The sequence below is a fragment of the Taudactylus pleione genome, unplaced genomic scaffold (assembly GCF_031769625.1).
Source record: "Taudactylus pleione unplaced genomic scaffold, aTauple2 ptg000687l, whole genome shotgun sequence".
Lineage (NCBI taxonomy): Eukaryota > Metazoa > Chordata > Amphibia > Anura > Myobatrachidae > Taudactylus > Taudactylus pleione.
In genome coordinates, this window is record NW_028285089.1 from 1043816 (window position 1) to 1332173 (window position 288358).

General features: G+C 44.1%; 4 protein-coding genes, 1 non-coding gene and 1 pseudogene across 5 annotated transcripts; 3 read left to right on the forward strand and 3 right to left on the reverse strand.

The window, feature by feature from the left end:
- Positions 1-17600: 17600 nt before the first annotated feature.
- Positions 17601-152151, forward strand: RABEP1 (rabaptin, RAB GTPase binding effector protein 1). Its single transcript, XM_088456104.1, has 18 exons — positions 17601-17780; positions 54866-54994; positions 60970-61173; positions 70872-71032; positions 81707-81826; positions 84602-84737; positions 93346-93524; positions 104206-104325; positions 104956-105420; positions 105553-105657; positions 105902-106018; positions 113808-113906; positions 114076-114216; positions 117672-117861; positions 127188-127243; positions 131485-131583; positions 143491-143607; positions 151782-152151. Exons 1-18 carry the CDS (start codon positions 17747-17749, stop codon positions 151881-151883), a joined length of 2574 nt encoding a protein of 857 aa, XP_088312230.1. The 5' UTR covers positions 17601-17746; the 3' UTR covers positions 151884-152151.
- A 15658-nt stretch (positions 152152-167809) lies between these two features.
- Positions 167810-167928, forward strand: LOC148477822 (5S ribosomal RNA; annotated as a pseudogene).
- Positions 167929-175390: 7462 nt separating this feature from the next.
- Positions 175391-212426, reverse strand: NUP88 (nucleoporin 88). The gene is made up of 17 exons (XM_088456105.1): positions 212031-212426; positions 209119-209288; positions 207336-207461; positions 206741-206824; positions 206337-206507; positions 205994-206180; positions 204367-204514; positions 203737-203835; positions 203543-203633; positions 193898-194002; positions 186829-186987; positions 183673-183798; positions 183085-183150; positions 182485-182565; positions 182060-182186; positions 178487-178605; positions 175391-176821 (listed from the first exon to the last, which is right to left on the reverse strand). The coding sequence occupies exons 1-17, from the start codon at positions 212247-212249 to the stop codon at positions 176758-176760; spliced, it is 2142 nt and encodes a 713-aa protein (XP_088312231.1). The 5' UTR covers positions 212250-212426; the 3' UTR covers positions 175391-176757.
- Positions 190980-191144, reverse strand: LOC148477824 (U1 spliceosomal RNA). Its single transcript, XR_015872470.1, has one exon. It is a non-coding gene; the product is annotated as a U1 spliceosomal RNA (small nuclear RNA).
- Positions 212427-226469: 14043 nt separating the features above from the next.
- RPAIN (RPA interacting protein) lies at positions 226470-237111 on the forward strand. Its single transcript, XM_088456112.1, has 7 exons — positions 226470-226661; positions 227277-227465; positions 228173-228245; positions 228542-228653; positions 234555-234618; positions 235876-236016; positions 236970-237111. The coding sequence occupies exons 1-7, from the start codon at positions 226590-226592 to the stop codon at positions 236997-236999; spliced, it is 681 nt and encodes a 226-aa protein (XP_088312238.1). The 5' UTR covers positions 226470-226589; the 3' UTR covers positions 237000-237111.
- Positions 237112-259600: 22489 nt separating this feature from the next.
- C1QBP (complement C1q binding protein) lies at positions 259601-268436 on the reverse strand. The gene is made up of 6 exons (XM_088456116.1): positions 268115-268436; positions 267142-267292; positions 264530-264614; positions 263427-263522; positions 262919-263047; positions 259601-260095 (listed from the first exon to the last, which is right to left on the reverse strand). The coding sequence occupies exons 1-6, from the start codon at positions 268329-268331 to the stop codon at positions 259949-259951; spliced, it is 825 nt and encodes a 274-aa protein (XP_088312242.1). The 5' UTR covers positions 268332-268436; the 3' UTR covers positions 259601-259948.
- Between the last annotated feature and the right edge of the window lie 19922 nt (positions 268437-288358).

The window sequence follows — 288358 nt, forward strand, 5'->3', positions numbered from 1 at the left end:
TTTTCTTTTTTAATATGGCTTTTGTATTCCCTTTTCGATTTGACCACCGCATCTGGTTTTATATATATATATATATATATATATATAACAGTCACGAGTAGATGGCACTCCCATGAAGAAATATAAGTCTGGGTGCCCTCCGTGGAGAGTACAAATGCTTCCCCAATACAGCATATGAATCAGCGGCACTCCAAGAAAAACACACTTCACAAACGCAGGTGAGTTCAACGTTTCGATGCCTTTAATGCATCGTTTTCAAGATAACAAAATACAGTCAAAGCAGCTACTTACATAGACCCCACACCACGTGTACGGCCGCGGCATCCGGGTTCTGCCTCAGGGCGCCACTGATTGACGTCACAAGCGCGACCCGTTGCCGAGGCAACAAACAATGTCTAAAAACAAAAGCACAAAGTGTGGAGGAGTGTTAACAACAACAACATTAAAGTAAAAGCACATATCAACAATTGCATAACGTATTTTAGCAGCATAATACAACGCTATTAATGCACAAGAACTATGCCCAATTACATTAGTATATTTTATATGAATATGATCTAGCGGATATGAAAGGTGCCAAGAACTCTCCAATATAGAAAAATATAAGGTACAATCAGTGCCACCAAAACTGGAACATCTGTCCAGCGGAAGATCCGGACAGACATCCGTGATCACCCGGTGGTACAATACGTGTCCACTCACGGCACTTATATAAAACAGTGTAGCCCTAAACTGTCGTTCAATCCCTTTGGGTATAATGTCCCCAACCTATGGATCCATTGTGACTCGCATTGCAGCAACTTCTTTGATCTATTGCCCCCACGGGCCAGGATCAGGACATGATCAATGATAATGTACCTCAGGGTAGACAGGTTATGACCAGCTTGCAAAAAAATGTCGGGCCACTGGTTGGTCACTGGAACCAGAGCTAATGGCCGCTCGAATCGCCGACCTATGTAGTGCCATACGATCATGTAGTGTCCTATCCGTCTTGCCAATATAGCTAAGACCGCATGGACACGTGATCATATAGACCACAAACTTGGTTGTGCACGTCACTCTGTGTCGTATAGAATAGCGTAAACCACTATGAGGGTGGTAAAATGAATCACCGGTTGTCATGTACCTACAAGTGAGACAATTTAGGCACTTAAAGCAACCCTTTTTCAAACTTAAGAATCTATCCTTTCCACTGTTATCAATTTTACTGATATCGGTCTTAACCAGCCAGTCCCGTATATTCTTACCCCGGGAGTTGCACGGCATTACAGTGGTGTCAGACAGATTAAGGTCACTATCGTTTTGCACAATCGGCCAATACTGTTTGGAAATCGAATTAATCTTTTGGCTCAGCGTATTATAATGATTGACCCATGGAAAGCGATTCTGTGTGACTACTGGATCACTCCTCTTAAGTAAGATTTCACGAGGCAGGCGCATAGCCTTAGTCTTAGCTTTCAACAAAGATGTTTTATCATACCCTCTTGACAGAAATCCAGAGATCATCAAGTCAATTTTATCAGAGGCCGTGTTGATGTCACTACAAATGCGTCTAGCCCTTAGAAATTGGGAATAGGGTAATCCATATTTAGATGACTTAGGGTGGAAACTATTGGCATGTAAAAAGGAATTACGATCAGTGGGCTTACGATAAAGGGTGGTATTGATCCTACCACCACATTTCTGAATTTCAACATCCAGGAATGTCACCTTATGACTATCGATGTTATAGGTGAATTTGATTGGACTGTCAGTTTTATTATGATAATCAATCATGTCAATGAATTTATCTCTAGTGCCGGACCAGATGATAAAAATGTCATCTATGTAACGGCAGTAGAAGTAAATGCAGTTAGATAAATCACGTGTTTGAAAGAAAATCTCCCTCTCTGCTTTAAACATGTACGCATTGGCGTACGATGGGGCCACATTGGACCCCATCGCGCAGCCACTGCGTTGCAAATAGATTCTCCCGTCAAAGAAAAAGAAATTGTGCGTAAGAATCATTAGAAGCAATTTGGACACCAACGAGACATCAGGACCAGTATAAAGGGGATTGTCCTTAATAAGGTCACAAACTGCTTCAATACCTGCATTATTCGGAATAATGGTGTACAGATTTGAAACGTCAACACTGCAGAGGAAGCAGTCTGCAGGAACATCACCCAAAGCAGCAAGTTTCACCAAAAATGCTGTTGTGTCCATCAGATAGTCTGGATGGCCCATAACACAGGGTTGTATTATTGTGTCCAAATACACAGATGTAGGCTGAAATAACGACCCCCGAGCAGAAATAATCGGCCGCCCGGGAGGATTATCCTGACAGAATTACAGGAATGTTTGGATGGTGCGGTGTTGGAGGGCCTTATTCCACAAGATTTAAGAGAAGCCTTGATTCCCTGCGATCCAATCATTCCTATCATGTACACACTGCCCAAAATACACAAGGGACTCGATAATCCTCCCGGGCGGCCGATTATTATTATTAACCAACCAGTGGCCCGACATTTTTTGCAAGCTGGTCATAACCTGTCTACCCTGAGGTACATTATCATTGATCCTGGCCCGTGGGGGCAATAGATCAAAGAAGTTGCTGCAATGCGAGTCACAATGGATCCATAGGTTGGGGACATTATACCCAAAGGGATTGAACGACAGTTTAGGGCTACACTGTTTTATATAAGTGCCGTGAGTGGACACATATTGTACCACCGGGTGATCACGGATGTCTGTCCGGATCTTCCGCTGGACAGATGTTCCAGTTTTGGTGGCACTGATTGTACCTTATATTTTCCTATATTGGAGAGTTCTTGGCACCTTTCATATCCGCTAGATCATATTCGTATAAAATATACTAATGTAATTGGGCATAGTTCTTGTGCATTAATAGCGTTGTATTATGCTGCTAAAATACGTTATGCAATTGTTGATATGTGCTTTTACTTTAATGTTGTTATTGTTAACACTCCTCCGCACTTTGTGCTTTTGTTTTTAGACATTGTTTGTTGCCTCGGCAACGGGTCGCGCTTGTGACGTCAATCAGTGGCGCCCTGAGGCAGAACCCGGATGCCGCGGCCGTACACGTGGTGTTGTGTGGGGTCTATGTAAGTAGCCGCTTTGACTGTATTTTGTTATCTTGAAAACGATGCATTAAAGGCATCGAAACGATGAACTCACCTGCGTTTGTGAAGTGTGTTTTTCTTGGAGTGCCGCTGATTCATATGCTATATATATATATATATATATATATATATATATATTATATATATATATATGTATTAGCCAAACAGTTATCCAATGTGATGCACACAATTTGGGGGCTACATCAATACTAATCATGAACAGAAAACTAGGCATTAAGGTTTTATTTCACAATAGTTGGAGTGTATAATTATTATGACTCCAGGTTAACATCTGAATGTTGCAAAATTCCAGACACACAACAATTAATGTTTGTAATGATAATAAGTAAGAAGAGGTTTTCACATCATCATTACATTAGCTCTGTGATTAATAGCTGCCAGAAACATCTCTTTAGCTACAATATGTGTCATGTTAAAGATCTATACCTCATTATATCAATGAATTTGTGAGAACAGTGTAATAAACTAAAGCAGACAAATACTAAGCCTAAAGACTAAACTGCATATGTATTTTTATAAAAACAGGACAAGAACAACAACCAAACTTAACACCAAATTAAATGTTTTAGGTTGAACTGCACTGTTTTTGTAAGTTATTACTGTTATGAATCCCTGGGTACATTTACTGTATAAGAATGGTTTGTTTAAACAGAAAAGAGGAACACAAATGAACTGATGAAGACTGGGTAGGGAGGTAGCCTTAGATGCGGACCTATGGCCGAGTTGCAGCCTCGAGTGCTGATATGTACAAGGTTTGAGATGTGGGAAAATGGTAATTGTAGCCTTGAGGGCTGATATGTATTTAGCTGAGATGTGGCCATCTGGCCAAGTTGCAGCCTTGAGGGCTAATATATACTTGGCTGGAATGCAGCCTTGTGGCCAGGTTGCAGCCTTGAGGGTTGATGTGTACTTGGCTGGGATGTGGCCTTGTAACCAAGTTTCAGGCTTGAGGGCTGATGTGCACTTGGCTGGGATGCGTCCTTGTGGCCAAGTTGTAGCCTTGAGAGCTGATGTGTACTTGGCTGGGATGCGGCCTTGTGGCCAAGTTGCGACCTAGGCAGTCGTGACAGTCTTTTGCTGATGTGGCTGAGACAGCCGGAATGTAGTAACAACAGTCCAATCAGATGCAGCAGTGTGGATGAGACTGCTGTGAGGTTGGTAACAAAAAGTCCACTCAGACGCAGCAGTGCGGCTGAGACTGCTGTGAGGTTGGTAACAATAGTCCACTCAGACACAGCAGCGTGGCTGAGACTGCTGTGAGGTTGATAACGGAAAGTCCACTCAGCCATCACAGAGCGACTGAGACTGAAGAGATACACGCTGAACAGGAGGTACTGGAACACACCATGAGAATGATTTCCACACACGGAAAGACACGTGCTGAATGCTATAGCCAGCATCTGAGCAGAGAATCAGCAGATGTGAAAAAGGAGAGGAATCCAATCAGGACAGGGCGGAGATGATGGAGCAGCCATATAGAAGGACCTCACAGAGAAGCAGCCCGGCATCCTGGTTCCTTAGCAACGGGCCAGAGAGGGATGCCCGGAACACTGTTGTCAAACAAGATGCAGCGGCAGCTTGTGACAGTACCCCCCCCCCTTGACGAAGGGTTAAGGAACCCTTAGAACCGGGCTTATCAGGGAAATTCTCAAAAAAACTTCTTTTCAAGGCGGGAGCATGCAAAGATTTTTTGCAGACCCAGGAACGCTCCTCTGGCCCGTACGCCTTCCAATGAACCAAAAATTGTAAACCTCCTTGTTAAAATCTGGAATCTAAAATTTTCTCCACAATGAATTCTTGATGAACCTGGATGAGAACAGGAGAAGGTCTAACTCGATGTCTGAAACTGAACCTGGCAGAAAAAAAAACCTGTTTGAGTAGAGAGCAATGTATTGTTAATCTTGAGTGTGTTGGTTAACTTCAGCCAAAAGGCAACAGGATTAATCTGAGAGATGATTCTGAAGGGACCAATGAATCTTGGATCCAGCTTCTGTGAACATTGGCGAATGTTGATGTTTTTTGAGGACAACCAGACCAGATCTCCAACCTTGAACTTGCAAGGCTTGCAGTGTCTATCAACCAATGTCTTGGAGCGGAAAGATGCTTTGAGAAGACACTGACGAATCTTCTTCCAAATCGAACGGAGCCTGGAGACTGGCATAGAGAAAAAAGTTCTTCCAGAAATAGTTTTAAAAAAATTGGCTCTAGGATGCAGTCCGGAATTGCAAAAAAATGGAGAGTTGGTAGAAGATGAATGATAAGCGCTATTGAAAGCAAATTCTGCCAATGGTAAACCCAATCATTTTGATATTTGGAGACAAAGCACCAGAGATATTGGTCAAAGGACTGATTCACCTGTTCAGTCTGTCTACTGGAATGAGGATTGTATCCAGAAGACAAACTGAGGCTGATGCCAAGAGAAGAACACAGAAAAAAGGGATTTTCCCTCCAGCACACTGTAGTAAAATCAACAAAAAATACTTAAATCCTACATAATAAAAGAGATTCAGAGGTATTAGTTACATACTGTACATTTGCAAATATATGAATAAGCGCCAGGACAATCATCAAGGCTCCGCTATACAGGCGTCCCTAACATTAAGGGGTTCTCGTCCGAGAAGCAGGGTACCCCAAAAAATTCCAGCCAAGGACCATCCCCAGGGCACCACACAAAAAGGGGAAAAAAGGTGATAGTGAAGTGTAAAGTATAGATGTGTAAGGATAAATCAATAAGTGTTAATGAAATATGAAAGAATTAAAATGACATAAATAATAAACAGACAAATAGAAAAGTGATAAAAATATTCTATGTGAATTAAGTGGTGATGCCCTATAAAAGGTCCAGCCAGAACAACTCTGGGGGCCCCACTCCCAAACGCTCACCCCAAAATAATTATTGCTACATAATAGTAGCACCCGCTCTTGGTCATATAATTACAAATTGGTGTACTGCATGATAACAGCACATGTATGAGCTGAGAGACCTATGGCCGAGTTGCAGCCTCGAGTGCTGATGTGTACAAGGTTTGAGATGTGGGAAAATGGTAATTGTAGCCTCGAGGGCTGATGTGTATTTAGCTCAGGTGTGGCCGTGTGGCCAAGTTGCAGCCTTGAGGACTGATATATTCTTGGCTGGAATGCAGCCTTGCGGCCGTGATACAGCCTTGAGGGCTGATGTGTACTTGGATGGAATGCGGCCTAGCGGCCAAGTTGCAGCCTTGAGGGCTGATGTGTACTTGGCTGGGATGCGACCTTGTGGCCAAGTTGCAGCCTTGAGGGCTGATGTGTACTTGACTGGGATGTGGCCGAGTTGCAGCCTTGTGGCCAAGTTACGACCGAAGCAGTTGTGAGAGTCTTTTGCTGAGCTGTGGCTTCACAGCCATGATGTGGCTGAGACAGCCGGGATGTAGTAACAAAAGTCCACTAAGACGCAGCAGTGCACCTGAGACTGCTGTGAACTTAGTAACAAAAAGTCCACTCAGATGCAGCAATGCGGCTGAGACTGTTGTGAGGTTGGTAACGAAAAGTCAACTCAGATGCAGCAGTGCGGCTGAGACTGCCGTGATGTAGTAACAATAGTCCACTCAGACATAGCAGCGCGGCTGAGACTGCTGTGAGGTTGATAACGGAAAGTCCACTCAGCCGCCACAGTGCAGCTGAGACTGAAGAGATAAACGCTGAGCAGGAGGTACTGGAAAACACCACCAGAATGATCTCCACACACAGAACAGGAAAACACGTACTGAACGCTATAGCCGGCATCTGAGCAGAGAATCAGCAGAGATGAAAAAGTAGAGGAATCCAATCAGGACAGGGCGGAGATGACGGAGCAGCCAGGTAGGAGGACCTCACTGAGTAGCAGCTTGGCGTCCTGGTCTCTTACCAATGGGCTAGAGTGGGCCGCCTGGAGCACTGTTGTCAAACAAGATGCAGCGTTGTCAAACAGACTTAGAACAATTACCTTCAAATGAGTAGTACAGTGGAATATCAGGAATATCACTCTTCACTTGCTAGTTTATAGAGTTTCTCTATAGGGACTTTTACAAACTGTAAGCTGTGCAAGTGCATTTACTTGTTGACCGACTTAGATTTCGGCACATTAAAAGGTACACACAAACTTTGCAGTCTTTGGAAACAGCCCTGTAAAAATGTAATATCAAAGCCCACTATCATCTGCTCAGTATCGGTATGAAATGCCGGCGGATGTTTAGTTCAAATCCCAACAGGAGGAGATCCCAAAGCTGGCTGGTAAGTACCCTAACCCTCCCCTCTCCCCCCTAACCCTCTCTTAGGGGTGCCTAACTCTAAAACTCCCAGGGTGGTGCCTAACACTAAGTCCCCCCCGGAGGCGCCCAAACCTAACCCCCCCCCTTTCTGCACCCTAAACCGAACTCTCCCGGAGAGGTGCCTGACCCTAACCTACCCCCGGGGGTGCCTGACCCTAAGGCTCCCCCCAAGGGGTGCCTAACCCTAACCTCCCCCCCCAAAACCTAACCCTAAGCCCGCTACACTCACTAAACCTAACCTTCCCCCCATGGCTAACGCTAAGGACGCCCCAGGCTTACCTCGTTCGGGCTGTCGTCCTACGGCGTTCCAGCGTCGGGATTAAGATAGGCGGCAGTATTTCGATATCTATGTTTAGTCCCCCGTCGGGCTTCTCCTGTCGGGATATAGACCAGCGGCATTTAGTCCGCCGATCTAAAAACAGCATCCCATCCTCTCTGCTTTCTATAGAAGCCATGGCATTTCTACTTCGAGCTCATCTAATTCTTACCAGCACCAGCTGGTTGTGGATACTACTGCATTACTAGTGGATACCAGCTGGTAGTGGATACTATTGCATTGTATGGGGATGACATGCTCTTGCATTTGTCTGACGCTGAACATTCTTTTCAACATTTATTTTCATGTACTATTAATAATTTTGGGTAATTCTTGAGCTCAGAATAAGTAGAAATAAATCCTATTTCTCCTACCTTCCTGCTGCATGCCCGTATCCAGGGGCATGCAGCAGGAGTAAATAGGTCAGGTGGAGATTGTGCTCCGGGCACAAGAGCCAGCTAGAAGCACCAATCTGAGTACATATTTTGGCCTTCCCTAGTTGTTCATAGACCGCTGGGGAAGGGAACTAGTGAAGTAGTTCCCATATCATGCTGATATGGTCATGTGACTGCTGCAGTCACACTGCACAGAGGGCTTCTGGCTGCTGGTATTCTCCTTTCCAACGGCCGGGCACAAAGAAATTCTACCTTCCAGCTGCTCCACCTCCTCCCTCCCCACAGCCCTTCTCTGCCCACCTCCTCCAAATAGCTCCGACCCCTACAGTGGCTAGTAGCTGTGGACTGGCCCTTCCTATGGACCAGCATTGTGCCCTTCTCCCCTCCCAAGTTTGTATATTCCTCCCCTATTATCGCTCAGCTCCTCCTTTGTACTGTCTCTATTCCCCCTTGAACCCAAATGCCTCCCCATATGCGGCACCCCTGTCCCCTCCCCCTGTGGCACCCCCGACATTTCCCCTCCTCGCAGCATCCCTGATCCCCCTTTTGGGGCACCCCCAACCACTTCCCTCATCACGGCATCCCCGACTTCCCCTTCACGGCACATATAAATATATATCTAAGGGCGCCAAAACTAAATTACGTCATGGCCCGTCCAACATAAAAACGTTGTGGTGTCCCTGATTACATGCAATACTATATGCTATGGACATATATAGTAATCTACTGTTTTATTTCTAGAAAAACTACAGTGTACATCGTACATAGAACCTGATTCAGAACCATTCGCTAGCAAGCGGCCTCTCGTTGAAGATGATGTTCACGAATGTGCACATGCATGTAGTTCGCAGTTTACATGCGCAAACTAGTACGAGCGATCGAATTTTGCTCGCTCGTCCTGCAAAGACAGCCCAGTGGAATGAGTGACAGTAGAGGCCGTTTGTGGGTGGTAACAGGGGCAGGGCAGTAGTAACGGGGGAGTGGAGTTGCGGATGTAGGCGTGCCAGAGTGTTTTCATGCCGTTTCTAGGGCGTGCATAATTAACAGACATCGTCATAGTACACGTCACCTGGTTGAATTATACACTGAAGTGCTCGCAGTGCTTGCGGAAGGGTACAGTCAACCACAAGCGCTGCGGTCAGATCCGATGGAATCCGATGTACCGATGGTTGTATATACTTCCTGGAGATGATGTGCACTAGTGGGCGTCTAAAGACATAGACATAGTAGGTGTGCTTATGCCTTGCCGTGTGAGCGGCTGCCTTGACGTCACTTAGCTGAATTTCCATACGCTGGGAGTAAGTGGCCGCATCTTGCGAGTGGGTCTGAATGAGCTCCATGGTGGAGTTATTTAACTTCTAAAAATTTGTCTGGTAAAATTAGTGTAATTCACACCAGCCTTCTTCCATTCTCTGGTGATAAAAGTTGTGCCCCTTAAAATGTCATCATCTTATCCTGCAGATCCATATACTTACTGTGAAAACTAGTCATTGTGGTGCAAAATCTGGCACATGACATCACAAAACAAATTTATTGATTTAGGCATTCCCTCCTTCAACCCAACTTTTAATTATTTACTGTATGCTCGCAATGTCAGGGCATATCACTGTGGTATCTGTTGAAGTCAGCCGCAGGACAATCCATAGACAGAATCCTAATGCTGAGCCTGATTCAGAGTTGTATGGTAAGGTATTCAACAGCTGCAGGGAAGCGACTGTGCAATACCGTACAACTAATATGCTAATGCAGAAGGAGGCGTCAGAGGTAAAGAGATGCCCATTGCCTGCATCAGAGATCCGAGTTCTGCATCCTAAGACACAGCGCTGAATCATCTGCAAAACAATTTACCAACTGAGTAACTCTAAAGTTACTCATAGTGGCCCTCGCAGCTCCGTAGCTAAGGCCAGGAAGTCTGTGTCGGAAGCAGCAGACCCTGGCCTCGATACTCGAAGAAAAGGGGCGCATCACTCCCCCGTTTTCTGGAACATAGGCTGACACTGCGCACAAACGGCTGCAGCCTATCAATCAGGCTGCGGCTCAGGGGGCACTGCGTGCGAGTGTGCAGACACCCAACCATCGGAGACATATGCAAACCATCACCCTAATTTTAGACACCTCACTACACAAACTAACTTTTCGCAGATTAGCAAAACCAAGAATTCAAGTTTACATTTTCAAAAACTGAAAATAACATGAGATTTCAAACTAATTATTTTTAACAGTTTAAATAATTCTAGGGAAGTCCTGATGCAGCTTAGAAAGGGTGGAGACTGAACATAGCAAAAAAAAAAGCAGAACTTGAGTAAGGAAAAAAAATCTAACAAGGAAAACAGCCTCTAAAACTTAAGCCAAAAATAGCATACTAACACAGACACTCAGACATTATAACCATGTAGAGAGGTGACCACATGGCAACTTGACTATGTATGTTATATTAAATAGTGTCCAAGATGCTAAAACTACATGCATTAGGATCTACAAAGATGCTGTATGCCAGATTAATAGTAAGCCACTGCGGGATGGTAAGCTTTAAGGTATCTTGCCCACTGTATCAGATAATCCAAGCCTCAGGAAGAAGATTGTGAAACATAGAAGAGAAAGGCCCATACAGCAAGGGGTTCAGCAAGCTATATCAATCATTGTGCAGGTTCAAATGGAAGATTTCCTTGTTAATGTGAAAGGACTCTACCACATTGGGTAAACTGGTATGGATGGTATTCAGCACTGCTTTATCTACATGAATAATCAAATAAAACTGCAATCTGCAATCCTGAGGAAGCCTTACAGGCGAAATGCGTAGATCGCAGAACACATTGATCCCGTCACGAACCGCATAGCGCTAAACGCGGCCGTGACGGGCAGTCTGCAGGCAGACCCCCAGCCCTTGGGACTCCAGAGGGAGGAAAACGGACCCCACAGTGGTATTCAACCCGAGGACATTGAAGAACACAAAGGTAACCTGTATACACAGGAGTCTACTACTTTTCCATACATCGGATAACGGGCTTTTGCCACTTATATTGGACACTTACTCCTGGGTGAAAGCAGCAATTACAGCAACCCTTGACCACTTAGATTCCATTTGTACAATTAAACTAGGTCCCTACACCATCATAGTGAGTAAAACGCTGAGGCGTATCGCTCTGCAGCGACTTTTTCTTTTTAAGAAAACCGCACCACTGTGATAGGAGTAATACTCTCATCCATTGCACACACAGTCTTTGTCTTTTGTTAATTGTTCCTATATATGTTTTTACCATTTATATGTTGTATTTGTATACCGGCATTAGGTTTGTTTTAATATCTTATCTGCACATATATGATTTGAAAGTTTTTTTATTATTAAATAAATACTATACATTTTAAGATTTGAGATTACCTCCTTCATTTTTATACATAGGGCTAAAGGATGCGCTTAAAGTCCCCTTTGTTTTAGATCTATTCACACACCCAGTGAGGTTAGTAGTGACCCCACCACATCTGAAACAGCAACGTATTTAGCCCTACACCAAGGGTTCAGCGCAGTCCCACCCTCAGTCATCTCTAAACTAAGATACCTGATGCAAAAACACAGAATGGATGGTAAATTTCCATGTAAATAATTTAAGGTCACAGGATGCTGAAGGGTCAAAGAAATGTTGCTGAAGGACAATGTTAAAGGTTTTGTGATGTACAGTAGGTTGCTTAAATGGTAGATGGATGTGACAGATATTCTGTAAACTGTATATTTCTTCAGACATCATTCAATGCTGTTGAATGCTGCAGCCTTTGGAGTTGATATAGGTAACAAAAGTCACATTGTCTGACTATATGTATACCTGGCAGTTCTTGTCTGTTCAATGCACTACAGCAGGAAACAACACATGTAACTCCAGAATGTTTATGAGAAGATTCTTGTTGAGACCAATATTGTTGTCTACAAGAACATTTTTGTTGGAAACAGTGACACTAAAATGTTAAGTGGTGAATCACTGGTCCCCAGCCTGAGAGGTTGGCATCCATCATGAGGATATCCAATGATTGTAGACCATTTATTTGCAGGTGTAATATTTGAGTAATACTTAACAGTTAGGAACAAGTGTTCTAATGATATAAAAATTATACTAACCCAATCCTCTCCCATTTTATATCACGGATCTCATCTCACTTCACACTCCTGCCTACCCACTTTGTTCAACAAATGAATGTCGACTCTCTTGCCAACTAGTTACTTCCTCCAACTCCTGCCACCTAGTTTTTGCCCGTGCTGCTCCCTACCTCTGGAACTCTCTACCTCTCCCTATCAGACTTTCTGACTCTCTACAAATCTTCAAACGGGCTCTCAAGACCCACTACTTCATCAAAGCCTTCCAGATCTCATCCTAACCCACTGCTTCATGCTTCTTTCTCGCTGTCTACCCCATCTGTGTCAACCCTGTCTGCCCCTACCCTTTAGAATGCAAGCTCTCACAAGTAGAGCCCTCTACTCTCATGTTCTTCTCCTTCCCTCACTCATACGATCGTCTACTTCTAGCTACCCACAAGGGCACCTAACACTTGGTTGCTGACACCCTGTTGCTATTTGAGTGTTATGATCACTATTGCAGCAATTTTTATAAACTATGTCCTTGTCCTGCATTTTTTTGTACTGTAAGTCGCTGTTTTCTGTTTGTTTGTTCATTTGTTTATGTACTTTGTAAGGTGCTGCGGAACCCTTGTGGAGCCATATAAATAAAGGAGAATAATATTAATAATACTGCAAAGATTCCATGTAGAACTATGAAAAGACAATCTACTATATAAAAGTAAAAATTTGTCCTCCTGTCTTTCTGTACAAAACCACAGTTTACAAGCCAAGATCGTGAAATTTTACATACGAGTGTATTAAAACACGGCGGAAACAACTAAAAAAATTTGAACTCAAAATTAATTACTGTTAATTTTTAATTCATTAAAAAACACAATTTTTGCATAGCACTCGCCCTCTACAAGTCAGGTCCGGAATTAGAATAGGATTTAGGTTATATACTATTTTTTTTTTCTATCTTCTTCTCTACTATATAAAAGCGAACATTTGTCCTTCTGTCTTTCTATACAAATCCACAGTTTACAAGCGAAGATCGTGAAATTTTACATACGAGCGTATTAAAACATGGCGGAGGCAACAAAAAACATTTGAAATCGAAATTAATTACTGTGAATTTTTTATTAATTAAAAAACACTATTTTTGCTGTACGCTCATTGTGGGGCCTCACGGCATGGCGTTTTGTGTTGTCATGTTTTGTCATGATCTTAATGTTTATTATCGTAGAGAGCTTTAGCAGCTCTCTGACTATACCAAATTACACAACAACATTGACTTCTTTCTTCGAACTGACTGTGTCAAAATTATGACTTTGCAAGGACCCTACTGAACTGTGAACTGCCAATGCTTCTCATAATGTTTTTATGCGCAGAAAACAGGGAGTCACTGTAGATGGTCATCCTGGTATCAGAGCAACAGAAGCTCTTGGCCATGTTTACACTGTACATCTGACAAATTTTAAATGCTTCTATCTCCGAAGTTTGCTTTACACCGTTACAGGTACTACTTCCTTCGAAGACCTTAGGACTGTTGATGGGGAAGTTTGTCACACTTTTTGTGAGGCCTGCCTAAGGAGAGGTTGGTTGGAGGATGATGTGTAAACAAACATTCTTAAAATCCCGGGCAACGCCGGGTACTCCAGCTAGTAGTCTCTAAATCTGATACCATTACAACCAGAAGCTGGAGGCAATTGTTGGCTGAGATCTGTGTTGAGCCAAGAAATGGAGAGTGGGAAATACAGGAATCTGATTGCCTGGGATGGCTGGAGAAACCCACTAACCACTTGAACTCCTGAAGCAGTTGCAGAAAATGTGTGCCTGCAATAGACTGCAGTCATATACCAGAAAATATTTAGAGAAAAAAGACACTATACAATGGATATATAAAAAAAGTTTTATATAGCTTTCTTGATAAGAAATGACATACAGAAGTGGCAGTAACCAAGAACAGATCACACATTTGGATGACGTATACTAGGTTAACATCCATCTTTGCGTTCAGCTGATGTATCTGCGTTGTGATCTTAACTGGGTAGGCATTTAAATTTACTCGCCCAGTTGAGATGTCAGTCACTGGCGGATCCCTGCAGCAAGTGTACGGGCGGTCGGCATGTCGCCATTACACATAGCCAGACAGGCTGATATATCTGCAAGATACATTGGCATCTGCTGTGCTGCAGGACAGATGCAATATGTGTGTAAACTACATTGTTCACAGACATATCGTTTGTATACACCCACTGATTGCACTACAGATATATTGCCCGTTTAATGGAATGGGTGATATATCTGTCAGCGTGTACCCAGGTTTTGAGAAGTACAAAGATTATTTTGTACTTGACTTATTCTGGTGCAAAACTAAAGTTTTGCTTATTAGATATATAGTGTTTTTTAATTGAGATAACATTATTCTGGTTTTTAAATTAGAAATAACTTTGAATATCCAATCTTTCATCTCAGAATATTTAATGAACTACAGAATATATATATATATATAAATATATCCTCTGGATCCGGCACTCCACCTGATGATGAGCATATGCTCCGGTGCCCTCCCAAAAAGGTAATGTGACAGATAAGCAAAGTATTGCTGAGTTTTTATTCTTTGATGGAAAGTCTCTTTGAGTGCCGCCTGCTTTACGACCTATATATATATATATATATATATATATACATATATATATATATATATATATATATAACCACACAAGTGCGGCACTCAGGACTGAAGAGACGTTCAAGAATGTACAACACTCGGAGGAGTATTACAACGTTTCAATCACTTTATATGATTTTCGTCAGGTATTAACAAACATTTACAAGACACCTTACCTTATAGCTATCCACCACGCAAGTGACACTCGGCGCACCACGCTCCAGCCCTGGGCGGGTGTGGGTGCGAACAAATGATGTCAGCTGCAACATAATGCAGTCTCCGTCAGTGACAATACATCACCATCACCATGCAAGCATAACACACTGATACTATTTTACTGCTGATCCAAATAGTTATAAAGAAACTTCCTGACAGCAGCATACGATAACAAGAATACATACATAAACTCTCAATATGTGCATATAATAATGAAGCAATACTCAGTAAACAAAGATCCGGATGAAATAATCAAGTCAAACAAGCTAGAGGTAATATTTCATTAAGACCTCTTGGGGCAATAACATCTAGATAATGAATCCAAAAGGATTCCCGTTTCAACAATAACAAATTTCTATCAAAATTATGGCATCTTGTCCAGACGGATGAGGAGCTTGGCCTTGAACAACAGCGATTACGTATTGGTTATTCCAGAGCGAATAACCTTCGTAATATGTTGGTGAAAACTGACATCACAGGGATGGGAGCTGCCTCAAAGAAAAGTGTCATACCTAAGAAATTAGGCTGCTTTAGATGTCTGTGTGTCACCTGCAGATATATGCTCTCTGGCGATGTGTTTTATCACCCCCACTCTGGTAAAAAGTTACACATTAGATTTCATCTAACTTGCGAGAGTACTCATGTCATTTACCAAATTCTGTGTCCCTGTGGACTCACATACATTGGGAAGACTACTCGCAAATTTAAGGAGAGGATGGGGGTCCACAGGTCGACCATTAGGATGGCATTGAATAAAGGGACTAGTGATCAACCTGTGGCCCGTCATTTTATTGATGCGGGTCATAATCTCTCATGTCTTAAATATAGGATGATTGATCATGTTACACCTTCCATGAGAGGAGGTGATAGAAATTTGTTATTGTTGAAACGGGAATCCTTTTGGATTCATTATCTAGATGTTATTGCCCCAAGAGGTCTTAATGAAATATTACCTCTAGCTTGTTTGACTTGATTATTTCATCCGGATCTTTGTTTACTGAGTATTGCTTCATTATTATATGCACATATTGAGAGTTTATGTATGTATTCTTGTTATCGTATGCTGCTGTCAGGAAGTTTCTTTATAACTATTTGGATCAGCAGTAAAATAGTATCAGTGTGTTATGCTTGCATGGTGATGGTGATGTATTGTCACTGACGGAGACTGCATTATGTTGCAGCTGACGTCATTTGTTCGTGCCCACACCCGCCCAGGGCTGGAGCGTGGTGCGCCGAGTGTCACTTGCGTGGTGGATAGCTATAAGGTAAGGTGTCTTGTAAATGTTTGTTAATACCTGACGAAAATCATATAAAGTGATTGAAACGTTGTAATACTCCTCCGAGTGTTGTACATTCTTGAACGTCTCTTCAGTCCTGAGTGCCGCACTTGTGTGGTTATGTTTACGATTTTGTGTGGAGGCACCGGGCACAGTTGCTTTTCTATGTGAGTGCCGGACCATTGGGGCTAGCTATATATATATATATATATATATATAATAGCCAAGCGCCACATACCCAGTCTATTACAGACACGGAGGAGCAACAGTCAACAGCTTGGCACATAGGGTCCCCCTTACCTTACTCCGCAGCGGTCCAACGGAGGGTGGGGTCTGCTGTTCCGTTCTGGTCGGCCTGGCAGTGGACACTTGGAGATTTCATCTCTAAGTGCCCCTGAAGCCGGCCAATCGGGCAGCATGCGGCGCAACCCGGGTCATCATGACCTGGGTTGCGCCGTTTACACTGCAGGGTGACTCAGAAACGTGCTTTACCCTGCAAGCCAGCAAATTCGGATCCCCGGGTCATTGGAACTGGGTTGATCCGTTTACACCGACAAAAATCCCGGGTTGATGCGCGTTCACGTGCATCAACCCGTGATTTTGAAGTTGGTGTAAAAGGGGTATTACACTGCACCATTACCCGGGTCCATCGTGGGTCTGCTGACCCTGGTAGTTACCTGAGTTGGATTCCTGGGTCACTTGACCCAGGTTATTTTATCAGGGACCCTTTTCCACTGAGCAGCGGTTATTGCAGCAGTGGAAAAGGGGTATAAGTTAAAAAAAATCTAACTTTTATATAACACCCCACATTCTGGCTACAACACAGCTCAGCCGTATCCAGTATATTATATATCACAGGATAACCATCTTTTACACCTAACCAAGAGTAAATAAAGTGAAATAAGTAAAGCAAAGTTTTAATTGTGGTAGAATGTTGCAAAACAAATGCCATCCAACCAATTAGACATGACTTAAAGCCAATGCTAAACATGATAATTAGGACTTCAAAGGTAGTATTAGGCTTTAGTACATTCCAGAGATTACAGCCAGAAGTGTTAGCATGAAAGCACAGTTTTCCCTTAAGAAGATTTAGAAAAGTAACACGAGAACAAATACACTTCACATGACAAAAACTATACAACTTCTCAATGTAGCCAAGTCACCGTGTGACACTGACTGGTGCTGGAATGTGAAATAGTGTGTGTGCGGCGGGTATGCTGCCAGACAGAAAGATGGTCACTCAGAATCACCGCCATTCGCAGCGTCATGTCCAGTGACGTCATCGCGCCGGCTGTCACGCTGTCAGGATGACGTGGTGCTGGAGGGTGCCCAGGCCGAGCTGCTCACAACTAAACGTTTCCCGAATTTGAGAGTGTCCGGTTTGGGGGGTCGGGATGGCGGACTCGGGGAGCGCAGCCGCCACGGACGGTGAGTGCGGCCCTGGCTCTTCCTGCTCACAAAGGGTTATGTGGAGATGTGACTGGGGTCAGAAGGCGCTGCTGGCTGCGCAGTGCTGGGGGCGGTGGTAGCTGGGAGCCCTGTGGACCGGCTGAGAGCACACATGTCAGCCAGTGCGTGACGCTGCTGGAAGGGTGGCAGGGTGACTGCTGGCTGGGTGGGGAGCAGCGTTGGGACCACTCTGTGCGCTTATTGTATACACGCCTCGTCACCGCCTCACACACAGGGCAGGCACTTGCTCATGTTACAGTGGGCAGCAATGAGCACACACATGGTGACAGGCTGCTACTCCCTGTGTACATGGTAGCATGATACTAGCTGCCTATAATAGTACCCAGATGCATACAGTGGTTGCTGGGTCTTGTAGTTCCACAGCAGCTGAGTAATCACAGGTTGCCCAAGTCTGTTTTATTGTGAACACTATTCACGTTTCGTTTTAGCCATTAACATTTCCACTCAGTCAGAATAAATATAAATAATGTCTCTAGGTTGTGAACTGTAGTAATTCAGTAAGGCAGGACAGGCTAGACCTGTCTAATTGGCACATTTCATGATGTTGACATGCTTAGCGTGTAAGAAAACATGATAATTATCCCGACTAGTAACTATTGTATACTGTTATTAAGCAGTGATGTAGATATTATGTCCATCTTGGGTGTCAGGAGATTTCAGGTGTAATATTTCCACACTGTGTTGAGTTTCAGCAGATTCTGGTAAAATTCTAAATTTGGATAAACAATGGGCAAACCACAATGTGGCAATCTATAAAATGAGATATAGATAATGCATTGATGGTACCTGCAAAGTTAATACTTTTCGTGAACAGCAAATATATATGCAAGTACTGTAAATGTCTTTACTAAACTTTTATTTTCTGAGATTTTGTGGTGCATTGTTATAGTAATTCATAGCAGTGTGTTGTAACTTTTTTATGTGGTGGAAGCTTTAAGCACTACTGTAGAATTTCAAAATGACCTATTATATATGCTGCCACGTATGCTGACAGGTACTGCCACTAGTACTTAACATGGCAAATACTTAGTACCCATTAATACCCACTAACCACAGGGGTCTGGTATGTTTGGTTGTCAGTTATCATTTTGACATCTCGGCATTCATAATGTTTACATGAAGGACATGTCGTTGTGATAGACTGTCGACAAACCGACCCTGGTGGTTTAGTGGTGTCTTACCTGGTCGCAGCTGCATCTCCAGCGTCATATTTTGGGTCACGGGAGAATTAAAACGGTCGTTCAGTCAAATTGGTTAAATGAAATCATAGGCAAACGCAGGGGGGGTTTCCGTCTGCCTGGAAACCTCCCTCCCCAGCCCACACCATCACTACAATAGAAATAGTAATATAATAGAATTTTACAAGTGCTGCATGTTCTTCTCACTATCACAAATGAAATAATTAGCACCATCTGTGGATCTTTTAACATGTATCAGCTAGTAATAAATAACCTGTACATCAACTTGGAGATCTGGAAAACATTCACTGTTAGGGATGCACTGCTATAGAGCCCAATATGTACATATATGTCCAGGGCAGTGCTAGGTTATTCTGCTGCTCCCCCAGACTCCCGGACTTGCTCCCATGCTCTGGAATTGTGCCCACATCTAAAATAAAATCATTCAGCTCTGGCAGGATGGCCCTACTGCCACATATAATGGCTTATTGTGATCGCTGGTCCTGTATATCCTGGAATTATGACACACAATATACTTTGTATGACGCATATTAAAGCTGGATAAGTGCTAATTCTACCCTCTTCATGGACTGGCCACACTCACTATAAAATCAAGCATTTGGAAACCCCTCTCTAGAAATCCTGTGTTTGCCACTGGAAATGGATTTAACCAATTTGTCTGAATGACTGTTTTCAACTGCTTTCCAGTGTTTGGGGGAGGAAATGGTTGTTTGTCATTTGCTCTCCTACATCACCAGATTTTCATTCCAACGAGCCAACTAGTCAGAAAGATAATCTTTAGGTGTATGGACAGCTTTAGTTAGATGTTGGATCAGACCTTTAACATATTATTGCAGATGAAAGTATAGTATTCTTTATAATGCAGAAGGCATGCCTAGTAAACACTTGAATGTTCCTTTGACTGTTTGGGGTTTGTTGCTTAAATAATATATTTACGGCAGATTAACACTACTTGTAGAAGCTGTGCAACATAATTCTTCTATGAAGATAAGAAAAATAGAAACTATCAGGGGTTTATTCACGAAACACTTGGCGCTTACAACCGTGTGTATGCCCAAAATGTAAAAGACCGATGCTTTTACTAGCCGTGTTTTGCTAAAGCATTGCCCTTTTAAATTTCGGGCATAAACACGATTGGAAGTGCCAGGTTTTGGAACCCGACTGTTATGCTGGGCATCCACTATACAATTTTCTGTCAGATATCTGTCCAATCTGGCTGGTTGGAATGAAAACCTGGTAATGTATGGGAGCCAATGCAATCGTCCATTTGCTCACAAACACTGGAAAATAGCCAAAAAATGGTTGTTCAGACAAATTGGTTAAAAGTAAACGCACAAATTTGAACAATTTTTGTTGTCCTTTTTTCAGTGTTTAAAACCATATGATCGACTGTCATTTGCTCCCATACATTACCAGGTTTTCATTCCAACCAGCCAGATTGGACAGATATCTGACAGAAAATTGTATAGTGGATGCCCAGCTTCAGTATAGTAAACCCCTAACTCTGTAGAGAGATATTTTTTGTGGTTAAGCATAAATTCTTATAGGCTAGTTCATTTAGAAAACAACAGTGAAAACTGTATAACCTCATGGTTTCCATTTTTGTCACCCTCAGTAATTACATAGCATGTCCCAGTTTTCTCAATATTGAATTATTGCCTTCTCACAGCTTGTTAGACATTTAACACAATGATAAATTCATATGATGTGAACTAAATGGGAAGAGCCTTCCTTCAGGGTGAATTAGATAACTTCAAAATGATTTCATAATTTTCAGCATGCTTTCTTTTCAGACAGATGGATCTTGACTGTGTCACAAAGCTAATCTTTAGGAATGAATATACTGTTGAATAAATTCAATTAAATGCGAGAAGGGCGAGTTGCCGTTGCAACGGCTTAGAAAAGCAGGCAACGGCAGCCAAACTCGCCCCTCTCGCGGTCCCATCTCACCCTGGCTCCCTGATTTTTGTACACAGCCCTGTTAGTTGTAAGCAGACTCTATCAGTGCTGACACACAATGGGGCCAATTCAAATCTGTGGGAGTTTGGAAGGGCGATTTGCACCTTAAAAATCACGCACCTCGCAACTAGTTTTCATGAAGCACGCTCCCGCAACTGTCATAATTCTATTGTAAACCTCAAATTTGCGGCAATGTAGCGCATTAAATCTACAGTACGCGACCTGGGAGGAGTACATGAATGAGTGGGAAAATCACCCTGAACCCCCTAAAATGGCAAATCAGATAGCAAACATTGTATTAGAAAGCTGTTAGTGACTATTAGCAAAGTATTTGATGTACTTAGGGGTCAAATGGTTGATTTTTCAGCAAATTAAAGTCTTTCCAGTATTTGGAGGTACAGAAAAAGGCGATTTTTCTATGAGAATTGTTGTGGAGTTTAAAATTGAATTAAAAAAAATTGTGGAGATGCCTTTTACCCGCAATTTAATTTTGTGCTGCCAAATTCCCGCTACATCGTTGAATTGATTTGCCCCCGTTAATAATCAGATTTGGGCTGCTCGATGCTTGGGGAAATCCCTTCTAATCTCATTGTAGCCTTACAGCATTTTCTGTGCATTATGGAGAAGCTCCAATATGAGAGCTTTGTCTTTGGGGTCTAAATATAGAGATTCTCTATCTCTCTCAGTATTAGCTATACAGGGGATGCAGTCAGGAAGGCGGCGGTCGAAAATGCTGACCGCCGGCTTCCCGACTGTCTAATCCCGGCAGGGGGTCTAATGACAGGCGTTGAGATCCCGATGCCTGTCATTTTACCTACGCCGGGAGCCCAACGCCTGGCATACCGATCGAAGGTAAGCCAGGCGCGGACAGCCGCGTGGGGGGAGGGTTAGGTTAGGGGCTCCCGGGGGGGGAGGTTAGGGCTAGGCACCCTCCCGGGAGACTTAAGCTGGCCACACACTAGACCAACTTACATCCAACCAGCCAACTTGTTGATTGGTTGGAAAGAAAATCTGGTAACTGATGATCAGCAATTTGCTCCTAAATGCAAGAAAACAGATGAAAATGGTCATTCAGACAAGTTTGTTAAATGTTTGATCCAAACTATTTGTTCAAACAACATGTTTCCTCCATTTTATGGCGTTTGGGAGCAAATTGCTGATTGTCATTTGCTTTCATACCTTACCAGGTTTTCATTCCAACCAATCAACTAGTTGGCTGGTTGGACAAATAATCTTTAGATCTGTGGCCAGCTTTAGGCTGCGGGGAAGTCGGGTGGGGGGGGGGGGTTAGGTTTAGGCACTTACAGGGGGGGGGGTTAGGCATCCCTAAGGGAGGGTTGGGGGGGTTAGGTTAGTAAATTTGTTAAAATACTTACCTGTTGGGATCTTCACTGCCGGAGTTCCAGCGTCTGGATTTGAACCGCCGGACATGCGTCCTTCGGTATTTACCAATCCCCTATAAAGTGTGAAGTGGACCCCTCCAGTAAAATAAAGGCTTAGTATTGGCACAGCTTATATGTAATAGCTCACACCAAGACTATTGAACAATTATAGGACTGAAAAATCCCAAACAAGGGAAATATTTAATATACTATATGTCAGGAAATCATTAATACCCCTTTTCCACTGCCTCAATAACTGGGCTAGAAATTGTTTACATTGTATTTGTTGTATTATAGAGCTTGATTGACCTTACGGTGTCAATCAAATCCTCATCTACTCATGGTACTGACCTAAGTTTAGGTGGATCTATGAATATAACTAAACCAGTGATTAATCCAGCCATGCTCTCTGCTCAAGGTCTAATAGATAGATATTGTGTGATTGTAGGAATGCGTGCCGTGTGCCTTAAGTTTGACATGCACATGTGAAAGCCGTAATTAGGTCATCATGCAAACATGCGTGATTACCTCATTTATGTGTGTGTGTATGGGATGTACTTGGGAAGCCGGCGGTCGAAATGCCGACCGCCGGCTTCCCGGCATGGGACTAATGATAGGCGTCTAAATACCGACGCCTATCATTAGCCCCACACTAAAATCCTGACGCCCGACATTCAGAACGTAGATAAGCCAGGCCTCGGGAGGTGATCGCCCCAGGGGGGTGGGTTAGGTTTAGGTACTCCCGGGGGGTCCTAGGGTTAGGCAGGTTAGGGCACCCCCCTGGGAGGGTTAAGTTTAGGGGGCGGGGAGGGGGGGTTAGGTTTAGGCCCCCCTGGGGGGGAGGTTAGGGTTAGGCACTAGGGGAGAAGGTTAGGGGGGGAGAGGGAAGGGTTAGGGGGTCTTGCTTACCTCTGTCGGGATCTTCTTGTGCCAGCCTTCCAGCATCGGTAATTCATCCACCGGGCTTAGGTCTGGCGGTAATTCATACCGATTGTGTGTGTGTATGTATATATATATATATATATATATATATATATATATATATGAGAGAGAGATATATATATATATATATATCTGTGTGTGTCTATATATATAGAGAGAGAGATATATATATATATCTGGGTGTGTGTGTGTGTGTATGTATATATATATATATATATTATATATCTATCTCCTTATTCTGGTCTAGTCTGATGTTTGATATCAGTGCAGCACCTTCCTTATAGCCCCAACCTCAGGCAGATAATGTTGGACATGTAAAGAAAACAATTGGAGGGTGCAAAAAGTGAGACTTATATCAAAGTAAATGTATCAATGCTCACATACATCAGAAAATAATAGCATCCAGCATACGAACAGCTTAGCCTTAGAGTGTATCCACACTGATGTCACCGGTATACATCAGAAATCGGTTCTCCTGGCTTCAGCTCCAGATAAGCCACAGCCAACGAGTTTAGTCACCACTAAGCTCTCTCTCTCTCTCTCTCTCTCTATCTATCTATCTATATATATATATATATATATATATATATATATATATATATAATACTGCACTCACATCCAGATATAGACAAGTCCATGGGGTGTACCACTAAGGAGGTCACTGTGCATACTCCAAGACAGTGTTGGTCCAAGAGCTTGGTCAGCATGCTGGATGGATGACACACGGTGACATATCTTGATAAAGACCCAGTGGGGTTGAAACGCACTGTCTTAGTGAGATGGATTATTTATATTAAAAGCATTTTTCATCTAAACGTGGTGAGTGCCCTCTCTGACTTAAAAGTCTAAATATGGATATATATATAATTACACTCCCAATAACCCAGCATTCTTCTCAATCAGAGAAAGTAACGCTCTGGTGCCCTCAGGAACAGATAGGTAAACTAGACACAAAGTTTGCTGCAGCATTTTATATATAAAATCCAAACTTTTATTTTAATATTTGATTAAATGACTATTGTTTAATCCTTGAATAACAGAACGTAGATTTTTATGTGTTTATATCTCTTTATTTATAAAAGTAGCATACACTGAAGTGTCAAAAGTCATGGGATAGCAGTAAATAGTCATGGGATAGCAGTGGGATAGTAAAGGTAATGCTAGGTGGCATCACCGTACGGTGAAATCTAGGAAATGCCCATACCTGCATCAGTTGTAATGTGACATCTCATGAGTCAGTTTGAACTCCGGCTAGGCTGCTCATGGCAATGACGGTGGGTGCCCGACGGATGGGGCATTCCGCTATCTATGGTGTCACGTGTACCAGGATTACCTCATAGAAGGCATTACCACCCACCGTGAACAGGGCAGTGGCCGACCTTGGGTTCTTCATGATTGTGACCAGCTACGCCTGGTCAGAATTTTCCGTGGTAACAGACAAGCGACACTGGCTCAATCACATCCACTTTCAGTGCAGGAGGTACCAGTTATATCCAGCAGGTCAGTGCAGCATTCTTTAGCTTCCATGAAATATGGGAGCAGAAGACGCACCAGAGTGCCCCTGTTAACGCTGACACCGGATGCAGCGCCTCCCCTGGGTTTGTGATATCGCTGGAGGACTGGCAACCTGTGGCGTGGTACGATGAGTCATGGTTCCAGCTGTTTCGGGCTGATGGTAGGGTTCGGGTGTGACGCAGACCCCATACTCCCATGGACCCCTGTTGTCAACAAGGCAACGGGCAGGCTGGTGGTGTTTCAATAATGGTGTAATGTTCATTCTAGCATCCTGCACCTGTCGCAACCTGTGCAGTTTCTCTTTCCTGCCTGAGCTGTCACTCTCTGTTGCAATAGCTGAGTGTGCTAGAAGTACCAGAGCAGAGAGCGACAGCCCAGGCAGGAAAGAGGAACTGCACGGGTTGTGACAGCTGCCGGGTGCGAGAATGAACACTAATGGTGTGGGGCGTGTTCACGTGGCATGGGTTGAGTTAACTGGTCCATCTGAATATGTCATTGACTGGTAACTGCTAAATTGCATTGCTTGATGACCATTTGCAGCCCTTCATAGACTTCATGTACACCCCCCACAATGACTGAATATTCCAGCAGGATAATGCACCATGTCATCGATCCCAAGTAGTCCAGAATTGTTTAGAGGAGCATTCTGTAGAGTTCTGACGATGGTGTGGCCACCATGTTCGCCCTCCATTTTTGGGACGTGGTGGAGAGGTTAATTTGCACCCAAGATCCTGCATCTACAATTATCAGGGAGCTATGGGAAGCTATCCAGATATCATGGGTCAAAATCTCTCCAGAGGTCTTCCGTCCCCTTGTGGAATCGATGCCACATCTAGTTGCTGCACTTTGCCAGGCTAGAAGGGGTCCTACACGATACTAGGCATCTATCCCATGAATTTTGGCACTTCAGTGTACAAGCGTAAGACAGTTGTAAACAGTAGACAAAACATTGCAATAAAAAAACAGAAGTACAAAATACAAAAACCTGTTGAAAGCAACACAAAAATCATATAAAAGAATTAACACTGTTTAACACAGTCAGTAGCAAATCAGACACCCTTATTATCATAATAAAGAATGTCAAACTACCATTTTTGTCTAAAACTCTACATTTAACAACATCATCCAATAATGAGAGTAGTCGGTTGGGTGCAAATGGGATTCCAGGCAACAGTGTATCACAAATGTTGTATGTGTATAGAAGAGAGCACAGACCAGGATGCCCTCCGCAGATATTGGACATCGTACATATCCTATGAAGTGTCTCAACCCAGACCTGGTAATGCTCTATTATACTGAGAAAACCAGGGAGCCCATATCTCATGAAACTTATCTAGTTTGTCGTGGATGAGGGTGGTAATGTAGTCCATGGAAGCAGTGTACCAAACCCTATTAATTAAGATAGAAATGCAGGGTGCAGCAGACTGCTTCCAATTTGTGGCAATTAGGAACTTGGCAGTTTTTTTATGTTTTAATTAATAAAAGTATCAGTGTATGTACTAAAACATTTCACAGGAAAGCCACAGAGAAGATTGTTGGTGTTCTAAAATGGAGTCGCATTCTGCACTTATGTGACAAACCTAAAACATTTCGTTAGCGAATATATACATTTTAGGCAGATTGAATATCAAAGTGTTGGTCAATAATCCAGCTTTATTTAATACTATGAGAGGCTGTAGAAGAGAGCTCAGTTTGATGTTTTGCATAGTATAGGGTTGATTCCGAGTAGGGAGGAAAGCAAAAATTTGCCTATCAACACTCTTTGTTAATATGTCTTCATTTGTATAACCTTCATGCTGACAAAGTGGCTTAGTTAGGACTCTGTTGCCATAGGGCTTGATTCAGCATGGATTGCAACCTCTTACGCAGATCGGTCGATTGTTACGTACTGCGTATGCACTGCTCGTGCGCACTGATCACACTGTAGTTACGGTTGCACTATGGAATCCATCGCAGAATGAGTGACAGGCCGTGAGCGTTTGGGGGTGGAGACGGGGGAGTGGTTGGAGAAACGCAGACGTGCCTGTCCGTTTGAACGCCATTGCATGTGTGTGCATAAATTAGCCACTGTGATTGCCTACCCAGCTTGAGTACACGCTGCGTGCGATGAAACTTGCAATTTCTGAGGCAGGTCAGACCTGCTGTAATTGTGCGTAACAGGCCGATGTTACCGATGTGTTCACAGGACTGCAAAATATTACGGATGTGAAAAAGCAGTAGTAGGAGTCTCTGTGCTGACTGATATTAGCATATTTTCGCAGCTTCATTGTGTGCTATTACGCAGCTGCGATCCGTGATGAGTCAGACTCCTAGTTCCTTATTTGGCCGAGGCGTCCTAGCTTAGAAGTCACATTATTTACTTTTATTATTATTTCTGGCTTTCAAATTTTGTATGGGAAAACGGCATGAAATGTACTCAAGTCATAAAATAAAAATTGCCATTTCTTTGCTATTATTCACTTTTTACAGTAACTTGTCCCAATATTTTATGATAACATGCAAAGATTAGCAGTTTAAGATGACTCCATCTTCTCATGTGACAAGCCAAATGCCCACATTAAGTAACTTCTCAAATGTCATTATGATTTAGCAGTTTTTGGTACTCATGCTTTGTTATTTTCAGTATTGTTAAGGTGGGTGTCCACTACAAGATCTGAAAACGACTGCACGATTACGACATTGTAATCATTCAGTCGTGTGTCAGTCGTGTGATGAGCCCGTACTGAACAAGCAGTCGTTCAGTGCAGGGTCATCAATCATCTGGAAACATGCTGAACCTGACGATAGATGTCTAAATGACCAGCGGGCATGCGCATCGCTGGTCGTTTTAAACACATTTGCAAACAATTGAACGATTAAACGATCGTTATCGTTCAGTTGTTCAACTTAATCGTCTAGTGGATACCCCCCTTTAGACATAATTGCTTTTGTAATTGTACAGATAGCTCCAATATCAAATTCCAGTATAGCATGACCATGTATTTGCTAGGTCTTATGCTTAACATTCAACTGCAAGGTGCAAAGTATGCAACTAATGCTGGGCATACACTATACAATTATCTGTCAGATATCTGTCCAATCTGGCTGGTTGGAATGAAAACCTGGTAATGTATGGGAGCAAATGACAATCGTCCATTTGCTCACAAACACTGGAAAACAGACAAAAATGGTTGTTCAGACACATTGGTTAAAACACACGAATTTAACCAATTTGAACAATTGTTTTTTGTCCATTTTCCAGTGTTCAAGACCATCTGATCAACTGTCATTTGCTCCCATACATTACCAGGTTTTCATTCCAACCAGCCAGATTGGACAGATATCTGACAGATCATTGAATAGTGGATGCCCAGCATTAGAAGTAGCATTTTACTATACTGACATTTAGAGTCTGAATTTTTGAATTGTTAGCTAGTGTTGAGAATCAGCTGTATTACAGTATTTGTGAGACTCACCCACAGCAGAACTAGAAAAATAATCTTTACTTTGTTGTTAACATAATCTTGGTTTATAAATATAGTTGGTAATAAATGAACTGCCAATCACTTATGTAAACAATCTGACATACCATTTGTACTGCCCTGCATCCTCACAAGGACCACCACGCATCCCTTATATGAAAAATTAAGAAGTAGACAAAAATATGCCTCAGCACCCCTATCACTCATCCAAAAATGCCCTCACATGCTTCTTACTTGCTCCATATTTCCAGCGCATGACACAGAATACCCTTCACATGCCCTCAGATTTCCTATGTGCTCCAAAACTCCTTCATACCACCCACATTTCCCTCATACCAACCACATGCCACTCGGACCTCCCCACGTGCCATCCAGACTTTTGCACATGCAACCCATGTCTTCCAAATGCCACTCAAACTTCACCACTCACAGGTCAAAATACTAACCTTTAGTTCAGGGCCAGCAGCCCACATATGAACGAAGGAGAGCACATGCTGCAAAATACACTGTGCTCCTTCATCCACTGATTGAATTTGCTGTGTGATTCCCCCTTGTAATCTGCTGCTCTGACTAAAACTGACCATACATCAGGCGTCCATCGGGACAATTCTTCGTTCTGCCTATGTCTGGGTCAGGTGATCGGCAAAATCCAACATGTTGGACAATTTCGATTCGCCAATTTTAACCCAAAAATTATCCGAGTCTAGGATTTTTAACATGATGTATTTTGCCTGCCTATTGTGTCAAGGGTCCTATTATTATTAGAGATGAGTGGGGTTGAGTTCTCAGAGATCCGGACCCGCCCGAACTTCCCAATCCAAGCCGGGATCCGAGTCCGACTTGGGTTTTCCCGCCTGACTTGGACCCCAAAACGAGGCAACACGTCATTCTTGCAGGTTTTGCAATCTGTAAAGGTCCCCGGTCATTGATGCCATTTCAGTTCGGCTGTGGAGAGTGTAATGAACAGATGTACTGTCACTGTGCTCTGTCTGTCCATCAAGGAGCTGCTGTGTCTTGCAAGGGTGCTCTGCTATGTCGGTCTAGGGGTGCTCTGTCCGTCCATAAAGGGGCTGCTGTGTCCTTCAGGGGTGCTCTTTCCGTCCATAAAGGGGCTGCTGTGTCCTTCAGGGGTGCTCTGTCCATCAAAGGTTGCCCAGTGTAAAAAAAATTAAAAGCTAATATTAATATAACTAAAAACATTTTTTTTTTTTTTTTGCTGTACTCCAGTGTGCTATATTATTAGTTTTTTTTTTTTTTACTGTGATGCTGCCGGTCAGACCGCAGTGTAATCTTCATACACATACTGTGACACTGCAAGTGGTAGCGCAGTGTAATATTCATATCTTTTTGTGACACTAAGTGGAACTGCGTTGTAATATTCGTAAAAATATTGTGACACTAACTGGAACCACAGTGTACTATTCATAAAAATGGCTTTAATTTATGACTGGTGGTTCTGCCTCTTTTAATGATGTAAACCCCTTCTCCTTGTAGAAATTTAAAAAAATAAAAATCATTAAAACACAGGAACCAACTGTGTGCTCAGAAATGTCACAAACCCCTGAGGAGAGTCTAAGTGTGTCGGCGGCTGCCATGTGTGAGCCAGAACTTTCCAATACTGTATTCGAAGAGGAGCCTCCTTCCACCGCCTGTGCGTCCTCTGCAAATGTGTGTATGAGCAGCACAAGTCAACATGCTAACATAGAAATCGAGGATGCTTCTGTGGAAGTGCACCAGGATGAGCAGGATATTTGTGTAGCTAATGAGGATGTTGATGATGAGGAGGATGTTTGATTAAATTGGGAACCAGTGGAAACAGTTGTTGCTCATGATAAGGAAAAGCCCATTGTCATGTTTGGGCATAATAGTGTTCACTCTAGCTCCGGCGGCAGGCAGCGCGTGCTCCTGAAAAGGGGGCGTGGCCACTGAAAAGGGGCTATAAGATGCGTCCCCTTTTCGTCACTCTTGGGGGCGTGCCCGGCATTTACGGATACGCCGGGCAGCCCCCAATCGCTGCTGAAAGGAAGAATAGATGCCGGGCGCATGCGCCCGGTGTCTATTCACCGGCGGTGACCGGGTCACCGCACATTTCCCCACCCGCGGGACACTGCGACCCGTGGGTGGAGACGGCTGTTTTAGCGGGGCGCTGCACGGTAAAGGCAGGTCACCGTGCACCGCTAAAACAGCCTAGCAGGAACGCTACATAAGACAAACAAAGCCTCCTCTTATGTGTGGAATTATTTCTACCAAAATCCGGACAATTGTCAAGCCATCTGTACCCTTTCTTTTTTTTTTTTTTAATTTACAATTTCTTTATTGAAACACCATAAAAACACGTTATACAAAATTGTCAGTTATCATATAATAGCTGATCATTAAATGAAATAAACAGTTACATCAATGTTCATATTGCATCTGTGTGTAATTGTATAACTGACAAATATAAATGTAAATACAAATATTACAGTAAAACATATTAGTCTCTTATTTCCAGAGTCATCTGAATATAAAACAATAATACTTATTGGGGGGGGGGGGAAGGAGGAGGTGGAGGTCCTAGGGAATGGAGCCATGTGCTCTACTAATTCAACCTAATTGGAGGATCCCCTGAGGTCATTCGGAGGCAATACCATGGGGTAAATTTCAATGAATCGTAGATTTTATGTCCCTGCACTAAGGTCAAAGTATCAATATAGCTCTCACAGGTTTGGAAAAATATTTCAGCTCGCTTCTCTTTCTCCAAAATAGTCTCAATCCAGTCCATATTGAATACATTGAAAAGCTTTTCTTTAAAAAGTCGCAATGTTGGTGGAGAAGTGTCAATCCAAGTCGGAAGTACAGCCTTAAGGGCCACCGCACTAATAATTAGGAGAGGCCGTCCACAACCCCTCGCCACTCGCTGACCCTTCGGAAGTATACCAAATGTAGCCCACACATCAGTAAATCTGTACCCTTTCTAAAGCCAGAGTAAGTAGAGGTAGGGACCTTAACCATCTAGGAACCTGCTCCCTGTCATCTGCAGCGCATCCATCTAAACTGTTTGCAGAAGTCAGAAACTTTGGCTAAAAAGTAACAACAAGCAGTCCAGCGTCAGCTAGCTCCCTTCTCTCTGCTAGACCAAAGCACCTGCCATCTTCACCACCAACACCTTCATCAACCATATCCTCAATCATGAAGGGATTGGTTTGTTTGGGCCCTCACAAAACAAGCTACCAATGGGCAGCTGACATTGCTGGCAATGATCTCTATGTGCATAAACTGGCTTTACAGAGGCAAGATGTTGTTGCCATCATCATCCAATTCCTCAACCTCATAAGTGTGTACATAATCTTCACACAATATTAATTAGTCCCTGCTGGAATCCACCATTACAGGTGCCTCTGTAATTTTTGGATGTAATAGGCGGTAAAGTCTTCCTTGTAGAATTTGTAGTTCTTTTTGATGGACATAATCTTTTTCAACATTTTGAGACAGTAACCTCCTACGCCTGTGCTGAAAACTGGTGTGGAGTACATACTGGAGGGTGGGGCAGTTCAAGTAAAGCAAAGCCAGTTTGTGCAAGAAAGTGTACTGAACAGACATGCTGTCACTGTGCTCTGTCCGTCCATCAAGGGGCTGCTGTCTTGCAGGGTGTTCCGCTCTGTCGTTCTAGGGGTTCTCTATCCGTCCATCAAGGGGCTGCTGTGTCTGTCAGGGCTGCTCTGTCCTTCATTCCCCCTCCTCTTCCTATGTCATAGTTCGCTGTGTAGCTTTGGATGGCTTTTTGCTGTTCCTCCATCCGCTGAAGCATATAAAAGGTGGAGTTTCACCTTGTAGCTACCTCTTGCTTCAGCTGGTGGCAGGGAAAATTCAACATTTCTTGCAGGTGCTGCAATCTTCTACAAGCACCTGCTGAATGGCAAAAATGTCCAGACATTTTTCGGGGCCACAGAGAGCATCTCCTGCACGGCCCTGTCATTTTTTCAAAATGTTGCACCACCAAGATGATTGCATGAGCAAAACATGGGACGTGCTGGAATTCACCCAGCTGTAATGCTCTCACAATATTGACTGATGACTTTGTCAGAAATCACAAATCCTGGGGAGTGTCCAAGTGGGGTAAGCCATTTTGCAATGACTTTCCTGAGTTTTTCTAAAAGGTTGTCAGCAGTATGCCTCTTAGTGAAACCAGTGATGAACAGAGTAGCCTGCTTCTGAATGAGCTGCTGTTTTTTTTAGATGCTGCGGCTGCTGTTGGTGCCACTGAAGGCAATATAGCCACTCATTGGGCTATTGCAGTCATGTAATGTTGCGTTTGTTCTGTTCCGCTTGTCCACATATCTGTGGTTAAGTGGACAGTAGGCACAACGGCATTTTGGAGGACACGTTAAGTTTTTTTTTTAATTTTATGTCCCTGTACAGGCTGGGAATTGCTTTTTTAGTGAAGTGGAATCTAGATAGGATTTGGTAGCGGGGTCAGAGGACCTCAATTAACTGTCTAAAACCCACTGCATTATTTAGCGGATATTGGATGCACATCTAATACCAGCATAGATATTACAGCGTGATCCGCTGTGCAGCTGGGTGACTACTGTCATACTTGCTCCCCCTTGCAAAGGATAGTTTAACAGTCAATTGTTTTCTTTAAACTACTACTAGTAGTCTTCTTGGTCCCCTTCTGGGAAGAAGGACTGATGTGAAAGATTTAAATATTTTTTGTAAATGCCTCCCTTCCCTCCTCCCTCATAAATTTGCTTCGCAATCAAAAAATGTTATTAAATTTACTACAAATCAACCCTTCCTTTTCCGGACTTCAACTACATACATACTCCATCTCTCTTAGGTCTCTTGATTAATGAAAACATGTTTCCTCATGTGCCATGTGGAAGTTGAACTGCCACGTGTTTGTGCCGCCCACTGCTGCAACTTATCTTAGTCAGCCAGCTATCTTGGTGCAAATTATAGGCCTAAACTGGATGAAAACAATAGTGTGAGGTGGTCAATATTGACTGGAAACGAGTGGAAATTAATGTTATTGAGGTTAATACTGTAGGAACAAAATTTTTTATATATATATATATATTATAAAAAAAATGCAGATCCAAAACACGCAAGGTTGGTTTTGACAAAACCAAATCCAGATCCAAAACAGAATAGAGATACAGATCCAAAACACGGGGGTCGTCGCACATCCCTAGTTGTTATACCTCAGAAGTGTTTTGCTTCTTTAGGAACAATAGTGTCCCGACGTCATTTCAAATCCTGAGATAATAGAGCAGAGAGGAGAGATTTTAATATATCAAGTCACTGATATCACAGTTATTTTGAACACAATAAATTCATCCTAAAATGTACTTAACTCATATTTGTTAGAAAATACACATTCATCATAATAGCCGCATAACATTGAATACATAAGTAGTCATTCATCTGATGTCTGAGAATATCATGCAATGGTAATAAATTATCCTATTTATGTGAATTTCTAGTATAGAGAATAAACGTAGAGAAGACTTCATAATACCTTTTATATACCAACAATTTATATATCCTTATTTAAATGTATTAAACATGTTCAATGTACACATACATTTGTACATGATCAAAATCAAATAATGCTTGTTTACCATGTACTGTTTGTCATGTTAAGCGTACTGTATATAGCAATAGATAAACACATTGTAAAGGTTAATGATAGTCTATGAGGTTGAAGAGAGTTGGAAGTCAATCGGACATATCTTGAGTGTGTTGCTCAAAAGAAATGCAACAATGTGTAGATTCATCCTTATGCAGCACTAGAGACCCACCCTGGCTTCGCACGGGAGCAATTTTGAATTTATGGCGATAAGTCTTTTTTTTTAACTGAGGTCTTATAAGATTGCCTTATAGCTATATGCATTAGTCTTTTTTTCCACCTAGCGTCAACACAAAAAGTTTGTTTTGACGTGACACGCAAAAGGGCCATGTAAAGTTGCCCATGAACAAAACAGTCTCCGTTCAGGTCAACTCCAGCCACGTTAAGTGTCTGTCCCTGTGCTTTATTTATTGTTATGCCAAAGCAGCCTCTTGACGAAAATTGGACTCGATTGAAATTCAAGAATCGTTTTTCACGTGATGCTGGTCCATTATTAAAACAGTAAAAAAAGGGAAGTTTTGATCTAGTAAATAGGGCTTACATCAATTTTTGTGGAGAAACCAGATAATACTCTACATGGTATAAAATAAAGTCCATCATTGTGATATGGCTTTAATGGTTTTTGGCAGCGTAAGCCAAGAAAGTGCTCGTACTTGCTTCACTAAAATAGTCACCACTTGGCTCCCTTATGTCATACATTAATGTTTCATACAACTAGTTTTCTTGTAAACTGCATGAAAATCCGTCCAGTGGTTCTCGAGATTAGCACAAACAGACAGACGCCTACCAGGGACTTTACAGTATTTTATACTATGTATTATACAGTGCATCCGGAAAGTATGCACAGTGCTTCACTTTTTCCACATTTTGTTATGTTACAGCATTATTCCAAAATGGAATAAATTCATTTTTGTCCTCAAAATTCTACACACAATACCCCATAATGACAACGTGTAAAGTTTTTTTTTGAGATTTTTGCAAATTTAATAAAAAAAAACCTTAGAAATTACATGTACATAAGTATTCACAGCCTTTGCTCAATACTTTTGTTGATGCACCTTTGGCAGCAATTACAGCCTCAAGTATTTTTGAATATGATGCCACAAGCTTGGCACACCTATCTTTGGGCAGTTTCGCCCATTCCTCTTTGCAGCACCTCTCAAGCTCCAACAGGTTGGATGGGAAGCGTCGGTGCACAGCCATTTTCAGATCTCTCCAGAGATGTTCAGTCGGATTCAAGTCTGGGCTCTGGGTGGGCCACTCAAGGACATTCACAGAGTTCTTCTGAAGCCACTCCTTTGATATCTTGGCTATGTGCTTAGGGTCGTTGTCCTGCTGAAAGATGAACCATCGTCCCAGTTTGAGGTCAAGAGCGCTCTAGAGCAGGTTTTCATCCAGGATGTCTCTGTACATTGCTGCATTCATCTTTCCCTCTATCCTGACTAGTCTACCAGTCTCTGCCCGCTAAAAAACATCCACTCAGCATGATGCTGCCACCACCATGCTTCACTGTAGGGATGGTATTGGCCTGGTGATGAGGGGTGTCTTGTTTCCTCCAAACATAACGCCTGGCATTCACGCCAAAGAGTTCAATCTTTGTCTCGTCAGACCAGAGAATTTTGTTTCTCATGGTCTGAGAGTCCTTCAGGTGTATTTTGGCAAACTCCAGGCGGGCTGTCATGTGCTTTTTACTAAGGAGTGACTTCCGTCTGGCCACTCTACCATACAGGCCTGATTGGTGGATTGCTGCAGAGATGGTTGTCCTTCTAGAAGGTTCTCTCTCCACAGAGGAATGCTGTAGCTCTGACAGAGTGACCATTGGGTTCTCGGTCACCTCCCTGACTAGGGCCCTTTTCCCCCGATCGCTCAGTTTAGACGGCCGGCCAACTCTAGAAAGAGTCCTGGTGGTTCCGAACTTCTTCCATTTACGAATGACGGAGGCCACTGTGCTCATTGGGACCTTCAAAGCAGCATATATTTTTCTGTACACTTCCCCAGATTTGTACCTCGAGACAATCCTGTCTCGGAGGTCTACAGACAATTCCTTAAGGTGTATACACACACAACGATTTTTTGAACGATTATCGTTAAACGATAATCGTTTGTAAAAATTGTTCACTTTCTGAGTCAAACGATGAACGATTTTCGTTCATGCGCGTTCACATTTGTAGTTTGTAGTTCAGTCAGACTTGTCAACTCAACGATTTTCAGTAAGGGAATATGCAAAAATCGTTTGTAGTTCTAAAAAATCGTTCATTACATTTAAATGAACATAGTGAATGAACAACTTTAGTAAACGATTTTAGTTCATTTTTTCAAGGTAGAAAATCGTTTTCTAAAATCGTTCATTAACTAAATCGTTGTGTGTGTATGCACCTTTAGACTTCATGCTTGGTTTGTGCTCTGACATGCTCTGTCAAGTGTGGGACCTTATATAGACAGGTGTATACCTTTCAAAATCATGTCCAATCAACTGAATTTACTACAGGTGGACTCCAATTAAGCTGTAGGAAGAGGATCCACCTGAGCTCAATTTTTAGCTTCAAGGCAAAGGTTCTGAATACTTATGTACATGTGATTTCTTATGTTCATTTTTTTTAAATGAAATTTGCAAAAATCTCAAAAAAACTTTTTACACGTTGTCATTATGGGGTATTGTGTGTAGAATTTTGAGGACAAAAATTTATTTATTCCATTTTGGAATAAGGCTGTAACATAACAAAATGGAAAAAGTGAAGCGTTGTGAATACTTTCCGGATGCACTGTACCTATTGACTTTTGAAAACTTCTCTCCGGGAGCAGCCCGGAGAGGAGATGCTACTGGCAGGCTTGGGAGGGGGGGGCTGGATACATCATGAGGTGCCACCCCTTTACAGGAAAAGTCAACGCGATTCACATTATTTTAGTCCTGCCCCCTCCCTACGGACCTGCAAATTCCCCATAAAATCTCTCCATCCTGCCCACTTCATTACGAAAAAGGCGTTATGCGGGGGATCTGCCTACTCTTCCAGCGGTGAGGATGGCTACCCGAAAAATAGAGAGCCTCCTGCGACTTACGGAAGTGTCGGCAAGTATGCTATGTATAGATTATGTACATCTCGAGATGCGACCATCTGTATGTGCATGCCTGGTTCACTACTAGTCATCAGGGCACACTGCATCTACCCTACACTAGATGCAAAATATAAAGTACTGTATGCCTTCATTTATGTGCATTTTCTCTTACATTCTAATTCTGCATGGCCAGCAGTTCCATCAACAAATGTTCACTGAAATTTGCCTAAGGGAGCATGCACTGTTACAATATAGTTTTACCTCTTAATCAAGTGTAAAATTGATCAAAATACATACGACTATGCATCGCCTACAATTTCCTTGTTGTGCCCAAGCGCTATGAGTAATGGGTGCCTGCGGCGTAACGATTGAGTACCAGCCGTTGGCACCCAGTACTTATGGACACCCAAAAATAATTGAATCGCCCCCATTGAACAATTGTAATGCTATGCAATTGAGTTGTATTGTAACATCGTTGCCTGGTATCAACATTTGTAACTAATATTTTTTCAATAAATTGCAAGTGTAGAGATTCCTAAACACGGTCCTCAAGACTCCCCAACAGTTCAGGTATTAAAGATATCCATAGTTAAGCACAGGTGGTTATATCAAATTGACTTTGGTACTAATTAAATCACCTGTGCTGAACCATGGATATCTCTAAAACCTGAACTATTGGGGAGCCTTGAGGACCATGATTGGGGACCTCTGGGCTAGTGCATCCTCTAAAGTACCTGTTGTTCTAATTTTTTCCATCTCAAGTCTTAAAATTTCCTCCAGAGTGCTATAAGTAGCACTCTGGTATCATATTCAGCATAGCATACACTAGAATGGTCTAAATGGTAGTGGTTATGACCGTTGATTATCACAGAGGGCTTGCTTGGCCAAAATTAGCCATATACTTTTTTATTTCTCTGGGGGCGATTCAATTCATTGCGATGTGAATAACGCGGTAATTTTGGTCCCGGAGCTATTCAATTTACAGCGATGTCAAGGCCAACTAGAATCAGTTAAGTCGGAGAATGCGGTTCTCGCAACTTAACCTGGGTGTTTAGTCACGAAAACTGTCATTCTCTGACTAAACTGCGAGCCGCGAGGCGCTTACCGCCATACTAAGCCAGCAAACATCCCCACGGCCCTTTTTAGTCAGCTTTCTCCTGGCACTCACATCATCCAGTGTGTATGCGCTATTTTGTGCTCCCGCGTGTCGTTCGTCAGATAGGCCGGCAGTGCAGGCCAATCTGGAGATCTGAAAGCTGACACCATGGTTCTGGGTGCAGCGTGGGAACGCCATATTGGCCGGTCGTACACCAAATCGTGCACTGTGTATGGACCGCCCGATATATCGTACAGTCCCATCTGCCGACGCTGGGTACACACATCGTCTAGTGTGTACACGGCTTTCTCAAATTTCCTAAGTACACTGGTATTATATCCTTTAGTTTAGCAGGTCACCCTATTACCTGCACCTTCCCTGAGCAATGTATATATTTTATTATCTACAGAAGTCACACTGCACCTATATGCTTGTATACCTCTAGGCACCTTCTGCATAACAATATAGAAACAATCAGCAATGCTGCTCAGCACAATATATTTGGCTGCCCCTTATACATACTGTGCTCCCTGTGATATACTTTGTTCCCTGGGATTTGTTCTGATACTACAGGAAAGAGGTTTTGTGCTGATGCTCTCCGATCACTATGGGGGGAATCAGGTTGCAGTGCCCCGAATATTTGCTGATCTTTCTGCACAATTCATGCAAATCCTACACCATACTATTGTGTGTTGCACATTGATTCACAAGACTACACATTTTACACTTAAACATAATACACTTTAATATTTATATTTATGTGTGTGTATTTATAAAACGCCTCCTCTGCTTCCTTAAACACTGTACTTTGGAATGCGGTTCTTTGTGCAGTCAGACCTTGCAAGTGTCCGCTTTCCAATGCGCCTTATTTCTCAGTGCTTGAAGTGAAACTTACTGAGTGGCTGTTCACACAGCGTCGTCAAGTCTTTTTTGTGATTTACATGATGCTGGTCCATTATTACAACAGTGTTTCATTTTCCTCATCTCCTTTAGCTTGAAAGCTCTAGGAAGCGGTGACTGGTTTTCACTGTATTGCTAATAGTTGTTTGAATTGTTCATGCTTTGTTGAGAAATATGATGATGCTATATAAATAATGGAAGACAATATTTTGGTATGTGATTCCCTATCACTTCTCATTATTAGATGCTGTTCTGCAATTTTGTTGCTTTTGGATTCCAGTTTTATCCCTGTTGGACCTATTGAGTCTCTAAAATATCTGTAGGCAGCTGAGGTAAAACATTCTAATGCTGGGCATACGCGGCCAGATAAAATGTCTGTCAGACCGACAGACATTTTATCTGGCAGCCTGTCAGCCCGCAGATGTCCGCGGCATACACTGTGAGATTTCTCTCAGTGTATCAGCCCGACATCTGCGCTCCGCCCCCGGGGGAGGAGACATTTCCCTGTTCCTTCCATAGGAAGGAACACAGGAAATGTTTGTCTGTCGGCCGCGGCTGGGCATTTACTGCCCGATGCGGCCGACATTTTAACTCGCAAATATCTCATCGGACAGCATGCTGGACTATCCGGCATGCCCGATCGAGCGATATTTAATCCTCGGTCACCCGCACACACGCTACAATTATCGGGGCAATCCGCGGATATCTGGCGGATCGCACAGATAATTGTAGCGTGTATGCTCACCTTAACACAATGTTGAAAGTTCCTTTAAGAAGTGGTCCATGTACTGTAAACACTTAAAGCCGTATAAAGTGAGCTGTAATGTCACCTGTAGTAAGTGATAAGATGCATGCTGTTATTGTTTGTACTTGACATCAAAGCTAGTCCATGTCAACATGGACTTTGTCGCCATGTAAAATGTCAACATCCACTAATGTTGACATGGTCAAAATGTCAACTTGTATATTTTTGTGTTATTTTTATGGTTAGGAGTTGGGGTTAGGGTTATGCTAAAATATGCAAAAAACACTGACATTCTGATGTCAACATTTTAACCATGTCGACATTTGTGAATGACGACATGTTTCCTCTCAACTAAACATCAGTTTTGACATTCAGAGCATGTTGACATTTTGGTGTCAATATTCTGAATCTCTGTATTCTGAATGTCAACTTTTCATACCACACCCATAACTTATTGCTTGGTAGGTCTTCACATACACACATTAGAAAATATATTGCTGAAATGCACTGTCAATTTTATTTCTTAATGCACCTTTCCTCTGTTGATTGAATTAGAGACGGAGAATCATCTTTAGTAGTGCCGCGAATACCACAAAAGTAATTCATTATTCATAAATAGAATTTTCAAGGTTGATATTTGACCCTGGCAAGCATATGCGCAGTTGACTTAATAATCGCTATTGTTCTCCATGTACATTATGTAATCTATTTTGTGTTTTATTGCTCTACTTGCAATACTTTTATGAATGCATAATGTCAAACTATTGTTCACCATATTTGCTTCTTTCTTAATGGGCCTATTAATTACACAAGATTTTGGACGATCCGACCAAAACCAGGAGGTTTTGGTCGCATCGTACAGAAAGTCGTGTAATGGATAGCCGGCAAGGACCAGCGATGCGCGTGTACACTGGGTCCTTGCCGACCCTGACTATCTACTGAACATGCCTGTCAACCTGTCGACGATCGTCCGTATCGGCATGTTCAGAGATCAGAGGTCGGGCTCCTCCACTGAACGTTGTTCAGTGCGGTCACCGTACCTCGGCGACCAGAAGGTCTGAACGCTAGTCTTTCAGTCTTTCTGGTCTCCTAGTGGATAGGCCCCTTTATAGACTTCGATCATATATTTTTGGAGTGTGCACAGTACTTGTTATAAGCTATTGTAGCAAAATGTGTAAAGTTTTTAAAGATTCCACTTATTTCTATTTCTCAATAACTTGACCCCCTCCCAAAATATAACTTATTTTGCCGCAGGACACCAGGCCAAACCTTGTAGCCTCGGGCCACCACTGCCGTTGATCTGATTTTGGAATCCTGAGTGTAATTTATTATACTTAGAAGAAAACAGGATAAAACATGGTCTCCCAGGGGTCCCTCTAATTTTATACAATTACATTAGGGTAAACTGGGCTAATATATTATACATTTTTTTTTTTTTAAACTATATAAAGCTAGGTTTTCCAAAAGTTTTTTTCCTTTAAATTATCAAATTATGTTAAGCACTATATAACCCTAATTCGGTATGATTTAGTTAACAAATCTGCATATTTGTTAATAAAAATAGACTGAATTGGGTTTCAATATCATTTACTTAATTTGATAACAAAATAAAATCTATAATTTTGGGGATAGGTAAGGGGTGTGGGGCTAGGCATTTGTCAGGGATCTGCTTTATATCTAATATAAATCAGGTGACCAGCATATTATAAAAGCCTGCACCCAACACATTAGCCAGCCAGTTCTTAACAACGAATTTATTACGCCTGCCTGTTTCTTCACAATATGATTACACAAGTCTGTGATCTGATTATACTGACCTTTGTCCCCACAACTTAATACACCAGAGTTTTCATCCTGAAAAACCATTACTAAAACCAAGCCTCTATGCAAAATGGTTACACACAATCTTGATTCCAATGCATTGGAACGACAAATCGTTCAAATCGTCAAGTGTGTACGCACTATGCGTACTCTCGCGGCGGTTTCTCTCGCATCTTCAGGTCGCACCTGCATGCAGCTCAATCCGGCAATCTCGTTAAAAATTTCCAGCAATTCGTGCAGTGTGTACGCACTACCAGACGACCAGGCCATATGTTAACATTATATAGTTAACTATCTAACCACCAAACAATGCAAGATATATCATTCCGTCGTTTGAAAGATTGCACAGTGTGTATGCACTATATCGTTTGTCCAGGAGCTCAAGGGAAATCTAGACGACCATTGCATCATTTGCATGCCGTCTAGTGTGTACGCACCTACACATTAGCCTGTTTTGCACACCCATTGTTACATCCCATTCAGTTCTACCCCAACAATATTACATTCAAGCGAATGCTACTCAAAATATTAAGCACAAACCAGATCTTACAAAAGAATGTTTGAACACAAACATGCAAAAAGTTGATTGCACCACAGGTTCTGTTTGTGTGTGTGCGCGCGCGCGCGTGTGTGTGTATGTATATATATATATATATATATAATTTGGGTACTTCACGTGGAACCCAATGAATGTTTTAAATGGTACTTGTGTACTTTACGTACACAAGTACCGAAAGTTGTCCCCACCTAAAGAGGAAAGTTGTCCCCTCGCGGGCTCGCTGCACTTGCTGCGCTTCAGGCTCGGTGGCACGCTACACTTGCCACAAGGTTATGTTCCCCCTCTATGCCCACTTGGATGGTAGGGAGTGACGCTGGACACTGGGATTGATGCTAGATACTGGCTGATGACGTCAGGGTCCTCTCCGTGAAGGGGTTTTATACATTACCATGACTGATAATAATAATGAGTGTAGGACACTTGGGTTCTCTCTGCAATGAGTCTGAAAGTACACAAGTACCTATATATGTATTACACTTCAGTCCATGCCATTAAATTAGCACATAAGTGACTGTGAACCCCCAAAATGATAACTACTTTGTGCCCCTACCAAATAATTACCCATGTGCTTGGGCCACCAAAAAAAGTAGTACACATCATACATACATTTTCCCAACAAACTTACTGCACAGAAGCTTGTGCCATAAAAAAAGCCTATGCCACCACCAAAACAGAAAAAAATTAATTGCACAACAGCCTGACTAAAGGTGCGTATCCACTAGCAGACTGTGAAATGTTTGAACGATTAGAACATTGTAATCGTGCAGTCGTTTCACAGTCTGTGCTTACACTGAACGATCAGTCGTTCAGTGTAGACACCCTCCCTCATCCCCGAACATGGCCAATCGGTTGTTATCGGCAGATTGACCAGCATGTTCGGGAGATGATAGATGTCAAAAACGACAGCACGCATCGCTGGTCGTTTTCGACATTAAACTGCCCGATTTGTGCCCGAATATTAAACGATTGAACAATAACTCTCATATCGTTCTATTGCTCTGTTTAATCGGGTAGTGGATACCTGCCTTTACTCAACCATTAGATATTGGTCCTTGCATCTAGCTCTTCCACACACATTGTACTGTTAGTGCAGCCAGAGCTATTCCTTATGATATTTCCAGAAAGTTTGCTAAACACTGTTACCTCAGTCAGATATGTGTGTGTTAGAGATAATTTTCACCCCTTTACTGCTAAGGACCAGTGCAATTTCAATATACAGTAAAAGCACTTGTTTGGACACTTTGGGTACATTCTTTGAATTTCTTGAAAATAACATTAATATGCTTATTCATCCTCATTAAACAAAGTCTTCTGAAACAAACAAGGTATAATTTGTGTTGATCCTGCATAAATCATTTCTGATATTGATTGGAATGTGAGCAGCCCAAAAAGTGTCAAAGTAGGCACAGCAGCAAAAAGGCTAATAGTTTCCAGCAGACATAAAGATGGGGCTACCATCCAGGGCACCTCCTCCAATTCAGAAGGTAGGGGTCATGCACGCAGTAGTGGATTTTTATTTTTTTTTGCCATGGAATATGGGGATTTGTCTAGTGCTGGTAGATCACATAACCATGAATTAGCCAGATGAAGCATGTGGGGAACTGGAACACAGGTATTCTATCAAAGAGAGGGAATTCAATTGTTTTGGGGCGACTATTAGTAACAGGCGCCCGACAGCTGATATTCAATAGTTTTGGCGATGGTCATGAGTGCTGAGTGTGCCCATTGCTTATTGTGCATGTCACGCATAAATGCACCCGGCATTAGCTGCGTGTAGCGTCAAAACCTGTGCAAACTACTGGGCGCCCAAAAACCCAGGTGGATTTCTGCTTACGACCTCATGAGGCAGCGAGCAGAAATAATGGACACTTGCGCCCCGCTGCACAAACAGTTGAATAGTTTTTGTCACTTTAGACGGGAGCTGCGCACGCTAGTAAACAATTGAATTCTCCCCAAAGACGAAGTGGAAAATCTTCCAGCCAGAAACAGTGATCAGTGGCAGTGACCAGAGATGGACCGCCATTACAGGATAATAATGGTTACTGACAATATATATAATTAGAATTTACTATTGTGTATAAAAAGTCTTTATTTAGATCAAAACATGTAAATACAATGCTCAGATGCTTATTGAAAACAAATAAAAAATTGCCCCAATCCCTGTTTGTGAGTGTATTTGTCGTCATCCAAAGACATAATATAAAAGATTTATGAAGCTTTAAGTTTTTATATATTTGTCATATCACCTCAGTCATCATGCATTAGTGGTGAATGTTCTTCTAGATGAGGTGAAATAGGATTATCAGTCAAATCTTATTTAATTTTATTTTATTTTAACCAGTGCCATCATGTTTTGGGGAATCTTTGTTGTAACGTTGGAGGATTAAAGGGATTGTTGTCTGTAAGAAAAAATTAGTTCATGTGAACGTTCCTTATTTGAGTTAGTGCACCATTTCATGGGAAACAGCAGTGTCATGTCAGCTAGTAGAATTTTTATTTTTTTCTAGAAAGAAAACAAGAACGTGCAAAGTGTGTGTGTGTGTATATATATATCTCTCTCACAGGGGCTCTGAACTCACCATGATAACTGACAATAATATTAAACAGTGGTGCTTGGGTTCATGAATTGATCAATGCATTTAAGCTTGCAGCCCTCGTCAAGGGTCCCCATTTTACTGCAAGACCTCTACACTGTTGCTCAGAATTATAACATGGAAATAGATATCACATTAGTGTTATACTGAAGGTATTCTATCTGGTTTAAAGCTCACAGCAACTTTGCTTTAAAAAGTGAGAGTCACCAAGCACACCTGTTGCAAAGCACCTAGGAAAACAGCTGGCACGCAATAGATTAAATTGGTTAAAAGGCGTGCATGAGAATAATGTGATCACAAAAAGATTCATTAAAAAAATGAATCAAATAATCAAAATGCACAAATCCACGGCACTGAAACGTTGATATTTCTATCCATCTCTAAGAGTGCTTACTTATGCTATGAGTGCTGCAAGCAACAGTGAAGCATGGTGGAGGTTCCTTGCAAGTTTGGGGCTGCATTTCAGCAAATGGAGTTGGGGATTTGGTCAGGATTAATGATATCCTCAATGCTGAGAAATACAGGCAGGTACTTACCATCATGCGCTATAATCAGGGAGGTGTCTGATTGGCTCCAAATTTATTCTGCAGCAGGACAACGACCCCAAACATACAGCCAATGTCATTAAGAACTATCTTCAACGTAAAGAAGAACAAGGAGTCCTGGAAGTGATGATATTTCCCCACAGAGCCCTGATCAACATCATGGAGTCTGTCTCGGGTTACATGAAGACAGAAGGATTGGAGCAAGCCTACATCCACAGAAGATCTGTGGTTAGGTCTTCATAGATGTTTGGAACAACCTCCCTGCCTAGTTACTTCAAAAATTGTGTACTATTGTACCTAGAAGAATTGATGCTGTTTTGAAGGCAAAGGGTGGTCACAGCAAATATTCATTTGATTTTAGTTTTCTCTTGTGTTCATTCACTTTGCATTTTGTTAATTGATAAAAATAAATGATTAACACTTCTATTTTTCAACACATCCTTACTGTGCTGCATATTTCAAATGGCAAATGCCTAAATATTGAATTTTTATATATTGAAAAAACAAATTATATATATATATATATATATATATATATATATATATATATATATATATATATATATAATGTGTGTGTTAGTTATGAATGTTCCCAATTAAACTCGAGAACTACTGAACTGATTTTGTTTGGGTCTTCATCTCACTGTCATCTTAATTGGCTACATACATACTGTACATACGCACCACACATACACGCATATATACACACAGGGCTATTTTTCTGGAAATATAGGTTCAGGAACTGTAGGTGGAGCTACTGGAGGTAGAGCTGTAGATAGACATATGTATATTATATGCATACATACACATATATATATATATATATATATATATATATATATATAGATATATAGAAAAGAAGGCACTGAAAAGGGCCTTTAAAATAAGTTATCTTATGGAAAAATACATTTTGGCCCAGGACATTACATCATAGTTAATGAGAGGTTCAGGGACTGAGGACCTGATTCAGACCTGCTCGCTAGGCTGCGTTTGCATGCAGCCAGCTGTTTTTTGCAATCTGCGAATGCATCGCAGTGCGCCTACCAGTGTGAGCGTTCAGCAAGCGTACGCTTGCTGTGCATAGACTGCCCGGCTGACTGACAGGAGAAGCAGTTTGTGGGTGGTGACATTGGCTGGCTACTAGAAACGGGGGAGTGCCTGAGCGTCTTAACGCCATTTCAGAGGTGTGCATAATTAAGAGGCAGTGTCATAGTACACGTCACTTGGTTGTATTTCACACTGAAGTGCTCACAGTGCTTGTGGTAGGGTATGGTCAGCCACAAGCGCTGCTTTCGCTTCCAATGGTACCCGATGTACCGATGGTTGCATACACTTCCTGGAGATGACGTGTGCAAGTGGGTGTCTTAAGACAGGCTGGTGGGAGTCTGCATACACAATGCGATAGCACGCTAAGACATAGTGGGCGTGCTAATGCCTTGCCGTGTGATCGCTTGCCTTGCTAAAATTTGCATACGCATCTAGCTAGTTCCTGCTTGCACCTGCTGAAAAATAGCACTGCATACACACACATATATGAGTACACACACAACACACAGGTATACACACGCATATACTAACAACACCAAGAAGCCATTAGAGAGAACTTACTGGTAGGGATGGCCATCGACCATTGATGTTTTCAATACCTTGATGGTTGCCGGCCAATATTAACTAGTTTTGCCGTCGATGGCAGTGAACCCAGTGGTTCTCTGCCATTGATGGATGAGTGGGAGTATGGGTTTTTTTTTGTAGCAGGATGGAGCTTAGCCCTGGAGGCCGCTAAGCCCCGACCCATTTTTTATTGGTGTGAGGCGCACCGTGCCTACAGCATAGGTGACCATTGAGGGGGTGCAAACCATTGATGGTTCACATAGATGGTCTTTTTGTGGCATCGATGGTAACCATCGATAAACACCCCACCGATGGTCATCCATACTTACTGGGCTTCTTCCAGCTGTAGTTCCTCTTGTAACCTTGGGGTGCAGAGCTTGAAACTGACAGGCTCTTGAGGACCCTAATGCAGGAGAGGACTGAAGTAGAGGGAAGGGGTGGCTGGCACACTGGCTGACCTCACTGACAACCAAGTCCCCATCCACATAATACTTTAATCGTCGATTCAGTAAAATGCCTGCAGCAAAATCGAACAATCACTTAGCATCATTAAATGAAATTAATAATCACTCTGAAATGACAGGTAGGCACTGCTAGTGTGTGTATATGTGTGTGTGCTTTTAAATGTTAGCATAACATTTAAAAAATAAATTATCAATTATTGATAATATCGAATGTTCTGTTTTTTTCTGTTTGTGTTATTTATTATAGCTTTCAAAAACAAGAAAAGTACAAAACAAGTAACCTATATCAATTATATTTCTACAAGGTATAACTGAAGCTGGGAACACACTATGGGCGCGATTCAATCAACATGATGCTGAATAGCCCTGGGAGGGAGCTCCCGGAGCTATTCAATTCAGCGCGTTGTTCGGTCTGACCCTTAAGATATATCGTTCTGATGGGGATAGGAACGATATATCATGTAGTGTGAATGCCTGATTATTGTGCATGAAGGTCGTTCATCGCATCGTCCCATTTGCTGTGCTGCACATCAGATGGGACGATGCAACGAACGACGTCTTGCTGCTACATGCATCATGGAAAAATATATTGCACGGTCGTACACCAGATCATGTAGTGTGTACTGCCGGCGCAATATAGCATTCCATCGCATCATTTTGTCAGCTGGGTACACATCTTATAATGTAGTCCAGCTTGAGATGAGAAAAAATAGTACTTATAAAGACCCTACATACTTATGAGCATCATGCCAACAGTTGCTATTTGCAGCTAAACCCCATGCTTGGGCGCCCTGTTGGGCGCCCAAAAAACAATTGAATCGCCCCCATAGACTCTAGTTTGCAATATAACTTTCTGTTTCAGGGTCCATAGGGATCCACAGGGATACCGTGGGGATAATGTGGTTGAAGTGATCCAGGCACCAAACAGTTAAGCTTTCAGCTCTCAGGATGCCCCAGGTGCTCTTCCACATATACCACAGGCATTCAGTTGTTAGTTTGGTGCGGCAGGATTCAGACGCACCTTTGTAACGGGGACTGCTCAGACAGTCCCAAGCTTTAACTTTGTTTTATTTTTATATTTTTTCTATGTTATAGAGTTAGCAGTGCTGAACGTAATAAGACGCCTGCACTGCGACTCAGTCTATCTCCGCCAGGCCACAACACCAGTAATGTCTCTGGTGATTTCGGCGGGTCACGGCAGAGCTTGTTACCAGCAACGCAGGGACCCGGACTGCAACCTGGATGCACAGAGATGTCCGGAAAGGCGATTCTTTGCTTACGGGGCATTGCGCGTGGAGGTCCTTGCTTCCAGTGCTGGAGACGCATCGGAAGCCGCTGCAGTGAGTGCCCGGGTCCGTCTGCTCCCTCACTAGACGACCTGGGCGTTATCGGCTGACGCCTGGGACCGGCAGTAAATGTCTCTGCTGCCATAAGGCCAGTGTCCCCGGCCGGTTAACGCAGCTTAGGGGAGGTAGGCTCTCCCACAGCAGCTCCTCCCCCGACTCAGACGCAGATCCATCAAAGGTTTTCCCGCATCTGGGTCGCTCCTCCTACCATCCTCGTGCATATGAGATGCTCACAGCCTCTGAAGCGGTTTGGTATCAGGAGGTTTTGGGTCAGTCTCCCTGTATACCTCTCCACTGGGTCAGTGCTCTATAACCTACCAAGATTTGAGTAGTTGATTCATGGTCCATTGCAACTGAAATACATATGCATTGTTCGTGACTTTTTTGGTAGCTGCTGTGTTGATACTGCCTTTTATTTCTGACTGTCAGTGTTTTTTTCTCCCTTTTTTTTTTTTGTATTACTGTTTTTCTCCTCATCCCTCGGTTACAGGTGGGTGGGGGTTTTACTTGGTACTTCACATTTACTAATTATTTGTGAAGGCTGTCACATTACTTTGGATTGTTACCTTTACAATTGATATGTAAAAAAATAAAGGGAAACAGGAGGTGGAAGCCCCTGTGCTGATTTCATGTAAATCATGTTTGGCGGGTTTGTCTCCTCAGGACTTTATACAGGATGGTTTGTGTGTTGTCTGTTATAAAGAACCACCTCACCAGTCCAGTCTACCAGCCCCTGCACAGGAGCCATCTTGGGTGTTCTCATCTCAGGTGATGAAGCAGCTAGTGGATCGTTTGGCTACTCCTACGTAGCCTCTCTTAATGGGATACCCACAGCAGTTTCAGCATGCTATGTTTCCTCCCCCCTATACATCCTTCCTGGATGGATGTTTATAAACACTCAGTTCAGAATATGGCTTAGTCGGCTGTTGCAAACAGACCGGTAGTCACTAAGGCGCCTAAAGGGTTGTTATCTTTTTATCAGTCTGCTCAGCATGTAGATTCAGATACATCATCTGAGGAATTTGATGATGCATCGGGTTCTTCTCCAGGGTCTATCTCCAGAGAGGAGGACCATACTTCTACAGTGGTGAGGGTGGTCAAATCAATCCTAATATACAGGATGATGAGCCGGCTCCTAGACAGAATGCTCCAGTGTTTAAACACCAGCAGGTGGTAAAAGCGGAGTTTCCTATGTCTGAGCAGCTCACTGAACTTATGGAAGAAGCATGTAGTAACCCAGATAAACTGTTCCATGTTTTACGAAAAGATTATCATCTTTGTTTCCTTTCCCAGCTACTGAATGTGCTAAGTGGGAAATCCCTCCTACTGTGGATGCTCATGTGACTCATTTAGTCGGGAGTGCTACGTTGCCTATTCTGTCAGCATCTTCTCTTAAAGATCCTACAGATAGAAAAATTAAACAGCATGTCTTAAAGCAGTATTTTCATTGTCTGGAGCTGTTATTCGGCTGGCTATGGCTGGGGCTTGGGTATCCAAGGCTGTTGTTAGCACGGGGGCATTGGAAGATATGCTACCCGAGAACAGCTGACCTATATCTCCCACATACAGGAATCGGCCTCCTATTTGGGAGAAGCTGCAATAGATGCGGGGGTCCTAGCTTCTAAAGCATAGGCAGCCTCTGTTTTGGCTCATAGTGCGCTTTGGTTAAGATCCTGGAAAGCAGATACGGGGACAAAGAGGGCTCTGGAATCCTTACCTTTTTTTGGAAATACAGTCAGGTGCATAAATATTGGGACATTGACAGAATTTTCATATTTTGGCCTCTATTCACCACCACAATGGCTTTGAAATGAAACAAACAAGATGTGCTTTAACTGCAGACTTTCAGATTTAATTTGAGGGTAATTACATCCAAATCAGGTGAACGGTGTAGGAATTACAACCGTTTCTATATGTGCCTCCCACTTTTTAAGGGGCCAAAAGTAATGGGACATCCAGGCTGTCTAGTTCTGTCTAGTTCTCGCAGGACCATCAAGCAGCAAACTAAAAGGTCCTGGCAAGCCAGACGTCCAGCTTCTAAGCCGGACAACAAACCCTCTGCCTGATGGGACGGGCCTCCTCCTGGGGATCCTAAGGTGGGAGGCCGACTTCTTCAATTTGCAGACTACTGGCATCAAACCGCAACAGATGCCTGGGTACGAGAAGTGGTCTCCCAGGGGTATGCTCTCACTTTATGGAGGCATCCTCCCCAGAAGTGTGTCTTTTTTGTACAACTCCCCCATCGGAGCCTATCAAGGCCTTGGCCATACAGGAGGCCATTTACTCCCTGCTGCAGGCACGGTGATAATCCTGGTTCCTGTGGTTCAACAAGGAAAGGGTTATTATTCCAATCTATTTTTGGTTCAGAAACCAAATGGGTCTCATCGCCCTATTCTAAATCTGAAAACCCTCAACAAGTTTATCTGTATACCCAAGTTCCGTATGGAGACTCTCCGATCAATTATTTTGGCAATGGAACCTGGGGCTTCCGTGGACATTCAGGATGCATACCTGCATGTGCCTATTACATCCCACCAACAATATCTACAGTTTGCTGTCCTGCAACAACATTGCCAATTTCAGGCACTGCCCTTTGGGCTATCAACGGCCCCTCGGGTCTTCACCAAAATAATGGCAGTGATGACGGCCTACCTAAGGAATCGGAATACTGCCATACCTAGACGACCTTCTGATATTGGCACATCTCCGGCTGTTCTACAACACCATCTCCAACTGACCATTGATTGCCCATAGACGCATGGCTGGATAATCATTTGGAAGAAATATTCTTTGTCTCCAATACAGTGGATGGTACATCTGGGGGCCCTTCTGGATTCTCAGGCACAAAGGGTGTTTCTGCCAGAGGACAAGATTGCGTCCCTATTATTGCGAGTACACAAATTGCTACGCAATCGAAGGGTATCCATTCTATCAGCGATGCAGGTTTTGGGGTCAATGGTATCCACCTTTGACATGGTGGAATATGCTCAGTTCCACTCCAGGCCTCTGCAGCAATTGATTCTCTCCCATTGGAGTGGACAGTATAATCTAATATGGTCCCGGAGGATCCTTCTCACTCTGAAGGTTCGTCTCTCTCTCGTGGTGGCTACAAAAGGATCATCTGGGCAAAGGTCGCCCATTCTGGATTCCAAATTGGGTGCTTCTCACCACGGATGCCAGTCTTCGCGGATGGAAGGCGGTGACAGGTCATCACACCTTTCAGGGAAGATGGACAAATAAGGAAAGTCATCTGCCCATAAACATTCTGTAGCTTCGAGCAGTATACAAAGCACTTATCATGGCACAGGACCTGCTTCAGGGCAGGCCGGTCCAGATCCAGTCCGACATCACGACCACAGTAGCCTATTTCAATAATCAAGGAGGCACGCGAAGTCACGCAGCCATGAGGGAAGTGACAAATGTTCTGATCTGGGCACAACGTCATCTTCCGGCTATCTCTGCACTGTTCATCCCGGGAGTCCTCAACTGGGAAGCGACATACACGCCATTAAGTGGGCTCTCCCCTCAGGGGTTTTTCAACTCCTGTGAAGAAATGGGGCATACCAGACATAAACCTCATGTGACAATCACAAGGTCCGGGACCAGAGACCCCTCAGCCAAATTCATGGATGCACTTGCAGTGAAATGGGACTTCAAGCTGGCATATCTCTTTCCTCCGATTTCCCTCCTCTCAAGGATCCTCAGGAAATTCCAGCAGGAAGGCGCAACAGTGATACTAGTAGCTCCTGTTTGGCAAAGACGCCATTGGTTCATCGACATACAGAATCTATCGATAGACACTGTTTTCTCTTCCTCTATGGCCGGATCTGTTAGTACTACATCCGATCTTACCCCGTCTGTCTTTGACGTCGTGGCTCTTGAGTCTTCCATCTTTAGAGCCAAAGGTTTTTCCAGCTCTGTGATTCAAATGATGCATAGGCCACCAAAACCTTCCTCTGCTCGCATCTATTACAGAGTTTTGCATTCTTTTGGTCAATGGTGTTCCCAAAGAAAGTATGACCCTAAGGTTTTTAGGGTTTCCCGGGTACTTGCTTTTCTCCAGGCTGGGTTAGACTTCGGTTTCCGCCTGTCCACCCTCAGAGTACAGGTTTCTGCATTGTCAGTTTGGTTCCAGCAAAGGAAGGCTTCCTTGCCAGATGTTAGAACTTTTTTACAGGATGTTCTCCGAGTTCAGCCACCCTTTGTCCCACCGGTGGCACTTTGGGATTTGTCTTTTGGTTCTCCCATTTGAACCACTGGACTCAGATTTGAAATGGTTGACAGCGTTGACACTTTTTCTCCTCGCTATCTCTTCTGCACGTTGAGTCTCTGTTTTGGCAGCGCTCTCCCTTTTTGATTTTTTACCAGGGTAGAGCTGTTCTCTGTTTACGGTTGGGTTACCTTCCTAAGGCAGTGTCCCGTTTTCATTTGAATTAAGAGATTGTGGTTAGACCTTTCTGTAGGTGAAGCCTCCCTGGTTGTGATTTGTGCTCTGCGTCTCTGTGGATCGTACAGACTCTCTTAGAAAATCCGATACTCTTTTTGTGTTGTATGGTCTTCACAAACGAAAATGGCCAGCTAACAAACAAACTCTGGCTCGATGGGTTACGTATGGTTATCGCTCAGGCTTATACAAACACGACGACAGCACATTCTACCCGGTCTGTGGGACCATCGTGGGTGTTCCGTCGTGGTGTATCTGCTGAACAATTGTGCAAGGCAGCCATGTGGTCTTCTTTCAACACTTTGCTTAGGTTCTACACCTTTTATACTTTTGCCTCTCAGGATGCTTCTGCACAGGAGCGTCCCCACCCTTAGGGAAACTGCTTTAGGGTATTCCTGTGGATCCCTATGGACCCTGAAGAAGAAAATAAGAATTATGGTAGACTTACCTTTGTTAGCTTTTTCTTCAAGGTCCACAGGGCACCCACCATGACTCACCTGGCTGCATTGGGTAATTTTTCTTTCGGTCACGGATTCCTTCTTTTTCTGTGAGTGTTCCTGATGTACGATTTGTTATTCCTTCTCCTTTTTCCTTCTCCTGCCTTGGGCTTGTTTACAAAACTGAATGCCTGGGGGCGGGGTATATATGGAGGAGAACCTGGGGCATCCTAGGAGCTGAAAGCTTAACTGTTTAGTGCCTGGATCACTCCAACCACATTATCCCCATGGCATCCCTGTGGACCCTATTGACCTCGAAGAAAGCATTAACAAAGGCAAGTCTACCATAACTCCTTTTTTTTTTTTTTTTTTTTTTTAAACTATACTTTAAAAATGCAACAATTGTAGAACCTTCTCTTTTCATGGAAAGTTTATACATACATGCTTTTTCGACTGCAGTCTCATATGCCCTACATCATTGGTTTTCAAACTGCATGCACAAATAGCTTTTTGACACTGGAAACTTGAGAACCTGTGATGTCAGTAGATGACATAGCAGTGTGACCTGGCGTGTATGCATTTCTGAGAGCAACTGTCTCCCGCTGCTAGAGGGCTCTGCCATTTCAGCTTTCCTAGATACTGTTACTGTATGTACACTCTGCTAGAGACTATCTAACCCAGGGATGGGGAACCTCAGGCCTGGGGGCCGTATAAGGCCCGCGGAATCATTTGGTCTGGCCCTCGGAGCATTTTTCTGCTAGCCTAATCTGGCTAGCAGGGTGCCTAGAATGGCACCCTGCAGCTAGAATCTATGCAGCAGTGCCGCCTGGAGCGTCCTTAGGATGCTTTAGACTGTCACACCGCTGCCCTTACAGCTCCTCAGGATGCTCTGGGCATTGCTGTAATCACCAGGCCCACGAATATATTGTTTTATATATATATATATATATATATATATATATCTCAAAATGGCCCTCGACAGAAAAAAAACTGGGTGTGGGAACTGAGACGGCGGAGCCATATAAGTTGCAGGATGCGACACACTTCTACAACAGTTACGACATGCCTGATTTCTTTGCCTTCACTCTCATTGTCTCCCCCGAACGTTTCCTGGCTGTCAAGTCACCCTGAGAATAAATAGTCACTGCGAGCGACTACGGTAATGTACCGTGATGCATGAGCCGTGCGTCTTATACGCATGCACAGATTGCCGATAATCACTCACCTGCAAAAACATTGGCATAGTGTACAACTCTGAATCAGGCTCATGCTACATTATGAATTAGTTTTGAAGTAAACCTGTATACAGTGCTCCATTGTGTAATGAAAGTGAACCTTCATCTCTTAATTAACAGATGCTCTGCAAAAACGAGTGGAAGAACTGGAGAGAATTAATGCAGAATTTCTTCTGACCAAGCAGCAACTGGAGCAGGAATTTAATCAGAAGAGGGCAAAATTTAAAGAGTTGTATTTAGCCAAAGAAGGTAAGCCTTTATGATTTAGGTTCTGGTTTGTTCTTCCCCCTGTATATTAAATGTTTGCCAATTTACGCAAAACGTCATTCATTATTTTTATTTTATTTTTGAGGCACTTAGGGGTTTATTTACTTTTGTTAATGTTCATGCCCGATATTTGTAAAGGCAGTGCTTTTACAAACCTTGTCTTGTTAGTAATACTGGGCATGAACAGAAATAATCTGTTACCATATTCTAGTCTATTTGTACTTGTTCTTATAAGGTAGGTATAAAGGAATTTTACTTGACAAAAGACAAGTAAGAGTAATACTTGAAAGTGGTTGTTAATGATACTTGCTTGTCCTAGACTTTTCTTGTTTATTATGGGCACAGTTAAAAATATTAAATAAGAATATTAAATAAAAATGAGTAAAAATTTGTGTGCGACTTAAGCTGGACATACATCAAGCATCTATCAGAGCAATTCCCCGTTTTGCAGATGCCTGGGTCAGGTGATCGGCAAACTTCAACGTGTTGGGCAATCTCAATTCACAGATTCCGATCCAAATATGTTTGGAATCAGAGAGTCAGGGATTTTTAACATATCTATGCCCCATAGTCAATTGGGGGGCGAGAATAGCAAAAATACAGCAACTGCGATGTTTTACCTGCAGGTGTCGGATTTTTGCTATTCAATTAGGTGTGTGTTATTTTTCTATTTTGAGTGCCAGGAGGTTTTTTTTCTTGCACCTACAGAGCAAGTCTAATTTTTCCTAAAATCATTAATTTTAGAAAAAAATCAGTGGGACTTGCTCTGGGACCCTGGCGGCATCCCCCCTGAGGACTAATCAAACAATTGGATTGAGGACTAATTAAGCAATCTTCTGCATCCAGCATCGGGTCTGCAGCAGCTGTTAGTATGTAGTGTGTGGTGAGTGTTTGTAGGTGTGTATGAGTGAGTGTGTGTGACCCCCGGTGTGTCCCCCCCGTAATGGGCGCTACATCTCCCAGCAGCCCTTGTGCCTCTCTGCAGCCCCTGGAACCTCCCAGCAGCCCCCTTCCCAGTGAGAAGATTAAGGGGAGGCCCCCGGGCAGGTAGGTGTAGATTTTTTTATTTTATTTTTACGCATCGTGGGGTTTTCAGAGCTGAAAATCCAGCGACCACTTTTTTTTTTTTAATTGAATACCACGGGTATCGGGAGCATGCATACACGAGGTAATCCAAAATTGGCAGCAAGGTGTTTTCCTCGCTAAACCTCGCGCTCAATTGAATATGCCCCATAGTATTTTGCCAATGCCCCATGAAATTTCCGATAATCACAGTCCGCAGATAGGCATAGGGCAGGAGTCTTCAAACTTGGCCCTCCAGCTGCTGTGGAACTACACATCCCAGCATGCACTGCCATAGTTTTAGCATGCTGTTATCTCAAGAAGGTGGTAGTGCATGCTGGGATGTGTAGTTCCACAGCAGCTGGAGGGTCAAGTTTGAAGACCTATGGCATAGGGAATTGCCTAGCTAGATGCATTACTTTAAGTGGCACACATACTTGCAGATCTAGATAGATAGACATCTATATGGAGATGGATCAGCTTTTTATACTGCAGGACAGAAAATGTGGTCAGTGAAAACCACAATTAACAGACGTGCTGTCATCAACTTGCTGCACAGCTTGTTCTTATTATGGTCCTGTCATCCAGTTTGATTGCATACATTTGTACAGTTTGGCTTCCCAGGATGACTCTGCAATGAGACATGTCAAATGAGATGCTGATTTATGGCCACCATTAGTTGACATTATTGTTAACTGAACTGATTTTTCTCAGTGGTGGCCATGAGCACTCTGACCGTTTGCTTGTAAAGAACACTCAAAGATCTGAAAGTGTTTCATTATTTGTTGTACCTTTCTAAGTAAGAGTAAACCAAGCACTATATTTGTGGTCATTGTGTCCCTTGGCTGTCTCCATTGCCTTTGGGTATGACAGTAATTTAGTAAAGAAAGTAAACACACACTTGTACTTTTAAAACACAGGTGTGATCACTTTTCGTATAAATAATTAATACTTAGGCCAGGGTCAGAGCATCTATTGTATTTATTGGTTATCTGCACATCCATGTAATCTGTGTCATTCGGGCAGGCTGGAACAACCTGTAAGCCAGTCAGGTGGTCAGAATGTCGAAGGCAGCACAGTTCCTGGAGATGTGTGTAAGTGACCTGCCATGTGCTACTTAATCAGAAGTTCCTACACATCTTGTTTAGTTCTGTCATCAACACAAATGTACCAGATTGTTTTTAACTGGCTTTTAGGTATGTGTAACACCTGGGTAAAGGAAGGGACTTTTCTACCCTTATATAATAACAAATAAAAAAAGGATGGCCTATTTGAGTATGGGCCTGATTCAGAGCCGCTCGTAAGCAGGCGCTCGTTCGCTCCGAGCGATGTTCGCACAACTGCGCATGCGTATGGGTCATAATACGCATGCGTGAACCAGTCATTGCGGTCGGAAATTGTGTGCTCGCAACATAGCGAGTGTCTGCTAATTTGAGTGACAGAATGAGGCGTTTGTGGGTGGTAACAGGGGAAGGTGCTTGAAAACGGGGAGTGGAGATCCGGACGCAGGCATGCCAAACTGTCAAAACGGGCGTTTTAAGGGTGTGCATAATTAACAAAGCAGCATCATCGACCACGTCACTTGGTTGTCTTTTAGCCTGAACTGTTCGCATGATTGCGGTAGGAAAATCCAACCACAAGCACTGCGAGCAGTTCATACGCCTTTCGATGTACTCGATTAATCTAATAAATAGCGGAGATGACGTAGGATGCGAGCGGCCAGGGGGCGTTTTTTAAAAAATAGCGAGCGCATGTTTCGTTCGCTCGTTCAGACATAGAGGCGTCAACAGACCGCAAAGAGCGAGCACTCTATTTAAATATCCGGCCCCTTTTTCTGAACGAGCGAGCGCAAATAGCGTCCGGCTCTGAATCAGGCCCTATGTTCACAAGTAGACCTAAATGTTTTAATATAGTTTGTATGCATTTATGAACCAATTAAAGTATGTTTGAAAAATGAGTGTGTGTTAGTCCAAATTTTGCATTTAGATGCATATTGTTGTTTGTTTTGTTTTTTTTGTTTTGGTTTTTTTTTTCAGCCAATTAAGTATATAACAGGCAAATATAAGAGTACAAGTATATATATTTTTGTTTGGTTTTGAAAAATACACAATTAACACATGATAGTGTTGTACTGGAGATTTTACTCTATGAGCGGACAAGCACCCCCAGTCCCAGAATAAAAGTATAGCAGATAGATGGGAGCTTGCTTCACCTCCTTCTAAGATGATAAAACATGTCATAATAATGAAGATTGAATTTCACTTGGCAGCAATGTCCCTTGTCTTGTTTATAAAACAGCAAAGCATCCCGCACTCACAACATTTTGATGTGTGATGTGTACACATGCAGCTATCATGTTGCCCAAGTTATACTTGTGTATTCAACTTTCATCTAAGTACATGGGACCAACTGACCTGGGGAGTTGCCTGTGTATACAGTAGGTAATGTAGCATTTCTTTAACTTCACATATATTCACCTGTACCGTAGTCTTTGGCACCTTATTCTTCTGAGTCCTCGTTTTGTTTGATGCATGGAGAAATGACTCTGCACACAGTTCCTCTGTTTATTTAGCAGTGCTACATGTGATTAATATATGTATTAACAGTAAATGTTTGCTGCACTAACAAAGCCTTATGACTATCACATTTAAAGCAGATCTCAAGGCACTGATTTCTATGCTGTGTGAATAAAATGTGATTGGCTAATGTTAACATTAATGGGACAAGGTTATTGTCTAGCATAACATTTTAATAGGACATTAACATACATTAATAGGACATTTAAAAGACATTGACAATTTTATTTTCAACAACCGCTTCCCTTTGGTTATTCTTGAGTGAAAAATCTGTCCAATATAGCACTGAAATGCAGTATTGTACTGTGATCCTTGCCAATGCTTCTAATGTTAGCTATTACATTTATTTATTATATATTTATCACCAGTTATTTATATAGCGCGCGCACATTATGCAGCGCTTTACAGAGAATATTTGTCCATTCACATCAGTCCCTGCTCCAGTGGAGCTTACAATCTATGCACACACACACACACACTAGGGTTAATTTTTGTTGGGACCCAATTACCCTACCAGTATATTTTTGGAGTGTGGGAGGAAATCGGAGTCGAACCCACAACCTCAGTGCTGTATGGCAGTAATGCTAACCATTACACACCGTACATGTGCATGGTTTGTTATTTTCATCCATTCAAAGAAATGCTTAAGCAGATGAAAATGCATTCAGGTTAGCGTGCTCATTCACATTTATGTTTCAATGACCACAAAGCCTAAAAAAGTGTTTTTATAAAAGAGATCAACATTTACAAATATACAGTACAGTATATGCAAAAGTTTCACTATCTTATCAGAACTGGGATATTTCCGTTAAGGTTGATCTAATTGGGTGGGGGATACTGCAGATAACAGACTTCCTGTCCGTTATCATATCAAAGGACACTGCAGTCAGCATCTTTGCTTCCTTTTCAAAGAAAAAAAACACACAATGTACAGTACTCAGCTGCACAACAAGCACAAATATAATGTTAAACACTTTTTGTCATGGTATGTAGACTTTTAATATATGGTAGATGTGTTATAAATAACTCTTATATTATGCAATTAGTTTTAAAGGTTTATTAGTGTTTCATAGTCTAAAAAAAGGACAAGGGAACACTCATAGTGCCTCAAATCAGTGTAAATAGCCAAATTTGATCGTGATTTAAATTCTTGATAATATGAAGTAGGTCATCTCATGTTAAAAGCTCTTCAAAATATCCTGCAATCCACCACTATGCAGCAAGAATGTTGTCTGGAAAAGAAGAAACTCCACTAGTGCATTACTGATAAAATAAACTTAAAATGTGGTCACAAGGATAAACAAATATCGGGCTCATCTGAATGGTGTCCTCTGGCATTGCAGTCACATAACTATCATACAACAGATGCTGAACTCATACGGTATTAGCAGCCCAAATAAAATCCAGAGATGAGAAAACAAAGTCACACAAAAACTGGACATGAGAGGCCACCCAAAACATTTAGTTTCTGTGGCTTCATCAGCAACAAAGTTATATAAACTGGTGACTATCCAAACAAGTTGTTTAATTTGTGTACTGCCAACACAACAAAACATATAGTTTGAAGGCAAAACTATGACCAAACTAACAGTATCACAAAGTGCCACACATGTCAATTTGCAGCTTGGCACGGCATTGAAAACAGACTGACCGCTATTACCCTGAGAATAGAAAAGTCTACGGTGGGAGATTAGCGAGTCGTAGGATTAAGAGTTGGTGGCAGCTAGCAAGACCAATACTCCTAACAAATGTATAGGTAAATCAATCAGTTTAGACTTATTGGTATTGTTTGCTATCTGTAACTGAATAAATGGCTAATTGCTCTTTTAATTATAAAATATTAAGGCCTAGATTTAAGTACGGAACCTGCATATTAGTCCTAGATGGTAAAGTTTTGGAGCCTTTGGTGTGCCACTTAAATATTCTGAGTGATACATCTTCACGCTTTTTATGGGTTTGCTGACCCCTAGCATAGTATTATGTTTATTGGATACATTCATGTACTTTTATTTTCCCTTATCTTTTGAAGACCTGTAACTGTCAATATGGTTTTTGTTTTACCTCCTACAATTACTGTGAGGGGTACTATTAAACATTTAACGAGGTGGAAAATGACATGAGGAGTTTATAAATTCGATTTTAGTATATTTTAGTTCTGCGAAGTTCTTTCTGGGTGATAGACCCCATACTTGTATTTAGAAGGACCATATAAATAGAAGTATGGGATCTATTTAAATAGATCCCATACATGTATTTATATGTTATGTATGTGTGTAATTCGGCCAAAAAAATAACTCAAAATGGTTCCCTCCACTGCAGAAGACTTAAAGCGCCAGCAGGCTGTTGTACAAGGTGCGCAAGATGAGATGGCTCAGTTGAACCTCCAGCTATTACAAGCACAAGCAGAGATGGAGAACATCAAAGCTATAGCTACAGTATCTGAGAACACCAAGCAAGAAGCCATTGATGACGTGAAAAATCAATGGCAGGAAGAGGTGGTTTCTCTTCAAGCTATCATGAAAGGTACGATACCAAACAGCCATCTCTTCTTATCAATACACCTTTAATGAAGTTCTTTTATTGCCTTTCAGTTCTTTTGCTGCTATACTGTTTGAGGTACACTATTGCAGTCATTTCACATCTATTATAGAAAAAAGGCAGCTCAACTTTGTATCTCATAAAGTGTTTATAACAAGACACTATTTTAATAAGCTACTACTATATGAAAAAAACACAGGGCATAGTGCTCTACATGAAAGTAAAGTAAAAATGTATTCTGTCTTTATACAACATTTAACTTGTTAAATTAATAGCGGCCTACTTTACATACATTAAAGCTTAACCACTTAACTAATATTTTCCCCCCCAAAAAACGCTCATGAATAGTTTTGTGTTTTTTTTAAATATTAAGTTAAGAACATACATTTTTAAAAATATTTCAATACTTTATAGAAAACAAATCTGCCTAGGGGTTGTCTGGCACACTCCGTGTCCATAGATGGGCCAAGAGGTTCTTATTTGCCGTCAAATTCTATGTTTCATAGGCCTCAATTGTCCCCTCAGTGGTAATAGATTTCACAGCAGCAGTAGATCTACAGTAGCATTTTTAGTTAATAATTAGAGTTATGGTAGACTTACCTTGATAACTCCTTTTCTTCGATCTTCGAGGTCCACAGGGATACCATAGGGATAATGTGGTTGGAGAGATCCAGGCACCAAACAGTTACAGCTTTCAGCTCCCAGGATGCCTCGGGGTCCTCCTCCATATATACCTCGCCCCTAACCACAGGCCTTCAGTTTTGTTAACAAGCCTCAAGGCAGGAGAAGGAAGAGCAATCGTACACCAGAAACCCTCTTACACAAAATGAGGGAATCTGTGACCGAAAAAAAATATCCAATGCAGCCAGGTGTGCCAGGGTAGGTGTCTTTGGACACTATGGACCTTGAAGAAAGAAGTTATCTAGGTAAGTCTACCATAACTCTAATTTTCTTCTTCAGGGTCCATAGAGATCCACAGGTTACCATGGGGATGTCCTAAAGCAGTTCCCCTAAGGTGCGGGACGGAAAGGAGAACTAGTCGCCCAAAGGAAGAATCCTGAGAGGCAAAAGTATCAAAGGTATAAAACCTAAGAAAACTGTGGACAGAAGACCATGTGGCTGCCTTACACAGCTGTTCAGCAGAGGCACTACGACTAAACGCCCACGATGGCCCTACAGACCCAAGTAGAATGTGCTGTCACCGTGCTTGGGACAGGGAGATCAGCCTGTGTGTTCACCTGAGAGATAGTCATGTGTAGCCATCTCGCCAGAGTCTGCTTGTTAGCTGGCCATCCTCTTTGTAAAAACCATATAATACAAAAAGAGCATCTGATTTTCTAACAGAGTTTGTGCGCTCGACATGGATACGGAGAGCACGAACTACATCCAGGGAGGCTTCACCTACAGAAATATCTGGTGCATGAAAAGCTAGAACTACAATTTCTTCATTCACATGAAAATGGGACACTACCATAGGAAAGTAACCCTCCCTTGTACAAAGGGCAGCTCTATCCTGGTGAAAAAATAAAAATGGGGAGTAACGAGAGAGCGCTGCCAAATCAGAGACTCTGTGTGCAGAAGAGAGAACGAGGAGAAAAAGTGTCTTCGCTGTCAACCATTTCAAGTCTACAGAGTCCAGAGGTTCAAATGGGAGAGCTTGTAGCCCCTTAAGAACCAAAGACAAATTGCACGGTGCTACTGTTGAAACAAAAGGAGGCTGAACTCGCAGAACTCCTTGGAAAAAAATTCTAACATCTGGTAATGAGGCAATCTTCCTCTAGAACTAGACTGCTAGTGCAGAAACCTGCACTCTCAAAGTGGCAAGGTGGAGACCCCGGTCTAATCCAGCCTGGAGAAAAGCCAGGATTCTTAAACACCTTAGAATCATACTTTCTGTGGGAACACCATAAACAAAAATAATGCCAAACCCTGTAGTAGATGCAGGCCGAGGCAGGCTTTCGTGCCCTAAGCATCATTTGAATTACAGAACTGGTAAAAACTTTTGCTGTTACGATTCAAGAGCCACGCCGTCAAAGCCAGACGAGGTAAGTCCGGATGCCAATAGGGACCCTGCATTAGCAGATCCTGCCATAGAGGAAGAGGATATGGAGTGTCTATGGATAGATTCTGTATGTTGGTGAACCAATGACGTCTGGGCCATGCCGGATCCACCAGTGTTTCTGTTCCGCCTTCCTGCTTGAATTTCCTGAGCACTCTTGGGAGGAGGGAAATCGGAGGAAAGAGATACGCCAGCTTAAAGTCCTATCTTACTGCCAGTGCGTCCACAAAGGCTGCTGATGAGTCTCTGGACCTTTGACCCGTACGTGGGGACCTTGTGGTTGTGACGTGATGCCATAAGATCTATTTCTGGTAGACCCCATTTTTAACCAGGAGCTGAAATACTTCCGGATGGAGAGACCACTCTCCGGCGTGTATGTCCTGGTGACTTAGGAAGTCTGCTTCCCTTTTGAGTACTCCCGATATTGCCAGAAGATGAGGTTCTGCCCATATCAAAACCTTTGTCACTTCATTCATGGCTGCATAACTTCATGTTCCTCCCTGATGGTTGAGATAGGCCACTGTTGTCGTTTTGTCGGACCGGGTCTGGACCGGCCTGCCCTGGAGCAGGTCCTGTGCCAGTGCTTTGTATACTGCTTGCAGTTCCAGAATGTTTATTGGCAGATGACTTTCCTGAATTGTCCATCCGAAAGGTGTGATGACCTGTCACTGCCCCCCATCCGCGAAGACTGGCGTCCGTGGTGAGAAGCACCCAATTTGGAAGCCAGAATGGGCGCCCTTTGTTCAGATGGTCCTTTTTCAGCCACCACAGGAGGGAGTGACGAACCTCCGGAGTGAGAATGATCCTCTGGGACCTTATTAGATGATTCTGTCCATTCCACCTGGAGAGAATCAATTTTTGCAGAGGCCTGGAATGGAACTGAGCATACCCCACCATGTGAACGGTGGATACCATTTATCGCAGGACCTGCATCGCTAATAAAATGGATACCCTTTGCTTGCATAGCAGCTTGTGTATTCACAATTATAGAGCCGCAATCTGGCAGAAACACCCTTTGTGCCCAAGAATCCAGTAGAGCTCCCAGATGTACCATCTGCTGTGTTGGAGCAAGAGATGATTTCTAACAATTGATGATCCAGCCGTACTTTTGTAGGCAGGCTATGGTCAGCTGAAGATGTTTTTTTTTTTTTTAAAACAACTGGAGTCTGCACCATTATCAGAAGGTTATCCAGTTATGGCAGAATTCTGACTCCCTGACACCTGAGTTAGGCTGTCATGACTGCCATTATTTTGGTAAATACCCGGGGAGCTGTAGATAGGCCAAAGGGTAGTCTCTGAAATTGGTCAGCAAACCGTAGAAATTGTTGGTTGGATGGCATAATAGGAACATGCAGATAAGCATCGTGAATGTCCAGAGAAACCATATAATCCCCAGGCTCCATTGCCAAAATAATTAACCAGAGAGTTTCCATACGAAACTTGGGTACATGGATAAACTTTTTGAGGGTTTTTAGATTTAGAATAGGGCGATGAGCCCCATTCGGTTTCTGAATCAGAAATAGATTGGAATAATAACCCCTTCCTTGTTGCGACACTAGAACCGGGATTATCACCCCTGCCTGCAGCAAGGAGTAAATGGCCTCCTGAAAGGCCAAGGCCTTGATAGGCTCCGATGGGGGAGTTGTACAAAAAAACACACTTCCTGGGAGGATGCCTCCATAAAGTGAGAGCATACTTCTCGTACCCAGGCATCTGTTGCGGTTTGATGCCAGTAGTCTGCAAATTGAAGAAGTCGACCTCCCACCTTAGGATCCCTCAGGAGGAGGCCCGTCCCATCAGGTCGAGGGTTTTTCGCCCAGTTTAGAAGTTGGACGTCTTGCCGACCCAGGCCTCTTAGTTTGTCACCTTGTTGTCCTGCGAGAACTAGACATCTTAGAGGAAGACTGTTTCCTTGCTCGTACCTGATGACGAAAGGACCAAAAAGAAACCTGCCTAGATTTTATTGTAGCTGTAGATGGCAGACCTGCTGACTTTGAAGCTGCCAGAGTAGCTATTATCTTATCTAACGCCAAAAAGTACTTTTCCATAGAAAGGTAAGACTTCCAGAGCCTTCTTTGATCAGTTTTCCAGAATCTGAACCAAATGGCCCTGCGTGCCACTATTGAAGCTGCTGATGCCTTTGAAGATAAAATTCCAGCATCTACTGCAGCTCCTCCCAAATGGGAAGCTGCGTCTCGTATATGAGAGAGATACATCATCTGTTCTCTGGTAGCATCTGATAGAAAGTCTTCCAATGCCCCCATCCATTCTTCAACAGCTTTGGCTACCCAGGCTCCAAATATTGTTTTAAGACGTGCTTCAATTTTTTTCTATATGTAGAATCCTTCAGAGAAGATGCTGACGGAATAAGCAATGTATAAATTCTGATTCAATACGTCACATGACCATCCACAGTAGGGGGTACCTCCCATTTAGTACAAACAGAAGCTGGGAAAGGATACAACCATGTTATTCTTTTATTCACATATAATTGTTTGTCCGGGTTACCCGATGCCTCTTCCATAAGCTCAGTGAGCTGCTCAGATATAGGAAACTCCATTTTGACCACCTTCCGGTGGTGTTTACACACTGAAGCCTTCTTACTATGAGTTGGTTCATCATCCTGAATATCTGGAGAATAACCCAGCGAATCATCTGATTCCTCTGATGATGCATCTGAATCCATATGTTGAGCAGACTGATAAATAGATAACTTGTGCTTAGGCGCCTTAGTAACTACCGGTCTACTTTCAACATTTGATGGTGCCATACTCTGACTAGAATGGCCATAAACATTCTTCCAGGAAGGATACATAGGAGGTGCAAACATTGATATGCTGTGGACACCCCATCCAAGGAGGCAGTGTGGGAGCAGCAATACGATCAACAAACTGCTTCATTGCCTGGGACAAAGAGGATACCCAAGATGGCTCTTGTACAGGGACAGGTAAACTGGACTGGTGAGGTGCCTCTTTATAACAGACAACACACAAACCATCCTTTACTTCCTGAGGGAACAAACTGGCCATACAGGATTTACATGAAACCAGCACAGGGGCCTCCCCCTTCTGTTTCCCTTTATCCTTTGACATGTTCAAGATAAAGGCAATACATGCAATGCTATGTGACAGCCTTCACCAATACTTAGTGAATGTGAAGTACCCAAAGAAAAACCTCCACCCCACAGGAATGGAGAGAAAAAAACAGTGATAGTTATAATTGACAGACAGAAATGAGACAGTATCAATAAAGCAGCTTTCAAACAGTCACATACAATGCATATGTAATATAATTACAATAAGCTGCACAAACAAAGAAATGGTAGGATATAGAGCACTATATACCTTATCCAAGGGAGAGGTATATAGGGAGACTGACACAAACCCTCCTGAGACCCAACAGCTACAGCAGTGCACAGATAGTGGACCATGAGCGTCTCATATACACGTAGAGTGTAGGCGGAGCAGCTCAGACGTGCAAAAACTTTTGTTGGTTCTGCGTCGGGGGAGCGCTTGCCTCCCCTAAGCTGCATCAACCAGCCGGGTACACGGGCCTCATGGCAGCAGAAGCATCTCCTGCTGATCTCCGGCGTCTAAAGAGAAGGCCCCGGCGGTCTAGTGCAGACGCGGACGCTCAGGGCCCTGACTGCAGCGGCTTCTGGTGCATCTCCAGCCCCAGAAACAAGGACTTCTGCGTGCGATTCCCCGTAAGCGAGTAATCGCCTTATCTGACATATACGTGCGTCCGGTTGCAGTCCGGGTCCCAGCATCGCTGCTAGCAAGCTCAGCCGTGACCTGCCGGAATCACCAGCCCTGTTACTGGTGGTGTGGCTCGGTGGAGGTAAATGGACTCGCAGCCCATGTGTCTTAATTCAGACGCTTAGTACTGCCAACCCAAAAACATAGAGAATAAAATAAAACCTAAAATAAAAGCTTAGGACTACCTGATCAGTCCTCTGTTACAAAGGTGCGTCTTAATCCTGCCACACCAAACAAACAACTGAAGGCCTGTGGCTAGGGGCGGGGTATATGGAGGAGGACCCGAGGCATCCTGGGAGCTGAAAGCTGTAACTGTTTGGTGCCTGGATCTCTCCAACCACATTATCCTCATGGTATCCATGTGGATTCCAATGGACCCTGAAGAGAAAAATCAGCAATTACCATGTCCCCTTGAGTTTGAAGGGGAACTCGGGAAAAAAAAGTCTAATATTGATTAACATGCAGCAGCAAATAGACAGGGGAAGCAGTGATCGTGGCAAGCGAAAAAGTAGGTGGGTCCCAGGGACCACTTGCTTTTGAGGAAACTTGGGGTCCTACTCTCCCGTTACTGGGTCCCAATACGAATTTTGCTTTTGAGCTCCCCATATGCTCTCTCCACATAGCATCAGACCATGCCCTACACATACACCATGGGAAAACGGTTAATGCTATAAAAACATTGCCTTGATCACACATAGCCAACAGGTGGGGGTAGAGAGGGGGATGAGTGCAGAAAACAGTTCGGATAGTGCTGGGGGTGGGTTCAGGTGGCAGGTAGCAGTTGGGGTAGAGGGGTTAAGGGCAGGCAGCAGTTGTAGAGCTGGGGGCTGAGGCAGGGAGGCCGAAGATGGGCTAAGGGCATGTGGCAGTTGGGGTAAAAAGGGGGGTAGATAACTTCTGGGGCAGTACTGGGGGACAAGGAGGGGTTTAGGGGCAGGCAGTACTCAGGGCCGAAGCGATGCAATCAGCCGGCCCTGCACAGCAGGTAGGCGCGGGGCTGCCGCCTCTCCATTTGCCAGGTGCCTGCTGAGGTTTTGTTACCAGAAGGTAGATAGCAGTTGGGGCAAGGAGGGGGTTAGGGATTGGCAGTACTGGTGGAGCAGTACTTATCACCTTCCTGCAGGGAGCCCCTGGCCGTGTCACCAGAGCCATCTCATCCAGTATAAGCTGCAGCCTCAGCTTGTCCCTCAGCCCCTGGGTGTAGAACAGTTTTCCAGTTACCCGGCTTACTTTTGTGCAGAGAGCTGGCTGAAGGAGTCGCTGATGAAGCGCAGGCTGCTAGAGGGGCCTTGCACCACCAATATGTTAGGGGTAACAATGCTGCTGCTACTTCAGCCAGGTGGCCGACGGGGAAGGTGTGCAGAGCCCTAGGAGGATTCAGAAGTGCCACTGGAGACAGAAATCTGGATTCAAATAGAGTGGTGTGCTAGCAGGCAGGGAGGGAGACACTGCAGATGGCATGGCGATTGGCTGGATGACACTACAGAAGGCTATTGGCTGTTGAGACACTGTAGGTGGCAATGGAGCTGATGTGACTTGCCCAAAAAACTCCAGTTCTTACTCATCTGTCCAAAGGACATTCTCACAGAGGCTTTGTAGCTTATCAATATACATTATAGTTTTTTTTTATAGAAAAAGAAAAAAAAAAGTGGTCCAGCGGGTGCTGTCCTTTTGTGTAGTACAGTGGTCTTCTCTATATCCCAGATATAATAACACACATCCCTCTCAGACAAACAAAAAGGATATGACACTGACTGTTGATTAATCCAACATATATGTAGATATTGACATAGAACACCAGGGAGCCTATCATAGACTCACCTAATCAAGGTGGGATACATTCATCAAAAGGTATCTTTACTTTCCTTTTATCCTCATTCATTTGTGCAGCAGGTAAATAGTGTGTACACATATCCCCCTTAAGGGAATTAACTCGCCTGAATACAGGTATAAGCGTTCCCTAAAAGGTTTCTTTGTGTGTCCCAACAGTAAGTTGCTTTGAAAATACAATACTGAGTGCAAAAAATCCCAATAGTTTCAAGAAAAATAAGTCTTTTATTCCACAGAAAAAGACCAAAATATTGCATTACCTGTCTTTGTTTTTAAAGCAGGTTTTAGATGGGATACCTTTTGATGTTTGACTATGTGATTATAGATGATCCAGGTTTTTTTTTTGTGTACCAATACCTAGCTCCTCCCTTTGTTTGGTAAATTAGTAGATGGTGGGTATATAAGATGACATTTGGATGATCCCTGTACACCCTGAGGAAGGACCCTAATGGTCAGAAACGCGTTGGTGGTGGAAAGGGACTCTCCATTTGTGTGGATCCATGGTATTTTTTTCATCTTATGGGACTTTTTGGTTCTAACTGATTCCGGGTGAGAAGGATAGGTTAGACCTCCTTGACCATACTTTGGGGAGTACCCAATCCAAGGATCACTATTACTATTTTTTCATTCTACATTTTTTATTCTATGTTCTTGTTTTTTGGATTGTATTAAAGGAATAAAATCCTGTGTACACATCAGAACAAGGTAATGAACGACGGAACTATAGCCCATTCCGTCCTTCATTACCTGCAATGGGACCGCTTGCAATAGCGTCCGGTTGGACTGCAGCACGGCCTACCGGACCATGGTGCAAGCGGTTGCGGGACTGTGCGCATTTTGGGCGTACACACTGAGTGATGCGACCGATATGTTCCGATTCGACCGGAAACAACATATCACGTTGACATCGTCTCACTGTGTACCCAGCTTTAATGCAACATAGAGTAAAAATAAAATCGCAATCTCAAAAAGTATATCCACTAGAGACAATGTAACTTTGTAATTAAATAAACCACCACAGAGTTTATTTGTGAAAAATTTTGGGGGAAATTATTGCTTCAGCTCACTAATGGATCACTGCCAGGTATTGGCAGCTTAGCGCTCCCCAGATATACAGTCTGTTTAGCCACGATCTGTATTTGAGCAAAGGCAAGCTCCGTATTATAGCAGAAGTGATTCTTTACAGTAGATCAGTTGGTAAGATAATGATAAACATATGTCTATTAGGGTACCTGTTGCATCAACATGGAGCTAACGGTCAGCAGCCGTAGTAGTCTGAGACCCTGCCGGGTTTTACTCACGCTCTGTTTAGAATCTAAACTTTAGATAGTCCTGGCTTGTCCTCTTTCCGGTCATTGGGGAACAGCTATGTGTGATCCGACTGTGTCTGCTTGTATAAATGCAATTATTTATTATCTTTTCTAGGGAGTACCAACAAATCTGTTCAGGCCATTTTAGAATATCTTTGGAGAATAAGCAAAAATTGTATTTCTTTTCACAGTTTCTTTGCTTTCTTCTATGATATAGCAAAGTTATGCAGGTATAATATAGCTTTTAATGTCATCACTTTTCAGCAGGAATGAAGCATTGTTTCAATGAGCTGTAAGGGTACCAAATAATTTGTCCATGTCTGTATTATCATAGTGGAGTATTTTACGTTAACAAGGAGGTGAGCACAGAGTAAACATACACAAGTAAAAGCCCAAGCATGTAATTAAACATTTAATTAATAGAAAAGAAAGTATAAATAAACCCGCTATGTTTAGTTTTAGTATATATTTTCTGTATATTGGTGTAATTTTTTTTCCCACCCACTTTATGTACAATAAATGCTGTAAGATTGTATATATCTAAAAAAAAAAAAAATGGTGCCAACAGGGGGGACATGATGACAACATGATGTGCCTAGCACGTCTCCATAATATACAATATTATGATGTAAGGAACATTCCATGTTTTCTTCAACTCAACTGTTTTTCTTACCTTTAAAATGAATGCAAATAGTGCTATCAGTAGCGTTTTTTATTACCTCCTAGACACACTGCGCGAGTATGAACTTCAGTTTCATCGCAGATTGGAGCAGGAGCGTGGACAGTGGGGACAGTACAGGGAGTCTGTGGAAAGGGAGATTGCAGAGCTCAGGAGGCGTCTTTCTGAAGGCCAACAAGAGGAAAATCTGGAAAATGACATGAAAAAGGTGTGCATAGTTTTAAGATATATTGTGTTTTTGCAGACATACAGAGAGACTTGACCTTTGCTAGGTGGGATGCCTAAATGCATACGGATAATGCAACATGTGGGCACTCAACTTTTCATCCAACGAATCTACTGCAGGATCCATCTTTTTTTTATCAGTCCAGTCAACTGAACAACTTTATACACCTGAACAATTTTCTGTTGTTACAGAAGTAGGCGGACAATGTCTTCCAGTCTAGTGCTGATTACCCCCAAATTAGTTTAAAAAGTGTTGTAATGTCCCCCTCATTTCAGGATAACCATCACTGGGTTTTGCCAGCCTGGGCTGGTGAAATCATGATTTCATGGTGACCCCCCACACTTTTTTTTTTTGTTTGTTTCTTTCTAGTTTTTTCAACATACAGATACTGCTTCTGCGCACTGGAAAGGTCGTTGAGTGGTAGGGTTGGTTAAATTAACCATGTTTGATTTAACAAACATCTTGGAATTACCGTTTTTGGACCTGTTTTTGTGTGTTTTTTGGTAAGCAGATTATTATTGTATACTTTCATACCCTGCACGATTATCGTTCCAACCTGTTAACTAGTTGGCTGGGTGGAACAATAATCATGCAGTGTATGACCAGCTTTACATGAACTTCTCCTTTAATTGTAATCATCTCAAAAATATTGCAGGATACAAATTTGTCAATCATTGGCTAGAAGCATTTTACCCATAATTCAAATTTCAGTAGTTGTGTGAAAGGGCACCCCTGGCTGTGGCGTCAGTCCCCCGCTAGAAGGGGTCCGGAGCTGGTTTTAAATATAGGGGTAACCTCACGCCATTTTTTCCTCCCTATATTTAAAACCAGCTCTGTCCCAGCTGCCTCGTGCTGGTTCTTAAATTACAGTGGAGCCCTACAAAAAAAAATTTCTGTAATTTTAAGAGCCAGGACTGGCTTGTTAGACTTTTTTGAGGGGGAGGGGGGAACCTCACGTCATTTTTATTTTTAAACATTAACCCGTTTTTTTTACAGATACAACATAAGCAGCTTACACACATCTCACTGATATGTGCAGGCTGCTTGCTAGGGAGAGTTGTGCAGAGGGAAATCACTGCAATCTCGGGTAACATAAATCACTCAAGCTTGCTTATAAATCACCTCAGAATCTCGACCTACATCACCATCAGTAAATTCGTTAAGCTTCAAATCGCCTGTTGGCAAATTTGGGGGAAAAAAAGAGGAAAAAAATCACCCGAGTTCCAACGATTTATACCGACATGAATCACTTTGCAAATCGTGTCAATCCCAATTCTAAAGGCGGGTATCCACTTATAGATATACAAACGAGCACAATTGCGACATTGCAATCGTGCTCTCGTTTGTATATCTAGTGAGGTGCCTAGACTGAAAGTTCACTAGTTCAGTCCCGGCACAACCCTCATCCCCGCACATGCTGAATCTGACCAAAACATGCCCGATGCATGCGCGATTTGCAAGCGATTGAACGATAACGACGTCGTTATCGTGCAATCGCTTGGTTAAATTGCTAAGTGGATACCCCCCTTTAATAAATTTACTCCATAGAGTGGAGGATAAATATATTTTGAACAAACCTGTGTAGTGTCATGCCCTGTTTAGGAAATGGAAGCATTCATGTCTACATACAAATAAATAGTGCAACCTGAATGATCAACAGATTTAAAGTAAAAAAAAAAAATGTCTAATCCATTTTGGTTGCTAACATACTCATGTCTCTTCATATACTGGGTATTAGATGCTGCAATATTGTGACATTTACATCTATGGGCCGTATTCAATTAGGTGCGAAAAGCCGAGATCTGTGAAAAAGTATCGCCGACTGCGACTTTTCGCCTGTCGGAAAAGTATAGCCGTATTCAATTCCATTCGCTTTTCACGTACGCAAAAACGCAATGCAGTGTATTAGGCAAAAAAGATTTGCCTATGAATAGGTGGAGAAAAAAAGTGCAAAATCGCTATTATGGGGTGCAAAGGTGGGGAAACCACTCTGCACCCTTGGGATAGCCCCCCAAAGGATAACTGCATCAATAACCCCTAAAAATATTAGAGGAACACCCCAAAAAAATGACTTAGAAAAAGGGTCCGAAAAAGTTCCAAGTCGGGGTACAAACTTAAGAACTGGCGGAATAGACTTTTGAGGGGTCTGCAAGTAGGGGTGAGGTGTTTTTTTTTTATTTTATTGCAGGTGCATGCTTCAGGTGCGTTTTTTTAAGTTTTTTAAGACTTTAGCGACTTTAAACCATGCTTGCACCCATTTTCAAGTACCCCATATTTGACAGGAGTACTTTATTTTGTTGGAAAAAACTGCTTTATGCTATTCTTCACCACTTGTGCAAAGACGCTAATTAGAAGAAAATGACACCCCTTAAGTACCCCAAATAACTTTTATTAGGGCTATATGGGGACATGTACATTGATCCCCAATGTTAGTGCATCTTTAGGGGGTGTCAGGCTGATTTCACCAATTCCGACAGCATTTTTCCCCTAGTTTACATTCGCGGGTTTGCGTTTTTCGCGTGTTTTGGAATTGAACATGGCGAATCTCGGGAACGTGCGATGTTTCCGCTGCTAAAATACGTGATGTAGGCAAAGTCCGGCAGGCAAAAAAGTATCTTGGGTGCTAAACGAATTGAATACCGCCCTATATCTGCAATGAGTCATGGTAACAAAAGGTTTAGGTATCATTTTAATTGGACAGTGATGTCTTCAGCCCTATGATAATGTAACAAATGTAACAAAGTGATATGGGTAGGCTGGGTGTCCACAGGAAAGTTATTAGTTGAAGATATTTGTATTAGTCTTGATAAGGAGCTTTGTAAAAGAAATGATTTAAATTACATCTTAATAAAATGTTGTGTGACTTTTTCATGTATTGTTATTATTAATGTGTCTTCACTTCCATACAATCCAGTTAGACAGCACTTTTGCTGAATTTCTTGGCCACTAGTCAGTGCAGATCAGTTGTAACATGTAGTCAGTGTACATTACACAATGACACAATCAGTGCTTCTACAGACAGCAGCTTATGATGCACTAGGTTTAGGATCTCACTAACAATTGCACAGAAAAATAGAAAATATATAGTGCAAACACTTGGTGCAGTCCAATCGCACAACTATGCACAATAATCTTAGTCTCATATTGTATTTAGTTCTATGTAGTTTACTTAAATCTGTCAGGTCCTTAGAGTGTTTCAATTCATGCATATAACATGTAAAAAATTAACAATAAAGAACCATAGTGCAGCATTTAAGAGCATAAAATTCAACCATAAAAGTATATTCAATTAGGTGCGAGTTTACCAAAAATCTCGCACCTGCAGGGTTTTTCCTTCAGGTGCAAGATTTTTTGTATTCAATTTATGCAAGGTTTTGTTTTGTTTTTTTCAGTGCTCAAGTTATTTTTTCGAGCACCTCCAAATTGTTAGGACTTGCTTCTGGACTCCTGTAGTACCCACCCTATTGACTGACTGAGCAATTGGAATTTTCCAGTTAGCTTAATTAGTATTTAATTACTCACCTTCAGCAGCGCATGTTCTTCTAATCTGGATCTCTTCTTCATCTTCTAGTATTGTAGACAGTGTCCTTGTACTGGCCGGGCACAGGACAGGTACTACCCCTAAGGTTAGTTTCACACACAACTTTTTTTCAGATGGACCGACATATGACTTCCTTTCACATGCAACGGATTTTATTCGGATTAAACAAGCATTTACTACAGCCATGGCCAAAAGTTTTGAGAATGACACAAGTATTGGTTTTCACAAAGTCTGCTGCTTAAGTTTTTATGATGGCAATTTGCATATACTCCAGAATGTCCATGAAGAGTGTTCAGATGAATTGCAATTAATTGCAAAGTCCCTTTTTGCCATGACAATGAACTTAATCCCAAAAACAACATTTCCACTGCATTTTAGCCCTGCCACAAAAGGACCAGCTGACATCATGTCAGCGATTCTCTCGTTAACACAGGTGAGAGTGTTGACAAGGACAAGGCTGGAAATCATTCTGTCATGCTGATTGAGTTAGAATAACAGACTGGAAGCTTTAAAAGGAGGGTGGAGCTTGAAATCATTGTTCTTCCTCTGTTAACCATCATTACCTGCAAGGAAACACGTGCAGTCATTATTGCTTTGCACAAAAAGGGCTTCACAGGCAAGAATATTGCTGCTAGTAAGATTGCACCTAAATCAAACTTTTATCGGATCATCAAGAACTTCAAGGAGAGAGGTTCAATAGTTGCGAAGAAGACTTCAGGGCGCCCAAGAACGTCCAGCAAGCGCCAAGGCCGTCTCCTAAAGTTGATTCAGCTGCGGGATCGGGGCACCACCAATTCAGAGCTTGCTCAGGAATGGCAGCAGGCAGGTGTGAGTGCATCTTCACACACAGTGAGACGAAGTCTTTTGGAGGATGGCCTGGTGTCAAGAAGGGCACCAAAGAAACCACTTCTCTCCAGGAAAAATATCAAGGACAGACTGATATTCTGCAAAAGGAACAAGGATTGGTCTGCTGAGGACTGGGGTAAAGTTATTTTCTCTGATCCGCTTTCAGATTGTTTGGGGCATCTGGAAAAATGCTTGTCCAGTGAAGGAAAGGTGAGCGCTGCCAGTCCTGTGTCATGCCAACAGTAAAGCATCCTGAGACCATTCATATTTCAGGTTGCTTCTCAGCCAAGGGAGTGGGCTCACTCACAATTTTGCCTAAGAACACAGCCATGAATAAAGAATGGTACCAAAACATCCTCCCAAGAGCAACTTCTCCCAACCATCCAAGAGTTTGGTGACGAACATTGCCTTTTCCAGCATGATGGAGCACCTTGCCATAAGGCAAAAGTGATAACTAAGTGGCTCTGGGAACAAAACATCGAAATTTTGGGTCCATGGCCAGGAAACTCCCAAGACCTTAATCCCATTGAGAACTTGTGGTCAATCCTCAAGAGACGGGTGGACAAACAAAAATTCACAAATTCTGAAAAACTCCAAGCATTGATTAGGCAAGAATGGGCGGCAATCAGTCAGTACGTGGCCCAGAAGTTGATTGACAGCATGCCAGAGCGAATTGCAGAGGTCTTGGAAAAAGAAGGGTCAACACTGCAAATATTGACTCTTTGCACAAACTTAATATAATTGTCAATAAAAGCCTTTGACACTTATGAAATGCTTGTACTTACTTCAGTATACCATAGTAACATCTGACAAAAAGGTCTAAAAACACTGAAGCAGCAAACTTTGTGAGAACCAATACTTGTGTCATTCTCAAAACTTTTGGCAATGGCTGTACAAGGCCACCGGACTTCTGAAATATGTGTGTGTGAAAGCATGCATAGAGTTATGTGAGACACTTAAGTTCTGGAGACGGCACGTCACAGGACATCTATCAATAAACATTCTAGAACTACAAGCAGTATGCAAAGCACTTGTCATGGCACAGGACCTGCTCCAGGGCAATCCGGTCCAGATCCAGTCCGACAATGCGACAACAGTGGCCTACCTCAATCATCAGGGAGGCACAAGAAGTGACAAGGGTTCTGATTTGGGCAGAACGTCATCTTCTGGCCATCTCAGCAATATTCATACCGGGAGTACTCAATTGGGAAGCAGCCTTTCTAAGTCGCCAGGACATGCACGCCGGAGAATGGTCTCTCCATCCAGGAGTGTTTCAGCTCCTGGTAAACAAATGGGATCTACCAGAGATAGATCTCAAGGCATCACGTCACAACCACAAGGTCTCCAGGTACGGGTCTAGGTCCAGAGACCCATCAGCAACCTTCGTGAACGCACTGGCAGTAACATGAGACTTTTAGCTGGCGTATCTCTTTCACCGATCTCCCTCCTCCCAAGAGTTCTCAGGAAATTCAAGCAGGAATTACGGAATAGTAATACTGGTGGCTCCAGCTTGGCCCAGATGTCATTGGTTCACCGACATACAGAATCTGTCAATAGATAGTCTGTATCCCCTTCCTCTATGGCAGGATCTGCTAACGCAGGGTTCCTGCCAGCATCCGGACTTACCTCGTCTGGCTTTCACAGGCTCTTGAATCTTCCATCCTAAGAGCAAAAGGTTTTTCCAATTCTGTAATTCTAACGATGCCTAGGGCACGGAAGCCTGCCTCTGCCAGCATATATTACAGAGTTTGGCATTCTTTTGATCAATGGTGTTCCCACAGAAAGTATGATCCTAAGGTGTTTAGGATTTCCAGGATACTGGCTTTTATCCAGGCAGGTTCAATGGTGTTCCCACAGAAAGTATGCTCCGAAGGTGTTTAGGATTTCCAGGATACTGGCTTTTCTCCAGGCAGGTCTAGACTGTGGTCTCCGCCTGGCTACTTTGAGAGTGCAGGTTTCAGAGAGAGTCTGGTTCCAGAGGAAGATTGCCTCAATACCAGATATTAGAATTTTTTTCCAAGGAGTTCTGCGAGTTCAGCCTCCTTTTGTTCCACTGTTGGCACTGTGGGATTTGTCTTTGGTTCTTAAGGGGCTACAACCGCCTCCATTTGAACCTCTACACTCTGTAGATTGTAAGTGGTTGACAGCGAAGACACTTTTTCTTCTCGCTATCTCTTCTGCTCGCAGAATCTCTGATTTGGCAGCACTTTCCTGTCGCTCTCCATTTTTGATTTTTCACCAGGATGACGCTGTTCCTTGTACAAGGGAGGGTTACCTTCCTAAGGTAGTGTCCCTTTTTCATGTAAATGAAGAAATTGTAGTTCCAGCTTTTCAGGCTCCAGATCTTCCTGTAGGTGAAGCCCCTCTGGATGTAGTTTGTGCTCTGCATATTTATGTGCAGCGCACAATCTCTGTTAGAAAATCAGATGCTCTTTTTTTGTATTATATGGCTTTTACAAACGAGGATGGCCAGCTAACAAACAGACTCTGGTGAGATGATTATCTCTCAGGTGTACACATAGGCTGATCACCCTGTCCCACCCAAGCACGGAGACAGCACATTCTACTCTGTCTGTAGGTCCATCGCGGGAATTTAGTCGTAGTGCCTCTGCTGAACAATTGTGTAAGGCAGCCACGTGGTCTTCTGTCCACACTTTTCTTAGGTTTTATGCCTTTGATACTTTTTCTCTGAGGATGCTTCCGTTGGGCGACGAGTTCACCTTTTTGCTCAGGAGCAACCCCCCGCTCTAGGGGAACTGCTTTAGGACATCCCCATGGTATCCCTGTGGATCCCCATGGACCCTGAAGAAGAAAATAAGAGTTATGATAGACTTACCTAGATAACTCCTTTTCTTTGAGGTCCATAGGGTGCATAGGGCACCCACCCTGACGCACCTGGCTGCATGGGTAATTTTTTATTTCGCTCACAGATTCCCTTATTTTGTGTGAGTGTTTCTGGTGTACGATTGCTCTTCCTTCTCCTCTTTCCTTCTCCTGCCTTGAAGCTTGTTAACTAAACTGAAGTTCTATGGCTAGTGGCTGGGTACATATGGAGGAGACCCAAGGCATCCTGAGAGCTGAAGCTTTAACTGTTTGGTGCCTGCTCTGCCCCATGGTATCCCTATGGACCTCGAAGAAAAGGAGTTATCAAGGTAAGACTACCATAACTCAATTTTTTTTGCCGGACGGGCAAATTCGTTGTGTGTGAAATACTACCTGCTTCCCACTACCTCTTACCCTGCACCCGCTCCTCGCACACAGTCCACACTACTGCTGCAAACCCTGCACCCACTCCCCGCACACGCTGCCGCTTACCTTGCACCAGCTCCCCGCACTTACTACACTACCGCCGCTAACCCTGCACCCGCTCCCCACACATGGTCTTGACAGCCGTCCCCAGGCTGACTATTATGTGTAACTTTCAAGTAAGCCAACTTCTATAGGGACCTTTCTTAGGTGGTGGTGAAGACTATTGTGTATTACTATTTATATTGGTGTGGTACAAAACATCGGCGTTGACGATGACTGCATGTCCACCGCAGCCTAACCCTGACATAGACTGACGACATTCACAATGTTGACATTCTGGTGTTCACATTATAATGAGAGATAGTAGAACATGATATTTTTGTTGTATGTTGCTACAGTTTAGTTGCAAGTTTTATTGTATCCTTATAGAGTAGCTGTCACCTCTGAAACAAGTTTATCTTTCTGTAAGAAATTATTTTTCTGAATGTAAGCTGATCGGTGCTCCACTTCTCCACGTCAGCTGACTGGGTACACACTGAACAGATATATCAGCAAATCGAGTGTTCTGTAGCTATATCGGCAGATGATGGTTGCTCATACACACTGAACAACCATCATCTGTGTGTTGGAGGGGGGTGGGTCCCGCCGGCCAGGGGTGTTTCATGCCCCCCTCCCCGCCGCTGCAACGTACACACAGCTCGATGCCCCAATATATCTGCAGATATTTTGGGCATCGGCTGTGCAGCACAGTGAACGACGAAGCTCACAGGCGGTGTGCGTTCGGTATCCCGACGTTCGGGATGCCGACGCTTACGTTACTACCGGTGCCATAATACTGACGCCGGTCAGAATCCCAACCATCAGGATGCCAAAGGTAAGTAACGGGGTTGGGGGGAGGGTTTAGGTTAGGTTTCGGGTTTAGGGATAGGCACAGGGTTAGGCACTAAGGGGAGTGGGTAAGGTTTAGGGTGCGGGGAGGGGGAGGTTATGTTCAGGCACTAGGTTAGGGTTAGACACCAAAGAGGGAGGGTTAGGGTAGGGAGAGGGGGAGTGTTAGCATATCTACCAAGTGTCGGTATGTTAACAATGTCGTGTTTTCTATAATTTTTGTATCCTCCTTTAATTCAGAACCTGCAAATTGAGAGTATTCTTCCCTTGTCTATGAAATGTTGGTATACTGATGCAATGTTATACATTATAAAAAAATATTAAGAATTTCAATTATTCTGTATATTGATAATTTTAGAAAATATTGAATTGGTTTTATTTCTCATCTAAAAAATATGTAACACAAATTGTATTAACATTTTATATATTTTGTTTGTTTTAGACAATAAATACAAGCTTAAACTAATTTTTTGCTTTAGAATTTTTATTTAGTTGTAGTCAGTGACGGATTTTACCTAGGGGCTGCGAGGCTGCAGCCCCCCCCAGTAATATCCTCCACTACAGTGAGCCAGTGCAGTCCGTGACTACACTGGCTACGCTGTGACTGGAGGTGGCTTCCTATTGGAAGCGCCACCTGCCAGTCACGCACAGGACAGGCAGCCCCAGTTGGAGGTGTCTCCTCCCTCTGGGACTGCCAATCCGGGCTGCCATAAGCAGAGAGTGGCTTCCGCTGGAAGCCGCTGCTCTGCCTTTCTGGCAGCCCTACAGTGCTTCTTGGGGCTACTACCAGTGCAGCCCCGAGAAGCTGGTCTAGTGTTATTCGCATGCGTGGCGCTACTACCACTCATGCGTAAGTCTCGGTGCCTAACATTCATTGTGCAGGCGCCGGGACCAGGAGCAGTGGCAGCCCCCCTCAGGTAAGATGGCAGGTGCCACTGCTGGATGTAGTGTATTAATATATTTTCAAAATGAAAGGAAAATGAGATTAACTAGACAAAGGTATCTAAATGTTGGCAGCCTGATCCAAAAGCTACAGACAAATTTATTAGGGTTACATTTATGTACATTGGCAGTTAACACCATTGTACTTTATCATAATATTTTCTTTAACAATTATTTGAAGGTCAATTAAAATAGCCCAAATTACCAGCACCTTATACACAGCCTGCACCTAATTCATTAAACAAACTACACAAGGGTGTAAGTAACATATAACAAGTCTCTGTCTTATGGATGATTAAAGCAGTCTATGCCCCCGGAAAAGCATTACATGCTAGTCTTTACCCCTATAAAATTAATAAACCCTCCTGTTCCCCATGAAAATCATTTCACGTCTGTCTGTTGCTTAATTAGAGTTGGTTTCTGACATCTGGTGCTTCTGTATATTACGTTCAGCGCTGTTACTACTACCACAGCCAGAGGTAGTTCTAGGAAATTACTGTTATGACAGAACTAGTGTTTTTGGCATGAGCAACTCCAGCTGTATAATTAGTAATGGCAGTAGACATAATTGAAAATGAATTAGTAATTTATATAGTGATTGCTGGACTGTTATTCTCAGGCAATTTCCACACACTCTGGTGTCCATTATTTTAGTCGCCTGGTGATTGGTATTTGCACAGTCCCTAGATATTAGTGTTCTCTCAAAGTGGAGGGCATATATTATTTTTAAAGGGCAAAATTTTAGATGTGATGTATCGCTACAGTAGCTGTAGCAAACACTAGATATTCTAATACTATTTGCAATAACTGAAGGCTGCTGAAGTTTATTTACAGGGCCGTAACTAGAGTGGTGCGACCAGTGTCATGGCACAGGGCAGGGGGCGCTGTTTGGGCCTGTCAATTTTCTGTTTATTATCATGCTCACTTGTAGCTTCCTCTTCTGTTTTCCCCAGCATCTCCTGGCCTCCCCTATCTCTTGCCTGGCGCTTCCCCGTTAAGCCACGGACCTTTTTTGGATGCTCGTCTTATGTCCATATTTTAAAAAATAGGGGGGGGGGGGGCACCAATACTCTTTCTGGCACAGGGCACCAAAAAGTCTAGTTACTGCTCTGGTATTTACACTATTGGGGGATCCATGTTAGACTATTTTCCTGTGGGATAATAAATTATGGCTTTTGTTCGGATTACAGGCCCAAGAGGATGCAGAAAAACTGCGCTCAGTAGTGATGCCCATGGAAAAAGAGATTGGGACTTTAAAGGAGAAGTTGACAGAAGCTGAGGAGAAGATAAAAGAGCTTGAGGCGTCCAAGGTTATACAAGCTGTTGCCTGTTCATATTGTGCTAACCCTTCAGCCGTTTGCAGTAGCAAAAAATGTGTTGGAACAAGTGAGAAATAGTGTAAATGTCCAAGTAAAGTCTATTAAGGGCCTGATTCAGATTTTGGAATGGAGTAAAAAAGATCAAGTAACTGTGAATCTTGGTAAATCCATGCTGCACTGCAGCTGGGGGCAGATGTAAAATGTTCAGAGAGATTTAGATTTGGGAGGGGTGTGTCCAAACTGACATCTAAGGCCCCTATTCAATTAGCCGCAAAAAAGTATCGCCAGGCGGAAACTTATCTCCGTATTCAATTGCAAACACTTTTCGCGTATGCGAAAACGCATTGCAATGTATTAGGCGAAAAAGATTCGTCTATGAATAGGTGGAGAAAAAAAGTTTAAAATTGCTGTTTTGGGGTGCAACGATGGAGAAACCACTCAGCACCCTTGGTACAGCCCCCCAAAGGATAACTGCGTCAAAAAATCCCTAAAAAAGTTGAGGAACATCCCCAAAAGAAACCACTTTGAAAATGGGGCGAAAAAGTGCAAAGTGGGGGTACAAACTTAAAAACTAGCGAAATAGACTTTTGGGGGGACTGCAAGTATGGGTGAGGTGTATTTTGGATTACAGGTGCTTGCTGCAGGTGCATTTTTTAAAAGTTTACTTTAGCAACTTTTAACCATGCTTGCACCCATTTTCAAGTACCTCAAATTTGACAGTACTTATTTTCATAAAAAAACCTGCTAAATGCCATTCTTCACCACTTGTGTAAAGACGCTAATTAGAAGAAATTGACACACCTTAAGTATCCCAAATAGCTTTATTAGGGCTATTCGGGGGCATGTACATTGATCCCCAATGTTAGTGCATCTTTTAGGGGGTGTCAGGCAGATTCCCCAATTCTGACAGCACTTTTCGCCTGGTTTGCATTCGCTGGGTTGCGTTTTTTGGAACTGAATAGGGTACGTGCGCGATCAGTTCCGCGTTTAAAATACGTGATGTAGTCGAAAAGTCCGGCAGGCAAAAATGTATTGCGGGCGCGAAACTAATTGAATACGGGCCTAAATTGCAGTGTGAAGATAAAGCTATCCAGCATTTGTGGGCTCTATGCAGAAGCTGCCAGTAGTTACCCTGCATGCAAAAAAGTATGTATTTGTACCCTTTGTATTGAAACATGGTTTGTCTCGGTACACAGTTAAGGTGCATATACATGTAACGATTTTTTTAACGATTTGTCGATAACGACGTCATTATCATTAAATTGTTAAAAAAAAATCATTCACTTTATGAGTTATAACGATGATCACGGATGTGCACTCCCGTTTGTAGTTATCGTTCATCGTTTATTTCAGACTGTCCAACATGACGATTTCATTAAGGGAAGGAACATTATTCATTTATCGTTCAAAAAATCGTTCATTACACTTCAAAAAATCGTTCACTTTTTCAAGGGAAAATCTGACAGAAAATCGTTGGTTACAAATTCGTTGTGTGTATGCACCTTTATTTGCTTTATCTTACTTTATTCCCAACTCTGAATCAGACCCTAAATTTACAAATTTAGTTCCAGTTTGCAGCCTCTTGGCAAATAATCCAACTAGTTCCAATAAATGCATTTTTTTATTACTTTTCATCTACTTACAGGTGACCTTTAATTTGGCCACGTGTGCTTTTAATCTGCGTCTCATTTACCATATGCCCGTGTGCATTTAAGATGTGCGTTTTGTTTCATTTGAATCAGGTTTGATTAATGCCTGCATCCTGATGCATTGCATGGTTTTGGAGGAGTGCTATTCTCTCTGCAGTCTGCTCTGGAATCACTCTGTGTTAGTTTTTATTGAAAGACGGACCCAAATCGGAATACAAACTAGTAAATATAATAGCAGGATAGGTTTGACCCATAAAATGACTGGCTGAATCAGGAACCCAGATCCTTTCTTTACTATAGCTCTATCGCAGCAAACCTTAGCTTTTCTCAGAGGTCCTAGTACAATATATGGAACAACTGCTCATGCATGGAGGTGTGGAAGAAGGAACACCACTCATGTATTTTTACAAATAACGGCCCAATTGTTTAAATCCTGCCCACCCTTGAACAATCTGCTGTATAGTTTGCAGGCAAAAATCTTGTCCTTTGCAGGATCAGCCTCTTCCTAGAATGACATGTAGTGCTGACCTGTCAGTCAGTACAATGCCAACCGGGGCCGTAACTAGGGTAGTGCTACCTGTGCCATGGCACAGAGCACCGCAGGGCAGTGGGCGCTGTTTGGGCCTGTGAGTTTTCTGTTAATTATCATTCTCACTTGTAGCTTCTTCTTATTTTATCCCCTGCATCTCCTGACCTCCCCTATCTCTTCCCTGGCCCTTTCTTCATGAGGCCATGGTCCTTTTTTTGGTGCATTATGTCCCTATTTAAAAAATTGGGGGGGTGCCGATGCTCTTTCTGGCACAGGGCACCAAAAAGTCTAGTTACGGCTCTGTTGCCAACTAGGTGTCCACAGGCATGTGCTGAGCCTACAGTCTGTTTCTCCTTTCCAAGACTCCTCAATATGGTAACTCTGTAAAGGCCACTTTTCTGAAACATATTTGCAACTTGTTACCAGGGACTATTGTCCCTAATTAATTCTCACTTTTTAAATGAGCCAGTGTCTAGTTCCTGGGCAGAAATGTTTAGGATGAGTTAAAGTAACTTTTTTGCATGTATTTTTCATCATTCCCTGCCTTGTATTAGAGAATTTAGCTCACACTTTTCATCTATTTGCTAGGTGAAGGAATTGAATCATTATCTTGAAACTGAAAAATCCTGTCGGACAGACTTGGAGATGTATGTAGCTGTTCTGAACACTCAAAAGTCAGTTCTTCAAGAGGATGCTGAGAAGCTACGAAAAGAGCTGCATGAAGGTAACTACAGATTTGCAAGATAGTTTTATTATATAATGTGATTGTGTTTACTAGAGATTTCAGAAAATGAGATTTTAATTTTGAAGAATGTTGGGGTTCTACAGCTCAATTCCTGGGCCTAGAGAGACATTTATAATACATCTACACCTGCTTGTTTATATTGTTTTTGTATGTGAATGGATCTATTCTAGAAACCAGACCCTGATTTAAAGTAAGCTATGATTTGCTTCTGCGTTACTAGTGTATGTGTACACTTTAAAAAAAAATACTGAATCATGTGATAAATTGATGCAATGGCAAAAATAATTTGATCTCCCATTTATATAAACAGTGATCCACATGCTGTAGCCCAACTGCTTTGCATGTACTTTCGTTAAGGCTAACATGTTGTAAGTGAGCTGTTATCTACTATCCATATCTTGATGTCAGGTTGTGAAGCCAGTTTTATCAAATCGCACTCTCTGTGCTCACACTTACCTAGGATCAGGCATTGGCATCATATAAAAGACACACAGGAGACGTTTTGACAAATGAAAATATAAAGCAGCCCTAGCCAGCCTGTGGCTCTCCAGTTGTAGTGAAACTGCAAGTCCCAGCATGTCCTGTCACAGTTTTGCTGTTAGGGAATGCTAAATCTGTCAGGGCATGCTGGGATGTGTAGTTTCATAACAGCTGGAGAGCCACAGGTTGGCCAGGCCTGATATAGAGTGTAAGCTCCTCTGGGGCAGGAACTGATACAAGTGATTAAATGTATTCTGTAAAGCCCTGCGTAATATGTAGGCGGTATGTAAACCAAAACTATTATAAAAAAAAAAAAGGCTCATATGGTAGAACACACTCACAATTTACTCCAGTATACGAATGAGATTCTAAATTGTGCTTTGTCTCCCTTATTTTCTGCCAGACTTGTTCAAATAAACTGTTAAATTCCCATTCCAGTTTTTCTCTTATCACATTGTTATTCACTGACCTTTAGTAACTTAACAGACAACATCTATAATATGCTCATTTATATTGAACTATTATGATTCACACTTTTTACTTGCCATAGTGGACCAGGTTGCCTTCCTTCTATTACACTTGCAATATGCTAAAAGAACACTAACTATAGTTTTTTTTTAAATGACCACGTTTTTATTCTTTCTTAGTTGAGTTTAACATATCTATCTCCAATTCACGTGCAGACACGAATGCGGGCCGATTCCCCATTCTGCCAATGTCGATCCGATCCGCTGATCGGCGATTTGATGAGGAGGTCTGTAAAATAGTACATGGTAACAATCCCTGACTATTTTGGGAATCGGTGAATCGAGGATTGTCCAACATGTTGAATTCTCCTGATTTCCCCAACCCAGGTATCAGCAGAACGGGGAATTGCCCAGTAGCTGCCTGATGTATAGGCCCATTAACTCTACATGAGAAGTGTACTGCTCACTCTCACTATATACATTTGAATGTATAGTGGAAAATGTTTGTGCAAGTACTTTTTCACACTATGGGATGGAAGGGTTAGACTGTTCATTTTTAATCATTCAATGCACATGGCCTGCAAAACGAATGTGTTCTTTTTTTTATTTCAGTATTTTCACCTATCATGTACATATCCAAAATATTCTTCCTACACTTCAGCAAGTAAAAGATCAAGTATGCATGATAAAATGCTAACATTCTTTTTCTACTTCAGGGTCCATAGGGTATCCACAGGATACCTTGGGGTGTAGGTGTGACGTCAGTCGCTGGGCACCATAGAGTTAAGCTTTTCTGCCTCCCAGGATGCACTAGGGTCCCCCTCCTATACCCCGCCCCCGAGCCAAGGCACCTCAGTTTAGTTTGGTGCCCGGCCGGAGTCGGGTGCACCTGTCGGAGTGGGGGCTAGAAGAGCCCCTGAAGCTTTCTTCAGTGCAGCTGTGGCTGCACATCTGGATGTACAGCATGGACAGTCAGTCCTGACGTCCATGCTGTCTTCCCTACACCCCCGCCGGTACCAGAACGCCGGTACCGATCCGGGATGCTGGTGAACATCGGGGGTCACAGCTAGCGGTGACCCCAGATGTTCCGGACCATGGCCGGATCCAAGGGGGGCAAAGGTAAGCAGCGGGGTCCCGCGGTGGGTCCCCGCTGGTCACATGGTCCTAAGTCCCCAGGCAGGGGGCTCCCTGGGGACTGGCTGCAGCGTGGAGCCAGGCGACCAACCTGCGCTTTCCACTACCCCCTGGGACAGCGGACCGCAGCAGAGCGGTAGCGCTGCGGCGTCCCAGGGGTTAAATGCATGCCAGGGGAGCGCGCCTTCCCTGTCTCACAGCCGGCGCCTCCCCCGCTGCACACAGCCCTCTCTGCATACTGCCGACTAGTCCTGTGGCAGCGCTCCTCCCCCAGGCCAGCCTCCTCTCTGCTCCTCGGCGGCCATCTTCTCCAGAACGCATGGTGAACGCTGCTGGAAGCGCTGGACGGAAGCATCGTGGTCTGGGTCCCCCCGCATACCTCTCCTCCGCTGTGGTCAGGTCTGTGTATGCAGCGCTGTGTCCTACCAGGCCCTGTGTCTGCGTAGTTGAGTGATCAGCGCTGTTAGTGCAGGAATTGATTTTCTTTGCATTGTATGTGACTGTGCTAGCGCTGCTGCCTGTAACTTTTCTCTAAACTGTCAGCTTTATTACTGTCCCTGTTCTTTCTGCTAAGCCCTTGCGGTGCGGTGCTGCAGGGTGGTCTCTCGCCTATTTAAGTTCTAATTGGTGAGAGAGGTCACATACGTGGTGCCATCATGTCCGAAAGTGATTTTCCTCTCCGGCTACAGTGTACTACGTATAAAGTACCGTTAGCGGAGGGGGAGGGTAGCGCGGAGGGCCTTTGCCGGCAGTGTTTGTCCATGGCGCGGCCTCTTATTGTTACAGCACCGGTACAGGAGCCGCCCTGGGCTTGTTTCGCTCAGGCGCTTACAGCCTTAGTGGGCCAGTTAGCTCCGCAGCCCGCGTTTACACCGATGGGTTTATCCCAGCAATCAGTGGTGTCGTCACCCATGCAGGGTTTCCCACGACAATTGGTGGTACCCCACAGTCTCCCTATTTCCCCGCTCCCGGTTTCTCAGGAGCCAGCGTGGGTTAACTCCCTGACGAGTTCTGTACAGCACTTGTCGGATGTGTTGCAAGGGGAGTCTGTGATGCGGCCGCATAAACGGCCGGTGGCGTCTCTGTCGGCTCCTTATGAGGATGACGAGGGGACGTCTGATGATGGGGAGATTCTGGATCCTTACGATCAGGAACCTCTCCATACTAAGGACGCTGATGCTAAGTCCAAAGTATATATTCCTGGACTTATTCGGGCAGTCCGCACAGCCTTGGTGATTGAGGACGAAGTTCCCCCAGCGGCTAAATCTAAGTATGCCTTTTTCAAAGATGTGAAGGGCGATGCCACAGTCTTTCCTCTTTCGGGTCAGTTGGTGGACCATTTAGAGGAGGCGTGGAAACAGCCTGGCAAAAGATACCAGCCGCAGAGACGTCTGGCGGTGGCTTATCCGTTCGCGGATAATTATTTTGCAAAGTGGGAATCCCCTCCACAGGTGGATTCTCACGTGACCCGTCTTGTCCGTAGTGCCACATTGCCGATGCCATCTATGTCCTCCCTTAAGGATGCTACGGACCGCAAGGTGGAGATCTGCCTGAAGTCCGCTTATTCCCTTGCGGGGGGGGGCAGCGCGGCCGGCTATGGCCATTTGCTGGGTTGCCAGAGCGATGGCGCGCTGGGCGGATTCATTAGAGGCTTCTTTTGATTCCGACTGTCCGGCCGAACAGGCGGAGTTGATTGGTAATCTCCGTGATTCGGCCACTTATATCAACGAGGCGGCCCTAGACATTAGTACTCTGGTGTCTAGAATTTCTTCAGCAGCGGTGGCTGCTCGTTGCACCTTGTGGCTGCGATCCTGGAAGGCGGACGCAGATTCCTAAAAGGGTCTAGAGGCGTTGCCGTTTACCGGAGAAGTTCTCTTCGGTCCGGATCTGGATAAGATTGTGGCCACGCTGGCGGCAGCCAAATCGGCTTGTCTCCCGTCGGCCGCTGCTCCTTCTGATTCTGGACCATCGTCCTTTCGGTCATCTAGGGCCCAGGGCAGGCCCAAACCACAGTCGTTTCCTCGACAGGCTGGCCCTAAGAAATCGGCCAAGCCCCGGAAGCAGGCATGGAGTACCAGACGTCCGGCCCCCAAGCCAGATGACAAGCCTGCGGCCTGACGGTCCTGGCCTCCCTTTGGGGGATCCCAGGGTGGGAGGCCGCCTGCTGCAGTTCGCCCAGTGTTGGTCAGCCACTACGACAGACACTTGGGTTCTGGAGGTGGTTTCCCACGGATACGCCCTCTCCTTCCGGCACAGACCCCCGGCTCGATTCTTCACCACGGGTCTACCATCAGACCGGAACAAGGCTACGGAGCTGCGGAAGGTATTGCACACTATGCTCCAGGCTGGAGTTATAGTGCCTGTTCCATTCTCCCAGAGGGGCCAGGGTTTCTATTCAAATCTATTTTTGGTACAGAAACCCAATGGGTCGTATCGGCCGATTCTCAACCTCAAAGCACTCAACAAGTCTTTGCGGGTTCCGAAGTTTCGGATGGAGACCCTACGGTCCATCATTCTGGCGCTGGAACCTGGGGACTACATGGTGTCATTGGACATACAGGACGCTTACCTGCATGTCCCTATTCTTTTGCGCCATCAACAGTTCCTCAGGTTTGCAATCCGCAGCGACCACTTCCAGTTTCGGGCATTACCTTTTGGCCTGGCGACAGCACCATGTGTTTTCACCAAGGTGATGGCGGTCATGGCGGCTTCTCTGCGGCTGCAGGGAGTCCGCATGTTGCCGTACTTGGACGACCTGTTATTGGTGGCAGGATCTCCAGAGCTCCTGTTACGCCACTTGGACCTGACCATTGCACTGCTGCAACGGCACGGCTGGCTAATCAACTGGCAGAAGTCCACTCTAATCCCGTCTCGGAGGATTCTGCATCTTGGAGCCTTATTGGACTCGGGACAGCTAAGGATCTTCGTGACGGAGGACATGATCTCTGCCTTACAGTCAAGGGTGCGCAGTTGTCTGCACAGCCGCCGGGTGTCACTACACTCGGCGATGAGGTTACTGGGCTCCATGGTGTCGGTGTTCGACATGGTGGAATACGCCCAGTTTCACTCCAGACCTCTGCAGCACCTGATCCTGTCCAAGTGGAACGGGCTGCCTCAGTCTCTGAAGTCCCAGACGATTGTGATCACCCCAGAGGTTCGCCTGTCCCTTGCGTGGTGGTTACCGACGACCCACCTCAACAAGGGACGTCCGTTCTGGGTTCCAAATTGGGTCCTGTTGACAATGGACGCCAGTCTTCGGGGCTGGGAAGCAGTTTCGGGTCCACACTTGTTCCAGGGCAGGTGGACGCCGACAGAAGCGGAGCTTCCAATAAATATCTTGAAACTCTGTGCGGTCTTCAATGCTCTCCAGCAGGCACATCGGTTTCTCTAGGGTCACCCGGTGCAGGTCCAGTCGGACAACGCTACCACCGTGGCCTACATAAACAGGCAAGGAGGAACTCGCAGTCGGGCGGCTCTCGTAGAGGTCTCTCGGATCCTGGTTTGGGCGGAGCGCACTCTTCCGGCCATATCAGCGGTTTTCATCCCAGGAGTGCTAAATTGGGAGGCGGACTTTCTAAGTCGCCAGGACGTTCATCCGGGGGAATGGTCCCTGCACCCGGACGTTTTTCAACTACTGGTGGACAGGTGGGGTCTTCCAGAGATCGACCTCATGGCGTCCCGGCACAACAACAAGTTGCCGGTGTACGGGTCTCGCACAAGAGACGAAGGGGCGTCTCTGGTGGATGTTCTGTCCGTCCGGTGGACGTTCCGGTTCGCATACCTGTTCCCTCCGGTCTCCCTTCTTCCACGGGTAATCCGGAAATTCAAACAGGAAGGAGGGACGCTCCTGTTGATAGCTCCCGCGTGGCCCAGACGGCACTGGTTCTCAGACCTTCAGGGTCTGTCCGTGGACAGTCCACTGCGGTTGCCGCTACGACCGGACCTTCTGTCTCAGGGTCCTTGTCTTCACCCGGACCTGACTCGGCTGTCTTTGACGGCGTGGCTGTTGAGACGGCCATGCTGAGGTCCCGGGGGTTTTCCAGCTCTGTGGTGTGTACCATGTTGCGAGCTCGGAAACCGTCTTCCGCGAGGATATACCATCGCGTGTGGCATACGTTCTTCCAGTGGTGTCCACCGAGAGGTTATGCACCGCGGGAGTTTCGTCTGTCTCGGATTCTCGCCTTCCTACAAGCGGGACTAGATCATGGGCTTCGCCTTGCTTCTTTGAAGGTACAGGTTTCGGCCCTGTCTGTTTGGTTTCACCGTAGGATTGCTACAATCCCGGATGTGCGCACCTTTATGCAAGGTGTTGTCCGCATTCAGCCGCCCTTTGTTCCACCTGTGGCGCCTTGGGATTTGGCTGTGGTCCTGAGGGCTCTCCAAGGACCGCCGTTTGAACCACTGGGCTCAGTGGATCTTAAATGGCTAACAGCTAAGACTGTTTTTCTTCTGGCCATTGCTTCGGCCAGACGTGTTTCTGAGTTAGGGGCTCTTTCTTGTAGACCCCCTTTCTTGGTTTTTCATGGGAAAAGGGCAGTGCTCCGCACTTGGCCCGAGTTTCTTCCCAAAGTTGTTTCCCAGTTTCATGTTAACGAGGAAATCGTTGTTCCGGCCTTTAACTCACCGGGTCTTTCCGTGGGTGAGGCCTCTTTGGATGTTGTGCGGGCCTTAAGGACTTATGTTGACCGCACTTCTTCGTTTAGGAAGTCGGACGCTTTTTGTCCTCTATGGCTTCTGTAAAAAGGGTTGGCCTGCTTCAAAGCAAACTTTGGCAGCCTGGATCCGTATGGCTATTTCTGAAGCTTATCTTCATGAAGGCCTACCGGTTCCTCCTTCTCTGAAGGCTCATTCCACTAGGTCTGTGGGTCCTTCGTGGGCAGCTCGACGTGGTGTCTCGGCAGTTCAGATCTGCAAGGCTGCTACGTGGTCCTCTGTCCATACCTTCGTGAGGTATTACAGGTAGGGATGTGCAGGCTCGGATAGGTTCGAGTTTGCACGTGGAGTTCGGATTTTTCCCTCCAAAAAAACGGAACTCAGAACGAGGCAAAACGTCATCTTACATGGACGAACATCATCATTCCTGGTCTTTTGTCCAGGAATGATGATGTTCGTCCATGTAAGATGACGTTTTGCCTCGTTCTGAGTTCCGTTTTTTTGGAGGGAAAAATCCGAACTCCACGTGCAAACTCGAACCTATCCGAGCCTGCACATCCCTAATTACAGGTTTGACATCTTCGCCTCTCAGGATGCTTCCTTCGGGCGGCGGATTCTCCTTTCTGCACAGGAGCGTCCCCACCCTTAAAGGATACTGCTTTGGGACATCCCCAAGGTATCCTGTGGATACCCTATGGACCCTGAAGTAGAAAATATGAGATATGGTAAGAACTTACCCTTGTTATCTCTATTTCTACGAAGTCCATAGGGTTCCACAGGACTCCCGCCCTGTCGCACCTGTGCTGCAGATGGGCTTTGCTCTGGTCACCGGTTTTCCGTCTCCCTCTGGTGAGAATGTGATTCTTGTATGTGTCCAGATCTTTTTTCTCTCTCTTCCTTCTCCTCCTCCGGCCTATGGCTTGATAACTAACTGAGGTGCCTTGGCTCGGGGGCGGGGTATAGGAGGGGGACCCTAGTGCATCCTGGGAGGCTGAAAAGCTTAACTCTATGGTGCCCAGCGACTAACGTCACACCTATACCCCGAGGTATCCTGTGGAACCCTATGGACTTCGTAGAAATAGAGATAACAAGAGTAAGTTCTTACCATATCTCATATTATCTAAAATGTAAAGGGTTTAAATAATAGATTTAAAAGAAATCATTAATTATAGACTATCAATAAGCAGTTGCTGTGTGTCAACAAGAGAAACACCTCACATGAACTTTAAAATAGAGGTGGGATGTTATGATGTTCAAAACCAGCACCACATTGTTTGAGGCCTAGTACAAGGGGAACATATATTTTTGTCATCTATAAATGGATAGCTGCCCAATACTCTTCCAAGCGTTATTACATGCCACCTCCTTATAACATGCTTCCTATCCACATGGGAGCGAAATATATACCACAGTAACCACTTTATCTTTGTGTTGTCAGGAGACTTTAATTATTTAATCTAATAATAATAACTTAATTGATAAGCATTTCAGTAGAACTGTGCACATTTATTTAAGTGACCCCTATATGAAGTTTGAAATTACATGATGCCTGGTATCATGTACATCTACTATTGTAACTTTTTTTCCCATGATTCTGACAGGGCTTATTTTAGGATATATATTGATACAATTCTAATGAGTCAATGGGACAAGGGTGCAATGTTCCGTGAGTGTGAAGAAAATTATTGTGAAAATATACTACAGACATGGATGTCAGCTCAGAGGGATTATTCACCTTTTTTACCCAGAAAACTAGAAAATAGACCATATTTTAATAGGGAGATCCCACTCTTGTCATTCCAGAGGTTAGCTGTAGTAATTGTTTTCTGTTCTTTTTTTTTTTTTTGGACTAGTTTGTCACCTCCTAGAACAAGAGAGGCAACAACACAATCAGCTGAAACACACATGGCAAAAGGCGAATGATCAGTTTCTGGAGTCCCAGCGTTTGATGATGCAAGACATGAAACGAATGGAGGCTGTATTGACCACAGAACAGCTTCGACAAGTTGAAGAAAGAAAAAACAAAGACCAGGTGCATAGCACTTGTTTACAAATATCTTACTACTGACTTTTGGCCTGTACACACAGGTCGATCAGACTACGATCGGATATCAGTGTCTGATCGTCCTACATGTGCTGGATGTTGGATATCGAACATCCAGCACATGCACCAACCACCAAACTACTATAGCGAGGGTCCCTATAGTAACCAGGCAAACCTGGTCGATATCAACCTGGTTGGTTGGCCTGCTTGCACGGGTGATGGTCAATATCAACCATCCGTGCCCGCACATTGATTGTCGTTGGAGGGGCTAAAAAAAGGACGAGATAAATGATTAAACTATATCGTTATCGTTTATATCGTACTTTTTATCTGACCGTATGTATGCACCATTAGAACAAGATGTATATTATAATATAAAGACAATTCTTCCAGAGATGAAACTGAAATACTAGCATGCTAACATTGTTGAAAAGCAGTTTAGGGTGGAAAATTCTTATCTAAATTTTGTGCCAAAAGCTTATATGGGGTCTGACATACAGTATATCTGATGGGGTTCTCTAAGGTCCCGCGCACATCTACTTGTGCTCCATTTGCTCTTGCATGCACTTGCATGTGGATAACACACTTCTTGTCTCAAAGAAAGACTGGCTTAGCAAGCGCAGGGAGGGTCCAGCATTGTATACCTCTTTCTCAATGCTTCTGTTGATTTGTCTTTCAGACAGGCAGCAGGAACCCTATCTGTCCCAAAAAAACTGTTATTTGAGAGGATAGTCAAAGTTGTTAAAAATATTTTCACCAAACCCATAGCACAGTAAAATGTGGTTTGGTTGTGAAGAGCTGAAGAATATTCCACTACTGAGAGTACAACTTCTGTATTTGGGTGCAACTATTCTTTAGTTTAGGTATATAACAATGTTGATCCAGATTATAATTTTGAACATAAAAATATTAACTTTTGGAGTGCTGTAGATCAAAAGTTCAACAATGCACCTATATACATTACGGTGTGTTGCTTTTAGTTTTGTTGTAGTCTAACAGTCTTTTGTGTAGTTTTTCTGTGCACTCTGCCTACACTATTTGTGTGCAAAGAACGCATTCAGAATACATGTAAAAATACACCTACCTTTCACATTGGTTTCAGATGCATTTCAGTTTAATACCAGTGTACGGGCATATGTAGCATAAGCATAACCATATATCAAAGCATCTTTTAGACATGTGAATACCTTGTAAAGTCTCAATAAAAAGAAAATTTGCTAGCCATATATTTTAAAATAAATTGTACACCTTTTCCAGTGTCGCTAAAACGCAGGTTATTGCCGTGTCAACTCAGGTCACCGCTCAGTAGAAACAGCTTCTAGAAAAAAAATCCCGGGTCAACAGACCCGGCATTCCTTCCTGGGTCTCCTTATACGGGAATGACTCGGTAACGTTGCAGTGTAAACAGGTCCTACCTGGGTTTTCTGACACTGGTAACCATAAAAGTCGCTGATTGGAGCTTCCTAGGCGCTGGCTGGTGATGTCATCAGCCAGAGACCCTGAGAGGAGACACGTGCACACTGGATGAAATAACAGTGCACTAGATAGCACAGTGTCATAAGCTGCATCATGCTCTCAGTGGCTGCATCAAACAGCAGAAAGCTGCAAACAGTCAGGAACTCCGGGCTACACATTGGTAACTTGTCGACCATCATTGATGCAATGGTGTGTCCAGTCCCCACTCCTGCTTTTTTTTCCCTTGTGTGACTTGATCTTTGTGAGCATGATAAAAGCAATTTTTATGACTTTCATAGGTTTTGCAGGGCTGACATGGGTTCAGTGTAGACAGGGCCAACCCGGGAATAACCCGGGTCAAGGGTGCAGTGGAAACGGGGTCTGAGCCTGGTTCAACCAAGCTGAGAGCAGGGTACGAAATACCGATTCGGAGTTAGAATTTTGGTGGGAAAGGGGTATAATTATAACTTAGCTACTGATCTTATAAAATACTAAATCTTGCAGATGAATGCCAATTGTCATCAAGTTTACCAGAGTTGTATAATTTCTTAACATGTCCATATTTTCCAGGCTTTGTGCAATTTATCTTTCTACTTCAGGGTCCATAGGGGGTCCACAGGGTTGACCTTGGGGTATAGCTGGATCTGGATCCACGGGCACCACGCAGTTAAAGTGTTGCTGCTCCCAGGATGCACTTGGGTCCGTCCTCCTCTATACCCCGCCCCGGCCACAGGCACCTCTGTTTTAGTTGGTGCCCGGCCGGAGTCGGGTCACCCTTTCGCAGTGGGGCTGCAAGAGAAGCACCAAAGCTTTATTTTAAAAGAGAAATTTTTTAATTTTTTTCTACTTTTTTTACACTTTTAGAGCGGCAGCATCAGACTGTCCTTTAGGACGTCCACGCTGCCGCTCCTTCTCCCCGCTGGCGCCGCGACGCCATTACAGCTCTGGGGATCGCGGCGGGACCCCAGAGCCTGTACTAGCCGGGCTCTGGGGACTCCCTTGACTGCTGCCGGACGCGACGGGGATCAGGTAAGCGGCCCGCGGATACTTCAATGCAGTCAGGAGCCTCCGGTCTCTGGGGACAGACCGGAGGCGCTAGCAGCGGCGGCGGGCTCCCCCTCAATTGAGGAATACCCCGCGTGTCCGCTAGACCACCAGGGTATCAGGCTGGTAGCGGGACTGGCAACCCGGGGGTTAATTGCTAGCCAGGGGAGGCAGCCTTCCCTGTCTAGCGGCTCCTCCCCTCAGCTCAGCGCGCCTTTCAACTAGGAGTCTGGCGTCGCTGAGCTGCTCTTATCTCTCGGCCACTCCTCCTCTGAGGTCTCCGGCGGCCATCTTTACTGGCACATCGCAGACTCCCAGGCAGTATCAAGTGGACCGGTCCCCCTGTGTACCTCTCCCCTGCTAAAGGACAGTGTACACAGCGCTATAGCCCTCCCAGACACTGAATCTGGGCGGTTGATTGTAGCGGAAGGTGAGTACTAACTTTTCTGCATTGTATGTGACTATTGCTAGTGCTGCCTGTCTGTGACTTATTCTCCTTGCTGTCAGCTTATAACTATCCCTTTCCTTCTCCTACGGCCCGCAGGTGTGTGGGGGAAGGGCGTTTTTCTGAGACCCTCACTTATATAGAACACGTATTTGTGGGGTCAGTCACATACTGTTGTGTGCTACACAGTACCATATCTGGGCTGTTGTGTCGCATACTGGTGAGTGCGCGGGTGTTAAAACCGTAATTCCTCTGGTGATACCTATTTCTTGTGATTTACGGTATCATGTCTGATGAGGAGACTGAGCACTCTGTGGCTCCTGTGTTATTTTCCTGCAGACGCTGTGCTGCTGGAGTTGATGGGGAGGACTTATCTGAGGATGGTCTGTGCGGGCGGTTCCAGCTGGTACCGGGCCCCTCCAACCCCCTGTATCACAGGACCCTCCTTGGGCGATGTTTTCACAGGTGCTGGCGTCTATTGCGGACCGGTTATCGGTCCCATCAGCGGTCCCTTCTAGGGCGTTGCCGCAGCCCACCATCCCCCATTCCCCGGGGGTTCCACAAATGTTGCGGTCTCCCCCCGGGGCCCAGACTGTGGGTCCTTACTCGGGACTGCCTGTGTATGTGCAGTCTTCCCCAGGGACGCGTCAGTCTGTAGTGCCTTTGCAGAGTTTTGCTCCAACGGCTCCTCCGCCTTGGGTGGATGTTCTATCCAGCTCCGTACAGAGTCTGGCGGCTTCATCCTCGGCGTTTCAGTCCATGTTGCAAGGTGATGTGCCACCAAGGGTGTCTAAACGTCCGGTTGTGAGTTCACTAGCTGCGCAGTTGTCGGACTCGGAAGTGTCCTCAGATGATGGAGAAATCCATGAGGACTCTGACTCTGATGTCATGGGGCAGGAGGTGGAAGCTAAGTCCTCCATTAATGTTCCAGCCTTAGTTAGGGCGGTGCGGGCTATCCTACATGTTGAGGATGATGCGCCGGCTCCTAGGTCGAAGTTTCCTAATTTTAAAAAGGCCAAGGTGACTTCAACTGTGTTCCCCCTGTCTGATCAATTATCGGATCATATGGCGGCGGCCTGGCAATTACCTAGTAAGAGGTTCCATCCACAGAAGAGGTTGGCGGCGAACTATCCTTTTCCTGAAGCTCATTGCAGGAAGTGGGAAACTCCGCCGGCGGTGGATTCCCACGTTACCCGCTTGATCAAAAGCGCGACGCTGCCATTGCCGTCTATCTCCTCTTTGAAGGATCCCACGGACAGGAAGGTGGAGACTTGTTTAAAGTCCATTTATTCTCTTTCCGGGGCGGTGGCTCGCCCGTCCATGGCTATCTCCTGGGTGGCTAAAGCCATTGAGGCATGGGCCAATGCCTTGGAGGATACCTTTCCGGATGAGGCTCCGGATATCCAGAGAGCGTTAGTGGGACAGATGCGGGATGCAGCTTCCTATATTGGGGAAGCGTCTTTGGATGCCAGCCTGCTCACTTCTAGGGTGTCGGCTGCAGCGGTGTCTGCTCGGCGCTCCCTGTGGCTGAGGTCCTGGAGGGCTGATGCAGATTCAAAAAAGGGTCTGGAGGCCTTGCCTTTTAATGGTGATTTACTATTTGGTCCGGATTTGGACAAAATAGTGGATACTTTGGCTAAGTCCAAGTCGGCTTTTCTCCCTTCGGCCTCTGCGCCGGCTAAAGTGAGGAGCTCTGCCTTTCGGTCCTTTCGGGTTCAGGGTAAGGCCAAGGGCCAGTCCTTCCCGAGACATTCGGCGACCAAGGCCGCACCCAAGCCCAAGAAGCAGGCATGGAGTGCTCGGCGCCCTTCTTCCAAGCAGGAGGATAAGCCTGCTGCCTGATGGCACGGGCCTCTCTCTGGGGGACCCCAGAGTGGGAGGCCGACTTCTCCAATTCGCCCAGTGTTGGCACAATACCACCACGGATGCCTGGGTTCGAGAAGTAGTCTCTCAGGGGTACGCCCTGTCTTTTCGGTTCAGGCCGCCCCACCAGTTTTTCTGTACGAGTCCTTCTCTGGACAAGACCAAAGCTGGTCAGATTCAGGTAGCTATAGAATCCTTGCTACAAGCAGGGGTCATTGTTCCCGTTCCGCAGTCTCAGCGCGGGACGGGGTACTATTCTACTCTGTTTCTGGTACAGAAACCGAATGGTTCTCATCGCCCTATCCTGAATTTGAAGTCTCTGAACAGATACCTCAGAGTTCCCAGGTTCAGGATGGAAACGTTACGTTCCATCATTCTGGCGATGGAACCCGGGGATTATATGGTCTCCCTCGATATCCAGGACGCCTATCTCCATGTGCCCATAGCACCGGCACATCAGCGGAATCTGAGGTTTGCTATCCTGAACCATCACTACCAATTTCGGGCGTTGCCTTTTGGCCTTTCCACGGCTCCGAGGGTGTTCACCAAGGTGATGGCGGTTATGGCTGCCCACCTTCGGGGTCAGGGTCTACGTCTGTTGACGTACCTGGACGATCTTCTGCTGCTGGCGAGCTCCCCGGAGGTGCTTCTTCGACATCTCCACCTGACCATTGCTTGTCTTCAAGCACACGGGTGGTTGATAAACTGGAAGAAGTCCTCCCTGATTCCATCACAGCGGATGGTTCATTTGGGAGCCCTGCTGGATTCTCGTCAGCAACGGATTTTCCTGACTCCAGAGAAGGTCTCCTCCCTGCAGCTGCGGATACACAGTTGCCTGAGCAGTTGCCGCCTGTCGGTCCATTCAGCTATGAGAGTTCTGGGGTCCATGGTGTCGACATTCGACATGGTGGAATTTGCCCAGTTCCATTCCCGGCCCCTGCAGGGGCTGATTCTATCGGAATGGAACGGGTTACCTCACCGGATCCGCTCTCAGATGCTGGTGTTGTCCCCGAAGGTTCGGCAGTCTTTGGCTTGGTGGCTTCAGACGGCGCATCTGGTCGAGGGGCGCCCCTTTTGGATCCCGGACTGGGTCCTGCTCACGACGGATGCCAGTCTTCGGGGTTGGGGGGCAGTGACCGGCTCATTATCGCTTCAGGGTCGTTGGTCCGCGGAAGAAGCACTTCTCCCCATCAACATCCTGGAACTGCGGGCTGTGTACAGGGCCCTGCAGTCGTCCGGCCCCGCTCTTCACGGAAGGGCGGTTCAGGTGCAGTCCGACAACGCCACCACGGTGGCGTACATCAATCACCAAGGGGGAACTCGCAGTCGGGCAGCAATGTCGGAGGTGTCTCGCATTCTTGCTTGGGCGGAGTGTCACGTTCCAGCGATCTCTGCAGTCTTCATTCCCGGAGTCCTCAATTGGGAGGCGGACTTCCTCAGCCGTCACGACGTGCATCCCGGGGAATGGTCGCTTCACCCAGAGGTGTTTCAGCTACTCGTGGACAGGTGGGGGCTGCCGGAGCTGGACTTGATGGCCTCCCGTCACAATCACAAGTTGCCCGTTTACGGGTCAAGGACAAGTGACGCAGGCGCCTGTCTGGTAGACGCTCTGTCGGTGAAATGGACGTTTCACCTGGCGTATCTGTTTCCTCCGATATCCTTACTTCCTCGGGTTCTGCGGAAATTCAAGCAGGACGGCGGCACGCTCGTGCTGGTGGCTCCGGCGTGGCCCAGACGTCCTTGGTACTCCGATCTGAGGTGCCTCTCCATCGACGCTCCGTACCTTCTTCCTCAGCGTCGGGACCTGTTGTCTCAAGGGCCCTGCCTTTACCCGGATCTGGGTCGGCTGTCTTTGACGGCGTGGCTCTTGAGACAGCCGTCTTGAGGTCTAGGGGTTTCTCCAGTTCGGTGATTGGTACCATGCTTAGGGCACGCAAGCCTGCTTCCGCGCGGATTTACCACAGGGTGTGTCGCACTTATTTTCAGTGGTGTGAACCCAGAAACTATGATCCGCAGGTGTTTCGGGTTTCCAGAATCTTGGAATTTCTTCAATCGGGTTTGGACCTCGGCTTACGCCTGGCCTCTCTGAAGGTTCATGTGTCTGCTTTGTCCGTGTGGTTTCAGCGACGGATTGCTACACTGCCAGACGTTCACACCTTTTTCCAAGGTGTTCTCAGGATCCAGCCTCCCTTCGTGCCTCCGGTGGCTCCGTGGGACTTGGCGGTGGTGCTGCGGGTCTTGCAGGGTCCTCCTTTTGAGCCGCTTCAGTCGGTGGAGCTCAAGTGGCTGACGTTTAAGACCATTTTTCTCCTGGCAATTGCTTCTGCCAGGAGGGTTTCAGAATTGGGGGCGCTTTCCTGTCGCTCCCCTTTTCTGATTTTTCACCAGGACAGGGCGGTGCTCCGCACTCGTCCTGAGTTTTTGCCCAAAGTGGTCTCAAAGTTCCACATTAATCAGGAACTTGTTGTGCCAGCTTTTCAGTCCCCTGATCTTTCCGCTGGTGAGACTTCCTTAGATGTGGTCCGGGCACTTAGAATCTACGTGCACCGGACGGCTTCGGTTAGGAAGTCGGATTCTTTGTTTGTTCTCTTCGGTTTTCACAAGAGGGGTTGGCCTGCCAACAAGCAAACGTTAGCCCGTTGGCTTCGTTCAGTTATTTGTGAGGCTTATGCACAGGAGGGTTTACCTGTGCCAGCCTCTGTTAAGGCTCATTCCACTCGTTCTGTGGGTCCCTCTTGGGCTGCTAGACGTGGCGCCTCCGCTGTTCAGCTGTGTAAGGCGGCTACTTGGTCTTCAATTCAGACGTTTTTGAGGTTTTATGCGTTTGACACCTTCGCCTCTCAGGATGCATCCTTTGGGCGCCGGGTACTCCTTTCAGCACAGGAGCGTCCCCGCCCTTAGTTGAACTGCTTTGGGACATCCCCAAGGTCAACCCTGTGGACCCTGAAGTAGAAAACAAGAGATATGGTAAGAACTTACCTTTGTTATCGCTGTTTCTACGAAGTCCATAGGGTCCACAGGGCGCCCGCCCTGACGCACCTGGCTTCAAATGGGCTGTGTGGCTGGTCACCGGTTTTCCGTCTCCCATTTCTGTGAGTATGGTTTCTTGTGTGTTCCAGTCTTCCTTCTCTCTGTTTAGTCTCCTCCTCCGGCCTTAGCTGCTTACCAACTGAGGTGCCTGTGGCCGGGGCGGGGTATAGAGGAGGACGGACCAAAGTGCATCCTGGGAGCAGCAAAGCTTTAACTGCGTGGTGCCCGTGGATCCAGATCCAGCTATACCCCAAGGTCAACCCTGTGGACCCTATGGACTTCGTAGAAACAGAGATAACAAAGGTAAGTTCTTACCATATCTCTTGTTTTAACCATTGTAACTTTATCAGCTTAAGCCTCATGCAGTACCCCAATAACATGATATTGAAAAAAGAATTGACCAGTGTACACACAGCAGTAGCCAAGACTGCGAAGGAGAGTTTGCTTCCCACACAAAAATCATTGTTGTTTAGCACATTTGATTGAGGCTGGCATTCCCATTGTTATGTCCAGACTTACTTGTTCTAGAAAGTACAACAATAATTCTGCGCTTGGCTTTTTTCCTCACATCAGTGCTTTATGCAAAATACGTTGTCAGTCCTTCAATACTGACACCACAAGTTAGATTGATCAACTACTGTTATGAAGTGGCACATGGTATTTACTTTATCAGGAGTCTCCTCTAAGTTTCACATTACCTTAATTTATTTTTAAATATCAAGTCGGTATCTTCAACTATATACAGTCAGGTGCATAAATATTTGGACATTGACAGAATTTTCATATTTTGGCCTCTATTCACCACCACAATGGCTTTGAAATGAAACAAACAATATGTGCTTTAACTGCAGACTTTCAGATTTCATTTGAGGGTAATTCCATCCAAATCAGGTGAACGGTGTAGGAATTACAACGGTTTCTATATGTGCCGCCCACTTTATAAGGGACCAAAAGTAATGGGACAAACTAAACAATCCTAAATCTAACTTTCACTTTTTAATACTTTGTTGCAAATCCTTTGCAGGCAATTACAGCCTGAAGTCTGGAACGCATAGACATTACCAGACGCTGGGTTTCATCCCTGGTGATGCTCTGCCAGGCCTCTACTGCAAATGTCTTCAGTTCCTGCTTGTTCTTGGGGCATTTTCCCTTCAATTTTGTCTTCATCAAGTGAAATGCATGCTCAATCAGATTCAGGTCAGGGGATTGACTTGGCCATTGCATAACATTCTATTTTTTAGCCTTAAAAAAACTCTTTGGTTGCTTTTGCAGTATGCTTCGGGTCATTGTCCATCTGCACTGTGAAGCGCCGTCCAATGAGTTCTGAAGCATTTGACTGAATATGAGCATATAATATTGCCCGAAACACTTCAGAATTCATTCTGCTGCTTTTGTCAGCAGTCACATCAGCAATAAATACAAGGGAACCAGTTCCATTGGCAGCCATACATGCCCACGCCATGACACTACCACCACCATGCTTCACTGATGAGATGGTATGTTTTGGATCATGAGCAGTTCCTTTCCTTCTCCATGCTCTTCTCTTCCCATCAATCTGGTACAAGTTGATCTTTGTCTCATGTTGTTCCAGAACTGTAATGGCTTTTTTAGATGTTGTTTGGCAAACTCTAATCTGGTCTTGGCTCACCAATGGTTTACATCTTGTGGTGAACCCTCTATATTCACTCTTGTGAAGTCTTCTCTTGATTGTTGACTTTGACACACATACACCTACCTCCTGGAGCGTGTTCTTGATTTGACCAACTGTTGTGAAGGGGTTTTTCTTTACCAGGGAAATAATTCTTCTGTCATCCACCACAGTTGTTTTCCCTGGTCTTCCGGGTCTTTTGGTGTTGCTGAGCTCTCCGGTGCATTCTTTCTTTTTAAGAATGTTCCAAACAGTTGATTTGGCCACACCTAATGTTTTTGTTATCTCTCTGATGGTGACAGCTCTTTGGAACTCATATTGAGAGTCGACAGCAACTGATTCCAAATGCAAATGTCACAGCTAGAATCAACTCCAGACCTTTTACCTGCTTAATTTATAATGAGATAACGAGGGAATAGCCCACACCTGTCCATGAAATAGCTTTTGAGTTGATAGTCCCATTACTTTTGGCCCCTTAAAAAGTGGGAGGCACATATAGAAACCGTTGTAATTCCTACACCGTTCACCTGATTTGGATGTAATTACCCTCAAATTAAATCTGAAAGTCTGCAGTTAAAGCACATCTTGTTTGTTTCATTTCAAAGCCATTGTGGTGGTGCATAGAGGCCAAAATATGAAAATTCTATCAATGTCCCAATATTTATACACCTGACTGTCTGCTTCTTGATGCAAATATCTAGTCCGCCAATTAGGTGACAGCAAATGAATAAATAAGAGCAAGCAGACATGCTCAAGAGGTTTAGATATTGTTCAGACCAAACCCCAGAATAGGGAGGAAACATGATCTAAGTCACAATGAAATTGTCATTAGACAATAATTGTTTGACAAAGTGGTTTGAGTTTCTCGAAGTGCTGATCTAGTGTGGTTACTCACAACAGTAGAGTTTACAGACAATGGTGCACAAAACAAAGCCTAGCCAGCCAGTGGCAGTTATTTTGTTAAAAACACTTTAACGAGTGAGATCGGAGGAGGATGGCCAGACTGGTTCAAGATGACAAGAATGCAACTGTAACACATAACCATACATTACAGCAGTGGTGTATAGAAGAGAATCTCTGAACACACAGTACATTGAGCCGGTCAGCTAAGAACAGGAAACATTATTTAGAGTAATATCACTGTAAATAAAATTTGTGGAATCATGAAGTTCTCTATCCTTTAGGAGGAAGATGAGCAAAGAAATCGTAAGCGAAAAGAAAGGAAACATAAACAAGAAGATGAATTCAAACGTCTTGGAACAGTAACCTATGATGAATCTCTCCCAAATCTTCAGAGTCAAGAGGTTCTTATCATTTTTTTGCATATTAATTCTACATTCAGTAGTGATATAACATTAACCACTTCACTGGCTAATATTTTTCCCAAAAAAGGCTCAGAAATTGTCTGGGTTTTTTAGGATTCAATTAGGTCAAAAACATCTTTTTAATACTTATCCAACACTGTTTTATTTATTTTTTTTAAATGTATTTTATTTATAAACACCGTATACCATAAAAATAGCAATTTTTATGGAATACTGTAGTGATAGCTATTGACAGCTGTACCATTGATGGTCATTGGGGGCAACCATCGATAAAAATCATCAATCGTTTGGCAAGCTGCCCACTGGACGTTTCTGACTGGTCGCATCACATGCAACCACGCCAGGCAAGTGGTTAAAATTCAAAGGACTGGATACTAGATTGCTTGAATAAGCTGGAGAGCAGGATACTGGGAAATAGGGTTGTTGATGAGAATCCTCTGTCAAATGTTCCTTTTAACACACTTTCTAATGTCATTTGGCTACTTCTTGGATTAATATATTTTTATAAATAATATATTTTAATACATTGTCCATATGTGCTGCCCCATATTTATGTAACACCTTTTTCCCAGTGATTGTTTCAGACACCTTTTGTTTACTATTTTATAGGGTCTAATGAATAGTTCTCATGGCTCAATCCATTCCTTAGATGCAGACTTGGCGTTGCATGAAGGTGAGGGGTTTAGCAAACAAGACGACTTATTTAAAGATGGACTCCGAAGAGCACAGTCAACAGATAGTTTAGGTACTTCTGGGCCACTGCAGGTAAAAACTCTGGGTTATAACAACAAGGCCAAATCGGCTGGAAATCTTGATGAGTCTGACTTTGGCCCATTGGTTGGAGCTGATTCTGTTTCTGAGAATTTTGATACTTCTTCCCTTGGATCTTTGCACATGCCAAGTGGATTCATGTTAACCAAAGATCAGGAAAAAGCAATCAAAGCCATGACTCCTGAGCAAGAAGAAACTGCCTCACTCCTGTCAAGTGTCACACAGATCATAGAGAGTGCATATGTCCCTCCTTCTGGTCACCGCCTGGTCAGCGAGATAGAGTGGAATTTACTTCAAAAAGAGGTATAGATTTTCTTTGATTATTCTTAATATAATGAGGGACAAAACATGTGTAACCAGCCAAGCATTGTACAATTCCCAAGAGAAATTCAAAAGTTCTGTTTTCACTTGCCAATATCATGTGATATATTCTAGGTGCAAACAGCTGGCAATAAACTAGGAAGACGCTGTGATATGTGCTCTAATTATGAAAAACAGCTGCAAGGGATCCAAACCCAAGAGGCAGAAACTAGAGATCAAGTGAGTGGTCCTGTAACAGCTTTCAGACAGGCGTTAGTCTGGTATTATTGCTTGGTTTTTAGCAAGGCAAAAGTTATAGACCTGAATTAGATGTCCTGTTTAACTATGGAGAAAAAATTTCCTTATTCTTTGCAAAAGTAATATGGAGATAAACACACATTTTCGCAGATCTGTTTATATTGAATTGTATAACCAATCATTGTAATGTTGGTGAAAATCCGTAATTCGATGCTCTTGTTGTCAGGTTAAAAAGCTGCAAGTCATGCTGAGACAAGCAAATGACCAGCTGGAGAAAAGTTTGAAGGACAAGCAAGAATTGGAGCAATACATGAAGCAAAACACAGACGAGACCACTAATCAGGTCTGCACTTCACACTATGAAACTTCTCCCAGGGTGCCTGGAATAATTCTTACTCATCCTTGGCAGTCAAGTGGTTATCATGATTTAATTTCGGGGTCCATAGGGCTCCACAGGGAGACATTGGGGTGTAGGTGGGACCTGGAGAACAGGACACTAACAGCAAAGGTTTTCAATCGCAGGATGCCCCGGTCCTTTCTCCTATACCCCGCCCACTGCCTGAGGGCACTTCAGTTTCGTTGGTGTCCGGCAGGAGCTGGACCACCATTAGAACTGGGGGCTGCATTAAGCAGCCCAAGCTTTTATTTTATGATTTGATTTACTCTTTCCTTTTTACCTTAATGGGCGAGCAGCACCAGACTGTCCTCCGGACATCTGTGCTGCTGCCTCATCACTCCTTCGCAGTGCTGTGATACCAAGCCTGTGCGGGGTTCCGAGGGGGACTAGCTAGCAGGCTCCCCGGACCCAGACTGCAGTCCTGAATCCAGGGGACAGGTAAGGTGGAACCCTATTCGCGGGGTCCCGCATCTTGGTGCAGTCTTGCCTCTGGTCTCAGGAGATAGACTGGAGGCGCTGATGTGGACACTGGTTCGCCCACAACTCCACTAGACAACCAGGGCACAAATACACTGGCGCAGAGGCATTTTATAAAGGCCTGGGGACCCGGTGGTTAACGTCAGCCAGGTGATAAGGCGCTCCCCCTGCAACCCCTCCCCCAGCTCAGGGCGCCTTTCAACTGCGGTCTTGGTGTTCCCTGAGCTGGTCCTACCTCACCCTCCGCCACCTGAGAGAGATGCGCGGCAGCCATTTTCTGCAAGCAGGTCTCTGGGAAACGCTGGGTCCAGTCTCCCTGTATACCTCTCCCATGGGCCAGGTTATACAGCGTTATATCTTACCAGCCACTGCGGTCTGTGTAGTTGATTTTAGTGCCCATTGCAGACATGTAATGTTTTTATCTGCGTTTGTATGCAACTTGTGCTAGCGCTAATCTCTTTTCTATACTGTCTGTTTTTACCTGTCCCTTTTTTGTACTATACCCTGATATACTAAGGTATCAGGGGTTTATTGTACCTCACATCTTCTATATAATTGTGAGGGCTATCACATACTATATAGCGCGGTTGCACACTACATTATGCCATATTACACATATTGCAGTGTATTCACTGCACTGTATCATACTGTGTATTCTATTATTCTTGTGGCTATGGCTGGCAGAGGAAAGAATAACAAGCAGCCTGAGGCTGCTGCTCCTACTCTGTTGTCCTGTAAGTCCTGCTCAGTGGGCTTAGCCCCAGAGGACCTCATTCAGGATGGTCCTTGTACTAATTGTTACACAGCCCCAGGCCCTCAGCCCCGGTGTCTCTCCCTCAGGACCTGCCCTGGGCGGACTTTTCACAGCTGGCAAAACTTGAGGACCACATAGCAGTCACCGTGGTGGCTCCCCCTGTGGGATGGCCACAGAAGATACTCCCTGCAAATCCTTTGTCTCACCCATGGGTAAATGTACTATCTACCGCAGTAATGAGCTTGGCTAATACCTCTATGGTTTTTCAGCAAATGCTGCAAAAGGAAAAGCCTTTAACTACTAAACCTACTAAACGTGCTCTGTTATCTTTCCAGTACGCTCAATTATCTGATTCTGTTGTATATCATCTGGGGAGGCAGAAGACGCAGACCTCTCTCACTCTGACTCCGTCTCAGGAGAAGAGGAGCCACCCTCTAAACTAAATATACCTGCTCTTGGAAGAGCTGTAAAATCGATTTTACAAATAGAAGAGGATGAACCTGCTTCTAAGAAAAAGAATGCACTTTTTAAACGACAAAAGGTAGTTTTACCAGAATTCCCTCAATCGGACCAGTTATCTTTTCACATGAGTGAAGCATGGAATACAGGTATGCCTGGTAAAATGTTTCAATTTCCAGTTCCTTTTACCCTCTTCCAGCTACTGATTGCACTAAATGGGAAGTTCCCCCAGCAGTGGATTCTCCTGTAACACATCTGGTTAAAAATGCAACATTACCCATTCATACTGCAACCTCCTTGAAGGAGACTACAGATAGATGTATAGAAGCTTGTCCTAAATCCAATTACTTGCTTACAGGAGCTATTACTCAACCTGCTAGGGCTACGGCCTGGGTGGCGAAAGCCATTGAGAGTTGGGCAGAGGCCCTAGAAGAGACATTTCCCTCTGCTTCAAGGGAACAACTATCCTACGTATCTCACATTAAGGATGCAGCCTCCTACTTAAGTACAGCAGCTATGGATACGGCTCTCCTGGCCTCCAGGATATCTGCCACTTCGGTAGTGGCCCGTTGTATTGTTTGGCTACGTTCCTGGAAAGCAGATTCAGACTCAAAACGGGCTCTTGAGTCTCTGCCTTATTCGGGAGACATCCTATTTGGTCCAGAATTAGATAAAATTGTGACTACTTTGGCAGCTTCCAAGACTGTGTTCCTGCCCTCTGCATATAATACAAAACCTAGGACGTCATCCTTTCGGTCCTTTCGCCCCCAAGGCAAAGCCAAGGGTCAGTACTTTCCATGGCAACAGACATCAGCCAAGGCCTCCAAGCCTAGTGCCAAACAAGCCTTGGCTACTAGATGTCCACCTGCCAAGTCTGAGGACAAGCCTGCAGCCTGACGGGGCGGGTCTCTACCTAGGGGTTCCCATGGTGGGAGGCCGACTTCTTTAATTCGCCCAGGTTTGGCATCAAACCATGTCAGATGTCTGGGTAAGAGAAGTGGTCTCCCACAGATATGCCCCTCCTTCCTGAGGCGACCCCTTCCCCCCAATAGTTCTTTTGCACAGGACCTCCATCGAACTCATCCACTTACTGAATTCAGCAGTAATAATTCGGGTCCCCTCCTCATAACGCTGAAAGGGCTGTTATTCTACCCTATTCTTAGTTCAGAAGCCCAATGGGTCTCATCGGCCTATCCTTAACCTCAAATCTCTGAGCAAGTTTATCAGGGTGCCCCGGTTTCATATGGAAACCCTGCCGTTTGGTCTCTCAATGGCCCCTCGGGTCTTTACCAAGATCATGGCAGCTATGGCGGCCTCTCTGCATCGTCAAGAGATCAGACTGCTCCCATACTTGGACAGCTCCCCAGAGACTCTTCACACCATCTGCAGGTAACCATTGCCTTTCTACAAATGCACGGTTGGCTGATAAACTGGAAAAAGTCTTCCCTGACACCCTCTCAAAGGATGGTATATTTGGGAGCCCTCCTGGACTCTCGAGTTAAGACAATCTTCCTCACAGAGGACAAAATTTAAGCACTGCAGCACAGACTACGCAGACTGCTTCACATTCGCATTGGGATCCATGGTGTGCACCATCGACATGGTGGAGTTCGCCCAGTTTCGCGCCAGACCCCTTCAACACCTGATCCTCTCCAGGTGGAACGGGCTACCCCATCTGCTTAAATCCCAGACGATGAGCCTCCCCCCAGAGATTCGCCTATCCCTAGCCTGGTGGCTACAGATTTCCCATTTGAACCAGGGTCGACCCTTTTGGATCCTGGACTGGGCCCTCCTCACCACGGACGCAAGCCTCCGAGGGTGGGGTGCAGTAACTGGCCAGCACTCCTTCCAAGGCCCGATGGACCCCAGTCGAGGCAGTGTTGCCAATCAACATCCTGGAATTTCGGGCCATCTACAGAACTCTCACTCTGGCTCAGAATACTCTGAAAAACAGGTCAGTACAAGTACAGTCCGATAACGCCATAGCTGTGGCCTACCTCAATCAGCAAGGGGGCACTCAGTCAGTCAGCAATGACAGAAGTGTCCCACATTCTCACATGGGCCAAACGCAATCTCCCAACCATCTCCACAGTGTTCATCCCGGGGATTCTCAATTGGGAAGCGGAATTCCTCAGCCGTCATGACGTGCATGCAGGAGAATAGTCTCTACATCCAAAAGTCTTTCAGCTTCTGGTGGACAAATTAGGTCTTCCAGAAGTGGATCTCATGGCCTCAAGACACAGCAAACTTCCAATTTATGAAGTCAGAACAAAGGACCCCGACGCGGCCTTCATAGATGCCTTGTCGATGAAATGGAACTTCCATTTGGCATATCTCTTCCATCCAATATCCCTGCTTCCTTGAGTGCTTCGTAAATTCAGACAGGAGAGGGGCACAGTCCTGTTAATAGCTCCGGCCTGGCCCAGACGTCATTGGTACTCGGATCTTCTAAGGCTCTCCATAGACGTTCCTCTTCAAGTTCCTCTACAAGTAGACCTTTTGTCTCATGGTCTATGTCTACATCCGGACCTAGTAGTCTGTCTTTAATGGCTTGGCTCTTGAGACATCCATCCTAACGGCTAAGGGTTTCTCCTGCTCTGTGGTCCAGACCATGCTCTGATTTCGCACAGAAGTGCTCCTATACCAGATGTTCACACCTTCATTACAACCTCCCTTTGTGCCTCCTGTGGCTCCATGGGATTTGTAAGTGGTGCTATAAGCACTTCAGGAACCTCCATTCGAACCCCTGGAATCGGTAGATGTCAAATGGCTCACTGCGAAGACTGTTTCTTCTGGCTATAGCATCTGCCCGCAGGGTGTCTGATTTAGGGACACTTTCTTGTTGCTCCATCTTTTTGATATTTCATCCGGATGGGGCTGTTCTTCAAACACGCCCAGGCTTCCTTCCCAAGGTGGTTTCTCGCTTCCACCTGAATGAGGAAATTGTGGTTCCGGCCTTTAATTCACCAGACCTCTCGGCAGGTGAGGCCTCTTTGGATGTGGGCTATGCTCTAAAGATCTGCGTGGACCGTATTACTTCCATCGGGAAATCGGACTCCCTCTTTGTCCTATATGGATTTCACAATAACGAATGGCCAGCTAACAAACAGATTCTGGCCAGATGGATTTGCATGACTATCTCACAGGCTTACGTGAAGACTGGCCTTCCTATGCCGACTACAGTCTCTGCACATTCTACTCACTCTGTGGGCCCCTCATGGGCAGCCCAGCGTGGCGCCTCAGATGAACAGCTATGCAAGGCGGCCACCTGGTCTTCTGTCCACACCTTTCTTAGGTTTTATGCCTTTCATACATTTGCCTCTCAGGATGCTTCCTTTGGGTGTAAGGTTCTCCTATCAGCGCAGGAGCATTCCCGCACTTGAACAACTGCTTTGGGACATCCCCAATGTCTCCCTGGGGAGTCCTATGGAACCTGAAGAAGAAAAGGAAAGTTATGGTAAAACTTACCTTCGTTAACTCTTTCTTCGAAGTCCATAGGGTCCACAGGCACCCGTCCTGACGCACCTGGCTTCTATGGGCTTCTTCTCTTGGTCACTTGTTTTCTTCTCTACGTGAGAGTGTGATTCTTCAGTGTACCAGTCTTCCTTCTCACCTGTCCTGCTTCAGCATTGGGCTTGTTAACAAAACTGAGTTGCCCTCAGGCTGTGGGCGGGGTATAGGGGGAAGGACTGGAGCATCCTGGGATTGAATAACTTTGCTGTTGGTGTCTGGTCCTCCAGGTCCCACATACACGCCAATGTCTCCCTGTGGACCCTATGGTCTTCGAAGAAAGAGAGGTAACGAAGAGAAGTTTTACCATAGCTCTCCTTTTGATGCATCAGCACTTTAGTGGATATGGGGCCTATGTACTAAGCCTTGGAGAGAGAGAAAGTGGCTGGAGACAAAGTACCAACCAATCAGATACTAACTGCCATGTAACAGGCTGTTTGAAAAATGACAGGAGCTGATTTGTTGGTATTTTATCTCCATCCACTTTCTACATTTTGTTTTGTGTCTTGCCTTTTATCAAATACATATTTATATACGGTATTTATATTGCACAAAATATGATTTCTCCCTCTAAAATGAAATCTCTTATATTCTGTATAATCTTACCTACTGAGCATGATGGTCATAGCTGACGTTCTATATTGTAGTTGTTCCTATGCATTAGCTTGAGTATTAACCTTCCCAGTTTGGTTGGCAGATGGAATAGAGCACTTGTGCCTTTTTCTGCTAACACAGTGCCTTTCCATCAGGTTCCAAGTCACACTAATGCATAGTACCCCAGCAGCTGTAGAAAGGAAGGCAGTCAGAAGCACCAGGGACAGTGATGCTCATTACTGACATGACAAGGCAGCAGTTAGGTACAAATCTTACCCATGCTCCCACACCCAATAATAATCCTGATTCAGATTTGTACGATATGCCGATATTTTCACAGTTGAGCTATAATAGGCAATTTGCGCATGTGTCTAAGTCGCACGGCGCATGTGTCACCGTAGTAGCTTGCCGCGATTATATAGACAATACAAATTAGACTATCTGCGCAAGACCTTTTGGGGTAAGCAGTTAAATGTTCAGCAGCCGTTTAAGCAACCTGGGTCCCTTCCCAGTTAACAGGATAAGAGCTAGAAAAGCTAAAGTCTAAACTATAGCCATGCTTATGGCGCTAAAACATTTTAAGATTAGAAGGAAGGAAGATAGTTAAAACAGAGATAGTATAAGGAAGAAAAGTATAAAGAATGAGAGAATTCCCGCTCTGATTAAATGGCTAAAGAATATATGTATTTATTCTATAGCAAAGTATTCATAAAATAGTTTCACAAATAACAATAAATACCAGGTACCTGGAGAAGTATAAACAACAATTTATAATAAGCACAATTGCAATCAGTTATAAAAATAGTATATAATGTGTCTGTGTGTATATATTCACACAACACACAAGGCGCATCTGCTTGTGATGCAAAGAATTAAGCCTAACCAGTTTAGATAATGTCCAGGGACCTGTAATCCTTTTAAAACAGAAAATAGCATATATGAAAACTTCTGTCTCCTGTTACAATGTTAACCATTAGCCCAATGGCTAGGGTATGTTCCATAAATAATAGGATTGGTTATTCCATTTAAACGTGATGTTGGTCCGTCTCCTGTAATACGAAGTGAGGTGGAAAGACCTTAACACTGACTGCCGTTACCTGGTCTTTTCTTTTTCTAGCGGAGGTCAGATTGCCGCGATTATATACTCGCAGTGTGATTCACAGTTTGGGGGAGGTAACGGGGAGTGGCGGCAAAGAGCGCAGTCGTGTTGCGACTTTCGAGGGCCTGACACATTCTGCATCTGTGATCCTGCATCTCCGTTCTCATGTCCATACTGCAGGACCACAGACTTAGTCAGGGCTACTACAATCTAATGATCGGTCTGTGACCAATGCTGCGTCTGTGTACGCAGATGCTGCAACATTTTACGCAAATACTTGGATATGCAGAGCAGGCAGGTGGGCGCCTCAATACATCTCCTGGTGGCTGCGACGCTTGCATATTTTTGCATTGCAGCTGTGTACACGTACGTAGCAGCGGTGGCATTAGCGTACAATTCTGAATCATGCCCTATGTACTTAACTAAGAATTACTGTGAGAAGCATTTTAAATCTATATGGCCCTATATATAATATGCACTTTCATGTAAAAATATGTATCATATTAAAGCAGAAATTGTACAAATCCAATCTAGTAGAAGAACAAATTAGAATACTTAGCTCTGAGATGCATTGTATAGTCAATTATTAGACCACAGATGGAAGAGAACAGATGCATTAGATTGTGTCTGCATTGTTATACACAGCTATAAAATGTGCTCTTGAACATCAATATATGTCCATGTAGAAATAAACAGCACTGTAAACCTAAAATTGATTGCATGTATCAATACTACCTGAATGTCACATACTGTATGGTATAACTTAACACAATACTAACAGCATGTCACTATTGCAAAAACTGAATTTGTTCAATATATAATGGGTTTTATGTTATTGCTAGATATCCACCCTAACACTGCGAGCTCAAGACTCAGAAACCCTGCTTACTGATTTGCAGCAAGCTTTTTCTAATGCCAAGAGAAGTGTCCAAGAGCAAATGGTAATTTCATAAATGAATATTAACACATTATAAAGCCATTGCTGTAACCACCTTGTGTCACTTTTATCATGAGTGATAAATACAAAAGCACAATTTTCCAACTGTAGATAAAGCCACTGAAAAAAAAAAATACAATACATTTTAATGTTTCTTTTTCTGTTATTTTGAGGCTGTTTTAATGCAGTCACGGGAACAGGTCTCTGAAGAGTTGGCTAGGTTACAGAAGGACAATGAGAGTCTCCAAGGAAAACATGGCCTGCATGTGTCACTCCAGCAAGCGGAAAACTTCATCCTCCCTGAAACTATTGTGGTAATGTTAATCTGGAATACATATAAATTAAGATATATAAATAAATAATCTAGAAGAGGGAGCAGATCGCCTAATAGTGCTTAACAGTGAAACAGTGCTGAAAGTGTGATATAAAACATTGGTGCTTATGTTAATTCCTTGTGTCTCAAGGTGATACTTAGGGGATTCATAAAAATCTCTATCCTATTATATTTATCTATCTACATACATATACACTAGCGACCTGCCATGGGAGCAATTTCATCTCGCCACAGCCCCCTGCATTTCATAACAACCTATGTCATGTCACCACAGCCCCCTGCGTCTCATAACATCCTACGTCATGTCACCACAGTCCCTTGCGTCTCATAACATCCTACGTCATGTCACCACAGTCCCCTGCGTCTCATAACATCCTACGCCATGTCACCACAGTCCCCTGCATTTCATAACAACCTACGTCATGTCACCACAGCCCCCTGCATCTCATAACAACCTACGTCATGTCACCACAGCCCCCTGCATCTCATAACAACCTACGTCATGTCACCACAGTCCCCTGCATCTCATAACATCCTACGTCATGTCACCACAGTCCCCTGCGTCTCATAACATCCTACGCCATGTCACCACAGTCCCCTGCGTCTCATAACATCCTACGCCATGTCACCACAGTCCCCTGCGTCTCATAACATCCTACGCCATGTCACCACAGTCCCCTGCGTCTCATAACATCCTACGCCATGTCACCACAGTCCCCTGCGTCTCATAACAACCTACGCCATGTCACCACAGTCCCCTGCGTCTCATAACAACCTACGTCATGTCACCACAGCCCCCTGCGTCTCATAACAACCTACGTCATGTCACCACAGCCCCCTGCGTCTCATAACAACCTATGTCATGTCACCACAGTTCCCTGCGTCTCATAACAACCTACGTCATGTCACCACAGCCCCCTGCGTCTCATAACAACCTACGTCATGTCACCACAGTCCCCTGCGTCTCATAACAACCTACGTCATGTCACCACAGCCCCCTGCGTCTCATAACATCCTACGTCATGTCACCACAGTCCCCTGCGTCTCATAACATCCTACGTCATGTCACCACAGCCCCCTGCGTCTCATAACAACCTACGTCATGTCACCACAGTCCCCTGCGTCTCATAACATCCTACGTCATGTCACCACAGCCCCCCGCGTCTCATAACATCCTACGTCATGTCACCACAGCCCCCTGCGTCTCATAACAACCTATGTCATGTCACCACAGTTCCCTGCGTCTCATAACATCCTACGTCATGTCACCACAGCCCCCTGCGTCTCATAACAACCTACGTCATGTCACCACAGCCCCCTGCGTCTCATAACAACCTACGTCATGTCACCACAGCCCCCTGCGTCTCATAACATCCTACGCCATGTCACCACAGTCCCCTGCGTCTCATAACATCCTACGTCATGTCACCACAGTCCCCTGCGTCTCATAACATCCTACGTCATGTCACCACAGCCCCCTGCGTCTCATAACAACCTACGTCATGTCACCACAGCCCCCTGCGTCTCATAACAACCTACGTCATGTCACCACAGTTCCCTGCGTCTCATAACAACCTACGTCATGTCACCACAGTCCCCTGCGTCTCATAACAACCTACGTCATGTCACCACAGTCCCCTGCGTCTCATAACATCCTACGTCATGTCACCACAGTCCCCTGCGTCTCATAACATCCTACGTCATGTCACCACAGTCCCCTGCGTCTCATAACATCCTACGCCATGTCACCACAGTCCCCTGCGTCTCATAACATCCTACGCCATGTCACCACAGTCCCCTGCGTCTCATAACATCCTACGCCATGTCACCACAGTCCCCTGCGTCTCATAACAACCTACGCCATGTCACCACAGTCCCCTGCGTCTCATAACAACCTACGTCATGTCACCACAGCCCCCTGCGTCTCATAACAACCTACGTCATGTCACCACAGCCCCCTGCGTCTCATAACAACCTATGTCATGTCACCACAGTTCCCTGCGTCTCATAACAACCTACGTCATGTCACCACAGCCCCCTGCGTCTCATAACAACCTACGTCATGTCACCACAGTCCCCTGCGTCTCATAACAACCTACGTCATGTCACCACAGCCCCCTGCGTCTCATAACATCCTACGTCATGTCACCACAGTCCCCTGCGTCTCATAACATCCTACGTCATGTCACCACAGCCCCCTGCGTCTCATAACAACCTACGTCATGTCACCACAGTCCCCTGCGTCTCATAACATCCTACGTCATGTCACCACAGCCCCCCGCGTCTCATAACATCCTACGTCATGTCACCACAGCCCCCTGCGTCTCATAACAACCTATGTCATGTCACCACAGTTCCCTGCGTCTCATAACATCCTACGTCATGTCACCACAGCCCCCTGCGTCTCATAACAACCTACGTCATGTCACCACAGCCCCCTGCGTCTCATAACAACCTACGTCATGTCACCACAGCCCCCTGCGTCTCATAACATCCTACGCCATGTCACCACAGCCCCCCGCGTCTCATAACATCCTACGTCATGTCACCACAGCCCCCTGCGTCTCATAACAACCTATGTCATGTCACCACAGTTCCCTGCGTCTCATAACATCCTACGTCATGTCACCACAGCCCCCTGCGTCTCATAACAACCTACGTCATGTCACCACAGCCCCCTGCGTCTCATAACAACCTACGTCATGTCACCACAGCCCCCTGCGTCTCATAACATCCTACGCCATGTCACCACAGTCCCCTGCGTCTCATAACATCCTACGTCATGTCACCACAGTCCCCTGCGTCTCATAACATCCTACGTCATGTCACCACAGCCCCCTGCGTCTCATAACAACCTACGTCATGTCACCACAGCCCCCTGCGTCTCATAACAACCTACGTCATGTCACCACAGCCCCCTGCGTCTCATAACATCCTACGCCATGTCACCACAGTCCCCTGCGTCTCATAACATCCTACGTCATGTCACCACAGTCCCCTGCGTCTCATAACATCCTACGTCATGTCACCACAGTCCCCTGCGTCTCATAACAACCTACGTCATGTCACCACAGTCCCCTGCGTCTCATAACATCCTACGTCATGTCACCACAGTCCCCTGCGTCTCATAACATCCTACGTCATGTCACCACAGTCCCCTGCGTCTCATAATAACCTACGTCATGTCACCGCAGCCCCCTGCATCTCATAACATCCTACGTCATGTCACCTCGCCACATAAAAGCCTCATCAAAATCCGCACAGTGGGAGATTAGCCCGAACGAACGCACAGACCCTAAAACCGGGAACTTTGTTTTATATATACAGCTCAGAGTGAAATTAACACTTCCGTTCCAGTCTCTCCCAATGCATGATTAACAAATTAATTCTCTCTCACTCGCTCTCGCTTGATTTCTATTTTTATTTTACAATTAGGAACTACATGAATTGGTTTTGAAGTATCGAGAAGATATTATAAGTGTGCATACGGCAGCGGACCACCTGGAAGAAAAACTCAAAGCAGAAATTTTATTCTTAAAAGAGCAAATTCAAGCGGAACAGTGTCAGAAGGAAAACATAGAAGAAACTCTTCAAATTGAGATAGAGAATTGTAAAGAGGAGATAGGTAAATATAGCAACATATCTACCTACACACATTTCCTCACAAATGGGTTTCTTGGCTTCCACTGTGATCAGCAGGAAAGTATTACCATAATATGCAGGACAGAGTCAGTTCTACGTAAATGTAATTTTAAAGATTGAAAAACATTTACTCAAATGTTTAATAACTTGGACAAATGCAGATGTGCCTTACAGCTGGTATATACTAAATAACAGAACCATGTAAAATTATACGCTAGCAAAAGAAATAACTAAAACCATGAAAACACTGTTCAGGTAAATGTAGATTCTGACCTACTAAACACTGCTCATATTAAGCCAAGAGTTGTTCCCACAGTTGATCTGAATATTAGGATGTGTTTTATGTAAAATGAAAAAGCATTACATGATACTTCAAATGTTTCAGCAGCCGTTGACTATTGTAGAACTCAATAAAAGGGTTTCTATGGCTGCTGACTCAAAGCAGGATTTGAATGCGCAGTTTTCAACCTAGAAAAGTGCAGCATTCATTAGTGTTGGATTACTGTTGTGCCCCGATACAGTGAAGGTTAAACAATTCACCAGTTACAGGAGAAAGACTTGCAGCACCTTCAGAGCTTGTGCGATGGTGGAGGTGTGTTCTTCCGTCACCCCCTGAATGGCTGAATTGACAACTGTCACAGTACTGATTATTTTTGTTTTTTTGATTTCTATGGTTCACCTCATTTATCATTTATGAAAGGTGGTAGTTGATGAACATTTGTTTCCACCCCTTATGTTATTATAGGCAACCACAGAAGCATTTCAGCTCTATGAAAGTTGTGCTTTGTATGTTCTCTTGTGACCGCATCATAAAATATTGTATTTGTTTTGAAAGTTGTTTTAGAGCATCTGGGGTTGAAGGATGGATTGCTGGATTTTTTTTCTAATACAATGTATTAACTAAAGTTACTTTGTACATGGATTCATCTTTTTCTCACTCTTTTTTATGTTCTTTTTAAATAGTTATGGGCAATTGAGAAATTATGGGGGAGATGTATGACAGGCCAGTTTACTGGCAGTAAATGTCCAGACCGGCCACTCCATTATTGCGGTTAAGCAGGTCCTGTCACTGCCAGCAATATATTATTACTGGGTTTGCCTAAGAGGGAGAGTGTTAAATCACCTTTCCATCCAATCGCACTCTCCCTTTTTCAGCATCTGACTTTCGCTTGCAGTGAATCTGCACTTGCTCTGGTCAGAAATCCCCAGCGGCATCCACACTGTTATTGAGAAAAAGAAGTGCTGTGGTGCGGCAATGATGGCTACAGTTGTCAAAACTGTCTGTGCAACTGTCCGTTCATACATTTCCTCTCCACTTATGCGCTCTATCCAGGAATAGCGCCGCTGATAATTACAGGCACATAACATAATGTGCGCAGTTACTGATTTTACACATCATCCCTTCATACATCTCCCCCTATAAAACTATACAAATTAATTTTTCTTTGCCATCTATAAAATAATTTTTCTCTTTTGTTGATATTGTATGCTCTTTTCTTTCTTTTCCTATCCTTGATTACAATACAGACATCTTAGAAGGTAGGAGCTCCTCTACTAATTGTGTTACTAAAAAGTGTATAAAAGTCAGGTGGTTGATATGTGGTGATATGTGTCTATTTAAGTGGAAAATATGCCCACAACATGTGGACCTAGTCTTTTACTTACCATTGTGTTGACTTAATCATTGCTCATTTTAAAAGTTTGTACATAAATGTAGTACTGCATGTTAAATTAGTTGACTCAAAGTCTAAAATACATTTGTCATCCGCATGTCTAACCTTTTTATGTATATGCCACATGCATCATCTTTCATCACACTGGGTCTCGAACTTAAGGGTCAGTCTATTTTTTCCATACAAGTTGGTTGCAAATTGTACATGATTTGATGATTTTAGAGTTGGGTCCAGACTACTTAAGAAGACAAATTTATTTATTTGTTTATTTATTAACAGTTTCTTATATAGCGCAACATATTCTGTTGCTTCATAATTGTAACATTAATAGAACAAAACTTGGTAATAACAAACAGACATAGAGGAAATAGGGCCCTGCTCGCAAGCTTACAATCTATAGGGAAATAGGCATTGATACACAAGGATATGTGCTATATCTTGTATTTCTTTCCAGCCAGACTGCAGAGATTCTTGGTGGGCTGTATGATTCAGTCTCACAGAAACTTTGAGCAAAGGTTAGGAGGATGTGAAAGAAAGAATATGTATGGACTGTGAGAGGGGATGTAATTAGATATGGAAGCATTGAAGGTTAAGTGGCGCTTCTGGAATCTGGTAAGCTTGTCTGAAGATGTGAGTTTTCAGGGAACGCTTGACGGTTTGGAAACTAGAGGAAAGTCTTATTGTGCATGGGAGGGCATTCCACAGAGTGGGTGCAGTCCGAAAAAGTCCTGTCACCGTGAATGGGAGCAAATAATGCACGTGGATGAGAGACGCAGATCTTGTGATGATCGGAGAGGTCGGGTTGAGAGATATTTTCAGATGAATGAAGAGATGTATGTTGGTGTGGTTTGGTTAATAGTCTTATGTGTAAGTAAAGTATTTTGTATTGAATACGGTAGAAAACCGGTAACCAATGGAAGGACTGACAGTGGACGATGAACGTTTGGCGAGGAGGATCAGCCTCATAGCTGCATTCATAATGGATTGTAGTGGTGAGAGTTTGTTTTTAGGAAAACCAGTAAGGAGACTATTGCAATAGTCAATGTGGGAAATAATGAGTGCATGGTTTTGAGTTTTTGCAGTGTCTTGTGCATGATATGGTCAATTTTGGATATATTTTTTAGATGTATGTAACAGGATTTTGAGACAGATTGGATTTGGGAAACAAAGGACACCTAGGCAGCGAGCTTGTAGGGTAGGGTGGTTTGTCGAGTTATCAGCGGTAATGGAGAGATCAGGTTGGTAACTACTATTGACTGGTGGAAAAATAATTCTGTTTGGAAATATTAGGTTTGAGGTGGCGAAATGACATCCAAGATGAAACGACAGAAAGATATTCAGTGGCACGGACCGATACTGGTGGTGACAAATCTAGGGAGGATAGTTAGATTTGAGTATCATCCGCGTACTGAAATCCAAAAGAGCTGATTAGTTTGCCAAGAGAGGTGATACAGAATGAGAAAAACAGAGGACCTAAGACTGAGCTTTACAGTATTCCAACTGATAGCGAAGAGGAGGCAGAATCAGAAAAACTAACAGTGAAAGAGCAATTAGATAGGTAGGATGAGAAACAAGGGCTGTGTCCTTTTGACCTACAGATTGTAGTGTTTGTATGAGAAGAGAGTAGTCAACAGTGTCAAAAGCAGCAGAGAGATCTAGAAGAATTAGAATTTAGTAACGGCCTTTAGCCTTGGCAGTGACCAGATCATTCACTACGTTAGTCAGTGCTTTCTCTGTGGAGTGTTGAGGACGAAAGCCGGTCTGAAGTGGGTCCAATAAATTGTGTGAGTTTAGAAAGTGTGTGAGGTGGGTGTAGACAAGTCTTTCAAGTAGCTTGGAGGGGCATGGGAGATGGGACAGTAATTTGAGAGAGTGTTAGGGTCAGAATTTTGTTTTTTTCATAATGGGAGTAATCACTGTGTGCTTGAACAGTGATGGAAAGATACAAGTTGAGAGAGATTACAGATTTTAGTTAAGGTTGGGATGAGCACAGGAGACAGAGCTTTACTGATTTGTGAGGGTATAGGATCAAGAGGAGAGGTAGTAGTATAGGAGGATGAGAAGAGTGTAGGTGCTTCATCTTCATTTGTGGGGTCAAATGAAGAGAAATGTGCCAGTGTGTTCAGGTAGGGAATGGAGTAGGTCACAAGCTGAGGAAGAGCATACCATTTCATTTCGGATCTTATCAATCTTGTCCTTGAAATAGGAAGCAAGATCTTGTGCATGGATAGTAGCAGGTGGGTTGGGTGAGGGAGGGGTAAGAAGTGATTTAAATGTATTAAAAAGTCGCTTGGGGTTAGAGGCTTGAGCAGAGATTGGAAATTTGTTTGTTTGGCAGTGTCCAGAGCATTACGGTAAGAGTGGTCTTATACGTGAGGAAGTCACTTGGAGTACGAGATTTACACCACAGTTTTTGTAGGTGCCTTATTAATTTAGAATGCCACGGTTGACGTCTACGTGGAGTGTGATTGGTAGCTGGAGCTACTTCATAAAGGGCTTTTTATAGATTCTGGTTCAGGTGTGATGCAGCAGTCTCAGGAGAAGTGAATGTAGAAATTGGTGAGCATAGTTGTCGTAGAGAGGTGGATAGTTGCTGACAATAGCATTAATATTTCTGCTGGTTTGAGGAGGCTTGGTTGATTTCAATGACACTGAGGTTGATATAATGGAGGAGAGTATGCAGGTGATGAGGCTGTGATCTGAGTGAGGGAAAGGAGCATTAGCAAAATCAGAAACTGAGCATAGTCTGGTGAATACAAGATCAAGACAGTAGCTATCCTGATGAGCAGAGGAGTCAGTCTATTAGGAGAGGCCGAGAGAGGAGGGTAAAGAGAGTAGTTTGGAGGCATCATGAGGAGTTGTGGACTGTCAGTAGTGATATTGAAATCACCCATGATGATGGTGGAGATATCGATAGGAAGAGGGAGCCAGGCAGAAAAATGTTCCAGAAATTGTTGGGGTGACCTAGGTAGGCGATAGATGGCAGCAACTCGCAGAGAGAAAGGGGTGTACATCCTGATAGAATGTACTTCAAGTGATGGTACCTGTGGGAGAACGGTGTATGTGAAAGATTGGGACAGTAATATTCCAACCCCACCTCCTTTTCAATTACCAGGCCTGGAGGTGTGTGTGAAGTGTAGGTCACCGTGTGAAAGTACTGCAGGGGAGGCAGGGCCGCCAAGAGCCAAGGCGGGCCCCGGTAATAGGGGGCGTGGCCTAATCTCGGGAGGCGTGGCCATGCCCCATTGCCGAAAAGAAAAAAAAAAGATTTGCAGTGCCGGGGAGGGGGGCGCTCTGAGCCAGGGGGGGGGGCGCCATCAGTGCCAGGGGGGGCGCGATCAGTGTGATCGCTCCCCCGCACAGGCATAGGAGACTGTCTCCACGAGCAGTCTCCAACTGCAGCTCAGCACACGCTGTGTGCTGGACTGCTGTGAGGGAGGGAGGGGGGGGCGGTGTTGGGCCCGGGTAATCTGTACCCGCTCCCCCCCCCTCTCGGCGCCCCTGAGGGGAGGCAGTGTCTGATTGTGTGAGCCATGTTTCTGTTATCAACAGAAAGTTGTGGTTAGTTGAGATAAAAAGGTCATGGATGGATGTTAGTTTGTTGCAAACAGAGCGTGCATTCCATAAGGCACATTTCAGTCACTTTAAAATATGCTTTCACCCAATTTGAGGTACCCCAAATTTGATGGCACTACTTATTTTCCCCCAAAAAATGTAGCTAAATGCTATTCTTCACTACTGTCCAAAAGACGCTAAATAGCACCTATTGAGACCAATCAAAGACCCTAATTTCTTTTGCAGGGCTATTCGGGGGTACTCATAGTGAACCCTCATGTCAGAGCATCTTTTGGGGGGGGTGTCAGGCCGATTTCCCCAAAAATGACAGGACTTTTCGACTATTTTGTTTTCGCCGGGTCCCGTTTTCGCAGTTTTGGAATTGAATACGGGAATAAGTTTGGATGAGCGCGATACCTTTTCGACGGGAAAACCTCCGATGGTGGCGAAAAATCCAGCAACGGACTTTTCGCTCCAAATTGAGTATGCCCCATAGTGTACTCCAAAGGTGCGGCACTCGGACACAGATGCGGAGACACATTCAGTCATCAATGTCTCCCTTTATTTAACTGTGTTCTGAAGATAGACTGAAACGTTGATGACTGCATATGTCTCTCTGCATCTGTGTCTGAGTGCTATATATATATATATATATATATATATATATATATATATATATATATACATATATATATATATATATATATACACAGTGAGGTCCATAAATATTGGGACATTGACAGAATTTTCATATTTTGTCCTCTATTCACCACCACAATGGCTTTGAAATGAAACAAACAAGATGTGATTTAACTGCAGACTTTCAGATTTAATTTGAGGGTAATTGCATCCAAATCAGGTGAACGGTGTAGGAATTACAACAGTTTCTATATGTGCCTCCCACTTTTTAAGGGGCCAAAAGTAATGGGACAAACTAAACAATCCTAAATCTAACTTTCACTTTTTAATACTTTGTTGCAAATCCTTTGCAGGCAATTACAGCCTGAAGTCTGGAACGCATAGACATCACCAGACCACTGGGTTTCATCCCTGGTGATGCTCTGCCAGGCCTCTACTGCAAATGTCTTCAGTTCCTGCTTGTTCTTGGGGCATTTTCCCTTAAATTTTGTCTTCATCAAGTGAAATGCATGCTCAATCGGATTCAGGTCAGGGGATTGACTTGGCCATTGCATAACATTCCACTTTTTAGCCTTAAAAAACTCTTTGGTTGCTTTTGCAGTATGCTTTGGGTCATTGTCCATCTGCACTGTGAAGCGCCGTCCAATGAGTACTGAAGTATTTGACTGAATATGAGCATATAATATTGCCCGAAACACTTCAGAATTCATTCTGCTGCTTTTGTCACCAGTCACATCATCAATAAATACAAGGGAACCAGTTCCATTGGCAGCCATACATGCCCACGCCATGACACTACCACCACCATGCTTCACTGATGAGGTGGTATGTTTTGGATCATAAGCAGTTCCTTTCCTTCTCTTCTCTTCCCATCACTCTGGTACAAGTTGATCTTTGTCTCATCTGTCCATAGGATGTTGTTCCAGAACTGTAATGGCTTTTTTAGATGTTGTTTGGCAAACTCTAATCTGGTCTTCCTGTTTTTGTTGCTCACCAATGGTTTGCATCTTGTGATGAACCCTCTATATTCACTCTTGTGAAGTCTTCTCTTGATTGTTGACTTTGACACATATACATCTACCTCCTGCAGAGTGTTCTTGATTTGGCCAACTGTTGTGAAGGGGTTTTTCTTCACCAGGGAAATAATTATTTTGTCATCCACCACAGTTGTTTTCCGTGGTCTTCCGGGTCTTTTGGTGTTGCTGAGCTCTCCGGTTCGTTCTTTCTTTTTAAGAATGTTCCAAACAGTTGATTTGGCCACACCTAATGTTTTTGCTATCTCTCCGATGGGTTTGTTTTGATTTTTCAGCCTAATGATGGCTTGCTTCACCGATAGTGACAGCTCTTTGGATCTCATATTGAGAGTTGATAGCAACTGATTCCAAATGCAAATGTCATACCTAGAATCAACTCCAGACCTTTTACCTGCTTAATTGATAATGAAATAACGAGGGAATAGCTCACACCTGTCCATGAAATAGCTTTTGAGTTGATAGTCCCATTACTTTTGGTCCCTTAAAAAGTGGGAGGCACATATTGAAACTGTTGTAATTCCTACACCGTTCACCCGATTTGGATGTAATTACCCTCAAATTAAATCTGAAAGTCTGCAGTTAAAGCACATCTTGTTTGTTTCATTTCAAAACCATTGTGGTGGTGAACAGAGGCTAAAATCTGAAAATTCTGTAAATGTCCCAATATTTATGGACCTGACTGTGTGTGTGTGTGTGTGTATATATATATATATATATATATATATATATATATATATATATAGATATATATATATAGATATATATAGATATATATAATATTATAAAAATTTAGTCCATTTGCTCCTGCACTCTTCCTTTAATGAATTCATCTTTCGGGGTGCCACACCATTATATTCGCTCCTCAAACGAAACACATCTTGTGGAGGAGAATCTAATTGACAAGGGATTATGCATGGAGGCGGTTAGCTGCTTGTCTTGAACGTCTGAGAGGGGACCGAATTCGATGGACATGACAAAATGATTAACAATTTTCCCAATTACATGCTGAATTCAGAAGCATTGTATATGTTTGACTAAAGTGTGGCTTGATATAAGTCTAGCTTGTTTGCCTGACGTGAGTCAAGATTTGCAATCCATGTCAATACACCAGGTGGTGATGGAGATTAAAAGAAATTAAATAAAAATAAATCATTGATTCATAAATTGGAGAGTGCCCCTCTTTCATGGATTTTCTTTTTTATATATATATATATATATATATATATATATATACTGTATATGTAAAAATGCAGTGCTGAGCATGTAACAGGTTCTCTCTGCATTACATATCAGTCCCTTCTGGGCAGGAAGTAGCAAAGGGACTTACAGGTTGTTGGATAGCAGCAGAACCTGCGTTCGCTGCCAGGACAGACAGGAGGAGTCATATGAGAGAGTGTGGAGAGGGGACAAGGTGCCAAGGCAGAGAAGAGGGGTCATAGAAGAGGGGACAAAGTGCCAGTGCAGAGAGAATGGAACACAGGCGAGAGGAGAGGGAACAAGGTGCCAGGGCAGAGAGAAGGGATCACTAGCGAGAAGAGAGGGAACAAGGTGCCAAGGCAAAGAGAGGAGAGGGAACAAGGTGCCAGGGCAGAGAGAAGGAGGGATAACAGGTGAGTGGAAAGGGGACAAAGTGTTAAGGCAGAGAGGAGGGGTCATACGGGAGAGAGAAGAGAGGGGACTACGGGTCTGGGCAGAGCGGAAGGATGGCAGGAGAGAGGTGAAGGGCCAAAGTGCCAGGACAGAGAGGACCGGTCCCAGGAGAGAGAGAAGGAAAAAAACCCTGCTGCATAATAGGGAGAGAGAAGAGGAATATGGGGACATGGGGGAGGGAAATGGGAAGTTGTTAAAGAAGAGAGGGGAAATACTAGTAGGAATATATTTTTAAAAAGCCAGGGCCCTACTTTCCCTAACGCACCCAGGTACATGCATTACATCCTTTCCCAATTTACTCTGATATTCAAGTGAAAAAAGCTTTTCTTCTTAAACAGATATTTGGCTTTCTCTATTCTCTAGTGTGTGTGTGTGTGTGTGTGTGTGTTTCTACAGAGTAGTGTGTACAGAGTTAAGGTTGATGCTCATTGGGTTCCATCCTGCCACTCAGCTCAACAGGATCGCTGCTCGGAAGACTGTAGTGATCATTTTCCAACATGCCCAAAAACTAACCTGTTGAATTTAGGACAACTGCAATAATAAATTGTGAAAGCTTAACCACGATGGAGTGGTGTTTATCACAGTGGTGTAATTTCATCCTTACTAACTCTGTAAGATGGCAATATCAGTTTGTGACCATGACTAGGATTGATTCATTCATTTTGCGTAGTATTTTTTGTGTTTCATGCAGTGTTCATTGTGTTTAAACTAAGGATTGTCCAGCAATACTTATATTGGTTGTATTTTTACCTTTATAGCATCATTATCAAGTTTAAAGGTTGAGCTGGACAGGATAAAAACAGAGAAAGAGCAGGTATGTATTAAAGAGTATCAAAATGACCATCTTTATTTTTATTTTTTAGCATGACTGAGATAGTGAAACCTTTTTGTTTTTTGATGATTCAAAGTATACAAACTTTATTTAAGGCACACAATTATTGAAAATATTGTATACAATTACCTGCAGGCTGAGTGTATAAAGTGTATATGAAACACAAATGAATTTCATGTTTGTACACAAATTTTGTTTGAGCCACAAAATGATTGCAAATATTGTACAAAATTACATGCAGATGTATATGAAACATAAATGCATTCTTTGTTTAGATTTGGGTCCCTTTCCCAAGATATTTGATAATGTTATGCAAATATTCCAAAATATAGAATATTCCGATATCCAAAATACCCCTGGTCCCAAGCATTTTGGATTTTTGAGACTCAACCTGTAATAGAGATGACTTTAAAGGACAGCCAGCAGCGGCTCCTTACCTGTCTGGCCGGTTGGTCTGCAGTGCACATCATCCTTCGCCTCCCTATCCATCCCGATGATTGACAGGTGATGTCACATGAAGTCGGGGCTTAAGTATGGCACCCCCCCAGGGGGTGTGGCCTAAATCAGGGGACGAGGCTTAAACCCAGAGCTTCTGCTAGGCTAGCGGACAGGCTGGCTTTTAGGGGCTACATTAGCTGCAGCCCCTAAGAGCCAGATAGGGCTTTTGCTATAGCAGGGGAGTGGATTCCCATGGGAAGCACTCTCTCTGCTGTTGCTGCCAGGACTGGCACTCCCAGGGGGAGAAAACACCTCCCCCTGGCACTGCCTGTCTGGCTGTGATCAGCAAGGAGAGCTTCCAATGTGAAGTCACTAACACTGCTGCTAGCCTAGGCAGTATCTGCGGGCAGTGGATTTTACTGGGGGAGCTGCAGTCCCGCAGCCCTTAGGTAAAATCCACCACTGAGGCCAACTATCATTCAATTTTAATTAAAAATATGCCAAGCATGCCATGACAAACAGATAAAACTAATTTCTCATACTTAGCATAGTGTCCTAATGGGATAAGATGCAGGTTAAAAGGCTGAGACTACATTTGTATTACTGTGAGATCATTTATCCTGCCTCTGTGGAGTTCCGGACTATAGATAGACAGTAATTAGTTAGACAATGTTTAGATAGACACCAGATGTTAGACAGTTAATAGTTAGACAAGGATAAAAGTTTGACACAGACAAAAGTCAGACACCCCAAAGTTAGACATGTAATAAGTTCGACAGGTACAAAACATCGACAGGGTCAAAAGTTCGACATGAAAAAGATCGCCACAAAAATGGTCGGCAAATGTATTATTTTTTTTAGGGTTATGTTTAGGGGTAGGCACTTACTGGAGGGTTAGGGTTAGGCACTTACCCCCACAGTTAGGGTTAGGCACCAGGAGGGAGGGTTAGGGCTAGGCACCAAGGGGAGGGTTAGGGTTATGGTGAAGATGAGGGCTAAAAAACAACTACAACAAAAATTGTCGACCTTTTGTACCTGTCGACCTTTTGTACCTGTCGACCTTTTGTACCTGTCGACCTTTTGTACCTGTCGACCTTTTGTACCTGTCGACCTTTTGTACCTGTCGACCTTTTGTACCTGTCTAACTTTTGTACCTGTCTAACTTTTGTACCTGTCTAACTTTTGTACCTGTCTAACTTTTGTACCTGTCTAACTTTTGTACCTGTCTAACTTTTGTACCTGTCTAACTTTTGTACCTGTCTAACTTTTGTACCTGTCTAACTTTTGTACCTGTCTAACTTTTGTACCTGTCTGACTTTTGTTCGTTTCTAACTTTTTTCCCTAACTATTGACTGTTAGTTAGGTATTGACTGGTGTTTATCTAGACATTGTCTAACTAATTACTGTCCATCTCTTATACCACACCTGCCTCTGTGTTTGACTCAACTAATGCACACAGTGCACTTTACTAAACAAGTAGCTATGACTGCCAGTCACTGACTGCCTGTTTAGTTAGAGTACAACTCTCATCATAACATTGGAGCCTGCTGCTGAAAAGGTTAAAGTTTGTGCTAAGGACATAATAATAAGTTATTTCAGATATATAATTCAAGTCTGTAATGAACAGCTTTCAATGTTAAATAAAAAAAAAAAAACTTGCCAAATCTTTATTTAATAAACCACAATTCATTGCCTCCCTTCTGCTGGCTCACGGACTTGTGCAGATGCTAATTAGGTTTATGGCACTTTGTACAGAACATGCTGCTACTCCGGTATATAGGAGTGACACTCCCCAGGCCAACCTTATGTTAAAGAGAAGGGCAAGCCTTCAATGCATAAGGTTCCATACTTTTACCATTATCTGTCTATTGGATCATGGGCTGTACAGTGCATCCGGAAAGTATTCACAGCGCTTCACGTGAAAAGTTTTTTTTGAGAGAGTTTTGCAAATTTAATTAAAAAAAAAACTAAGAAATCACATGTACATAAGTATTCACAACCTTTGCTCAATACTTTGTCGATGCACCTTTGTCAGCAATTACAGCCTCAAGTCTTTTTGGATATGATGCCACAAGCTTGGTACACCTATCTTTGGGCAGTTTCGCCCATTCCTCTTTGCAGCACCTCTCAAGCTCCATCAGGTTGGATGGGAAGCGTCGGTGCACAGCCATTTTCAGATCTCTCCAGAGATGTTCAATTGTATTCAAGTCTGGGCTCTGGCTGGGTCACTCAAGGACATTCACAGAGTTGTCCTGAAGCCACTCCTTTGATATCTTGCCTGTATGCTTAAGGTCGTTGTCCTGCTGAAAGATGAACCGTCGCCCAAGTCTGATGTCAAGAGCGCTCTGGAGCAGGTTTTCATCCAGGATGTCTCTGTATATTGCTGCATTCATCTTTCCCTCTATCCTGATTAGTCTCCTAGTTCCTGCTGCTGAAAAACATCCCCACAGCATGATGCGGCCACCAGCATGCTTCACTGTAGGGATGGTATTAGCATGGTGATGAGTGGTGCCTGGTTTCCTCCAAACATAACGCCTGGCATTCACGCCAAAGAGTTCAATTTTTGTGTCATCGGACCAGAGAATTTTGTTTCTCATGGTCTGAGAGTCCTTCAGGTGCATTTTGGCAAACTCCAGACGGGTTGTCATGTGCTTTTTACTAAGGAGTGGCTTCCGTCTGGCCACTCTACCATATAGGCCTGATTGGTGGATTGCTGCAGAGATGGTTGTCCTTCTGGAAAGTTCTCTCTCCTCAGAGAAATGCTGTAGCTCTGACAGAGTGACCATCGGGTTCTTGGTCACCTCCCTGACTAGGGCCCTTCTCCCCTGATCGCTCAGTTTAGACGGCCAGCCAACTCTAGGAAGAGTCCTGGTTGTGTCGAACTTCTTCCATTTACGGCTGATGGAGGCCACTGTGCTCATTGGGACCTTCAAAGCAGCAGATATTTTCTGTACCCTTCCCCAGATTTGTGCCTCGAGACAATCCTGTCTCGGAGATCTACAGACAATTCCTTGGACTTCATGCTTGGTTTGTGCTCTGACATGCACTGTCAAGTGTGGGACCTTACATAGACAGGTGTATGCCTTTCAAAATCATGTCCAATAAACTGATTTTAACACAGGTGGACTCCAATTAAGTTGTAGGAACATCTCAAGGATGATCAGTGGAAACAGGATGTACCTGAGCTAAATTTTGAGCTTCATGGCAAAGGCTGTGAATACTTATGTACATGTGGTTTTTTTATATATATATTAAATTTGCAAAAAAACTTTTTACACGTTGTCATTATGGGGTATTGTGTGTAGAATTTTGAGGACAAAAATGAATTTATTCCATTTTGGAATAAGGCTGTAACATAACAAAATGTGGAAAAAGTGAAGCATTGTGCATACTTTCCGGATGCCTTGTACATCTGTGAGCCATCCCCTCACATGACATCTTCTCATACAAATAATTAACCCTGCAGATGGACAGTGCACATCAAAGGTCATTCACAGGTCACCATGCTGGTCATTAAAATAAATACACTTAATAAACACAAAGGGTTAAATGTTGCCTAATATAACGTGATCCATGACATAATTGACTCCCACAACATGCTTCATTTTCTGATTGTTGTCCTTTCACTTTACAATGTGTAGCTGTCTATATATTTTTAATGTATGATTACCTTCTTTATTATTTTCTATCATTTCTAAGTTAGAAAGTCACTTTTTGTTCTGCTTAATGACCTTGACATGGCAGCATTCCAAACAGTATAATTGCAGTTGTTTTTGGCAATGCAGCTAGAGTCCACTTTGCAAGAAAGAATGCAAGAACTTCATAATATTCAAGAACTGAAAACGTCCTTAGAAGATCAACTTAGGAAAGAGACATCAAGTAAGGTAAATGTCAAGTCATACCTTTTCACTTCTGTAGCTTAATATTACATTTACTGTAATATATATATATATGTGTGTGTGTGTGTGTGTGTGTGTGTGTGTGTGTGTATATATATATATATATTTATAATACCCCCCCAACTAAGGAGGGTTTGCAGTGTCACCCAAATGGAGTCCGAGAAACAGATTTTACGGCAAGTCCAAAACTTCTATTTTCTCATAAAACCATATGGGGGACACAACTGTACATTTGGAGGTTCCAAAGCTGCCCCTAAGGGACGGAATGCTCAGCAGCCCGGCATAGCTGTCCCACCAAGGCACCATGGTGTACCACCCAAGAAACCCTCAACGACCTGATATGATCAGGAATCAGAACTTTTTCTAAAGTGTATGATTGTTGGATCATAGACTTAATCCATCCTTCAAATGAGGTCTTAGAAACTAACCAACCTCTTTTTGAGTTTGATATAATATCAGGAAAGAGTCTGTCATCCATATAGACAAGCTCCTACCCACATAAATATGCAATGCTCTCACCACATCAAGAAGATGGAAAGACTGATCACTGTCTGGGGAATGTTCCGGTACCAAAGCCAGAATGACTGTCTTGATTGAGATAAAACCGTTACCTGAGTTCAGGCTGACTTAAAGTGCGGCTTTTGCGGGTTCATCACGGCTAATTGGATTGACCCCTTGGATTAGTACAGAGTACTACCCTCTTTACATGAAACATTAGATATGGTGATCTACTTGATAAATGCGTCAACTCTGACACTCAGAGGAAATGGCTAACAGGAAAGAAACTTTTCAAGTAAGAAACTTAGGCCCTCATTCAGAGCCACTCGCTAGCGGCAGTACGCTCGTTCCGAGCGATGTTCGCACATCTGCGCATGCGTACGGTTTTTAGTACGCATGCGCGAACCAGTCAGTGCGGCCGAAAATCATTTGTACGCAATATAGCGAGTGCCTGCTATTTTGAGTGACAGAATAAGGCGTATGTGGGTGGTAACAGGGGAAGGTGCTTGAAAACGGGGAGTGGAGATCCGTTCACAGGCGTGCTTAAAGGTCAAAAACAAGAGATATGGTAAGAACTTACCTTTGTTATCTCTGTTTCTACGAAGTCCATAGGGTCCACAGGGTTGACCTTGGGGTATAGCTGGATCTGGATCCATGGGCACCACGCAGTTAAAGCTTTAGCTGCTCCCAGGATGCACTTGGGTCCGTCCTCCTCTATACCCCGCCCCGGCCACAGCACCTCAGTTGGTAAGCAGCCAAGGCCGGAGGAGGAGACTAAACAGAGAGAAGGAAGACTGGAACACACAAGAAACCATACTCACAGAAATGGGAGACGGAAAACCGGTGACCAGCAACACAGCCCATTTGAAGCCAGGTGCGTCAGGGCGGGCGCCCTGTGGACCCTATGGACTTCGTTGAAACAGAGATGACAAAGGTAAGTTCTTACCATATCTCTTGTTTTCTACTTCAGGGTCCATAGGGGGTCCACAGGGTTGACCTTGGGGATGTCCCAAAGCAGTACAACTAAGGGCGGGGACGCTCCTGTGCTGAAAGGAGTACCCGGCGCCCAAAGGATGCATCCTGAGAGGCGAAGGTGTCAAACGCATAGAACCTCAAAAACGTTTGAATTGAAGACCAAGTGGCCGCCTTACACAGCTGAACAGCAGAAGCGCCACGTCTAGCAGCCCAAGAGGGACCCACAGAACGAGTGGAATGAGCCTTAACAGAGGCTGGCACAGGTAAGCCCTCCTGTGCATAAGCCTCACAAATAACGGAACGAAGCCAACGGGCTAACGTTTGTTTGTTGGCAGGCCAACCCCTCTTGTGAAAACCAAAGAGGATAAACAAGGAATCAGACTTCCTAACCGAAGCCGTCCGGTCTACATAAATTCTAAGCGCCCGGACCACATCTAAGGAAGTCTCACCAGCTGAAAGATCAGGGGACTGAAAAGCTGGCACAACAAGTTCCTGATTAATGTGGAACTTCGAGACCACTTTGGGCAAAAACTCAGGACGAGTGCGGAGCACCGCTCTGTCCTGGTGAAAAATCAGGAAAGGAGGGCGACAGGAAAGCGCCCCCAATTCAGACACCCTCCTGGCCGAAGCAATTGCCAGGAGAAAAACCGTCTTAAATGTCAGCCACTTGAGCTCCACCGCCTCAATAGGCTCAAACGGAGGACCCTGCAGGACCCGTAGCACCACCGCCAAGTCCCAAGGAGCCACAGGAGGCACAAAGGGAGGCTGGATCCTGAGAACACCTTGGAAAAAGGTGTGAACGTCTGGTAGTATTGCAATCCGCCGTTGAAACCACACAGACAAGGCGGACACATGAACCTTCAGAGATGCAAGGCGTAAGCCGAGATCCAATCCTGACTGAAGAAATTCCAAGATCCTAGAAACTCGGAACACCTGAGGATCATAATGTCTGGACTCACACCACTGAAAGTAAGTGTGCCACACTCTGTGATAAATCCGTGCTGAAGCAGGCTTGCGTGCCCTGAGCATGGTACCAATAACCGAACTGGAGAAGCCCCGAGACCTCAAGACGGCTGTCTCAAGAGCCACGCCGTCAAAGACAGCCGACCCAGATCCGGGTAAAGGCAGGGCCCCTGAGACAACAGGTCCCGACGCTGAGGAAGAAGGTACGGAGCGTCGATGGAGAGGCTCCTGAGATCGGAGTACCAAGGACGTCTGGGCCACGCTGGAGCTACCAGCATGAGCATGCCGCCGTCCTGCTTGAATTTCCGCAGAACCCGAGGAAGCAGGGATATCGGAGGAAACATACGCCAGATGAAACGTCCATTTCACCGACAGCGCGTCCACCAGACTTGCGCCTGCGTCTCTTGTCCTTGACCCGTAAACGGGCAACTTGTGATTGTGACGGGAGGCCATCAAGTCCAGCTCCGGCAGTCCCCACCTGTCCACGAGTAGCTGAAACACCTCTGGGTGAAGCGACCATTCCCCGGGATGCACGTCGTGACGGCTGAGGAAGTCCGCCTCCCAATTGAGGACTCCGGGGATGAAGACCGCCGAGATCGCTGGAATGTGACCCTCCGCCCAAGTCAGGATACGAGACACCTCCGACATCGCTGCCTGACTGCGAGTTCCGCCTTGGTGGTTGATATACGCCACCGTGGTGGCGTTGTCGGACTGCACCGACCTCCTGTTGCTGGCGAGCTCCCCGGAGGTACTGCTTCAACATCTCCACCTGACGATCGCTTGCCTGCAAGCACACGGGTGGTTGATAAATTGGAAAAAGTCCTCCCTGATTCCACAGAGTTCTGGGGTCCATGGTGTCGACATTCGACATGGTGGAATTTGCCCAGTTCCATTCCCGGCCCCTGCAGGGGCTGATTCTATCAGAATGGAACGGGTTACCTCACCGGATCCGCTCTCAGGTGCTGGTGTTGTCTCCGGACGTTCGGCAATCAACCACCAAGGCGGAACTCGCAGTCAGGCAGTGATGTCGGAGGTGTCTCGTATCCTGACTTGGGCGGAGGGTCACATTCCAGCGATCTCGGCGGTCTCGCCAGAATGATGGAACGTAACGTTTCCATCCTGAACTTGGGAACTCTGAGGAATTTGTTCAGAGACTTCTAGTTGAGAATAGGGCGATGAGAACCATTGGGTTTCTGCACCAGAAACAGAGACGAATAATACCCCGTCCCTCGTTGTGATAGAGGAACGGGAACAATGACCCCTGCTTTCAGCAAGGACTCTATAGCCTCCTAAACCTGTAACGCCTTGGTCTTGTCCTGAGAAGGACTTGTGCAGAAAAACTGGTGGGGTGGTCTGTGCCGAAAAGACAGGGCGTACCCCTGGGAGACCACTTCTCGAACCCAGGCATCCGTGGTGGTATTGTGCCAGCACTGGGCAAATAGAAGAAGTCGGCCTCCCACTCTGAGGTCCCCCAGAGGGAGGCCCGTCCCATCAGGCCGCAGGTTTATCTTCCTGCTTGGAAGAAGGGCGCCGAGCACTCCAGGCTTGCTTCTTGGGTTTAGAGGCAGTCTTACTCGCAGACTGTCTCGGGAAGGACTGACCTTTCGCCTTACCCTGAACCCGAAAGGAACGAAAAACTGAACTCCGAACCTTAGCAGGCAGTGCCGCCGAAGGGAGGAAGGCCGACTTGGATTTAGCCAGGGTGTCCACTATTTTGTCCAAGTCCGGACCAAATAGTAATTCCCCATTGAAAGGTAAGGCCTCCAGACCTTTCTTTGAATCAGAGTCCGCTCTCCAGGACCGCAACCATAAGGATCGGCGGGCAGACACCGCTACAGCCGATACCCGCGAGGTCAGCAGACTAGCATCTAAAGAAGCTTCTCCAATGTAAGAAGCAGCGTCCCTCATTTGTCCCAACAACGCCCGCTGGACATCCGGAGCGTCGTCCGGGAAGGTATCTTCCAATGCATTGGCCCACCCCTCAATGGCCTTGGCCACCCAGGAGATGGCCATGGACGGTCGGGCCACCGCCCCGGAGAGGGAGTAAATAGACTTTAAGCAAGTCTCAACTTTCCTGTCCGTGGGATCCTTCAGCGAGGATATAGACGGTAATGGTAAGGTGGCGCCGGGTGACATGGGAATCCACCGCCGGTGGAGTTTCCCATTTTTTACAATGTGCCTCAGGGAAGGGGTAATTAGAAGCCAACCGCTTCTGAGGAAGGAATCTCTTACTGGGCGCCTGCCAAGCTACCGCCATATGATCCGTCAACTGATCCGACAGGGGAAACACCGCAGAAGCCACCTTAGTTTTTTTTAAACTAGGAAACTTCGACTTAGGAACCGGTGCCTCATCCTCTATAAGAAGAATAGCTCGCACCGCCCTAACTAGTGCTCGCACATTAATGGACGACTTGGTATCCATTTCCTGGACCGAGGCGTCCGAGTCAGTGTCATCAGGGACCTCCCCATCATCTGAGGAACCCTCTGAGTCCGATACCTGAGCAGCCCGTGTCATGAGTGGGCGTTTTGAAATCCTAGAAGGCATGTCAGTCTGCAACATTGACTGAAAAGCCGAGGAAGCGGCCGCCAAATTTTGCACGGAGTTGGAGAGCACATCCACCCATGGTGGAGGAGTCGCCATAGGGGCCTGAAAAGGTACCACAGGCTGCTGCGGCACAGGGGAAGCCTGGATATACATAGGCAACCCCGCATAGGGACCTACTGATTGAGACCCAGGAGGACTCCGCAATAACTGCAGGACACCCGGGGAATGGGGGATGGTCGGCTGGGGCAACACCCTAGTAGGGAGAGCAGTCGGGACCAACAGATGGTCCGCAATAGACACCAGCACTTGAGAAAACATCGCCCACGGTGGTTCCTGCGCCAGAGAAGGTCTGGATGGGCCAGGAGCCACCTGGCATCGACTACACAGGCCATCCTGTGACAAATCCTCCCTATCTACTCCTGCAGAACAGCGTCCGCAGGAGGCCAACACCGGAGCCACTGAGCGCTCAACCTCCTCGTCTGACATGACAGAATATATTATATAGTCAAAAAATATATCTGGCAACAGGGCAGAAGAAAACGCACTCACCGGTGTGCTAAACAACAGCCCACAATACGGCACTGTGTAGCACACAACTGTATGTGACGGACCTCACAAATACGTGATTTATATAGGTGAGGTCTGCAGAAACGCCCCTCCCCCACACACCTGTAGGGCTTGTAGGAGAAGTAAAGAGATAGGTATAAGCTGACAGTAAGCGGAAAATAAGCACAGACAGGCAGCACTAGCAAAAGTCACATACCATGCAGGAAGATATACTCACTGCACCTTTCCACTACAATCAACCTGCCCAGATTCAGTGTCTGGGAGGGCTATAGTGCTGTGTACACTGTCCTTATATCGGGGGAGAGGTACACAGGGGGACCGGTCCGCGTGCTCCCTGAAGATCTGCGCTGCCACTTGTAGAAAATGGCCCCCAGAGACCTCAGAGGAGGAGTGGCCGTGTAACTGCAGCTCAGCGACGCCAGACTCCGTGCTGAAAGGCGCGCTGAGCTGAGGGGAGGAGCCGCTGACAGGGAAGGCTTCCTCCCCTGGCTAGCACATTAACCCCAGGGCTTGCCGGCATCCCGCTTGCCATATATCCCTGGTGGTCTAGTGGTCCCACGGGTTATTCCTCCTCAGAGGGGGAGCCCGCCGCCACCGCTAGCGGCCCCCGGTCTGTCCCCTAGGACCGGGGGCAAAGGACTGCATGTGCAGGCAATACCCGCGAGCCGCCGCTAATCGGCGACTCGCGGCTTACCTTGTCCCCAGCGACTCCGGCAGCAGTCCAGGGAGGGACCCAGAGTCCGGCTAGTACGGACTCTGGCCTCCCGCCGCGATCCCCAGTGCAGTACTGGCGTCGCGGCGCCAGCGGGGAAGGAGAGCGGCAGCGTGGGCGTCTGCATAGACAGCCCGTCGCTGCCACACTAGAGCCTCTGTTTTAAAATAAAAATCTAACAGGCTCTTTTTTTTTTTTTAAATAAAAATAGAAAGCTTTTGGGGGCTGCTCCTGCAGCCCCCCTGCGCAGGTGACCCGACTCCGGCCGGGCACCAACTCAAACTGAGGTGCTGTGGCCGGGGGCGGGGTATAGAGGAGGACGGACCCAAGTGCATCCTGGGAGCAGCTAAAGCTTTAACTGCGTGGTGCCCATGGATTCAGATCCAGCTATACCCCAAGGTCAACCCTGTGGACCCTGAAGTAGAAACGGGCGTTTTATGGGTGTGCATAATTAATATAGCAGCATCAATGACCACGTCACTTGTTTTTTTTTAACTCAGAACTGCTCGCAAAATAGCGGTTGAAAAAACCAACCACAAGAATAGCGAGCAGTTCATATCCTTTTCGATGTACTCGATTAATCTAATAAATAGCGGACATGACGTATGGTGCGAGCGGCCAGGGGGCGTTTTTATGAAATAAAAGAGCGTATGTTTTGCTCGCTCGTTCAGACTTAGAGGTGTGAACAGACTGCAATGTGCGAACGGATCATTTGCATAGCCAGCCCTTGTTTTTGAACGAACGAACGCAAATAGCCAACGGCTCTGAATGAGGGCCTTAATCCACAGATTTACGTTTTTCAAATGGAGCCTTGTTAGAAAGGTAAGATGTAAACCTAATTTTAGACTTTTTTGCTAAATAGAGAGTAAACAAGACATTCTGAATGAGGAAGGGGAAACATTTCTCTTTTTACACCACTAAATATGTTTTACACACCCTATGGTAAATTTTTGATGAGCATGTTTTCCTGGCTCTTATCATTATTTGGATAACTTTATCTGAAAACTTTTTTTTTTTCTAAGAATCATGGTCTCAACATTCCTGTTGTTAAAGACAAACTGGTTAAGTCCTGGTGAAAAGAAGGGGGACCCTGACTTTTCTGAATGGTAGACCCCACAATGGTTCTGCGGACATGTCTGTATGCCATGCTCTTCTGGGCCGATCTGGAGCAATTAGAGTGGTTGGAACCCTGTGCTTGTTGATCTTTCTTAGAATTTGTTGGAGCATGGGAATTGTTGCAAATATATAAACTAGATTGAAATGCCACGGAATCGTCATGGCATCCACCCAAAAGCCTTTGCATCCTGAGTTCTTGTGCAATAACAATCCACCTTGTGATTCAGCCGAGAAGACATCGTGTCAACCTCCGGCTGAACCCACCTGTGCACTATATGTTGGAAAATTTCTGTATATAGGGACCATTCTCCTGGATGAATGTGCTGACGACTTAAGTTGGCTACACATTAGAACAATGTGTAGCCGGCCAATCTGCCGGGGGCGACGGGGACCCTGCAAAAATATATATACAATGCAGGGGGTGACTGCATAATGTTAGATGCAATGCTGCATTTAGCATGGCATTGTACATGGTATCTTCTGATTGACTGTGCAGCACGGTCAACCAGAAGATATCTCATGAGATTGCAGGAGCGCGCATTTTGGGCATAAATAGTTAACGATATGCCCAATTTGTTGTTCAGATTTGCCCGGAATTGACAAATCGGGCTGATATCATTTTAGTGTGTACCCAGCTTTAGGAAGGCAGCCTCATAATTTTCTACCCCTGGTATGTATACCGCAGAAATTGTAGAAACATTGCGTTCCCCATCGCATAATCCTGACTGTTTCCTTTATTGCTAGAGAACTTTTGGTTCCTCCTCGATGATTTATGTATGTAACAACTGTTGCGTTTGCAAGTTGGTTCTGCCCTTTAAGAAAAGTTGAGCTCTCTTCAGTGCCAGAACGAATTTCGAGCACATTGGACTCCTTTAGAAACAACTTTTCTAATCAGAGACCCTGAAATTCGAGCAACAAATGTACTGCTCCCCAACAACAGAATCTGCATCCATCGATACCACCACCCAATTCCAGATGGAAAAAGGACATCCTATTCTGCAACTTCAACCAACATGGTAGAAAGTGTCGAACTTTGAGAGACAGGCAAAAAACTCGAGATGCCAAAAAAGGATTGGATCTTGACCATCTGGCTAAGATCTTGGTCTGCAAAATTCTTGAATAAAGTGTGCACCGCTTTGAAGCATGAAAGAATCCTGCACTGGAAAAATGGACACTTGCTTGTGAGTCTACAGTAACTTAACTTGTGACTGTAGCAGTTGAATATTTTCCAATGGTAGAAAAACTTTCTGGCGTGTAGTGTTGAATAATTGACCCAGAAAGACCATGTTTTGAGCTGGAACCAAATGGGATTTTGGATAATTTATTATCCATCCATTTGACTGTAGTGTTTTTGCTGTTAGATGAGAAAGAAGAAGTTCTGCAGAACTTGCTTTGATGAGAATATTTTTTTAAGTAAGGGATGACTGTCACTACTTTGATTCTCAAAAGAGCCACCATGACAGCCATCACCTGAGTAAATATTTTGGGTGCATTGGCTAATATGAACGGGAGAGCCCTGAACTGAAAATGTTCGTTCTCCACCGCATACCTTAGAAGACTCTGATGACTGGCCCACACAGGTATGTGGACATATGTGTCTTTGATATCTAGGGACATTAGAAATGTGTTCCTTTCCATAGAATTGATCACTGAGTACATGGATTTGATCCGGAATGTGTTCACTCATTAATAACGATTTAGATATTTTAGATTTAAAATTGGTCTGAAAGATCTGTTTGTTTGTTGTTTTTTTTTTTACCAAAAACAGTTGGGAATAATAGCCCAATTCCCGATGATCTCTGGTAACTGGTACAATGACTGCTGCTGAACTCAGAGTCTGAATGGCTTTTAATAACTGTTGTCTCTTGACTTGGTCTTTGGGAATTGGAGTCTGCAAAAATCTTTTAGGAGGAAGCCAAACAAGGTTTAAAATATATCCTCTTGAAAACTTCACGCAGACCTGACCTCTTGGAAGCCACTTATTTTCTGGCTGGGCAGAATCATTGCCATCAACATGAATATTCTTCCCAAATGGCATTATCTATTCTAGACCCTCCCCATAGCCGTTCCCCACTCTCTCCTCCATAAAATCCAAAACCGCAATTACCTGCTTTATTTGGGATGGCAAACTAAAATATCACTTCTCTCCACAATAGGGGCCATGTGTTTACCAAAGTGTGGGCTCCATAGCTCTCCTATGAAGGCATCCCACACCCTTGGCCCCTATACTTCCTCTGTTGGACCCATACACGGCATGGAGGGCCGTCCTCCTCACTTCACCCTTTTCTTGCTCTTTTACCTTGAATAGATACTCTTCTTCGTCTCCATAATATCATCTTCTGCACAACATATGATGCTCCTCAAGATGCTTTGTCTCCTCAAGTAGTCCTGTCCCCCTCCCTTATACTTACACTGCCCCCTGCCTACCCCCCTATACATTGGTTCTATTTATATGTTCTGATTTCTTTTATATTTTTTATGTTAAAAAATATTGATGCTATCTGCATTCACATGTCTGTTCATATGTTCAGTATGTCTACTCTCATGAGCTCTTTAAATTAAAAATGTAAAAAAATGTATATATATCCTCTTGAAATTATTTTGTTTACCCATTCGTCGGAAGATGACTTGATCTACTCATATTGAAAACATAGGAAGATTTTTCCAATGACTTTGGTCCAGGGCGTTTTCCAGACCAAGGATGTCTTTCCCTCTGGGAATTTCCTCTGTTGTTAGAAATGTCACCCCAACTCCGAAAACCTCTTCCCCTGTCTAACTGACAAAAGGACTAGAAACATTGAGCTCTAGACTTAGGGGCATTGACTGGTAGAAAGGAACTTTTTCCTCCAGTAGCATGAGAAATTATTTTGTCCAATTCTGGCCCAAAAAGAACTAACCCTTCAAAGAGTAATGCCTCTAAATGTCCACCTCCAAAGACCACAACCAAAGTGTGTGTCTGGCAGTCACTGATAAAGCAGAAATTCTGGAAATGCAAATGGCCGCATCCAAAACTGCTTCTCCAACATATTCTGATGCCTCCTTTATATATGGTCTACTACGGACAACAATACAGCTTGGGGTAATCCAGCTTGCATCGACTCTCTAAGATGTTCTGTCCATTTAATGATAGCCTTATTGACCTAGGCAGATGACAAAATGGGTCTAAATAGGGATCCTGTGGCAACAAAAATAGATATTAGTATTGCCTCATGTTGTCTGTAATATCTTTGCTGTATTGGCAACAGGAATTTGTGGTAAATCTGGATAGTCAGTCTATAGGAACATCCACATTAGGAGGAGATTCCCAAGGAACCATATCTACTTCAAGCAAAGGATAATTGACCTGAAAATAACTGGATATAACCTACTTTCTGTCAGGTTTTAGCCAGGCTTCGACCAGCAGTTGTGGTGATGAAGGAAAATAAAGTTTTCTTTTTCCGGTTCTTATTAATCTTGTAAATTAAGAACCTCTTTCACGGCTAAAAACAAATCTTCCACCCCTTGCCTAGTAAAAAAAAAACATCTTCCGAAAGGCTGGTTCTCAAATCAGATTCTCCATGAACCTCTCCCTCCTCTTAAGAATTGAGATCCGAATCTGAATCTTACAACAGTTTTGGTGTCTAACTAGGATTGGTGTCTAACTACTTGTGGAAAGATGAAGACTTTTTCACTAAACCTTGAGCGGATTTTTCCCTGGACCTGTTTCATCTATGGGCCGGGTGATCTGAACTGCCGGGAGTCTAGAAGTCAGAGAGCCAGTAGCGGCAGAACAGGTGCTATTTAGTGCTGGAGCCCGCACTCTCAGTACAGGCGTTCTATTGATTGCCTGTACACTCTGAGTAGGCCAAAAAACTTCTGAAGATAATCTCTCTCCCTCTTCCTCCCTCCCTCCTCTCATAATGTTTTGTTCTTTTATCAAGAAGTACAAATATAGAGATATACACATATATATATATATATATATATATATATATACAGGCTTTTAAGTAGGGTGCACTCCTTGGCAAAACAATAGTTGGATGCCAGAAGCAACTAGTACAATGGTTCATAATACACTGCACTCTAAACTTAAATCCAGGGGTCCCCAGCGTGCGCTCTCTCTCTCTCTCTCATAGAATAAGTTATATATTCGCAGTCATACTCTATGGTAGTGAATGTTTTGAACTTTTCTAACTGGTCAATGATAACATCAGCTCATGTAATGTAATTTAGCAGTGTACAATCCCTGTAATGAACAGGATATTGTACTAATAGCTACAACTATATTACAACTATTTTTTTTTCTGTACTTTATGTGGACATTAAAGACTAAAGTAGTAACATGTATCTCTCCTGTCCCATTCTATTGTAGTTATACTGAGGTCTCTCTTCACATTATTGCACATCATTTTGGCCACAGACAATACATATATTAATTCCATATAGTCTCTGTAGTGATGTTAATTTTAATAGTTCATGTTTAAGTGTTGGATCATTTCATATGCAATTGTGGGGAATAATGTTGGACCTTTTCCAGATCAGCCTGGAGCAGCTGCATTATGAAGAGAAGAACAAGGCACAGCGCCTGCAGACAGAGTTAGATGTTAGTGAGCAAGTACAGAGAGACTTCGTAAAGTTATCACAAACCCTGCAGGTAAATGGAAATGTACAGTATGTAATGTGTAACGCACTGGTTCTCCTGTAATTTACTCCTGTGTCCTTATGGAACATATATGATACAGTTCTCAAATTAGCCATGTCCCCTTTGACACATCCACCAGTCTATATAATTATAAAGCCCAATGACTTGGTTATATTAACCTTTGGTGTATTAATAATGAGTACATGTAATAGAACCTGTTATGTCCAGATTATACAGAGCCCCATCTGATAACCAGTTTGCTTAAAACCGCTTGAAGTTGTTTAGTGTACAGTTTCTTGTGTTGCCACAGATTGTGCTGTCTATCTGGTGTATTGATGTCAGCAATTTACGTTCAATGCACACAAAAAAGAACCCAGAAACACTCCCCTGCCTGATCCATGGGTCCTGGCATCCCTGCCATTTGTGGGATGCTCCTAGGCACCTGTTTAATGGCAAGATGCAAAAAGTAGTGAGATATCAAAGCACTTGTGCTCTCCTGCAAGAGAATGACATGTTCTGCAGCACCAGAGGTTGTGTGTCCTATACTTCAGACCCTTGGGTGGCAGGCAATCCTCCACAATTATCTTATGTTTTAGTATAGGCTTTTTGTTCTTTTATGGACACACTAAAAAGCACAATGGCCACAGCCAAACCTTCAGGTGTACATCCACTTGATGAGAGAAACATAGTTCTCCATTTCAGATGTGGTTTTAGCAGTGCTTATAGGAGCATATACTTTTCTTCTTAAACATTTCTTATTTTAGTGACTTTATTCAATGTATAATTGCTCTGTAGGACAGTGTATTCTAAATATCCCGCCTATATAATTAAAGCAAAGCTGTGTCCATGATGACTGTGTGCTTGGAAAGGGTAATGTGCTTACTAAGTGATATATTCACATTATTAAAGTGGTGCTAAGAGCTTAGGGAACGTGCAGTGTGTTGAGTACAAAACCCCTAAACATGCTGGTCCCACCAGCATTGCCTGGTATATGATGCAGACTTGGGCTTTATTAAATATGGGGCAATTACAGCTGTGATGAAAGCTGCCTTTCTGCATCCATTTGCGCAGTTACCTCTCCCTCTTCTGCGCAGATACTATTGTCAGTCACATGTTGGACAGAAATAACAATAAGTAATCAGATTGCCAGCTATATTCTGCACAAACATTCCTCCAGTTCCAGCCATACATTGTACAGAGAGAGTCCAATGGAGCTGCTACACTCCCAGTGCCAGTGGTAACAAGGTGATACCACCCCCTTGCCAGCCACACTGTCACTGGGCACAGAGATATGCCTTTGCCTGCCTCTTACCCACACTTGTAGTTCCATCAATGCCACTTGCCTTGCCCCTGGCCTCTCCACGGGCGGAATGCATCGCATTCGGGATGCGCTGTATGCCGGCATCAGCAATGTCGGTATGCATGACGAACACCGCAAAGGACAGCTCTTTTGGTAAGAGCTGCCCTTTGCGCTGGAGGGACATCCAGGTCTATGACCCAGAAGTCCCTCTGCCGTCCTTATGCGCAAAAGGATGCAAGCACCGAGGGGAGTGCTGGGAGGGATCCGATTGGATCCTTCTCAAAGCGCTCTCCCGATAGAAGCCCATATGCTTCTATAGGGTAATGCCAATTGGGAGTTGGCGTCACCCACTGCAACCAAGCCCCGGAGTGCATTGCAGTCCGTGGCTTGGCGCATATAAGAAATGCGGTCTATGTGGGGTTTGTCCTTGTTTTTTCCCTTTTGATGCATTTCGCCCTATGTCAGGTGCCATCAGGAAGGCCTGGGTCTAAATACTAGGAGTGACTCTCTGAATGCAGATAAGTGCTAGTGTTGAGTGTTTCCAGCCTCCTGACAACATGAAAGTAATTGTAAAATGAGAACTCAGATTGCTTATTGCATGGAATATATTCAATATGGCCAAGCATTGACTGCAAAGGTGACATGTAGGGCCAAATTCAGTTAGCCGCGATAACCCGTTATCCCGTGTTAAATAGCAAAACGCGTTAAAAAATAATTAAATGAACTAGCCAGTTAACGCTTGTTAATTCTATATTGGTCTTAAAGTGTCTTTTTTTATCGGGACCCCTTAAGCAGGTGCTAATTTTGCAAATCCCTTATTTTAAGGTAGAAATGGTGGGACTTGGTTCAGAACCACTGGAACACCCTCTTAATGAATAATTAGTCAAAAATATATTTTTTAATTCGCTTATTTTGGCCAATAATGACATGTCTGTTTGGATGGGGCAGGTGTTTTAATCATTGCAGCTGGCAGTGACAGGTGTTTTTTGAAAGATTTTTTTTAAAGTGTCTTTAAATGCCACGAAAACCAACTTACATCAATTTTCAGGTACCTGTTTTTTAGAGCATGTATTTTGCACAAAAATACTTGCTTTCTATAATTTTTAAACTATTATTGAAAAATGCTTATAACACCCATGTGATACAATTTAAATTGAGAATTTTGGGGATATACTGTAGCTCAGTGTTTCCCAACCTTGGTACTCAAGGCACACTAACAGTCCAAGTTTTAATTACATCCATGCTTGAGCACAGATGGTTAAATCAAAATAACTGTGGTATTTATTAGGATACATGTGTTCAAGTACGGCTATACTTAAAACCTGGACTGTTAGTATGCCTTGAGGACTATGCTGTAGCTATTTTGCCAACATTTTGGCATATAAGTAACTTTTTTTTTCTTCTTCAGAGTCCATAGGGCTCCACAGGGATACAATGGGGTGTAGGTGGGACCTTGAAGGACCAGACACAAACAGCAAAGCTTTTCAATCCCAGGATGCTTCGGTTCTTCCCCCTATACCCCGCCCACAACCTGAGGGCAACTCAGTTTCGTTGGTGTCCGGCAGGAGCTGAGTCACCATTTTTAACAGTGGGGCTGCTTCAAGCAGCCCAATCTATTTTTATGATTTATTTTTTATTTCTAGTGTTTTAAACTGAGCAGCAGCAAAAGACTGTCCCTTGGACGTCTGTTCGCTGCTGCTCATCACCCCTCCGCTGTGCCGTGACGCCAAGCCCCGGTTAGATACCCCCGGAGGTGCTATTGGGGGGTGACTATCTAGAAAGCTCCCCTGACCCCAGACTGCAGCCCGGAATCCAGGGGACAGGTAAGGCGTCTTTTTACAACCTAGCCCCCGGTCTCAGGAGGCGCTGATGTGGACACTGGTGCGCCCACAACTCCACTAGACCACTGGGGCATTAATATACTGGCGCAGAGGCATGTTTAGAGGCCAGGGGACACGGTGGTTAACGTCAGCACGGGGAAATGGTGCTCTCCCTGCAGCACCTGCCCCAGCTCAGGGAGCCATTCCACTGCGGTCTAGCCATTCTCTGAGCTGCTTCTCCCTCACCCTCCGCTCCCTCAGAGACGTGCGGTAGCCATTTTCTGCTTCACACATCTCTGGGAACGTTGGTTCAGTCTCCCTGTTATACAGCGCTATACTCTATCAGCCACTGCGGTCTGTGTAGTTGATTGTAGTGCCAATTGCAGATATATAGTGTTTTTTTCTGCGTTTGTATGTGACTTGTGCTAGCGCTGATCTCTACGTTCTATACTTTAAGCTTATACCTTTCCCTTTATTCTAATTTACCCTGATATACTAAGGTATAGGGGGTTCATTGTACCTCACATCTCCTATATATTTGTGAGGGCTGTCACATACTATATAGCGCGGTTGCACACTACACTGTGCCATATTACACATACTGCAGGGTGTTCACTGCACTGTATCATACTGTGTGTTTTATTATTCTTGTAGCTATGTCTGGCAGAGGATAGCAGAATAACAAGCAGGCTGATGCTGCTGCTCCTACTGCACTATCTTGTAAGTCCTGCTCAGCGGGCTTAGCCCCAGAGTCACCTCATACAGGATGGTCTTTGTACAGATTGTTGCACAGACTCAGGCCCCTCTGCCCCGGTGTCTCCTCCTCAGGACCCACCCTGGGCTGCCTTTTCTCAGCAAATCCTTTGCCTCCCCCATGGGTAGACGTACTCTCTACCTCAGTACTGAGTTTGGCTAATACCTCTAAAGTTTTTCAGCAAATGCTGCAAAAGGAAAAGCCTTTATCTACTAAACATGCTGTGTTGTCTTCCCAGTCCACCCAGTTATCTGATTATGATAAATCATCTGGGGAGGCAGAAGACGCAGACCTCTCTCGCTCTGACTCCGTCTCAGGAGACGAGGAGCCACCCTCTAAATTAAATATATACCTGCTCTTGTGAGAGCTGTAAAATCTATTTTACAAATAGAAGAGGAAGAACCCGCTCCTAAGAAGAAACAACCACTTTTTAAATGACAAAAGGTAGTTTTACCAGCGTTCCCTCACTCTGACCAGCTATCTGATCACATGAGTGAAGCTTGGAATATGCCTGGTAAAAGGTTTCAAATTCCAAAACTTTTAAGTTCCCTTTACCCTCTTCCAGCTACTGATTGCACTAAATGGGAAGTTCCCCCAGCAGTGGATTCTCATGTAACATGTCTGGTTAAGAATGCCACCTTACCCATCCATACTGCAACCTCCTTGATGGAGACTACAGATAGACATATAGAAGCTTGTCACAAATCCATATACTCTCTTACAGGAGCTGTTACTCGTCCTGCTAAGGCTACGGCCTGGGTGGCGAAAGCCATTGAGCGTTGGGCAGAGGCCCTAGAAGAGACTTTTCCTCCTGATGCTTCAAGGGAACAACTATCCTACATATTTCACATTACAGATTCACCCTCCTACTTGGGAGAAGCAGCTATGGATACGGCTCTCCTGGCCTCCAGGATATCTGCCACTTCGGTAGTGGCTCGCCATATTGTTTGGCTCAATTCCTGGAAAGCAGACTCCGGTTCAAAAAAGGCTCTGGAGTCCCCTTCCTTATTCTGGAGTCCAGAATTAGATAATATTGTGACTACTTTGGCAGCTTCCAAGACGGCGTTCCTGCCCTCTACATATAATACAAAGCCTGGGACATCATCTTTTCGGTCCTTTCGCCCTTAAGGAAAAGCAAAGGTCAGTCCTTTCCCAGGCAGCAGGCATCAGCCAAGGCCTCCAAGCCTAGGGCCAAACAAGCCTGGGCTACTAGACGTCCACCTGTCAAGGCTGAGGACAAGCCTACAGCCTGACTGGGCGGACCTCCCGTTGGAGTCTCCCAGGGGGTGGGAAGCCTTCTTCAATTCACCAAGTTTTGGCGTCAGACCACATCAGATGCCTGGGCAAGAGAAGTGGTCTCCCACGGATGTGCTCTATCCTTCATAAGGCGAACCACCCCCAGCAGGTCTTTTGCACAGGGCCTCCATCGGACCCAAGCAAGGCCCTGCTGCTAAGTCCTTAATGAATTCAGCAGAATTAATTCCTGTCCCCTCCTCACAATGAGGCAAGGGCTGCTATTCTACCCTTTACCTGGTTCAGAAGCCCAATGGGTCTCATCGGCCTATCCTCAACCTCAAATCTCTGAACAAGTTTATCAGGGTTCCCAGGTTTCGTATGGAAGCCCTCCGCTCTATTATCCTGGCTATGGAGCCTAGGGATTTTATGGTGACTCTGGACATTCAGGACACTTACCTACATGTACCTATAGCACCTTCTCATCAACAGTATCTCCAGTTTGCTATCCTACAGCAACATTACCACTTTCATGCCATACCGTTTGGCCTCTCAACGGTGCCTCGGATCTTCACCAAAATCATGGCAGTTATGGCAGCCTCCCTTCGTCATCAGGGGATCAGACTACTCCCGTACTTAGACGACCTCTTGCTGTTGGCCAGCTCCCCAGAGATTCTTCACCACCATCTGTAGGTAGCAATTGCCTTCCTACAAATGCACGGGTAGCTGATCAACTGTAAAAAGACTTCCCTGACACCTTCTCAAAGAATGGTACATTTAGGACCCCTCTTGGACTGTCAGATTCAGAAAATCTTTCTAACAGACAAAATCTCCTTAATAGAACACCGAGTGCGCAGACTGCTCCGCAGTCGCCAAGTGTCAATTCACGCTGCAATGCAGACTTTGGGATCAATGGTGTCCAACTTCGAAATGGTGGAGTTCGCTCAGTTTTACTCCAGGCCCCTACAACACCTGATCCTCTCCAGGTGGAACGGGCTACCCCATCTACTTCGATCCCAGACGAGCCTCCCCCCCGGAGGTTCACCTGTCCCTAGCCTGGTGGCTAGAAATTCCATTTAGACAAGTGTCTTCCCTTTTGGATCCTGGATTAAGCTCTCCTCACCACAGACGCAAGTCTCCGTGGGTGGGGCGCAGTGACGCTCCTTCCAGGGCCGCTGGACCCCAGTCGAGGCAAAGTTACCAGTCAATGTCTTGGAACTTCGAGCCATCTACAGAGCTCTCACTCTGGCTCAGGATATTCTTCAGGGCAGGCCAGTACAAGCACAGTCTGACAACGCCACGGCAGTGGCCTACTTCAATCACCAAGGAGGCAGTCGGCAGGCAATGGCAGATGTGTCCCACATGGACCAAACGCCATCTCCCAGCCATCTTCGCAGTATTCATCCCGGGAGTTCTCAATTGGGAAGCAGATTTCCTCAGCCGTCACAATGTGCATGCAGTAGAGTGGGCTCTACATCCAGAAGTCTTTCAGCTCCTGGTGGACAAATAGGGTCTGCCGGATGTGTATCTCATGGCCTCAAGACACAACAACAAACTTCCAGTATATGGAACCAGGACAAGGGACCCCGACGCAGCCTTCGTGGACGCATTGTCAGTGAAATGGACCTTCCATTTGGCATACTACTTTCCCCCAATATCCCTGCTTCCTCGAGTTCTTCGGAAGTTCAAGCAGGAAGCGGGCACAGTCCTGTTGATAGCTTCAGCTTGGCCCAGACGCCATTGGTACTCCTATCTTCAGAGTCTCTCCATAGATGCTCTTCTTCACCTTCCTCCACGGGTAGACCTGTTGTCTCATGGTCTGTCTACATCCGGACCTGGCCCGTCTGCCTTTAACGGCTTAAGACATCTCTCCTAATGGCTAAGGGATTTTCCAGCTCTGTGGTCCCCGAGACCATGCTCAGTGCCCGTAAACAGGCCTCAGCCAGGATTTATCAGAGTATGGCATACATTTTTCCAATGGTGTGCTCCAAGAAACTATGACCTCCCCAGTTTTTAAGGTGTCTATAATTCTTGCATTTATTCAGGCTGGATTGGATCTAGGCCTCCGCCGAGCATCTCTGAAAGTGCAGGTCTCTCCTGTATCCATCTGGTTCCAGCGTAGACTGGCTCCTCTACCAGATGTTCACACCTTCCTGCAAGATGTTCTCTGTATACAGCCTCCCTATGTCCCTCCTGTGGCTCCATGGGATTTGGCAGTGGTACTTCAAGAACCTCCATTCAAACCCCTGGAATCAGTGGATGTCAAGTGGCTCACTGCAGAGATTGTTTCTTCTGGCTATCGCATCTGCCTGTAGAGCAGTGGTTCCCAAACTGTGTGCCTAGGCACCCTGGGGTGCCTTGGGACACTTGCAGGGGTGCCTCAGGTTGGTGGTCTAGAACAAAATCAAATTATATATGGTCAATGTAATTTAAATATGTTGTCAAACAGAAGTGCAAACCTGTCCACTACCACATAACCGACCCTAAGGATGACAGGTAAGGACAACTGAGGAAATTGTCGGCCTTTCAATCACCAGACCTCTCGGCAGGTGAGGCCTCTGCATGTGGTCCGTACTCTAAAGATCTACGTGAACCGTACTACTACTATCAGGAAATCGGACTCCCTCTTTGTCCTATGTGGATTCCACAAGAAGTGATGGCCAGCTAACAAACACTTCTGTTGTGTAAAACATTGTGATAGAATGTATCAACATCAGTTTAGATCTTGAGTGTGTACAATAATTTGTGGATTGGTACTTCAAGCAGGTACTGAATCTTATGGGGACCTCTCAGTTTCAGGTTAGCGATATATTCTACTAGGAACTGCCTCTCTTGGTGACCAACAAATCTGCACTTTCACACTAGGTGTACCAAGAGCAAAGTTAAGCACGAGTACAGTATAGTATAATTAGACCAATAAGTAGTGTAACCCTTTGCCTTGTATGTTGCCTGCTGTCACATTTTTACACCTCCAAGACAAGCACCACAGTACTGATTTCGTTTAGCATTGTATAATGGAGTGTCTGCTTAGAACATAATGGCCTAAATCCATATTGCTCTTTGTTACTTTTCCTCCCAGGTACAGTTGGAACGTATTCGGCAGACTGAGTCCTTAGAAGTAATTCGCGCTATCCTGAATGATACAAAACTGACTGACATTAACCAGCTTCCTGAGACATGACATCTCTGTGTCACAAGGATCCAAGTCTGCAACTGAGTTTGTTTTATAAAACTCATGTTTATAGTAACATTAATTATTATTTAACTCTCCCAGATCAGAAGATGTTGCTGTATGTGAATGAGCGCACTGTATTAAGGGAATAAATATACAGTTAGGCGCCCTGAGCGCAAGAAAAGAAACTTTTCCATTGCAAACACTAATGAAATGTGTTGCTTTATCTGACTAAACCGTGCTGTCTCTCCAATAATAAAAGTATGTATATATTGTCTTTCATTTTATTATTGGGAAAGCAAAAATAAAATCCTTAGCAAGTACACTGAAGACATGGACATGACAGCTGTTAGTTACTACATGTTGCCTAACCTGTCCAATGGGTAGTTGACTCACATATTTCCTGACCGTTTGGAGGCAGTCCTCATCTGCGCCCTTATGGCTTACCTCGGCTGGTCCTGTTCTCCTTTGGTAAATAATGTTACAGATGTGAATGTCCATCTGTAATTAGTTTTATTACTGAGGTGACTGCCTCTGCTAAGGGATTTCTATTATCCCTATACATAAGAATGTCTGTACCACAAAGGTACAAAGAGAGAAAATGGGGGAGCGACACCACTTGAACAAAATCATTTATCTTGATGTAATTGTTAAGGGAAAAATGATTGGATAACCCATCTATATTGTCATATATATCTTTTTGAACTGACAGTGTTCTTCATTTCACAGATCTTACTTAGTAAGAGTCCCCCCACACACTACCACGTCTAATCTAGCAGCACTGTTGTACTTCAGCCATTTCTCGTTTTGTCTCATGGTCTAACTCTCAGTTTTGCAGTCTACACTTAATTACAAAGGTTTATTTTAAGCGTCCAGATTCTAAGTGAAATATTCCCAATACCATAGCAATATACTCTGTATAGCAGGTTTTACACAAGCAAAAAGACTAGTAGTGTGGTCTAATCTTCTATTGTGCAGTAATTAGGAAAATAAAACCCTTTTTTCTGTAAATGACAGCATGTACTTGTCAGTTTCATGTATAAGCAGGGACTGTGAGCCTGTCGGTTGCATGCCATGTCTGTTTGTACAACATATATAGTAAATGCTCATCAGCCATAACTTTGCATTTAGTCTGTGTAAAGGGTTAATTTATCTCAATATATTGCAGAGGCATACTGTATTGTGTGACACAGAATGTAATATGAATGGCTTGAAACACACCAAGCCCTAAAGCATTATTCAGCCGTTTTGTCATTTCATTCATTTTGAATACTCAAATTCACATTATTTTGATAATGATTTCCCAAGTTTCTGTCCCAGTGTGTTTTACCTGTTACTCATTTAAAAACACAACACACAATTCTACTGAGTATACCTTTTTATTGAAACCAATACTTGGAAAATATTGTTACAATCTTGCGGTAAAATATAGTTTACAAAGGTTTTGTTACATTCCCATCTGTGCTACTACAACATTAAAGCCCCCATAAAAACCCTCCCAGAAAACTCGAAGTTGGCAGGTTCTTCTAAATAATAAACTTGCTGTATCCTAACTATAATAGTAGCACAAGATGAATAGCAGGTTATGCTACTTGCATATTACACATATGTGTTACGGTGTTAGCACTATCTATTGAAATATGAAGCAACGACATTTGCAGATTAATGATCCCTGCAGTGGCTAACACATTTCATAGTAATTACAAATGTTTGGGCATTGTATCACTAAATGTTGCACTGTATATGGAATATATATTAAAATGTTGCTTTCTACTTCAAAACACACCATGTTTTCAAAAATAATATGTAATCCCAATACCTATTGCTATCTACAACATTCCAAATGGGTCATTGGTAATAAAACTTTATTCATTTTATTATCATTGCTATAGAATCTAAATGATAAAATAACTGAACTCTGGGGTCACACTTACGCTGCCCATCCACTAAGCAATTATACCTAGCGATGTAGCGATAACGACGGTCATTATCGCTCCATCGCTTGGTAATCGCCCGCAAATTGGGCAGTAAAAGGTTAAAAACAACCAGCGATGCGCGCGCCCGCTGGTCTTCTTTTTTTTAACATCACTCATCGCCCGAACATGACGGTCAACCTGACGACCGCCATGTTCGGGGATGATTGATCTGCATACACTGAACGGTCAGTGTATGCAGTTCACCCCGCGGGAGACGATGGTGTCGTAATTGTGCCGTCGTCCCCCGCATCGCCTAGTGGATGGGCAGCTTTATCCTAATGTGATTACAGGTTTGTTTGTCTTTAGAAAATGTTTTGAAAATATTTTAAATGATGCTATTATTTATTTCTACATAATGTAAATCTACAAATTGAACCGTTTCATAGTATTATGTGCATTTCCTTCAAATTGGAGAAGCCTGTTCTGAAGCTTATGTAAGGGGTTAAACTTGGCCACGCCTACATATTTTATTTAGCTCTATAAATAAACTACACCCCCATAGTGCATGTCTCCTGTAGTATGGATTTTATTACTGAATATTCACTATAACATTTCATGTAAAATGCTACATTACAGATCAATATGTAACACAGCCCTGTGTAGTAATTAAAGTATGACTACACTGTGACAACAGAAGGCCTCCTGCAGTGTTCCTCTATGGATAGGATTTCCTTGCATAACCTGTGTGACATTTCACTACAGCTGCCTCCTCTTATGAAGAAATGGTAGACCACTAAAGAGCTGCTGAGGAGTCTATTAATGTGTGTTCTGTCTTTGTATATCAGGTGCTTTGCTCTAATTTACCTGAGGTATTTTACTGAAATAACTCATTTGTTACTTGGTTTTTATTTTGTTTTATATTTGTCTCTTTAAAGGATAAATAAGGCAACACGTCATGTTATCTAACATATAATAAAGGTTCCATCTTTGCATGCAATGCATTATTTTTCTGATAGTTTTTCCTCTTTGATGCTCTTGTCGATCGCCAAGAAGACTTCTGCAGTCTGGAACATTCACAGACCTACAAAACCATTCTAGTTATGGAGAGCCCAATACACGCTTTAGGTGTAAAGCCCAGGGTTGAAGGGCAGATTTTTATCATTAATGATGATGGTTACATGAAAATTACTTTTTTACTTTGGTAATGGGAGAGTATTAAATATTTTTTATTGGCCCATATTTGGCTTGAAAAAGTTCATGTGGTTTGCAGAGCCATGTATCTCATCAGTGCTCATAATGTAAAATGGACTGTCACTATTCCTTTGTTATTGCAAGAAAAGAACACAATTCTACAATTGTCATCTTTTTACTAAGTATAACACTAATAAGCAGTAGGATAATTTGGTTGTAGAAAAAGTCTCTTGAGAAAGAAAGAAAGAAAGAGAAAAATATTTCATTGATTCTCATGTGTACCACTTATAATCTAGCTCTCATATATACTGTATATAATGTTCAAAATCTTGATTTGGATAAAATATTAATTGTAAATACTGCATACTTATAATTGTGTGTGAAAAGAATATGCTTGAGCATGTTCTTTATCATAGCTTCTATCTGCACAGGTGGAGGACACAAATGGGAGCCATTCTGTATTCATACGGAGTTGGGCCATTTGCCTGTAATAAAGATTTATGCTTTATGGAATATACTCCTATGAATTCTGAATAGTATCTAGTGGAATGTTGTACCACTCTTCATGTATAACATCTACATGTTACCTGATGATGGAGGAGGGAATCTGCTTCTTACTATACTCTGTAATACTGCCACAGTGGTCAATGCTCTTTAAGTCTGGCGATTGTGCTGGACACGGAAAATGCTAAAGTACATTTTTATAATATTAAAACCAAAACTGTCCTCCATACACACAGGCTGGAGTATTCAATGTCATCTTGAAAAGTTGCTGGGAAACCATATCTGGAACATGGTACCACGTGGTTATCTAAAATATCTACATAGTCACTGACTGTAATTTGGCCCTTGAGAATAAATATAGGACCAGCAGAGGACCAAGATATTGCTGGCCAAACCCTCACACATCTGTGTTTCTCAGTTGGAACCAGGCATTAAGGATAGGTGTTCTCCACAGAAAAACCTGGAATAACATAGGTAACAGTGTGAAGGATTACTCCCCAGGAACCCAGGTTGTCTAATCTACCATTTTTACACCTTTTAATGTGGTCAGAAATCAATTCCAGCTGGACAGTGGATGTTGCATTTGTGAATCGGCGCATTGTTTTTGTGGAAACAAGTCCTGTTACGTTTGCTGCAGCCGTCCTGATTTTTAAACACACTATTCTTGAATGTTCTGTGATCCTGTTCACTTAGCTCTGGTTTGCAGCTGCTATTACTCTTAGTTGCTGTCTGCCCATACTTAGTTTCCAAGGTTATGACTGAATGCACTATTTCTGTGGATCCACCAACTAAAATGGCTGCTTCTGTCACACATGCTTCAACTAAACCATCAATCTGTTCTCGTAGAAAATTTGCAGGTTTCCATATGTATGAATCAAGCTTCTGCTACAAAGGTCTTGTAAATAGACTAAACAAAAGTCAAATAAATTGTACATAAGGCTGTGAACCTTAGGTTTAAAGTGAAATTCTTGTGAATATAATAGAGCAGCATGCTCACCACAATTTTAAGGGGCATGAAACGCCAACTACAAAATAGCAGTGGAAGTTTTGTTGAGGACAGTACACACTGAGAGTTGGTGTGGACCCCCTATTTGAATAGTTTAGGAATGGAATGTGTTACCACAGAGGTGAGGAAGGGGAATATCAAATGTATTACTACGGGGTGAGCGAAGGGAATGTGTTACAACACAGGTGAGGGAGGGAAAAGTGTTACTACAGAGGTGAGGGAGGGGAATACGTTACTACAGGTGTGAAGTAGTCAGGGCCGGATTAAAGGGGGGGCGACGGGCGGTCGTCCCTGGGCCCCCACACATCAAGGGCCCCCACACCCTTGATGTGTGGGGGCCACACCCCACACTCGGATCATCCTGACCTAGCCCAACTCATCTCAATAACACTAGGTGCAACTTTAACCACGGGTTAAAGTGGTCCGGAACGGGAGATGGAACCAGTTCCACCTACTCTGGCCCAGCTAACCCCGGCGCCACAGGGAGGCTCCATTAGCCGGGCGCCCATTGTGATTTTGTTAACAGTGGGCGCCCGGCTCCCTTCCCGCAGCGCCAGCCGGAGGCTGGAGCTCACACCTGATATCCGGCTTCCGGCTCCCGCAGTCCACTAAGGGAGAGACACCATGACGTCTCTCCCATAGTTACGAGGAGCGGCCAGACAGACAGACACGGACGTGGGAGCGGGGCTTAAGGTAAGTATAGTGGGGGGGGGTTTCAGTATAAGTGGCTTCACTACTAGGGGCATTGCTTCTTGGGGCACTAAATCTGGGGGCATTGCTACTGGGGGCACTGCTACAGGGGCCACTACATCTGGGGGCATTGCTACAGGGGGCACTACTTCTGGGGGGCATTGCTACTGGGGTCACAACTGCTGGGGCGTTACTATTGGGGCACTACTACAGGGGGCACTACTATATCGTCCATATTTAATAGGGGCCCCCACATGTTTGTTGCCCAGGGGCCCCCACAGACCTTAATCCGACCCTGGAAGTAGTGATTCTATTTCTACATAGATGATGGAGGTGAATGTCAAATGTGTTACAACATGGGCGAGTGAGGATAATGTGTTACTACAAAGTTGGGGTAGTGGAATGTGTTAGTACACAGGTGAGGGAGGGTAATGTCTTACTATAGCAGTGATGCATTACTATAGAGGTAAAGGATTAGTGTGTTACTGGAGTGGTGAAACGGAAACAGTAAATATCTAAGGTCTACCCAGGTGAAACCAGGTACATCAGCTAGTACATCTTTAAATTCAATTGCACTCTTCCCTCCAATTAAAATTTTTTCCTTTGTGGAACAGATGGAGGGCTAAACTTACTATGAAATGCTTTACAAAGGCATCACTATACTTCTTATTACCATTTATTTATATAGAGCATATATATTTCTAAGCGCTTTACAGAGTTTATTGTCCCCAGTTGATTTTATAATCTATGGAGCAAATTAAGAGATGTGCGCTAACCTGATAGTGCACAGCTCTGATTGTGCCATTCTGCACTGGTGCAAGACCTGTACTGTGCATGTACAGTACAGGTCCTACGTGTTTGCATGCAGAGCGGCAGCAGACTGCCAGTAATTGATAGTCTGCTGCCATTACTGGGCAGAGAGGGGGCAGTAACGGCTTCTGTTACCCCAAACTGAGGTGTGTCGCTACCGTTAGGAGACCAGGATCTCAGTCGGCTGACAGAGATTTCCTGGCCTCTTTTGAGCAACTGCGTTTGTCGACTTCAGTGAACCCATAGCCGACAGAGGATCACGCAGAGATGATTCAATGCTGCGTCCGTGGGACAGTAATGCATGCATTACCATAATAGTGTTATAGCAGCTTCTACCATAGTATCACCTTGACTCCACACAGCTAGGGCTGTGGTGGGAATTGAACACACGGTGAGTCACATTTCACATGACCTCAGTGCTGTGAGGCAGTAATGCTATCCATGACACCATCTGTGTATAACGCTCACCATTACACCATCTGTGCATAAGCGCTCACCATTACACCATCTGTGTATAACTCTCACCATTACACCATCTGTGTATTCTACTCACCATTACACCATCTGTGTATACTGCTCACCATTACACCATCTGTGCATAAACGCTCACCATTACACCATATGTGTATAATGCTCACCATTACACCATCTGTGTATACTTCTCACCATTACACCATCCAGGGTCGGACTGGCCCACAGGGGTAGAGGGGAAACCCCCGGTGGGCCCCACTGCCTGAGGGCCCACCCCCTCCTCTAGGGATCAGGTTCCAGACTGTGCACTTGTATTATATTGCCCAGCACTTTGGTGTATTTTCTACAATGTATTGCTGTTATTAGTCTGGTACATTATTATGCATTCACTAGCAATATTTTCCATATCTATATATTTTAAGGGGCCCAGACCTAATTTGCAGGCTGGTCACACCCCTAAGTATGGGCCCCAATCACTGCATTCCCCTGGTGGGCCTTTCACACCCCAGTCCGACACTGACACCATCTGTGTATAACGCTCACCATTACACCATCTGTGTATACTGCTCACCATTACACCATCTGTGTATACTGCTCAGCATTACACCATCTGTGTATAACGCTCACCATTACACCATCTGTGTATAACGCTCACCATTACACCATCTGTGTATACTGCTCACCATTACACCATCTGTGTATAACGCTATCCATTACACCATCTGTGTATACTGCTCACCATTACACCATCTGTGTATAACGCTCACCATTACACCATCTATGTATAACGCTCACCATTACACCATCTGTGTATAACGCTCACCATTACACCATCTGTGTATACTGCTCCCCATTACACCATCTGTGTATAACGCTCACCATTACACCATCTGTGTATAACGCTATCCATTACACCATCTGTGTATAACGCTCCCCATTACACCATCTGTGTATACTGCTCCGCATTACACCATCTGTGTATAACGCTCACCATTACACCATCTGTGTATAACGCTCACCATTACACCATCTGTGTATAACGCTATCCATTACACCATCTGTGTATAACGCTCACCATTACACCATCTGTGTATAACGCTCACCATTACACCATCTGTGTATACTGCTCACCATTACACCATCTGTGTATAACGCTCACCATTACACCATCTGTGTATACTGCTCACCATTACACCATCTGTGTATACTGCTCAGCATTACACCATCTGTGTATAACGCTCACCATTACACCATCTGTGTATAACGCTCACCATTACACCATCTGTGTATACTGCTCACCATTACACCATCTGTGTATAACGCTATCCATTACACCATCTGTGTATACTGCTCACCATTACACCATCTGTGTATACTGCTCAGCATTACACCATCTGTGTATAACGCTCACCATTACACTATCTGTGTATAACGCTCACCATTACACCATCTGTGTATACTGCTCACCATTACACCATCTGTGTATAACGCTATCCATTACTCCATCTGTGTATACTGCTCACCATTACACCATCTGTGTATAACACTCACCATTACACCATCTATGTATAACGCTCACCATTACACCATCTGTGTATAACGCTCACCATTACACCATCTGTGTATACTGCTCCCCATTACACCATCTGTGTATAATGCTCACCATTACACCATCTGTGTATAACGCTATCCATTACACCATCTGTGTATAACGCTATCCATTACACCATCTGTGTATACTGCTCACCATTACACCATCTGTGTATACTGCTAACCATTACACCATCTGTGTATAATGCTCACCATTACACCATCTGTGTATACTTCTCACCATTACACCATCCAGGGTCGGACTGGCCCACAGGGGTAGAGGGGAAACCCCCGGTGGGCCCCACTGCCTGAGGGCCCACCCCCTCCTCTAGGGATCAGGTTCCAGACTGTGCACTTGTATTATATTGCCCAGCACTTTGGTGTATTTTCTACAATGTATTGCTGTTATTAGTCTGGTACATTATTATGCATTCACTAGCAATATTTTCCATATCTATATATTTTAAGGGGCCCAGACCTAATTTGCAGGCTGGTCACACCCCTAAGTATGGGCCCCAATCACTGCATTCCCCTGGTGGGCCTTTCACACCCCAGTCCGACACTGACACCATCTGTGTATAACGCTCACCATTACACCATCTGTGTATACTGCTCACCATTACACCATCTGTGTATACTGCTCAGCATTACACCATCTGTGTATAACGCTCACCATTACACCATCTGTGTATAACGCTCACCATTACACCATCTGTGTATACTGCTCACCATTACACCATCTGTGTATAACGCTATCCATTACACCATCTGTGTATACTGCTCACCATTACACCATCTGTGTATAACACTCACCATTACACCATCTGTGTATAACGCTCACCATTACACCATCTGTGTATAACGCTCACCATTACACCATCTGTGTATACTGCTCCCCATTACACCATCTGTGTATAATGCTCACCATTACACCATCTGTGTATAACGCTATCCATTACACCATCTGTGTATAACGCTCCCCATTACACCATCTGTGTATACTGCTCCCCATTACACCATCTGTGTATAACGCTATCCATTACACCATCTGTGTATAACGCTCACCATTACACCATCTGTGTATAACGCTCACCATTACAACATCTGTGTATAACGTTTACCATTACACCATCTGTGTATACTGCTCACCATTACACCATCTGTGTATAACGCTATCCATTACACCATCTGTGTATACTGCTCACCATTACACCATCTGTGTATAACACTCACCATTACACCATCTATGTATAACGCTCACCATTACACCATCTGTGTATAACGCTCACCATTACACCATCTGTGTATACTGCTCCCCATTACACCATCTGTGTATACTGCTCACCATTACACCATCTGTGTATAACGCTATCCATTACACCATCTGTGTATACTGCTCACCATTACACCATCTGTGTATAACACTCACCATTACACCATCTATGTATAACGCTCACCATTACACTATCTGTGTATAACGCTCACCATTACACCATCTGTGTATACTGCTCACCATTACACCATCTGTGTATAACGCTATCCATTACTCCATCTGTGTATACTGCTCACCATTACACCATCTGTGTATAACACTCACCATTACACCATCTATGTATAACGCTCACCATTACACCATCTGTGTATAACGCTCACCATTACACCATCTGTGTATACTGCTCCCCATTACACCATCTGTGTATAATGCTCACCATTACACCATCTGTGTATAACGCTATCCATTACACCATCTGTGTATAACGCTATCCATTACACCATCTGTGTATACTGCTCACCATTACACCATCTGTGTATACTGCTAACCATTACACCATCTGTGTATAATGCTCACCATTACACCATCTGTGTATACTTCTCACCATTACACCATCCAGGGTCGGACTGGCCCACAGGGGTAGAGGGGAAACCCCCGGTGGGCCCCACTGCCTGAGGGCCCACCCCCTCCTCTAGGGATCAGGTTCCAGACTGTGCACTTGTATTATATTGCCCAGCACTTTGGTGTATTTTCTACAATGTATTGCTGTTATTAGTCTGGTACATTATTATGCATTCACTAGCAATATTTTCCATATCTATATATTTTAAGGGGCCCAGACCTAATTTGCAGGCTGGTCACACCCCTAAGTATGGGCCCCAATCACTGCATTCCCCTGGTGGGCCTTTCACACCCCAGTCCGACACTGACACCATCTGTGTATAACGCTCACCATTACACCATCTGTGTATACTGCTCACCATTACACCATCTGTGTATACTGCTCAGCATTACACCATCTGTGTATAACGCTCACCATTACACCATCTGTGTATAACGCTCACCATTACACCATCTGTGTATAACGCTCACCATTACACCATCTGTGTATACTGCTCACCATTACACCATCTGTGTATAACGCTATCCATTACACCATCTGTGTATACTGCTCACCATTACACCATCTGTGTATAACACTCACCATTACACCATCTATGTATAACGCTCACCATTACACCATCTGTGTATAACGCTCACCATTACACCATCTGTGTATACTGCTCCCCATTACACCATCTGTGTATAATGCTCACCATTACACCATCTGTGTATAACGCTATCCATTACACCATCTGTGTATAACGCTCCCCATTACACCATCTGTGTATACTGCTCCCCATTACACCATCTGTGTATAACGCTATCCATTACACCATCTGTGTATAACGCTCACCATTACACCATCTGTGTATAACGCTCACCATTACAACATCTGTGTATAACGTTTACCATTACACCATCTGTGTATACTGCTCACCATTACACCATCTGTGTATAACGCTATCCATTACACCATCTGTGTATACTGCTCACCATTACACCATCTGTGTATAACACTCACCATTACACCATCTATGTATAACGCTCACCATTACACCATCTGTGTATAACGCTCACCATTACACCATCTGTGTATACTGCTCCCCATTACACCATCTGTGTATAATGCTCACCATTACACCATCTGTGTATAACGCTCCCCATTACACCATCTGTGTATACTGCTCCCCATTACACCATCTGTGTATAACGCTATCCATTACACCATCTGTGTATAACGCTCACCATTACACCATCTGTGTATAACGCTCACCATTACAACATCTGTGTATAACGTTTACCATTACACCATCAATGCTGCCCAACATAATCTGTGATTAGAATTTTTTTATGGTCGGTCACCCAATCCATTTCACTGGCCAAGATCAGATCCAATATTCTATTTTATCTTCATCATTAATGTACACTTAAGTCCAAAATATAATAAATTGGGACAAATGTCTACACCTTTCCACACCAGGAATATACCAATTTATCTTATATAGTGGGTTATTGTTATAAATAAACTTATCCTTCCCATTTCCAATATAAATGTTAGCAAAGCTATTAGCAGCCCGCAGGTCTGGAAGTAGAAGTTACTCAAAAAATGTTTAACTTTGTGAGAATGTAGGAAATTAGACATCTTTATAGACTTTACAGGAATCCCATAAAGTGCCACTTTAACTGAGGCAATACCATTCTTGTGTTTAATGTACGTGTAAAAAGATTGTACATCTGTGATAACCCATAAATACTCTTCCCTCCAATTACAATCCTTTGCAGAACAGACATAGGGGTAAATATATTATGCTTTACAAAGAATAGTATAAGATGAGTCTTCAGCTGCTGGATGTAAAGGGGCAATAATATTATATACAAAACCAGTACTACTGCACTTCTAAATCCAGCAGCAGATTTGAATAGCGCTGCTTAGTGAATTTACCCACTAGTGTCTCTAAGATAGACTGGTAAAAACTGGGCATAACAAGAAAAATATTAATGTACACCAATATGTGCGAAGACAAAGTTCAATAATTGATTTCCACAGGCTAGTTTCCAGATCCTTATGGATTTTGGGAAGAAAGTAGAAGATAGGTATGATAGGACTGGTTTGCAATAAACATTATTCATTCTTTGCAATCATGTTATCACTAGCAGAGGTCTTAAGCTAGGTCCACACTGTCCGATTTTATTGATAAGACTGACAAACGGAGCAAATTTACGGAAAATCGAAAGCCCCAATATCTGTGCTACACATGCATTTTTTAATTTTTAATATAAGTTACCAATTTCCTGCCAAACCAAACTGATTTTGCATATGTCTGTTCACAAGGAGGATGACGTAGTCATGGGAAAATGTAGGAAATATGTGCAGATTATCGAAAATGCGCACACACTGCTCGATATCGGGAGATTGAAGCTGAAGTTTTCTGTCATGGCTGACCGATCGGATAATTGAAGGAACGCGTTTGTAGACGATTTATAGCAATCATTTTATCGTCGAAACGCCAAAACGATCGTCCATATACAATATATGAGGCCGATCACCCAATCATTGGCAAATCGGCCCAATAATTGTACAGAGTGTATGTAGCTTAAGAGCTGCAACGTATATTTTTCAGTATGATTTTCATTTAAAACTTTATAAGATAGCAGTGTTCAGCTGCTTCCATATATTGATTTATATTTAAAATAAAGACAGATTAATTATTTATTTACATTTATATAGCACCAACATATTCTGTTGTGCTTTACAACTTGGATCTCCCTTATCTTGATTAATATATTTTCATTTTCTCAAGGTCTTTGAATAAATGTTAATGGAGAGAAAAAGCCACAATCTTTCAGTTTATAATCTGTCACACAAATGTTTCTTATCCAATCCTTAAACACTGTCCACATGGCTAACCTTAGGGCCCCATTACATAACGGGTGATAAGATTAGTAACGAGTGATGATGAGCATAATTGGTTCTACGGCCAATCAGCTCCTAGCTGTCATTTTACAGGCTGTGTTTGAAAAATGACAGTTTGGAGCTGATTGCTTGGAACACCATTTAAGATTAGTAACAAGTGATAAGCATATCACTGGTTATTAAACGGGGCCCTTAGATCCTAACCAAGGGGGGGGGGTCACACTGGGTAATATATTTTGATAGTAATGTTGAGGTAGGTCGCACATACTGTAGCACTAATAAGATATGAGGTGCAGCTTCTCTCAAAAAAAAAAAAAAAAAAGGGTCTATGTATGTGCAATATATTTTTATATATAGAAAAGGAAACAGGGTATGTGTAACCTCGAATAATCATTCTAGACTCTTATAATAAGACAAATAAACAAATGTATTATTGCACAGGTTCTCAAACTCAGTCCTCAGGACCCCCACACAGTGCATGTTTTCCAGGTCTCCTCACAATTACAAGTGAAATAATTAGCTTCACCTGTGGATCTTTCAAAATGTGTCAGAGAGTAATGAATACACCTGTGCTCCTGCTGGGTGACCTGGAAAACGTGAACTGTGTGGGCTCCCGTGGACAGAGTTTGAGAACCACTGCATTATTGTAATGTTTCTTTAAAAAAAAAAAAAAAAGTTACACAGCTCCTGAATGTATAAAATGAAGGACAGGTATCCCGGTTTAGAGTAGAATATATCCGAGCAGCAATTTTATGTCTTTCTGCTTCATCCACTAGGGGACACTGGAGTTCAAGACAGTGGGGTATAGACGGTGGTAGAGCAGAGCCTGGCACTTTAAATAATGTAAAAGTGTGACTGGCTCTTCCCCCTCTATGCCCCATCAGCCCCAGTTTTTAGAATGTGCCCGAGAGAGCCGGTCGCACATCAGGCTGTCTCCAGCCTTTCTTATTTATTCTTAGTATTTTTATTAACAAGCATTGAGGACAGGCAGGCTGCTTACTGTGGAAGTCTGCCTGCTACGTGGGAGCCACCGGGAAAGGCACCACACGGCTACTGCAGCCTGTGTCCGGTGACCTAGAGGAGGGGGCACACACCTGGAGTCAACGGACTCTGCGAGGACCCGCCACTGCTGACACCGGCATGTGTCCGGGTTCCTCGCCGCCCCCTCAGCCCAGTATCCCGGCTGCAACAGTTGTAAGTATATCCCACCACTCCTGACTAGCTGGAGTGGTGGGCCAAAACGCTGGGCTCAGGGACAGCGCGTGCTGCGCGGCTGTCACACACAGCTCCTTCCCCCTGCCAGTGTTACTAATTTGGCAGTGTCGGAGCCGCTAACGAGACCCACCGCTGCACTCGGTAGTCACCGTCCGGGTCTCTGGCTTTATGCTGTCCCCCCTCCTATTTAAAGCTGCGCAGCTATTATTGAAAACGCCTGCTCCTCCCTCTTCTATACACAGGAGGGAGACTGCTGCGTCCCGCTACTCCCGTAACGGGAGTCTACATGACAGTAAATTATAGCTGCATAACGGGGCTGGGCGAATCAGCTCAGTGCGGCTGTTCGGTGCTGCGCTGGTGGTTTTCTGTAAGAAGCACCGCGCTGGCTTAGGCTCAGAAAACGGAGCTAATAACACAGCGGCGCCATTGTATCTCCCCCTCAGTACTCTGCACTACAGCAGCATCCCTGAGGTGGGCTAGCGCTGACTCTCCCCCCGCTCGGGAGAGAAGCTGGAAGACGGGACCTGCCGCAGCTGAAACAGGTCTCCTGCCCCTTCCCCACAATTGCGCTGTAGGACAGGAAAAGTGATGCTGCGTTGTCACTTACAGAAGTGCGGGCGCTGTTGCAGTATGTTCAGCGCCAGTGGCACTAAGGCGGCCTGCTTATAGTTAACCGCTCAACAGCATGGCTGTTAGCATGCTGAGTGCTGACAGCGGTGAGGTCTCTGTTGCACCGCGCACCCTCACGCCCTGTACTCCAGCGGCGCTATGCTTGTACAGGGAGGAGGTTTTCCAGATACTGCAGTTGGCGCGCACTCCATGCGCTACAGACTTGTGCCCACTATTTCAGTATGCGGGCTAGGCATAATGCAGCACTGCCTTAGCTATTAGCAGATATCCTCATCTACTAACAGGAGGAGACGCTGCGTCCCGCAGCTCCTGCCTGTGCTGAGCAACCTTTACATGCCCGCTCCTCCACAGCAGCAAGTCCATCATCAATGCTGATTTAGCCCCCCTCGCTTGTGTAGGAGCCCTGATCGCTCCTTCCGTGTTATCGGCACCGGCCGGTCCTTCAACTCCGCTTTTATGCGGTTCTACTGCGGGGGCAAGTAGCGCTGTGTTGACTGGAGTATATCAGTTGTGCACACACAGCGTGGTATTTTAGGAACTGCCGTCCAGCGACTACAATAGCGCCCCCTGCTTCCCTCTTATGGGCAGCAGTAACTACCTGCACACAAGCCGTATAGCTCAGTCCACTACCTGCAGCAGGGAGTGCTTTAGCGCTGGTCTCCTACGCGACCCTCTCTTGTTGGGAGCGCTTCAGCAAATAAAGGGGGATGTCTGTCACTGTATGACAGGAGTATTCCCGGGTAAATATGCTGTGCTGACGGGACACGGTCCCGCCATTTTGCCAGACAGTGTAATGGTTAGCGTTACTGCCTCACAGCAATGAGGTCATGGGTTCAGTTCCCACCATGGTCCTAACTGTGTGGAGTTTGCAAGCGCCGGGTGTTAACCCCTGTCATGGCTTCCCCTTGGTTCTATAACAAAGGGCGCCTGGTTTAACCTAATTGCTGATATAAAGAGTTATTAGTATGTATAGTACTTGTACTAGCAATTGTTCTGGTGCGGGGGCCAAAACTTATGGTTATAACTTACCTGTAACCAGGGTTAGCACATTATTGTGTCCCATCCCCAGGCATATGCCTCACATTGGCTCACCTTAAAAAGGGGCAGTACTCTTCCCATGCAGCCTACGGCCACTCCACCCTGAACACGCTCGATCTCGTCTGATCTTGGAAGCTAAGCAGGGTCAGGCCTGGTTAGTACTTGGATGGGAGACCGCCTGGGAATACCAGGTGCTGTAGGCTTATATAGGTGCCAGCACATATGCTACATTATAGACTGGTTTTAAAACCTTCCAGTTCTGTATAGTGCTAGCTACTCTGAATAGCTGATGGTTAGGAGAATGGGAACTAGCCTAAACCCCTGTTTGCACTATAGGGGCCAGTTACTCAGCCGGTGCACATTCCCGGCTAGAGGCGCTGGGCTGACGGGACACAGTTCCGGCATTGCAGCGCAGGGTATTTACCACTGTCAGGCTTTCCCTTGGCTCTTTAACAAAGGGCATCTAGCTTTATCTAATGGCCTGATATCATAGCCTGTGGAGGCTACCCCATCGTGTACTAGCTACTCTGCCTAAACTGAGATTGTCTTTTTGATTCCCCCTTCGAAAAACTGGTTCATCTGGAGCTAAATAGGTCACCTGAAGCACGCTGCTAATATATAAAGCGAGTACACCAGTAACAGAAGTCCCAGGATCGACACCAGTCGGGGACAGCACGTTGCTAACCTATCTTGCCCTATGACATAACAGAATGTCGGCCACACGCGACACAATAGCAGTCTCCCGATGTGGAGGTAAGCCACGGTGTGTGTGTGTGTGTGTGTATATATTATATATATATATATATATATATATATATATTTATTATACCAGCCCTGCTTTAGAATATATACATGCTGGAGTGAATTTGTTCTTCCATGGCGCTAATTATGCTCATGTTCTATTTTAAATATCGGCACCTACTAAACTTGTATGTAGGTACACGTATGCATATGTGGATATCGTTTCTTATCCTTACCCCATCATAGCATAACTAAAGATGCTGTGATTGGAGACTGGACGCTCCTGATGCGGTAGTTGGTACAATGACTACGCTTTACACTCTCTCTCCCTAGGGATTGGGTTGTGTGTGTGTATAAATAATATATATATATATATATATTATTTTTATACTTACACATTCATTAGGTTTACCTATTATTCCACGGATGGGTAGCTGTCTGGGTTTACCAGAAGCTGTAGGCTATATCCATTCCTATTATATGGAATATAATAGGAATGGCTCTATAAACTAGAGTCATGCTCTGCAGCTTACACAGTGATAGTCAGAATTCCCTGGGCATTGCTTCCAGTGTGGACCCTATACATGTCCTGGGGCCTTCTTGTATATACAGACATCTATATAAAGATAGGTACTTACACCCTCCGAGGTTTACAGTCCGGTTCCCTTCAGTCTATATCTACGGCGCCCGTTAGGGGGACCTATTGTCATTACAACTACAGTGGTGCACTTGTATTAATATTTCCTAATAATTGGGGAAAAAAAGTTTTTTGTTTAACCCTAACTGGGGTTATCACTACTGATATATCCCTTCTTTACTTGGGATAACCAACGCAGTCTATGTCTAGGTACAGGTACCCTTCTCAGTATCTATTCCGGTACTCCATATTTTTGTCGCATATCTCAATAAAATGAGTCTCAAAAGGGCCCTTAGGTACAATTCATACCATGAGGCCTTGGGCCGCCTGCAGTTATAGGCAGGGTCAGGCCTGGGTTGTATTAGCTTGGTAAGCATAATACACACTTCACCATTATAGGTAGGATACTTACACTAGTAGACCGTTTTGGGGTATATGTATATTCTAACACGGCTATACGGATACACATCCCTACTGGAACAGGCTCAATTTAGAGTCCTATTCTACGACCTTGTCTCTACTAACATTTTACTAGTTTGCACAGTAATTTCTACTGCACTTCTCCAGACTGAAGTCTGTGCTGTAGAGCATTGGTCTTCGCCCACTGAAGCTACTCTCTATACCTAGCGTGGCGGGTTGCTGTGTGATAAAAAAAAGCTCAGTGACATTCTACTTAGCATCCAGAGGGCTTCTGGTTGCTCACAGGTAAGAGCTTACCTCACTAATGCCTAGGAAGATGCTTCTATTTCATGCAACCTGACATACATAACGTTAATCTCCCTTGCGCACCCTAGCTGCTGTCATAGCAGCCATCTGCTCTTTTAATCAGTTGGCTCTACACTTTAGAGTTTCCCTGGTGTGTGGGTGCATAGTTTGAACATTGAGATTAGCGACACTATTCTACTAGAATCTGTTGGGGTTATGGACCAAAGCGCATCTCTGGGCTAGTGCACATCTTTGCATAAGTGTGAGAGTCACTATGTTCCGCGCAGGGGGCCTGGTTGGGTTTTCCTGTTCAGTTTCTGTTGATATTTTATCACACTGATAGGTACCTGATGGGTACTTTCATGGTTGTCCTGCTGCCCTGGCCTTGCTGTGTGGGATGCTTCCCTCTATTGGTAACTCTCCCTGGGTGGCGGTTACATTCGTGCTCCTTTACTGCTCAGTTCCTGGTTGTTTTCACTCTATGTTCGGGCCGGCAGTTAGTACTAACTACGCACTTCCATCAGGTTGGAAGTTGTCTGTTTTCATCCCTGTTTTCAGTATGGGTTCTACTGCTGTCTGACCCTCTGAAAGGAATTGTAGTCTCCATCCTCTCGTATTTGCCTCTGCCTCATGCCCCGTGGGATCTTCACTAATTGGAGACTTCTGTGGTATAACCTTTCCGCTGGTTAATAACTTATTGTAGTTGGACCTCAAGTATCGTTCAGGGCGACTGTTTGGTCTTGTCTTTGGCCTCCCTGCATACTCTTTGTTGGAAGTCTGTGGACAGGATCAGCTTTGTATCTTTTGATTGGTATTGTCATACTTCTATCTGTACGATTATGACCAGCGGTGCTGGGATTCTGCTGTCTGCAGCTGTTGCAGATTCCTGTACAGACTCTAGTACGGTTCACGAGTTCTTCTCGTTTTCTGCCCTTCTCCTATGGATTCTTGTTGGGGCTCTCTGCTACCAGCTGTCTGGTTTGGTCTATTTTCAGCCGTTTCTCAACCTGTGGTTGTTTTCTCGCCAGCCATTCTGTTCCTTTTGGCTTCCGCTGTGCGTACATTGTGGAAGTTTTTCTGTGTCTGTTTTCTGAGTAGTAGTATTTGTCTACTGTGCTCTACGACACTTGATCCTCTGCTTCTGCTGGGCCTATTGTTCTTGGCGGTCCCTGTTTCGGTTTGGCCGAGGGGTCAGCAAGTTCTCCGCGCTTGCCACCCAGGAGGTTGGCTTTGGGACGTCCCCACTGTCTTGAACTCCAGTGTCCCCTAGTGAATGAAGGAGAAAACAGGATTTTGGTACTTACCGATAAATCCCTTTCTCCGATTCCACAGGGGACACTGGACGCCCGCCCAGCGCTGCGTACCTGCCGTTTTGTTGGGTTCATTATATGGTTGTGTGACTGCATGGTTCCCTGTTATGGGTTCCACTGTTCTCCTTCAGTCGGTCTTGTTCCGTTCTGTGGTCGTCTCCTTCTCCTCGTTTTTTTCTGTTGTCCTCCGTCTCCTCTCCGGCTCAGTTCTTAAACTGGGGCTGATGGGGCATAGAGGGGGAGGAGCCAGTCACACTTTTAAATTATTTAAAGTGCCAGGCTCTGCTCTACCACCGTCTATACCACACTGTCTTGAACTCCAGTGTCCCCTGTGGAATCGGAGAAAGGGATTTATCGGTAAGTACCAAAAATCCTGTTTTTAATATGTCTCACCAATGATCCAGTGGACGTGAAGATCATAAAGGTTTATTTTCAGTTGTAAAGTACCAACTTAGGGCCTGATTTAATAACTAGTGATATGCTTTTTATCACTCCTTACTAATCTAAAATGGTGCTCCAACCAATCCGCTCCTAACTGTCATTATTCAGTCTGTGAAAGTGATAGGAGCCGATTGGTTGAAGCACTATTTAAGATTAATAACAAGAGATAAGCAGATCACTTGTTATTAAATGGGGCCCAAAATCTCACCGCTAGTGTAAACAGATGTATCAGATACTCTGGAACAGGGAGCGCACTAAGGAGGGTTCAGTTTAGGCACCGGGGAGGGAGGGTTAGGATACCAACCGCCAGGATCCTGTACCCAACCCAAGATAGTTGTGTGTTATATATTTGTGAATGTATCCAATATAAAGATTTACTCTCCGTATTACATTAAGGGACTGATTCAGAGCTGCATACATTTCCATTTTGGAGCTGGAACTTGCTATTTTTAGCACTACAGGTGACAAATCTCCTCCTGCAGCTGAATGGGTGTAATGGTGCATTTGCACATAGATTCTGAGGGTTATGTTCTGAGCGTGTAGGAGGAATTGCTTGATATGCTCATCTGTATGAATTAGGATGGATTTCTTACACCAAGTACAGGGTTTGTGCAAATGTGCACTGACAATGGCATCTACTACTTTCACAAGCAAATGGATAGGTGCGTGCAGCTGGAAATATGCATGCAACTCTGTATACAGGCGATTATCTGCTTTTGTTCTGCGCATGCAATGCAGCAGATTTGTGTGCAACAGATTCAGAAGAGCCCAATGGTGTCTATGTACTAAGCCTTGGAGAGAGATAAAGTACCAATCAGCTGCTGTCACTTTACTGGCTGTGTTTGAAAAATGACAGGTGCTGATTGGTTGGTACTTTATCTCCATGGCTTACTACATAGATAGTTCAAGTATAACATAGGTAGACTATATGGAGAATGGCGTGGTTAGAATAAAATGGAGGGGGGGGGGGGTGTTTTATACATAATGGTGGCAATCAAGAATATCTTCCCCCAGGTATAGGTGTGATACACCCAGTGGAGTCCCGCCCCGCGTTGACACCTGGTGTGGGGAGGGCTGTAGTGTGCGCAGCTAAGCTGTGTGCCGACAAAAAGGACGTGTGGCCTCACGGGTAGGGGGCATGGCCTCTCAGCCCGAATCCCCATTGTACTCACTGTTGGGGGTGGGGGATTGGCCCCGGGGACCACTGTGTGCAGTGCCAGCTCCCTCACTGTGTCAGAAGCAGAGTACCTCACATAATTCTACAGTGCAGCACCCGGCTCCTGTCACTGAGGAGTCGGCATTTGGGTATCACCCACCAAGGGGTGACACCAGAGTGCGGCCCACACCCCCCCTTGTGACGCCACTGGATACACCCCTCCATACCCTGTAATACAACTGACCAAAGAACACTTTAGGCCTCACACTCAGCAAAGTAAGACACTCATATAATAAGAAAATAACTTTAGCATGGGAAAAAACCCTCACTTAGTGCCATAACTAGGAGTGTGAGAGCAATGCCACCACGCAGAGCCATGTGGGCAGCACCCCTGCATTTGGCTAGCAGGCTGCCAGGCAGGCACCCTGCAGCTCTTACAGTCCCCTGGAGCATCCGAGTATGCACAGGTCAGAGCTGTAATTTGACATCAGGCTCAGGGGAGGCGTGGCCATCACAGGGCGCAGAAAAGTCCTGTTACGACCTTGTCCCTCACACCCAGATTAATAGATACAGTAACATATGTATTGTACAAACTATTTTGTATATCTAAAATGTTGGTAATCATTATCAAAATTTTTTGTTTTAACCATTATAATTTGGGAGTGATTAACTGATTAAGTTATTCGTTATAGAACCCTGCACCCATTATAGATATGCCCCTGATTTGCTTCATTATTATATACATACACTTACTTCAGTTCTAAAACAGAGAAATATTTCTCTCTTTGGAGTGCAGTTTATTATGAACCATTGTACTAGTTGTTTCTGGCATCTATCTATTATTTTTCCAAGGAGTGCACCTTACTTAAAAGCGTGTGTGCGTGTGATATATATATATATATATATATATATATATATATATATATATATATATATATATATGTACGTCTCGATAAATGAACGAAACAATGAGAGAAAGATTATTTTCAGAATAGTTTTTTGGCCTACTCAGAGTGTACAGGCAATCAATAGAACGCCTGTACTGAGAGTGCGGGCTCCAGCACTAAATAGCACCTGTTCTGCCGCTACTGGCTCTCTGACTTCTAGACTCCCGGCAGTTCAGATCACCCGGCCCATAGATGAAACAGGTCCAGGGAAAAATCCGTCCAAGGTTTAGTGAAAAAGTCTTCATCTTTCCACAAGTAGTTAGACACCAATTGTAGTGCGGAAACGTCAAAGGTCCTCTCAAATCTAACTGTTGTAAGATTCAGATTCGGATCGCACTTCTCAAGAGGAGGGAGAGGTTCATGGAGAATCTGATTTGAGAACCAGCCTTTCGGAGATTTTTTTTTTACTAGGCAAGGGGTGGAAGGGTTTTAGCCGTGATAGAGGTTCTTAATTTACAAGATTAATAAGAACCGGAAAAAGAAAACTTTATTTTCCTTCATCACCACAACTGCTGGTTGAAGTCTGGCTAAAACCTGACAGAAAGTAGGTTATATCCAATTATTTTCAGGTCAATTATCCTTTGCTTGAAGTAGATAGGGTTCCTTGGGAATCTCCTCCTAATGTGGATGTTCCTATAGACTGACTATCCAGATTTACCACAAATTCCTGTTGCCAATACAGTAAAGCTATTACAGACAACATTAGGCAATACTAATATCTATTTTTGTTGCCACAGGATCCCTATTTAGACCCATTTTGTCATCTGCCTAGGTCAATAAGGCTATCATTAAATGGACAGAACATCTTAGAGAGTCGATGCAAGCTGGATTACCCCAAGCTGTATTGTTGTCCGTAGTAGACCATATATAAAGGAGGCATCAGAATATGTTGGAGAAGCAGTTTTGGATGCGTCCATTTGCATTTCCAGAATTTCTGCTTTATCAGTGACTGCCAGACACACACTTTAATTGTGGTCTTTGGAGTTGGACATTTGGAGGCATTACTCTTTTTGGGGGGGGGAAGGAAGGGAAGGAGGGGAGGGGGAATGGTACCTGGTCTAAAGATCTACAGTAAAAAGTTAGACAATGTCTTGATAGACACCAGATGTTACAGGCAATAAGTCGACAGGGACAAAAGGTCGACAAACTAAAGATCGATGGGGTCAAAGGGTCGACATGCAAATGGTTAACACATGATTTTTTTTTAGGGTTAGGCACTTACCGGAGGATTAGGGTTAGGCACTTATCCCAACGGTTAGGGTGAAGATTAGGGTTAGAAATAACAAACAAGTGTCGACCATTTTCATGGCGACCATATGCATGTCGACCTTTTGATCCTGTCGACCATTTGAACCGGGCGACCTGCTTACATGTCAACCTTTCGTGTGTCGACCTTTTGTTCCTGTCGACCTATTACCTGTCTAACAACTGGTGTCTATCTAGACATTGTCTACAATGTAGATCTTTCAATCCATAACCAAAGGGAATATGCTATCTCTATACATTTTTTTTCTCAAAAAGCACAACTTTCCATGCACACAATTTACCGTAAAAAAAATATTTCACCATGTGGTGAGATTTCCATTCTACACAAGTACAACGAAACCTGTACTAGAAATGTTTATATTTTTATTAGCACTATTGAGAGTAAGGTGCCATGGCGGCAATTCTATAAAAAAAAGTAAGTTTTTACAGCATAATAGTAACCTCATTCATTGAATAACTCCATGACCTTTTAAAAACACATCTTTTATTCCAGGTATGTATGTGTAATATAAATATTTTATACAGTAGCAGGGACCTAATACTTCGTAAATACAAAAATAGTGAAACCACACCTGCCCAATTATTTCTGATGATATAACTGGCTAGTGCAATACAAACTAACAGGAATGTATTACTGAATAACACAGAAATTCTGATAAGTAATAGCTAAAGTAATTATTACAAATATACTATAAACAAAATGTGGAGATGCCTCGGAGCTCTGTGACCCGTATAAATATCAGTGCCATTCACTACCCATATACGTTTTTAGAAATGAATACATGATGTGGTGCTTATTTCAGTTAACTTCTTAGTAAAGCAATGGGGAATACCTCATTGCTGCCATATCAACAATCCAAGTGATTAAACATATTGTATTCAGAAATGTCTACATATCTGTACTTTTACAGAGCTGGGAGCTTCCATATATGCTGACTGAAAACAATTTTACTGCAAAGCAAGAGTTTAATTTAGAGTGTAATTCACAAAGAACAGGCAGAAGTGAGAATTACATCTATAGTTAAACACAGCTAATCTGAATTATTATACCTAAAGTGTCACAGCAGTATATGCTTCATGTAAATTATATAAAATGCCAAAAGATATTCACTTCCCTCGAATGATGCAAAATCTCTTCATGCGTACTAAAAGCAGTATAAGATCACTAAGTGGGAGTTAGGTCTCTATTGTTGGCCTTTGTGGGTGTTTTACGTAAATTAAGATTTTGCTAGTCGTGGTTACGCTGCTCCCGATCAAAATGAATGTTAAATGTCTATGGGTTCAATATACTAGAGGGTGGTTCACCCACAAGACAAGACGACCTACATCTCAAGCTGCCCTGAACGAAGAATAATTCTAAAACTAAAGTTAGTATAAGCTCTCTAATGCTAGAATAGTATTAGCAGTAGATTCTGTGCCTGTGCAAAGCTGACAATGACAATATCACAGAAAGGAAAATAAAAGCAATTCAAATGGTTAAAGAAAATATATTTTTTACTTTTCAGCCTTGATAACTTTATAAAATGTTGTATTTGACACGCAAACATCCCCAGCACACAGATTTCAAGTACGCTTTTTTTTTCTTTGTTTGTTGGTTTTACAAAATTCATGAGACCAAAAAGCTTGTGTTTACAATCAATATAATTTCAATGTTCCAATAGAACATTAACATAAATAAGTCATTTGTAGGCACAATATGTAAAAGAAAAAATTATCTTGCTCAATTTTGTAGTCCATAAAGGTTTCCGTCTCTGCAGGTACTATGTGGATAGAGCGATAATGAATGAAAGCCTCAGTCTCCATAGAAAATATACAAACATCCTCCAGAGTTAAAAGTTCACATGGTTCCGGATATCATTTATTTGCTTCACCATTTCTTGAATATGTTCACCTCTAAATAGAGAAAGGAGAAAGATACAAGAATAAATACAGCATTAGTGGAGGAAAAAAAATCTATATAATATAATTACTAATAATAATAACATTATAAAGCTATGCACAGTCTGTTATCCTAAGAGGGTAATGATTTAACTCTTAAGTAGCAAACATGGTTTATGACATAGGGCGGTATTCAATTAGACGTGAAAAGCAGAAAAGTATCGCCGATCACGGTTTTACACGTGCTCGGAATTTATCTCCAAATTCAAGTCCAGACGGATTTCGCCTACGCGGAAAGTCAATGCAATGTAATAGGCAAAAAAGATTCACCTTTTAATAGCAGGTGAAAAGAAGTGCAACATTTTTATTTTGGGGTGTAAAGGTGGGGAAAACACTCAGGACCCCTGGGACAGTCCCCCAAAGGACAACTGTCAAAATATGAAAAAACCTTAACATCTCAAAAGAAGTACTTTCATTTTGGGGGTGAAAGCACAATGTGGGGGGACTAGCATATAAACTAGCGAAATAGACTTCTTGGGGATCTGCAAGGATGGGTCAGGTGTTATTATGACTGCAGGTGCATGTGACAGGTGCATGTGACAGGTGCATGTGACAGGTGCATGTGACAGGTGCATTTTTCACGTTTTATAAAACTTCACTTTAGAGACATTAAAATATGCTAGCACCCACTTTCAGGTACCCCAAATTTGCCAGGACTACTTATTTTCACCCAAAAATACTGCTTTATGCCATTCTTCACCACTTGTGCAAAGACGCTAATAAGAAGCTATTGAAACAACTTAAGTACCTCACACAGTTTTATTAGGGCTATTAGTACACATCTACATTCATCCCCAATGTTAGTGCATCTTTTTTGGGGGGGTTCAGGCTGATTTATCCAATTCTGACAGCACTTTCCACCTGTTTTGAATTCGCTGCTTTCATCTGGTTTGTAATTGAATAGGGCGAATAGCGGCAGTGTGCACGATAAGTTTCCGCGTCCAAAACACGAGATGTTGGCGAAAAGTCGGGCAACTTTTCCGCGGATGCAAAACTAATTGCATACGGCCCATAGTTGGGGTTATGAAGGAATCTCTGTCCACCAAAGATTAAAGTGACCATCATTAGTGACTGATATACCATCTCTTCTTCCTTTGATTTATTTTTTTAAACTTGCCAAAGAATATTTTACCAGTCAGTATAAACAAGGCTACTAAAATCTGGTATTTCATTAGCTGCTATTAGTTACAGTATAGCAATGTAATATATTAGAGCTCATACACACTAAAAACAGTGTTTTACCTGTAATGCAATTACAGGTGATCATCTAATGTTATATGCAGCTACAACACTGGCTGATAGAGATCAGCCATTGGTCTCTAGGTGTCCTATAGCATTTTCTATGGAGACTGCAGACTGGCACCGCCACTCAGCACTTATTGCTGGAAACAATTATATCTTGGTCCAGTCAGAAAGTGGGCAATATCTGCAAGAGTCTTAAAAAATTCTGTCCAGCCAGATTACACTGCCCCCACCCAGCTGACAACATTTTTAGGGGAGAACACTGGAGAATATATATAACTTGTGATCTTACACTAATTATTTAGACATGACTAAATATTAGTTTAGGCATTAATTAATGCTCAATAGGTTTATTAATAGGGTAAGTGTTTGGCTTACTCTTCTTTTAACGCAGTCTGTATAGTCTTCCGCTGATAATCACTCAGAGATAAATTCGATTTTCGGGGGCTTTTACGCTTCTCCATCTGTTTCTCCTGATAAGCCATTTTCATTTTAACCTATGTAGAAGAAAAATCAAGAAATAAAAACAAAATGAAGAAAAAAAAAAAAAAAAAAAACTCTCCACAAATGACCAAAAACAAGTTAAGTGGGAAAACCCTAGTAAGAACAAATATATTGTACATTATTTATATTCATGTGTTGCATTGAGGGACATAAGTATGATGGGATATTGCACAGCAATCTACTGAACAAACAGGAACAAAAGAAAAAAAAGTGAAGCTAAATCAGTAGAAGTCAGTAGGAATCTGCAGGCTGTACCAGCATATGCTCAAAGCAGTCCTGCATAGTAAAAGCTAGTGAAAATATGGTTGGGAGGACAAACTAGCCACCTTGAACAGATGTTTTAAGGAAGTCCGACTACGGAAGGCAAAAGATTTATGGACGACACTAGCAGAAAGGGACATGATTCTGAAGGGAGGATTGCACATTGATGGAATACTCCTAGAGTATAGGTTTACATATGGAGCAAAAGATAGCTGCTTTGAGAACCATTTTATCCTTCCAAGAAGAGTAATTGCACCTCCTGAGGATGCAACAGAAAAAGGGACCAGGTCCTGGTTCAAGTGGAATGGGGAAATAGCTTTGGGGAGAAATTCAGGGACCAGTCACTGTAACATTGTTTTGGTATAAATTTTAAAACCAGAGACAGGTCCCAGGAAGCCACAGGAGACACGAACAGTGGCTGAACATGGAGAACTCACTGCGTTTGGAAGAGAGCAGACAAGGCCGACAGCTGTATGTTCAAGGACGACAGCCGGAGGCCCAAATCCAGACCTATCGGTAGAAAGGAAAGGATATGGGAAAGGCGGAAAGACCTTCGGTTAAAACCCCTAGTTGTACAACAAGAAAAATAAGTACGCCAAACCCAATGATAGATATGAGCTAAGAAAGGCTCCCGAGCCTGCAGCATGGTCCGAACAACCCTCCTGGATAATCCTTTCACTCTTAGGACGGGCACCTCAAGAGCCACCCTGTCAAATTGAGACGGGTCAGATCCGGATGGAAACACGGACCCCTAGAAAAAAATCCACCCGCAGACGCAGTGGTTCGTCTGTGGAGTAGCCCAGCAGATCTGTGTACCACACGCGCCGATGCCAATCCGGTGCCACCAATCCGTGCCTCACTCCAATTTGAACTTGCGGAGAACCCGCGGAATCATGGAGATCGGAGAGAAAATGTAAATCACAGGGAATGTCCAAGCAACCGCCAGGGCATCTGTCAGGAAAGCTTCTGGATCCCCGGTGCAGGAGCAGTATCTCGGTAGCTGATGATTGTGACGATATAGGATATGAAAATATGTGACGAGATGCCATCATGTCTAGGTCCAGCAGGCACAAATGGCGGGCTAGTAGTTGGATGCAGTGCCCACTCGCCTGCATGAACATCCTGACTACTTAGGAAATCCACTTCCCAATTCTGAACTCCGGAGATGAAGACTGCGGACAGTGCTGGAAGATGAAGTTACGGCCAACGAAGAATTCAGCTGAATCCCGCATGGCTCCTTGACTGAGAGTGCCACCCTGGTGGTTTATGTAAGCCACCACAGTTGCACTGTACGACCGCAGTTGTATTGTACAACTATACTTTTTATTTCCCAGGCGTCCCTGAAGGAGGTGCTTGTGCTTTACCTAGAGCCCTATACACGGCACTAAAGTTCCAGGACGTTGATGGAAAGCTGACTCTCCTGATGAGTCTAACAACCCTGAAAGGTTAGATGACAGGTTACCGCCCCAACCCTCGAAGACTTGCATCAGTGGCGAGTAGGACGCAATCCTGGACCCAAAAGGGGTGGCCCTTTTTCCAGATGTGAGCGCTGGAGCCACTACAGTAACGAGAGACTTATCTCCTGGGGAAGAATGAGAGTCTGCGCCTGACTAGATCCATCACTTTAGAGTGGAATTGACCGTACTCCACCATGTCGAACGTTGAGACCAAAGACCCCAGAATCTGCATGCACGAGTCTATGGAAACCCGACGCTGGCTGAGAAAAATGCGTATTCTGGCTTTTTTAGGTCATGATCTCAAAAAAAAAAAAAAAAAAGGAAAATAACGTGAAAATATGCATAGCAACCCACTAAAAACGTGAATTGTGGGATTGCAGAGGGAAGGAGTTTAGGATTTAAAGCAACAGTTTAATTTAAGTGCGAGCTCCAGCCCCAACCTACAATCCCATTGTCCAGTGTTCTCCAGCCTTGCTACAAGAGAAAAAAATAAATAAATGAGGAAACCTCAGACTAGGATTCCCCTTCTCATGAAGAAGAGGGAGCACAGACTTCTTGCAGATGACCATTTCTTCAAGGCAGTAGAAAAAGCTTGTTCTGTCAGGATAGCTGGCTTATAGTCATACTTTAAAGGCTGTACGTTGCCTAGGGCTTTGAGAAAAGGCATTACTAAATTAATTTTAACAATTGTTTGCATATGCATGGCCAAAGGGAGGGAGAATTGGAAGTACACCAGTATCAAGCAATGACCATGATATTTACACTTGGCCGACGCAACCTAACGATTGGTAAGTGCAAACATACTTATGAATCGTTCTACAGATATATCTGCGCCGTCATCGCTGACATCACAACTGTGAGGGCATTTGAATTTGCCCCCCCCAAAACCCCCTCCCAGTTGAGATGTTAATCACTGTGGGTCCCTACAGCAACTGTACAGGCATTCAGCGGACCAGCCATACACACAGCCAGATGTGCCGATATATCTGCAGATCTATCTGCCTTTGGCTGTGCTGCTCAGCCGACGCAATAGGTCTGAACATAGTTTACACTCATATCGGAGGTACGCACACAACGATGCGCTCGCAATATATTGGCCGTCCAATTGAACGGCTGATATATAGCCCAGTGTGTAGCCAGCTTTAGAGAGCATGGTCTCGTGGGGGTGGTGTGACTAATGGAAGTTCCGCCACAAAAGGTGTAACCCAATTGGATCCTGAAAGACATGCAAATATATGCACAGTAAAGCAGAGCCCCATCTCCCAGGAGCCATAGAGAAGAGTGTCTGTCTACAGCGTGTTCATATACTTGCTCACTCAATCTCTGCAAAGATCAGTCCAGCAATCGCTGTCCCCTGGTGGTGGCCTGAGGCACACCAGATTTACTGAAGAAAACAAGATCCCCCCAGAGTTGTGCTCCACCCTCTAATGAAGTCTGGAAACTTGAAGGAACAGACCTTTCTTTCTGTCAAGCCAGTATACATATGAAAGGTATTACTAACAAAACAGGCACAGAAGAATATCCTCCAAAGGACATTAAGCCACACTGGATATCCGTTTGGTATGTATGGCACTGCAAGAGGATCAATCAACTTTCCTACTTGGTGCCCGTTCTCCAGGAGTCAAGCCTACACCCACTGTTGCTTTGTCCCACAATTCAACACAAGAAGTGTTTATAGCATAGTATCAGTAAACGAATACAAATGAATGTACAGCTGCAACTTTTCTACCTGTTTTATAGCATTCCCCAGATGATGCAATTGTTCTTGTGTAGTCTGTAATTCTTTCTTCATGTCTCGTTCACTGTCTGATAAAACTGGGAGGCGAATGTGGAAACTCCGCAGTACTGCCTTCATCCTTGTGGACATATACAGGGGTAAGATTGGTTACATGTCTTTATGTAACAGTACTGTTACCCTCCAATCTCATATTCATGTGACTACAAAACAATATTTTTCTCAATATGAGAACATTTTTAGTACTTTTGAAGGAGTGTTATAGAAAATATCAATCTATAATATTATCATTGAGAGACCAGCAATTTTCTTTCATTCTTTCCAAACACAGAGACAAAGCTGATGGAAGCAGCAAACAGCAATGCAAGGAGGACACAAGACAGAGGTGGCATCATAATATAAAGGCGACCAGTACTGACCTGTTGATGAGATCTTCTTGTTTATCTTTGGCCTCTTCAAATTTCTCGGCAAGACGTTCAGCCATTTCTTTAAGGCTTTTCCTTGAGAACACAAAAAAGCTAATAGTTTGCTTTTTGTATATACAAACTCCCAAAAACGAAACGCATCAGCATAGATTTTTGTTCAAAAAACAATTTATACATTAAAGTATATATGCAAATAATCCATAGACCAGTGATAAAACAATGCATGTTTAGCTCCTGCTGGTGACCAGGAAGAGAGGTTGTGAAAGAGCATAACGGTGACTGGTAGAGACTTGCTGGAGCGAGCAGAGGGCCCAGCAACCAGATGGTTTTCTGGAGGAGCAGCTGGTCTCAGTTTGGGCAACGACTATTTTGTGCATATGATGACAACTGAAATTAAGTATCTGCCTACCACACCTTCCATGAGCAAATCACAACTTGTACCTGTGTGACATTTTGCAAATGGTGCCTTGCCATAAAGCTAACTATTTCTTAAAGAAATTGGAGTCGACTTCTAATCAGTAATACTAAGGTATCAGAAACAAGTTGTCTCATTCCTTCCATCTTAGAAGTAGATAAATCAGACAGGTAACTCACCTTTCTTCCTTACAGTGACTCAGATCTGCCAGTTGTTTCTCTTTTTGTGCAATCAGCAACTTCACCCTAAGCAATAAACACAGTAAGAATCTCCCAAGTAAAGCTGGCTACACATCTAAAGATTACCTGTCCAACCAGCCAACTAGTTGATTGGTTGGAATGAAAATCTGGCAAGGAATGAAAGCAAATGACAATCAGCAATTTGCTCCCAAATGCCGGAAAATTTACAAACACTATTGTTTGAACAAATTGTTTAGATCAAACATATAACAAACTTGTCTGACGACCATTTTTATCTGTTTTCTGGCATTTAGGAGCAAATTACTGATCATCAGTTACTCCCATTCCTTACCAGATTTTCATTCCAACCAATCAACAAGTTGGCTGGTTGGATGTAAGTTGGTCTAGTGTGTGGCCAGCTTAAGTGTGTAAGTGCGCCCAAATATTAAGGATGGCCATACATGCAATAATACTTCACATAGGAAATCAAAAACATGTTCTTCATTTTTTTTTATACATTTATGAATATTGTTAATTGATGGTACACAGGGAGAGTATACAAAATAAATAAATCTCTATGCAGCTCACCTCCGCTGGATCTCTTCCCTTGCCAGATCCTGCTTGAGGACATACTCCTCCCGAAACACCTGGGTTGCTCTGCTCAGCAGCTGCAGACATTCTTCAGGTGGAGGAGAGGACTCTTTATTTGATGAGCTACAAAAAATAAAGTTTTAATGCAAAATACACAAATTGACACACTCTCCTTGTCTGATTTTTTTTAATATTATTTACACACACAAATGGATTCATAGAGATGTATTAACCACAAGCCCAGCAATCCTATTTCCTCCTTCATCCACCTTTGGGAACATTCTAAAGCTGCCTCTAGTGGAGGGTGCGCTGAGCCACAGCTGTGAAAAAACCAGGTTGCACCCCAGCACATCTGTGCTCCATTCTGCGCTGCCCAGGAGATCAGGAAGAGTGGGCAGCAATGCTATCAGTAACAGGAGCAATACACCATTGGTCTGATGGTAGCAGTAATCAATAATGCCATTGGTTTTGTTGCCGGTTATCCACTTGTGTCTCTTAAAGAACCAAGAGCTCTGACCACATCCAGGAGGTAGGGAGGTCCTCCACTTCCCAAGGATACATCTAGTCCCAGGAACAGGAACAACAATATCCTGGTTCAGATGGAAATCTGACACCACCTTAGGCTGGACCAAAGGCCAGGAAAAAAAAAAAAAAAAAAACTTTCCACATCAGTAAGTTAAAGTCAATGCACTCAAGATTTTTGAATGGCAGCTTCAGCAATGCCAGAAAGCACCAGTCTTAAGACCTACGAAACAACCAGCAGAACAGGGGAGGAAAATCGAGCAGAGACCTGAATAGTGTGTGAACAATTTGCCCTCTCACCAAGCTATGTAGATTCTCCACTCCCTATGGTAAATACCTGTGGATCCCAGGTTCTCACACAGTATTGTGCTACATCATAGTCAGCCAAGAGGCTATCATGTCAACCTCTAGCTGACCACAATTTTCCACAATCTGGTTAAAGACCATCGGGTGGAGAGAACACTTCCTGGGATGAATGGCATGACCGCTCAGAAATGTGTCTTCCCAGCTGTCCATTCCCTGGGATAGAGACTGAAAATAGCTGGGACATACCTTGGGGTTTATGTATGCCACTGCCATGGCATTTGCTAACTGGAGGTGAAGCTGCAATGTAGGAAAGACTGTACTTGCAGCAGAGCTTTTAGCACTGCTCTTAGGTGGAGAATGTTTATATGCAACATTGCCTCATCTAGGTGACTTAAGCCCCTGCGTTGCTACTCACCATCCCTGCAGGATGTCATCCATAGTCATGATGGTGCAATACCAAATGGAAAGGATAGGGTCACAGCCATAACAGAAGTGAGTTTTGTGGCGACAGGCTGAAGAGCCAAGTTGCCAAAAGAGGGTTTAATTGCGACTACCATGGACAAAATCTGGAAGGTCCGTCAGTGAGCAAACAGCAGCACTGACGGGATACCATTCTACCCATTCGCTTCAAGCTATTCATTTCAGCAGTTTGCAACATAGCAGAACTTCCACCTTTCTCTGAATGGCCAGATTTGTCTCCTCCTGTGAAAGACTCTTGTGCTTGGCAGGGAAGAGACTGGACTATAACATTCATTTCCATACTATGGGCAGCTGTTAGCTGCAAGCGGGTTAGGAAAGGAGAGGCCAAGCTCACTTATCAGAAGGTCATCTAGGGAAGGTATAACACAAAAAGCGCTTCAATAACCACCATGACTGGGGAAAACAGATGGAGCTGTTTCCCACTTGAAGGGCAGAACTCTGAGCTGGTAATGGAATATCCTCACCAGGAACCTGAGGTGGCTGTGATGGCCCTCAGATTGGGATGTACAGAGATAAGCATCTTTTATATCCATGGAAATGAGAAACTTTATTATTATTTGCATGGTTGAAATCTTATCTAACAAATTTGCCGGTAACACCATTTGTTATGCTAATTATTCCAATTTTATTTTTTCAGAATTGGTATCTGTTCATTTATAATAATAAATTTTATTTATATAGTGCTTTTCTCCTAAAGGATTCAAAGTGCTTTACATTTCCCTTTACAGTACAAAACACAAAATAATGGATTATGGCCCTCATTCAGAGCCGTACGCTCTGAGCAGAGCGCACGCTCTGAATGAGGGCCGGGCTCCATTTTCATGGAGCGTCCTCCTGGACGCTCGTATAGCTGTGGGTCACCACCCACAGGCTATACGAGCGTGCATTGTGATGGTCGCGATGGTCGAGACCATCGCGACCATCGAATTTGCGAGCCGGAGCCTGCGGTTGAGGTTTTCAACCGCAAGCTCCGGAGTGATTTTGGCTCTATCAGAGCAAAAATCACTCCCACTGACATCACTAGTGATGTCAGTGGGCCGGCTTCTGACGGGAGGCGTTCCCGTGGGAACGCCCCCGTCAGGGAGGCACGCCCCCGGCACGCCTACCAAAGGGGGCGTGCTGTCAATCAACATTGACAGCACGCCCCCTTTGATCGGACACAACGAGCGAAGGACTTTCCTTCGCTCGTCGCGTCTGGCGCATGCGCACGACGGAGCTCCCTCCGTCGTGCGCATGCTCAGTCCATAACATCGACCCACTTGCGAGCGGACAGCCGCTCGCGAGTGGGTCTGAATCAGGCCCTATATCTCCTAATAAAATTGTTACCATACAACTATAACCATTTACATCACACACATTTACAATTTTAACCCTCTACATCAATCAAAACAACAAACATTGTGTTTTTAAATGAACGGCCAAAGCTTATAGCTAAGATACACAAGGTCAGTACCATTCACAGACCGGTACTGAGACCCTACCCTTGCATATATGGAGCACACCATGTTGAATTTGATTTAATCCCTCTCCTAGCACCTGGAATTCCTGAAGGACTGGACAGCAGAAATACCCCAGGACATTGGTGCCTAAGCATCCACCGCTGTGTAACGTGCCAGATTATCCAAGGTGTTTATAATTTAAGGAATTGGAAAATGCAATAGGACCTTTATGAATTTAATTTAATCTACAGTAAACACTAGGTTTACTTGTATTTTCGGTAAATACTTGACCACTGGATAAACTACATTTTGTAAGTGCGAAGTTAGCCACTAAACTAGACAAAAAGTTATTCAGGCACCAACTATGTAATTTTATCAGTAAAATAATTAAAAAAAAACGACATACTTTAGCAACAAAGGATTTGCAGAGTTCCGCATCAAAATTCCTCTAATATGATTTTCAAAAGGACCTTCTACATCTGCTAAGACATGTGGTAGAGATTCTGTAATACTGTAGTCAACCTCTGAGCAGAGGAGAGGTGGGGATGGTGGACGGATAGTCGTTCTGCAAAACAAACACGGTGGTATGTATAAAATGAATAAGGTACTTACAACAGAGTAAAATAAAAAGTTGCAACAAGAGAGTAGAAATTGATAGATTGTAAAGTTTTGCCCACACAAATAGAATATAATATACAGTTTATGAACTTTTTTCTTGGTTCCAGACTCTACTACAGGTTGAGTCTCCCATATCCAAATATTCCGAAATACGGAATAATTTTGGCATGACTTGAATAATGAAACCTTTGATTTTTGATGGTTCAATGTACACAAACTTTGTCTGAGGTGCAAATTATTAAAAATATTGTATAAAATTACCTTCACTCTATGTGTATAAGGTGTATATGAAACAAATGAATTTCATTTCTGTACACAAACTTTGCTTGAGCCACAAAATTATTGAAAATATTGTATAAAAACAGGATTTTGGTACTTACCGATAAATCCCTTTCTCCGATTCCACAGGGGACACTGGAGTTCAAGACAGTGGGGTATAGACGGTGGTAGAGTAGAGCCTGGCACTTTAAATAATTCAGAAGTGTGACTGGCTCCTCCCCCTCTATGCCCCATCAGCCCCAGTTTAAGAACTGAGCCCGAGAGGAGACGGAGGACCATAGGAAAACGAGGAGAAGGAGGAGACCACAGAACGGAACAAGACCGAATGAGGGAGAACAGAGGAACAAACTGCAGGGAACACATGCAGTCACACAACCTTATAAGAAACCAAACAAAATGGCAGGTACGCAGCGCTGGGCGGGCGTCCAGTGTCCCCTGTGGAATCGGAGAAAGGGATTTATCGGTAAGTACCAAAATCCTGTTTTCTCCTTCATCCACTAGGGGACACTGGAGTTCAAGACAGTGGGGACGTCCCAAAGCCAACCTCCCGGGTGGGAAGCGCGGAGAACTTGCCGAACCCTTGGCAAAACCGAAAACCGGGATCACCAAGAACCGTAGGCCTAATGGAAAGGCAAGAGCTGAAGATCAAGTGTTGTAGAGCAGAGGAGACAATCAAGGCTCCTTGCTAAACAGCCATAGAAAATCCACACCTTACAGCGTAAATCGAATGGAATACTGCTAGCAAGAGAACAACCGCAGATGAAAGCTGAACACCGTAAGCTCAGCCGAAACAGACCAAGCACGAACAGAGTTGAACATGAGAAGCTGTATAATTTGGAGACAGCAGAATCCCAGCACTGCTGGACATAACTCATATAGTTATACATATAACAATACCAATCTACAGATACAGAGTTGATCCTGTCCACAGACTCCTAACAAGAGTATACAGGGAGCAAAAGACAAGACCGAACAGTCGCCCTGGACCATTCTTGAGGTCCAACTACTACAAGGTTGGCAACCAGAGTGAAACCATAGAAGTCTCCAATAAGGATAGAGATCCCAATGAGGCAGAGGCAGCTCTGAAAGAATCGAGACCACAATTCCTTTCAGAGCATCAGACAGCAGTACAATCAACTCAGAAACAGAGGGAAAAACAGCAACTGAAACCTTGCAGCTGTAAATCCCCATACCAGACCACTGGCAGAATGTCTGGCAGCCCATCAGTTGTCTGCCTATTGAGTGGTTACTACTGCCTGTGGTGGGTCTCGAATTAGTGTATGGGGCATCCCAGGTGGAGACCTTACAGCCCAAGCCACTGTGCCGACCTGAAAAGAAACCCACAGCAACAAACTCCAAACAACATCCAACATGATGGAAGTGCGTAGGCAGTATCAACTGCTGTCCTGAACATAGTATAAAAACAACCCAGTTACCCTAGCAGTTAAAGAGCACGGATGCAACAGTCACCCAGTGAGAGCTACCAATATAGGGAAGCAACCATACAGCAAGGCTACAGAACTAGGACAACCATAGAGGTACCCATCAGGTACCTGTCAGTGTGATGAAAATATTCACAGTACTGAACAGGAAAACCAACCAGGCCCCCTGCGTGGAACATAATGACTGTCACGCTTTAATATAAAGAAGTGCATAACCCCCAAGGCGCTACAGTCACAGTCCATTATAACCCCAACAGAAGAATAAAGTGACTTGCTATGCACGCCAGGAAAGCTCTAAAGTGTAGAGCCTACTGCTAAAAAGAGTGGATGGCTACTAAGTCTGCAGCTAGGATGCATAAGGGAGAATAACGGCTATGTCGTGTCAGGTTGCATGAAATCGGAGCATCTTACAAGGCAATAGTGGGGTACCGCTTACCTGTGAGCAATCAGAAGCCCTCTAGAAACTCTGTAGAATGTCACTGACCTTCTCCATCTCACAGCAACCCGTCACATCGGGAATAGAGAGTAGCTTCAGTGGGCTAAAAACCAATGCTCCATAGCACAGTCTTCAGTCTGGCGATGTTGCCGTAGGAGAGACTGTAGAAAACTAGCAAAATGTTAGTGGTAACAAGAAGGTCGTACTACAGGACTCTATACCTGAGCTTGTTCCATTAGGGATGTGTATCCTTATATAGATTATACATATACCCCAAGCACGGTCTGCTAGAGTAAGTATTAGTACATTAACACTTATAATGGTTAAGTGCGTATTAGTCAAGAGGCGGGATAGTGAAAGAATTAAATAAGACCCTGTACTAGTCAAGATACACATAGCAATATTACATATTTGATGATGGATCCCACCAGTGACCCTTGACAATCATAGTGTTCACAATGAGGGATTAAACTTGAACCGCAGGGCCCATGATTTACTGGATACCCACCAATCTAATCAAGCCAGGCCTGACCCTGCCTATTCGGCGGGTGGCCCTAGACCTTCAGGCACAGGAGCAGAAGTGTGGTCTGTTGTCATTTAACCAAGTAAGCCCTGAGGATGGAATAGAATCTGGATTTTTATGTACTGATAGGAATGTACCCAGGGGCCACTTTATAGCCTCATTTTATTGAGATATGCGACTAAACAATAATATGGAGTACAGGAACCTATACAGAGAAAGGTACCTGTACATAGACATAGAATGCAATAATTATCCCAAGTAAGAAGGGATACATCTGCAAAGAAAACCCCAGTTAGGGCTATAAAAAAAACCAGGTGTTTCCCAATTATTAGGAAGTAGTCATACGAGGAACATGAATATATTGGTATACATACACACGTACACTTAGACAAATAGTTGCATGAGAAGTCAACATAGTAAGTATACTTGTCAGACTCCTGCACCAGGAGATCATTATGCTCTATATAATATATAAATATATACATAGTAGGAACCACAAATAGCGGCACTCCGAGACTTAAATAGTGATCAAAAAGGTATATCTAAACTATGTTGAAACAAACAGGCCGACGTTTCGGGGGATACGTGCCCCTTTGTCAAAGCGAGTATATATACATACACCTATATACACATACATTGTAATAATAATAACTCCCCCGAAAAGGGGGCGCCGTAGATATAAACTGACAGGAACAAAACTGTAAACCCAGAAGGGTGTAAGTGCCTATCTTATATACATGTGTGGACTACCAGAAGGCTCCCAGACAAGTATATGGTCCATATTAGAAGCCATGCCTTAGGGAATTGTGACTATCACAATGTAAACTGCAGAACATGACTCTAGTCTATAGAGCCAATATAATATATTATAGCCTACAGCTTCTGGTAATCCCAGCTGGCTTCCCATCTGTGGAATTAGAGGTAACCTAATGATTGCGGAAGCATAGGCATACCCACACATATAACAAATACATTCATACATAGTAGGTGTAAATAGAAGTTGTTGTACCAACCCACCGCAGCCGGAGAGTCCAGCCTCCAATTGCAGTATCTTTCTTTTTAAAATATGCAAGGTATCAGATATAAAACTGATAAGAACAAATCCTACCCCTGCCTTTATGGCAAGGATAAGAAGCGATACATACATACATATATATATACATATATATATACATATATATATATATATATATATATACATACATACATACATACATACATGTACCCTCATACAAGGTCACAGGTAACGATAATTTATCCAGGAGAAAGCGTGAACGCAGTCCCCCACTTCCACAAATTATGCAGTCGAGATTTCCGCATTTTGAGAAATCATCGGGGGTCAGCACACCCAGAGTGCAATGGATGCGCCTCGCCCTGGGAGAATCACCTTTGTAATCATGGTATCTCCCCTGCCAGGTAAGTATGAACTGTGGCTTACCTCCACGCAGGGAGACTGCTGATGTGCCGTGTGTCCATCCTCTGTAGGCCTGATATTTTAGCAGCGCGCTGTCCCAGACTGGTATAGATCCTGGGAGCCTTCTGCCCTTGCCTTATCAGGTGAGCCATTTGAGCTCCAGTTGAACCCACCTTTTCAAAGTGGGGATCAAAAGGACAACCTCAGATCAATGAAGTATACTGCATTATATTTAACGTATACAGGCATATTTGTCATGCGGAGGGCAAAGTGACATGGACACAGCCTCTGTATTAGGCTGCGGCATGTTCCTCCCTGAGCTAGTGTCAGGGGTCCAGACACTCACTCTATAATAGTGGCGGCGGGTCCCATGATATGTAGAGGTACTGCTTCAATAACATCTGACATTAGTGAGTACTGATTAATTTCCTAATCAAACAGACTCCAGCAGCCATCTTGAGATAGACAATTGTAAAATAGTCGCAACTATCTCTACACAGTGACATCACAATGACGTAGAGCAGCAGTTAGGATAGTTGTGGGGTCGACAGTTTTGAAGTGCTCTCCCCTACAGAATAGAAGTACATTACTGCTAGATAAAGTACTAACAAGTTCATTGCTGGAATCTGACCACCATATAGGAACTACAGAGATGAGCCAAGTTCTATATGGACCATTCCGCTGCGTGACTAAGTAAGCAGGAAGACTGCTACACTGCGTGCATAATTTGTAATCAGCTCAGTATGCCTCAGCATTGTACTATAATAGAGACCAAACTAGGTTCTATCTAGATTCTACAGCTATGCACAGGGGAGACTATACACATAGGTCCTCTTCATCTATATATTTATTAACAGTTCTTATATATCGCAGCGTATTCCGCCGCGCTTTATCATTGGAAACATCAATAGAACAAAACTGGTTTTAACAGACAGTATATATAAGCAGGAAAGCCCCATATATATACACATATATACTCATACATACACTTAACTCATGTAGGCATGTATACAAAGCTACCCATATTGCATTATGTCATAGGTAGACAAATGTGCTTGGAACTAACTCCAGCAGCGGTACAGTGAGTGCAGCGTCTTCAGGCACAAACTTCTACCCTCTCCCTGCACTGCAAACAGCTGCCTCTGCAAAGTTACAGACTGCCTGTATTCTGTACAGTGACAGTCTCTGCATATGCCTGCGCTGTAGTGCGCGCCAACTGAGAGGCTAGAAAAAATATGCGGTGCCTGCTACCCGGGAGCAGTAACGGCTGCCGGACCTAAGCCACGCCCCCTCACTGCCGGGAGTAGAGCCCCGGCGCTAACTGCATCCGGTCTTAACCGGCAATAAACTAACCCCTGCTGCTCACCACTATGGCATAGAGCAGAGGGAGGAGGAGATCACATCGGCAGCAGTCACACAGCGCTGTCAGACTCTTTTAAGTGAGCCAGCGCTGACTCAGCAGTGCAGGGATGTTAAGAGATGCGCCAGCAGCTCGTAGCAGGGCAGTGCACAGCGCACCTATGTAATTACAGACTGTCTGAACAGTCTCCCTTGATGGGTATCCGCGCTATATGCGCGGTAGCTCCGCCCCTTGTAATAACGCTAGCGGCGTTATAACAGGAATCCAGGACTGTATGAGCCTGGGAGGGGGCGGAGGGGCCGCAGATCTAACTCAGTCCCCCGCTAGTCAGGGGAACAGAGCTATACTTACCAGCTGCTGGCATCAGGACTGCGGCTAGGCATAGGGAAGCACGGACACAGCTTCTATATTAAGCTGTGGCGTGTCCCTCCCTGAGCTACTGCCAGGGTGCCTGGGACCCGGACACGCACTCTTTATTAGTGGTGGCGGGTCCTCCTGATGCCTCCATGTAGCAGGCTGACAGACGCAGCACTCTGTCAGCCTGTCCTCAATGCTTGTTGAAGCTATGAAAATAAATAAAGTTAAAATAAAAGTAAAATTACTAAGTGTGGGCTGGAGCTCAGCCCTATGTGACCGGCTCTTCTCGGGCACATTTCTAAAACTGGGGCTGATGGGGCATAGAGGGGGAGGAGCCAGTCACACTTCTGAATTATTTAAAGTGCCAGGCTCTACTCTACCACCGTCTATACCCCACTGTCTTGAACTCCAGTGTCCCCTAGTGGATGAAGGAGAAATTACCTGCAGGCTGTGTGTATAAGGTGTATATAACACATAAATGCATTCTGTATGTATATTCGGGTCTTATTCCCAAGATATTTCATTATGATATGCAAATATTCCAAAATGCAAAATATTCAGTTAGCCCAAATACCCCTGGTCCCAAGTATTTTGGATATGGGAGACTCAACCTGTACTTGTGTTTGTCAGTAAATGTGTTCTCTGCTTATTAAGCCGAAGTTGAAAGAGGATATCATGCAGGCACAAGTTCTGCATGGAAAGATCACTTTACAATTTGGTCACAAGCATGGGTGTTTAAATCGGACAAGGCCCATCCACTTGGCTCTTCTGCAAGCAGCTAAATAAATTTCCGGCTTGCAGTAGGGCCTGTCAGAAGATAAACCAAATACACACCAACAGTGGTCATCTGCTGACAGCATTTTCCCTCATGCACTAAAATCAGCCAATTGGTCACTGGCCATTATGCTTTTTTCTAGCTACAAAGACTGCAACAGTCGGCGTAATTGCAGGCATGTGCCAACCTTAATGAGAAAATGATTGACAAGAACGCTAAGTCTATTATTTCAATCACTTCAAAGTATTAGTAACAGATAATGTTTACATACAACAATGGTCTAGTGATGCATTCATAGATACTCGTAATGCATATCATCGTCGTCCCTAGAGAAATATCCGAAATAATCCAAAATCCTTGAATGGGTGCAGGAAGACTTGGGAAACAAAAGAAACACATTATTAACAATAAAGCAATGAAGAGAATTGTTCTGAACAGTATAAAGGTCAACGCACATTTGGCGTTAGTGCTGAGCTTATCATTTTTCAACACACATTAGGCCTCATGTCTTAAAACACACCAGACACCATTTTTTATATTTTTTTATATACTCCTGACGAAGTCCAAGTGACGAAATCAGTAGGGGCGTGGTTTTCATTTGAGATTGTGGTCGGAAGCAAGCTCCCGGAGAGCCACTTGGAGACGTCCAGGTCAGCTGCCGGTGATTGCCTTGTTCCTTCGTTATATGCTGTATACACTTGCTGTGGTGTAAGACTGCCCTTGCTGGTACGCTTAATTGGTTATTGGGAAGATTGCAATAAAAATGGTTATACTTTTAAAGCACTATGTGGCGCCCCCTGTCTCTGTGTTACGTTTATAGTGTTTACCCCCCGGCTGGATTCGGGTTTTTTGGGGAAGACGCCGATCCATATCATTTTTGGGATCTTTCCTTATTCCACTATATAGGAGGTATTCTAAGTGACTAGTACGCAATCATTTGTTTGAAACAGAACATCTCTTTCCTCAAGGACATTTGGTATTCATTTTAGTGAAGCGCACTGAAATATATATATATCCAGGACAATAGCTTACAATAGCAATATTATTTATATACAGCCCTTCTAGTCGCACCACAATGTAGCGTGACTTGGTAGCGCCGAGCGCATTTTCATGCAACTTTTTACCTTCAAAGCAATGGTTATAGGGCACACAAGCAGCTTCTGATGCTTTAAATTATATGTGACATGCCTAGATTCTGTGTGCAACTGCGGGTGTATCTGCATGCGTAATGCTACGTTACAGTGTCTGCGGCTGTGACACTAACATAGTATTTTGCATGCAGATACAACACACTTTGCTAATAAGACATTTGGAGGTAAAAAGTTGCACGAAAAGACGCTCAGCACTACAGAGTCACGCCACGGCCAGACTAGAGGGGCTGTTTTACGCGCAAGAAAGTAGGATGTATGTGGACACATATATATTCTGTCTTAAACAATGTGCTTTTTGGTGCAAATTAAGGAAGAAAGTCACATTAATAACACATAAAAGGTATAATCAGTGCAGCCATCTCTTTCTCAGAAGATATATTAAGTTACAAGTGGTGTGCTATATAATAAGGCAGACTGATCGGTGACGAGGGCATGAAAGCACATCATTCCTCTAATAAAATCACAATTACGCCACCACTCATCTTACTAGCAGATTTCAAAATCTTCTTGTTCTAAGTAGAAGGCACCATAAATAAAATCCTATTCTGCAATGACATTTAGGTTTAAAAATGGTGGGCAGACATTTCATTTAAAAAGTAATCACAATATTTGTTACATTATAGATACGGATTTTGACTAGGAGCTAGAAAAAGTATTTTAAATAAAGCATAAAATAGTTGAAAATACTTCAGCAACATAAGGTCCATGGCGTCATTCATTTTCCCAGTGTGGTGTGGCACAATCAGATGGCACGCCTTCAACATCTTAGGAACAGAATTCAAAATTCTCATGTTTATACAGACACGTCCACGGAACAGGGCTTCTTGGCAGAAACCCATCAGTTAGCATTTTTGCATTTGCATGGTGCAGAACTTACCCCTACTGTGCTTAACCCTTTACTCATGTCCACCAGAAAGATATGGCTCATATTTCAGTTTGTGCCCTTGCTAGGGAATCCAGACTTGGCGGCTGACCCTTTTATTCGTCGGCATGTGGACATATAAACGGTTGGGCATCTCTTGGACAGGTCCACGCAGATCGCTTTCTTTCACACAAGGTAGTTCTTTATATGGATCAATCCACCAACATAATTTAGCGCTCTTTAAGGCTCAATACTATGCTAGCTCAACTGCTCGTCAGTTAATACCAGTGGATTTGTCCAACTCCCTAGACAAGATATTACAACTACCAATGCTGATGGCTAATATTACGCACTATAATTTATTGCATTCTCCACTAGACCATTCAAGAACTTCCACGGGCATTATGACATTGAAGGATAATTTTCCTCATTTAATGATTGATACTTTACTGCAATCTTTTGCAGAGTCCTTCCATGTTATCCCTGTAAAAACCTATAAGGAAGTGTTTTATAATATATTTCATAAGACTTCATTTTTTTCTCCTAAGAGATGTTTCCATATTGGATTGACAGATGATCACAGTTGCCCTAAATGTGCAGCCCCTATGGCGGATTTGTTTCATTGCCTTTACTAAGAAATTCTGAATGGTTTGGAGCCCATTACCCTTACCCCGGAGTGGGCTAAATTCGGACTTCTGCTCCACTCATCACCTGTCTAGAGTGTAACTCTAGTGTCCCCCTACTGGATGAGGTTACATATGTGGATACATGTTTCCCAACCTACAATGCCTTTATTTAGAACAAACGGTCCTACATCTTTTGATGGAATGGGTGGAGGCGTCTCTCCAAAAGGAAACGTGTGTACAGCTACTGATTGACACATGGGGAAGCTCTATTGATATATTGTCACTTCATATCAAGAACCAAATTTCTAAGTGTTTTTATTCCACAATGTGGTTTGAGACTAGGTTGCTTCACCAGGATGATTTGATATCCTACTCCTGATAACGCTGTCCCTCTTGTCCTCTTGGGATATCCTGCACATGCCATTGTGGCCTTTATTTTCTATTTATATATAACTATCATTATTTTATGTTTATCTTGCAATATTGTCTTGCACATTTGTTTATATACTTTTTGTTTATTGTGCCAATTTCACACTCTTATTGCCACTGTGATGGCACTACAATTTTCCACAAAGTTTTGCCCTGATATATATGTATGATGTGATGGTAGGATGCCTGTACTGTTATTTTTTCTCGTCTATGCATTATTTAGGTCTTTTTGAACTGATGCTGCAAATAATATGAGATATGGTAAGAACTTACCCTTGTTATCTCTATTTCTACGAAGTCCATAGGGTTCCACAGGATACCTTGGGGTATAGGTGTGACGTCAGTCATCGGGCACCATAGAGTTAAGCTTTCAGCCTCCCAGGATGCACTAGGGTCCCCCTCCTATACCCCGCCCCCGAGCCAAGGCACCTCAGTTAGTTACCAAGCCATAGGCCGGAGGAGGAGAAGGAAGAGAGAGAAAAAAGATCTGGACACACACAAGAATCACATTCTCACCAGAGGGAGACGGAAAAACCGGTGACCAGAGCAAAGCCCATCTGCAGCACAGGTGCGACAGGGCGAGAGTCCTGTGGAACCCTACGGACTTCGTAGAAATTGAGATAACAAGGGTAAGTTCTTACCATATCTCATATTTTCTACTTCAGGGTCCATAGGGTATCCACAGGATACCTTGGGGATGTCCCAAAGCAGTATCCTTTAAGGGTGGGGACGCTCCTGTGCAGGAAGGAGAATCCGCCGCCTGAAGGAAGCATCCTGAGAGGTGAAGGTGTCAAACCTGTAATACCTCACGAAGGTATGGACAGAGGACCACGTAGCAGCCTTGCAGATCTGGACTGCAGAGGCACCACGTCGAGCTGCCCACGAAGGACCCACAGACCTAGTGGAATGAGCCTTCACAGAAGGAGGAACCGGCAGGCCTTCATGAAGATAAGCTTCAGAAATAGCCATACGGATCCAGGCTGCCAAAGTTTGCTTTGAGGCAGGCCAACCCTTTTTACGGAAGCCATAGAGGACAAACAAGGCGTCCGACTTCCTAAACGAAGAAGTGCGGTCAACATAAGTCCATAAGGCCCGCACAACATCCAAAGAGGCCTCACCCACGGAAAGACCAGGTGAGTTAAAGGCCGGAACAACGATTTCCTCGTTAACATGAAACTGGGAAACAACTTTGGGAAGAAACTCGGGCGGAGTGCGGAGCACTGCCCTGTTCCCATGAAAAACCAAGAAAGGGGGTCTACAAGAAAGAGCCCCTAAATCAGAAACACGTCTGGCCGAAGCAATAGCCAGAAGGAAAACAGTCTTAGCTGTTAGCCATTTAAGATCCACTGAGCCCAGTGGTTCAAACGGCGGTCCCTGGAGAGCCCTCAGGACCACAGCCAAATCCCAAGGCGCCACAGGTGGAACAAAGGGCGGCTGAATGCGGAGAACACCTTGCATAAAGGTGCGCACATCCGGGATTGTAGCAATCCTACGGTGAAACCAGACAGGGCCGAAACCTGTACCTTCAAAGAAGCAAGGCGAAGCCCATGATCTAGTCCCGCTTGTAGGAAGGCGAGTATCCGAGACAGACGAAACTCCCGCGGTGCATAACCTCTCGGTCGACACCACTGGAAGAACGTATGCCACAAGCGATGGTATATCCTCGTGGCAGACGGTTTCCGAGCTCGTAACATGGTACGCACTACAGAACTGGAAAACCCCCTGGACCTCAGCATGGCTGTCTCAACAGCCACGCCGTCAAAGACAGCCGAGTCAGGTCCGGGTGAAGACAAGGACCCTGCGACAGAAGGTCCGGTCGTAGCGGCAACCGCAGAGGACTGTCCACGGACAGACCCTGAAGGTCTGAGAACCAGTGCCGTATGGGCCACGCGTGAGCCATCAACAGGAGCGTCCCTCCTTCCTGTTTGAATTTCCGGATTACCCGTGGAAGAAGGGAGACCGGAGGGAACAAGTATGCGAACCGGAACGTCCACCGGACGGACAGAGCATCCACCAGAGACGCCCCTTCGTTTCTTGTGCGAGACCCGTACACCGGCAACTTGTTGTTGTGCCGGGACGCCATGAGGTCGATCTCTGGAAGACCCCATCTGTCCACCAGCAGTTGAAAAACGTCCGGGTGCAGGGACCATTCCCCCGGATGAACGTCCTGGCGACTTAGAAAGTCCGCCTCCCGATTTAGCACTCCCGGGATGAAGACCGCTGATATGGCCGGAAGATTGCGCTCCGCCCATACCAGGATCCGAGAGACCTCCACGAGAGCCGCCCGACTTCGGGTTCCTCCTTGCCTGTTTATGTAGGCCACGGTGGTAGCGTTGTCCGACTGGACCTGTACCGGACGACCCTGGAGAACACGATGTGCCTGCTGGAGAGCATTGAAGACCGCACGGAGTTCCAAGATATTGATTGGAAGCTCCGCTTCTGTCGGCGTCCACCTGCCCTGGAACAAGTGTGGACCCGAAACTGCTCCCCAGCCCCGAAGACTGGCGTCCGTTGTCAACAGGACCCAATTTGGAACCCAGAACGGACGTCCCTTGCTGAGATGGGTCGTCTGTAACCACCAGGCAAGGGACAGGCGAACCTCCGGGGTGAACACAATCGTCTGGGACTTTAGAGACTGAGGCAGCCCGTTCCACTTGGACAGGATCAGGTGCTGCAGAGGTCTGGAGTGAAACTGGGCATATTCCACCATGTCGAACACCGACACCATGGAGCCCAGTAACCTCATCGCCGAGTGTAGAGACACCCGGCGGCTGTGCAGACAACTGCGCACCTCGACTGTGAAGCAGAGATCTTTTCCCCCGTCACGAAGATCCTTTGCTGTTCCGAGTCCAATAAGGCTCCGAGGTGCAGAATCCGCCGAGACGGGATTAGAGTGGACTTCTGCCAGTTGATTAGCCAGCCGTGCCGTTGCAGTAGCGCAATGGTCAGGTCCAAGTGGCGTAGAAGGAGCTCTGGAGATCCTGCCACCAATAAAAGGTCGTCCAAATACGGCAACATACGGACTCCCTGCAGCCGCAGAGAAGCCGCCATGACCGCCATCACCTTGGTGAACACACGTGGTGCTGTCGCCAGGCCAAAAGGTAACGCCCGAAACTGGAAGTGGTCGCTGCGGATTGCAAACCTGAGGAACTGTTGATGGCGCAAAAGAATAGGGACATGCAGGTAAGCGTACTGTATGTCCAATGACACCATGTAGTCCCCAGGTTCCAGCGCCAGAATGATGGACCGTAGGGTCTCCATCCGAAACTTCGGTACCCGCAAAGACTTGTTGAGTGCTTTGAGGTTGAGAATCGAACGATATGACCCATTGGGTTTCTGTACCAAAATTAGATTTGAATAGAAACCCTGGCCCCTCTGGGAGAATGGAACAGGCACTATAACTCCAGCCTGGAGCATAGTGTGCAATACCTTCCGCAGCTCCGTAGCCTTGTTCCGGTCTGATGGTAGACCCGTGGTGAAGAATCGAGCCGGGGGTCTGTGCCGGAAAGAGAGGGCGTACCCGTGGGAGACCACCTCGAGAACCCAAGTGTCTGACGTAGTGACCGACCAACACTGGGCGAACTGCAGCAGGCGGCCTCCCACTTTGGGATCCCCCAAAGGGAGGCCCGGACCGTCAGGCCGCAGGCTTGTCATCTGGCTTAGGGGCCGGACGTCTGGTACTCCATGCCTGCTTCCGGGGCTTGGCCGATTTCTTAGGGCCAGCCTGTCGAGGAAAAGACTGTGGTTTGGGCCTGCCCTGGGCCCTATAAGACCGAAAGGACGATGGTCCAGAACCAGAAGGAGCAGCGGTCGACGGGAGACAAGCCGATTTGGCTGCCGCCAGCGTGGCCACAATCTTGTCCAGATCCGGACCGAAGAGAACTTCTCCGGTAAATGGCAACGCCTCCAAACCCTTCTTGGAATCTGCGTCCGCCTTCCAGGATCGCAGTCACAAGGTGCGACGAGCAGCCACCGCTGCTGAAGAAATTCTAGACACCACTAATGTCTAAGGCCGCCTCGTTGATATAAGTGGCCGAATCACGGATATTACCAATCAACTCCGCCTGTTCGGCCGGACAGTCGGAATCAAAAGACGCCTCTAATGAATCCGCCCAGCGCTCCATCGCTCTGGCAACCCAGCAAAAGGCCATAGCCGGCCGTGCTGCCCCCCCCCCGCAAGGGAATAAGCGGACTTCAGGCAGATCTCCACCTTGCGATCCGTAGCATCCTTAAGGGAGGACATGGATGGCATCGGCAATGTGGCACTACGGACAAGACGGGTCACGTGAGAATCCACCTGTGGAGGGGATTCCCACTTTGCAAAATAATTATCCACGAACGGATAAGCCACTGCCAGGCGCCTCTGCGGCTGGTATCTTTTGCCAGGCTGTTTCCACGCCTCCTCTAAATGGTCCACTTACTGACCCGAAAGAGGAAATACTGTGGCATCGCCCTTCACATCTTTAAAAAAGGCATACTTGGATTTAGCCGCTGGGGGAACTTCGTCCTCAATCACCAAGGCTGTGCGGACTGCCCGAATAAGTCCAGGAATATATACTTTGGACTTAGCGTCAGCGTCCTTAGTATGGAGAGGTTCCTTATCGTAAGAATCCAGAATCTCCCCATCATCAGACGTCCCCTCGTCATCCTCAAAAGGAGCCGACAGAGACGCCACCGGCCGTTTATGTGGCCGCATCACAGACTCCCCTTGCAACACATCTGACAAGTGCTGTACCGAACTCGTCAGGAAGTTAACCCACGCCGGCTCCTGAGAAACCGGGAGCGGGGAAATAGGGACACTGTGGGGTACCACCAATTGTCGTGGGAAACCCTGCATGGGTGACGACACCACTGACCGCTGGGACAAACCCATCGGCGGAAACGCGGGTTGCGGAGCTAACTGGCCCACTAAGGTTGTAAGCGCCTGAGCGAAACAAGCCCAGGGCGGCTCCTGTACCGGTGCTGTAACCGTAATAGGCCGCGCCATAGACAAACACTGCCGGCAGAGGCCCTCCGCGCTACCCTCCCCCTCCCCCTCCGCTAACGGTACTTTACACGTAGCACACTGTAGCCAGAGAGGAAAATCACTTTCAGACATGATGGCACCAAGTATGTGACCCCTCTCACCAATTATATATTAAATAGGCGAGAGACCACCCTGCAGCACCGCAAGGGCTTAGCAGAAAGAACAGGGACAATAAAGCTGACAGTTAGAGAAAAGTTACAGGCAGCAGCGCTAGCACAGTCACATACAATGCAAAGAAAAATCAATTCCTGCACTAACAGCGCTGATCACTCAACTACGCAGACACAGGGCCTGGTAGGATACAGCGCAGCATACACAGACCTGACCCAAATCGGAGGAGAGGTATGTGGGGGGACCCAGACCACGATGCTTCCGTCCAGCGCGTCCAGCAGCGTTCACCATGCGTTGGAAAGATGGCCGCCGAGGAGCAGAGAGGAGGCTGGCCTGGGGGAGGAGCGCTGCTACAGGACCAGTCGGCAGTGTGCAGAGAGGGCTGTGTGCAGCGGGGGAAGCGCCGGCTGTGAGACAGGAAAGGCGCGCTCCCCTGGCATGCATTTAACCCCCGGGACGCCGCAGCGCTACCGCTCTGCTGCGGTCCGCTGTCCCAGGGGGTAGTGGAAGAGCAGGTTCAATACCTGGCTCCACGCTGCAGCCAGTCCCCAGGGAGCCCCCTGCCTGGGGACTCTGGACCATGTGACAGCGGGGACCCACCGCGGGACCCCGCTGCTTACCTGCTGTCCCCCTTGAATCCGGCCATGGCCCGGAACATCGGGGGTCACCACTAGCTGTGACCCCAGATGCTCACCAGCATCCCCGGATCGGTACCGGCGTTCTGGTACCGGTGGGGGTGTAGGGAAGACAGCATGGACGTCAGGACTGACTGTCCATGCTGTACTTCCAGATGTGCAGCCACAGCTGCATGTAGAAAATGCTTCAGGGGCTCTTCTAGCCCCCACTCCAACAGGTGCACCCGACTCCGGCCGGGCACCAAACTAAACTGAGGTGCCTTGGCTCGGGGGCGGGGTATAGGAGGGGGACCCTAGTGCATCCTGGGAGGCTGAAAGTTTAACTCTATGGTGCCCGATGACTGACGTCACACCTATACCCCAAGGTATCCTGTGGATACCCTATGGACCCTGAAGTAGAAAAAGATGTTTTGGAAAATAATAGTGTGGTCTTAGAGATGCAAGCTATGTGAGCATCTACCTTAGGCAGGGATTTAAATTTCGCCATATACTGTAGAGGATACAGTAATTGCAATATGTGTGATACCTGAAAATCTCAAACCGGCATAGACAATCCATCAGCAAGCAGGTCCTCCAAATGAACAGAAGATAGGAAAGCGGCAGCTTGGTTTTTTATCCACTTAAAAAGGGTCCATAATCTCAGATTTATTGCTGCCCATTATTTCTAGTGTCTGCCTGACAGTATGCGCTAGATTATCCACTCCCCATTTTCTAGACAAATCCTCATCAGAACACAAGAAAAGCTCAGAGTCAGAACCTTCAGCCACCTCACCTGTGTCGGACACAGCATTTCAGTGTCTCCAATGAATGAAGAGAGAAATTACAGAATTCATCCATTTCCTGAATCTGCCCCATACCATCAGAGACTCACTATGGTTACAATTTTCTGTGCAAATTACCTTTCAACTCATACAAGAATTGTAAGGCTTAAAAAAAAAAAAAAATACAACTTTACAAATAACCATCTAACATTTGTCTTGCAGACACAAAATGGTAAGAAGGTGTGTGGAGGGAGGGGGTTTCAAATGGCATCTGGGCACATAAATAAATTCATTTTAAGAGGTGTGTGCAATTACCTGCATGGTAAAGGCTTAGTACAAAGGACATGCTCCACAAGGCACTTTTGTTCTGCTCCCAATTCTTGCAGACTGTCTTTATCTTCCTCACCTGAAAATAATCATTTGCCATTTAGAACACTAACACAAGCAGGCTCCAACAACACGAGACTACATTGGTGGCAGAGTGTCATCATTTAAGAACAAAAACAAACCTGCACTGAGAAACTTCTCCAGCTTGCCAAGCCAGGTAAGGCCTACACTGTGAACACCAGCCAGATGAGTGCAATGGTATCTTGATTGACATATTGGGTCTAGTATTAAAATCAGAAACATTAGCAACAGGGTTTGGAATTTTGAAATACAAATAAAATATAAGTGGCAGAGTTTAGATAAAGCCACTTGAAAACTAATACTAACATTTATAAAGTAGCAACACATTATAGAATAGGTATAGGGAAAAATAAAATTACACTTACAGTCCCTAATCCGCTTGCCAAGGCTTTTAAACCCAACAGTGACATCAAGTCTCTGGGCCTTTCTAAACCTACGATTTATTTAGAAAGTGTTCATGCTATACAGACTCCAGTGCTCTTTTTAGAACCCTGCCCCTGTCACAACCCATGCAGTTCCTCTTTCCTATCTGGGGTGTTGCGCTCTGTTCTGGTGCTTCTCGCACACTCTGGTTTGTACCTCAGCATTTTGTTACCTCACCTGAGTGTACTAGAAGCACCAGAGCATACCTCAAGCAGAAAAGAGGAACTGCACGGGTTCTAACAGATAAAGGGTGCAAGAATGAACACTAGACTTAATGGAGACCATAAAGATTTTAAAAAAAGTATTACCTCTGTGAAGTTTAATAGGACATGAGAAGTCAGCCTCCAATGGTTCCTCCTCTTCTTCTGTTAATTTCAGTGCCAGCTCCAACTCAACACACTCAAAGACATACAGTGACGGGATCAGGTCAGAACTGGGGTTCCAAGACTTGTTCGACTACAGAGGACAATAATACAGATTATAAAGCTAGAGAAAATCAGGTTATCAAAGCAATGATAAGTATCTTGTCGTCTTCTACCTGGAAGGGGAAGACTTTTAAATCCAATAAAGATGCATACTGTTACTATAGAAGTAACTAATTTGATGTGAAATGTCAACGCGGAACTAAATCCTAAAGATTACACTATTTTCTTTCAAACTCCATATCATAGTGATCTATCCATACATGTATAAGCTGCTATGATGTAGTAATGTTTGTGCTCCATCTGCCAGGAAACGTTGATCACACTGGAATGCTTTGCATTGCTCTCTGCTTCTCTTAAATGCATGAATTAAGTTAACAGGGAAAAACAAAAACAATTACTAAAAAAGGCAGCAAATCTTTTAAAGCCTGTAGGAAAGGACTTTATTTATTCTTATTATCCAGAGTGGATTACAGTTACCAAAAAAATCCTTTTCTGCAAAATGTTCCACTGCTGTCTTTACAAGAAGTCATTTCCATTCTAGATAGACAAGTACTTGGAAAAAACCCTCCTTGGTATATTGGTATAAAAGATTGCTAAAAAATAAAATAAAACCACTGAAAGAACACAGAGGGGGAGGGAGAGACGCCTTGGCTGCCATGGAGTATTTAGAAGAAAAGGATTTACAGGTGAGTATAATCTGGTTATTTCTTAATTACATACTAAATGGCAGCCTTTACAATGTGATGTACCCAAGCAATACATTAGGGAAGGCAATAAGAACACAAACCATTTAGGTGGCTAATATATCCAGCTAGTAATGACTATGTTCAGTCTGCTGCTTTTCAAAGCTCTGTCAGAGGCTTAAGACCTTTTATGCACAAGATGTAGCCACTGTGTAGAGTGGGCTCTAAATATTTCTGGCACTTCATATCCACATTTCTTGTGTGCCTGTATGCATACTTCATTTATCCAAATGGAAATAGCTGGTTTGCAGGAGACATGACCTTTCCAAGACTATAAAAATTAGTTCTGTAGTCTATAATCGTCTGTCCTTGAAACATACATAGTAATTGCTCTCACAAGAACTAGTGAAAGCAGGCGTTTCTACTTTTCAGTCACTGGCTGTGGGTACAAATATGGCAACAGGTTTTAATGATATTACCAATACAGGATTTTACTTTAAATTATTGATACGCACACAGCGGATATAAAAGTTATTTAACTTTTTTAATTAACTTTTTTTCTGACTTTGATTCACTTCTTTTCTTGACGTATGAATTTTCACTAGCAGACGGCCATACCCAGGTAGCCAGCCCGTCCAGGCAGCTAACCCATTGTAACGGCTACCACAGAGCATTAAAGTAATTAAATATCCCATGAAAAAAAAACAAAAAAGAAAACAAGAAAACCAGTATACAATATAGAAATGATGTAAGAGAAAGAAGTTGTTGATAGGTGTGAAGGAAAGAGCGCTTTATGGTGTCCCAAACCATATAGATGCTTCACTCACCGTCTGCTCATCATCGTCTTCTCCCTCCAGCACCACACAGTGATATAACAGCCCTGCTTCTGTAGCGATGACTAGGATGTTGGGGACACACGGTAAGCAGAGCACTGCACAAGCATCGTAGCCGTAGTTATCCTCTGCAGCAGGATGCATTGGAAGTGGGCCCAACAGCTTACCAATATTGTTGCAACTGCGGGAGAAAAACGTAAATAATTTAACATACAAACTATATATAAGCGAGGAGAAATATGGTTGCCTAGCAATCTCAGTACACGGACAGACAAATCTACAGAAATACAACATGCTGCTGATAACCAGGACAGAAGATAACAGTAACACATCTCACCTTCTCTGTAGATTAATGTACATAAGGAAGGTTTCTCCATTTTCATACAGTATGTAGAGGGGATATGCCATCTCTTCTTTACTGTATAGGCCATGACCCTTTGAAAATGCAACTAGGGGACCAAAAGCACATGCAACAGCAGTCTCTCCGAGGGAGGCTTTGTAAGATCGCCTGTTGCCACAAAACATGAGTTAACACTACAAATCTCATAGAAAAAACACAGGGAACAAAATAAAATAGAACAACACTTATTAAAACCTTTAAAATGTGAATTCAAAAATTAGTACCATATATCTTTTTCTTTTTTATTATTCTTAAATAAAAACTAAAAGTAGGTGTTCCATATTATAATTTATAAAGCCTTAACAGACTCCTCTATAGTAACTACATGGACATATACCTACCCACTGCGTGGTAGCGTCTCCTCTTCTGCATTGGAAAGTGGGATCACTTTTTCTGGTGCTAAATTATCCTGTAAGCTATATATTCTAAAAGGAACAAAATAAAGGACAGAAGCACAAAATAATACGTTACCACTTGTAATATTCAGACAGCAAGTTACAGACGTCTATTTATATGAAAATAGCAATATATTCCTGGACAGCATCCTCATTATTACTCATTCTTAACTTACTAAATACTGCCACTCTAGTTACAAATAACATGCCATAACTGTATCCTATAATGCACAGGTTCTCAAACTCTGTCCTCAGGACCCCAAACAGTGCACGTGTTCCAGGTCCCCTCATAGAATCACAAGAGAAATAATTAGCTCCACCTGTGGATCTTTCAAAATGTGTCAGTGAGTAATGAATACACCTGTGCACCTGCTGGGTGACTTGGAAAACGTGACCTGTGTGGGGTCCCGAGGACAGACTTTGAGAACCACTGCTATAATGTAACACTCATGGCAGTATAGTGATAATTTAATACAAAGTGTGAAAAATATATCATGATATATGACAAAAAAATAGCGTAAGAAGTGATGCATTATTTTACCTGATCATGTTATCAGAAGTTAGTATAATGAGATGCGGTTCATGTGTCTCACTTGGGTACCAGGTTGCCTGCTTTAGAACTAAAGACGTTGAGCTAGTAAACAGTCTATCAGCGATAGGGATAGTTCTGCATAGAGAAAAATAAATCAGTCAAGTTTGTTTTATAATAAATTGTTTTTGTTTGATTTTTAAACTATTTTTATTGATAGGTTTGCAAACAACAGAAATAGTGCTTATCTGGGTTGTATACATTGATACAATACTATAATAAATTGTTACTTACAAAACTGAATTTGAGCTGTGTAAAAAAAACTATAAGAGTTTGCTTTTAGATTGTTTTATAGATACAAAACTATATAGGATGCTCCACAATTCCTTCCTGTACAAAAAGCTGTATATGCCACTGCATAGTGCATCCCTACTGGGCAAAGATTGTAGCTATGTAGTGTTTTCTTTTTCCATTGACACTTCTGCTTCAAATTTTAGTTTAACTTGTGCTGGTCTATCTTCAGAGAGGCAGTGAGTATTTATGGAGAGGGAAGACAGATAAAACCTGCTTCAAGGTATTTTAGAGTCCCCGTTAGGCTGTTTTAGCGGAGAGCACGGCCTCATCGATTTTAAAAGGGCAAAATGTGCCCTGCCCTTTTAGCGCGCCCGCTGAAAAAAAAAAAACGTGCTCTGTACCTATTCTGTGGCCCGCGGGTGGGAAAATTTGCGATGACTGATCACCGCCGGGTGAATAGATGCCGTGCACGGCATCGATTCACTGTGACGGGAGAGTTTGGGGGAAGCCCATCACCTCCGTAAGTGCTTGGCACGCCCCCAAGTGTGACACATTGGAGGCGTGTCACAAGGACAAACTCCATGCCAGGCGCCCTGCCCTTCCCGCAGCCTAGCGGGAACACTAATATTAGACCACGTGTTCTAGAATATCAGCACCATCGTCAGGTATGTACAGGTCAACGTAGAGAAGAACAACATGGCGAAACAGTATAAAAGCGGTGATGTATGTGTCCAAAACAGTCACAGTGCCAGAAGGCACAGGGGAGTTTTGCCGGGCAGACCTCCCAAGAAATCAAGCCGGGGGAGAACACTGAGCCAATTGAGTTAGGGTGCTTCCAAACAGTGATATACTAGGAGGTTTGTCAATAAAACCACTACTGATCCATGTGTATGAGCAGACAGGACAACCCTGCCTGAGCACAAAATTAAGGCATTGAGGATTTCGAGGGATTCAGTATGGATTCTCGACAAGCAGAAGGGGGAGAGCACTACGTCAAACCAGACACGCTAGTACGGTGATGTAAAGCATTGTTACTGTATTGGCTTCACCATTTCAAACATAATGCTTTACCATCATGTTTAAAGTTGTAAGCCAAGACTGTTACGCTGCTTTTACATCCCTGTCTCTGTACTAGCATGCTAGGTTTGACATACTGCTGTCCACCTTTTGGTAGTCAACATTCTGAATATCAAGATGATGAACACATACCATTTTCCAGGGATAAGTCAGAATAGTGTGCATTGAGGAAGCATAAATTTAATAGTGTGGTGTAGTTAGGGATATCAGGTATGTGTGTGCGTTGTGGAGGCTACAAGAGGCGAACAACTCACTAAAGAACAAAAACTTGAAACTAGAATACTACTTTTATATAAACAGGAAATGTAAAATCAGTTTCTGTATATAGTAGAACAACTATCAACTGTCCTGAGATTTATATCTCTTGTATTTACATTAGAGAGATTAGATACAAAATAGATACATATATATCACTGGGTAATACCTGCAGTTAACAGTCTTTTCACCACCTTCAAATTCAGAGTTTTTCCCCCAGCGCTTAGGAACCTCCAAGACCATCAAGCCTTTGCTTCCAATCAGGGCAATGTGATGCTGAGTGGGGCTCACCAGGACTTGGGTAACATCAAACAGTGGTGGGTTAATGCACAGGAGTTTCTGGCAAATGAATAACAGGTTATTTAGCGAGTGAGTGATATAATACAATTGGTTAAAGAAATTTGTATATATTTCTATCAATCACTACTAAAAAATAAAATAAATGCAGAAACATGAAATATAATAAAATTAAGAAAATTACATGTATTGTAGGCACTGCCCGGATGGAATTCAGTGTGTAATACTCAACAATATTTCCAGCAGGTTAGGTAATATTTTAAGGGGTCTACACACATGGCGATATGTTACCCGATCTGGCCGATTCCAATGCATCGGAACGACAGATCGTGTAAAATATGCCCAAACCGTGAGTCCCCACTCACGATAAAGACGCGATGCGCGTCCCCGCAGGTCGCACATCGCATCTTCAGATCTGCCGTGCTGTAAGGCAGATCTGACAATCTCAAGTCACGATGCACTGGATAGTTTAGGAGGCACGATAGATCGTGTGTCAAATTGGCAGCTTTTTCAGACCAAATTCTGCCCACGACTGCCGGGGAGAGTTCAGGGAGAAATCGTACACATTATGGGATTGTGAGCACATTGCTATGTGTGTAGGCACCATTAGACAGCACCTCTGAGTAAATGCCAATACTGTTTTTGGAAAAAGTATTTACAGCACCACAGTATGCAAAGAATATAGAACAATGCCACAGGGCACAATATAGAACAATGAGATAACTAAAAAGTGTAGCGAGAGGTCCTAGTCCAATTAGTAATATAGAAGAACAGTCACAAACAGTAAGTGACAATTTAGAGTATAGTTAAAGTACAGAGCAGGAGTCACAGGTTTATTTTGTTGCTCATTGAGCAAGTAGCATTGTGGGAATGCGTAATGTCAGAAAGCAGCTTGTTCCAATAATATGGAGCAGCAGAAGAGAAAAAAAAATCTTATATCTCATATTACTTAATAATAAAGAATGAACACAGGGGGTTATTCAGACCCGCTCGCGAGGGAAGTTCGCTCGCAAGCGGGTTGATGTTTTGCGCATGCGCGAGACCCGGCGAGCGTCGAGAAATACGTCGATCGGGGTCTCGCACCAAAGGGGGCGTGCGGTCGATGGTGAGTGACAGCACGCCCCCTTTGGTGGGAGTGCCGGGGGCGTGGCTGCCAGACGGAGGCGTTCCCATGGGAACGCCTACCGTTTGAGTCCGCCCCCACTGACATCAGTAATGATGTCAGTGGGAGTGATTTTGGCTCTGATAGAGCCAAAATCACTCCTGGGCTTGCGGTCACCGAGACCCTACCGCAGGGTCTCGTCGCAAGCCCGATGGTCTTGACCATCGCGACCATCAACATGGACGCTCGCTATAGCTGTGGGTTGTAACCCACAGCTATATGAGCGTCCATGAGGCCGCTCCAAAAACAGGTAGGAGGGCCCTGATTCAGAGCGAGCGCTCTGGTCAGAGCGTTCGGCTCTGAATCAGGCCCACAGTGCAATATGAATTTAGCACAGAAAAATGGGATTAGAAAAGTGCAGTAAGAACCTAGCAAAAAGAAAAATGTAGTAGCGTTATGGACAACCACAATAGGAGCAGACACAGCTGAGTAAGAGATGCTAGTAGGTGCAAGGGTATGAAGAGCTTTGGAGGATATAAGACTTTGAAATGCATATTATCTCTACTGGAAGCCAGCTGAGAGATAAAGGGGTAACTTGTATATATAATTATTACATAAACAATGATATAAGGTGGGTACACACGGTACAATCAACATGCACGATAAGAACGATATCTTTCATATAGTGCATTTACCAGTGCCTCCACCCCACCAACGGCCTGCGATGTGCGGGCTCATATGGATGATAACGTGCATGCAGGCCAACCTGATTGATATCGACCAGGTTACTATAGGGACTGGTGTGCTGGATGATCGATATCGATCATCCAGCCACCCGGGAGATCGTTCAACGGTATCGTTATGGTTGACGATCATCCCGTGTGTATGCACCAAGTGTTATAACCTGTAACACATGGCATATATTCAATACATCTTAATAAGTGACTATGTATGCATGTGCTTCAAATCTACTGTACTTTCATGCTTGTCACATGAACTTCCAGAAACCGGTCTTGGTTGCCACAAACTATCAGATGCACTGAATGTTTAATAGACCAATTAAACAAAAATTTGCTTAACTGTATATTTAATTTGTTGCAATTGCTTCTATAACAACCGCTGATCAAATTGAAACAAACATTTTGCAAAAAAAAATAAAAAAATCAGATCGCAGAACACTGATGCACAAACTGTCCACTTTCTTTCCTCCATCAAAGTGCATATGCTACCGGGGCCAAGTTCTGCTAGTAAACCTCACAAATAGCAGCCCCCATAGAAACGTGGGACAGCAGCAGATATCTCCTCTAGACACATTCAGGGGGTTGCTTGAAATTTGCACATACCACCGGAAGATGTCTCACAAATTTCTTTTGAGAAATAGGTTCCTTGGACTTATACCCAACTCATAATCTGGACACATATGTGTTTGCAGCATACTGGGCGGGAATCACTGGCTCTTACTACTATGCAACTTTCACATATCAGGTTCTCTTGTACCAAGGGCTAGAGATGGGCTCACTCTGCCTCTTCTTACTGCTCTCATGTCTCAGCTGTGACTCAGGTACACCCAACATACGCCGGGCTAGTTGTGGGGGACATCCAATAGACGCCGGGCTGGTGGTGGGGGTTCACCCAATATATACACCAAGATGGCTGGTGATATGGATAAGACAGGACCTCACCTGCTCTCTGTCCGAACTCGGGCTGATGAGTCTTATGGTGAGAAAGCCGCATGCCTCTGGGTCCCAGACCAACAGATCGCCGTCCAGGCTGCAAATCAGGTTCCTCAGCTGCCCCCGGCCGCCGGCTACAGGCGCCTGCCCCCGGAGCTGGGAGAATAGCGGATGCTCGCTGAGCGCACTCTGCCATCGGTCTCCTCCGGTCCTGCCGACGGCCGCCATCTACTCTATCTCCACAACCAACCACCAGTTCCTACAACGTCGGTCTCTTTGACGTCAAAGCTCCGCGACGACCAATCTGAGCGCTGCCAGGTGACTGTCTGACCGGGGATGGAGGGAGACCTCTGGTGGTGACCGTTGGCTGCTGCTGACACCTTCAGTGCCTGCGACTGCTACATTAGTGCTGTACAGGCTACAGCTACGGCGCCGTAAGGATGGCCATCGGTGTTGTGATATAAAAACGGCCGGGAATATCGATTATATTAATCTATGTATAAACCTATGTAATGGCGTGCCATCGATGGTTCCTGGCGGCCGCGGCGCAGGGCTACTGGCTGACAGCCTAGTTGTAAATACTACCATCGACTGCGATAAACTATCTGCTTCTCCGCCATCGATGGTAAAACCATATACCATCGACGGGAACCATCGATAAATTTCCTAAACAGCGATGGCCGATGGCCAACCCTATAGCACTTCTACTCCCCATCTACTTTATGCAGTAGCAGAGGAGCAGGAATTATGAGCCTATTTGATAGATGTAGCGCACATCTCCGATGGTGGGAGGACTGCGCATGCACAGGATGTCTACTGTGCAATGTGCAGCCCTCCATCTGCGAGTTCACCCACAAAGCCTCCCAGCCACAGCCTGATTGACAGGCTGCGGCCTTTGGGAAGCAGAGTGGGGGCGTTTCTGGGCAGCGTTCCCAGAAATGAGGGCATATCGCAAGCCACCAGCTACAGCAGCCTGGCCAAAGGGACAACAATCACGTTAAGCTTCAGCTACAGCAGCCTGGCCAAAGGGACAACAATCACGACCGATGGTGATTCCATGCTGCGACCTCAGTCGCAGCGCTGGGATCACGCAGATGCAGCAAGCTCCTTCTGCATTTGCATTTTAAATGGACAGAATTGCACAGCCGTTTGTGTGCGGGCTCTGCAATTCCGTCCATCTCTGAATGTACACTCCGCCATTCTCTGCTGTATTATTTGTGGTGCTCAATTCACAAAATTGTAGTCACTGAGGGGTCTATTCATGTATAACATTAGTGGCTACCGATAATTACCACTGTCGATGCTGTTCATTTCTTCTAAATCGGGGTGTTCCAAACAACCTCTGTCGACGTCCTTTGGACGGTTCACCTATCAACCAGCAATACATCTGGTGGGTCATATAATCATTGTTGACAGTCTGTAATTTCTTCCTTTTAAAAGAAATTAGTTAATCTTTAAATGACTCAAACCAATTGTCCGTTTGATCTGATATTAAAGTGGGAAGGGTAGTTTTTTTCCAAATCACTAATCTCCTGCCTAATCTTAACCACCTCTATTCTAACTTCTTCTATCACTAAAAAGATCAGATCAATCGAACATTTGTTAAGCACACCATACCATTTGCCACAAAAGGTGGCACTAGTGCGGCCTATGGTGGGTATGTTATAAATTCTTAAACCACAAGGGATGCGTTTGGACCTATGGTACTCTGACAAGAATTGTCCATGTAGCGTAAGATCAATCTCTCTGCGCTTTAACTGGAACAATCTATGATAAATGTCAATAGACTTTGCAGCTGGTAAACTACCGAACTCTAAATGATCAAAATAAATCTTGTCAGTATCATCGTCAGTAAGTGATACCAGATCATACTCAGCGGCCTCCAATAGGCCCTCATCAAAAGCAATCTGATTTGTTTGAGACATGAGGAGCACAATTATCATGCAAAGAATGACAATATAAATTATCTAAATAAACACTGAACGTAAAACCATAACAAAAGAACATATACCAAAGAAAATATATAAAGCAAAATGAAACAAATAATACTAAAAAAAAAAACACAAAAGAAACAAAAAATAAAGGAGGATGATCAATACACTCTCCAAAAATTAATAATAATAAACATAACATTACAATACTAATATGATCCCCAAGTCCATCAGGGGGTCAGTCCATATATATATATATATATATATATATATTGTATATCTATAGAACCTTCGCTAGATGAAAAACTTTCTGCTCCAGCGCCCTCAGGAAAATTGGACAACAAACAACTGCAGGACCTCAGCACTTGAGAACTTAAATAGGTTTAATTGAACATATCACATTAGTGACCCATATATATATACAGTATATATATATATATATATATATCTATATCAGGGTGCCCCATACCCTGCTGAGGCTCATTACGCCATCTATCCATCTATAGATAGCAATTTATTTTTGAGATCTCTCTCCCCATCCCCATACTATGGGGACCTCTCTCCCTATATAATGGTATGGTGAAGCGAATCTAACATAGAGTTGGGGCATTGCTGGAAAAATCAGAAACTTATCCACGGTATACCCCTTCTTGAATATAACGAACCAGCAATAAGCCCTGTGCTTCTCAAGTGCTTTGTGAAACAGGGCTTTTCAGTGCGGAATGAATAGACCACTAATAATTAAGATGTTGATTTTTCAAGGAAAAGTATATATTCCCTTTATGCCTCGTTGAGCCTGTGCACAGATTCTTTATTACTACTGGAAATATTTTATTAACTGTTTTGATGTAGATATATTTGCCTATTTATTTCTGTCAGTCAGTGTCGGTCTGGAGCATGAAGGGCCCACCATGGAATGCAGTGGTAGGGGCCCAAGCTCAAGGGGTGGGCCAGTCACAAGAGGAAATTTATCCAGCCACCGCAGAGGGACATGGCCAACCATTAGAGAGGACATTCAAAGAACAGGGCCACTTTATTAAGGAGGGGAGGGTGTGTCAGGACCACTGACTTTGATTGGCAGGAGGGGTAATTTTGGTGTAGTTTCCATAGAAACAAACCAATCACCAAGTTCATCCATTATCCTGCTCCAAGTGTCACGACCAGGGGTGACAGGCTGCTGAGATCGCGGCGCTTACCGCTCCGGGCGCTGTGGCATGGTGTTTCCAGCAGAGGTGCAGGTTCCTGGAGAATAGCGCTGGGTGCTGTGAGTCTCCGCAGACCAAGGGCTTCCATCTGGAGGCAGGTGAGAGGGGCTGAGACTGGCAGAGCTTCCATGCTGTGACCACTGGGCGCAGCCATCTTGGATTTGGGTCACATGTCGTTTCTGGCCAATCAGGTTCAGTCTGGGCTGGGGAGGCTAGCAACCAATCCTGCACTACCTGAGGGTACTAAAGGGCTGTCCAGAGGCTCTTTAGTTGCCAGTGTAACGTCTATCACAGCGTATGCTGTGAGCTAGTTCTCTGTGCTCCTTTGCTCATTTAAAGTGTCAGTACCAGTGTGTTTCTGCAGACTCCCCTCTCAGCCTTGGTGCAGTTTGCTCCTGTTACTACCTGTCTCCTGATCCCGTCTACCTGCTATACCCAGCCTACCCCGGGTCTCTAAGTTCCGCCAGTGTCTCGCAGCCTGGTTCTGATCCCGTCGCGTGCCACTGCTTCATGAGTCATACTCCCCTAAGGCCGGCTGCCTTCAAGTACCAGCAAACAAGTCCTCATTCCTCATCCGACTCCACTCCAGGTCCAAGCGCACGCCAAGCCGTGACAGTTTGCACTGGCCAGATGGATTCGGCCAGTGGACAGGATCTGAGGGCCGACTTGCTCCAGGGTATCGCCAGTCGCCTAGAGGGACTAGAGGCGTCTCAGCGCCAAATGGCTCAGTTCCTGCAGGAAATGTCTCTTCGTCAGGATACGCTGCAAGCTTCCCTGGTTACTGTTAATTTGCCTGCCGCCACCAACCAGCCAGCAGCTCCAGCTGTCCCTGTTCCACCTGCACCATCTCATTTGCACCTTCCGACTCCCAATAAGTTTGACGGGAACCCCAAGTTGTGCCGAGGGTTTCTCAACCAGTGTGACGTCCACTTCACACTACAGCCTGCGAACTTTCCATCTCCAAAATCCAAAGTGGCATACATAGTGTCTCTACTGACCGGTTCTGCCCTGGACTGGGTTTCGCCTCTCTGGGAGAGGTCCGACCCGTTACTAGACAACTACTCTGGATTCCTCACGTCCTTCCGGAGGATTTTCGATGAGCCTGGCAGAACAACCTCCTCGGCGACGGAAATCCTGCGACTTCGCCAAGGGAACCGACCAGTCAGTCAGTATATCATTCAATTTCAAACGCTGGCTTCGGAACTAAAATGGAATGAAGAAGCCCTGACTTCCACCTTTTGGAATGGATTGACAGATCGCATAAAAGATGACCTCGCCACTCGTGATCCGCCGGCTACCCTCAATGATCTTATCTCCCTTTGCAATAAAGTGGATTTGCGGTACAGAGAAAGCCAGAGTGAAAAAACTAGGGGAGATCGCTTTAGGTTCCGGCCGACCACTACTCCAACCCTCCCTCCGTCTGAACCTGCGGGTGACGAACCCATGCAGATTAACCGGGCCCGCCTCACGGTAGAAGAACGGCAAAGACGCCGACGAGAAAATCTATGCATGTACTGCGGGGAGACCAGTCATATGGTTGCAGCCTGCCCACGTCGTCCGGGAAACTCCCGATCCTAATCTGTGCCAGAGACACCAGGTTAGGAGTGATGTCTCCGTCTCCGTCAAAAAATGAATCTACCCTCTCCATTACTTTTGAGATCTCCACTGGTTCTAAAACTGTTCTTTCTCTCCTCGATTCAGGAGCCGCTGAAAATTTTATCACCGCTGAACTTGTCCAGAGGCTCCGGCTTCCTGTCTCCTCTCTCGACCACACCATCACTCTTATCTGCTGTAGATGGCACTCAGATTACCAACGGAATCGTCTCTCAACGTACACCTTCCTGTGCCAGTTTGTATCAGAGCTCTCCACACTGAAACTATCCGATTCCTAGTAATTCCCAAAGCCTCCCATGAGGTCATCCTTGGATACCCCTGGTTACGCAAGCACTCCCCCAATATTGATTGGGGCACCATGCAGATCTTGTCCTGGGGAGAAACTTGTCAAGTATCCTGCCTTCCTCAAATCAAACCCGTCAAAGGTAGTTACATTGCAACCACTACTCCAATTCCCTACCAGTATCGCTCCTTCTCCGATGTCTTCTGTAAGACCGGAGCCGATATTCTGCCTCCTCATCGGGAGTGGGACTGTCCTATTGAGTTGATTCCTGGCAAAACTCCTCCGCGAGGTCGTACTTACCCACTCTCCCTACCCGAGACTGAAGCCATGTCAGCATACATCCAGGAGAACCTGCAAAAGGGGTTCATTCGACCATCCTCCTCACCGGCAGGGGCAGGATTCTTTTTTGTGTCTAAGAAGGATGGAGGCCTGCGTCCTTGCATCGATTACAGGGGCTTAAACGATATAACCATCAAAAATCGCTACCCGATACCCCTCATTACCGAACTTTTCGATCGAGTAAAAGGTGCTACTATTTTTACCAAGCTGGATTTAAGAGGGGCCTACAATCTCATTAGGATACGAGCCGGGGACGAATGGAAAACAGCATTCAATACTCGAGACGGGCATTTTGAATACCTGGTAATGCCTTTTGGTCTCTGTAACGCTCCTGCTGTGTTCCAAAACTTTGTGAATGAGATCTTTCAGGACTTACTATATATCTCTGTGGTAGTATACCTCGACGATATTCTGATATTCTCCTCCAACATTGTCAGACATCGATCCCAAGTCAAGGAGGTGTTAACTCGCCTACGAAAGAACCACCTGTACTGCAAAGCTGAAAAATGCGTATTTGAAGTTCCCTCAGTTCCCTTTTTAGGTTACATCGTTTCAGGTGCCGGCCTTGAAATGGATCCCCAGAAAGTTCAGGCAATATTGGACCGGTCTCGTCCGAATTCTTTGAAGGCAGTACAAAGATTTTTGGGTTTCGCAAATTATTAACGAAGGTTTATCAAAGGATTTTCCACTCTCATGGCACCCATTTCCGTCCTAACTTGCAAGGGGGCAAATCCATCCCGATGGCCTCCAGAGGCTGAAACTGCCTTTCAACTCTTAAAGCAAGCCTTCATTTCTGCCCCCGTGCTGAGACAACCCAACATTAACTACCCATTCTTTCTTGAGGTAGACGCCTCTTCTGAAGCGGTAGGGGCAGTACTATCCCAGAAACTCGAGGATAGCAAGTTTCATCCCTGTGGCTTCTTCTCAAAGAAATTTTCCCAAGCAGAAAAGAATTATCCCATTGGAGAGCAGGAATTATTGGCTGTGAAACTAGCTTTTGAAGAGTGGCGTTATCTTCTTGAGGGCGCGATGTATCCCATCACCGTTTATACAGATCATCGGAATCTCCTATACCTAAAAAATATTCAGTGTCTGAGTTCCCGCCTGGCTCGATGGTCAATATTCTTTTCTCGTTTCAATTTTACTTTAACTTTTCGCCCAGGCTCACTAAATCAAAAAGCAGATGCCCTCTCTCGATCACTCTCCTCCGACACATCTTCCGAAAGTCATAAGGAAACTCCAGTTCTAGACTCCAGAGCATTCGCTACCACTTGCATTCAACCTCCTCCCGGGAAGACATTTGTGGCCTCAGATATGCGCAAGCAGCTTTTGAAGTGGGCTCATACCTCTCGTTTTGCCGGACACCCGGGCATACGCAAGACCTTGGAATTCCTGCAACGATCATACTGGTGGCCTGCTATGAAGTCGGACATTGAAGCTTTTATCGCCTCCTGTCCACAGTGTGCTCAACATAAAACATCCAGACAGGTTCCTGCCGGCACACTCCTACCTCTGTCAGTACCAACCCATCCTTGGACACACCTTTCCATGGACTTTGTAACGGATCTACCTGTTTCTAATGGGTTTACCACCATCTGGGTAGTAGTGGATCGTTTCTCCAAAATGGTTCATTTCGTTCCCCTCAAGAAGTTGCCGTCTGCTCCAGAGTTGGCTCAGTTATTCGTCGACAACGTCTTTCGTCACCATGGACTTCCAACTGAGATTGTTTCTGATAGAGGGGTACAGTTCGTAGCCAGATTTTGGAGAGCTATATGTTCTATCTTTCAAATCAAACTGAATTTTTCAACAGCTTACCATCCTCAGTCTAACGGGTCTACAGAGAGGGTCAATCAAGACCTTGAGACTTTCTTAAGAATTCACATGTCTTCATCACAAGACAACTGGGCGGACACCTTACCCTGGGCCGAATTTGCCCATAACAGCTCCTATCATTCATCTACAGGGCAAACCCCATTCTTTATAGTTTTTGGACTGTATCCCAGAGTACCAGAGTTTCAAGAATTGGCAGTCTTCGATGTACCAGCAGTGACCTCCACCCTACAGAAATTCTCTCAGATTTGGACTCAGGTCCATTCCTCCTTACAAAAAGCCTCTCTTCGATATAAATTAACAGCGGACAAAAAAAGGAGAGCGGTGCCCAACCTAAAAACAGGTGACTTAGTATGGCTATCCACTCGTAATCTTCGCCTTAAAGTGGCGTCTATGAAATTTGCTCCTCGTTTCATCGGTCCTTTTCCCATCGTTCAAGTGATCAATCCAGTAGCCTATAAATTAAAACTTCCGTCCTACCTCAAAATACCAAATTCCTTTCATATTTCCCTGCTGAAACCTCTCATCCTGAATCGCTTTCGCAAGACTCTGCCACGCTCCCCCAAAGTCTTGACTGAGAGGGGTGTAGAGTTCGAGATCAAACAGGTCCTGGACTCTCGTTTTCGTTATGGGCAACTCCAATATCTACTGGATTGGAAAGGTTACGGTCCCGAAGAACGTTGCTGGGTGAAAGCTGAGGATGTCTACGCTCCTCGCCTAGTGCTTAAGTTTCACTCTGAGAATCCTGGTAAACCGAAGAAGTGTCCAGAGGCCACTCCTAAAGGAGGGGGTACTGTCACGACCAGGGGTGACAAGCTGCTGAGATCGCGGCGCTCACCGCTCCGGGCGCTGTGGCATGGTGTTTCCAGCAGAGGTGCAGGTTCCTGGAGAATAGCGCTGGGTGCTGTGAGTCTCCGCAGACCAAGGGCTTCCATCTGGAGGCAGGTGAGAGGGGCTGAGACTGGCAGAGCTTCCATGCTGTGACCACTGGGCGCGGCCATCTTGGATTTGGGTCACATGTCGTTTCTGGCCAATCAGGTTCAGTCTGGGCTGGGGAGGCTAGCAACCAATCCTGCACTACCTGAGGGTACTAAAGGGCTGTCCAGAGGCTCTTTAGTTGCCAGTGTAACGTCTATCACAGCGTATGCTGTGAGCTAGTTCTCTGTGCTCCTTTGCTCATTTAAAGTGTCAGTACCAGTGTGTTTCTGCAGACTCCCCTCTCAGCCTTGGTGCAGTTTGCTCCTGTTACTACCTGTCTCCTGGTCCCGTCTACCTGCTATACCCAGCCTACCCCGGGTCTCTAAGTTCCGCCAGTGTCTTGCAGCCTGGTTCTGATCCCGTCGCGTGCCACTGCTTCATGAGTCATACTCCCCTAAGGCCGGCTGCCTTCAAGTACCAGCAAACACGTCCTCATTCCTCATCCGACTCCACTCCGGGTCCAAGCGCACGCCAAGCCGTGACACCAAGTTATTGACCCATAGTGGAGGGGTGGGTCTCTCAGGCAGTGAGTCCCCCTGGGGGTTTCCCCTGTACACCTATTGTCCAGTCCAACACTGCTGTCGGTTAATTATGTGTGTAGGGCAGTGGCGTCCCTCCCCGCGGTGTCACCCGGTGCGGGGAGGGACGTAAGTGCGGCAAAGCTGCGCATGTCCCAAAAAAGGGGTGTGGCCTCGCAGGATGGGGGCGTGGTCTCGTGGCCCGATCCCCCATGGTCCTGCTCTTTACTGGGGGGTGTGTGCCGGCTCCCTCATAGTGTCAGGAGCCCGGTGCTGCACTTAATACTACAGTGCAGCACCCGGCTTCTGTCACTGTGGGGGAGTGTCAGTCTGCACCTTGGTGTCACCCTTTGGCGGGTGACACCCGGGTGCGGCCCGCACCCCCCTTGTGACGCCACTGGTGTAGGGGGTGACAACAATTTCTTCATGATTGTCACTAATTTAACTAACCTCCTATTTCTCAAGCCTTTAACACAAGAGACATTGCAGATCTGTGTTAAGGCCAATTCACAGCATACCACCGTCCTCATACAGTGCCTGAGATTCTGAGTTGGGAGTAAAGCAAAAAAGAGTAAGAAACTGTGGGCCTCATTGAGAGGTGGTCAGAGGATGCAAGCGGTCGCTCAGAAACTTGGCGGCCACTTGCATCCTGACTGCCCGCCTCTGTTGCGGTCGTTAGGCTGTGGGTTAACACCCACAGCTCTAACGACCGCTCGGGTGATGGTCGCAATGGTCAGAGACCATCGGGGCTTACGACGAGACCCTAGGGTAGGGTCTCACTTGTCGTAAGCCCCGGAGAGCTTCTGGCTCTGTCAGAGCCGGAAGCTCTCCACTGACATCACTAGTGATGTCAGTGGGGCCTTACCCAAATGGGTAACATCGACAGCTCGCCCCCTTTGGAAAGAGACCCGCTACGACCAGCGCTGTCGGTCGTAGTGGGTCTCACGCATGCGCACGAAGAAGCCGGCTCCCTCATGCGCACTGGCAAAACATTGAGGCGGCCGTGCGGTCGTAGACCGTACGGCCGCCTCTGAATACAGCCCCGTGTACCTGGACAAATCATGTTGCAATACAAGGGGTGCAAATACTTTTATAATTTTGCATGCAGGGTAAATACTGGCTGCTGTTGCATGTAGCCCACAAATACTGGACAGCTTTATTTTTACATACAATTTAGATGTCAGTTTGGACACGCCCCTCCCAAATCTAAATATCTCTGCACTTGGCTTTACCAAGGTGCAAAGTTACTTTTTTTTTTTTTGCTTTACTCCCAACTCAAAATCAGACCCACAATGTAAGGGAACATTGCAACTGTTGGAAAGATCTCACAGTTTGCAAAGAGGGATCCATGGAGATCCATCCACTCGGGACCTCACGTCGCACATCTACACTATTACTGCTGGACAGAATCTGCCAGAGTAAACATTCGCCACTGCCATTAGCAGCGAAAGTATAACTTTTAAGGTTCACCGTGTTTATTGGAGAATCTGTCCCTGCAGGAATGCATTGATAAAACGCTTTCCCAAATTGCCACAAAAAACTGCAATAAGGAAAATTTGGACTTTTCTATCATTTTTAATAAATAGGCCCCATAGCTTTGTGGTGCTGAAGTTGATGTCCTCTGCTGCTATTTTGTTATTCTTGAATAAGTAGCTAGAGGATATACTGTATTACATTCTTTTTCGGTCTACTTCAAAATACTTATACAAAGCTGGGCTTCCTTGGCATTTCTACGTTACTCTTTACTTCCAAAATTCTTAAACAATCTGTCTTCAACCATCCAACTAGAGATGGGTCATTAAAAGCTAACATTAATGTTATCAATGTTTTAATCAGGGGGGCATCAACATCAATGGTGCTGAATCATTGAATGAAAAGCATTGTAAACCATTGGTCGTGTGCATGGGATGTAGTTAATATCCCGACAATCGGGATGCCGGCTGCCGGAATCCCGATCACTTAGAGAACACCAGCGCCGGAATCCCGACATGACTGGAGATGCCGACGCCTATATATCCCGATCGTAAGAGGACTGGGGCAAGATAAGTATCAGCCACGGGGGGTGGAGGGTTAGGTTTAGGCACCCCAGGGGGACTTAGGGTTAGGCTGTGGGAGGGGGGAGGTTAGGGTTAGGCTCCAAACAGGGCGGATTAGGTTCAGGCACCACCGGGGGGAGGTTAGGGTTAGGCAGTAAGGGGGGAGGGTTAGGGTTAAGCACTAAGGGGGGAGGGTTAGGTTTAGGCACTTACCGGGAGGGTTAGGGCGCGGGGTAGGGAGGGTTAGTGTGAGGGTTCAAAATAAGGAGTGTTAGGGTGTAAATAGGACAGGGGGACATTACTTACCGTTCCCCTGTCGGGATTTGAACCGTTGGGATGCAGCTGTCAGTGTATTGACAGCTGGCATCTCCTCCGTCGTTATTTCATACCGATTCCGTGTCCATGGGTGTGTAGATGCAAATGCAGCCTCAGAGGGGTTGGGTACGCTATCCCAGTGCTGATAATACCGGCGATAATCTCAATGGTGGAAATCCTGCGCATGCAGGTAAGTATTCTAACCCTCCTCCTAACCCTAACCCACCTTTCCCGCAGCCTAACCCTACAGTCCCCCCCTGCAACTTGACCCTAACCCTCCCCTCCTGCAGCCTAATCCTCCTTCTAGTGCCTAACCCTAATACCGTTGGGATTGCAGCCGTCGGGATTCTGGAGTTGGATTTTGACTGCTGTCGGGATTCCAGCGCCGGGATTCTGACTGCTGGCATTGTCTGCGCCAGGATGGTGACTACATCACCTCCAGAGCAGTAACAGTACAGAGATATCACATTCAGGTGTTGAATTGCTTAAACCCAGACACTTCCTGTATATTCACCAGAAGTAGGTGAGTGTATTCAAAGAGCATTGGAACCAAACCAGAGCTGTGAGCAAACATTGTAAACTCGCCATTAATGGCAAAGCCATCAAACATCAGAAATAACCAATATCTACTGTGATCTTTCTATTTTTGATGCAATCCCCACATAAGTCTATGGGGACTGCAATATTGAGAAATTCAGCAAGCTCAAAATAGCTTACGTTTTCGGAGCTTGCTGTCTGATAGCTAATGCCATTGTTTGATGGTGTTAGCTACTGTAGTCTCTCCAAACCCAGAAATAAAGTGATTTCATAAGCGATCCCTGTAGTTTTTACACTTTGCAGGGTTATCAGAGCCCAGGTCCCGGCATTAACTCTTGATATATTGCCCCCATAATTAATTTCTTATTGCTATGTTGCACAGTTATCAGATCTTTTATGTGTGCATTAATAAATACACCGCTAACTGAGTCCATGTTATATCATATTATTTACTTTTTTAGGTTTTTTTGTTCTAATTTTGATACCAAGCTGGAATTAAAAGGAAGACCTGCCTAAAAGAAGGACTTGCTATGGCTACTAAGAGCCCAGTGATATCTACTAAGAGAAAGAATTGAAAAATATACATTTGGTTATACAAGCTGTAGGCCTTTTACCCCACAGGACCTGTGAATATTGCCCCAAACACAAGGGGCCTACTAAGCTCTTTCAACTTGAATGTAAGGACAAATAGATAATAAGGCAAACTGCAATTTATGAAAGCGTAGGAGAAACATAGGGGAATAGTAAGTGGTGATATTTGATAGTTGCATAAGCAAAAATGAAATCTCAAATAATATACTTAATCTTTGGAGAGACAGTCCCTTATAGGTTCAAAATAAGTTTTCCCTCAATTTTATTTCATACTGTCTCTCTTTTATATTTAATGTACAGATGTGTATAGAAAAACCTTTTGCATGTGCTCCCCAAAGTGCCTGCATGGCATCTAAACACATAATACCAAATTGTCTGTATACAACAGTGTTCTATGGTAATCTCTTATCTGAAAATCTGCATGTCATGTATATGTCACTTACATGAATAAAAGTAATTTATCTACCTTCCAAGGGGTAGATTTCCTATCCGGCATGTTTTTGAAATCCATAGGTCAAAGCCGCTGGTCATTGGAGGCTTTGTAATCCTTATTGATAATAAATCTAGCCCCAAGTCTCACAGTCTTGTATATCATGGTCTCTATGTGACTGGTGAGTTTTATACTATGAGAGCCGCCAGAGCCGTAAGTACACTTTTTGGTGCTCTGTGCCAGAATGAGCATTGGCACCCCCCATATTTTTTAAATAGGGAGATAACACACCGAAAAAGGGCCATGGCCTCATGGAGAAGGGCCAGGGAAGAGATAGGGGAGACCATGGGATGCTGGGGATAAAATAAGAGGAATCTACAAGTGATAATGATAATAAACAGAAAATTGACAGGTCCAAACAGCGCCCCCTGCCCTGCGGTGCCCTGTGCCATGGCACCAGCCACACTACCCTAGTTACGGCCCTGAGAGCGCTATTCACCATGATTATTATTTTTTGTAGACCAGCAAGCCTATTAGGTAAGTAGAAACTTAACTGTTTTCCCACCACTGTTTTCCTGGTGTGTGATGTTTTAGGGGACATTGCGGCCTGCAGAAGGGACAACAGGACAGTACCCAAAAATCAGGACAGTTGGAGCAGGACCGGCTCAAGGTGTTGCCGAACCCTCTGCGGTGAGGGACTCCGATGCCCGAAAAGGGCGTGTGACATAATTACCATAGGCCACACCCCCTAAGTGGTGCTAATTGGGGGCGTGCCCTTACGGCACGCCTCCCATTTAACATGAGGCTGGGGGCAAGCCCAGCCCTCTCACTGCACTGAATGGATGCCGCTCGCGCATCCATTCCTCTTCTCCGGGCCAGCACTGCTGCACAGTTGTGGGGGTGCCCAACCTCCTGACCACCGGCGGGACACTTCGGCGCACGGGTGGAACAGCGGGGCAGTGCCCGAAAAACGATACTGTCCCACTGAAAATTGGGATGGTTGGGAGGGGTGCACCCTCTATGGGGCACTGGTCGAACATGCCTCGAGTCGGCCCTGAGTTGGAGGGTATGGTAGGAGATGGGACAGACCTAACCTAGGAGGAGGACCCGGCTGGCCAGGGCCGTAACTGGGCACATCAGCGCCCACTGAGCATGCAACCTTCTGGGCACCCTGCTAGCCAAGAGCAATGACCGCTGGCCAGTGATGGTGCCATCCACAGAGCCTCTGCACTCTGTGCGACGGCAGCGGTCACCCATAGTTAGGTACTGGCCATCAGGAACGGGGTATGGTTGGGAGAAAAGCGGGGCTCAACAGGACAAAGCAGCAGGGGGGAGGGGGAGTGAGGAGCAGCAGATAGATAGTGGACTGGGCTGAACTAAGGTGACATATGCCGGGTTCCTTTACTAGTGGAAGGGACTCAATGCAAACAGACAGGGCCTTGGATGGAATCAAACTAAAGACCTCAGTACTGTAAGACAGTAATACTATGCCAACCATGTTGCAAGCCACACAGTTAATGTATTAAATTACAGCTAAAGTAAAAACTTTGGCATGTTTAGCATGCTACATTAGACTGTCTGCTGGTTCACCTCTAACATGTCCAGTATGATCGGATCCCCCTGTAAAATATAGTTATTACATTGTATGTGTATTTGTACACGTTATTTATTCATGTTTATTAATACAACGCCTACAACAGATACCCATATAGTTTGTTATGAAGCCATTAAATTACTTTACAGTCTGACTGTGTGTGGGCGTGCCGCTGGATAACTGGACTACAACTACCGTCACGCACTGCGCTAGCAGCGTGTCACACGTGGGCGGGTATTTAAATATTGCAGATGGGAGGATCCTGGTTCCTGTTGTAACTTGTAATTGTAACTATATAGTACGGCGGCGGCCGGACCAACTTTTAGTTGTGCTGCTTCATCGCGTCTGCTGGGGAGTGTGGTGAGTGATGGAGGCTGCGAAGAGACATCGCACCCTGTATAAGGGAACGACCCCTCCATGGAAGGAGACCTACAGAAAGGTAACAGCCACAGATTACGCCTGTCCTTCCACAGCTCTGTCCGGATAGTCGATGTTATAATATCGGCATTAGTGAGGGGTTTGTATCCCCCTGTACAACACCACCAATGCTAAGTCGGGTAATAATATGCAATGCTGATAAGCTAACAGTGGCTGTTCTAAGAGGACTGTATCAGGGCTGGCTTGACCATCAGGCAGTTGCCTAGAGTGCTGGGGTCTTGTGATGTGCCATCTGAGGGTCTGGGAGGTTGGTATTGGGGAGAGGGCGGCTAGTGCTGAGAAGCATTGCACTAGACCAGAGGTAGCCAACTTCGGTCCTCGAAAGCTACTATCAGTTCACGTTTACCAGACAACCTAGCTGGTGCACAGGTGTATTCATTACTCAGAAACACATCTGAAAAGATCCACAGGTGGAGTTAATCATTACACTTGTGATTCTGTGAGGAGACCTGGAAAACATGCACTGTTGGTAGCTCTTGAGGACCAGGGTTGGCTACCCCTGCACTAGACTTTGCCTGAGTAAATCTATAACCTATCTCTTGCTATACTGTGCCTGCATTACTGGTAACATTCACCTGTGTGGATGATTTATTGATGAATTGATTTGTGTGTGTAGAGATGTGTGGAACGACTGAAGGGTAATCGCTCCAGACTACTGGATAAATTTCGTCAGGTTGGAGAGAGGGTCAATGCTGGCATCGGTGGCTCCTTCTTAGTGCAGGAAGTTATGGAAGAGGAATGGAAAGCTATGCAATCTGATGAATGCAGCCTGCCCTCTCTCTGGAAAAAGGAGACCTTCTCCCAGGTAATGCCTAATGCCCTCCCTCCTCTTATCTTCCCTATCTGCACATCCAACATGAAAGTGACTTTGTAAATGTACACTGCATTATATGCACCTTGGGGTTGGTCTGCACAAATCACGTTTTTCTGGTTTGATACTGTAGCTCTAAGTATGAGACTACTATACATGAATACTTTGTAATTTCCTTTACTGGAGTCCTGTATTGAACATATTATACTATTGCAGCCTGAGTTTATCTGTTGCAGTACCTGACTGCGTTCCGGTTCTTCTTGGGATGCTGTACTATGTAATAGAACAGTATGATGGTGGCCTGTCACCACACTTATTAATATACAAAGTCCCTTGCTGTGGTCTCATCTTGCTCTGTTTCCCTATTATGTAAACATGATCACAAAGTCTATATTCTTTTGCCACTTCATTCTTCTACAATTTAATGAAAGTGGATAAATGACCTCAAAATCTAGATCCATAGACTGCTCTCACACAATACACACTACTTATTAGCCTTTCCAAACAAGGGTTGGGGCATCAGAATAGGCTGTAGTCCTAAACCACTTGTAATGATTTGGGTAACTGTCACAGATCCATGCTAATCTACTGTAGCTACTCTGTTGTGTAATGTTTTTTATCTATTGTGAATACGTTGCTGATGACCATCCCTTCGTAGCAGCCATATTGCGTTTCTTTTTTTACTTTACTTTCCCCTTTAGGCTTTAGGCATTTTACAAGATTCTGATGAGTTGGTAACACTGGAGGAAATCAAACAAGAGCTTATTTTAGAAGGTAGGTCTTATAAACACTTAATTTAGATTTAATAAAATGTTACTGCTCCATACAAAAAGTTTGTTAATGCTCCTTAGTAATACAACCTGTTGTGTATCCCTGATAGTGTGGGGGTTACTTGGAATAAATCAAATATTTGATGTGGTGTTTAATGCCGTTGTACCACAAACCTTCCTATAGACACAGTTTAATAACAAGAAACATTTCAAGTTTTTCGATAGGTACTTAGCACCTAACATTACCTTTCAGCGAATTTAATGCCACAGTGTACTCTAATCTTTTTCTGTATCTTGCAGAACAAGCAATGGTTGTAGAAATAGAAAGCATTCTGCAGTTTGAAGATGAGTGCTTGGATTCTGTAGTTGGACTAAATACTGTGAACCAGATAGTGTGCCCTGTCTGTAATCGGTATGTTCTTCATTCACCTTCTCTTACTAATGGTGCATACACACTGTCAGATTTTCTACTTCAGGGTCCATAGGGTATCCACAGGATACCACAGAGTTAAAGTTTTCAGCCTCCCAGGATGCATCTGGGTCCCTCTCCTATACCCCGGGCCAAGGCATCTCAGGTTCGTCGGTGCCTGGCCGGAGTCGGAGGCACTGTGCAGAGGGGGGCTATGAAGAGCCCCTGAAGTTTCTTTTAAAGGCAGCGCTGGCTGCACATCTGGGAGTACAGCATGGACAGTCAGTACTGACGTCCATGCCGTCTCCCCTACACCCCGCCGGTACCAGAACGCCGGTACTGATCCGGGGATGCTGGTAGACATCTGGGGTCACGGCTAGCGGTGTCCCCAGATGTTTTGGACCATGGCCGGATCCAAGGGGATGCAGGTAAGCAGCGGGGTCCCGCGGTGGGTCCCCGCTGGTCACATGGTCCTGAGTCCCCAGGCAGGGGGCTCCCTGGGGACTGGCTGCAGCGTGGAGCCAGGCGACCAACTTGCGCTTCCACTACCCCCTGGGACAGCGGGCCGCTGCTGAGCGGCATGCGCTGCGGCGTCCCAGGGGTTAAATGCATGCCAGGGGAGCGCGCTTTCCCTGTCTCACAGCCGGCGCCTCCCCTGCTGCACACAGCCTCTCTGCCTGATTGGCCACAGTGTCAGCTGTTCTCCCCAGGCCGGCCTCCTTCATCTTCTGCTCCTCGGTGGCCATCTTTAAAGCATGGTGAACGCTGCTGGAAGCCTGTGAGCGGTGGCATTGCGGTCTGGGTCCCCCAGCATACCTCTCCTCTGTTTGTCACAGGTCAGTGTATGCAGCGCTGAGTCCTACCAGCCTGAGGGTCTGAGTAGTTGAGAATCAGCGCTAATAGTGCAGGGATTTGTTTCTTCTGCATTGTATGTGACTGAACTGCTAGCCTGCTGTGTGTACTTTCACTTTCTACTGTCAGCTTTATTACTGTCCCTGATCTTGCTCTGCTCAAAGCCCTTGCGGTGCAGGGTGTTATTCACACTATACCAATACGTATAGGTGTGAGTGTCACATACTTACCATCATGTCTGAGACTGACTTTCCTCTCCAGCTCATGTGTACTAAATGTAAGGTACCAATAGCGGAGGGGGAGGGTAACGCGGAGGAGTTATGCCCCCAGTGCCTGGCACTGTCACGGCCGATTATGGTCCCGGTACAGGAACCTCCCTGGGCTTGTTTCGCTAAGGTGCTTACAACACTTGTGGGCCAGCTAGCTCCGCCACCTGCGTTTACCCAGACGGGTTTGTCCCAGCAGTCAGTGATGTCGTCACCCATGCGGGAGTTCCCGAGACAATTGATGGTACCCCACAGTCTCCCTGTCCCTTCCCAGGTTTCTCCGGAGCCTGCGGAGGTTAATACTCTAACTACAGCGGTTCAGCATTTGTCCGATGTTTTACAGGGGGAGTCTGTGTTGCGGCCTCATAACGGCCGGTGGCGTCTTTATCTGCTCCTTATGGGGATGACGATGAGACATCAGATGATGGGGAGATTCTGGATCTATCTGACCAAGAACCTCTCCGTACCAAAGAGCCGGACGCTAAGTCCAAGGTGTATATCCCTGGTCTTATTCGAGCGGTCCGCTCGGCTTTAGTTATTGAGGATATTGATCCTTTGGTGGCCACATTCATATATGCCTTTTTAAGGATATTAAGGGTGAGGCTACGGTGTTCCCTCTTTCTGATCAATTAGTGGATAATTTAGAGGAGGCGTGGAAAAATCCAGGTAAACGGTTTCAGCCCCAGAGACGCTTAGCCGTGGCTTATCCGTTTGCGGTCAATTATTTTTCTAAGCGGGAATCCCCTACGCAAGTGGATTCACATGTCACACGCCTAGTCAAAAGTGCCACGTTGCCTATGCCTTCGATGTCATCCTTGAAGGATGTCACTGACCGCAAGGTGGAGATCTGCCTCAAATCCGTTTATTCCCTTGCAGGGAAGCATCCAGACCGGCTCTGGCCGTGTGTTGGGTAGCCAGAGCTATGGAGCGCTGGGCGGATAATTTGGAGGAGTCTTTGGACTCTGACTGTTCGGCTGAACAGACCGAGTTGGTGGGCAATCTCCGAGACTCGGCCACTTACATTAATGAAGCGGCCTTAGATATTTGTATGCTCACCTCTAGGATCTCCTCTGCAGCCGTGGCTGCTCGTCGCACCTTATGGGTGAGTTCTTGGAAAGCGGACGCGGATTCCAAAAAGGGATTAGAAGGTCTGGACAGGTACTATTTGGTCCAGATCTGGACAAAATTGTAGTTACGTTGGCAGCAGCAAAATCTGCATGTCTTCTGTCTGCTACGATTCCTTCTAGTGCTGGTGGGTCGTCCTTTTGGCCTCACAGGGCCCAAGGTAGGCCTAAAGTACAGTCCTGTCCACGGCAGGCTGGGGCCAAGAAATTGTCCAAGCCCAAGAATCAGGTCTGGAGTACCAGATGTCCGGCTCCTAGGTCAGATAACAAACCTGCGGCCTGACTGTCCAGGCCTCCTTTTGGGGGACCCCAAAGTGGGGGGCGCCTGCTTCAGTTCGCCCGGTGCTGGTCACAGTGCATGTTCCAATTTCCCAGAGGGGCCTGGGTTTCTATTCCATTCTATTTTTGGTGCAGAAACCCAATGGGTCTTACCGTTCAATACTAAACCTAAAGGCCCTCAGCAAGTCCTTGAGGGTGCCTCTGTTTCGGATGGAGACCCTGTGGTCCATTATTCTGGCACTGGAACCTGGGGACTACATGGTGTCATTGGACATCCAGGACGCTTACCTGCATGTCCCTATTCTTTTGCGCCATCAGCAGTTCCTCAGATTGGCAATCTGCAACGAACATTTCCAGTTCCGGGCACTGCCTTTTGGCCTGGTGACTGCTCCACGGGTTTTCACCAAGGTCATGGCGACTCTCCTGCGGACGCAGGGAGTCCGACTGTTGCCTTATCTGGACGACCTCCTGTTGATAGCGGGGTCTCCAGAGCTTCTTTTACACCATCTGGATCTGACGATTGCGGTACTGCAACGTCACGGCTGGTTGACAAACTGGCAGAGGTCCACTCTCACCCCGTCTCAGAGGATCCTGCACCTCGGGGCCTTATTGGATTCCAGGCAGCAGTGGATCTTTGTGACGGAGGAAAAGATCATTGCTTTGTAGTTGAGGGTGCGCAGTTGTCTGCAGTGTCGATACACTTGGCAAAGAGGTTATTGGGCTCAATGGTGTCGGTATTCGACATGGTGGAGTACGCCCAATTTCACTCCAAACCTCTGCTGCTATTGATCCGGTCCAGATGGAATGGATTGCCTCAGTGTCTCAAGTCCCAGACGATGGGGCTCACTCCGGATGTTCGCCTGTCTCTAACCTGGTGTTTGCAGACGACCCACCTCAACAAGGGTCGCCCGTTCTGGGTGGCGAACTGGGTCCTGTTAACAACGGACGCCAGTCTCCAGTGCTGGGAAGCTGTCACGGGTCCACACTTGTTTCATGGCAGGTGGACTCGGGCGGTAGCGGAGCTTCCAATAAACGTTTTGGAGCTCCATGCGGTGTCAAGAGCTCTCCAGCGGGCACAGCCGGTTCTCCAGGGTCACCCTGTGCAGGTCCCTTCGGACAACGCCACCACGGTGGCCTATTTAAACCAGCAAGGAGGAACCGGGAGAGTGGTCTTTATACCAGGACGTCTTTCGGAGTCTGGTGGACAAGTGGGGTCTTCCAGAGATGGACCTCATGGCGTCCCGGCACAACAACAAGTTGCCGGTGTACGGGTCTCGAACATGAGACGAAAAGGCGTCTCTGGTGTATGCCCTTTCCGTCCAGTAGACGTTCCAGTTTGTCTACCTTTTCCCTCAGTTTTCCCTTCTTCCGCGGGTATTACGGAAATTCAAATCAAGAAGGAGGTACGCTACTGTTGATAGCTTCCGAGTGGCCCAGGCGGCACTGGTTCTCCGACCTCCAGAGTCTGTCAGTAGACGTTCCTCTGAGGTTACCATTACGACCGAATCTGCTGTCATAGGGTCCTTGTCTTCACCCGGACCTGACTCTGTGTGGCTGTTGAAACGGTCATGCTAAGGTCCAGAGGGTTTTTCTAGCTCCGTGGTGCAAACCATACTAAGAGCTCGTAAACCTTCCTCGGCAAGAATCTACCATCGTGTGTGGCATACTTTCTTCCGGTGGTGTAGACCTAGAGGTTATTCCCTTAGGGAGTTCCGCCTGTCTAGGGTGTTGGCTTTCCTACAGGCTGGACTGGATCATGGGCTTCGCCTGGCTTCTCTGAAAGTGCAGGTGTCTGCCCTGTCAGTCTGGTTTCATCGTAGGATTGCTGCGCTCTCTGATGTACACACCTTTATGCGAGGTGTTCTTCGCATTCAGCCACCTTTTGTTCCACCGGTGGCGCCTTGAAATTGGGCTGTGGTCCTGCGAGTTCTCTAGAGACCGCCGTTTAAACCACTGGACTCAGTGGACTTTAAATGGCTTACAGCTGAAACCATATTCCTTCTGGTCATTGCCTCGGCCAGACTGATTTCGGATTTAGGGGTTCTCTCTTGTAGACTCCCTTTTCTGATTTTTCATAGGAATAGGGCGGTGCTTCGCACTCGTCCGGGATTCTTTCCCGAAGTGGTATCCAGTTTTCAAATCAATGAAGAAATTGTTGTGCCAGCTTTCAATTCACCTGGACTTTCAGTGGGTGACGCCACTTGGGATGTTGTGCGGGCATTGAGAATTTATGTTGACCGCACTTCTTCTTTTAGGAAGTCGGACGCCTTGTTTGTCCTCTATGGCTTCCGTAAAAAGGGTTGGTCTGCTTCAAAGTAGACTTTGGCAGGCTGGATTCGTATGGCAATTTCAGAAGCTTATCTTCATGAAGGTCTTCCAGTTCCCTCCTTGGTGAGGGCTCATTCCACTAGGTCTGTGGGTCCTTCGTTTGCAGCTAGACGTGGTGCCTCTGCAGTTCAGATCTGCAAGGCTGCTACGTAGTCTTCTGTCAATACCTTTGTGAGGTATTACGCTTTTGACATCTTTGCCTCTCAGGATGCTTCCTTCGGGCGGCGGATTCTCCTCTCAGCACAGGAGCGTCCCCACCCTTAAATGATACTGCTTTGGGACATCCCCAAGGTATCCTGTGGATACCCTATGGACCCTGAAGTAGAAAATATGAGATATGGTAAGAACTTACCCTTGTTATCTCTATTTCTACAAAGTCCATAGGGTTCCACAGGACTCCCGCCCTGTCGCACCTGTACTGCAGATGGGCTTTATTCTGGTCACTGTTTTTTCCGTCTCCCTATGGTGAGAATGTGATTCTTGTGAGTGTCCAGATTTTTTTTTTCTTCTCTCTTTCTTCTCCTCCTCCGGCCTATGGCTTGTGACGTAACTGAGATGCCTTGGCCCGGGGGCGGGGTATAGGAGAGGGACCCAGATGCATCCTGGGAGGCTGAAAACTTTAACTCTGTGGTGCCTGAAGACTGACGTCATCACCTATACCCCAAGGTATCCTGTGGAACCCTATGGACTTCGTAGAAATAGAGATAACAAGGGTAAGTTCTTACCATATCTCATATTTTTCCTTCAGATCTGAACGATACCTATTTAAAAATCGTTCAGTCGTTCATATCTGAAGGAAAATCTGACATATCTGACATGCCTGAACGATGGACGATGCGCGTTCCAGTTTGTCAGATAACGATATCTGATGTGTTTGCAGTCAGACTTGGACGATTCCATTCATTTTAATGCAGTCAAAAATCGTTCAAATCGTTCAAAACTTTGGCAAAATAGTTCAAATCGTTCATCTGACAAATCTGACCGTGTGTATGCTCCTTTTGATGACTTTCACTTAGAAATCTTTAAAGCTGAAAAAATAACCATTTCTCTTTCAGGAATAACTTGACTGTTACGAGTTGCTTTGTCTTATGCCAATGTGGAGTTTACATAAACTGTAAGGTAAGTTCCTAGTGGTAAAAATGTTTGCAGTTTTCACTATCCTTTTTAAGATGGATGAAATCAAAATGGCTTGCCCCTAAAACCTAACTTTGGATAGAACCCTCAGCATGAGTTCCAACACTAGGGGCCATATTCAATTAGATGCGAAAGGTCCATTACATTTCCCATGCCGGACTTTTTGCCGACATCGCTGGTTTTCCATGGAAAAAAGTATCGTGTGTGTCCCAGCTTATTCCCGTACTCAAATAGAAAGCGGGACCCAGCGAATTCGGACTTGGCAAAAAGTCCTGTCAGATTTGTGGAAATCAGCCTGACACCCCCAAAAAGATGCACTGACATTGGGGATCACTGTAGGATACCCTTGAATAGGCTTGCTGAAGGTATTTGGGGTACTTAAATGCTCTCAATAGCTGCTAATTAGCGTCTTTGCAGAAGTGGTAAAGAATAGCATTTAGCAGTTTTTTTTGTTTTTTTTTTATTTTTTTTGCAGAAAATTAGTCCTAGCAAATTTGGGGTACATGAAAATGGGTGCTAGCATATGTTAAGTGAAGTTTAAAAAAAAAAAAGTAAAAAATCCACCTTCCGCAAGCACCTGCAAACTTAAAAACACCTTGGGCATACTTGGGTGGGGTACCCCCCCCTGGAGTCTATTTTGCTAGATTTTAAGTTTGTCCCCAAATTTAAAGTACTTTTTTGGGGTGATCTAAAGTGTTTAATTTTTTTTTTTTTTTTGTGACAGTTTACCTTTTGGGGGACTGTCCCAAGGGTGCTGGGTGGTTTCCACCCCAAAACCCCAATTCTGCAGTTTTTTGACACCTATTCATAGGCGAAACTTTTTCGCCAGTTCCATTGGATTGAGTTTTCACATTGGCGAAAAGCCTCTGGAAATTGAATACGGAGGAAGCTTTTCGCAAAATTGTCACTTGCGATACTTTTCCACAGAAACTGACTTTTCGCACCTAATTGAATATGGTCCTGGTCCCTTACCTCCAATTGCTGCTGAAATAGCCTTTGGGGTGGTAATTTCTAAAGCACACAAAGGGTCCAGTTAGCTTTAATGATACCCCTGCACAAGTTGTATGTTCGTTCAACATTCAGGATTTAATTTCTCGGAGGTCTGGCGAGGGATGATATCTTCAATGTGATGGTCAGGGACTGGTATTCCACCAGTTGGTTAGGGGTTTCTGTAGAACCAAAATGTTTATTCTCCAAGGGTATTTTACAATGTTTATCTGTACATTATGTGTGCACATTTAGTCCCAAGGCATGAACATTGAAATGCTGCGATCATTACTTGATGCAAACCTGACGGCCCACACGTACAGCTGCTCTGAGCATCCAGTGTTTTCAGTTGCTCTGGGTGCAGAGGGAGTGCCCAGTCTGTTCATGAGTTGCTATGTAAGTATTTACTACTTATTTTTACGTGCTGTGTATTGTAACTGTACCATATCATAACTGCTGAGCCAATCACTACTCTAGGGGTTTCACTAATGCAGAGACACAACCAACTTTTTTTTTTTTTTTCTGTATTTTGTTTTATTATACCATAAATTCCATATCTGCTGACATTGCGTGCTCTACTTGACTATTTGACATGTTTATTTCTAGTTATGTTGAACTCTTGTCAACTATCATTATTTTGATTCATATTTAGACATGTGGTGATTTAAAAAAAAAACCACAAAAAAAAGGTCAGTAAGATGAAAAGAAAAAAACCTGAATTCCACCTGGTATTTTAAAGGATTCGGTACAAATCAAACTTCCTTATTTTAACTTCACATGTTGCTCTGGTCCGGCTCCTCACCTGAATGTTACGTGAATAACCTGCAGGCATGGTCCTGCCTGCTGCCTCTTTCCCCTGCGCTCTGAGCCTGTGCTAGGACTTGTGCAGGCAGCCACAGTGCTGCATATTTGACGCTTGATAAATTTCACCATTCATTTGACCTAATTGCAAAATCGTCTCCCTATGCTGGCACACCCCTCCTTTTGTCACCAGGGGCTTGTGCCCTGCAAGCCACCTTCTATCTGCGACCCTGCTTACTACTGCAGCATTGACTTCAGAAATCCATAATATTTGTATTAAAATGGCCTGAATAACTTACCCAGTGATAGGGTATTCTCTTTACCACACATTGTTTCACTTTAAACTTGTTTAAAGTATGGTTTAACACTGATCCAGTTAAATACTGGAATTGCCTAACTTGTTGGGTTTGATTTTATAAAGGTAAGGGATCCTTCAGTGTTCCCCTCCATGTGGGTCTGTACTACAAGCAGATTATATGACATGCTAAAACAATGAATCCATAATTTCAATGTCCAAGAGCTGACACTACTTTTCTTTTCCCTTTTAGGCATGTGATGCAATGTCTGTGATAATCTAGACTGAATTTCAGAATTCAAAGACCTAACTGGCTATGAAGTCTGTCATTTTTATTTGTCATACAGTTTAAATGTAAATATTATTTAAATAAAAGTTTTGCTACTAAATAATCCACTTTTTTTTTTTTTTTGCTGCCACCTAGAAGGAAATACTCTAAACAACTTGTTACTGAGCTCCGCTATATTTTTACATTGAGTAAAATTTTAATGGAAAGTCTTTTAAATTACAGAACAAAGATAAACATTACATAAGCGAATAAAATCGGCAGATATGGTGTTATACACCAATATATATAAATAGTAAAGCTTGCTAAACAATATAGGATATAGAAAAAAAAAAAAAAAACCTAAGCTAGATAAAGAATATAGCAAATACCTGAAGCTGCCATTTGGGCTCATGGATTTGAAAACATAAAGGGGGACAAAGAATTAAATAGGATTTGTACCAGCGGTGTATTTCTAATTACGATAATTGCATATTTTCTCCCCTTAATCCCCACCGTGTATAACTTAACCCCAAACTAGTTATACCTGGATCCCAAATATCTCCTCCTCCCCCCCCCCCCCACAGTACACTAATTTACACCCCCCTTCCTAACAGCCTTTACCATCCCCCTTGGGGTGGGCAGCATGGAGTGCAAACTTGCCATGTTTGCAGATGCTTCTCATGATACCCAATTTTTGGCTCCTTAGTGGGAAGCAGTATCTGAGATCACAAAATCTGAAATCCTCCATCTCACCCTGCTGCCATCCGATGTACAGCATTTCCTAAAATCATCTCAATTTAAAGTAATAGCACAGAAAATAAAGTACCTTTTTGGATTTTTATCCCCCCTGTACTTTCAGATCTTTATGAAATGATATACCTATATATTGTATAGTGCCGCTTCCATTGCTCATCACAATTAGAAGCAAAACTAATAACAAAGAGGTAAGCAGCTTATGCTCTACAGCAGAGGTTCCCAAATGCAGTCCTCGAAGCACCCCAGCTGTTCATGGTTTAGAGAGTCATGTTTGAGCACAGGTGGCTAAATTAAATTGACTGAGGTACTAATTAAGTCACCTGTGATCAAGCATGGATATCCTTAAAGCCTTGACTAAAGCTGGCCACACACTAGACCAGTGTTGGCTAACCTTGACACTCCAGCTGTTATGGAACGACATAACCCAGCATGCACTGCTACAGTTTTGCTATTAGGGCATGCTAAAACTGTGGCAGGGCATGCTGGGATATATAGTTCCACAACAGCTGGAGTGTCAAGATTAGCCAACACTGCACTAGACCAACTTACAGCCAACTAGTTGATTGGTTGGAATGAAAATCTGGTAATGTATGGGAGTAAATGATCAGCAATTTGCTCCTAAATGCCAGAAAGCAGATGAAAATGGTCATCAGACAAGTTTGAACAAATCGTTTCAATCAAACATTTAACAAACAAGGTTTTTGTCCATTTTCCAGCTTTTAGGAGCAAATTGCTGATTGTCAGTTACTCCCATACCTTACTAGGTTTTCATTCCAACCAATCAACTAGTTGACTGGTTGGACAAAATCTTTAGCTGTATGGCCAGCTTTAGGGTGCCTTGAGGGCTGAGTTTGGGAACTTCTGCTCTACAGGGATTAGATACATGAGAAGTGCTACACTATTTGCAATGGTCCACCCACATTGCAGAGGTTCTTAGTGGGCTAGACTATCCAGTCACATAGCATTATTTGCCTAGGGTCAGTGTATTGTGCGTGGTGTAGGGGAAAAAAAAAAACCTGTTTGAACTGGGTAGATCAGGAGTCATTGGGTAGAATAGCTTATGGGTGTTCTGGAATATGATGTCTGAAGAGTTGAGTTTTCAGAAAGTGTAAAGGTTTGTAGACTGGAGGAAAGTGTTGTGCAAGGGAGGGCATTCCATAGAGTGGGTACAGCCTGAAAAAGCACTGAGTGGGAGAAAATAAAGTGTGGATTAGTTTCAGATCAAAGGGGTTGAGCTGGGAGATAGACATATACAAAGAGAGGTATGTTGGTGTGCTTTAGTTGATGGGTGTGTGTGTGGCTTTTTTTTATTTTTTTATTTAAACTTTGAAGAAAAATACAGGCACCATTGTAAGGACTGAAAGAGCGGGGCAGCAGAAGAACATTTTGTGAGGACAATCAGTCTAGTATTTAAACTAGATTGAAGGGGTGACATTCTGTTGAGGGTAAGACCAGTAAGGGAACTATTGCAATTTTTAATGGAGGAGAACTTGTTTTGGCAGTGTCTTTTGTGCGAGATGGCTGTGTGTGGTGTATGTATATGTGAGTGTAATATATATTTTTCAATTTGACGGCAACACTTGCTGCGGTGTTTGGAGAAACCAATGTTTGTTTCTCTAAGCACTGCTACAAGTGTCTTTATTTCTGCATCGAGTGCCATCGTCCATTTGTTTATTTACAAGTTTACCTGATCATTGATTGGCACCTACATTACACTATCTTATCCTACACATTGAGGAGTGCTGTCTGCCATTGGACTATGTAAAAAATATATATAAACACACCCTCTCACCATGATTTGGATACAGATTGAATGTGGGGCACAAAGGACAATTCAGAGCCAAGGATGACATGGGCAGTGAGCTTGAGTGGCAGGGTTTATTGTTGACAGAAATAGATATGTCCGGTCGGTAACTACTATTGGGCAATGGAAATATTAAGGGGTAAGTCCAATTAGGCACAAGGTGCTAGTTCAGTGATTCCCAACCTTGGTCCTCAAGTTACATTAACAGTCCTGGTTTTAGTGATGTCCATGATTGTGCACAGATGGTTAAGTCAAAATAACTGAGGTACTAATTTAGTCACGTGCTCAAGTATGGCTATCCTTAAAACCTGGACTGTTAGTGTGCCTTGAGGGCTGTGGTTGGGAACTCCTGTGATAGTTGCTCTTTGAGTTTGCAGTTTTTGATAGATTGATAGATATATATTATCTCTCATTGATGGAGAAAATTATTAAAAAAAAATTATATCAAATTTAAAAAAAAAATAATCAGCCATTTGACACCACGAATAACCTTCCATGCAGTCCTGCTAACGAAATTATCCATTTTGGGGTGGACCAGGATCGATTATATCAAAATCAAGAAGAGACAGATACGGGTACTAGGTTGGAGCCATTAAACATGGAATAGTGTGAGGATCCCTTGAATAACAACAGCCAATGGGAACATAAATGCAGCAAAGTCGGTGGGACTACCTTTTAGAGAAGGATATGATATCCTCCATATCCATGTAATAATCGATCCTCTTGAACCAATCTTTAATGGAGGGAGGAGAGGTGGACTTCCATAACACAGGGATTACCGCTTTAGCTGCATTGTTTAAGTGCCTCAGCAATGAATTCTTGTATGAAGCCAAATGAAAAGAGGTTATGTTTAAAAGCCAAAAGCCAGGATCTCTAGGGACCTCTCCCCCAAGAATTATCTTTGAACATTCAAATACATTCAACCAAAAATTAGCCAGGGAGGGGCAATCCCACCATATGTGGAGAAGGCCACCTGGTGCAGAAATACATCTCCAGCAGACTTTTGGAACTTGCGGATACATTTTATTTAAAAGTACTGGATATCTATACCAGCGTGTTAACACTTTGTAGAGGGTTTCAAGAGTAGCTATACAGGAAGAACTGGCAAAGGTGTTAGCAAAAACAATCTCCCAATCAATATCCTGTACTGTATCCTGAAGTTCCTTCTCCCAAACCACAGTGAAATGAGGGGGAAGTTTATACATATTTCCAATAATTAGTGAATACAATTTGGATATAGCATGGGATGGAGCCTGAGAGGAAGAACACAAAGACTCAAATAAGGCAAGTGTCCTGGTGAGGTCTGGGAGCTTGCAAGATGTGATGATATAATATCATATTTGGAGAGATTTCCAAAATTCGGATTTAGGGAGGTGCCAGGATTCCTGGAGTTCTGTAAATTGATGCACCCCCGATGAACAAACCATCTGACCCAGTCGAAACTGACCATCGCTCATCCAGTTTTTGAAGGGCAGTATTGATAGCCCAGGAAGGAAGTCTGGACTCCCAAGGAATGAAGTGAGAGGGGAAACATTAGATGAAATGTGGGGGAGACTTCGCAATTTCCGCCAAGCGCGTAATGTAGGGGTTATAGTAGGATGTCGAACAGTTGGCAGTTTGGGAAGCCATGGAGCAATTTCTATGGGTTGAGCCAGGCAGCTCTCCTCCAACATGATCCACTGTTTGAAACCCTTCGCTCGAGTCCATTCAAGAACACGATTAAGCATTATGGACTGATAATAGCTAGTAATGTGGGGAAGTTGCAGACCTCCGTCTTGCTTTGGGCGGTTAAGAATAGCATGCTTAAAGCGTGGTATAGAGGTGTTCCAGACGAACCTACGAATAAGGCGTTCCATCTTCGCAAACCACGTCGGGGGTATGTGAATTGGGAGGGTTTGCATGAAGTATAGAATTTTTGGCAAGGAATTCATTTTGATCACGTTAATCCTGCCAATCCAGGATAAACGAGTGGTACGCCATTTGGCTAAGTCAGTCTGGATAGTTTGTAATAACGGTAAAAAATTATTCGAGAACAGTTGGGATAGATCTTTAGTCAGGAAGACTCCGAGATATTTAAGTCTGGTGGGGTGCCAGGAGAAGGATTGTTTCAAAGAATTTACCAAAGAAGGAGGGGCGGTCAAACTCATAGCTACAGATTTAGAATAATTAATTTTAAAATTTGAAAACATGCTAAATTTTTGGAATTCTGAAACAAGATTCGGAAGAGAGGTAGTCTGGTTAGAGAGCACTGCAAGAAGGTCATCAGCAAAGAGTGCTAGCTTATATTCCTTGCTACCTATATGGATACCAGAAATGTTCACATTACTACGTATCGCTCTAGCTAGAGCCTCCATACATAGGATGAATAACAAAGGTGAGAGAGGGCACCCCTGCCTCGTACCGTTTGATATAGAAATGGGTCAGAAAGGGATCCATTTATCCTAATTCTTGCTGTGGGACTAGTATATAATGCCAAAATTCTCTGCAGGCATGTAGGCCCTAATCCCAAATGACGTAAAAGACCCGACATAAACTCCCAGTCAACCCTGTCGAAAGCCTTCTCTGCGTCAGTTGATAAAATAATAGTCTGGGCAGATGAGAGAGAGGCTTGGTGTATTAAATTGATAACTTTTGTTGTATTGTCTCTGGCCTCACGACCTAAGACAAAACCAACCTGGTCATCATGGATCAATTTAGGTAAAAATGTTTTCAAACGGTTGGTTAGGAGCTTTGCAAAAATCTTCATGTCAATGTTTAGGAGTGAAATAGGCCTATAACTAGGGCACAAGGCGGGGTCTTTACCCTCCTTAGGTAAAACAGTTGTGTGCCTCCAATGATTGTTTGGAGAAACCCCTACTACCAGAGATCGAGTTAAAGGCGCGAGCCATAAGGGGTGCCAATCTATCTTTGAAAGCCTTATAGTAACCTGTGGAAAATCCGTCTGGTCCAGGGCTCTTACCAGCTGGAGAGGAGGAGATTGCCTGATCCACCTCTTCAACAGAGAAAGGTGCTTCAAGAGAATCAACCTTGTCTGGTGAGAGCTGAGGATAGTCAAGCGATTTTAAATAAGATGAAATTGCCTCTTGATGGGCAATAATGTCCGAGTCTTGACTCAGGTTCTTAAGGTTGTAGAGTTTAGCATAGTAAGATCGGAAAGATTCAGCAATTCGTTTAGTTTCATTATTTGTCTGACCATGTTCGTCTTTTATAGCTTGAATAAACGTGATAGCACACTGTTCGCGCAGCGCCCTGGCAAGCATCTTACCTGGTCTATTTCCCCATTGGTAGAAACGACTACGGCATTTACGGTAGGACAGTTTAATGTTACCCATGGAGAGTTTATGGAGAGCAGCTCTAGCTTCCTCCAATCTAGAATAGTAGTGTGGGAATAAGGAAGCTTTGTGGGTAGTTTCCAAGGATTTGATCTCAGCCAAAAGGGCGTCTCTTTGCTTTGTTTTTTTAAATAGGAGCCTAATTGAATGCAAGTGCCCCGGAGTACACATTTGTGTGTCTCCCACACCGTGATCTTGGAAACGTCATCTTGGTCATTTTGTGCAATATAAGAGTCTATAGAAGACTCAATTTGGGATTTGTAATAGGCATCTTGTAAGAGAAGATCGTTAAAACGCCATGACCAAGGATTGAGTGAGTGTTGTGGAAGGGAAAGGGTAAGAAAAACTGGAGCATGGTCAGACCATGTGATAGATCCTATGGAAGTGTTTGATATGAGATGTAGGTGTCGGTGACTTAAGAAAAGATAATCGATTCTCGAGTAGGTATGGTGAGGGCGAGAGAAGTAGGTAAAGTAGGACACAGCTGGATGAGCGATCCGCCAGGAATCAACTAGCTGATGATCGTGAAGGGTGCGTCTCATCCGCCTAAACTCCTTCCCTGGTCTGAGTTTTTTTATTGGAAGTGTCGCAGAAAGGGTCAAGAGGCCAATTTAAATCACCTCCCATAACCGTAATTCCCTCCAGTAAGGTCTCAGCTTTGTCTAAAACAGCAGCAATAAAAGAGGGTTGACCAGAATTAGGTGTGTAAACATTTAAAAAGGAGAAACGCTGATGGTATAGAGTACATTTAACCAAAATACATCTACCTTCAACCAGATTATGTATGGAAATATCAGATATCGGTAAGTGGCGAGCAAACACAACTGCAACACCTAAAGTCTTACTTACTGAATTATCACTGGAAAATGTTTGTGGATAATAGAAATTTTTTAAAGGGGGGGCATGCCCTTTCTTGAAATGTTTCTTGTATAAGTGCTATATCTACTTTATCAGCTCGAAAGGACCTTAGCATTTGGGATCTCTTTTCAAGGACATTCAATCCTTTGGCATTAATGGTAACAATCCGCAACACGGGTTTACGACTAGACATAAATTAATAATGTAAAGATAGCGTAGCAATCCGCACCTCTTGATATAGTGTTAGTTACCCAATCATAGGAGTCACCCCTGAATAATGGGAGGGTAGTGGGAAGGGAAAAGGGACGGAAAAAGAGGGAAGGAAAGAGAAAAAATTATTAAAAAAAAACATAGTCGCATACAATAGACACATATATAAAGCATTAAGTACAGATAAGGATTGTAACCTTAAAATGCTGCATCTGGACAACCAGGAGACAAAAAATAACTCCATGTCCAGGGTGTAAAGAAAAAAAGATGCAGCATTCAGGGGGTTCGGAGGGACGGCAACAACAACTACCCAATTATAGAAATATAAAATTAAATCAACTTCAACTAGGCAAGTCACACAATTAACATTGCATTATACAATTTATAGATGTAACAAGGAGTAACGTCACATATATTGCTGATATAATTAATGAAAATATACCAAAAATGCAATAAAATAAACATTGGCATCATAACAATTAAATCTATAATGAAGACCGGAGATAGGAAGAAACTGAAACTGTCTCACCAATTATAAATATAAGGTGAAGTGGTCAAGTCTCTTCTGCAGGTAATCGGAGAGACGGACGTCTTGTCCTCCGTTTGGAGCTAGACGTACGATGCCATTTTTCTCCATCAGTAGGAAGGGAAGGAACCGCTGGAGGTCTGTGTAGGTTCTCCCAATCTGGGAGTGACACTGGACTTATGCCCAAAGCCGAGAAGAAGGAAAGGAGGTCGTCGGAAGAGTGGAGAACAAAATTTTTTCCATTATGAGCTACTTGTAAATTAAATGGGAAACCCCACCGGTATCTCAGGGAATGCTTGCGAAGTTGTTCTGTGAGCGGTCTCAGAGCCTTCCTTTGTTGTAAGGTATACCATGATAGGTCGGGAAAGAGTTGAATCTTATCTCCGTTGAAATCGACCTCTTCAAGTTGTCGGACCTTCTGTAAGATAGCTTCTTTTTGGGTATGGTAGTGAAGGTGACATATTACATCTCGGGGTTTGTCAGTGGGTAGACCTCTCGGGCGGAGGACCCGATGCGCCCTGTCAAACAAGATTTCACTATTGGGGTCTAGACCGAGGATCTCTCCAAATATTTTCGTGAGGGCGTCTGTAAGGCTAGGTTGCATTACATCTTCAGATAGACCACGTATCCTGAAATTATTGCATCTACCACGGTTATCCAGGTCGTCCATACGCGATTTAAGAGAGCTGATCTCAGATTGTTGGTGAGAGAGAACTTCTGTAAATTGGTGAAAAACGCCCACAGATACCTCCTTTATAATCTTCCAGGCCGTCAATCCTGGTCGCCAATTCAGCCATATCCGATTGTATAATGGCTACTTCCTGACGAATAGTAGACTGAAGCCTAGCCTCCAGAGACTGAAAGTCCTGCTTCATTGGTAGTGATCTGACGTGGGAGAGAATTTCACTAATCTCGTCCCGGAAGGAGGATGCTGAAGGGCTGGAACTGAGATTAGCTCCTGGAGACATTCTGTCTGATGAGGAAGAGGCAGCAGGCGAGGCCGGTGCAGAGGCCTCATCCGCCGCAGTGGTACCAGCAGGCTTTAAAAAGTGACGCATATCTTGATGAGATCCGCTATCTGACCTACCACCAAGTTCGGACCTGGACCTTTGTTTCTTGTCCTTCCCCATTCTGAATTCAAAAACCGTAGATTTGTGACATAGAATAAGATCTGCTTAGAATTCCATATGTGAAGGTGACTAGCGAAGAAGGAAAAAGGATTGGGTCATCGCCAGGCACCGCCCCCCCCTAAAAGACCCAGGCAGCCATCAGGAGTATCGTCACATCATGACAGAAAGAAGATCAGCCGTGTTTTTGTGCCTATGACATTCTCCAGGGGTTGATGAGAACTCTTGGTAATAAGATTCCAAAAGACAACCACTAGAGGGAGCCAAAAAAAAAGCTGGTATTGTTGATGAGGATTAAGTCAGTGTCGAAGACTTGAGAGTAACTCTTGTAAAGTAATATAGATAAATAAAGGTATTAAATCCAGGCAGGACTCTTTGGTGAGCATATATGTTATAATTATCACAACCTCTTAGTGTTCAAACAATGGAGCATAGAGGATTTGGGAGCTTTATGTGGAGTGAGTAGGATCACTACAATGAAATCGTCAGCCCACCAGAAAAGAACACTGTGTAGTCCACACTCACGCTTTAGCAGGACAGGAGGTCTGAGGCACCACATCCCATCCGACCACAGGCTGCAGCCCTCCCCAGCAGGCCGCCAAGCGGGGTCCAGAAATGCGCCGCAGGGGGCCCACGCTCCGGACCACTCTCCTCCAGGAGTCCCAAGATGGCGGCCGCTTCCGTGGGTCCGCGTCAGTCACCCGCCGAGAGCCGGCCAGTGGGGATGCAGAAGTCAGGTAAGGCCCCAGATGGAGTGAGGTCGTAGCGGCGTCAACGGGGGGAGGCCCCAGCGGGGGCTGAGAGGAAGCGCCGGCATCTACAGCGCGTCCGCTAACAGTCAGGCGCGGGCGGCTGCCGCAACTCCAGGTCCCGGCTCCAAGGGCAGAGAGTAGGCCACAGCCCGCAGGAGGGTAGGAGACCCTCCCCGACTCCGCAGTCCTATCTCAGGGATGCCCGCCCGTGTTGGGCACAGAATAGAAGCTCACCAGAGCAATTTAGGCTGGATGGGTAATAAAAAAAAACTTCCCGATCAGGAGCTGCAGAATCGCACGTCTCCTCCAAATGGCTGCCAGGCCACGCCCCCCTAGTCTGCCTTTTTATACCTTTTTGGTAACCTCAACGCTATGTGATCCTCAGTTCTTTGTAAGGATATTCTTATGCTTATCCCAAGGATGTTTAAATTGTTCCACTCTTAGCCTCTACCACCTCTGATGGGAGGCTATTCCACTTATCTACTACCTTTTCTGTGAAGTAATTTCTCTTCAGATTTCCTTTGAATCTACCTCCCTCCAGTTTCAGTGCATGTCCTTGTGTTTTAGACACATATGATACATGGATTACCATTAATAAAAACAAAAAATTGAAAAGGACCAGAGTGGCAACTAAATATACTACATTTTGGGGGCAATCCTGCTTTTCAGAGTGGTAAAACATCTAACGTGCGGTAACATATTGTTTTTGTGTAACATGCAAAATCAAATTGGTGTCCCTGTGCATTTTTATACAGACTTTTCGGTGCAGCTCCTGTGGCAGTGAGGAAAAGTGCACCGGCTGGTAACTTACGTGTGTGGTATGCCCCTAAAGTTGGGTAAACACTAGAGCGATGTTGGGCCGGTTTGCTGTTTTGTAATGACAAATGGCCTACATCACTTGGTATGTGTGATTGTGCGCTAGTAACGGTCGCTAGGTTTGATGTGCTGCACATCAAACCTAGCAACCTGTGGTATGCTAATGAAGGACAGAGCAATGATCGTTACGGCCTTCGTTAACTTGTTCTAGTGTGTACGGGCAATCCCTGCTCTAGGGCATTCGTTCCAGTGTAGGAATGAATGTCGCTCCAATATGTACCCACCTTTAGAATGGAGGGACAAGAGCAGCATTGCATCTATGAAAGACTTGCACGACCCAGGAGGCTCTATGTTCTTTTTCCAACAACTAAAATACTAATTTTCTTTGTTACACTCAGTTATCCTTGTATTTGCAAGCCTGTCATTCTGTGGCAATTCCGAACTAAAGCGTAATTTGGCTGCCTTTTGACACTTAAGCATTTGCTACACCTCCTGAGGACATATACAATGTAAAACCTCAAACTTATAAAGATTTCCTCCACAACGATATACCACTGGTCAAATTATTTTGTTTTTATTAAAACTTAAGCAATTCAAATCCAGTGAATCACTTGAAATTGTACAAAGATAAGTGGTAAAACTAAAAAAAAAAAAAAAAAAAAAAGTAAATTAAAAATAATGTAAATATTGGTGTTGAAGGCTCTTATTTATTTAATTATTTTAAATCTGGGAACAAGTAATTGGTAAAGAACTTGCAGCTGTCCTGCAGCAATGAATAAGAGGCTTTCTTGGGCTGTGAAGCACCGCCAGTGGCCTACTGCAGCCTGGGAGAAGGTCTTATGTATCGATGAATCAAAATTTTATTTAATTCATCAGGCAGGGTTTTTGTATGCCCAGACAAAATGGATGGTTCCTCAGTGTGTAGGGTTTATATATTAAGTGGTGGGTTATAAGAGCCTAGAACTACATTAGAGAAAAAGCACAACACCATTTGCTCCAATCATGGAATGGCCAGCACAGTCTCCAGACTAAAACTCTATTGATTTTGGTTAGGAATGAACAGGACAGAAGGTTGAAAGCATAGCAACCTACAAGTGCAACACATTTGTGGGAACGTCTGCAATAGTGTTGGGAAGAACTTACCAAACAGTACTTTATTTCCAATGTAGAAACGGTGACAGTGTGTATGGTGGCTATATCTGCAAAAGGTGGTTACTTTGATGAGACAAAAAAAAATGTATACTGATAAAGAAAGAAATCATTTAGTTTATCTCCAATTGTATATTTGTTTTATGTTTTATTTTAAGAGTACATTGCGACATTAAACTGTCAATTTCAATAAAACAATAGTACAATGGAGATGTTCTAAAACTTTTTGGCAATATCCAGGCTCCATAGTAAAGAACTTGACCCAACTCCACTCGCTAAAAACTACAACATCTTAAAATGCCTTCATTCAGCAAATTTGCAAGAGGTAGTGATATTAGGGTGTTAAACAGAGCATACATATTGAAAGCACAAATGAAACATTTGTTACAGAAGAATTTGAAGAAAATTGTTTAAAATGTGGATGGGAACAAGTCTGTTTTCAACATAATTTTTGGAATTAACAAGTGTTAAATTTTGGTTCAAACATTTATAATTTTTTTTTTTTTAATTTTTTTTTTTTTATTGAAGCGTCATGTATAACACATTTTCCATATACAGAAAATACAATACAAGGACCAAAAAAGCAATATAGGAAAATGGTACAAATATATATATATCTCTGTATCTCTGTATATTAAGTTATCATTATAAGTTTCATTGTAACAATGTGATATCTTTTACAAATATATTCAGCAGATATATTATCATTTGTATAAACAACATATAACAAATTAAATTAAAATAAAAGAAAGAATTCTCTCCTCGGTGGAAGATATTTAAAAACATCTCCACATACATGGCTGATGGGAACTGTTTACGGGAAGTTTCAAGTGCCCTCAGTAAGTCATTGACAGTCACTGAATCAGCCACTTTGCCATACCTGTAGTTGAATTTGAATGCTCCATATTATCCGTTAAGGCAGTATAATAGTGGGAAATAGCTTTCCCAGTAACAGGAGGACACATAAAAAGTGTATCTACCGAATTTTCCGAGTCATTGTCTGTAAAGTTACTGACCACTGAATTTATATAGCGCTTTGTTTGGTGGAAGGCTATGGGATAACCTGCTATGGTCGGATATCTATCCACTGCCTCTGAAAATGATAATAATTGTTTTGTGGTGTTACTGACCAAGCATCCTATGTTATTAATCCCTCCAATCTTCCACAACGTAAACGGATAATTAGCATGGCCATCTTGAAAGTTTATATTGTGCAACAATGGAAGAAATAGCGTGTTATAAGAGCTTAACTTAGCTTTGGCATATGATTAGACATAAAGCCTTCTGGTGTTCCATAATAATGGATTAATTTTTAAGTCTGGAGGTATTTTTTGGTCTTGAAGATGTAAAAAAGCTATCAAACTCTTATTAGGTAAAAATTCTCTTTCCAATTAAGTGTTTGCATAATTATCGCAGTCGTGGAGCCAATCAGACAAATATCTGCACATAGCTGCCCAATTATATTGTTTTATGTCTGGAAATCCCAGTCCGCCATTACTTCTATTTTATTGTAATCTAAGTAAACTTATTTTTGGTCTTTTACCATTCCAAATAAATCGCCTGAACATCTTATTAATATTTTGTAAATCTTTGACTGTTAAGAATAAAGGGAGAGCTTGAAGGTAATAGAGGAGTCTCAGAAAAGACACCATTTTAATTAAGTGTATTCTACCCAAATATGATAGGGAAATGTTTCTCCAACCCTCCAGCTCCTCTGAGATCTTTTTTAGAATTTGTGTATAGTTTAAAGAATAAAGATTGGCAATACTTCGGGGCAAACATAACCCCAAATATTTAAAATGATTTTTAGTTTGATGAAGAAGAGTACTTCCCATTGTCAGCGGCTGCACAGGTCCCGAACCCAAGCAGAGTGCCACCGATTTTTCCGCATTTACTGCAAATCCTGACAGTTTCTCAAATCTGTGCAGAATCCGGGAAATTGGGTTTAGAGAGATGGATGGATCAGCCAAATATAACAGTACATCATCAGCAAATGTCGTTATTTTGATTTTCCTGGATCCAACACAAATTCCCCCAAACTCTGCACACCCATCCAATATGCGAAATAAAGGGTCTATCGCCAAATTGAATAATAGAGGAGAAAGGGGACAACCCTGTCTGGTTCCCCGATGTAACTCTATAGAACTACTGCGATGTCCGTTGATAATTAATGTTGTGAATGGTGTAGTGTACAAGTATTTCACCATGTCCATGAATACAGAACCAAATTCTCTCTCTTGGAGTATGTTAAAGAGGTGTGGCCACAGAACTGAGTCAAATGCTTTCATTGTGTCAAGACTCAATAATATGCTTTTGCTGGTGTGTACTTTTGATGATTCTATGATTGCCGCTATGGCTGCTCTTATCCCTCGAACGGAATGTCGGCATTTCACAAACCCCAGCTGGTGGGAAGTTAATAAATCGGGGAGAATCGATTGTAAGCGATTTGCCATAATCTTAGCAAAAAGTTTTTTGTCTGTATTCATTAGACTAAAAGGTCTGTATGAGTCCATAGAAGTAGGATCCTTTTGCGGTTTGGGAAGTAATATAGTATTTGTGTCTCTAAAATGTGGGAACCAAGTGTGTCGGGTAAGTAGATCATTAAATAGTTCGACCAGGGCTGGTGCTATTTGTTGTTTTAATAGCTTAAAATATTCTTTGGATAGGCCATCCGGACTGGGAGATTTGCCCAAATGTAGACTCGAAATAACAAATAGAATTTCATCTATGGAAATATCTTTACTAAGCATCTCTTTTTGGAGTTAGCTTAGGCAAAGTAGCCTCCAACAACATCTGGCAGTGGGCATCAGGATCAAATGGTTGATCTTTATATAAGGCTAAATAATAATTTTCAAATAATTTGACTATTTCTTCGTTAGAATTTACACTCAAATTTGTGAAGGGGTTTCTAATTGAAGTTATATATGTTCTTTTTGTATTGGCTTAGACATTCAGGCAAGTAATTTACCAGCCTTATTTCCCCATCTAAAAAATTTTTGTTTGGAAAAAAGAACGTCTTTTTTCACCTGGGACAGGAGATAACTGTCTAGTGCTTGTTTAGCTCGTTTATATCCCTCACTTAATGTTGCAATGGAGTTATTAATATAGTCTTGTAATGCAGATGACTTTGAATTATAAAGGGCATTATAGGTTTTCTTTGCCTCTTTGCGTTGTCTCGAAACATATTCTATGATGTGGCCTCGTAACACTGCCTTAGATGCCCCCCAGAAAATTGTCGGAGTTTCCCAGGCATGTAAATTATCATCCTGAAAATTCATCCATTGGGTGAGTAAGAAGTCTTTAAACTTATCAGAGTTATAGAGAGAGGCCGGGAAACGCCAAAAACCCGGACCATTAGTTGTGCGTCCCAATTTCAGGATTATGGATACTGGAGCATGATCTGATATTAAAATAGGATGAATATCAGCATCATGAATGAAAGAAACAAGTGCGTCTGATGTGAGGAATTTATCTATTCGTGACCATGTGTTGTGGACTGCAGAGTGGAATGTGAACGTTTTCCCAGATGGATTAAATAATCTCCATATGTCAGTGAGCTGGAGGGTAGTGGAGAGGTTTTGGAATTGTTGCCAAAGTGCTTGAGATCTGGATAATGGGGAGGGTTGTCTGTCTAATGAGGGATTTATGTTTGGAGCATAAATGTTTACTAGGGTATATTTACTTCCCCATATTTCTACATCTAGAATGAGATATCTTCCTTCAGGATCCACGACTGTATTTAAAATAGTATATTGTAAGTTTTTGTGGAAGATAGCAGCTACTCCTCTTGTTTTCCTACAATAGTTTGCCATAATACAATCTCCTATCCACGGGGAACGCAGAGATGAGGGTTTCCCTTCTATCCAATGTGTTTCCTGGAGGAAAACTATATCTGAATGAAGTTTTTTTTTAAATGATTTGTTACCATCTTTCTTTTAACGGGTGTGTTTAAGCCCCCCACATTCCATGATATTAGTTTTATTTTGGAAATTGGTGAATTATTTTCTGACAGGCTAGCCATATTTAACCAATACCCATTGCGGGGGCTTCAAAAGCAGTTTTATCATCGAATAATGTAGCTGCGCTCTGTCCTAGCAAGCAGAGACAGCCCCAACCTTTACAAGATCATTTGGAAGCCCAATACTTTTCCGTAACTGGAGGGGGAGAAGGAGAGAGAGAACAACAAAAAACAAATATACATATATAATCACACAACGCCTCATAAACCATTTTCGAATTTTCCTATATCCTATAGAAATTGTAGCAAGCATCATTGACAACAAATGATGCCTGCAAAATATTACAACATACAATATTATTGTACAAAAAAAAGGAAATATGTTTCCCTCAGTGAAGAGGATATTTGAAATTAAATTGAATTGAAGGGTTTGTCAATTTAACCAGAAAGATAACGTTGTAGACCATTTTCTTTTTTCAATATTCTATTTTACTATGTCAGCAAGAATACATGTATCACTATGGACAGTCCACAGATCTCCCTATTGGAATCTTCATACTGTGGGTTGATTATATTATTCCCGTAGGTGGGGACGATTAGGAGACCTGTTGACCATCAACCTTTGTTTAGCTAGAATTGGGTCTGTGAATATGAGTGATTGCCCATTTTTGGTGACCCTAAGTTTGGCCGGGTAAAGCAAGGCAAACTGGCGATTGTGGGTATGTAGATGACTACACACCTCAGAAAATAATTTACGCTTCTGAGATACTGCAGCCGAAAAATCCTGGAAAATAATATTTTGGTCTTTTACAGTAAGAGATTGCATCCTCCTATAGTGATATAGAATTTGTTCTTTCGCTCTGTAATCTAAAAACCTTGCGATTACTGGTCTAGGTTTACCTTGCATGGGGCGTCAATCTGGGCCTAGTCTATGTGTCCTTTCAATTTGTGGTGTGGAGAATTCACCTGTTAGACCCAATGCTGCCGGAAAAGATCCTTACTTAAAAATTTGTGAAGCAAGGCTCCTGTTATTGATTCTGGGATACCGATAAATCGGAGATTATTCCGTCTGACTGTTCTCCAAATCGTCTGTCTTATCACGCATTTCTTGAATAGTAGTGTCATTAGAGGAATTTTGTTGTTGTATTTCTTGTACCCTATCCTCTACATCACTAGTGCGCTGCTCCAACGCACCAATACGAGTTGTGTGAGAATCTATTTTGGCCAAAGTTGCATCTAATTTTGCGTTCATATCATCTAGTCTTTTGTCAATGCGAGGCATCATTATTTTTGTCATTTCCCTAGCCATTTCAGCTAATGGTAAAGATTCCACTGGGATAACTGCTAGAGTGGGAGGGCCAGATTGACTGTTGGAATCATCTGAGCTAATGGACGGAGAAGTAGAGGTAGTTTTAGAAGTAGCTGATTTGTTCCGTCCCATTGTTCTTGAGGGGGAAGCTACAGATGTATTCAATTTATCAAAAAAAATTTCCATACCCCACGGGTTTTTCCTGCTTGACCAGCTTATATTTTTAGAAAACTATCTAATAATGATTAATAAAAAAGATAAATAAATAAAAATAAAGTATATTAAATTAAGAGCGTTTTGTTTAGTTAGTGAGGATATTGACAAACCCCGTGAAATGTAAACACAATTAGACATATAGTCTATCCTCTCCCCAAGGAAAAGTACACTGTTATATTGCCATTCCCCGCATGGTTCAATAACACCTTGGCAAGGGGTTATATACAAATATTACATTATTATGAACCTATTGAAAAATATTTGTAGAAACAAAGTATAATGCAATAGTTTGCCACTAGATGGCGATAGAAACCTGTTATGTCTGTATTCAGAAATATATATCTAGACAGTTAAGCTTAGAAAAGCACAAACATATTATTACAAAACAGTTACCGACATAGATAATAAACAAATACTAAGTAGTAAGAGATTGTTGAAATAAAGGCACACAAGCCTGATTCTGTATATTGATGAAGTTCGCTCTCAGGATAATGGTGCTAGATTGACACCTCTCAAATGAAACTTGATAGACCAGGACAAATAAGGGTAGAGATCTGTGACTTCAAATTTATAGGCTAGGGCAGCTCAGCAGCATCCTGCATGCATCCAGCAGTGGGAAGCAGGAGACACTATGGGTAAGTAAAGTGTTAGCACCTGGGAGGGGGGGGGCCAGATCACCACCGCACCTCACTCCAGGGTAAAGGCTCAAGAAAGACAATGCCAGGGACTACAAGCAGGCAACAGGACTGGTTACACCTGTTAATCAAAGCCAGGATATTTAGTGATTTTCACCACAGTCTCTGGCTACTAGAGATACACAGGCAGGCACACAAGTAATTCAGAGCGCCGTGCAGCGCTTGCAGTACCTGACCCCCGACCTCAGCAGCAGTCTCCGGAACGACTCCCGGCAGCCCAGCAGGATGACAGAGGCGCGGCAGCCTCACAGCCTTCCGCAATCCCCTTCACAAGGCAGGCGACTCAGAGGTCTGACACCCGCAGCGCCGCAGTAGCCCGGAGCAGCGGTGAACACCATGCAGGTAAGGGTCCGCTTTCCAGCTCCGTCGACCGGCGCAAACTTTTTTAATTTATGAATGTTTGGACACTGCCTTCCGAAGGATCAGATTTTGCAACATCAACAATTTAGGTTTATATTTTTTCTTTTCAGCTGAGACAAGTTGACATCAAACCAAAATGACGGTTATATTATTTATAGCGAAGAAAGTGATACTCTACTTGGATATCTTTCACACCTCCATTGTTTCACAAAGTTAAAATTGAATTTAGACACCTTTAGGCCCGTATTCAATTTGAGGTGAAAGTCTGGACTTTTCGCCTGTTTTCCAGGCGGAAAAGTATCCTGCGTGTGCCCGCTATTCCCTGTATTCAATTCCAAAGTAGGCGAAATCGGGAATAGGCAAAACTGTGATCGGCGAAAAAATACAGGAATTTTCGGGAAATAATTGTAGGACACCCCCCTAAAGATGTCCAGACCTGGAGGATCACTATGGGTACCCCAATTTTTGCCTGTAAAAGAAAGTCGGGTTTTTAAATAGCCGCGGCAGGTGTTTTTTCTCCCCGACTTTGAAGAAGTGATGCAGAAGAGCACTTAGATTTTTTTTTTTCAGATTTAAAAGTGGTCCCATCAAATTTGGGGTACCTGAAAATGGGTACTAGCATATTTTTAAGTCCCTAAACAATTTTTTTTAAAAATTCTGCAAAAAGCACACCAGCCGCTAATAGCCTATTCTACAAAACACCTGCCGCATACTTACAGAATACCCCTGAACCTATTTTTTAAACATTGTTCCACTTTCTTTTTTTACCCCAAAGTTTTACATTTTTGGGGGGTATTTTTTACCTTTTTTTTGCACATTTCGTTTTAAGGGGCCATTCCCAAGGGTGCAGGCAATTTTTTTTAAAGCCTGCACCCCTAAACCCAAATTCTGCACTTTTTTTTTCACCTGCTAAGTGAAAATTTATGCCCGTTTTTGTCAATTGACTTTTTGCACCATCTACAAAAACAAACGGAAATTTTTGGGAAATGTGCCTGGGACCCCCCTAAAGATGTCCAGACATGGGGGATCACTATGGGTACCCCCATTTTTGCTTGCTGATGGAAGTCGGGGTTTGTAATAGCCGCGGCTATGAAGAAGGGGTGAAGAATAGCACTTAGGAAATTTATTTTATAAAAAAAATATATGAAATTTGGGGTACATAAAAATGGTGGTAAGCATATTTTTAAGTCCCTAAAGCTATTTTTAAAAATTCTGCAAAAATGCACCTGCCGCTACTCTGTGCAATTAAGAAAACACCTGCCGCATACAAGGGAACCCCTGTGGATTTCATTTGTCTGTTTTAGAAGTGTTTTTCGTTTTTGCTTTTTTTTTTTCACGGCCCCCCTGTGAATGACATTCCCAGGGGTGCAGGCTATTTTTAAGCCTGCACCCCTAAACCCCAATTCTGCACTTTTTTTTGCCTGCCAAAGGCTGGCGAATATTTATCCCCGTTTTTTTACATTGACTTTTCGCACAGGCGAAAAGTCAATTTAATTGAATATGGGGATACTTGAAATAGGCGAAAATGACGACATTACGCCTCAAATTGAATACGGGCATTAGTCTTTAATAGTCAGGCTACAACCCCAGACATTGAAAAGTGAGTTGATAACCTCATTCCAGTATGCTGGGTTCTATTTCTCTCTCTCTCACCTCAACCTCTAGGCAGTGCTCCCTCCATATGAATACAAACATATGTACAACATTATTAATAACTGAAGCACATGTGATGAAAATCAAAGAGAACATGTATTTGTAGTCTCATGCATAACAATTAGAAGCACTCAAAAATGCTCTGCAAAGTGGTTGGGGAGCCAAGAAAGGAGACAGAGGAATATTTTTGTAAATTAGGGGTTCAGGATTTCCAGTTACAGAGCTCAGGTGAGATCAAGCAAAATAATTATTTTTTTTCCATCATCAAGGAGGCATAAAAAAGCTGGACTGTGATGCAACAAGCAGGAAATTTCCTGCAGTGGGAAGATCAGAATCCACCATGTGGAAAGACGTTAGTAATGCAAAAAATTGCACCTGGGATAATTACATGTCGTTCAAACCCAAGCATTTTGACCATGCCACGGTTTTCAGTAGACCCCAGGCATGGCATTGCAGCATCTCCTCTCCTGCAAGCCCCTCTACCCTTGCAGAAACCAATTCAAACTTCTCACACTCACTTATATAGCCCTAACCCATTCCTTTCCTGTTTACTTATCTCCCTTCACACTCCCACTTTGCTCCACATATTAATGCAGCCTTTCCTCCATACTGCTTATTTCCTTCCACTACCACCTCCAAGTTTTTCCCTGTGCTGCTCCCTACCTCTGGAACTCTCCCCATCAGACTATCCACCAATATACAAAACAGGCTCTCTAGACTCTCTTATTTATCAAAGCCTTCCAGCTCTCATCCTAACCTACCGCTCTATGCTACTTGCCTCTCCATCTGTCACCCCTACACTAACTTTCTGCCTCTCCCCTTCATGATGTAAACTCTCACAAGCAGGGCCCTCTTCTCTCATGTGCTTTCCCTTCTCTTGCTTATACCATCAACTCCCTACAACGGCACTGCCACTGATTGGAGTATTATGGCCACTGATGCAGCAATGTTTATAAACCACATTCACATCCTGTAATATTCTGTAAAGTCACTTTTTTCTGGTTTTGTTCATTCTGTTTCTGTACTTTGTAAGGTGCTGCAGACCTCTTGTAGCACAAATAAATAATTACCCCAGACTGAACCAGTTTGTACTTCGGCGATCAAGGGTTTTCTTTGACGTTAATACAAATGTTAATTGTACTTATATATAATACATCAGTAAGCTACAACAGGGAGTATTTCCCACTTTGCTGTATTCAGGAGTAAGTAAAAGATCCAAAACCTGCCCAAACAGCTGTAAATATGGAATTTTTGCAGGATAGTTACACAAAGGACATGTTCAGCTTACAGCATTGAGATCCTTGCTTCATGTGCCCCCCTGGCAGATGATAACTATACAGGAAGCATGCTGTGAACTTAAATGCATTAGTACTGCAAGCAGAAACAAGTGCACACTCTAACCATGCTGAACCTAATCTCTGTAGCACTTTATACACTTTTAATTATAACCTCCTACTTACATAGGACTTAACACAGGTTTTTCTTTATTATTCTTCCTTAACCCCCACACTAGAATGATGCCATGGGGCGGTTCTGCTGGGTTGGCCTGGGGGGTCCCGTGCCCTGTATTCGTTCCATAGGAGTGTTAGGGACCTGCCCGTTAGGTCACCTGGATGCGGTGGGCAGGCCCATTATTATTGCCATCATTATGCCAAGAACCGCTTTGATGCAATTTTGCAATATTATTAGGTTCAGCATGGTTAGAGTGTGCACTTGCATTTGTTTCTGCTTGCAGCACTACAAGTCTCAGCAGGTAGCACCTCACATTGTGCTTAGGGTGTGCAATATAGGGCCCCTCCCCCTATGTAAATCCATTAGTACTCAGATAAAAACCTTTTGAAACAGCATGGGGCTTAAATGTAGTTCTTCAAATATTTCCCAGTGTCGTGGAACTCAAAAACAGAGGGGGGCAAATATAGTGTAGTATATCCAGACTAGACAACATTTATTTATTGAACAGCATATATTAGGCTCTTATCAAAGCAATTTGAAATTGATGAAGAAATGTTCCAAATAACAGTGCATAATTAGCCAACTGAGTTATAGATTGGTAGAAAGTGGAACCGTACTGTATTGGGCACCTGACTAAGTGCATAAAGCGAGTGTTAGTGGGAGTTCCGGATTCCTGCCCTCTTCCCTTCAAGCAACACTGCCCAGCGGTCCAAGGGTGGTCACTGTCCCAATTAAGTGCAGGTAAGGCCATCCCCAAGGATGGGGGGGGGGGGGTGAGGAGAGACCCTTGCGACCCCATTGCATGACAGGTCAGAAATACTAGTAAGATATATAATACATCTACATACACTGATCATAAAGACACACTCCAATAGAACACATTGATTATAAGGCAGCATGCATGTTTGGTTTTTTTCATTCATTTGTTATATTTTCACTAATCCAGATACTCTCTACCCTATCTATTGAGGAACAGAGAACAGTTTATTTTCTACTAGCCCCATGCTGAATTCACATGAATTATGGGATGGTGTGTTTAAAATAAGCATTGAACATATACACAACAAAACTTGCATATACAGCTGTACACTGTCGTTTCTTCCGTGTGCACATTTCTTTATACCAGAACAAAGGTAATCATCTTCTAGGTTCTATGACTACTTTGGAGTGTCTTACAGTGTTCCTCAGAAATCCATCTATCAGTACATTAGCTTTGAATGACCACAAGAGGTTAAGTACAAGTTACCCGGTACATAACAGAGGAAAGGTCACCGTTTTATGTTTCAATTTCCCCAATAACGGGGGAGAGGGGTAATCATTTTACATTAAAATTAGGCTATTAAATGTGAAACTTTCCCCAAGTACAAGAAACTGGAAGCATTATCATACAAGGCAGAGTAAAATCTAAGGGTTATCCAACTAAGAACTGTGAGCGGAGGTGAACAAAATGGAAATTAAACTTCACTATAATTCCTACCATGTACAAATACAGGGAAACATTTACAGAGGCTTAGCTTGGGGATACATGCATGTAGTGACATATGTATGTAATGTTACATTTCACATTAACCCCAAATAAAATAAACCTTATATTTAGCACAGTCATCTTGAAACCACTGCATAAAAAGTAAACCGAACTAATATTGGAGATATATTTTTTAATTCGGCTTGTACAAAACAAAGGTGCAAACAAATAGGACAGGAAGAATGTTGATATGAAAACATGGAAAAATTAAATAAAACATTTCTGTACTAAATAGTAAATATTCTATGGGACTTTTGAGTCACTGATGAGTAGTAACCAGCCATATTTTATACACTGACCACAATTTGTTACTCTGGGCTTATATAGTTGCAAGAAAGTAGTGCTCGTCTTATCTGGTCACTGATCCCCGGGAACCGGTGTATTGTCCGGAGATAAACATGGCATAGACGTTACATTTTGTTGTACAGTTAAACAAGGAAAAGAAAATTCCTAAGTGTAACTAAGCTCAGCATTTAACAAATTTTTTTAGATTTTCCAGGAAGTGAATGTATTCTTGATGTTCCAAAGCAGTGCTGAGTTCCACAAGCTCATCAGCAAATGTATTGTCTATTCCACGGTCAGCCAGAAAGTCCATCAAGTGGTCATATAGGGCCTGCAAGGAATGGATACTAGATCAATCAACAGGGAAAATATATCACATATAAGCATTTAGTAATGATAACACCATGTGTTTAAGTGGAGTGCAGCTGTAAATTACATTACAATAAAAAAAAAAAAATTATATTCATACGATGGAAACAATAGAAACCAGATACTTGGAATAAAAAGCACACATGCAAGATCGAGGATAGATCTGAATTAGTGTTCCTAATCATTTTAAAATAATGCACAACAGGAAAGAATCAAGCATTAAACTAACATTAAGTAAAGGCATTAAATGTTATACCTTATGTATGAGATACATTTCCAGTAAAGGGGTTGACTCAATTAACTCTCCACCACATGCAAGGAGGGCGAGATGCTGTTCCACGGCGTACAAATGCCAGCATCAGTAGCTAAACTCACCCCGGACTCACTGATTTTTGTACATAGTCCTATAGGAGCTACTGCACATGAGGCATATAGCTGCATTTACTCACGTCCATGAGTAACTCGCGGGCAGGAGTGAGTTAGCTGAATCAACCCCATGACATTAACATTCCTTTTGCAACCTTATCTTGGAGTCAAAATGAACATATGTATGTATTTGCCTGAGAGGAGATGATTGATATATTCTACTTCTATCCTATCCATACATACATATTATACACACATACATAAATATAATAGATATGGTGGTCAAAACAGATGTGACCGGATTAGATAGCGAGGGCCACAAAATTTCTTAAGCCAGAAAAATGGATGTTTCAGATGTGTAGGCTGCACGACCTGTACATATCTGGACACGGGGGATACTATTCTACATCCATACTCTGGGAGGCGATGTAAGATCAACTGGCCCCTAACGTGTAGTTCCAGTTTTGTAATTTATGCCATCATGTGCCCTTGTGGCCTCTGTTATATTAGCAAAACAGAATGTCAATTCAAGGTGAGACTGGCGCAGCATCATTCAGCCTAAAGAGCTGCCTTGCTGACTGGTAACAGAGCAGCCGGTGACTAGGCATTTTGCCATCTCTAAGCATATATGAGATATAAAATTGTTGACCATGTACCTAAAACATTAAGGGAGGGTGATAGAGGTAAAAAGTTACTCCAATTGGAAACTAAATGGATATTTAGATTGGAGACATTGGTCCCACGTGGCTTAAACGATGCTCTGGGATTGTTCAATTTTGTATAAAATTCATGTTAGGTTATGACAGTTGATGGAGTAATAGGTGATCTATTCTTTTAGTGAATGCACCTTTATTTCTATTTACAGATATAATGTGATAGTATTGTTCCCAATACACATTTTAATCACTGTTTATCACATGTATTTTTACAGTTTCCCCATTAGATGGCACTGTTGCTCCATAATAGTGAGTGTTACGATCTATACATATATTTTTATGAAGTGTAGATTTACAGCTCTGGGATCAGTGTTTCTTAAACATATGCAATATTTTTGTATTGTTTTTATGTTTCACAGACTTATGCCTCAGGGGGCGATTTTTTTATCTTCATTAATTTTTTATGTCACTGTTTCATTGGTTTTCAATGCAGGGTGTTTCAGCACATTTCTTTATTTTTTATCTACAATTTTTTATCAAGTCTTATCATGAATACACCTATGCCAGCTTTGTACACATGTTCTATGCTGCTATTACTTGATATATTTGTCACAATGTCATTATCCACCATGTGTGAGGTTTTAAGAACACATGAGACGCTTCTGTGATTGTTTACATGTTGCCATGGCAGCGCTGACAGCCAGGATGACGTCACTTCCGGTTTTCACGGAGATGCTGAAACCGGAAGTGCGGAATCGGGACTACTGACAGGCTGGCATGACCTGAGAATGAGGGATGGGGGTAAGTTTTGGATACACAAAGTTTGCATTATTGCACTGTTTACACTACGTTGTCCTGAGGAAGGGGTGTCAGCCCCAAAATGTTGACTTGTATTTTGCACCTAATAAATCCCTCTGGTGAGGGTCTATGGATTATAAGTCTCTGAATGCCAACTGCTTTTATGGGAAAAATAAATATATTCTCTCTCTCTCAAAAAATTATATTTATGAATTATGCACAGTGTTATTTAACTTTCTTAAATGCCAATTGCGTCTTTAGTTTACTACTTAAAAACCCTTAGGGAACACCATATTAAGAGGGCTATGTTACTGGGACTGTCCTCCCTAAGAACTAGCTAGAGGAAATCCTTCCTCTGTGTTCTGAACTTGGTGAAGTCACATGCAGCACAACTTGAACAGACACAAGGCGAGAGGCTTACAGACTCATGATAGTAATGTGGAGCACTTCTACACTTTTAACACCAATAACCACATCCCTAACGGGTTTTCACTTTCCCCATTGATGGAATTATGATTTGATGGTGGCATTCTTTTAGTAAATATCATTACACTATAATCCTCTTCTCCTAATCTCCCTAGTGCCTGAATTTTAGGATAACTCAGATTATACTGGAGCTGTTGGACAGCCTGTAGCACACAGGATTGCAGGTCTACACTACAAAACCCAGCATGTAATCGCTCTCCAGCAAAGGATAGGAAGTATCAGTTTTTATACACTCTTACAGCTATCCTTCAGCTACAATGGATACATTACACATACACAACATAACTAACTTTTACTTTAACCACGTAACTCCTCATTACACCATACAAGCCTACACTTTTTTCATTTGAGGGCCACACAGCATTTTTGTTTTGTAGCAATACTCTACAGCTAGAGAGCTTGATCTAGTGAATGAAGTTTTGAAATAAAGAAAAAAAACTCTATAAAAAGGTAAAATGTAAAAAGAAATGTGTACCAACCCAATCAAGAGAATCGGTGCCAAGGTTATAGTTGTTCTCTTTCCAGTCTGTCTCTCCAGTGGGCTGGAAGCTAACCTCCCGAATAGTGAAAATGTCACTCTCCTCCTCTTCTTCACCACCACGTCCAACCTTCATTAGGGAGTGTAAACATGAAGTAAGAGTTAACATTTTCAAGGCTAGATCTTCATCTTTCTAATCCATCTACTGGGAATGATAACACATAGATATGTTGCAAGGTGGGTAATTACTACAGATCAGAATACACTGAAGTGTGAGCGATAACTATCTTTTTAGTAATATAAGGTTTCTAACTATACTCAAATCCGATCAAATACCATGTGTTTCACAATGGTTATACAATTGCTGCACTCTCTAGAAACATTTGGCACTGAACAGGCCCACAAGTATTAGGAAACTGCAGGTTACTACTCTGGGGGTGTATCACATACTATTTCTCCTACATCAGAATGCCAAGTGTACAGAAACAAGTCCTCCAATAGCACATTACCTCTTCTTCAGGGTAGTGGCAGTCCAGCACTAAGGTCTCATTGCTATCCAGTTTTGTAACTTCTACAACAAAGTTAGGAGTAGAAACTAGTTCAGGCTGCAGTGGGGGAAAACAAAACAAATAAATTAGTTTATATCGTTATTACAGAAGACACAATTAAACAGTGCAGCAAATATAAAAAGTTGATCAATCTCATGGGACCATGAAACCAGATAGGAAAAAGTAAATAGACTTACTGCTCAAACCCCTTGGTGCTGGAGGTTCCCCTCAGTTCTGTGCTGAACCATTTTTTTCCATTTGCACTCATCACATTCCATCATCAATACCAATTTGTTACCCCGTACCCATTATTTTTACATTGCATTTTCAGAAAATATCAATGTAAAGGCTGATATATTTTTTTGTTTAATTAAATGTAGGGTGGTACTTCTTTAGGCTTGGGTTTGCGAAAAGACCACAAAGGATCAGATTGTGCCCTCTTATTAGGGAATCGGTATGAAGGCCGGCGGTTCGATTCCCGGCAGTGCCTGGCCGACCACAGCAGAGTTCCCGGCAGCGGAAGCCCAACATCGCTGGAAATCCCGATCGTCGATAGGCAAGTATGTTCTAACCTAACCCTCCTTAGGGGTGCCCAACCCTAAACCCCCCTTCCCCGCTGCCTAACCCTAATACCCCCCCAGGGTGCCCTAAACCTAACCTCTCCCCCCTTCGATCGGGATGCCAGGCTCTCAGCGTCGGGGAAATGTCAGGCGTCTACATCTAGACGCCCGCCATTTCACCCTCGCCGGGATATGACAGTCAGGAAGCCGGCTGCCAATTGTATACCCTTATTAGACCCCTTTCGCAAATATATTGCAATATTTTATGCTTGACAAATTACAAGTCTAAACTGATGTACATTTTTTTCCAAGCTTCAATGTACTGCAAGGAAACCATTGTTTATGCAACGGTTGGCTAGATATTACAGCACTTACATCAACAACCAAACATAAATATGATAAAACCAACAAAACAGTAATGCCATATTTTATTTGGAGGCAGTTACTATTGATGTTCGATTAGGGTAACCGGAATATAATTGGAATCAAGACCTGAGACCTTACCTCATCCTCCCCCTTCTCGCCCTCCTGGGACTCTTCCTCGTAGGCTGGTGGAATGCTGTTATTTGTATTAAATGTTACAGTAACCCTGAAAAGAAAAAAAGTAGTTCAATAGGTTCTCATGGTTAAAATACTCCAATTGCTTCTTCATACTTAATAGTGGCTTCAGGTATTTTTTAAATAGTCATGAAAAACTAATAAATGTATTCATTATTTTGTTCACATATTTAGTGCTGTTAGAATTAACAATATAAAAGGATTTTTGTTCTTAAGTACTACAATAAATCTTTTACGGCAAGGCTATAAGATGACACGCATGGCAAGTTATGGTCTACTTCCTAGAAGACAGGGCACTGAAACATAAAACACAAGACTCCTCCTTTCCCATATAACCCTTCCATTTTCCTGATTCTCATTAGCCAAAAACCTAGACCAACAGGAATAGTAAAACAAAAAAAACTGTATTCCCGGGTGGGATGATCTCTGTCCTCCTATAGCCTTGAAGATACAGACATGGAAGGGAGGGAACACAAATGGTGGGATGTCCCACGACTATCTTGAATAGGAGAAAGCCTAAAAGAACAATAGCCTTAGAAGAACTTTTTCAAAGACAATCTCTGGAGAGGTGGAGGTGTCCACTTTGTGAAACGTATGCCGGTATGACCATGTGCTTGCCTGTAGAACTGGTCTGCTAAGGCCACGCAACGCACCACCCATCACCAATGAGGACTGCTGATGCTGCAGAATCCAGCTGCCTCCACCTTTCTTCTGACATGTAAGGACACTTCAGGCTATCGTGTGAAAGAAATGCCAGAAGGCACCACAAGAGAATGTTAAGGCTGCTCGGTAACATGATTGGTAAAGCACCATAGTAGACAGCTGAGGCAGCCTCTCAGTAGAAATGCTACCAGGCTACTATATGACACTAAAAAAAAAAAAGATGGAAAAGTATGGCCTTTAACCCTAGCCCACCGCCTAGACTGGACACAGAAATAGAGCTAAGGAGGAGCAGATGGTCTATAGGGGGTGAGTGTGTAGCGTCTCTTAAGGGTTGGAACATAACCCATCATTGTATCCAATCTGCTGAAGGAGAACCAGTGATTGCAAGACATGTACAAATAATATGCAATGTAGGACAAACCTCACCATTTTTAAATTAATGTACCATTATTGGTTAATTCAAGCATTAGGGGGGTCAATACCATAATTGCCGATATGAGCACATATGGGTATTGTGGTGATCCCCAGCGGCACATCCACATTTGTCAATGACCCCATTGACAAATGTGTTATTTATAGTATGTAGTGCCACTGTTTTGACTGCTATATATGGAAAAGCCTAATCATTTTCTAAAATCACATTTCATTCAGAAGAAAATAAATATTAACAGCGCAAGATAACTAATAGCAAATGTCTTTCCTTTTTTTATTACAGTTGTTTGAGTTCCTGCTGCCCTCAACTGCTAAGTTCATAGACAATCTATAACACAAATTCCATTATGGTAGTATCATACCACCATACACTATGGGCCATATTCAATTAGAAGCGAAGTCAGTTTCCGCGATGCTCTTTAGCTGATGACGTCATTTTCACTATTTCCCATATTAAATTCCAAAAGACTTATCGTAGGTGCGAAAAATCTTTGTCAAAAACCGGGGATAACTTTTCACCAGAGAATAGGTGGCGAAAAAAAGTGCAGAATTGGGGTTTTGGGGTGCAGACTTTAAACAAGTACCCTGCAGCCCTTGGAATATCCCCTAAAAGTAATGTGTCAAAAAAAAAAAAAAATTATATAAAACATACCATAGGACACCCCCAAAAAAGTGGTTTCGTTTTGGGTTCGTACATAAAAAGTTGGGGACAAACTAAAAAACTAGTGAAATAGACTCAGGGGGGGCCCCCAAGTATGCGGCAGGTGTTTTTTTTTTGGTTGTGGCAGGTCGATTTTTGAAGAATTTTTAAAGTTCACTTTAGGGACTTCAAAATATGCTTGCACCCATTTTCATGTACTCCAAATTTGATGGGACTAATTGTTTTCCCCAAAAATGTTGCTAAATGCTATTCTTCACCACATTTTCAAAGACACATAAAAGCACCTGTCGAGACCATTTAACCTCAAATACCTTTAGCAGGCCAATTCAGGGGTACCCCATGTCAGATCATTTTTTGGGGGGTGAGAGGCCGATTTCCCCAAAAGTGACAGGACTGATACTTTCCTTTTCGCCGGGTCCAATTTTTGCCGATTCCTAATTGAATACGGGGATAAGCGGGCACGTACCCCATAGTTTAGCACCAGGAAAAACTCAGATGATGGCGAAAAGTCCGGCAACTGACTTTTCGCCTCTAATTGAAGATGGCCCTATATATGTTGTAGGTTAATATAGTAGTGTTCCTGCTACGCTGTTTTAACGGTGCACCGCACCCTTCCCGATTTCAAAGCACTAAAAAGCACCCTGTCCTTATGGTAGCTCCCCGCTGAAATAGCCGCCCCCGCCAACAGGCTGCTGTGTCCTGTGGGAGGAAAACAGGACAGGTGACTCAATCACCGGCGAGTGAACAGAGGTCATGCGCACGGCATCTCCCTAGAGCGAACACTAGTATAGCCAACACTTACTTCTCTCCAGAAAGTTTGCGTGTCAGTTTAGCTTCTGTGCCATGGACATCTAATTCCCACCCTCCTGACATTTTTGGCAGTGTCTTATATTTCTGGATTTTCTTCTCTTCTTTGATTTCATCATTAAGAAATTCTGCAAAAGCTTTGTCACCTGTAGAACACATGTACAGTTCATAAAGTGCATTCGGTCTCAAATTAGGAAACTTACCAATTCACATCATGACTAATTCATCAAAAGCACACCTTATACGCTTACAAATTAAATATTGTGGTATTTCTCTCATGTTCATTTCTTACTGGCAGACCCGAGTTGTCTTAAATTTTTTTACTAAGATTAGACAACCATGATTGCAAATTGAAGAGTTCAGAATGAAGTCAGCATATTGCATTTTGGAAATCACCCCAAATGTTACTGTACTACAAAAATATGTGCAGTGCTTTATAATACATACTTATGGCATACCTGAAGCAGAATCAGCAATACAAGTAACTGGCAGCAGACACAGATAATTCAGTAAGACCCAGGGAACTTAAGTTAACATCAAATGTAATGCTAAAGGACTTAAGCAGAATGGACAAATATATATCAATTAAATGTAGACTGCTAATAAACACGAGTGTTACACCTAGAGTCCTTAGTGTCACATGTATTATATAGTGTACCCACAAACATACCAGCATCAAACCCTGATATCAGGTGACAAAGGTCACATCACATAATATAGAGAAAACCTACTGATCATCAGAGTGTGTAGTCCTAAAATATAACAGCACAAAGGTGGGACTAGGCTATACAAGATCTAGAGATGCCATGCTGTCTGGGGTGATAATCTAGGACTATACACTTCATGGCTAGATGGTGAGAATTAGGGATGGCTGGTCTCAGTCAGTGTAACATGTAGAAAGTAAGGGGGGTCAGGGATGAGGATTATGTTATTCCCCATGAGATATACCTCCCTCCATGTGCTCTCACCTTCCGTGTGTAGCCCCCCGCAGCCGCACGACACGGCTGGGAAGCCCCTGTGCGGGCTCAGGAAAGAAGGCTGGAGCGCAATGCTGGACCTGCCATGCACCCACAGCAGGCGTGAGAGGGGCCTGGCCGGGGTCCGACTGCTCAGTAACGGCAGCGGCCGCGACACTACTGCCCTGGCGGCGGCGTTGAGCAGCGAGCGGGACAGCGAGGAGAGCATGGTGCGGCTGCGGCAGCAGAGAGGGACCCACGTGTGTGACCAGAAGGGCACGGTGACACCTCCAACCTTTCACCCCTCGTCCCGGAAGCGTGTCGGCGGATTCCGCGAAACACGGGGTCATCCAATAGTGGTGTGCAGCTGACGCAATGAAACGCCCGCCAGTGTTAATTGAATTGGCGGCCATTATTTAGGAGACCAAGATACGGGATTGATACAATTAACTATGTTTCCCTCCAGTGTTTGTATGTTCTCGCTATATTATAATGTGAGCAAGAGTGTGACCTTGAACGTGTGGCCGTGTGCATCACTGTCACCGGTCTCCCCTCCGCGGACAGAGCAGCCTGTGGCCCTAACGCTCGCTGTGTAGTAACATCTGCCCCCTGCTGGTCACATCCGGAAGTGCGAGAGTAGTTTCACGCTGTTCTTTCGAGAGAGTAGAGTACCCCTGGAGGTGGTGATGTTAGTAGCCGGATCACTCGCTGCTCTGATATTTTGTTTGATGTTTTTCTATGGTTAATGTGTTTTGTTTTTGTTTTTTTCGTTTTGAACTATATACAACCTGGTGGTGATCTAAATCTGAATTTAAGATACCTTTCAAATTAAGGGCCGTATTCAATTAGTTTCGGATGCCGGACTTTTCGCCTACATCACATATTTTGGCAGCAGAAACTTAACGTGCGTGTCCCCGCTATTTGCCCTATTCAATTCCATAGTAAGCAAAAACGGTGACACGCGAAGTCACAACAGTGTCGGACTGGGACATGAAGGGCCCATCGGGGGAATGCAGTGGTTGGTGCCCTTGCTTAAGGGGTGTGGTCACTCCCCCAGAACCTAGCACCCATGTTGATCATTGGTCCTACTCTACCAGGTAACTGACTGGCTAATAGAGTAACAATCTATAATTTGAGGTCTGGAACCTGACACTTAGAGGAGGGGGCACATCGGGGAATTCCCCTGTACCCCTGTGGGCCAGTCCAACCCTGGGCGGAAACTCTGGTCAGAATCTGGGAAATCAGCCTGAACCCCTCCAAAAAGATGCAAAAAACATTGGGGATCAATGTAGTAGTTCCCGATTAGCCATAATTAAACTGTGGTACCTATTTATTTATTACCAGTTATTGATATAGCGCACACATATTCCGCAGCGCTTTACAGAGAATATCTTACCATTCACATCTGTCCCTGCCCCAGTGGAGCTTACAATCTATAGTCCCTTCCACATGCTCACACACATACACACTAGGGTTAATTTGTGTTGGGAGCCAATTAACCTACCAGTATATTTTTGGAGTGTGGGAGGAAACCCACGCAAGCACAGAGAGAATATACAAACTCCACACAGGTAGGGCCGTGGTGTGAATCGAACCCATGACCCCAGTGCTGTGAGGCAGTAATGCTAACCATTACACCGTCTGTGCTGCCCACCTACTTTGGTACAATTGCCTCTAATTAGCGTATTTGCACAAATGGTGAAGAATGGCATAAAGCAGTATTTGTGGGAGAAAATAAGTAGTCCTGGCAATTTTGGGGTACCTGAAAATGGGTACAAGCATCTTTTAATGTCTCTAAAGTGAGGTTTTAATGAAAGTGAAATTCTGCCCTCATAAAAGCTCCTGCAATCACAAAAACACTTGACCCCTTCTTAGAGCACCCCCAGAACGTTAATTCGCTAGTTTGTGGAGTTGTCCCCCCACTTTGTACTTTTTCACCCCAAAATTCAAAGTACTTTTTTGGGGTGTTCTTCAGGAATATTTTGACGCAGTTATCCTTTGGGGGGGTGTCCCAAGGGTTCTGAGTGGTTTCCCCACCTTTGTACTCCAAAATAAAAATGTTGCTCTTCTTTTCTCCTGCTATTCAGAGGCAAATCTTTTTAGCCTATTACATTGCATTGACTTTCCGTGTACACGAAAAGCGGATGGAATTGAATACGGAGATAAGTTTTCGACAGGCGAAAAGTCACAATCGGCGATACTTTTTCGCGGATCTCGGCTTTTTGCTTCTAATTGAATACGGCCCTTAGCATGTAAATGGCAGAAAAAAATAAATGTACTACATGAGACCCGATGTATATGTTATTATGTGTGTTTTTGCATTAGGCTTTAGTGCGTTGTTGTGTTTTTTTTTTACTTTACTGCTTCGCTTTAATGCATCTGAAACTGTCAACCAGGATTACATTTAAATTCATCTCAATGGGAGCACATTAAAAATGGTATGCGGTCAGGAAGCCGGCGGTCGAAATTCCGAATGCAGGCTTCCCGACTGTCAAATCTCGGCATGGGACTAATGATAGGCATCGAAATCCCGACGCCTATCATTATCCACCCGCCAAAATCCTGACGCCCGGCATACCAAACTGAGGTAACCCGGGCGTCGGGAGCGGACAGCCAGGGCCGTAGAGAACTCTGCCGAGCCCAGCTACAGAGGGGGCGTGGCCTAATCGTGGGAGGCATGGCCACGCCCCCTTGAAAAAGAAATAAACACTTCTGCAGCGCCGGGGAAGGGGGCACTGTGAGCCCCACAGCCCGGCGCAAAGCCAGGGAGGGGCGCGATCAGTGTGATCGCTCCCCCCCACAGGCATAGGAGACTGCTGTGGCTGCTGCTCAGCAGCCACGAGCAGTCTCCCACTGCAACTCAGCACACGTGTGCTGGGCTACTGTGTGGGAGAGAGAAGGGAGGTGGGGCGGCGCCGGGCCACTCAGAAAGCCCGGGCAAGCAATACCCGTTCCCCCCACCTCCTCTCGGCGCCCCTGCGGACAGCCACGGGAGGGAGGATTAGGTTTAGGGGCTCCTGGGGGACTTAGGGTTAGGCACCCCCTTGTGAGGGTTAGGCTAGGGAAAGGGGTTAGGCACCCCCCCAGGACGTTTAGGGTTCGGGGACGAGGGGTTAGGTTTAGGCATTCCTGGGGGGTGGTTAGGGTTAGGCACCCCTAAGGGAGGGTTAGAGGGGGAGAAGGTTAAGGACCCCCATGTGAGGGTTAGGCTAGGGAAAGGGGGGTTAGTGTTAGGCACCCCCCCGGGATGTTTAGGGTGCGGGGAGGAGGGGTTAGGTTTAGGCATCCCTTGGGGGAGGTTAGGGTTAGGCACTAGGGGGTAGGTTAGGGTTAGGCACCCCTAAGGGAGGGTTAGGGGGGGGAGAAGGTTAAGGATAGTATAGTTACCTTGTTGGGATCATCACTCTTTTGTCTTCCGGCGTCAGTATTACATCTGCCGGGCTCATGTCCGGCGGTATGCCATACCGATTCCAATTATAAACAATTAGATGTGGTTAGGAAGCATCTAAGGCAGAGGTTCCAAAAAACTTTTTTGAATCGCGCCGCTCTAGAGTATCAGAATTATTTTCACGGCACCCCTAAGCCAAAGTTTGTTATTGAGAAATTCAGAAATGTAGTGAAGTAGTACAGTGATGTATATTGTGCTGACCTGTCATCCTTAGGTTAATAGAACAAGATAATGTCCGCACAGATCTTAAATGAATATCATCCTTCCCCTATACTCAAATTCGACTGAATTACTAGTCTCAAATGCTGAGGGGAGGTGCACCCAGGAATAGAATATAGTAAAACAAAAAAAGAAGAAACAAAGTATTCCTATTGAGGGGCACTCACAGACTAATATGGAATAATTAAGTCATGTAGTGAACCTCACTAATTAATAAAACATAACCTTTAATAATTATCTAAAATAATGTCAGCAAAATATTTTTTATTCAATCTTAATTATTTTTATAAAACAAGTGCAAGTGATTTAAGAATTAGTGGTCACCACACATAGGTTGTGTGTCCCAATAAACATTGATCTCTAATCGTAATTATTCATGTGTTATTCATTATTCACAGTATAGCATCTCTTGTGATGTAAGCTCCAAGTAAAATTACCTATATCTGATCATTTTATATCAAATATTGATTACACCACATGGTTTGGTATAAAGATGATTGAAAGTATCTACATCTATACAGCTAACCACTCAATTGTCTCTGTCATACAACGTGACTACTGGTTCACTGTTTGCTATTTCAACAGGGGATTTAAAGATCATATTCCCATGTTGTAATGTTCAACATGCTTAATTAGACCAGAGAGTCCTCTTTCATAATATATGATCCTCCACTACCTACAGTTAAATTGTCACTATAATGTTGTGTTGTTTACAGAGATGATACGTTTTATTGAATCATTAAATCAGAGGGTCTTCTATTATGGTTAGTAGCCCTCAGCTTCATATCATTAAGCTGTCACTGCAGCAATACGGTGTTATTTGCAGAGGTGATACATTTTATTGAGACGCATTGTAATAAGTGTAACGTTTTCGCGTACTGTGACTCATTGATTGTACGGAGCTAGTTGGCTTAACAGATATGCAACTAATACTGCTATACATCACATGGGGATATTATTATTCCCTCTCTGCTGTTGGGTGATGTGGATCGAGTACAGCAGAAATCACTCCCGTCTGTATTAATCAGACATCTCACGGGTATCTTGCTGCATCCCGCTCCCTACTAACAGACAGAGTCACAGCTTTTCATTTTAAACTCGCAACAAAAACAGTGAGGTGAAAACACTATCTAAAAACAGACATGTCATGTTGTATGACAGAGTCAATTGAGTGGTTAGTTGTGGTGTAATCAATATTTGATATAAATGATCAGATATAGGTAATTTTACTTGGAGCTTACATCACAAGAGATGCTATACTGTGAATAATTAATAACACATGAATAATTACGATTAGAGATCAATGTTTATTGGGACACACAACCTATGTGTGGTGAACACTGATTCTTAAATCACTTGCACACTTGTTTTCTAAAAATAATTGAAATTGATAAAAAAATATTTTGTTGACATTATTTTAGATAATTATTAAAGATTATGTTTTAGTAATTAGTGAGGTTCACTAGATGACTTAATTATTCGATATTAGGGCCTGATTCAGACCCGCTCACTACAAAACGGGCGGCTGTCGATGGTGAGTGACAGCTCGTCCCATTTTGTCCGCCGGGGAGGGGTGGCTACCCAAACGGAGGCGTTCCCGAAGGAACGCCTGCCGCTTGTGGGCGGCCCTACTGACATCACTCGTGATGTCAGTATGTGGACTTCCTGCTCTATTAGAGCAGGAAGTCCATTGGGGCTTGCGGCCACGAGACCCTACCACAAGGGTCTCGTCGCAAGCCCGATGGTCGTGATGGTCTTGACCATCACCTGGCCGCTCGCATAAGCTGTGGGTGGTCACCCACAGCTATGCGAGCGGCCAGGAGGCCGTCTTTAAAAAAAAAAAAGGGATGCCATGATTCAGAGCGAGCACTCTGAAAGAGCGTCCAGCTCTGAATCAGCCCTTAGTCCGTGAGTGCCCCTCAATAGGAATACTTTGTTTCTTCTTTTTTTGTTTTACTGTCATCCTTAGGGTCAGTTATGTGGTGGGGGACAGGTTTGCACTTCTGTTTTTCCACATATTTACATTACATTGACCATAAAGAATTTGATTTGGTGCTGGGCCACCGACCTGAGGCACCCCTGCAAGTGTCCTGAGGCACCCCAGGGTGCCACGGCGCACAGTTTGGGAACCACTGATCTAAGGGGTCAATCCTATTAGGTGTGAATTGTGAGTAGTGAGTTTGTTTCTTGAAACTCGCAGACTTCGCACTAATGCGCGCTCCCGAGAACTCTCCAATCTAATTAAAAATGCCTATTCGCGGTACTCGCAGTGGAGGGGTGCGAATTGACTGCGAAAGGAGATGTGAGAGAAGTGCATGAAAAAGTGGGGAGACCATCCTGGACCCCCTAAATTTGTAATTTCGTTAGCATGACCGTATAGAAGGTTGTTTGTGGACATTAGGAAGGTACTGTAGGTTTTGAAATGGTGTCAAATGGCTGATTTGTGTTTTTTTTTTTAATGAAAAAAAATTATAAAAAAGCAAACTTTTTTCGTTTAATCTCAAACGGATTAAACGGAAAATGCAGGAAAAAAGGTGATTTTGGAGTACTTTGAGGGCACCTTGAAAACTTGAAAAAATAATAAAAATTATATTAGAAATTTTTTTTTAATTAAATGCAGAATGCCTAAACTAACGAAAAAGTTGATTTGGGGGTAATTTGAGGACACTTTTTTATTGTACCCCCAAAAATGACATGTCATTATTGGACTAATTAAGCTTATTCAAAACTTCCAAATGCCTAATTAGTTATTAGGGGGGGAGGGGTGTCCAAGGGGTTCAGCACAGTGTCCTGGCATTTTAACCTTAAAATAAAGATTTTCTTTTCCATCTCTGCGAATGGAAAAATGCAAATTCAATATCACTGGTTCAATGCGAGTTGCTAATTGGATTGCAAAATTAATTTGCTGTGCGAATTCGAAGAGAAAATAGCAACTCGCAATTCGCACCTAATAGGGTTGACCCCTAAATGTGTTTCTACTTGCATTTGGCTTGCACAAGACTCATCTTGAAAAAAAAAATGCAGCTTCAATGCACTTGTAAGCACATATTACATGCACATAAGCACAGTGCAGTTTATATTAGCCTGCACATCCCTAGTTTATATGCAGTTTTATTAATATAATATATTGAAAACCACATTGCAAATGCCAGTGTGTATGTAGAATATCATTGCTGAGATCCTTAGGAATGATGGTATACATACAGCCATCTTACAACCACATGGTCTATTTGTGTACTTTGGCGAGGACCTTTACATGTTTAATACACTTTTAGCATTATACTGTCAATGTTCTTAGGAGTGATGACATTTAACCAACTCACATTAAAATTGCTGTTCTGATGCTCCAGGGTGACCTTTTTTTTTCTACGTTTAATGCGCTCTTTGCTTTATAATGCTGGGGTGCTTAGAAGTAATGGCACCTAACCGAGCTAACAAAAAAATGCAAATAAATGGGTGCTCTGTTAATGCTTTTATATGAAGATCACATACTCTACAGAAACCGTTGCTGTGTACATGGGCTTATCTAGGCTTTTCTTTTTTTGGAGGGGATGAGGGAGCAGTTTAGCAGACAACGCACCCCCATTAATCTGAGCTGTAATGTAAATTCAGACCCCAGATCTCTAGTGGCATCATAATACAGAGCCCCCTGTATTTTATCAAGGTACTTGTCTCGATTTGTCCATTTTATATATAGATGTTCAAGTCCAAAAAATTGATTTCTATTTTGCTCTTAGTGGCTGTAAATTCTAAGTTTAATTGGCTATTGTTAATGTGTTGTATGAACCTGTTTAGATCATCTTCAGACCCTTCCCATATAAAAAGCACGTCATCAATATAGTGTACCCGACATACCAAGTTTTCGAGATGTTGGGTATTCTATACAACAAATAGTAATTGCGAATATACACTATAGCGCCTATCTTACCCACAAATGAGGACCAGGGACTCACTTTTTCCGTATGGGTAGGTCCCCAGGTATGCGCTCCGCTGCTGGCCAATCCCCTGGCTTCTGGTTACATGATTGATGTCTCCCCTGGTGCGGCTGCAGGGAGGACTATAAAAAGGAGTTGGAGCCAGCTGTTACGCACCCCTTGACTGCAGCCTGGCCCCTGGCTTGAAGACGACAACCAGCACCCTGTATACAGAAGGTGCAGCAGACCAAGCAAGACCGCTCCCCCCACCTATAATCTCTGACTCCCCAAATCCTTCTGTCACCGGCTCCCCACCTTCTACTCCTGTCTCTGGCACCCAACATCCTACTCCTGACCCAAAACTTTGCCTCCTACAGATCAAGAAGATGAGCCATAAGGAGCTGCAGCATGAGCGCAGCAGCCTCCATCCAGCTCACACAGTATAAAAGGACAGAAGAGTGCACAGCTAGATGCAGAGAATTCTTTGAGCATATTTGTTCAAAGGTAAGAGAAGAAAATCTTTGTTAAATATTTTGAAAATGTATTTATTGGTTTGCGTTTTTTTCATAAAATGATGCAGAAACTACATAATTTTATGTATCACGGCTATGTAAGAACAGTCTAATGCAGAGGATTTCAGATAAATCTTGTGCAGAAGGAAAACTACCTCAGCAGACTGCAGTACCCATTATTGTCAATAGGTAGTGCAGTCTGACTTCTATGTACAAAACTGATGCTATTGGGTCTATCAGATGGGCATTCTAGCAGTATGTGTGGAAGTGTGATGGCATGTGGGGCGGACTGAGGGGCATACAGTATGTGGAACTCTAAAGCATAAATTGTGATGGGACCCAGAAATGGTTAGGTAGGACCCTATTTTATATATATATAGCATGAGAGATGGCACTCAAAAAACACTATTTGGCAGGGAGGTGCTAGATCCAAAACAAGTTGTAACATAAATACCCTGTCACTAAGCAAGCTGATCGCCTGCAGAGTAAACAAGAAACCAGCACTCACGTTTAGATGAATCCACAGGTTTATTCACAAGGCATGTAAACACATACCACTGATAGCTATGTGCTATGTCTGTTTACATGCCTTGTGAATAAACCTGTGGATTCATCTAAATGTGAGTGCTGGTTTCTTGTTTACTCTGCAGGCGATCAGCTTGCTTAGTGACAGGGTATTTATATATATATATATATATATATATATATATATATATATACAGTGCTCGAAGTGGGAATTTAGAATTGGGGTATGAAAATTTGAATCCTCCCGGGCGCTACCACCAGGTCCCTTCCCTTCTTGTTGCTAGGCCTGTGGAAAGTAATCAGAGCTCACACAAAAATGTTACACAAATGGAGGCACAGTCCGCATAATATATCAAACTTCTGCAGTGCAGACATACAGTACCAATAGCAGCAGTTTGCAGCAGAGGGGGAATCTATGGATCAGCAATGAAAGGACCATCAGTTTGGTAAAGTTAGACCAGCAGCTGATAGATCAGGTGGATCTTCTGGAAGAGAGGAGGGGCAGCCCATGCACTAAATTGAAACTCTGCAGGATTGTCCGAGCGGTGGCAAGAGCCCTGGTCTACTCTGCACTATTCAGAGGGCCCGGCTGCAGCGATGTCCAGCATCGGGTCCTGGCGGAACTGTAGTGCACTGCTCTGCTCCCAGACTGATGGCTCACATTATATACCTCACATGAGTCATGACCACAGACAGTAAGTACCCTGTGATGGGTGGCAGCCAGGGGGGACATTACAGCAGGTACCAGGCAGCACTTTCTGGCAGATGTGCAATAACCAATAATGTGCTATGCAGGGGCGGATTGGGAATTTAAAGCGGCCCTGGAAAAAATAAAAAAAGTGGCCCTATGTGCGTGCGCCCGAAAAGTGGGTGTGATCTTGTTGCAAGGGGCGGGACCTCATGTCAAATGCCATGTCCGCAAGCCACTGCCGCCCATTTTCGTCATGCTGATAGCCATGCCCCCAGTTTCCCTCTCCAATGAATATACACAGCCAGCATGTGAATGAGTATTTTCTTACCTATATGATTTCTCTGCAACGGGGAACCTCTGAAGAACCTCTGATCTTTCCTGGACAGGCAGTGTCTTCAGTCGGTATTCATTACTCATGAATTAGATCACATGGTCTGGGAGCCGACTGTTTGCGCAGGAATAAAGCCAATATCATCAACATGAAACAGAGGTTAAATCAAATAATACATAGTAACATGAGTTTTGGTGCAGGGCAAAATGGGAGTTTTCCTGATCAAACTATTTTATATTAATAACATATATTTGCTACCTTTTATATCAGTTTTATATATATATATATATATATATATATATTTAATTTGTGTCTTTTACTGAAGATTACTGTCCCCCATTTTTCTCTAATCTTACCAGGGGTCCTAACTGTGTCTCTCCAGCACCATCCCCCTGTGTGTCTCCAGCACCATCCCCCTGTGTGTCTCCAGCACCAGACCCCCTGTGTGTCTCCAGCACCAGACCCCCTCTGTGTCTCCAGCACCAGACCCCTGTGTTTCTCCAGCACCAGACTCCCTGTGTGTCTCTCCAGTGCCATCTTCCTTGTGTTCCCCAATGCCATCTCTTCTGTGACCCCATCTACTTCTCCTCTGTGCCCACCCCCCAGGGTATCAGTGGAGGGGGCTACTCTAATGATGATGTGGGGTGTTAAGTGGTAGCTGCATTGTTCACAGTTAGGGATGTAGTGACGTGGGAAGGTGGACACTGAACTGAATGAGGTGGGAACGGCAATGAGATGGGGTTGAGAGGGGGAATGGTAGGCTGCAGAAGGGGGGATCCTCAGCTGAACTGGGGGGGCACTGTGCCTAGAGTGGTTGGGTGGTCCTATGTGGGGGCAGTGGGCTGGTTAGAGAGAGAAGGGGGAGACACTGAGCTGGCTGTGTGGGAGACACTGAGATGGAGAAGTAAGTAAGATGGTGGGGGCACTGGACTGAGGGAGAGGGGATCACTGGGCTTGGGGGAAGCACTTACCTTGACTTGTTCCTGTTCGAGTCGACAGCATGCCAGGCCCAGCACACCCACCGTAGCCTTCTGGGCAGCTCCTCAGCCTCCATCGCTGCTCTGAGCTAGCCACGGCCACTGCTGCTGCTGTGTTCCGTGATCCGGGACTGGAGACTGCAGGTGCGCAGCGTATCTTTGGCTCCTTCAGCGCCACCAACAAGTGCCTCAGAGCAGAGGACCCAGAGCGGACAGCCGAGCCGGGCAGCTGACATGTGCTGTCCAGCCGCCTGTCATACAGGTGACGCGCTACTGGGGGTGGGGCCATGCAACAGTCAAACCGGCCCTACAGTCCCCTTGGCCCAGCGGGAAACGTCCTGGTAAAATATACGGCCAATCCGCCGTATAATAGGACAGTCCTATGCAGGGGAGGCACCGACCACCGGCTAATCCCGGCTTGTGTACCTGCTGTTAATCAAAAGAAGGGGCGGCTTTTTAAATCCAGCGCCAACGCGAGCCAATGAGAAGCTGCTACTTGGCAGCTTCTCATTGGTTAGATGGTCCTCGAGCCGCCAGCACTGGATTTAGAAAGCTGTGCCTTCTTTTCATCAGCAGCCGGTAAGTAAGCCGGGATTAGCTGGCAGGCGGTGCTAACTTTAAACTAGCAGCCGGGACCCGACGCTTCTGGCTGCGCCCCCAATACCACCGGCGCCGATCGAGATGTGTCCTCAGCGGAATACATCTCCACACAATGCTGCAGCTGTTCCAGCGCTGGGATCACATATTTGATCCCAGCGCTGGTACATTGTCTACTGTAGAAAAAAATTAAGCGGGGGAGGGAAGTGGCGGTATATCATACCGCCTTATACCGCCTCACTTCGAGCACTGCATATATATATATATATATATATATATATATATGTTCAATGTTTATTAATCACAAAGACAATCCAATATTAATTATATAAAAAAAATACTATACAATCAAACACTACACGGTAGATAGAGAAAAGTCTGCCGCCCCCGATCGATTATAGGAGGAATCTAGCCATCTATCCCATACTCTATAGTACTTCTGTGTTATGTCCCTAGTAGAATAAGTATATTTTTCATGTGCGGCAACCGCTCCAACCAGAGATATCCAGGTTTCCAGATTTGGCCCTGTGTTAGCCATCCATTCCCTTGCTATACAGACTTTAGCAAGCGTGCAAAGGTTATTAGTATAGCGTATAGCAGACTTGTCCATAGCATCTACATTTATTACAGCCAATATACATGCTGCAGGGGTAAGAATATCCTGAGGTATGCCCGTAGAGACAATCACCCTGAACACGCTGTGCCAGAAGGAGTTTATTATAGGACATAACCATAACAAATGCCAAAAATTACCGTCTGATGAATTGCATTTGGGACACTTTGAATTCGTCCTTCCCCCTATTCTCATTAACCGAACGGGAATCATGTATACTCTATGTAATGTGAAGTATTGTATCTGCTGATATCTTACAGACATAGTAGCCTGACGAGGACTGGCAAGTGCTACACTCCATTCCTCCTCTGACAATACCCCAACATCAATTTCCCATTGTTGTTTTATGGAAACTAAGTCAGACTTATGATGTTTGTTCAATAAGTTGGTATAAATCACAGATATCAAGCGTCCAGCACTAGCAGATTGTAACAAAGATTTAATAGGAGATTCCTGTATAATTAAAGGAGCTTCAGAGAATTGGGCATTAACGGCATGTCTTAGCTGCAGATAACGAAAGAAAAAGTGATTGGGAACATCAAACTCTAGCTGCAATTAATGAAAGGACTTTAGAACTCCCGCCTGAAATATCTGTCCCAGAGACACTACATCCCATTGACCCCAGGCCTCTCCAACCTGTAGAGCAGAGAGCTCCTTAAGGCTATTGGCATGTGCTAACAGCGTATCTGGATCTATGCCCTCCTTCTGCAGTATATGTGAGACAAGTCTCCAAATAGTAATGGCCTGTTTAAATAAGGGTATAGTAACTATGTGTATATTATCGCTCAATAGTAAACGTAACGGTGATAAACCAATCTTGGATTGAGCCAGTATAAGGGCAGGTAGGGATTCAGCATTTTTATCATTTACCCATTCCCATATATGCGATAATTGCGCAGCATAGTAGTATAGTTTGAATAGGGGTTGCGCCAAGCCACCTAACTCACGGGGTCTGGTTAAAGTGTTCAATTTGATCCTAACTCTTTTGTTAACCCATAATAATGAGGATAGTAGCCCTTCTATCTGTTTGAAGAATTTCTGAGGGATATATACCGGAGAATGATTCAAAATATAAAGGATTTTAGGTTGAAGGACCATTTTGACTAAATTTATTCTGCCTGTTAAAGTTAGTGGCAATTTACCCCATATCGGGACACGGGACTTGAGATACTCAATCTGTGGCTGTACGTTCAATGATATATAGTTTTGAGGTGTATTAGAGATCCAAATTCCCAAGTATTTAAATGAATCCCACCCAATTTAGGGGAAGATTTATAATAGGATCATTTGGGCGAGACCCCCTGAATGGGAGGATACACGACTTGTCCCAGTTAATTATTAATCCTGAGTATTTGCCAAATAAATCAATAATTTCGAGGGCCTTAGGCATATAGATCTCATATTGCGAGATAAATTGTAGTATTTAGTAGTGCGATTTTGTTTACCCTTGAACCCAGCTGAAACCCATGGATATTTGATTGGGCCCTGATCATACATGCCAAAGGCTCAATAGCCATTGCAAACAAAATGGGTGACAAGGGGCATCCCTGCCTTGTTCCCCTATAAAGAGGAAATGATGTAGACACGAAACCGTTTACCGACACTTTCGCTACAGGATCCATATATAAGAGTTTTACCCACTTAATATATCCCGGGCCAATACCAAAGCGTTCCATGGTTTCCCAAAGAAACAACCACTCAACTGAATCGAACGCCTTAGCTGCATCCAATGAGACAATAATAGAGGTTTGTGCATCGTCCCGTTTTAACTGTAAGTGTGTAAATACTTGGCGTAAATTGACAGCCATGGACTTACCAGGCAAAAAGCTAGTCTGATCAGAGTGAATCAGTTGGGTTATGACCTGATTAATCCTGGAGGCCAACACCTTTGCTAGGATTTTTACATCTGTGGGGAGGAGTGATAAAGGTCTATATGAATGAGGCCGAGAAGTGTCTTTGTCTGGTTTAGGTAAGACAATTATTAATGCCTCGGACATAGATTTAGGTAGTGTATTGTTTTCGTATATGCGAGTAAATAGCTCTAGTAGTTGGGGTACCAGTATTTTATTGTGTTTTTTGTATAACTGGGACGGGATCCCATCTAACCCTGGGGTTTTACCATTGGGAGACGATTTTAAGGCCACCTCAATTTCCTTTAATGTTAAGGGTGAATCTAGAAAATCTCTCGCCTCTGGGGAGAATGTTGGAAGTGAAATAGCAGACAAGAATTCTTGCACTTCTGGTTGAGAATGGACTAATCTAGATTTGTACAATTGACGGTAGTACCTTACAAATTCCTCTGCAATTTCTGGGGTACGCACATATCGCACATATTCAATGTTATCTAAACCAACCAATTTAACCACATTATTGGATGACTTCTGTTCTATTCGAGCCAGGTTGGCCAAATATGATCCAGGTCTATCACCTATTGCATAATGTAAATGCGAATTAAAAAGAATCTTATATTGGGCCTTGTCCATCAAGCAATCCTTCCATAATTTTTGGGCATCACACCATGCTCTTTTGTTTGCTTCTGAACCGTTAGAAATATAGGCTAATTCTAAAGATTTGCAGGAAGCTTCCAATTCCAATTCAGATTTTTTATAGGAAGCCTTTAATTTAGCAACTCTCTGGATCAAAGAACCTCTTAGAAATGACTTAAATGTATCCCAGAGAACATCAACAGCTGCAGTACCACTATTTAATTAAAAAACTCTTTCCATTCGGTCTCCAACTCTGCTCCAGAGCCCATGCGTGACAACCAGAACTGATTAAATTTCCAATATTGTTGCCCCCTCTGTCCCTCCATGTCCAAACTGTCAGTGGAGAATGGTCGGATATACCCCTAGTCTCATATATTATCCTATTTACTCTTGGCAATAGACTTGTGGTAACTAATGCCATATCTATCCTGGAGAATGATGAGTGTGTATATGAGAAACAAGAATATTGTCTCACATTAGGATATCTCATCCTCCAGGCATCGACCAATCCCATTCCCTGGACCATACTCGAAAAACCCGTTCCTCTCCCCTGTGTACCAGGAGCAGACACTCTGTGTCTATCCAGCATTGGGTCTAGGGTATTATTAAAATCCCCCAGACATAGGGCAGGCGTGTGCGGGAATAAGGCCAGAAATTCAGCCACCTTTTTGAGAACCTCATGTGAGTATGGTGGTGGAATGTATACCGCCAATAATAATGATGATATAGAGTTAATTTAGCATTTTACAAAAACGTATCTACCCCAGACACCACACTGCACCTGCTCCATTGAAAACTGGACAGATTTACAAACTAATATAGACACGCCCCTGGATGCAGAAGTGTGTGTAGAATGATATGTCCAACCAAACCACGGCTTTTTTAAAGATATCAGTTTCCCTCCAATCAAATGAGTCTCAGACAAACTATATCAGAAGCGTACAGTTTTATCTGTCTGAATACTAATGATCTCTTAACTCTATAATTTAAACCCCTCACGTTCCAAGTGAGAATATTAACCGTTTGCAATGCTATCATCTGATGTACTTCTGTAAATATTCAAACAGCCTTGAAAACATACAGAGGAAGCAACATTGTACCACACATAGCAGAAGGAAACCACTACACATATTAAAATAATAAAATATCCCATATCAACTGACATGAGCCCCCCCCTGAAACACCCCCCACCCTGTATACCATACCCAACCTAGGCATACCTTATACCTGAACAACCTTCCCCACACTATCAAACTAAACTTGGCAATACAATTATATTATATTACCTGACTACCAACACAAAAAAAATATAAAAAATTGGAGCAAAATATATAATGGCAATAGAACAAGGCACATGGAGGTCTCCATACACTGAGTCGTCCCCCGGGAATAAACACACATCTTTAAAAAAATTTCAGTAGAGAATTAGTCGGTACTTAATCAGCGGGAACACATACAATAATCTACTTATAGAAGTTTACAAATCCCATCACAGAAATAACTTGAGTATAGTGCCCATGCATTATGGAGTAACAGATAATAAGAACCTATCCGCAGATATATGATGCCAGTGACAATTGGCCCTTCTTTTTTTTTTTTATAAACGTACTTCATCTATTCAAGCAATGAGAGCTTTGAAACACATACTATATATATCATAACAGTGATAGAATAGATAATTGCTGTGCAACAACAAATAAGTGTAGCGCAAAATATCATAATATCAATCATTAGCCACTGCATCTCTGGCGGGTCTGTGGCGGTCCAGCCAAAGCACCGCTTCCCTCGGAGTCGTAAAGAATTTTGTTTCACCATCAGCAACTATACGGAGTTTAGACAGGTATAACATGGCATATGAAATATTGAGGACCCGCAGGCGCCTTTTGATCGGGAGAAATTGGGCCCTGCCTTTTCGTATATCCATAGCGAAATCCGGAAACACTGAAACACTAGTCCTGTTCCATAGTAATGGACCACTAGTGCGTGCCAGTCTGAGGACAGAGTCCCGGTCATGATAGTGCAGGAACTTTGCTATTAGAGTACGCGATGGTGCCCCAGGCAGCAATGGTCTAAATGGCACCCTGTGAGCTCTCTCAATTGTAAAATATGGTGAGAAAGAAGTAGATCCAAACGTGTCAGACAGCCATGTTTCCAGGAATTTTTCAGGGTTGGGACCCTCCTCCTTCTCTGGTAATCCCACGAATCGGAAATTGTTGCGCCTTAAGCGTCCCTCCATGTCAGACATTTTTGTCTGCATGGAAAGAAGCTGCGAGTCCATGGAATCAACTCTAACACTCAAAGGTGTTATTTTATCCTCCAGGGTAGAAGTGCGGCTTTCCACCTCGCCAACTCTCTCACGCACGCACTGCAGGTCATGGTGTATAATAGAGAGATCTGACTGCACTTTTCCAATTTTTTCTGATAACCTAGTCTCGCAGGCTGTCACTGCCTCGAGAATGCGTTGAAGTGCAGCGTCTGACGGCTCAACCGAGGTCGTCGACTCTGCTAGAGATGTAGGGGGGGGGAGTTATCTCCCCGTGCAGTAGAAGTGGATTGAGCAGAAGGTACTCTGGAGAATTTCTCCAGCTTCGCTGCAGCAGCAGAATTCTTCCCCATCATGAGGGTGTAAATGGGAGGGTCCTGCCGTATATTACTGTATAGAGCTGGAAATAGGAGTGTAGAGGAGTATGTATAATATAGAGAGTCCCTCTTTATTGTTCAACTGATACAGATGAGAATTGTAATAGCCACAGTTATCAGGAGATATGATGATCTATAGGATGGATCTGCCTGTGTACTTCAGTGGGAGTATGAGAACACTGCCCCCTAATATGAGCACCAGGACTGTGCCCACTTGCAGGGAGTAAAGTAAGAGGTAAGAGGGAGCCACTCTCACCTTCCACTACTTCAGGGAGATCGCTGGATCAGCCACCACTCTGCCGTCAGCCGCCAGTAAGGAGCGCCTCCCGCTAGTCACAAGCTGCCGCCGGGACTCTGCACACGCAGGAAAGATGGCGCTGGCGGGACACGTGAACAGGCCCCTTCTTCCACAAACCCCTTGTATCGGGTAAGTTAGCCTCCGCATCCGCCACCACGCAGCACAGCATGGCCCCTGGACATTCCGCCAGCCAAGCACCTCACTGAAATCCCGGGGGAGCCTTCAGGATATCACCGCCGGATAAATGGGTCCAGAGAGCGCACCAAAGTGTGTGCTATCTCATGCTCTCCGTGGCCACGCCCCCGAGAGTCCTGTATTTTAGCCAACATGATAGGTAGGAGAAATCGTGGGATGTATCAGGGATGGGGGAGTCTGTATCCAAGGAGATATATTAATAGTGATAGATAAATAAAAATGTCAATACAGACCCATTGTTTAAATTCTGTACCTCTCGTCCACTCAACTATACGACAAAGAAGAACAGCGTGATAATAATGCAAAAAATTAGGGAGTTGCAAACCACCTTGGTGTTTTCTTCTGAAGAGGAAACTGTGTTTAACTCTAGGATACTTGTTACCCCATATAAAATCTTGGACTACTTTATGAAGATCTTTAAAAAAACAAAAAAAGAGATGGGAATATGTGGGTTTGCAGAAGCTAGAGGATACTCGGTAGGATATTGATCTTAATGATACTAATGCTCCCCAACTTGGAGACTTGTAGAGGAAGCCAATGTTGAAGATCCAGTCTGGTAGTCCTCAGAATCGGGTCAAAATTTAATTTAATTCAGTCTGAATTATCTCGTGTGAGAAGTACACCTAGATATTTAATATGGGAGGGGTGCCATACAAAAGGAAATGCTTGCTGGAGTCCTATAACTGTGGAGTGAGGGGTGTTTATATTTAATGCAATTGATTTGGCATAATTTATTTTGCAATTTGTTAACAAAGAAAATCTATGAAATTCAGCATAAAAACTAGGGAGAGATACAGAAGGGTTCGTAACGAAGGCCAGAAGGTCGTCTGCATAGAGAGTCAGTTTATGGACCTGGGAACTTATCTGTACACCGCCAATATCTGGGTTCAGCCGAATTGCCCTTGCTAGAGCCTCCATACACAAAACAAACACCAGAGGAGATAGAGGACAGCTTTGCCTGGTGCCATTAGAAATATCAAAGGAGGATAAGAGAATCCCGTTCACCCTGACTCTAGTGTTTGGATGATGGTATAGGGACAGGATTTTAGTCAGACAGTTAGGACCTAAACCCATTCGGTTCAGTAACGGGTGGCCTGGACATAAATTGCCAGTCCACCCAATCAAATGCTATCTCTGCATTTGTGGACAAAAGGATTATGAGGCTAGAGGAGTTGTTAGCATCATGAATGAGATTGATAACCTTGGTGGTATTGTCTCTTGCCTCACGGCCCGAGACAAATCCCACTTGGTCCTGGTGGATAATATCAGGCAGAAGAGATTGGAGGCGAGAAGCAGTCATCTTTGCCATCAATTTTACATCGACACTTAACAAAGATATTGGGCGGTAACTAGAACATTGTGTCGGATTTTTGCCTTCTTTTGGGATGACCGTGACATGCGCTTCAAGAGATTGTCGGGAAAAGGGGTGTGTGTCAGATATTTGAGTCAAGGACTGTAATAAGAGCGGGGCCAAGTTGCCTTGAAACGTTTTGTAATAAGCAATAGTGAAGCCGTCAGGCCCAGGACTCTTACCTAACTAAGAAGCTGCAATAGCAGCTTCAAGCTCTAGTAGGGTGAACGGGTTCTCAAGGGAGGCCCCTATCTCCACCGGCAGACTGGGAATATCTACAGATTGTAAATAATCGTCTATTAGTTTAGTCTGTGTATTTGCATTGGTAGCAGGCAGGTCAGAGTTTACATTATACAAATGGGAATAATAGGTACGAATTATAATGGCTATATCAGTTGAAATATGGTGATGTGAGCCAGCATCGTCTTTAAGCTTAGAAATAAAAGTTGACTTCCGCTGTTGGCGGAGCGCATGAGCTAATAATTTAACAGGTTTGTTGCCTCATTGGAAAAATTAGCATTTACATTTACGGAGGGCCAATTTAGACTTGTCTAAGCTGAGTTTATTAAGTGCCTGTCTCATCACAACCAATTCAGCATGTGTCCCCGGAGAGAGTGATCGTTTGTGGCAAGCTTCAAGCAGGACCCCATTTTTTTTAAAGTGTTGGGTCACTGGGAACCCCACATTTTATCATTTCAGGAGGTCAAATCAGGAGATTGAAGTGGAATTGCTTAACCCGCCATATTTGATGACCAGAGCAGTAACCTTAAACAAAGATTTCTCAAAAGAAAGTATTACCCGAACAAAGTTGATGAAGCACTGGCCAAAGTAAAGGAATTGGAAAAGGAAGATCTCCTAAAGTACACAAATAAAATTGACAAACCTTTGAAAACCACAGTTATATCTCAATATAACAGCAAAACTGAAGATCTAGAGACTATCCTCAAAAAAATTAGCATCTCCTCATCTTGGAACAATAAATAAAACAAATAGTGGAACCAACACAAAGGGTAATCTATAAAAGGGCCCACACACTAAAGAATACTCTCACCTTCAGCTGCATTCCACCAAATGACCCTCATTCTTCCTCCAAAGGATTCCACTACTGCACAGAGATGCCATAACCAGAATGCCCATTCCACTTCACCAATACAATCATTAATTTCTCAACAAGAGGCACTCCTTCAAAATTACAAACCACATTAACTGTAACACAGAAGGAGTTGTGTACCTATGAGAATGACCCTACCATATGGAATCTATAGGATGTACAAAAAGAAAATGAATAATTTTGGAACACATCCGTCATTTTAAAAAAGGACTATTCACATATTGGGCGGTATTCAATTAGCGGTTATAATTTATCTCCGTTTTTTCATGTAAAAATGGAGAAAACGTTTTGGAATAAGGTCATGTGACCTCCGTCTAGTGACGTACATGTTAATGCTTGTATTGCGTC

Excerpts from the sequence above, each read along its gene's own strand:
- RABEP1 (XM_088456104.1), top strand. The coding sequence starts at position 17,747 with ATGGCGGACTCGGGGAGCGCAGCCGCCACGGACG. Across the intron at positions 71,033-81,706 it reads TGGAAAATGACATGAAAAAG|GCCCAAGAGGATGCAGAAAA; the intron begins GTGTGCATAGTT and ends TTCGGATTACAG. Across the intron at positions 93,525-104,205 it reads AAAGAAAAAACAAAGACCAG|GAGGAAGATGAGCAAAGAAA; the intron begins GTGCATAGCACT and ends TCTATCCTTTAG.
- C1QBP (XM_088456116.1), bottom strand. The coding sequence starts at position 268,331 with ATGCTCTCCTCGCTGTCCCGCTCGCTGCTCAACGCCGCCGCCAGGGCA. Across the intron at positions 267,293-268,114 it reads CGGGGGGCTACACACGGAAG|GTGACAAAGCTTTTGCAGAA; the intron begins GTGAGAGCACAT and ends TGTGTTCTACAG. Across the intron at positions 263,048-263,426 it reads GCCACTACCCTGAAGAAGAG|GTTGGACGTGGTGGTGAAGA; the intron begins GTAATGTGCTAT and ends TCCCTAATGAAG.
- RPAIN (XM_088456112.1), top strand. The coding sequence starts at position 226,590 with ATGGAGGCTGCGAAGAGACATCGCACCCTGTATAAGGGAACGACCCCT. Across the intron at positions 228,654-234,554 it reads GTGTGCCCTGTCTGTAATCG|GAATAACTTGACTGTTACGA; the intron begins GTATGTTCTTCA and ends TTTCTCTTTCAG. Across the intron at positions 236,017-236,969 it reads GTCTGTTCATGAGTTGCTAT|GCATGTGATGCAATGTCTGT; the intron begins GTAAGTATTTAC and ends TTTCCCTTTTAG.
- NUP88 (XM_088456105.1), bottom strand. The coding sequence starts at position 212,249 with ATGGCGGCCGTCGGCAGGACCGGAGGAGACCGATGGCAGAGTGCGCTC. Across the intron at positions 206,181-206,336 it reads TACATTAATCTACAGAGAAG|TTGCAACAATATTGGTAAGC; the intron begins GTGAGATGTGTT and ends TTTCTCCCGCAG. Across the intron at positions 183,799-186,828 it reads GCAAATCCTTTGTTGCTAAA|CTCATCAAATAAAGAGTCCT; the intron begins GTATGTCGTTTT and ends TATTTTTTGTAG.